The sequence below is a fragment of the Diceros bicornis genome, chromosome 1 (assembly GCF_020826845.1).
Source record: "Diceros bicornis minor isolate mBicDic1 chromosome 1, mDicBic1.mat.cur, whole genome shotgun sequence".
Classification (NCBI taxonomy): domain Eukaryota; kingdom Metazoa; phylum Chordata; class Mammalia; order Perissodactyla; family Rhinocerotidae; genus Diceros; species Diceros bicornis.
In genome coordinates this window covers 48,275,846-48,564,203 of record NC_080740.1, presented here as the reverse complement: position 1 = coordinate 48,564,203, position 288,358 = coordinate 48,275,846, and the positions used below count along the sequence as shown (strand labels likewise).

General features: G+C 37.0%; 1 protein-coding gene across 1 annotated transcript; it reads left to right on the top strand.

Moving 5' to 3' along the window:
• Positions 1 to 47,677: 47,677 nt before the first annotated feature.
• Positions 47,678 to 282,188, top strand: FBN2 (fibrillin 2). The gene is made up of 65 exons (XM_058539802.1): positions 47,678 to 48,843; positions 49,658 to 49,740; positions 54,261 to 54,359; positions 57,717 to 57,812; positions 66,491 to 66,586; positions 115,725 to 115,922; positions 125,985 to 126,110; positions 159,729 to 159,854; positions 171,656 to 171,808; positions 173,294 to 173,527; positions 174,456 to 174,593; positions 179,440 to 179,559; positions 180,466 to 180,591; positions 181,437 to 181,559; positions 183,271 to 183,393; positions 189,526 to 189,678; positions 192,075 to 192,128; positions 193,735 to 193,860; positions 197,097 to 197,222; positions 201,742 to 201,861; positions 206,854 to 206,991; positions 207,582 to 207,632; positions 208,106 to 208,231; positions 210,941 to 211,168; positions 211,700 to 211,825; positions 216,552 to 216,680; positions 217,483 to 217,608; positions 220,155 to 220,280; positions 220,740 to 220,862; positions 221,017 to 221,142; positions 221,487 to 221,612; positions 223,274 to 223,396; positions 225,637 to 225,759; positions 227,465 to 227,590; positions 230,814 to 230,936; positions 231,503 to 231,625; positions 236,954 to 237,115; positions 237,840 to 237,908; positions 238,375 to 238,500; positions 239,887 to 240,012; positions 240,611 to 240,763; positions 242,836 to 242,904; positions 243,801 to 243,926; positions 244,109 to 244,234; positions 244,692 to 244,817; positions 246,518 to 246,634; positions 248,479 to 248,607; positions 249,039 to 249,158; positions 250,783 to 250,908; positions 251,586 to 251,738; positions 252,544 to 252,609; positions 252,926 to 253,051; positions 253,624 to 253,743; positions 254,736 to 254,858; positions 255,327 to 255,458; positions 263,016 to 263,141; positions 264,524 to 264,730; positions 265,679 to 265,804; positions 267,414 to 267,536; positions 268,883 to 268,999; positions 269,591 to 269,719; positions 271,393 to 271,512; positions 276,557 to 276,788; positions 278,196 to 278,367; positions 280,275 to 282,188. The coding sequence occupies exons 1-65, from the start codon at positions 48,590 to 48,592 to the stop codon at positions 280,647 to 280,649; spliced, it is 8,739 nt and encodes a 2,912-aa protein (XP_058395785.1). The 5' UTR covers positions 47,678 to 48,589; the 3' UTR covers positions 280,650 to 282,188.
• The last annotated feature ends 6,170 nt before the right edge of the window (positions 282,189 to 288,358 follow it).

Below are 288,358 nucleotides of genomic sequence, written 5' to 3'. Positions count from 1 at the left end.
CATGGCAGACAAGAATAGCAGCACAAGTAAAAAGTTGGTCCTGGATCTCTGGCTCCTGGGATCCCCACCCCTTGCTCTTATCCTTCCAGACTGGTTGTTTGGTTCATCCTCTAGTGAAATAACCAATACAATAATTTTTTTTCCAATAAATTATCTGTTTTTCTTAAGTGGTCAGAATTGAATTCTTTTCTTGGAATCAGATACAAGCATAATCTTGTCAATCTATAGAAATAGATTGCAAATTTCTTTTATTAGTTGTACTCTCACATATGAGGTCTTATGTGGAATCCAAGTGTATCTATTCCTTCTGTAATGACCTTAACTTATTCCTAAAAATAATGCCACTAAATGAAAATATTTTTCTCAGACACATAATATATCAACTGAATAATAAATACGTGTTTATTGAAAATAATCGATTTGAAGGTGAATAAATACTGTTTGTACATATAAAGTAATGAAGTTTTAATATATTCCCAAAGGAGGAATGTTTATGATGGCTGGAGGAGGAGGGGTGTAGTATCATTCTTTGAAAGGTAGTCGAAAGTCAGGTGTTTGAATATTGGGCAGGCATTCAATATCAGAATCATAGGGGCTTGACCATTCTCTTTCCCTTGAGACTTTAACCCTAAAATAACTACCTGATATGAAAGGTAGTTATATTTTACATAAATGGAAAAGACTGGAATCTTTGGGTAGAAAAATATGTGCTTCAAACTTGAGGAAATAGTATACATGTACAAGAATGGAGAGTAATAGAAAAGGATACCTCTTTGTTCCTCTCGCTTGGCATCCATAGGCAAAGCAAAACATTTGCGTTCAACCAAATATAGCATGCATTTCAAATTTGTTCCATGTAATATTCTTTGACTAGGAACTATTGTATGAAGTAAATTTGTAAATGTGCCTTTGCTTGAAACAGTAATGTTGAAATATAACTTTGTATAGTATGTTTATTTAGTGGATTTCAGGCGGAAAAATCATTATACTGGAAAAAAAGGAGTCATTGTCTAAAAAGTGGTATAGGTTTTCAAGAGCTGTTATGGTAAAAAAAATCTTTAAGGGAAAAAGTAATATGTAAAGTTAGACTATACACAAAAGCAATAAAAGCTGAACTGGGGAGGTGGTGTTGAGCTGTGATCCATTCTCCCTCTCAATTTCCACCCAGGCAACCACTTCCAAAGTTTTGGCCAACTGACCTTCTCAGCTTCAGATGCTGTAATTTCATTTCCCGAGTCCCATCATCCACCATCTGAGCTGCCCTATTTGCTGATTCTTGAATATACTATGAACTTTCAGGCCTTCAAGCAATTGTTTATGTTGCTCCCTTTCACTAAATATCTTAACCTTCTCCTCAAAGTTTAAGAAAATCCTACTCATTTTTCAATTCCCCGCATATATGTCACCATCCCTAAGCCCCACCCAAAGCAAAAATAAATACTTTGTCATGTATATTCTTGTAGCATATGATTATACTTGCATTCCAGTACTTATCACATTTCAATATAATTAGTTGTTTATGTGGCTAATTCCTTTGTAAGTTCTTCAGAGAGAGGAATTCTGCCTTATTTGTTTTTATATGCCCTGTTTCTAGCATGATGTCTTGTTCATCAAAAAGATGATCAATAAGTACACGTTGAATCCTTGGTGAAGAGAACAAAAAGAGAAGAGTTTTAAGAAATATTTGGTAGTTTTTGTGGAAGATGAATAGAACGTAAGGTCCAAGTAGTACCAGAGTTCATGTCTGAGAATGTTCTCTACTCAAACACATAACAATTACAAATAAATATAAAAGAGAAATATTTTAGAAAGCCATGTTCAAGAAAGAGAACAAAAATAAAACAAAATAAAACTCAATGTGGTAAGTGGAGCGAAGGCACAGACCTCCTAGTCTTCAGGGGTCAGCAAGGAGAGATGACCAGTTTAGATCATGCATCATGTTGTGACTATAAGATCTCTGCATGAGGAGAGAGACTGGAGCCTAAAACACTCATTTAGTGCTGGTGAGAATATAAGCTGGGACAATGACTCTAAAAATAGTAAAATGCTCACACCTTATAACCCAACAATTACATTTCTGTGTGTATATATCCTAGAAAACCTTGCACCTGTGCACAGAGACTTTTTCCAAGGCAGTTAAGTGTATGCGCTCTGGATCAAGACTTTTGAGCTCAAATCCTGGCTCTGTTGCTTTCAGTTATGTGACCATGGACAATTGCTTAATCTCTCTGTGCCTGGGTTTCCTTATCTCAAAAATGGAAATAATAACGTCCACCTCTTCGGGATTGTTGTGAGGATAACAATGTGTTAAACATTTGTATAACTCTTAGAATAATGTCTGGCACATAGTATGGAGTCACTTATGCGACGCCCCTCCTCACCAAACCAAGACTTAATTATAATTTCAGCCGTTCCAGAAATGGAACCTTAAACCAGTCAATCAGGAATCGCCTGATCAGCACTAGTTAGTAATCTACCTGATAGACCCCTGCAATTCCTTAAAGGAAAGTAACTCAGCAATATTCAACCTGCTTTTTTGCCTCATATAACTTCTCTGTTCCTGCTTCCTTCTGCCTATAGAATCTTTGATTTTGTACATCTCCGCACTCCTTTCTATCTGCTAGATCGGATGCTGCCCAATTCAAATTGACTGTTGCTCAAATAAACACTTAAAATTTTTAGTACATCTCAGTTTATCTTTTAGCAGTTCTGGCGTCAGAAGAGGGGACTGAAGGAGACCTCCCAGTGGCCCCCAGGAGCAACAAGCAGCCAGACATAGGCACCTGTCGAGTCCTTTTACCTCACTGCTTTCTTGCTGCCTCTGGAGGTGGTGGGTAAGTCCCTCTCGGATCCAAGCTCTGCAGCTTTTGCATTATGAGCTTTCAGACTTTAATTGAGCATATTTCTCTTTTTTGGATAGTCTGGAAACTGGCAGGAGTTGGACTGGATCTGACTTGGAAACCAGACTGGGTCCAGGAACGGACTGGGGCCTAACTTAAGCTGAACTGGGGCCAGTGTGAGGCCTCAGGTGAATAAAATTTTGTTTTAAGGCTGAACAAGTAGGTTAACCTTACCAAAGATAATCTTGAATTACAGTGGCCACAGCAGAGAACTTTTAACCTAGATAAGCTTATCCGTTTACGAGGTGCCTTGGGAGAAAAAGGAGTCTCAGCCAAGCACTCACTATAAAAGGTAGATGGAAAATTATTTTTCCTTCTCTACAATTTCTGGTATCTTGGTTTATCTTTTAACAGTTCTAATAACAAAAAATTTCAATCAGTGGAAAATTCTACCACTGAAGAGAATATAGTGTTATATAATCAAACACTGGAATTAACCGCCGCAGTTAAAGTGAATTTGATAAATGTGCATGTATCCATATGGATAAATCTTAAAAACATAATCTTCAGAAATAAAACAAATAGATGAATAATACGTTCAGCATATTATTTATATAAAGTTCAAAAATACAAAATACTGGTATCATATATATGCATGCATGTGTGCATATGTGGTAAAAGTTAAAAACTTGAATAGGAAGGCCACAGACCAACTTATAATAAAAATTACCTATGAAGGGACAAGCAAGAGAATAAGATTACAAAGTGAAAAATAAGGGTTTCAATGTTTCAGTATTTTTCTTTTTTTTCTTTTTTCATTGGCAAATTTGATAAACGTGTTTGTTTACACACTTCTTCCCAAAATAGATTGCCTGTGAAAGTGACTAGGTCCTGCTTGAGATCATTAGTGTGTCTTTTATTTCTTTATTTTTTTTTTTTATTCTGGTAACATTGGTTTATAACATTATATAAATTTCGGGTGTACGTCATCATATTTCGATTTCTTTGTAGATTACATCATGTTCACCACCCAAATACCAGTTACAATCCATCACCGTACACATGTGCCTGATCACCCCTTTCACCCTCCTGCCTCCCCCCTTCCTCTCTGGTAACCACCAATCCAATCTCTGTGTCTATGTGTGTGTTTGTTGTTGTATTTATCTTCTACTTATGAGTGAGATCATAAGATATTTGACTTTCTCCCTCTGACTTATTTCACTTAGCATAATAGCCCCAAAGTCCATCCGTGTTGTCACAAATGGCCAGATTTCATCCTTTTTATGGCTGAGTGGTATTCCATTTTGTATATACACCACATCTTCCTTATCCGTTTGTCCCTTGATGGGCGCCTAAGTTGCTTCCAAATCTTGGCTGTTGTGAATAATGCTGCAATGAACATAGGGATGCATGTATCTCTACCCATTTGTGTTTTCACATTCTTTGGATTAATACCCAGCAGTGGAATGCTGGATCATATGGTAGTTCTATTCTTAATTTTTTGAGGAATCTCCATACTGTTTTCCATAGTGGCTGCAACAGTTTGTACTCCCACCAGCAGTGTATGAGAGTTCCCTTCTCTCCACATTCTCTCCATCACGGATGATTTCCTGTCTTGTTAATTATAGCTATTCTGACGGGCGTGAGGTGATATCTCATTGTAGTTTTGATTTGCATTTCCATGATAATTAGTGATATTGAACATCTTTTCATGTGCCTGTTGGCCATCTGTATATCTTCTTTGGAGAAATGTCTGTTCAGATCTTTAATTGGGTTGTTTTTGTTGTTGTTGTTGAGATGTATGTGTTCTTTATATATTTTGGATATTAACCTCTTATCAGATGCGTGGTTGCAAATATCTTCTCGCAATTGTTAGGTTGTCTTTTCATTTTGTTGATGGTTTCCTTTGCTGTGAAGAAGCTTTTTAGTTTGATGTAGTCTCATTTGTTTATTTTTTCTATTGTTTTCCTTACCCAGTCAGACATGGTACTTGAAAATATGCTGCTAAGACCGATATCGTAGTGTACTGCCTATGTTTTCTTCTAGAAGTTTCATGATTCAGGTCTTACATCCAAGTCTCTAATCCATTTTGACTTAATTTTTGTCTATGGTGTAAGATAATGGTCTATTTTCATACTTTTGCATATGGCTGGCCAGTTTTCCCAGCACCATTTCTTAAAGAGACTTTCCTTTCTCTATTGTATGTTCTTGGCTCCTTTGTCGAAAATTAGCTGTCCATATATTTATGGGTTTATTTCTGGACTCTTGATTCTGTTCCATTGGTCTGTGCATCTGTTTTTGTGCCAGTACCATGCTGTTTTTATTATTATAGCTTTTTAGTATATTTTGAAGTCAGGGAGTGTGATACCTCCAACTTTGTTCTATTTTTTTCAGGATTCCTTTGGCTATTTGGGGTCTTTTGTTGTTCCTCAGTATTTTTATTTCTTTAAAAGAATATTCAACAAAATCAAAAAGAAAAGAAGGAAGGAATTGTGCACAGAGTCAATCACTATTTCATTCTTCTTCTCTTATATCTATAGAAAGTATATCTCTATATTAAAGTAGTGCTCTCTAAGAATATGGCTTCTATTATTTACTCTATGTATTCTAATAAATAAAATAAAACATTATCTTAACAGAAGTTATATTCTATATTAAATTTATTTCTAAGAATTTCTATATGTTAGATTTTATTTTAATAACTTAGAAGTAGATTATTCCTTCAAAAGTCAAAATGCCTAACGTGAAGAAATCAAATGTGGCCTGAAACAATATAATGCTAGAATTGCTTGACACGTACATTTCAAAGGTGAGCCACATTGATGAATAGTCCTAACAGACTATCTTCAATGGGAGAACTCCTAACAACATAAAGTAGTATGACCTTGTGTGAGATTTCCCTTCTGGAAGCTGCATCAATTTGTCATACCGCTTTATATTGATAAGAGTTCAGGGCCAGAAGATTACCTTAGGGCAAAGGTGATTGGTTGAACCAATCTTGCCCACTAATATGACATGAACTATGGCCCAGGGAACACTGCATATTTTTTCTCACTCTCCCTTCATGGAAATGGGAGATTTTATTTTATTTTGTACTTTTCCCCATATGCTATAGAATAGGTATGTTTATCCTTTAATCATAGGTAACCAGAATATAATAATTATATTGAGAATTGACTGAGAGGAACACACATCATTTAACCTTCCAGTAATCTTCCTTTGAATAAAGGGTGAACACATGTTTAATTTTAGAGTCTTAAGAGTTCTTTGCATATTTTGGATACAAGTTGTTTAGTAAATATGCATTTTGCAAATATTTTCTTTCAGTATATAGCTTTCCTTTTCAATCTCTTAACAGTGTTTCTTTTAATCAGTCTTTCACAGAGCAGAATTTTTTCATTTTAATGAAGTCCAACTTAATAATTTTTATTTCTTGGATTGTGCTTTTGGTGTTATTTCTAAAAACTCATCGCCAAACGAAGTCACCTAGATTTTCTCCGATACTATCTTCTAGTTTTGCAGCTTACATTTAGGTCTATGATCCATTTTGAGTTCGTATTTGTGAAATGTGTAAACTCCGTGTCTATGTTCTTTTTTATTTTTGCGTATGGATGTCCAATTGTTCCACACCACTATCTTTTCTTCATTGAATTATCTTTGCTCCTTTGTCAAAGATCAGTTGAACACATTTCTGTGAGTCTATCTCTGGGCTCTCTATTCTATTCCATTTATATATGTGTCAAGTCTTTCTCCAATACTATACTGTATTGATTACTGTAGTTTTATAGTAAGTCGTCAAGTTGCATAGTGTGAGTACTCAAGCTTTATTCATCTTTAGAATTGTGTTTGCTATTCTAGATCTTTTGCCTTTCTATATTAAACTTTAGAATCAGTTTGTAGATATCGGCAAAATGCTCTTGCAGGCATTTTGAATATTATATGATTGAATCTATAGATCAAGTTGGGAAAAATGGACATCTTAACAATATTGAGTCTTCTAATCCTTGAACACATAATATCTCTTCCAGTTATTTAGCTCTTCTTTGATTTCTTCCATCAGTGTTTTTAGATTTGTACATATAGATTCTGTATATATTTTGTTAGGTTTATACTTTAAAACTTCTTTCTTTTTTTTTTTTGGTACTAACGAAGCGGCATTGTGAATTTCATTTCAAATTCCAGTTGTTCATTGTTAGCATATAAGAAAGTGATTGACTTTTCTATATCGAGCTTGTATTTTGCAACCTTGCTATAATTGCTTATTAGTTTTAGAATGTGTTTTGCTGATTCTTTGGAATTTTCTAGATAGACAATTATGTCATCTGTGAAAAAAAGATGTTTTTTTTTCTTCCTTCCAGCTACGTATGCCTTTTATTTCCTTTTCTTGTCTTATTTCAGTACGTTGTTGAATAGGAGTGATGAGAGGGGCTATCTTGCCTTTTATCCCACTCACAAGGGGAAAGCGTCAAGTTTCTCACCATTTAATCATGATATCAGCTGTAGATTTTTTTAGGTGTTTTTTTTAACCAAGTTGAGAAAGTTCTCCTCCACTCCTAGTTTGCTGAGAGTTTTTATGATGAGTGGGTGTTGGATTTTGTCAAATGCATATTTTTGATTAATTGATATAATCATGTGGTATTTCTTCTTTAGCCTGTTTATATGATGGATTACATTAATTGATTTTTAAATGTCGAACTAGGCTTCACACCTGGAATAAATCCCACTTGGTCATACTGTATAATTCTTTTTATACATAGTTTGATTCAACTTGCTAATGTTTTCTTGAGCATTTTTGCATCTATGTCTATGAGAGATATTGGCTGTAATTTTCCTTTCTTGTAGTGTCTTTGTTTGTTTTTGGTGTTAGGGTAATGCTGGCCTTGTAAAATGAGTTTGGAAGTGTTCCCTCTGCTACTACTTTCTGGAAGAGATTGTTGAGAATTGGTATTATTTATTCATTACACATTTGTTAGACTTCACCAATGAATCCATCTGGACCTGGTTCTTTCTGTTTTGGAAGGTTATTAATTACTGATTCAATTTCTTTAATAGATATAAGACTATTCAGATTATCTATTTCTCCTTGTGTGAGTTCTGGTAGTTAGTGTCTCTCAAGAAATTAGTCTATTTTGTCTAAGTTATCAAATTTCTGGCATCGAATTATGCATAATATACTTTTATTATCCTTTTATTGTCCATAGGATCAGAAGAGATGACCTCTAGCACTTACAGTATCATTAACTTGTATCTTCTCTGTTTTTTTCCTGGTTAGCCTGCATAGAAGTTTATCAATTTCATTGATCTTTTCAAAGAACTAGCTTTGGTTTCACTGATTTTTCTCTATTGATTTCCTATTTTCAATTTTATTGATTTCTGCTCTAATTTTTGTTATCTTTTCTTCTGCTTACTTTATGTTTAAATGGCTCTTCTTTCTCTAGTTTCCTAAGGTGGAAGCACTAATTATGGATTTTACATCTTCATTCTTTTCTAGTGTATACATTCAATAGTATATATTTCTCTCTATGGACTGCTTTTACTATGTCCCACAAATTTTGATAAGTTGTATTTTCCTTTTTATTTAGTTTAAAATCTTTAAAATATTTTCTTGAGACTTCTTCAATTCACATGTTATTTAGAAACATATTGTCTAATCTCCAAACATTCTGGGCTTTTCCAGCTAAATTTTTGTTATTAATTTCTAATATAATTCTATTGTGGCCTGAGAACAAACTGAATGATTTATATTCTTTTAAATTTGTTAAGATATGTTTTATGGCCCAGAATATGGTCTATCTGGGTGAATGTTCCACGTAAGTTTTAGAAAAGTGTGTATTGTGTTGTTGACGGGTGATGTATTCTATGAATGTCAATTCAATGCAGTCAATTGATGGTGCTATTGGGTTGAACTATACCCTTACTGATTTTGTAGTTGTTGGAAAGAAAGAGGATGTTGAAATCTGCAATTATAACGTGGATTTGTCTATATCTCCTTGCAGTCATTTCAGTTGTTGCCTCAGGTGTTTTGATGCTCTGGAGGCCTGTTAATGTGATAATGAGATGTGGGAAATGGACGTGTCCTATAAGCTTATAATTAATGGGCCCAAGTCCTTGGGCTGTTATCTTCAGAAATGTTTCTTTTTTTTTAAATTTTATTTATTTATTTTTCCCCCAAAGCCCCAGTAGATAGTTGTATGTCATAGTTGCACATCCTTCTAGTTGCTGTACGTGGGACTTGGCCTCAGCATGGCCGGAGAAGCGGTGCGTCGGTGCACGCCCGGGATCCGAACCCAGGCCGCCAGCAGCGGAGCGCACGCACTTAACCGCTAAGCCACAGGGCCGACCCCAGAAATGTTTCTTAACTTTTTTTTTCCACCCCTGAAGTAATACAGGAAGACTAGAGGGAGCTGGGTTGGCTAATTGCCCTTCCTCAGGTTAAATAAGGGTCTGATGAAGTTCTTTAGTTCTTTTCCATGGACAGTAGTCCTTTGCTACAGAGAACACTCTGGGCATATTTCAGAATGGCTGCTTTTCTATTCCTCCTGCTGGAGACATGAAAGGATTTTTCTTGGATCTTTACCTGGAGAACATGGTGGGGTTCCTGGAGGTAAAAACCACAAAAGTATGGGGACCCCCCTGAGTTGGGCCCTCATGAGTTTCTCTCTCTCAAGCTAGTTCATACTCAGCCTCCACCAATTCATCAAAATGTTCCATGTAAGTCTGAGAAAAATGTGTATTATGCTGTTCTTGGGTGATATATTCTATAAATGTCAATTATAGTTCAAGATGAATTATCACTTAAATGTGCCTACCAGTTTATGGATCCAGTGGCTTCTGCTCCACTAAGCTGATCATGACTTTGATTTTCTCTACTCACCTTGTCTCTCCAGATTTCACAGTGGTGGTTTGCCTTGTGACCTCAATTTTCTGATGGGTCTAAGGAAAGTCATTGGTTTTCAATTCGTTCAATATTTTTCTACTTTGAGGATGGGACTGCCAGCTTCCAAGCTCTTTATGTCAGAGCTGAAATGTCTGCCAAGTCTTTGAGGTGAACTCAACTGTGACTCAGTCAGATTAGGATTATTTTATATTTTCTGTGGGTACAATGGAGTTGTGCAAATGATGGGGTAAACCTGAGGCCTTGAGTCCCTCAGTCAGGAGGGCCTGGTAGAGTTGTTGCTTTTTCAGATTTAGAGCGAGAAAGATGAGAAAAATCTTTTTGGGTGAGAAAAATCAGTGAAGATGAAAATATGGCATAGTGTTTTGGGGAAGAGAGCCCCCACAGGTGGGTCCCAGCAGATACTTCATAGAAGGTCTGATGAGATTGGAATAAAATTAGTGCTTATAGGAAGGCATGAAAATGGAATGCTACCCTCCAGAGACTATGATCTCTCAGGAAATACACTTTGTTTCCCTTGAGATGAACAAGTGATCAAAACTATGCAATCTCAGCTGCCTCCTTGTGCGCTAAGGACTTTCTTAGGGGAAACCAACAGCTGGGCCCCTTCATCTCCTGAGTAGCTCTCTTTAATCAGCCTCCTGTCCTATCCAACTTCTCCTTGACCCTAAAAATGAGAAAATGGGAGGTGAGGGAACCCCAGGCACACTAAGATTTCCCTATGAACTTACTGGGAAGGAAAATGAACAACCTGGAAAGACATATAAAAGAGGAGCTAGACAAGGTTAGGGAACCTACGTCGTGTCTTGACACATGCTTTAGATCAGCACCAAAACTGGGCTGTCAATGATTCCCCACTTCTCATAGCTACTCTCCAAAATTCTCAGTTTATAGATATCAGAGACTGTGGCTATTTTAAACTCACACCTCCTCATAGAAGAAAAGAATAAATAAGGTGAGGTATCGGAAAGAAACTCTTCAGGACTCAAGTGTAGCATCTGCAAAACAAGACTCAGATGGGTGGGTGTTAGTCTCACGACAAAATAACAAATAGTACCATACTGGACCTACTGAATCTCAAAAATGGTTGATTATACTGACTGAAGGAAACAGAGGGAAGGACAGTACTGCAAAGTTTTACACAATCACTCAAAAATTAGAATTCCAGGTACTCAATATGTTTTATGCAATAAAAAATTATAAACAACACATTTTCTTGATTCTAAAATGTAACTACCAATTTAAAAACAGCTTTTACAGGAAAAAAATAGAACCCTTACCACGTTAAACACACATATGTATAATAGAATGCCTCCTGGCATTAAAAATATTAAAATGTTTAAATTTGAGCATCTTATGTTTATGGAACACAATATTTTATGGTCTCTACCAAGTTACATCATTCTAAAATAACATAAAACATAATAATGAGGGTCTCAACTTCTTTTGATGTAAGTGGAGCAGCTTAATGAAATTGAAAAATATTTATACCAATGAAATTTTGACTTATCCATTGCCCTAACATTAATAATGCATTTAAAAGTTCTGTGAGGGGCCGGCCCCATGGCTTAGCGGCTAAGTGCCCGTGCTCTGCTGCTGGCGGCCCGGGTTCAGATCCCGGGTGCGCACGAATGCACTGCTTGTCCGGCCATGCTGAGGCGGTGTCCTACATACAGCAACTAGAAGGATGTGCAACTATGACATACAACTATCTACTGGGGCTTTGGGGAAAAAAAGGAGGAAGATTGGCAATAGATGTTAGCTCAGGGCCGTCTTCCTCAGCAAAAAGAGGAGGATTGGCATGGATGTTAGCTCAGGGCTGATCTTCCTCACAAAACAAAAAAAAAAGAAAATACAAAAAAACAAACAAAAAAAACCCACCACCAACAACAACAAAAAAAGTTCTCTGAAAATAAGTTACAATATTGCACATGAAAGACTATAGATACCTCTAGACATGAGCTTATTGAACACTAACAGATACTAAGGCAGTAAGTACCTATAAGAGCTACCACAAAAATACAATTAGTAATGTTATCTGGTAAGTCAGTCCCAGGAACGATGCTCTCTGAACATACTTGAAGAATTAGTCCTTGGATAAAGATATATGAAATCTTTATGATTCATGAGGAAAGAGTAAGGATGTTTGTAAATTGTACAACATGTTCGCCTAGGTTGATTTATTGCTTCATAAAGCATTTGACACATATACAACAGGAGAATGAATTCTTAAGTGTTTAGATCAGTTTTTAACACACCATCAAATAAACTGGCAAAAATATAGAGACATCTGTATTGATGACGAAAAAGCAATGGCAGGAAGAAACACAGGAGTAGTGGAAAAGCTGTTGCCAAAGTATGTTCAAAGACTCACTGTGTTTCACAGACAAGCAAGTGGGTTGTTAAGAAAATGTACGATCACTGGAAATAGTTCTAAATAGAGATAAACTGTCAACATGTTCAGATACAGTCTCTATGTTACAGAATTTTCAGAGTGTAGTATAATGACATGGGCAGTACAATCAGACTCCAAGACAAAGTCTTCACGAAGCCTCCTCCTTCACTATCTACTTCTGTGTACAGCAAAATGCCCTCCTCCTTTAAAAGCAGATAGTGAGTTTGCAAGGGTGCTATTTTTCTGCAGGAGGGTGGTAGGTGGCTAAGTACTTTGTGCAGCTAGGAAAGGAAAGCCGACAGCCTTCCTAGTAATGAGATGCATTTCCTTGGACTTATGCAGTTCCAGAAGGGCTACCTACCTCTCTCCTGCCTGTTTTTGGCTGGAGTTATGGTGCCTAAGCACCATAGAGCTCCATGCCTGCTCAAGTCTCCTCTCTCCATATGATGGAACAGGAAACACAAGAAGCAACAATCAAAAGAAAGGAGGCGTTCTGCTTCTGGAGAGGGGCGTGTTACTCCTCCTGGCTTATCTTGTCAGAAGCAGGCACTGGTTTGACTCAAGGACCTGTCAGTCTATCTATTCATTCATACATTTGTGTATTTCAGTCCAAAAATTGAGTAGCTACTCTGTGCAATGCACTATTCTAGGTGCTGGGAACCACCTGTGAAAGTACTCCAGTCATAAGCCCAAGGACCCCTACAGCTTATGAGTCCCAACTTAATTCTTTGTCTAAATTTTACCAGTGATAGGAAGAGAGTTCCAGAATTTTTTCTATATTGAGTTTAAGAATAATTCAAAAGAGAGAACAATTCTCTCATTTCTTGAAGGAAATATCTTTCAAATATGGGTAACCAAATTCCACTGAATTTTGTTGGCTAAATCTCCTTTGGTACCTGCCTTAAATTTAAACTCATAAAGCCCTTCATCAAACATATACACACACACACACATTCCAAGAAGCAGTGATAATTAAGGTTGATTTTTAGCGACATTTTCATGGGGTGATGGAGTAGTGGTTTAAATCCGACATCATATAGCAAAACTTTCTAAACAACTTTTTCAAAGATCAGTGCTGAATGTCTTCCATTTCCCCTTCAGATCCTGCATCCACGTTTCTCTGCCCTGTTCTGTGCCCTGGAAGGTTGACTTGTGTAGACAACATCATTATGCTTCCTTGCCCTCTGGTCAATGGCAAGTTCCAGCAAAAAGTAAGAGCAGAGTAGGAGATTGAGCTCCCCCCTACCCCGCCCTGCAGAGGGGCTCTATGTTGGCTTTATCCCACAACCCACCATGGAAGGCTTCACTCCTTGTTACGCAGCCCTTTTATTACAGGGCTTGCTGCCTCCAGGTTCTGATAATTGGTCCTTCCCTTCAGATCTAGGAGTGATAATGATGCCCTCTTTTTTATTTTTTAACTAATGCTGCACTATCCCTTATGGTTTCCCTACACACTGTATACATCTTAATTAATAGTCCCTTTATTAAACTCTCTTTAAATTACTCTAATTTGAATGTGCCTTCTGTTTCCTGCCTGAACCACTGACCAATACAATATCCCCATTTCCCCCAAATCTCTGCTGTCTGAGTTGCTTGTCACATCACTATATCTCTCTCAGCCTCTCTCATTCCTCCCCCATATATTTTCTTCCAGACAGTGCTCCACATGCTAATCCTAATCTGAAAAAAAAAAAAAAAAGCTCATCTAGAAGTTTCAGCAAAATAAAATCTGGTTATTAGCTTAAAGTACAACCATTTTCTCTCCCTCCAAACCTGTTCTAGAAAATTCAACATATTTTACTACAGTTTCCTGCTGGTTAAGAAGACTGCAATATTTTCTTGTGGCACCTAGGGTCACCCCACTCAAGGTCCACTCACCCACCAAACATCCCAGTTCTCTCACAGGATGGAGTATAGGAATATTTCTGAGTCTCCCTTTATTCCACTGGCCCTGCCTGGCTTGGTTCACCAAAGCATTTAGAAATATAAAACTGAGGAAAGTATACCTGCAATGCAGACACATTCAATAGCATCCAGATTCAAGGAGGAGAAAGAGGAGAGCAGAGTTTTGAGTCAGGTTCCCTGACCAACTTCTTCTACCTGAAGCTTTAGCACTTCCCCAATATTTCCGACTCACATCTATAAGCAGCATCAAGTGAACATCTTCCTCCAAATTTCTGACTCTTGTAAATGTGGAAGACTAGTGCACTCTGTCTTAAAATGTATTACACCCTCACTCTTACTTCTTGCCATAACCAAGACAAGTGATAGAACATTTCAAACTCCCCAAATCCAGAGAAGGCTCCAGTTTGACTGTGAATACATCTTATCCAAATGAGGCTCTTCTAGATGTATCTTCTTTGTGACTATCAAGGGCTCAATAATATCAAATCAGGGGTGTGGCCTCTGGCAGGAGCCATGGACTGTGAGGGGCCAACCAGTCCCAAGTCTTGGCCAGCTTCTGGCTCCTCAGGAGGTTCAGATGCGGGATGCTGAGTCATACTGCAGGGGCCTCCAGCTTCCCTGAATCAGCCAGGCAGCTACTAAGAATTCTGTTGGCTGGCAAGGTGTGTCTGGGGTTTATAAGCAATATTTAGCCGCCAGTCACCCCCACACTAACTTGCTCTAGCTGATCTTAATTTTTGAAACTGTGTTGCCCAGCATGTTACAAGGCTTGCTGCCAATGTCTCTCAAATCTAAACATATGTGCAGAGCAAATCTCTGCTTCTTATTGACAAACCTCACAAATTAAACAACAGATTTAAGTCTCTCTCCCAGCTCTTGCTGCATCCTATTTAGATATGGTACAAGCACACACCCTTATGCAGGTCCTAAATCAGGACGCTGTAAACTCCCTTTCATTTCTCCTCTTCCAAGACTTGCCATCTACATGTCCCTGAGATGGTTTAACCCTAACTCAGAGTCATCTGCCCTCCTGGCACTGCACTCCTTGAGAACTATTGTAGTTTCTGATAGCAGGAGACTTGTGTTCATGGTTCCAAAGCTAGCCTGATGGTTTTCCCCACAGTAGGATGTTTTAACAGAGGATGTCTGGTCTCAGTTGCCTTTAGCTGTTAGTTCATTAATGAATGATTATTAGGAAAACTATGTATCTTTCCACCAGAGGACTGTAAGTCTTCAGGACTAAATTCAGAGACTCAGATTCTATTCCTGCCACTTACTAGCTAAGTGATTTCTGACCAGTCTCTCAGCCTTTCTGAGCCTCAGTTTACTCTTCAAAAAATGAAAGCACTGGACTAAATTAGGCAAAATAAATAGTCTTCATCATGTGTGCCATTTCTGTTTGACTAGTAATGGCTACCCATAGTGCCGTATCGAGAAAGATTTAACAGTCAAGTTCAGGCTCTGTGGGAAAGAAGGTTGTGAGAGGGAAGAGGTCAGCACCCGTGTTATGTATTTGCCTCTCCTGGACTAGATGATTTCTAAATCCTCCTTCAACACAAAAACAGTAACAGTACTAAAGATTTAGTAACAGTACCAGAGATTTCTTCAATACCAGATCAGGAGCGACTGGTCCACTGGTCCATTGTAGCTGGGCCTATTAGCTAATAAACCGTTTTGTATGTATTGGGCTGGAGAATACAGAGATGCCAGTCAAGGATTCCAGGTAATGTAGTGAGTCCTATCTTAGTCGCTGTATAATTCCTTCTGGTGAGTTCTATACCCTTGTCAATATCTAGGAAGTATAATCATATCAATTCTCCAAAGGTAAGCATATCCATATGACAACTGTATTATTTGGCATGTTAGAAACGGATATGAATTTCAATAAACTGTTTCCATCAATCACTATTTAAAAATACAAATTACACTTTTAAACTTTGAAATATGGGGATTGATATCTGCAAAAGAATTGTGTGTAGGTTTTAAACATACTTGTTCTTTTATATTTATAGTAAAATATTAAGCCCAAAGTGACCACTTCTTAATTTTTGTCTTTTTATTTTTTCTGTTAGTAAAACATATGTACAATATGTGAAATATTTTACCCTAGGCTGTAAAGGGGAAGGGTGTAACTAACATTTCCTTTTCAGTCCGAAAATTTACAGGAATGCACAAGCACATCTGTATGGAATTAGCAGAGCTGATTCTATAGATTCATGTGACCCTCCAGTTTCAGTTTCTGTGTTTCTGAGATCAGCTTTTTTTTTCCTTCAATAAAAATATGACTTGTCTACATTATGTCTACATAATTAAACCAGGATAATACAAACTTGTTTAAATATAAACTCTAAAGCATCAAGTTGCTTCATATGTTTGCATTCACTTGTAAAATATGATCTCCTGAGATATCTGTCATTGGGCTAAACACCAAAACAAGCAAATGGATTCTGAAAAAGAAAAAGACAGCATTCTGGGATTTCAAAGTTGACAAATTAAGCGTTCCTATGTAATAAAATGATTTCATCTTGGAATCTTCTTTTGCTATTTAATTTATGGACTCTACATGATCCAAGCTTACATTTCACAAAAGTGTAAATATATTTAAGACAGATTACACTCGCTTCATTAATCATGCTATCAGACACTCATTCCTAAGCTGTAGGTCTTTTTCATGCGGCTCCACTGCGAAATCACTCATAGTGTTAATATTTTTGACTTCTAAGGGCTTGTTTACTTCAGTTTTTCACTTTTTTGAAAATTAGAGTTCCAATTTATTAGAGCAGCTTTTATATTTGTCTATACAAGTGTTTGAAAAGACCACTATAACTTAGGAAACAGCCACAGAATACGGTACATGATACCAGAAGCCTTGAGAAAGAATGCTGGATTGTTTTTTATTTTTAATGGCAAGCCATTGGTCCAAAAGAACAGGTGAGCTCTCTTTCATCAACTGAAAAAATATGATTATATAAACACACATATAAGAAGCAACCTATAAGCAAGTACAAACTAATTACAGTTCTATGGAAGAGTTTTATGTCTTAAGTCTTTAGGGATAGAAAATATGTACTAGAAGAATTAGCCAGTAAAGACACTGTAGAGTGGGTATGTTTCTAAATGCATGTTGTTAAAGGAAAAAGGAAAGTTATATTCTAGATAAAGTGACATATACAGAAGTTTGGAGATGATAGTTTGACTGTAAAGATTCATGTTAGCAATCAATGATAATAGTGACTATGATTGGACAAGAGTACGTAGGACTAGAGAGAAATCTCATTTGTTTCACAGGAGCAGAAAATCCAGGCCAAAGGAGTTACCAAACGTGAGATGAAGCAGTTGGTATCTTGGAATACACTCTAAGAAGTTTGGATTTTGTTTTAGAAGCTGTAAAGGAAGGGAATATTGTATCTGAACTGGGAGTGAGGAAGATGACTTGTTCAATCTGGTTCTATATAAAAATGTATTTATAAAGAGGAATTTACTATGGCATGAGGGTTGCTGAGAAGGCTAAGTAGAATATCTAGTTTAGGGGGAGAGTGAGTTTGAAACAAGGTCATAAAAATGGAGAGTTAAGAAACTAGAAACTCTGCAAAGCAAAATTTAGGCCAGAGGGAGAAAAAGTAGAGAAGAACTAAGGTTGTGACTCTAGGAAATTAATAATCGTCTGTTTTTACATCAATTCCAAAGTCATCATAAGAAATCATTACATGACAGAAGGTCAAAATGTTTCAAGAAACTTTTTTAAATGAAAAAAAATTAATAAATATAGCGAACACTAACGGTAGCCAGGTCTATGTTGTTCTTTTGGAATACTAAGAGAATGAAACTTTAAAAATTCTTCAGTTGGGGCCGGCCCGGTGGCGCAAGCGGTTGGGTGCGCGCGCTCCGCTGCGGCGGCCCGGGGTTCGCTGGTTCGGATCCTGGGCGCGCACCGACGCACTGCTTGGTAAGCCATGCTGTGGCGGCGTCCCATATAAAGTGGAGGAAGATGGGCACCGATGTTAGCCCAGGGCCGTCTTCCTCAGCAAAAAAAAAAAAAAGAGGAGGATTGGCGGATGTTAGCTCAGGGCTGATCTCCTCACAAAAAAAAAAAAAAAAAAAATTCTTCAGTAAAACTTTAAAAATACCAACTTAGTGATAAAATCACTAAAAAGGTATTGATACAAATATGAGGAATTTTATATATACGGAAATTATAGGAAAAATTTTACTTGCTTTAAATATTCAGAAAGGGATTTAAAGTACACTTTTGAGAAATAAGAACCTTAAGAGTGAACATCCTTAACATAGTAGCTTAAATTTCTCTTCATATGAGCAGGGAGCCATTCTATATTTGAACAGGAAAATCTTATTTATAAAGGGCTTCCATATACAAGAATCTTTAATATACTATTGCAATTGGCTTCAAAAATTGACTCCATAAATTGCCTAATATAGTTTAAAGATGGGAAATTTGAAACTGCAGGAATCTACTTTCATCAGAAACTTTCACTACTCCAGAGGGATGAAAGGAAGGGGGACAGAAGTAAAAGAAAATGGGAATGTGTAAAAGAAATTTAAACAAATCTGTAATAAATTCAAAATTAAAAAAATAATAAAGGTGTAAGTCTTTTAGCAACTTAATATCACTTGGATCTACTTTAGTTTCTCCTAAGGAAATACTCTTTATTGAATTGACTGAGAAATTCCTTGGGTAGAGGGGGAAAAAAAAAAAATAAAAGCTCACTTAGTCATTTGTTCTTTTTAAATATATAATAGAGTTTTTATTGACTATATTTGCATGGTTTCAGAAAAAAATTAAATCAATTTCCGGCATATTGCGCCAGCATAATAGCCAAAAACTGGTTTGGAAAAGACATAAAAAATATATAATATAAAAGTTAGTGTACTATTTTAAGGTTTTTTGTAAGAGAAAAGGTTCGGTTTTTTAAAGTAAATTAGGTGACTTAGAAAGTGGAAAGTATGCATTTTAAAGATGAGTATTTTAGTAATACGAAAGTTAAAGGTATAATATATGCCAATACTGTAGAAGATTAATGTATCCCTAAAAACCTTATCCTTGTTTCTACCAGATATAGGAGAAGTCTCAAATAAAAGTCTCATATGTTTCATATGTTCCCTTTAAAAGTTTTAAAAATAAAAATCCAACAGGTAAATATTTAGAGAGTAATAACAATGACTAAATTTAGATTTATTGTAATGATCTAAATTCTGATTGGAAGGATTGTTCCATAAGCTTCCATATTAGGAAGCTTATTCAGATATTTATCAAATAGATAAAATTTAAAAGATTATGCTTTTAATTCAACAATCATGGATTACTTTTAAAGTACTCAAAAAACACAAATACATTTTAACATAAAGATTATCAGCCAATTAAAAAATTTTATTTAATGGTGAAATAACAGAAGTAATTTTATTAAACTTTTAATTTTGCATTGGTACAATTAAATAAATAGCAAAACTATGATACCTGCTATATATGGTTCTAGAGATTAGTACTTTTTAAATAATATTAAGAAGAAAAAAAAATTTAAATATTTACTTTTAGAAATAAAGGCATAGAGTAACTTTTCTGGCAATATCAACAGAAATTAAAGGTAAAATTTATTTCACAATGCCAGGATTTTTAATAAATAAATATGATTTATAAAATTATTTATAAATAATTAAGAATTATTTTAATAAACACGAATTGATAATATTCATATATATCAAAAAAGAAAATACTTTTAGAAGTTATTTTCACAATAACAACAAAATAAAAGCTACCTGGCAAAAATCTTGCTAGGAAATATATGTAAAAGATACTATAAAATTTTTACGAGCAATAATGAATAACAACTTAAGTGGAGACATATCCCTCATTCCTGAATGGGAAGAATAAATCTTATAATGATACTAATTCTCCCAAAATTGTGTATCGGATTAATGCAATTTCTCTAGAAGTCAATGCAATTCTCTAGTTCATCTAGAACGATAAGTAGATAGAGTGCAAAAGATTACTCCTTGGGGTCACCCAGCGTTCTTTTCCTCCTTATTGTTTTCTTGTTTTCACTCCCTCCACTCCTGGCTTATGTGCTAGAAGGGAAGCTCACTTTACCCAGGCTAGTGGTGGGCCACAACTGGCTTAAACCAATCAGCTACTCCCACTTGCTTGCCAGAGAGATTGTTTCCAGAAAGGTCCCATATCTAGTTCAGAAGGATGCATATTTTCCTAGAAGTTTCAGAGAAAAAAAATCCCTTGCTTTTGCTTAGAAGTTACTCGGGACATTCTCTCTTAACTCCCTGTTGGACAGAGGCCATCTCCTAAAATGGTGCCTGACACCAAGCTGACTTACGAAAAGGAGGGCAAAATCAAGAAAAATACTAAACAAATGAAAGACCTTTGTCAACAATGCCTTTAAGCCCCTCTTTGGTAGACATTTGTCATTTGTGACTGTCTGATATATTTTGAACTCCTCTAGATTTTAATAGTTTCCTACCTTGTGAATCTTGCCTTGCCAATATAGAAACAAATCGCCTTTCTCAATTTCCTTTGCCTCGAGCATAAACATGACTTCACTTCTACAACTGAACATACTCATAGGAGGACTGAAGTGGAATAGCACTGCATGAGGAAACGGGCAGGGTGCAGGCATCTCTTCAGCGGGTGGCAGCAGAGGTAGCGTGTTCTGGGCCCGTGATGGTTAGAGCAACAGAACATGGCAGAGGAAGCGTGGCTCTGAGGGTGACAGTGGCAGGGGCAGTAGCAAAAATCAGCTCTGGCAAATGATTCTGGGAGATTTTCCTAGAGGCTCAGCCTCTGTTTCTCCAGTCCTTCCAATGATTGTGCATGATGTCTCATGTCCTTTAATAAGCATCTTATTGTTAAAACAAGCACAGTGGATTCTGTTGTCTACAGCTAAGAACCATGACCAACACACAGCCCTACTTCTGCACTCTTTTATTTTTTAAGCTGCTTTGAGTTGGAATTTCTATTAGTGACCAGCTAATTCATGCCAAAGTAACAAAGACAATTTGGAAAAAGAGATTAGGGAAAGTTAGAACTAGTGCTGGAATATTAAACATATTCTTAGTATATGAAAATATCATCTAGGGATGGAATGTAATCAGAGAAAATCAGTTGCTAGGTCTATTTAGAGGCCTGGTACAGGACAAATAGCCAGCACAGGACTGAAATTAGTAACTGGTAAGGCAGGAGGAAAGGGAGAATGCAGTGTTATAGGAGCAAAGTCAGGAGCATTTTGCAAGAAAGAGGGGATGATTGATTATTTCAAAGGTTGGGGTTGAGTAAAATGAAACGATTAAATGAGCATGAGTAAAATGAACACAGAATCACATCCACTGGATTTGGCAATTTAGCATTCACTTGGCAACACCAGAAATGAGTAGTTTCTGTACAGTGGTCAGAGAAAGCTTAGCTGACCTGGGTTTAAGAATAAACAGGGCACCCCTGATGTAGCTGTAGCTTCAGCAGAGCTCCAGTCTCACCTGCTTCTCCTGAGTTACTGCTGTTCCCTCTCGCTGTGGAACACGTGGATCAGGAAGCAGCCCTGCAGCTATGACTCCTAAGGATACCAGAAAGACACTTGTAGAACCAAATTAAAATTACCTTAACCAGTGGCAATGTAAAATCCCTGGAGAAAGTGTGTGCCTCTTGTTTAGACTTGTTTAGAATTGCAAAGGAAAAGAACCTCAAAGTTAAGGGACTCGTCGGGATGCCCACCAAGACTCTAAGAATCACTACAAGAAAAATTCCTTGTGTTGAAGATTCTAAGAGTTGGGATTCTTTTTCAGATCAGAATCCTCAAGTGACTCACTGACTTGAACAGTCCTTCAGAGATTAAGCAGATTACTTCTATCGGTATTGAGTCAAGGGTAGAGAGTGAGGTCACCATTGCAGATGCTTAAGTCAACTATTTAATAAATTGGTTATCAGTTGCTAAATAAATAAATAGGGGTTAGGAAATAGAGACAGCAGTGAAGAATAGAAAAAGAAATATCATGGTATCTTGAGTGAGACACAGAGACAAAGGAGAATTTTTTTTAAGAAGAGGGATAACTTAGGAATGCTGGAGTACTGATGCTGAGAAGAAGGAAGATCTGGAAGACTGAAGTTTTTCATAAAACTGGAGGAGATGAATTCCCAAGCATGAAGTCAAAGAATTGGCCTCGGAGTGGAAAATGACATTTCTTCCAATATAGCAAGAAGTGAGGCAAAGAAACTCAGACGCAGTTAGATGAGTAGATTTGGTAGTGAGAAAATGAAGGGGTTCCTGTTTTATTTCTTTTGTCATGTCAATGAGGCATAAATGAGATCATCAGCTGACAGAGGGAGAAATGTGGAAAGGTGAAGAAGGTTTCAGAGAATGGAGAAAGTGTTATATATTTGTGTTGAAACCAGGAAGGTGAACTTCTATAGGTACAGAACATTTCCATCATTGTGGAAAGTTCTGTTGGGGCTGGCCCGGTGGCCAAAGTGGTTAAGTGCACGCACTCCGCTGCGGCGGCCCGGGGTTCGCCAGTTCAGATCCCAGGTGCACACCAATGCACCACCTGGTAAGCCATGCTATGGCGGCGTCCCATATAAAGTAGAGAAAGATGGGCACAGATGTTAGCCCAGGGCCAGTCTTCCTCAGCAAAAAAAAAAAAAAAAAAAGAGGAGGATTGGCATCGGATGTTAGCTCAGGGCTGGTCTTCCTCACAAAAAAAAGAAAAAGAAAGTTCTGTTGGGCTGCACTATTTCAGAGCAATGGTCCATTCTTTGGGAGCAGATGCAAGACGCAGGGTTTAATTAAGATTAAGTTTTTGCCAAATAAGTGGGACAGAGAGGCAAAGGAGTTGAGGGTATTTGCATGCAATATAAGTTGGCTAAGGAAAGAAGTGAAACAGAAGAGAATGCTAGAGAGACAAGTGTAAAGGGTAGCTAATGGATCGGTAATTTCAACGATGTTAAAGAACTGGTGCAGTGGGGTATTATAGTAAGGGAGTTGGGATAGCAAGTGATGATCAGAGAATAATAGAAAGTTTGAAACAATTATTTCAAGGATGGTATAGTTACTGGTAATAAGGTTTAGTGTGTGATCATAGGAGTGAGTAGCTGAGGTAGGATGTAATGATGAGTAGAAATCAGGAAGTCCAGGCCTGGGAGGCCAGAGTGTCAAACATATAATGTTGATATGGATGCTGTTTCATGAGAATTATGACAACAATAGAACAAGACAGAGGTGATTAATCTAGGAGTTCAAGACTTCAGTAAATGACAGGGAAGGATAAGGAATCTCAAAATGACAATGAGGAGGAGCAGTGAAAAATACAGTTAAATGGTCTGAGCATCAAAGGAGCTGGGGCCTTTGAAGACTGAAAGAGAGATATTTTGATAGCAGCAATGAAGAGCCAGGAGGGCATTGACTTATCCTAAGGTTCTTACTTGCCCCTAAGGTTCATGAGATGTGGACCAAAAAAAAAAAAAACTTCTGCTAAAGAAGGTTGCAAAGGAACTGGTGTCAAGGAGAGGTCCCTAGGTTTCTGGTAAAGCTAAAGGAACTAAAATAATGTAGCATTGTCATAAAAGTAGACAGAATAATGGAACAAAATACACAAAAAGGAATTGGTGCTATATAATACATACAATATATTATATAGCACCACAAGTCATTAAGAAAAGGTGGTGTATTTAATAATTTGTCCTGGGCACTCAGCTCACCAAATATCAGAAAATACAAAAAAAATCAAACAAATATCAAATTTTTATTTAGGGAAGTGCTTTCTAAGTTTGGAAGAAATCTGTGGCAGAAAAAAATTTTTTAATTGACAGATTAAAAAATTTTTGTAAATAAAAAAGAAAACATAATTAGAAAGTAAAAGCTAGTCAAACAGTGAAATTACTTTCAATAAATACTGAACAGGAAAGGGATTATTATTAATGCATATACAACTTCTTTAGAGGAAGACCAAGAATAAGAATTTGCTCTCATCCCTCCCTTGACTTGACTGGAAAAAAAAATGCAAAAAAGAATAAACTCACAACAGTGAAAAGAACAGCAAAGGAGGCTTACCCATGGAGAAGAGGTTTCAATAAATTTAAATAGAGAACCTCCAGAAGATGCAATATTTGACTACTAGATGTTTCAGAAAATGGGAACAGAAAAGATAGAGAGAGATGAATAACCAAAGAGCTGAAGAATATCATCATTCTTAAGATCAAAAGGGTCCATGAAATACTCAGCGTGATGGATGAAAACAGACCTCCCCTGGCCATGAAATTTCTGAACCTCAAGGAAGAATAAAGATTGTCACATTTTCTAGAAAGAAAGGAAAAAAAAATCCAATTCACTTGCAAAGGCATGAGAATCAGATTGGCACTAATCTTCATCAGCACACTCACTGATAGAAAACAACGGAGCAATTAAAAAAAAAAAAAAGGAGTAGGGGACCACAAACAAACTGGATGTCTTGCCCAGAAAAATTACCAAACAAGTTACAGGTCAGAATAAATACATTTTCAGAGGTTCAGGACATCATAGAAACTTACTTAAATTTGTGTGTGATTGTTTTCTTTTGACTGTATGTGATCCAAGCTACTTCTTTTTTAGCGAGTATTCCTTATTGTGTGCGGTATTGGTAGGATGAAGTTCTACGCCTTCAACTACGAAAGACAAATGGGTAAGTCCTCCCCTAAAGGCCATGTGGGCTAGTGCCTAAACTCAGCCACTGGACACTCATATCCAGGACTCTGAATCAGAAGTCAATGATATAAAGATGAAAGGGCAGATATAAATCATTAAGGGTAGCTACAATAATATCTAGTAATGACAGAAGGCCTACTCCTGATAAAATATAGTTGTTATACTTCCTGCTTGAGTCTGCTTGTATCTTGAGCTTCATTCTTATCAAATTTGTGAGCTATCAAACTCCTTCTAATAAATTCCCTTTTTGCTTAGGATAGTCAGTTTCTCCAGCTTGCCACTAGGAATCCATGCTTATTCTATAATTATATCAGGTTCCAAGTAACAGATCATCAGGAATCGGCAGGGAAATTTTGCCCACCCTGAACTGAAGGCAAATAGCTAATCATCAGATTGTTTGTTATTGACTATCATTCCAAAGCAAGATGGTGGTGAAACTCATTACCACTGCAGATGAACAGTATAAAGGCCATAAGGAATTCAAGATTACTAAATGGTGTGGCTACTTCTGAAGGCCTCAGACGTATTAAAGGAAGGAATACCTAGATAAAATCCCTAAGTTCTCAGTCAAAAGCAAAAGTGAAACCCAAGGAATGTCTATAATTTTGCTAAGATAATCTCTTATCTCTTAAAGCCAAAGAACTATCAAAGCCAATGACCAAACTTGGGATCTGACCATGAAGATTGCTGATATACAAGTCAATTAAATTCACCATCTAGTCATGTCTTGATAAAGATACATATTCCACAGAAATTGAATTCAGTCTTCGATTTTGAGGGGATAGGTGTGGTTCTATTGGCTTGCTGTCCTAGTAACAAAGTTCTAGACTCCCAATGGTGATCCTCACTAAGCAAAGTTGTGATGCCAGAAATTCCTTGGTATAATACAGAGGAAAGAATTCAGACTTTGAGATATAGAAAGGCTAAAGTGTATTTATCAAGTGTGTCCTGCCCACCCCACACTATGTCCCCTGAAAGATGCCCAGAAATCACTCCCTTTACCACAGAGCCTTGTGTCTTCTTAGGGTGAGAAGAAGAACAACCCCTAAGGAATGAAGAAATGATAAATGTGTGCATTGATATTCAAAAATCATCTTTATTGCTATACAGTAAGTGTCTCAGAGTCAGAGTTCCATCAGAGAAACAGAACCAGTAGGATATATACAAAGAGATTTATTTCAAGGAATTGGCTTACGCAATTGTAGGGGCTGGCTAGTTAAGTCTGAAATCCATAAGGCAAGCTGTTAGGATGGGTAGGCTGGAAACTCTTGGGCAGAAGTTGAAGATGCAGTCCACAGGTGGAATTTCGTCTTCCTCGGGGAAACCTCAGTTCTGTTCTTCAGGCCTTTCAACTGATTGGACAAGGTCCACCCAGATTATCAAGGATAATCTTTACTTAAAGTAAATTGATTATAGATGTTAATTAAGTCTACAAAATACCTTCACAGCAAACACCTGGATTAGTGTCTGATTGAATAACAGGGTATCATAGCCTAGCCAAATTGACACATAAAACTGCCCATCACATTAAGCAGTACATAATTGGAAAGTAAAATTAACAATATCACTTTCAATAGCTCAAAAATCATTAAATACATAGGGTAAATTTAACAAAATACATTCAAGATCTCTACACGGAAAATTACATTACTAAGAGAAATTAATGAAGATCTAAATAAATAGATGTTCCATGCCCATGGATTGTTAGACTCAATAAAGACTCAATATTGATAAAATTCCATTCTCTTAAACTTGATCTACAAATTCAATGCAATCTCAATCAAAATCCAAGCAGAACTTTCTATAGAACTTGACTGATTTTAAAATTTAGATGAAATGCAACAGACCTAGAGGATCCAAAACAGTTTTGAAAGTGAACAAAGTTAGAGAACTCTAATTGTTTTTGAGACTTCCTTTATGGCTACAGTAATCAAGACAATATGGTATTGATTTTTGAGAAAGATGTCAAAGGCAGTCAATAGGGAAAGGAAAGTGTTTTTAACAAACAGTGCTAGAACTGAGTATCTGCTTAAAAACAAAAATGAACCTAGACTCATTCCTTACACCCTATGCAAAATTAACTTGAAATCCATAACAGACCAAATTATAAAAGCAAAAAGCTTCATGAATAAAACATAGGGAAATATCTTCATTAGCTTAAGTTAGGTGATGATTTCTTAGCTAATAATCACTATGCATAAAAGAAAAAAGAAAAGATAGACTTATACTTCATCAAAATTTGTCTTCTGCTCATCAAAAGATGCCATTAAGAAAACATACATGAGCCTCAAGCTGAGAGAAAATATTTGCAATACCTATATTTGATATTGTATCCAGAAGCTATAAACAACTCCTACAACTCAATAGTAAAAAGGAAAACAACTCAATAAAAAATCAGCAAAAAACTTGAACAGGCATTTCATGAAAGAAGGTAGAAAAATGGTTAATAAGCACATTAAAAAATGCTTAACGTTAATCATTAGTCATCTGGGAAATGCAAATGGTATATACCACAAAATCATTAAAACAGCAAGGATGAAAAGACTAACACCACCAAATGTTGTTGAAGATGTGGAGCAATTAAAACTTTTATATATTGCTGGAGGTAGTATAAAATGGTTTAACCAGTTTGGAAATTGTTCTAGAAGTTTCTCATAAAGTTAAAAGTACATCTACTCTAAGACCCAGAAATTCCACTTGTATTTATTTACTCAAGAGAAATGAAAACATATGTACATAGAAAGACATGTACAATAATGTCCATAGCAGTTTTCTTCATAATAACTCCAAACTGGAAACAATATCAATATCCATCATCAGCAGATGGATAAACAAATCATGATATAAACAGACAATGGAATACTCTTCAGCAAATAAAAAGGAACAAACTACTGAAACGTGCTACAACATGAAAAAACTTCAAAATTTTTATGCTGAGTGAAAGAAGCCAGATGTAAAAGAGTACCTACTGAATGATTCAATTTATATGAAGTTCTACAGCAGGCAAACTAATCTAGAAAGAAAGAAAACCATACAGTGATTGCATCTGGGATGGAGGAGTGGGGTGGGGATTAACTGGGAAGTTGCATAAGGGATCTTTCATAGGTGATAAAAATGTTCTATATTTTAATACAGGGGGTCACAGGGATACGTGCAATTGTCACAGCTCATCAAACTTGACAGTTAAGATGGATGCCTTTCACATTATGTAAATTTTTCTCCATTTGCAAAGGAAAAGAAAAAAATGCCTCTGGGGAGTAAGATTTGGGTTAAGGCACAGTGAAGCTGAGCTCAGTTGTTTCTTATCACAATATTTTCGCATGATTTGATTTGTGACCATTTGTTTGTACTACTTTGATTAAAATTTATTTAAAGTACTTGTACCTACTTCCAAGTTAAGATGGTAGAATAAAAACATCTGAAACTCTTCTTTTCCCCAACTCTAACGACAGAATAACAAATAGGACCAAACCAGCCAAAATACCTCAGAATCAATCAAAGGAAAGGACAGAGCTCCATGCCATACAATTCAACATATGCAGCCCAAACTAGAGAGAGAGAGAGAGAAGGAGAGGGAGAGAGAGAAAGAGAGAGAGGCAGAGAGAGACAAAAGAGGTTTCCTTGAATCCATTTGGCTCCTTGCAGTAAAATAAAATTCTTAGTCCAAACCCCGCCAACACACACACACAGAGTATGCAAGAAATGTGAATGAAAAGTTTTTTTAATTATACTAAAATCCTCAAACACAGAGAAAGGTGAACCAACACAAAAGTTGCACCTGCACAAGGAAAAATATGGGAAAATTTAAATTTAAAGGTCCCTATGCAGATAGGAAACTAAAAAGAAAGGCATTAGCCAACACTAGCTATGAGTCTTGGAAATGTTGCCTTTTAGCTGGGTATATTACTGCCCATAAAATGAGTAGTGTGGAAATACGAAAATGGGGAAGAATGGATATTGAGTGGGCTACTAGTGATATATGCCACAGATGACAAATCTTACCTAGAAAAAAGTATAATTGAAGAAACAGAAGAAATTTCCCTAGGAATGTTTTGTGTTGTGGAAGAACGTAATGAAAAACATGAACCTAACAAAAGCAGAGAACCTTAAAAAAGAGATGATGACAGAGTTGAATGAAAAGGAAAATTGTAGATCTAAGAAAGAAACTGAGAAGCAAAACCAAACTAAACAGAGAAAAATGACTAAATTTAGCAACTGTAGACTTGACTGATAACCAAATCACTAACAAAGCAAGAAAGAAAGTTTGAGATAACTACAAGGAATGTAGAGGAAAGAGAGGAGATTAACGTAAGTGAATAGCAGATAACAGACCAAAGCAAAAATAATTTGTGTCATTGAAGTAAGGAGCTCAACATGCAGAATGGAAAAGGTATTCAAAGACAAAACAAAAGAAAAATTTCCAGAAAATAGGAAGAATTGAATCTGTAAAAAAATATTATATCATGTTCCAGGAAAAAAAATCATAAATGATGATATATACTGAACCATGTCTTAGTAAGTTCATAAAACTTCAAAAGTAATGGAATCGTTTTTGAGGGAGAAACATCAGGTTGAACGTGCAATGGAACCAGGAAGGGCTGATCAGGCTGGCCATATACTGATCCACCACGACATTCAATGCCATCAGAAAATGTAGCAACATTCTACAAAGAGCTAATGAAAGGAATATGTGACTCCAAAATATTATGCCTTACGTTGAGCTGAGTAATTATCCAAATACACAGTCAATAGATAGACATTGTGAAACAGCTTTAAAAACAGACAAATCATGAAATATACAATAGTAATCTTTCCTGGAAAAAAAAATGACATTCTGCCCAAGTAAGAAATGATAGGAGAAAGCATAGCAAATATGGGGTTAATTTAAATATATAATAATGACTAAACTATTACAGGATACATAACTAGAGAAAGGAAATGTTGTATTGATAAATTATAAGTTGTGAAAATAATAATAAAACAAACCAAAATTTGGGAAAGAAACTTAATGCATTCATTTTCTTACCTTTCTTTGTGATAAATCAATAACTGTATCAAGAGGAATAAATCAACAAGTGGTAGTCTAAGTATATTATTTATATGTTATAAAGGGAATCACCAGAACTAAAAATGACACTACAACTAACGAAATCAGACAGTGAGAAAGAGAAAAGAGGGAGGAGAAAGTGTAGTGTGCTAATTATCTAATCTTTCATAGATGACATCAATAAATACTGTCTAAAGCTGCTATATCAAGAAGTAGTGGTTAGATAAAATATATAAACATAAATATTTCAATAGCAATATCTAAAAAAGAGGGCATAAGCTTTCCAAATTATGAGAAGAAAAGTACACACTACATACACTTAACCCAAGTAACAGCAAGAAAATCCACGTACAAGAAGGCAAAAGAAAAAGGAAGCATTTGAAACAAAAAATAAAACATAAAATTGGATGAAAAAATTAAAACCAAATATATTTGTTTTGTCACCAAATGTAAATGGGATATATTGACACAAAGATGATCAGATTTTATTTAAAAAAACAAACAAATGAACAATATGTTGAATACACAAGAAGCATCCAGAGCTAAAAGACTCCAATTGTATGGAAAAAATAAGACATAATAGGCAAATAGTAACAAAAAGAAATCTGAAGTCAAAACATCAGTATCACAAAGACTAAACCCAAAGCAAATGTTAAACAAGACAGAGGTCCATTTGATAAGTTTGAGGTATACAATTTACCATGAATGAGTGCATTTCTAAGAAGAGATGAAAACAGTGACTGCAGAAAAACAAGAAGAAATGGACAGAAACACAGTATTAGCAGTAGATTCTAACTTGAATGACAGATCGACTACATAACAAAATAAGCATACTGACAATTTTAATAATAGAATAATTATACTTCAGCTAACAAATATGCCTCAAAGTTTATCACATGAAAGAGTACATACCTTCTTTTCAAGCCCCCATGGAAAATTTACAAAAACCAGTGTCATATAAAAAACAGAGATAATTTCCAAATACATATGCAAATACATGAACAGACCATAATCCATGGATACATTGCAATATTAAACCGTGTATTTTTCAAGGAAAACATAAGGAATAAGATAATAATGATTACAGCAGAAATTATTGATTTGGGAAACAGAAAATCAGTAAAATTGATAAAACCTAGAGTGTGGATAAACTTTGTGTTGTTAGAGGAAGAAAGAAAACATGGAGAGAAGGACAGTTGAGGAAGGCTCTCAGGAAGCAGTCTGTAGCATTAAAAAAAAAATCTTTTCATTATGAAAACTTTCAAACATACACAAAATTAGAGAGAGGAATATAACAAACCTCCTTGTATCCAATGCCACACTGTCTTGATTACTGTAGCTTTTATAATAAGTCTTGAAGTTGGGTAGTGTCAATCCTCTGACTGTTCTTCAGTATTGTGTAGGCTATTCTGGGTCTTTGGCTTCTTCATATAATTTTTAGAATCACTTTGTCCACAACCACAAAGTAACTTGCTGGGATTTTAACTGGCATTGGGTTGAATCTATAGATCAAGTGGAGAAGAACTGACATCTTAACAATATTGTCTTTTTATCCATGAACAGGGAATATCTCTCTGTTTATTTATATCTTTTATTTCTTTCTTCAGAGTTCTGTAGTTTTCCTCATCTAGATCTTGTACATGTTTTGTTAGATTTATACCTAAGTTTTTTTTTTCAATTGTTCATTGATATATAGGAAACCAGTCAACTTTTCTATATTGACCTTGAATCCTGCAAACTTACTATAATCACTTATTAGTTCCAAGAGATTTTTGTTGATTCTTTGGAATTATCTAGATAGACAATTATGTCATCTGTGAACAAAGATAGTTTTATTTCTTCCTTTCCAATGTGTATAACTTTTATTTTCTTCTCTTCTCTTATTCCAGTACAATGTTGAATAGGAGTGGTGAGAGGGGACATCCTTCCTTGGTTCCAATCTTAAAGGGAAAAGCATTCAGTTTCTCATCTTTAAGTATGATGTTAGCGCTAGGGCTTTCGTATTTATTCTTTATCAAGTTGAGGAAGTTGCCTTCTACTCCTAGTTTTCTGAGAGTTTTTATCATGAATGGGTATTGAGTCTTGTCAAATGCTTTTTCTGCATCTACTGATTTTCTCTCTTTAGCCTGTTGATGTGATGGAATTCTTTAACTGATTTTTAAATGTTGAACCTGTCTTGCATATTTGGATTGAATCTCCATGGGTCGCCATGTAGAATTCTTTTTATAATTCACTGGATTCAATTTGCTATTTTGTTGAGAGTTTTTTGCATCTATGCTCATGAGAGATATTGGTCTATAATTTTCTTTTCTAGTAATTTCTTTGTCTAGTTTTGATACTAGGGTAATGCTGGCCTCAGAATGGGTTAGAAAGTGTTCTTTCTACTTTTATTTTCTGGAAGAGACTAGAAAATTGATATCATTTGTTCCTTAAATGTTTGGTAAAATTCCAGTGAATTTGTAGAAACCACCTGGGCCAGGTACTTTCTCTGTTGGAAAATTATTAATTATTAATTCAATTGCTTTAATAAATATAGATCTATTCAGATGATCTGTTTCTCCTTGTGTGAGTTCTGGTAGTTGGTGTCTTTCAAGGCATTAGTCCATCTCATTTAAGTTACCAAATTTGAAGTGTATAGTTGTTCATATTATTCCTTTGTTATCCTGTTAATGTCTGTGGGATAAGTAATGATGGCTGTCTTTCATTTTTGATATTAGTAATTTGTGTCTTCTCTCTTTTTCTCTTGGTTAGCCTGGCTAGAGGTTTATCAATCTTATTGATCTTTTCAAAGAAGCAACTTTTGGCCTTGTTGATTTTCTCTATTGTTTTCCTATTCTCAATTTCATTGATTTCTGCTGTAATTTTTATTATTTCTTTTCTTCTATTTACTTTGGATTTAATTTGCTCTTCTTTTTCTGGTTCCCTAATGTGGAAGCTTAGTTCATCAATGTTAGACCTTCCTCTTTTTCTGACGTATGTATTCAATGCTATGTATTTCCCTCTAAACACTGCTTTCACTGCATCCTACAGATTTTGACAAGTTGCATTTTAGTTTCATTTAGTTCAAAAGATTCTTTAATTTCTCTTGAGATTTCTTTTTATAACATGTGTGTTATTTAGAAGTATTTTGTTTAACATCCAAACATTTTGGGATTTTCCAGCTATCTTTCTGTTATTGGTTTCTAGTTTAATTCCATTGTGGTCTGAGAGCAAACTTTGTATGATTTCTATTCTCTTGAATTTTGTGAAGTTCTGTTTTATGGCCTATAATGTGGTCTATCTTGGTGAATATTTTGTGTGAGCTCCACAAGAATGTGTATTCTGCTGTTGTTGGATAAAATATCCAATAAATGTCAACTAGATTCAGTTGATTGGTGGTGTTGTTTAGTTCAGCTATGTCCTTACTGGTTTTCTGCCTGCTAGATCTCTCAATTACTGATAGAGGGTTGTATACACAGCTTTAACAACTATCAACATTTTGCCATTTCATTTTATCTATTAACTTCCTTCTTTATTTTATTTTTAGTCCCATGGAAAGAAATGTCTCAAGTTTACACTGAAAGGAGATAGGTAAGCATGAGTTAAATAATAAAAAACAAAAACCCAGGGCTGGACCTGGTGGTGTAGTGGTCAAGTTTGCACACTTTGGTTCGGTGGCCCGGGGTCTGCAGGTTCGGATACTGGGCACGGATGTACACACAGCTCCTCAAGCCATGCTATGGTGGCATCCTACAAATAAAGTGGAAGAAGATTGGCACAGATGTTAGCTCAGGGCCGATCTTCCTGACCAAAAAAAAAAACGAAAAACTCTTGTTTTTCCATTGATATTACAAATTAAAAAACAAATTACAGATTCACAGAAAGTTGCAAAGAAAGTACAGGAGGATTTCTGGGGAGATGGTGGCATAGGAGGACTCCAAACTCACCTTCTCCCTTGGACACAACACATACAACTACCTGTGGAAAAATTACCTCTGAGAGAGAACTGGAAACTGGATAAAAAGAACCCGCACAACAAGGGACAACACTGACAGGAGTGGAAGAGGTAGAAATACACCTCTGCTGAGGAAAGAACCACATTCTAGCCATTGTGCTTCACGGCCAGGTGCAACTTTAAGGTATGAAGCTTTTCCCAGAGGAGCAGGGGAATCTGAGCAGAAGATCTATGCCACGATAAGCATCCTAGCCTTTGAATTCAGCACAACTGAGATGAGTTCCCATAATACCTGGCTTTGCCGCCTTTTAAAACCAATGGGGAATACCCCCAGAAAAACTATTGAACTTCAGAGAAAGAAAAGCCTGCTCTTAAAGGGCCCACATGCAGATTTACCTGTTCCAGAAACCAACACAAAAACATCAGAAAAAAAAGTGAATAGTCCTTTGGTAAAAGAGACTCACTTGCTAAGCTCTGAGCACATCTCAGAGAGGCAGGAAGTGGCTGGGTCTTCCTCCCCAGGGACTGAGATACTGGCAGCAGCCATTATTGTAACCTAGTGCAGTTGTGCTGAGATGGACACTGGAAGACGCTATTGGATTTTTCCTCTGGCCTCTTAGCGTAGGGGTTTGCCCTGCTCACTAGAGCACTGGTTTAATCCAGCACAGCCAGGTTAGGTAGCCCACCCTAGGGACTGGCCCCACCCAACAGCAAGCCTGTGGGCCCCATGTAGGCTGGGTATGTGGGACCTCTGCAGCGGGGTATGTGGACCTGCCTTGGTGGGACATGCACATGGGATGGGCCTGCATTGGTGGGGTGTGTGGGCCCCATGGGCAGTGGGGCATGTTGGTTGCATCAGACTTGTGCTGCTGGCTATCTCAAACAGCCACACAGGGGACTTGGCCCACCATCTAATGCCTGAGACAATTGTGTGCTGCCACACGCGGGGCTGGCCCAACCCATCTGCACTTGTGAGAGAACTCACAACAGTCCAGCACATAGGGAGCCTCACCAGAGGCTTGCAGCAATTGTGAGCCCCTGAGCCTAGCAACCAGCCACACTGGGGGCCTGGCACACTGAACAGCAATACACCAGTAGGTGTGTGCTATTAGACCTTGCAGCCAGCCACGCGGGGGCTTGCCCCACCCAATAAAGTGACTAAGGTGACTGTTGCAGCCATATGCTGAGCCTTACAACCAGCAAGCTTTGCCGGCAAGGAAGGGGGCAGCCTAGCCTACTCATGTGCCCACAGCAAGAGCAACCCTGCCACAAGAGAAAGGCATATGTAGCCCACACAGGGGACACCTCTGGAACATTTGGAACTGGTGACGAGAGGAAAGCACATTGCTGGCCTCCATAAGACATCTCTTACATAAGGCCATATCTCCAAGATTGGGAGACATAGCTAATCTACCTAATACATAGATATAAGCACAGAAAAGTAGGCAAAATGAGGAGACAAAGGAATATGATCCAAATAAGGGAACAGGACAAATCCTCAGAAAAAGAACTAAACAAAACAGAGATAAACAATCTACCTGATAAGAGTACAAACTAACAGTCATAAAGATGATCATTGATCTTGGGAAAAGAATAGATGAATACAGTGAGAACTTCAACAAAGAATTGCAAAACATAAAAAAGAACCAATCAGAATTGAAGAACACAATAATGGAAATAAAAAATTCACTGGAGGAAATCAACAGCAGAGTAGATGACATAAAAGAATGGATCAGTGATCTGGATGAAAGAGTAGTGGAAATCACCCAAGCTGCATAGAAAAAAAAAAAAAGAATTAATAAAAAAATAATGACAGGCTAAGGGACCTCTGGGACAATATCAAGCATACTAAAATCCATATTATAGATGTCCCAGAAGGAGAAGAGAGAGACAAAGGGCAGAGAACCTATTTGAAGAAATAATAGCTGAAAAATTTCTTAATCTAAGGAAGGAAACAGACATTCAGGTACAGGCAGCACAGAGAGCAGCAAACAAGATGAACACAAAGAGGCCCACACCAAGACACATTATAATTAAAATGTCAAGAATTAAAGATAAAGAGAGAATCCTAAAAGCTTCCAAAGAAAGGGAACAAGTTTCATACAAAGGAAACCCCATAAGGCTATCAGCTGACTTCTCAGCACAAACCTCACAGGCTAGAAGAGAATGGCACGATATACACAAAGTGCTGAAAGGAAAAAACCTACAGCCAAGAATACTCTACCCGGAAAGGTTATCATTCAGAATGGAAGGAGAGATAAAGAGTTTTCCAGATAAGCAAAAGCTACAGGAGTTTATCATTAGCAAACCTGCCATTTAACAAGAAATGTTAAAGGAACTTTAAGTGGAAGAGAAAAGACCATAAATAGGAATAAGAAAATTATAAAAGAAAAAAAAATCACTGGTAAAGACAAATATACAGTAAAGGTAGCAGATCAACCACCTATAAAGCTAGTATGAAGGTCAAAACACAAAAGTGCTAAAAATATCTATCTTCATGATAAGAGGTTAAGGGATATACACACAAAAACGAGGTTAAATATGATATCAAAAACAAAAAATGTGGGCAGAGGGGAGTAAAAGTGTAGAGCTTTTAGTAAGAGGTCATACTTAAGAGATCATCAACTTAATGTAGATTGCTTCTTACCTAGGTTATTACGTATGAACCTCATGGTAATCACAAACCAGAAACCTATAATAAATACACAAAAAATAAAGAAAAGGAACCCAAGCGTAATACTAAAGAAAGCCATCAAATCACAAGGGAAGAGAGCAAGAGAAGAAAAAAGGAACAGAGAAAAACTACTAAAATACCCAGGAAAAAATTAACAAAATGACAATAAATACATACTTATCAATAGCCACTTTAAATGTCAATGGACTAAATGCTCCAATGAAAAGGCATAGGGTGGCTGATTGGATATAAAAACAAGACCCATAAATATGCTGCATACAAGAGACACACTTCAGACCTAAATACACTCACAAACTGAAAGTGAAGGGATGGAAAAAGAAGCTCCATGCAAACAGAAATGAAAAGAAAGCTGGGGTAGCAATTCTTACATCAGAAAAAGTAGACTTTAAAATGAAAATTGTAACAAGAGACAAAGAAGGGCACTACCTAATGATAAAAGGAACAATCCAACAAGAGGACATAACACTTGTAAGTATCCATGCACCCAACATAGGAGCACCTAAATATATAAGGCAATTATTAACAAACATAAAAGGAGAAATAGACAGTAACACAATAATAGTAGGGGATGTTAACACTCTACTTACATCAATGGACCGATCACCCAAAAAGAAGATCAATAAGGAAACATCAGCCTTAAACGTCACATCAGACCAGATGGACTTAGTAGATATATACAGAACATTCCATCCAAAAACAGAAGAATAATACACATTCTTTTCAAATGCACATGGAACATTCTCCAGAATAGATCACATATTAGGCCGCAAAACAAGTCTCAATAAATTTAAGAACATTGAAACAATACCAAGCATATTTTCTGACCACAATGGTATGAAACTAGAAATCAACTACATGAGAAAAACTGGAAAAGCCACAAATGTGTGGAGATTAAACAAAATGCTACTGAACAACAATTGGGTCAACAAAGAAATCAAAAGAAAAGTTAAAAAAAAAATTGGAGACAAAGGAAAATACAACATTTACTTATGGGATATAGCAAAATGGTACTAGTAGGGAAGTTTATAGCAACACAGGCCTACTTCAAAAAATAAGAAAAATCTCAAATAAATAATGCAACAGTACACCTAAAGGAAATATAAAAAGAAGAAAAAAGCCCCAAATCAATAGAAGGAAAGCAATAATAAAAATCAGAGCAGAAATAAATGAAATAGAGACTAAAAAAACAATAGAAAAAATCAATGAAACTAAGAACTGGTTCTTTGAAAAGATAAACAAAATTGAAAAACCTTTAGTGAGACTCACCAAGAAAAAAAGAGAAAAGGTTCAAATAAATAAAATCAGAAACAAAAGAGGAGAAATTACAACAGACACCACAGAAATACAAAGGATTATAAGAGAATAATACAAAAAGCTATACACCAACAAATTGGATAATCTAGAAGAAATGGATAAATTCTTAGAATCATACAACCTTCCAAAACTGAATCAAGAAGAAATAGAGAAGATCAAAACAGTAATCAAAAACCTCCCAAAAAACAAAAATCCAGGACCAGATGGCTTCCCTGGTGAATTCTACCAAACATTCAGAGAAGACTTAATACTTATCCTTCTCAAACTCTTCCAAAAATAATGAAGAGAAGGCAAAGCTTCCTAATTCATTCTGTGAGGCGAACATTACTCTCATACCAAAACCAAACAAGGACAACAAGAAAAGAAAATTACAGGCCAATATCACTGATGAATACAGATGAAAAATCCTCAACAAAATACTAGCAAATCAAATACAACAATACATTAAAAAGATCATATATCATGATGAAGTGGGATTTATTCCAGGGATGCAGGGATGGTTCAATGTCTGCAAATCAATCAATGTGATACACCACATTAACAAAATGAAGAATAAAAATCACATGATCACCTCAATAGATGCAGAGAAAGCATTCAACAAGACACAGCATCCATTTATGACAAAAACTCTGAATAAAATGGGTATACAAGGAAAGTACCTCAACATAATAAAGGCCATATATGACAAACCAACAGGCAACATCATACTCAATAGTGAAAAACTGAAAGCTATCTCTCTAAGAACAGGAACAGCAAGGATGCCCACTTTCACTACTTTTATTTAACATAGTATTGGAAGTCCTACCCTAGCAATCAGGCAAGGAAAAAGAAATAAAAGGGATCCAAATTAGAAAGGAAGAAGTAAAACTGTCACTATTTGCAGATGACATGATTTTATATACAGAAAACCCTAAAGAATCCACCAAAAAACTATTAGAAATAATAAATGAATACAGTAAAGTTGCAGGATACAAAATGAACATACAAAAATCAGTCACATTTCTATACGCTAACAACGAAATAGCAGAAAGAGAAATTAAGAATACAATCCCATTTATAATTGCAACAAAAAGAAAAAATACCTGGGAATAAATTTAGCAAAGAGATTAACAACCTGGACACTGAAAACTATAAAACACTGTTGAAAGAAATCAAAGAAGACAAAGAAATGGACAGATATTCTGTGCTCATGGATTGGAAGAATTAACATAGTTAAAATGTCCATACTTCATAAAGCAATCTACAGATTCAATGCAATCCCTATCAAAGTCCAAACGACATTTTTCAGAAACAGAGCAAAGAATCTAAAACAATAAAAACCCTAAATAGCCAAAGGAATCCTGAGAAAAAAGAACAAAGCTGGAGGTATCACACTCCCTGATTTCAAAATATATTACAAAGATATAGGAATCAAAACAGCATGGTACTGGCACAAAAACAGATACACAGAAAAATAGAACAGAATCAAGAGTCCAGAAATAAACCAACACAACTATGCACAGCTAATTTTTGACAAGGGAGCAAAGAACATACAACGTTGAAAAGAAAATCTGTTCCATAAATGGTGTTGGGAAAACTGGACAGCCACATGCAAAAGAATGAAAAGTAGACATTCTTTCTACTTTACTGTCTACTCTAAATTAACATCACCATACACAAAAATTAACTCAAAATGGATTACAGACTTGAATGTAAGAATTGAACTATAAGACTTCTAGAAGAAAACATAGGCAGTACGCTCTTTGACATTGCAGTATGTCTTTTTGAATACCATGTCTCACCAGGCAAGAGAAACAAAACAAAAAATAGACAAATGGTACTACATCAAACTAAAAAGCTTTTTCACAACAAAGAAAACCATCAACAAAACAAAAAGACAACCTAAAATTTGGAAAAGATATTTGCAAATCATATATCTGATGAGGTTAATATCCAAAACATCTAAAGAATTCATACAACTCAACAACAAAAAAAACAAACAACCCAATTAAAAAATGGGCAAAGGTTCTGAGTAGACATTTTTCCAAAGAAAATATACAGATGGCCAACAGGCCCATGAAAAAATGTTTAACATAGTTAATTATTAGGGAAATGCAATTCAAAACTACAATGAGATATCAACTCACACCTGTCAGAATGGCTAGAATTAACAAGAAAAGAATTAACAAGTGTTGGAGAGAATACAAAGAAAAAGGAACCCTCATACACTGCTGGTGGGAATGTAAACTGGTGCAGCCACTATGGAAAACACTACAGACATTCCTCAAAAAATTAAGAATAGAACTTCCATATGATCCAGCTATGCCACTTCTGGGTATTTATCCAAAGAACATGAAAACATGCATGCAAAAAGATATTTGCACCCCTATGTTCATTGCAGCATTATTCACAATAATGGAAACAACCTAAGTGCCCATCAATGGGTGAATGGATAAAGAAGATGTGGTAGGTATACACAATGGAATACTACTCAGCCATAAAAAGATGAAATCTTGCCATTTGTGACAACATGGATGGACCTTGAGGGTATTATGCTAAGTGAAATAAGTGAAATAATACCATATGATTTCACTCCTAAGTGGAAGATAAAAAACAACAAACACACACATATATACAGAGATTAGATTGGTGGTTACAAGAGGGGAAGGGGGGAGGGAGGAGCAGGGAAGGGGTAATAAGGCACATGTGTATGGTGATGGATGATAATTAGTCTTAGAGTGGTGAACATGATGTAGTTTACAAAGAAATTGAAATATAATGATGTACACCTGAAATTTATATAATGTTATAAACCAATGTTACTGCAATTTAAAAAAAATGATTTAAAAAAAAAGGAAACTGAGAGGTCCTCTTAACCTTTCACCAGTTTCTCCAAAGGTTACTTCTTATGTACACCCAGGATATAACACCCAGGATATTGACATTGGTACAATGTGTGTGTATAATTCTATGCCACTTTATCACATATGTAGATTTGGGTAAATACCACTAATCAGTTAGAGAACTATTCCCTCACCACAGTTCTCCATGTGCTACCCCTTTAACTTATCACAGTCTACTGGTATCAACATTTTACCAGTGGAGAAACCTTACCACACTTTATGAACTTTTACTCTTCTCTACTTATAATTGTGGTAAAAATTTCTGCTACATACATTGCAGATCACATAAGACAATATTATAATTTTTGCTGTAACCATCAACCATTTTTTAATCCAGAAAATCAAGAGAAGTAAAGTCTATGGTATTTACCTATATTTTTCCATATTTTCACTCTTTTCATTGTTCTTCCTTCCTTCCTTCCTTCCTGATGTTCCAAGTTCCCTTCTGTTATCATTTCCTCTCTATTTAGAAAATTTTCTTTAGCCTTTATTTTTGGGTAGATCTGCTGGAGACAAATTCTCTTTCCTTCATCTGAGAATATCTTGATTTCTTCTTCATTCCTGAAGGATATTTTCACTGGGGATAGAATCCTGCATTGACAATTCTTTTCTTTCAGCAGTTGAGAAATGTGTGCCACTTCCTTCTGGCCTCCCTGATTTCTGATGAGAAATCTGCTGTCATTTGAACAGCTTTCCCCTACCAGTAAGGTGTCATTTTCCTTGCTGGTTTCTTTGTCTTTAATAGTCATAAGTTTGACTATGATGAGTCTTGAAATGGATTCCTTTGGGTTTATACTGCTCCAGGTTCACTCAACTTCTTGAATCTGTTTGTTTATGTCTTTTGCTAAGTTTGGCAAATTTTCAGCCATTATTTTTTGTAGTTTTTCAGCAGCTCAACCCTCTTTCTCCTCTTCTTCTGAGATTCTGACGACCAAATGTTAGATTTTTTTTGGCTATAGCCTCACAGGTCCCAGAAACGGTCATTGTTTGTTTGCTTTTTCAATTTCTTTTCTCTTTGTTGTTCAGTTTGGGTAATTTCTGTTATCCGACCTTCAAGTTCATTGATCCTTTCCTCTGTCCTCTCCATTTTGCTAAGTCCATTCATTAAGCTTTTTAACTTTGATTATTGTATTTTTCACTTCTAAAATTTCCATTTAGTTTTTCTTTATGTTTTCTCTTTCTTTGTTGAGGTTTTTTATTTTATTGTATTGTATTTTTTCAAGCATATTCACAAATGCTTGTTGAAGCATTTTTATCATGGTTGCCTTAAAATCATTGTCAGATAATTCTAACACCTCTGTCGTCTCAGCATTGGTGAGTATTGATTTTCTTTTCTCATTTAAGCTGACATTTTCATGGTTTTTGGTATGATGAGTAATTTTCAGTTGAATCCTGGACATTTTCGGAGCTATTTTATGAGACTTTGGATCATACTTGAATAATCTGTTTTAGCAGCCTCCTCTGACATTGTGTGGGGGTGGGGTGTGTTGCCTCATTACTGTTATATGGCAGTAGAGGTCCAAGTTCTGCCTCTGTTGACACATTTGGGGGGGGAGGAGCACCTTTTAATTGCTGGGCAGTGGGGAGTACCAGCTCCCCACTAAACCTCTGCTATACCACCTGGCTGGGAGGGAGAGGGATGCTTCGTTACTACTCCCCATATGGCTCTACATGGCTTCCCATGACACCCCAGGGATGAGCAGTAATACAAGTCTTGACTGTCTACTAAGACTCCTCTGATACCATCCCAGAAGACAGGGGCACTTCATTACTGATAGGTGGTAGAGGAAGTCCAGGTTCTCCTCTGGCACTATGGGGGGGTCGGAGTGGCTCATTATTGGCCTTCTCTGACCCTACCCTGGGGGAAGGGGAGAAACACCTTGTTACAGCTTGGTGAGGATGAAAGTTTAGACACACTACTTGGCCTTTGCTGGTGGGAGGAGGCCACAGCTTTTTCTGTGAAGTTTGGCTGGTTGTAGAGCACCTATTACAAGTTTTCTGTCTTGCTAGGCTGCCCTATTCTTGTCCTTTGGCTAGAGAGTGCAGGCTTTTCTTGGAGGGTTTTTTTGCTCTGTGCCAGTTGGCATTTCCAGGTTGCCAGCTTCTCCAGTACCCAGTCCCTGATATGTGAGGCAAAAAGAAAACTGAAAGAACTCACTTCCATGTTGTGCCTCAGGTCCTGGGGTCCCTAGCCAGTTTGTCATCTTCTCTTCACCGTTTACAGCCTTCTTATGCTTTTTCTATGTATAATGTCCAAGATGTTTAGCTAAGTATACTTAGCAAGATGAACAGAAAAAAGTACATCTACTCCATCTTTTCAGAACTCTGCATTTCTTTTTTCTGCAGCATTTTAAATCAAATGCCAGGCTTCATATTGTTTCATCCATAAAGACTTTAGTAAGTATAGGAAAATATTATTTTAAAATATAAGCATGATACCATTGTCACAGGCCCCAAAACTGAAAATAAATCTTTAATATCTAATAATCAGTTTTCAACCCCACACCTTGTTGCCTCAAAAATGTCATTTTACACCTGTCTTCAAATCAAAATCTCAGATAAGTTATGAACATTGCATTTGGCTGTTGGACCAAAATAGTTTCCCTCCTTTTTCTCTACCCAAGTCATTTAGTTGAAGAAAATTGGTCCTGTGGTATTTCCTGTGTTCTAGATCTGGTTGACTGTATTCTTGAGTTATGATTTAATATGTTTTACAACCCTCCATTGTTCCTAGAAACTGGTAGTTAAACACAAAGGTATGATTACACTCGGGTTCAATTTTTTTGAGAAAGATATTTCATAGGCAATTCTGTGTTCCTTCAATTACGCCACTTAAGTAGACACATAATATCTGGTAGTCCTGCATTTCAGAAGTTAACAATCAGTAGGTTCCTGTGGTAACAGTTTGAATCATTCATTAAAATGTTCCCCATTGACTGTTCACCTAATGCAGGGTTTCTCAAATAAATAGATATTTTTGGACCAGATGATACTTTGTTATGGGGGACTATCCTGTGCATTGTAGGATATTTAGCAGCATCCTTAGTACCTTCAATCCTCTCGCCCCACACATACCATCTTGTTGTGACAATAAAAAATGTCTCCAGATATTGCCAAATGGCCCCCAAAGAGAAAATGGCCCCCGGTTGAGAATCCCTGACTTAACAGTTCTAGCAGTCTTTGGTAACTGTCGCCTGGGTCCATTATTTCATTAGTTTGCAAAGTCATGGTTTTTCTAATTCTATCATTCCTGTGTTTACAACAGCGATTTCCTTCTTTAAGAAATACTTTCTGGGGCTGGCCCAGTGGCATAGTGGTTAAGTTCGCGCACTCTGCTTCGGCGGCCTGGGGTTCGCATGTTCGGATCCCGAGCGCGGACCAACACACCACTCATCAAGCCATGCTGTGGAGGCATCCCATATACGAAATAGAGGAAGATGGGCACAGATGTTAGCTCAGGGCCAATATTCCTCAGACAAATGAGGAAGACTGGCAACGGATGTTAGCTCATGGCCAAGTTTCCTCACAAAAAAAAAAAAAAAAAATACTTTCTCTGAATCTGTCCAGCAAAAGCAAGATAAGTGTTTGATTATTTTATTTACCAATGTTTCTAGACTAATAAGCTGTGCCCTCACTACGTCCAAATATGACCAATTAATTTTTGTTTAGAGTATCAATTGGGACTCGAATATTTACAAATTTCATATATTTTGATCCTTTGCAGTCATTTTTCTTTTTGATGCTCAAGTTTTCCCATCTTTGGTCAGTGAGATCTTTTTCAAGTTAGTTCCAGTTTCTTTTTGACACGACCCTAATAGTCTGATAATTTCCTTGCTTTCAAGTATGAGAAGATAGTGCAGACTCACCTTACATAATTCCTGCTTCAGACACGAAATCAGACACTTACCCAAGGAGCTCTCATTCCTGTTACTGGGAAATGGTATTTAGGGACCACAATGTGGGCACAACGTGTGTTTAGTCTTGTCAGGTTGTCTCTACTTCCAGGTCTTTTCAATGTGTAGGTCCAGGAAATGAATTTTTTTTTCCAAAAGATAAAGATCAGTTCCTATTTCATATTGGCATTTTAATTCAATTTAAGCTTACAATATTTTTATTTTATATTTAATCTCTTTTCTCTTATGCTGAAATCATGATTTCTAATATCTATCTCCTTCTTTCTTTCTCTCTCACATTACCACCATTGAATGCAATTTCAAACTCCTTGTGGTTCATTTCATCTTTAGGTTATATCCCACTAAAGATGTACAGTCCACATATTGTGCTTAAATATCACTTTAAATAATTATCCTCTCTGGTTATGAAAACAAGTTCATTTGTTTTCAATTTTTAGGCATTGCTCTTTTAAAATTTAATTTTGTTTTTAATTGTGTAAAATATACGTGGTTCCAAAGTTAGAACTACAAAATAAGGCAAATTTAGAAAGGTCTAGCTTCCATCATTGTCTCTTCCCCCATATCCTCTCTCTTCCCTAAGATAACCATTTCTATTAGACTCAGTTCATACATCTATTTTTAAAAAATGCACACACACATGCCCCAAAAGTTAGCATACAATATACAATATCCTACACTTTGCATTATTTTTTTTATTGTGGTAAAATATACATAACATAAAAATTACCATTTTAACCATATGTAAGTATACAATTCAGTGGTGTTAAGTACATTCACAGTGTTGTGCTACTATTATCACAATTAATTTCCAGAACTTTTTCATCATCCTAAACAAAAACTCTGTACTCATTAAACAATAATTCGTCATTCCATTCCCATTGCCAGCCCTTAGTAACATTTATTATTCTTTCTGTCTCCATGGATTTGCCTATTCTATCTACACCTTGGTTTTTTTTTTTTTTTTTTTTTTTTTACTATTGAATTGTATATTCTAGAGATCACTGCATAGGAGTATACAGAGATCCTCATTCATTTCTTACAGCTGTATAGTATTCCATTGAATGGCTTAAACTATATTCGATCGGTTACCTATTGATGGGAAATTTGTGTTTCTAATCTTTTGCTATTACAAACAGTGCTGTAATGAACAGACTAATCTATTTATCATTTCTTTTTTTTTTTTTTTTTGCCTAGATATCTTTTAAATAGATTTCTGAAAGTGGAGTTGCTGAGTCAAAGGATAAATGCATATGCAATTTGAGAACGTTTGGATTTGATGTGACAGACAGGAATGAACTGTGAGGCCATTTAAGTATGAAATGAGGGCCTGCTCCGTGGCTTAGCAGTTAAGTGCGCGCACTCCGCTGCTGGCAGCCCGGGGTTAGGATCCTGGGCGCGCACGGATCCCGGGTGCGCACTGACGCACCGCTTCTCTTGCCATGCTGAGTCTGCCACCCACATACAGCAACTAGAAGGATGTGCAGCTATGACATACAACTATCTACTGGGGCTTTGGGGGAAATAAAAAGAGGGAGGAGGATTGGCAATAGATGTTAGCTCAGAGCTGGTCTTCCTCAGCAAAAAGAGGAGGATTAGCATGGATGTTAGCTCAGGGCTGATCTTCCTCTCACACACACACACACAAGTATTAAATGAAAACTCATTTAATGGGTCAAACGTTTTAAAGAGGATGATTAAAACACTGCTTTAACCCAGGAGATAGTTACTTTATTTAGCTCTTTTAGTTAATTTAAAATAAATTTTTTTGAAGCACAATGCATAACAAATACCTCTATTGCTGTCTTCGATTTCTTTGGACTTCAACAAATTGGTGCTCCACATGAAATTATATGACTCCTATTTTTTCTTATGCCTTACAGGAATATTGTAAGAAAGGTTACTACCTTAAGAATCTTTGTCTGACTACACTGGGAAAATAAAGGAGGGAGTTATGCCAATTCTCAGAGAATTTTGGCTGCCAAATAGCACATCTGGGCAATTTGGGGCAGGAAAAAAGTTTTTTATGTATATATATCTTTAAAGTAACGTTCTCTAGGCCTGAGTAATCCAGACATCGCTCTCTTGTACTGTTTTCTAAATTGTGCTTGGATGGTCACTCCTAGTTTTCAAGGGTGTTTGATTTTTAATTATGAAATACCACAGACTGAGAAACGACTAGGATTCACAGAGACCTCATGAAAGCAGAGCCACGAAGGAAGACCCCAAAGGCGGATGAGGGCAGAGGCAGCTCTCAGTGTTCAGAGGGCAAGTCGCCAGCCTGGATGTACCAATTGCTACGGTTTAATCATTAATCAGGAGTCCAAGCCAGGAACCAAGGATGTGCCCCAAGACCCATTTACCCGTCCTGAGCACCCCGCCTCCCCCCGCCCGACATTTCAGGGGCTATGGCTGCAAACCCGGGCAGAGACCTGCCAGGGTTCACCCGGGAGCACACCTCCTGCGCGGACACCCCGGGACCGAGGCGCTGCACGCTGCCGTGGACCCCTGCGGCCGCGTGAGCTCCCTCTTGGAGGCCGAGGGCGCATTTCAATCAGGAAACGCCCAGCCCCTCTTCGGGTCCCGCAGACTGACGCCGCCCCGGGTGGGGAGGTGGGGGTAGGAGGGCGATAGGGAGGGCCTGGCCTCCTCAGATTGAGGTTGCAGCCAACTCCTGCGCAAGCCTCTATTCCTGCTTGGCTGCGAATCCCCCCACCCCGGGTCTGTGTACGGATCACCCATTCTCATCCGCAACCTTGTGGCCTCTGCCCGGCGGGGAAGTTCAGCTGCGAATCTAGCCAAGCCAAGAGCGTTTAGAGACCCTGGTCCCTGGTCGGCGGCCCGGCGAGGGCGGCGGGGGAGGGGAAGGGGCTGCTGCCTCCTTTCCCAAATCCGGTCCCTAACCGCCCCCTCCTCCGTCGTCTGCTTGCTTTGTACAGGCAGTCAAAACAGAGCTTGCGGCCAATTGAGGGGGACGGGAAGCAAAGCCGACTAGCGCCTCGCCCCCTCCAGCCGGCCCCCCGGCTCCCTCCTCCCGGCCCCCCGGCCTTCCCTCCCCTTTCCCACTTCTCTTCTCGCCCTAACCTCGCCCCCATCCCCCGCTCATTTCCTCTCGCACCCGGGCTCGCCAATCCCTCTTTCCAAGCCCCTCTTCCAGCCCTGGCCTTCCTCTCCCGGCTCGCCCCCCTTCTCCCCAATCTCAGTCCTCTCCCCTCCCTTCACCCTACCCCCTTCCTTCCTCTTCCCTTCCCCCATCCCGTAGCTCCCCTTGTTCCTCCCCACTTGATCGCCCCCTTACTCTGTCCCCGCCCACTCTGCGCCGGCCTCTGGGTCGGGGCTGCGCCCCACGTGTGGACTGCTGCGCTCCAGCCCCCACTGACAGCCGCCGCCTGCCGGCCCGCCCCGCGCCCCACCGGGCCTCAAAACCCCCGCGCCGCGCCCTCGCCCGCCGCATCTTCCCCGGCGTCCAGCCTCCCGCCCTCCCTCTCACCGGCGGCTCGCCCCGGCCCCGCGCACCTCCGCCCGGCTCCTCAGCCGCCGCCGGCGCGTCGCTGCCCCGCGGGACTCCGGGCGAGCCGGGAGGAGACACTCCTCTTCTTTGGGGGGCGACTTTTGTTTGCTTGCCGGCTTCTTTCTAGTGACTTTTGCAGCTTTCCAAGATCTGTGCCCGGAGCGCACGGGAATTCGCCGAGCCGCTGCGTGCAGGCCCTTTTTTGCTTTTGAGGTCCACTTTCTTTGTAACTTTACGCCGCGGCTGCTCGGGTTACTTTTGTAATTTCCCGCCCCCGCCCGCTGGCGGTCCTGGAGTCGCTCGGGGCCGTGGCCCGGGGGATGCAACGTGGACCGCGCGGGGCTGCCGGCCGCACCGCCGCCGCGCCTCGCCGCCCGCTGCGCTAGAGCCCGCGCCCCGCCGGGAGCCAGGGGGTCGGGGCTCCCGCTAGAGCAGGGAGCCCGAGCCCGAGGGAGTCTCGGGAGCCGACGAAGGGCTGGTTAGACCCTGACTTTTTTCGGGCCGCGCAGATTTTGTCTTTGAGCGCTCCCTCTCCGCGGACCACGGTCCGCGCGCTCTCGGCGCCCGCGATGGGGAGACGGCGGCGGCTGTGTCTCCAGCCCTACTTCGTGTGGCTGGGCTGCGTGGCGCTCTGGGCGCAGGGCACGGCCGGCCAGCCCCAGCCTCCGCCGCCCAAGCCGCCCCGGCCCCAGCCGCCGCAGCAACAGGTCCGGCCCGCGGCGGCGGGCTCTGAAGGCGGGTTCGCGGTGCCCGAGTACCGGGAGGAAGGTGCCGCGGCGACCACCCGCGTCCGCAGGCGAGGACAGCAGGACGTGCTCCGAGGGTAGGTGGGCAGGCGGCACGGGGGAAACGTAGCTTGGCAGCTTTCCATTTCACCCCTCCCTGAACCTAGTTCTGGCGGCCAGAGTTGCTTCGCCAGGAGACCCTGAAGACTCCCAGGAGTGCCTCCCCCTTTTCCTCCGCAGCTCAGCCGGCAAAAAGCCCTCCCTCGGGGGTTTGGGCGGCGGCTGGGTCGGAGGCCCCCGGTTGCGGATCTCGGAGCGCATGCAGAGCCGGCGGTGCGGGAACAGGTTCCGAATGTCCGGCGGAAGGCGGGCTGGAGTCCACCCCGCGCCAGGGCTGGTGGAGCCTGTCTGCTCCCCACCGTCGGGGGCGCAGCTCCCGAGTCTTTTGTTTGAGGACGTGTGCGGGGCTTACAGCTCATTCTAATCGTCAACCCAAGCGCTCCACCTTTCGACGCGCCTTCCTTGACACGTCGGGGCCAAAGTAACAGTTGATCCAGGAGCGATGGATTTGGGGACGAGGGCAAGGATTTTTGAAACGGAGTATTCCCTTTGTTCTCTGCATCTGGAAGCTAGAATAGTAGCAAATTATATGTTTCCATGTTTCTTTTCGCCCTTTATAAAGGCAGCAACGGAAGGCAGATGAAAGGCAATGTTTGGACGTTTTTGACCCTCCCCCATTCCAGCGTCTAGCCCATTCACTTCCACGTCTGCGCCCCAAGCCCCGAGAATTTGAAGTGTAGTTTTCGTTTGTTTGTTGTCCCGAAGTCGACTCGCTCAGGGCTTTGCTTAAAAACCGTTAATGTGTTACCGCACCCCTCCCTACGTTTGTGTGACCTCGCTTGTCCATCGCAGGCCCAACGTGTGCGGATCCAGGTTCCACTCCTACTGCTGCCCAGGATGGAAGACGCTCCCTGGAGGAAACCAATGCATTGTCCGTGAGTGTTGGGCTGGGATCTCAGCTTGTGGCAGCACGATCGGCCCCATCTCAGGGCAGACCTCTTGCGTTTAGTTGTTTGGTGTCACAGTTGTATTTAGAATCCAGTGGCCGCATAGCAGTGATAATTCGGACTCGGCCCTGTTTGAAAGGTGGGGAAGAAGCAGCCGGTTTGCATCAGTTTAGACTTCACTTCTAGACTCTGTTGAAGGGCAATAATGATAAAGGTTTCAAAGATACTTGGAAGCTTTATCTTTCTATGTCTATTAATACAAACTGAAGAGGGAGTACAGCAATTCCCTAGATAACTCGAAACCACTTTTTCCTAAAAGAGTCCAGATAAGACCACAATGTGATTATGTAAATTATCTGGCTTTTGACTCTCCATGAGGTTTAGGCCTTGACTATCAAGCTTTCTTAGGCCTTTGTACAAAACCACTTTATTATCTCTGGTTTCATCTCAACAGCCACATAACATAGATATGAAAAGAGCACTCTCACGGATTTAGTGTTGACCCAGGTAAACAAAATTTTTAAAAGAGAGAACTCTTCTGAATGGCTTTGCTTTTTTTTTTGAAAGACATTTAAATTTAGAATTTCCGGACCCCAAATTTCATAGTGTACAGTAGATTTCCAAAATGTGAGTGTTAGAACTTTAAAAGTTCTGCATATCTGACCTTAAAAGCCTTGATTATTTTATTTAGTTTCCAAAGTGTATACCCAGCTCTCCAAATTTTAATTGGAGAAGTCATTAGTTATCAGCCTCACAGTGATGGACTGTGGGATGTCTTATTTCCCATGCCTGTGAATTTGTGAGTTGAAGTGTGACTGGCCGTCTCCCGTGTGTTTATATAGCACAGCCACATTTGTCTTTTTGGGAGGAGAGCCAGGTATCATAGACAGCACATTCATTTAGAGCCAATCTTGACTTTAGATTGACCTCGATGTTCTCCCAGGAAAAGATAATTATGCAACTGTGAACAGAGAAAAAGGGCAAGCCACACTAGCCAAGAGATAATAAGGATGTAGTAGCATCTCTAACTCTATATTTATTGGTTTTGTGGGTTTGAGATAGACCCCTAATATTGTTTCAGTGCAGTTTTTAAAAAGGAATGAACTCTCAAGTGTTGTGAAGACTAGTTTCTTACTATTTTTTCTACCCTAAAAATCCCACAATCTCTAGTAATGAGACAAAAATAAGAAACAACAGCTGTGTTCTTTAAAGTGATTCATAAATATTTAAAATAAACGCTCTGATTATAAGCCTTTGCTTTAATTAAAAAAAAAAAAAAGAAGAAGATTGCATTCTTTTCTCTGTGGCACAGAAGTCGTAGATGTTAGGCATTTATGGAGGGTGCATTTACTCTTTCATGCCAGTAGGGCATTACCATGCCTGCTTTAAACTTACATGGTTCTTAGAATCCTGAAACAGCTAACGTCACTCATTACACACCTGCCATACTAGCCGGGAGTGACTTAGGCACGGCGGAAAGTCTGACTCACTAAATGTAATGAATGTGACTGCCATTATTGAGTTGGAGAGCAGCCGAGGAGAAGGGATCCGTTTATGGTACGTGTTGAAAATCTGTAAAGTCAGGTTTTATTGGATCAGTGTGGAATGGGAATTCCAGAGAACAGAGCTTTCCAGAATATTTGCAGTAGAAATATATATATGGCCCTCTGAGTGTCAGCTTTAAATACTTTTGGTCTTTGAGTAACATTGTACCCTTTATTTATTTAGAAGATCAGCGTTGGAAATCTCAGAGTAACACTGAATGTTGTAGCCTGCATTTCTCCTACTTGAAATATTTGGGTGCTTATGAAATACATTGGAATGTACATGTATCATAAATCTATAAAAAGCGTAGACTTTGAAGTGATCTTTATATCTCCAAGAAACATTTACTACACTTGTGTCAAGTGATATCTACAAAAATATTTATTAGCACATTAAAGTAATTCAAATACCCAAGAGTATAAAATAGTGCACAAAATAGAGAGAGAATGTAATGCCTTTATATTTTCTTGTATGGGTCTCACCTAAATTTTATCTTTTAATTTTCTGCATTAAGTTCAGTAGTCCAATCATTTTGACATTTAAAATTATAATATGTGGAGGTAATAACCAAATTGAAACCACTATAAAGTCAAAATCTAGAATTTTGATTCCAAGATTTTCTAATGATAGTAAATTATTTCTTATATTTATTGAATTTCAGCCATTTAGCAAAAGAAAAGCTCTGAGACAACTTACAAAAAGAGAATAAGTAAAATGCAAGTAGAAAACGAGGACGAAACATTAATTTTCTCCTACATTTATACATCAGCATTCTTTCTCTATAGAAAGACATTAAAATGATCAACTTCTGGAATTTTAGTGTTTGGCCTTGAACAGGCTTCATGAAGAGAAGATATTAAAAGAAAATGTATTCCTCAAACTACTAGAAACCTAATGCATTTTGTTTGAGTCTCTGGGTTTTGTTGTTATTGTTCTTACTTGTGGCCTGCAAAGATCACTGAAGTACTTCCAAACTTCCAAATATTTGTTTCCAAGAGGATGGAATTGACTTTCTCACTTTCCATTTGTTTTTTTAATCTGTTAGAACATGAAGCAATGGGAAAGTTTGCTTATTAATTTATTTATCGTGAAATTATGCTATGAAGGGCATTTTGATCATTGGAATAACAGTAGGAAGGGGATGGCCAGGAGTCATAGCATTTGAGACCTGAAGAGACGTCAGAAGACACCATTGTAATCCCTTTGGTTTATTTTACCAATGAGAAAACTAAATCCAGAGAAGCTGTGGGGTTTTTTTCTGAGCTTGCAGTGGGTCATTGGCAGAGCGAGAACTCAGCCTCAGACCTCTTGCCTACTGCGTAGTACTCACTACTGTGCCGTGCATCTTCTCCCAGCATCACTGAAATCCCAACATCCAGGTCCTTTCTCCCTCTCCCTCTGGTATTTCTGGGCCTCGTGGTTTTCGTGAGTGTGAGAGGGACAGATATTTAGGTGAGGCATACCATAGTCTGAGATGAGTGTGAGGAGAAAAGGCCTAAGCACTCTCAAGTCTCACTGGCTCATGGATGTAGAGTGCACACCTGAGGCCATGACAGGGGTCTGTCTGAAGATGACCAATCTGCAGCCTATCAGACCTTCTTTGGTTTTAGGACCTGGGTGCGGGCACTTTATATATATTACTGGAGCCTAGACTAAATGTCAACCTGCTGGGAATGAGGGGGCTTTGAAATAAAACAATACTTTAGTAAGCACTTATCATTAGAAAGTTATTGGTGATCAAAAACTCTAGTACATTTTAAGGGTTAATAATCAACTCCATGGCAGGAACCATGTTCTTGCCTAAAATTAGTTTTCTACCTTCACACCATGATCTATGACATTTTCATTTATAGGGAGTACTAATAGAGATGCTGGCCATATTATGTGGATGTTGAAAGGCAATTTAGAGAAGAAAACAATTATTGAATTAATTCTCTTCTATAGAATATGCTCTTTACATTATTGGGGGTCTCAGATCTCTTTGAAAGTTGTGGCACCTCTCTCTAGGAAAATGTTTACAGCTAGTGTCAGGGCGTTCTCAGACTCTCCTCTTCTTGTCTTCATGCGTCTAGTCATGGAGCATTAAAGCCTGTAGGCTTTGTGCACAAAGAGAGAATTCAGTTGTGAGTGTAGTGATAAATCTCTCAGCTCCTAAGTGAACTGACTCTAAATATGGAAGAAACTTCCCAATTGAAGGCACTTGGCTAACCATTTTGAGGCTCCGTGGTATGTGCTGTGTCGGTGGGCCTAACATTCTTTGCTGTGATGACCCTCATACCTTGGAGGTCACAGCTGCAGGAGGCTTTGACTCTCCCTCCATCAAAATGTCGCAGCAGCTTTTCTGAGCAGCAGGAATAGGCTAGGTTGTGGAGATAATATGGGAGAAGAAAGGCTGGAGGAAGGAGAGAGGGAATTATTAAGAGGAACAGAGATTGATGATGGGGCAGGTCAGATACCAGCTGAGAAGGAATGTGCATGGAACCCCTGGGGCTTGGCCAAGTTGTTAGGGCCTGGAGTCTCTGGCTCAGCCAATTTCACATTCTCTGTCTCCTGTGAAAGTCCTTTACAGAGTGGGCTGTGTTTTCCAAAGGTATGCAGGACCTCTGGGTTTCCTCAATCCTCCCAGCTTCCTGGGACTAAGACTGTCTTCTTGTGGTGAATTCCACATATAAACTTGCTGCCTTGAATGGAAAAGATGACTTGTATTGATAGGAGAGTTGAAGAATTAGGATTATAGAACTTGAAATAACTTCATTTGTTTGCACGTTATCATAAGGATACTTGTGAGACTTATTCTCACGTCTACAATGGGTAATTTTGTTGCAGATCTGAAATTAAACATATATCACATATTTTATATCTTAGTTTTTCAGGTTTATTGTTTTTAACCATAGCTTTCTTGTTTTGTAAACTATGATTTATTACCTAATTATTCATATGCTTCCCTATTGTGCTTTCCACAGCAATTTGTAGAAATAGTTGTGGAGATGGATTTTGTTCCCGTCCTAATATGTGCACTTGTTCCAGTGGCCAAATATCGCCGACCTGTGGATCAAAATCAAGTATGTTTCTTATTATATGTGACCTTATTTACTGCATTACCGTTAGGTTTTTGAGTAAATACTAAATGTCCTTTTCAATGAGACTATAAATCCTTGATTATTTTCCTCACTAACTACGTCTGTATTAATCTTTGAAGTAAAAATCTTTGGTGGCTTAGTTGTTGCCACCAACAACTAAGGGACAACAGAATAATGATTTTCATTAAGAAAAATGATTTAATTCTGGTCCAGAAGCTATGTGTCTGTGCAGTAAAAGAGCCTGGATTCAGTGGAGAAGTAATTTCTTGTGAATAACAGCTATAACTTACTGGGATTTTACTATGTGCTAGATACTGTTTTATGTTTGACTATATTGTTTTTTTTTTTTTTATAATTTTATGTATTTATTTATTTTTCCCCCAAAGCCCCAGTAGATAGTTGTATGTCATAGTTGTACATCCTTCTAGTTGCTGTATGTGGGACGCGGCCTCAGCATGGCCGGAGAAGCGGTATGTCGGTGTGCGCCCGGGATCCGAACCCGGGCCGCCAGCAGCAGAGCGCGAGCGCTTAACCGCTAAGCCACCAGGCCGGCCCAGACTATATTGTTTTATTTAATCCTTAGTAAACACTATGAGATATTATTATTGCCCCGGTTTACGGAGAAGGAGATTGAGGCACACATAAGTTAAATATCTTGCCTAAGGTAACAGATTTGAATCCAGGTATTCTGGCCTAAGCCTATAGACTCAAACCCTAGGTTCTATTTATTGCCTTTGCTTAACTCCTGTGGCTCAGATTCTGTTTTGAGGATTAACTAAAGGGGAAGGATAAGAAGATTGAGATGACAACAAATATTTATTGTGTCCTGAGCAGATGCTTTATATATATTAATTTATTTTGCTTTACACACATTAACTCCCAATGACTCTGTAAGATCACTGTAACAGTGGACTAAGATTGTGTTCTTCACGACCCAATTAGAAATTGTTGGGTCTTTAAGGTCCAAGGTTAATCTTTGAGGCCAGTATTTAAGATAACATTATCAAGGATGAAGCAGATATTGTTTATTTAATTACTCAATAATTAAATAAATCTTTAAGTTGGCCTCAAATAGTGTGAAGTTGTTATATTTTTAACATTTCTCTCTACAAATTTTCCCTAAGAAAAGATAATAGTGAATCCTTCTGACTCAGGAATGTAAGATTCAAGATTTCATACAGCAAATGTCATTGTGTTCTGATGAAACTTCTGATTAAAACACTAGTTACACTTTCTTTGAAAATAATCTGTCATTTTCCCAGCCTTTTAAAAACTATTATTCAAAATTCTTCGAGACTTTCTTGACCACCCTGATTAGCAAATTTCCTCCACCACTTTCCTAAACTTCCTTTCTCTGATTGCCCTTGCCCATATCTTCATTATCCTCTTCTCTTAGTTTTCTCATATATGCCCTCAGCAAAAAACCCAATCCTGGAGAAATTTTACAATTCAGCTTCTTAGTTCCTCTCCCTGGGCAGCTGAACATTCACTGGCCCACCCTCAGTTTATGGTCTATAATTTGGTAGGGAATCCATGAATTCACTTGGCATTGAGTAGTACTCATTCCCTCTGCATCAGGAACTTTTCTGTCCTTTCCAGTCCTTGTCCTGCTCCACCTCCCTAAAGCGTTTAGCACCATTAATCACTGTCTTTTTGAAATGCTCTCTTTCCCTCACTTGTATATCAATTGCTCACAATGCTCCTTTTCTTTCTTTTTGTTGTTGAGGAAGATTGTCCCTGAGCTAACATCTGTGCCAGTCTTCCTCTGTTTTGTATGTGGGATGCCGCCACAGCATGGCTTGATGAGTGGTGTGTAAGCCCATGCCCGGGATCCAAACTAGTGAACCCCAGGCCGCCGAAGTGGAGTGCACCAACTTAACCACTACACCACTGCGCCAGCCCCTCCTTTGCTTGATTACTATTTTTTAGTCTCCTTTCTGTATCTTCTTCATTAGCCTTCCATTCAAAGTTTGGTATTCCCAAGAATTCTGTCTTCCCCAGGTGAACTCATTTGCATATATATCTTCAGCTACCGCTAATATGTTGCTAACTCATAATAATAATCTCCAGAGTAGATCGCTCCGCTGAGCTTCACATTCACATGCTCCCTTTCTTATTCAACATCTCCACTTGAATGCCTAGTAAGCATCTGAAACTTGGTAGCATGAAACTCTCCATTCATTGCTGACCATGGTCTACTTCTTCCACAGTTTGTCTTGCTTCAGCAAATGGCACTGCCATTCACCCAGTGTTTAAGCGACTGCTTCTCTTTCTCTCATGTCAACTCTTTTAACAAGATCTGTAGCTTCTACTGGAAAATATATCTCAAATCCATCTTCCCCTTTCCATCACCACTGATACCATATGGTTCAGCTACCCTCAACTCTCACCTGGACTATCTCCTGATGCAATAGTCTCCTGATGGGTTCCCAAGCTTCTACTCTTGCCCTCTTCAAATCCATTCTCTGCAGAGCAGCTAGAGTAATCTTTTAAAAATATGTATCACATCACTTCACTCTCTTATTAAAACCTTTCAATGACTCCCTGTTGCATTCGGGATATATTACAAACCTGTCCATGGCCAAGGAGGCCTTGCTTTATCTAACTGGCCTCTACTTGCTTCTCTAAGATCTTCTCAATCTGCCTCTTTATAATCCTGTGAATCTTTCAATTCTTCAAACAGAGGAAACCCTTTACCATCCTAAGGTCTTTTGATTTGCCGGCTCCTCTTCCTGTGAGGTTCCTCCCTGGTACTTCTCATGCCTGGCTCATTCTAATCCTTCAGAACTCAGCTTAAATGTCACATCTGAGCGGTCTTGTCTGGCTTCTGTATCTAGGTTCCTGCTTGGCTCCAGGCTTTTCTCCTTCACAATACAGTTTCCTTCAGAGAACTTATCAGAATCTATAATGGCCTTGTGGTATTTGTTTACTTGTGTTTTGTTTGTCTCCCTAAGGAGATGAAAGCTTCGTGAAAGTGGATACAGAGTCCATCATGACAGCAGGGCACTGAGCTCCTATGGCAGGCACTCAGCCCCTGCATTCTGAATGGATACATGTGTGTCTCTTGCATCTTAGAAACTACACTACTAGTCACGTTATATTTATTTCCTTTAACACTGAAAGTGTAATATATTTTAAATGCATACTGAATAACATATGTTGTAACAGATATGGTCATGTGCACTTACAACAAATAAATAAAGATATGCTTGGGTCATAACATTTACTTTTCTAGAATATATTTGTCATTGAATTAGATATTTAGTATAGTTTTATAACTCTCACAGAAACTATAATTTTGGGGATTGATATTTTTATATTTTTTGTTGTTCTTTGCAGTTCAGCAGTGCAACATCAGATGCATGAATGGTGGGACCTGTGCAGATGACCATTGCCAGTGTCAGAAGGGATATATTGGAACTTATTGTGGACAACGTAAGGAACATTGGAATAGACTTGATTTATTAGAAATAATTTGATATAGTGGGTATTTCATACTAAGTCATAATTTAAGGTTATGTAAAGCCTATGATCCTTAAAAAAATAATTTTATGTAGTAAGCCATATCTTACAACTGAATTAACTTTGTCCTATAAGATTTTTCCTAACTCTTTTAGAATTTTTGTGTTTTGGAGTATTGATGTTGTTGAATACCACTAGTGCTTTTTTTTTTTTTTGAGGAAGATCAGCCCTGAGCTAACATCCATGCTCACTAGTGCTTTATCAAATTTGACACATGTCATGAGTAAATAATTGCTTCTTTTTCTTTTATCTAGCTCTGTAAAACTTGTATACCCTCCTGAAAAAGTAGTGAAGTTTTCTGTGATCTCTCTCTCTGTGTGTATATATATATATATATACACACGCACATACACATACACACATATATGCCAATCTTTCAAAATGTCCTTTGCTTCAATATATTTAATTATTTAATACCACAGTACAGGGCTGTGAAAGGACTTTTTGAAAATCAGATGTCATTGTGAAAGAGGGAGCTTTAATCCAGCGAAACTGTTATCTTTACTCAATGGAGAACATCCTGTACTAATTAAGAAATAACTTTTGGCAAGAATGTGAGGATTGTAGCTCCTGGATTATGGCACATTACTAGGGAATAATTTAGGTTAGTGTTCCCAAATTGTGGGACTCTTATGGAAATCCCCATATTTTTAAGTATGCATAAAATTGATTCATAAATACTAGGAAAGTCCCTTTTCACTTCATTTGCATTTCATCAGATGCAGAGTCTAGTTCTACTGCTCATATTCAAGGCCTCCCTAGGAATTGCTCATCGACCTTTGTGGTATAGAAACACTAAGTCTTGAGTCTGCAGGAATATTTAGCTTGTTTTAGATTAACCTTATTTTATTTTTATTACAGTTAACAATTTTTTGTGTGTGAGGAAGATTAGCCCTGAGCTAACATCTGTTGCCAATCCTCCTCTTTTTTGCTGAGGAAGACTGGCCCTGGTCTAACATCCATGCCCATCTTCCTCTACTTTATATGGGATGCTGCCACAGCATGGCTTGATAAGTGGTGCGTTGGTCTGCTCCCGGGATCCGAACCTGCCAACTCCGGGCCGCCGAAGCAGAGCGTGAGAACTTAACCGCTATGCCACTCGGCTGGCCCCTACAGTTAACAGTTTTTAAGTGTACGGTTCAGTGACATTGCATACACTTACATTGTTGTGCAACCATCTACAGAACTCTTTCCATGTTGTGGAACTGAAACTCTATAACCATTAAACACTAAGTCCCCATTTCTCCCTCACCCTGGCTCTTGGCAGCCACCCTTCTACTTCCTGTCTCTATGAATTTGACTACTCTAGATACTTCATATAAGTATAATCATACAGTATTTGTCCTTTTGTGAATGGCTTATTTTACTTAACATGATTTTGTTCATGGTTCATCCACATTGTAGCATGTCGGAATTTCCTTCCTTTTTAAGGCTGAATAATATTACATTTTATGTGTATCCCATATCTTGTTCATCCGTTCGTCCATTGATGGACGCTTGAGGTGCTTCCACCTTTTGGCTGTTGTGAATAATGCTGCTGTGAACATAGGTGTACAAACATCCATTTGAGTCCCTGCTTTCAGTTCTTCAGAGTGTGTACCTGGAAGTGGAATTGCTGGATCACATGGTAATTCCATTTTTAAGGTTTTGAGGAGCTACCATGCTGTTTTCCATAGTGGCTACACCATTTTATATTCTCACCAGTTGCCTTCTAGTTAGGGTAATTATACTTTCTAAGTGCGATAAAGTTTTCTATTAAAAATTTTTAGATAAATAATGAATCAATTTAAAGAAACATATTCTATTAAGGTCAAGAGTCGGCCGCCTTTTTCTGTAAAGGCTAGATAATAAATCTTTTAGACTTTGAGGTCTCTATCACAGCTACTCCACACTGCCACTGTAGTGCAAAAGTGACCATGGACAATATGTAAATGAAAGAGCTGGGCTGTGTTTCAGCAAAATTTATTTATGGATGCTGAAATTTGAATTTCATATAATTTCCACTAAGTCACAAAAATATTATTATTCTTTTCATTTTTCAACCACATAAAAATGTAAAAACCCCTTTTAGTTCATGGGCAGTATGAAAATAGACAGTCGGCCATATCTGGCCTGTGGGCCATAGTTTGCAGACCCCTTATATAGGTGGTTCTCAAGTATGGCAAAAGCTGTTAAGGTAATCTGATATTGACTGAAGTTTGGGAAATGGAGTGTTAAAATATTTAAGAGAGTACAGTGCATTGAGGCCAGTTTTCTTGCAAAAATAGGAGATGCCAATATAATATTTTTTTAGGCTAGGGTTGGCCAGGCAAGAACAGGAAAGAGCTGGACAACAGTGGAACAGATATTGTAGCAAAGTTTCTTTTTTCATGGATAATTATTTTTCCTATATTTTCTTCATACACTAAGGTTTTTCCAAGTTTTGTACAGTGAACTCCAGTTTATAATCATAAAAAAAGAAAAAGTCTATTATGAACACAATATTTATAAACAGGCAGATTTATACCTTTTTTTACACCTAAAAAAGCGTTAATAGATCTGATCATATCTCTGTTTCACAGAGTTCAGTAGCCGGAGAAGAGACACAGTTATCCTTTTTGAAACTCAACTTTTTGCTCTGTAGGGGAAAAAAATCATAATTACTTTAGAATTACAAGGGGAAGAGCCATGCCTCAACTCCTCTCTCAGAGTATTTGCTCAAATCTGTCTTGAAACTTTCAGCCTGAATTCAGCTGCTGTACCTGTCTGGAGTATATGTGTGTATGTATGTATTTCCTGAAGGTTCTGCAGATAGAGCTCTTGTAGGTGTGTCTCTTCCCTGCTCTTCATACAGAAGTGGGAAGCAAGGGGCTGGAAAGTGGTTTCCCTTCCCGGAGGAGGTGCTTTTGTGTTCTTCTATCTCTGTGCCAAACCATATTGATGTTACCACACTTTCCAGTAGGGAAAAGTGAGAAGCACTGGGTCAGAAGCAGCATATACCTGAAAATGTGTTCTCTAGAGATCTCATGGGATGAAACCACCCTTGTCTAACATTTATCTCAGAGATGATAGAGCCGATGGTACAAGCAGAATATGTAACTAACAAAATTCATTAGCAAATAGAAGGTGAAGGTAAGATAATTAGTACATATCAGCTCAAGAAAGGAAGACATTTCTAAGTTGTCTTACAGAGAGAGAGTGTTACAGTACTGAGAGTAAAGAAGCAGATGTAACAATTTTCAGCTTGTGAATCCAGAAAAGTCCTGGAAATATGTTTGCTAAAATGAGGATTATAAAAACATTTGAACTGCTTAGCTGCTTTCCCAGAAATACAGAAAGCGTTCTTTAGAAAGCACTCTTTAATTTCATTCAGCAGTGTTTATTGAGTAATTACTACTGTGTGCCCCACACTGTGCAAGGTGCTGGGAGTACTTCAGTGAGCAAACCAGATGATGCCTTGGCCTCACAGAGCTTATATGCTGGTGGGGAATGTAATTAACAAGCAGGTAAAAAGGTAAATACCTGATACAGGTTTAGGTAATGAGAAATTCTAGAATAAAGCAGAGTAACAGGGAGAGACTCTGGGTCAGGATAAGCAGTTCTCTGCTGTTTTACATTGGGGATCTCTGAGAAGGTGACTTTGAACACAGACTTGAGCCTGTCCTTATAGGTCTATAGGAAAAGTGTTCTAGACAGGGTAAAGCAAAATCAAAGGACCTGTGGTGGGAACAGACTTCATGTATTTTTGGAAACAATAAGAAGAACCATGTGGCTGGAGGAAAGGAGATAATGGTAGGAGGTGAGTTTAGAGATGGAAGTATAGGGTCTTATAGACCAAGGAAAGAATTTGGACTATACTGTAAATATTAGGGGAAACCATTGGGGCGTTTTGAGCAGTGGAGTGATACGATCTGATTAACATTTAAAAAACATCACTCTGCCTGCTGTGTTGAAACAGGGTTGTAGAAACGGCAAGAGAGAGAATGAAAGGGCCAGTTAGGAGCCTATGATAGTGGTGCTCGTGGATGATGCTGTAGTAATTGAGGATGGGTAAGTGCTGGGATTAAGCTTGCTAATGGATTGGGTGTGGTGGGTGAGAAAAAAAGAAACAGCAAAGATCCATAGTGAAAATTAGAGGATTTTGGTGGAGCTCCAGGCTGAATGGTGAAGTCATTTCCTGATATGGAAAGACTAAGGAGGCAGTGGGGTGGACTGGGGGTCGGGTGGAGCTGAGACCATGGGATATCAAGAGTTCTGTTTTTGGGGTCGGCCCCTGGCTTAGGGGTTAGGTGACCACGCTTCGCTGCTGGCGGCCCAGGTTGGGATCCCGGGCGCGCACCGACACACCGCTTCCCCGGCCATGCCGAGGCGGCGTCCCACATACAGCAACTAGCAGGATGTGCAGCCGTGACATGTAACTATCTACTGGGGCTTTGGGGGAAAAAAAAGGAGGAGCATTGGCAATAGATGTTAGCTCAGAGCCGGTCTTCCTCAGCAAAAAGAGGAGGATTGGCATGGATGTTAGCTCACGGCTGATCTTCCTCACCAAAAAAAAAAAAAAAAAAAGAGTTCTGTTTTGGATTCCATAGTTTAAGAAGTCTATTAGACCTCCAAGTGGAAAGATCTGTGAACTCAGATCTTAGGAGAGAGGTCAGAGAGAGAGAGATGAATTTGGGAGCATATAGATTGAATTTTTATCTAGATAATATATTAATCATAGGCCTAGATGAAGATCACTAGGAAGTTGGTGTAGATAGAGAAGAGAAGTAGGTTGAAGGCAGAGCCCTGATTCAGTCCAATATTTTGAGGTGGAGAAGAGGAAAAGAAGCCAGCAGAGAAGAGTGAGAAACAGTAGACAGTGAGATAGCAGGAAAACTGAGAGAGTGTGGTATCCTGGAAGACAAAGGAAGAAAGTAGAGCCAATAGTAAATATTTATATCGTCCTCTGTCGAAACAATAGGCTTTTGTTTCTTTCCTCTTTTTAATGTTTTAACCTCATTTAGCATGCTATTTTTATCTGATATGTTTGTGTAGAAGTAACAACCATCATTTTAGATTTGACTTATGTCCAAGTGGTATCTGTACTTACGTTGAGTGGTACAGGAGTCTGTCTAATAAAAACATATACTTGTCATATTACCAGCACAAAGTAGGTGCTCAGTAAATATTGAATAAAAATATTCAAGCTTCTACAGTACATGATCCATATTCTGTTTCACAGGCCAACCAACGTGAAACGGTACACTTTTCCCTTCTCCCCAGATAGTGGTAGGCAGTTAAGAAACCAGCTCATATTTCCATCTATAGTATGTCTTTTTCTCCCCTGCCTTTCACTTTGTCCCAGACCAGGTGTAAGCATTTTTGCCTTCCTGGGTGGTCAGCACTGTTTCCATGGTGGACATTTAGGCATATTCAAGTTTCTTTCCAACTCCAGTTGAAATGTAAATTTCTGTTTCTGTTATGTTTTGTTACAAAAAAAATTACTTTATAAAATAACTTGCATCATAACTCATTCAAAAGAAGGAAAATTACCTCTTTTATTATTTTTGTGTTCCATTTTTATCTGTATTGCCTGCTTCTCTTCTTTTGCTGTTGTTCTTCAGTGTAAACTATGGATGTTGTAGAGGAAGTCGTGTTTTTCATACAAATACTCTGTAGAACAAAAGAGAAGGGAAATTAAGGTCTGTAGACACCTTTAATGTGCAGCCGCTGTGCACTTTGTTTTGTACACCATTTTATTTAATCCTCAGACTCCTGTGGGGTGGGGACTGTTAGCTCAACTTTACGGGCAGGGAGCCTGAGAATCAGTAAGATGGTGTGACTGGGATGTACTGGGGCCAGCAGAATTCTTTATCTGGTCACCTTGTCATTCTGCCTCCCAAAAAAGTGGAAAAAATGCTGTGAGATTTTGACATGTTGCAGGATTTTTTTTAGCATCTGTGGTATATCAAATAGTACGGTAGATGACAGGGACACAAAGGCAAACACCCTCTGGTCCCTGTCCTGGAAGAGCTCACTCTCACGGGAGAGCTAGGAATATAAGCAAATGGCTGTATCAGTGGGTCTCATCCTTTTTGTTCACAGAACCTCTTTACATTTTTAAAAATTATTGAGCATCCTGAAGATCTTTTGTTCAAATGGCTTAAATCTGCTGATATTTACCATATTATAAATTAAAATTGAGATATTAAAGAAATTATTTATTTCATTTAAAATAGCAATAAAACCATTGTGGCACGTTAACATAATTTTTTTATGAACAATAACTATGTTTTTCAAAGCAAAAAAAAATTTAGTGAGAAGAGAGGCATTGTTAGTCTAACCTGGATAGGTTAGACTAGGTTTCATCTGTACTAGATGAGCTGTTACCAGGAGAAGCTCAAGGCTTATCCAGCCCTGTTCTCCTACCTGGGATTTAGAAGCTCTGTTTTGGAAAACCCTAAGAGAAGCCCTTCCTCTACTTACCCAGGGATAGATCCTGAGTGTCAATCATGAATGCTTTTTTCCATTCATGTCTTAAAGGCTAGCATATGTCTAATGAGAGAACGTTTGGGAAAATGATTTCATTTACTTTTCTTATAGTTTGATAATATTTAAAGAAAATTCCTTACACTGTAATTAATTACATTAGGTGAGTGCTGCCTTTTTGCAGTATATCTTTTTAGCAGTCAAAATCTTCAGCTCCTGGCAGTTGCTTCTGTGGCATTACACACTATGGAGAGTTCTCTGACAGGTTTTTTTGTTCTTCCTTCTTTCTGTCCACCCCCATCTTTCTCATGCTTCTCATGACCGTTTTTCCCTTTCTTTTATCCTATATATTTATTCATCTAATTTACTGCCCGACCCGCATTTCAAGGCAGTGATGAGCTGGAAGTGCTGTGTAGAGCTCTGCTTGGTACAAGCGAAGAAGCAGAAAGTCGTGGTTCTTGGGGAGACAGACGTACTTGTGAAAACGTACCCAGAATCCTGCCTTTGAGCAGAGTCTGATGCAGACAAAGAATTTTAAGGCCATTGACACAGTGATGTTTTAAGATGAAGATATCTTTTGTTTCGGGGGCCGAGCTGGTGTCGTAGTGGTAAAGTTCACGTGCTCCACTTCGGCAGCCGGGGGTTTGTGGGTTCGGATCCAGGCGTGGACCTACACGCTGCTCATCAAGCCATGCTGTAGTGGCATTCCACATACAAAATAGAGGAAGATTGGCACAGATGTTAGCTCAGGCACAATCTTCCTCAAGCAAAAAGAGGAAGATTGGCAGCAGATGTTAGCTCAGGGCCAATCTTCCTCACCAAAAAAAAGTATGTTTTGGTCTTGCTACTATCAGCAGAACAGAGCCACTCCATGCATTTTGGATAGTGATAGGTAATCCACTTCAATATTCCTGGTAAGGAAATAGCAACACTATTGCATCTTGAGATATCAGTTTATTTATTGAGCTTCCCATTTTTGATATGTACCTCACTTGCAGCGCACATAACTGTGCTTTGCCCCCTCACTTCCCTTTAATGTCTTAAGCTCTGTTTTTTAAGCACAGGTCATAGAGTATAATCCTCTTCTTCATCTGTGAGGACAGAGTGTTTCTGTTCAACAAGGTGGGTGGGTTGGGAGACAAGCTCTTAGCATCTGTATTTTCTCTTGGAGAAGACGTGATTCTTGAATTCAGCTGTCGTCAGTATGGCTCGCAGGAGTACTTATTTTTCAAGTAATCTGAAGAGTGATCTTTTAGGAGACTTTCGTGTCACGGGTCCTGGCTGCTGAGTTGAACTCCACTGAGGGGAGGTGCAGTGGGGAGAAGGGAGCTGCTCAGGTTCGGATCTGACTCACTGTCTCCCTCTGGGCTGACTGAACCTCAAATCCTGGTCTCCCCATCACAAGTATAAAGGAGTGAAACAGTGTGTGCTGCATGTGTTTTTCATCATTACTTGAAAACTTTGAATGGACTGTGGGTTGATTTTATGTAAATGAACTTACTGTATTGACACAGGGAGGTTTTTCCCTTTCTTCTGTAACCTGCAGGTGCTCTACACATTAGTTATTTCTCTTGGTGTTTTATTGCTGAATTGATGATATTTCCCTCCATTTTTCATGTTAGTTTTGCCTTTTCCTTATTTACTCTGCCTTGTTTGGGCTTCCTTTCCTTCTCTGATTTTTGCTCCTTCCTTTTATTGCCACATCCTCTTATTTTTCCATATCACATTTTCCCCTCCTTTTTTTCTGCCTCTCTCTGCTGCCTAGAGTCTTCATCCTTTTTCCTACAATCCCCATATTTTAATCACCTCCTTACCGATGAAGATAGTTTATAGGCTCAATAGAACCAAAATAGAGGATTGAATAGTTATATTCTGACTGCTTGAGCATTAGAGCCAGCCATCCTTGTGATTCTGATTTTTTTAAAAAAATTTGCCAAATTCTTTCTTAACAGTGTGATTTACGTGAATTGTATAGGCTTTTGTCTCAATGTACACTTAAATATATTTACATAAATGCGTGATGTGAACTGTAACTTACAGTTACAGTTTTAGAGGTAAAGTCCGTTATTGGCTTCATCTCCACATGACTATATTGTACTTGGAGGTTTTCTATATAATGAGCTTCTTCTTGTGTTTGTGTGCAGCTGTCTGTGAAAATGGATGTCAGAATGGTGGACGTTGTATTGGACCCAACCGCTGTGCTTGTGTTTATGGATTCACTGGTCCACAGTGTGAAAGAGGTAAGAAGAGAAAAGAGAAATGAGAACCTCCCTTTGGAGAATTCTATTTTATTGTAAAAATATATAATTTTTTGTTAGTGAAAGTTCTTCTAATGAAATAGTGTTTTCATTCTTCTCTACTTATATCTATAATTTGAATGATAAAGTTTTGAGAAATAGCTAATAGAGCTGAAGTGTCTCAGTTTTTTCCACCAGGGCGACCTCAGTTCAGGAGGCCAACTCTGAGGCTATGGCTCTAGGATAATTTTGAATGAGTGACTGATGACAAATTCTAGTAATGTGCTTCATTCAAATTGGGAGTCACTGTTGGGAGTGCTGCCTCTGTTAAAAAAAAAAATCAGAATGTCCTAGGCTGCAAAACCAACAAAAATCTGAAGTAAATTGTCCTAACCAATAAGGAAATATATTCCATTGCTTAGCAAAAATTCCAGACCTATTAGATTTCGGGTAGGATGTGATCAAGGCTTTCACTCTGTTACTCTACTGCTCTTGGCTCTGCCCTCCTTTGTATGTCAGTTTTGCCCTACCCTGGAGTTCTTTGTGGTTATAAGATGACTGCCAGCAGTAACTACGGCAACATGCTTTCTTGTTCACATCTAGAGATCATCGGCCAATAATAGCCTTCAGAGATATTCCATATGCTGATTGGCTTAAGCTTAAGTTTTTGAACCAGTTCATGGCAAGGGGATTGGTATTAATAGTTTGATGTAGATTTATCAGGACCTGTCCTTGGAAAAGGAGATGATGTAAGCTTCCTCAAAGTCATATGGAAGGGAGAGTTCAGTATCAACCCAGTAGAAGTTCTGTTGGTCAGGAGAAAAGGGATGGGAGAATGGATGCTGGGTAGGCATCTAGCATTGTTCACTTTATGTATGTGAACGGTCAGTAAAGCCAATATGAAACCAATTTACTATAATTTGAATAGCAGTTAAACTCATGACCTGTAGTAAACTACTGAAATTCTCCAGTGTTGATGCCCTAAGTGAACTATTGATAATCTCCAGATAGCAAACGGGTACCAATGGTATATCAAAGAAGTTAAAGTTTATAAAATGTATTAAACAACTATTTAGCACTGAATGATAAGAGTAGAATAAGCTTAAACTAAAAGTGATATTACATAATCATTCGTAATTACATACATCCTCAATTTATTATCCTAGCACTTGTCATAGCATCTGAAGTTGAATAGCACCTTCTTTGTTGTGAAACCTTAGAGTATATGAAGGTATGTCATTGAAATATTACAGATAAGTAGTGGTTATGGGTTTATGTATGTATAGAGGCTTTGAACTGCAAAGAAACCTTATATTTTAAAAATTCTACTCATTATACTGACAAAAACCTCATCTTGGTATTCAGGTTAAATCTTGAGAAGAAACTGAGAAGCTAGGATTATATGGTGAAGTTTGAAAAGTAAGATGTATGCAGCCTTTTAACATACACTTGTATGTATATATACATCATGATATTTATATTATTCCTAAGGTAATTGAGATTTCTTGGGACTGCTCGGGACTGAAGTACATTCCACAAATGACAGAGTTTATAGTTATGCTTAGGATAAATTTAAATGTCTTTACCAGATGCTTTTATTTTGGGAAGAAAAATTAATTATGAAATGTTAGCATAAAAAGATAAGTTGTTGAGAATGGAATAACACAAATTTCCTAGATGATGTTAAGTTTATTTAAACACCATAGAATGGAAAATAGTTCAATTTAAAATTTCAAACATAATTATAACTGGTGGAGATGATGCTCATTTTTCTGAAACTTATGTAAACTTTGCAGCTCTTTCATCCTGAAGCAGATTTCAAGTTCAATTCCTAATTGGCAAAGGAATTGGGTAGTTTCAACTCAGAGGCTTCCAGGCATTACATCATTATTCTTCAACAGTTATTCATTCATTAGATTTGTTAGTCCTTACTAAATTTATGGGAATCTAATAAAGACTTACATATATTTTACATGTACAGTAGCATGTTTTCAGAAGAAGTTACAAAATTAATTAGTTAACGAATTGGCCTGAAGGATATTTTTTAAAACATGAGTTTGTTTCTTAAAAATCTTTTTAATTACTGCCCTTCATTTCTTCTAAAGAAGGAGTTAGTAATTTCTACTTTTAGATTGCAACTGTGAACTTTAACACTTTTAAAAGATATTTTCAATTAAAATTTTTAATGTATAATAGCTAATCCCACTAAAAGTGGAGTTCCTATTTTTTTTCAAGAAATGTTGTCTACATAGATACAAAAGGAATTATTTATTTATGTTGAGGTTAGTAAATAGGCTCATGTGCCCTGTTAACATTTAAAGTTCATATTGTCTTATTTAATTACTAAATTTGAAAATGTATGTGCTTTGTTCTCTTAAAAAAATCTGTCATAAAATTAGGGATATTTTTCCTCCTTAATGTAGAATACGTATAATTTTCCTTTAAGTTGGTCTCTTGGGATGAGCTGTATGATAAAACATGGCTGCTTTTCCAGCTATCTGGGCTTCTGGCAGACTGGTTTCCGGACTGGAGACAGAGACTGGGTAGTAACTAATGGCTGGCATGATTATGGTATTTAACTTGAGTCTTGGTGCTGGGTAAGCTGAGCCTCTTTGGAGTGCTCTTCTCCCTCTTGCTGATATGTACAATGACCTTTTATATTTAGAATTAAAAAAGGAGTTCTTCTGGCCACATGCTGATTGTAAAATGCAGGCAGCTCAGTTGTGTCTAAGGCACATGAAGGTATTCAGTTATTTTTGCTTCTTTCTCCAAACAGATGGCATTTGAAAAAAGATAAATATTGCACTTAATATACACCTGAGAATACATGGAAATGGAATCAGCATTGTATATCAAGACTTGGTGTTTTTTTTCCCCCAACACTTAAAATGTGCCTTATTATTTATCAATAGAAACTTGGAGGGGATTTGGTAGGCAAGAAATGAGTTTACCTAAGGGATTTCTGGATAAAATACAGTGATAACTTGATCATAAATGTGGCCTGCCCAAAGTCCCTGAAGGGATTTCTGGATAAAATACAGTGATAACTTGATCATAAATGTGGCCTGCCCAAAGTCCCTGTTTTAATTTCTTTGACTTAAATGATTGTTGAAATCTTATTTTGTAATTAAATTTTTCTTGAAGCTTATGTAAGGACCATCTGTTAGAAATATATACTAGACTCTTTTAAATTATACATAAATTACTGCTGCAATTGTTTTTATTATGTAAACATGACTTCCTTAAAAAAGTGTAAATTTGGTAGAATTTCAAATACTCTTATGCTTAGTGTCATATCCTTTAAAATGGACATCTTTCAGTAAATGATACCTTAAAAAGGAGGATTGCAGATTTACTTTTTAATCTATTGACATTTTTAAGAAAAATTCCTTTTACTAATCTGAATCTGCATCAGAAAAAAATGAGATCAAGTTGTAAATATTAAAGTTTATAAAATCTAAACTTTAAGCCTTGATGTAAAGTGAAAAATTTCTGGGTTTCACTTCAGGATAACTTGCATAAAATCATCCAGTTAATGTATGAACTCCATGTCTAAAAGCATGCCGAGAAGAAGTCATTCAGCCTCTGCTTGAACACTTCCGGTCACAGGGCTCGCACTTGCTCACTCACCCCCATCATCAGACAGTGTTTCAGTGTCAGAGTCCCGGTTCTTCAAACTCTATATTATTATGCTCCTGCCCAAGCCGAGCATTTCACAGATGTATAGCACATCTCCTGTTGTCTGTTCAGTGGGAGCAGGGTGATGGCGACTTCTCTAGGAGTCAACCACAGTTTACCACTCAGGTTTGCGTGAGGGCAACTTCAAGCCTAATTATACACTCTTGAGTTATTCTGTACATTTTTGTTCATCCACCCACATTTCGGTAGGTAAAGTAACTGTGACAGCTATTAAACCTACTCAGACCTTATGCAGATTCTCCAAGAACAAGAGTGGAGATGGGAAAATTAGGGTTTTCCTGACTTCTGAGAATTATGTAGACTAGAGCCAAATTTGTTCAGAAATAATTGATAAATGTATTAATCAATGTTAATTCCACAGACTTGGAATTTATTATAAAGTATGCAAGGTGGGTTTGTTCAGCCTGTGAACATCTAAGTAACATAGCGAATTAATAGCGTGACCGGGAATACAGGGGAGCATGGTTAGAGAACAAGCTGGTGTTATGCAGAATTCTATACATAATGGATATGGTACTTTCAGGAAATGTATAAGCAGTATTTTTTAGAAAAAATCCCTCCATTGTAATGTTCTTATCTAAAAGTAACACGTTTACTTTATAATTATAAAGCAATTTAGAAATAGTAAATTATAAAGCAATTTAGAAATGGTAATAGAAATAGTCAATTTAGATGAAGTAATTTAGTAATTGTAATTATAAGAGAATCTAGAAAATAAGACAAGATAAAACAAGAAAATCAATTATTCATAATTTCTCTCTGGTCAGAATTAATTGCTTTTAACGTTTTGGAAGATATCCTTTGAGTCCTTTTCTCTACTACACATATACTGCTTACGAAACATGGGGTCTTTCCATTCTTATAGAAATAGACTGTAAGAAGATTTCATGTTCTGTAACATGAAATGCACTTATATCCTGCTTCTCCTTTTGTTATGAAATAAATTATATTATATTATAGGTTGTAATAGTTGCACTGAATCTTGTAATAATGAGGACTAGGCATCTGCATTCTGTACAACCGTATGATGTTTGTCAAGTTACTTTCTCAATCTCATACATGAAGAAACTTTGCTCGGGTCAGACTTATTTTGGGGGTATAAGGACAGGAGGAGGATATCAAACAATCTGGTTCAAGACCTTAAACTCACTCACTGTGGTATAGCTGCCTGCCATAATTATATTTCCTATTAGTTGACATTTAGGGCCATTTCCAGGTTTTCTTTTCATTTTCTTGGTTGGTTTGTATTTTAGCAATGCTGTGATAAAAGTCTATGTAGATAAATCTGTGTCCTTGATTTTATTCTTAGGATATATCCTAGAAATGTAACTGCTAAGTCATTGAGTATGTGAAAATTTATAGCTTTTGATATATTCTGTTCCTTTTCCTCTAAAAAGGCTTTTTATGATTTATTCCTTTGGTATTGTGTTTAGAAAGTCTTTCCCCATTCCCAAATCTTCTAAATATCTGTAGTTTTTTTCCTGGGGCTTTTGGAATTTTATTTCTTTTTACCTTTTTAAACACAAGTTAGACTATACAGAAGGTATCTAAAATAGATTTGTTTATAAATATATGTTTATTTATCACATACCTATTGAGTGCTTATTAAGTATGAGGCTAAGTACTTGGAGTTCAAGTTACAAAGACAAACAATATGTACTCCCTGTTAATGAGAAGCAAACGATCTATTTAAAGAACAGAACTAGTCATCTACTTAAACATTAAAATGTGACACAACACAGTAACTACTGTAATAGGAGTAGGAACAAATTTATGTGAGAGCTCAGAAATGCTTCCTGATTAAGAGAGAATTACAAAAGTCTTCCTGCAGTTAATCTGAATGAAAAAAACATAACTCATTATAATGGGAAAAACAGTATTGGACTAATTCCTGTATTGATATTACATGATGTATATTTCTTATGCTAAATAACATTATTTAAACGCCATAATTAATAACCAGTTACCACAATCACTGAGTTCTCAGATATTTGTTTTATAGAAATAAGATGTCTCCCTCTTTCTTGCACTCTGAAGATTTAGTGAGAATGAAATTACAGAGAACAGAGAGAATGTTACCAACTGCAGATGTCAAACGCGCCTGCGCCCACACGCACACATACACATCTCTGCACTTGTGAGGCCGTTAAGAACATTTTATAACCTTGCACTCTCTAAGCTAAACTTAGCCTTAAATGGGCATCAGAGAAATACCAAATGATCTGTGGGAACTTAACTTTTTGGCGCTAGCTCAGATGACATCCTTATCTTGAATGCCATTAGGAACACAGAGAAAGAAAATGGGAGAAAAAAAGCAGGCAGTGGGAAGTGGAAGGAAAGGACGGGAAGAATAGAAGGAAGAATGATAAAAAAAAAAAGGGGAGATATCATGCTAAAACTACGAGCAGAGACTCTTGGTTGTATAAAGGAAGAGTCTAAGTTGGGGAGAAAATCAATTCATTAATTCATCCTATTTGGGAGAGGCCAGGACGTCCACTTCTCAATCTTTGATGTAAGCCTCTGCTGTTTAGATCTGTACAGTAAGACTGAATGTGTTGGCAGCTTGTTAGACTCTGAGGCTTTATTTCTAAAACTCCTTTGAATTAAAGCAGTGAGTATTTTCATTTATTCCAGCTCTACGTGCCCTTATTTATGTATTTCTTTTTTTTTCTTTTTTTTTGGTTTATCTACCAGGAGGCAGGGGGTAAATGAAAATATTCGAATATTTTATATTTGTGTAACTCCATAAATATTTTCCTGTTTTCCTACTTCAGCATCAGGTCTGATGACATTAGAGGTTAACTGGTGTGCAAACTGGGTGAAACTACCACACACACAAAAAAGTTAAATATAATGAAATGCTATTATATAGGATTATCCAAAAAGTTATACATAATAAAATGTGCATGTGAAGGGGGAGAGGGTTTATGTAATATACACCATATATTTCAAAAATCCCAAACATTATAAATTGCTAAGTAACATCTGTCTTCAAGGGTTTCAGATAAAGGATTGTGGATCTGCAGTTACCTCATAGAGTTGTTGGGAAGATTAAAAGCAATAATGTGTTAAGCTCCTGATACATAATAGGCAGAGTGCCTGGCACCTGGTAGGCATCCCCTAAGTAATACTTATTGTGTTTTTGGAGGACAAGGTATAGTCAGAATCAAAACTTAATATTAAGACCTTTGTGACCTTGGAAATGGGATTGCCCACTCTGATCCTTGTTTCTGCATATATATGTGTCTACTATGTTAACCTTGAATTATTTTTGTGAGACTTAAATGATATAATATAATACCTGGCACCCAATAAATGATAATCGATTCAAATCTCTTTTAACTGGACACCCCAGTTATCAAAAAGATAGATGTGGTGCCTGGCTATTCAAAATGGAATGTTCAAAAATGGAATTTTGAAAGGGGAATGAAAGGATTTTGTCAACTATTTGAGTCATACAAATAAAGTTTAATGCCGTTTTTATTGAGAGTGGAAGAACTCAGAATAAAAAGCATATTTTAAGAGAGGCTCACAATCCTGGTATAAGCATTAAATGAGAGATAAAGTACCTAGCCAGTGTCTGGCACAGAGTAAGTTCTCAATAAATGGTAAGCTACAATTATGAAAAATAAAGCCAAGATATGATATGCTCTCTTAGACAAAATTGTCTTTACGGATGAAGGAAGTTGTTCCAGCATCACTGGGACTGTTTCAGGTCAAAGTGCATCAGTTGTGAACAATGTAAGTTTCATCATTTTAACTTTTGTGGTAATACAGATCTACTAAAGGCTACTGTATATCATCATCACTATCTTGCATGTTATGTAGTTGAGTTTTTAGACTCATCTTATTTTGACATGTTCCTACTGTAAATACCAGTGTTGCTATCAGTAGTTACTTACTATCTAACTAGTGTCTTTAGTCTTAGTCTTCCCCTTCCTTATGCAAAGACCTTGTTCTAAGCATGTCACAGTGTAACTAATATATATGAAGTTTATTCACTGAAGGTACTTGTAATCAATAGACTTGAATATTGCTAAATCTACAGAAGTAGATCAGAGGGGTCTTCAAACAGTCCAGAGATCAATTCCTCTGTGAAACTTTTCTTGACCCCCCTTCCCCACCTCACTTTACTTTTCAGGCAGAAATTAGGCAAGCTTTCCAATATATGCCATTCCTCTAAAATAGCTCCCTTCATCAGTGTGTTGTGACTGCTTGGTCACTTGGCTGTGAGCCTGTGAAGAGCAGAGGTTCTTATCTTGAATTGCCTTTGTATTCCCTCTACTCCACGCAGTGCAGTATATGGAAGACACACACTATATGTGTGACTACATGAACACAGGGGTTCCAAGTAGACTAAATAGAATGAAAAAAGTGCAGACACAGTAAAGTTCTTTGAATGTTCATGGAGGCTTATTCATCACTGTGGCTCTAAGACCCAGTTACTGAAAGGGAATAATAGAAGATGAGGTTGGAAAAATACTTGGACCTTAATATACAAAGTCTGGAATGCCAAAGTCAAGAGGCTGCCCTCTATTCAGTAGGTACTGGGGAAGGAATTATGAAGGACTTCTGTACTTAAAAGTAGTTCTCTACAAAAGTTAATCTAGAGCGGCAAACAAAAAGGAATGGAAGGTGGAGAGGCTGAAGGCAGAGACATCATTCAGGAGAACTTAATGCGTGTCAGCTACATGATATCAATGGATCTATTACATTTGTATAATGTTTTCACTCAGATTATGATTTATGTGTGCATAAATTAGATTATTAGTATTACATTGAAATGGAAAATTAATTTTGGGGGAAAATAACATTTATTGAACATTTACTATGATAATTGCTTTAGAGTAATTAATCCAAAGATTTCGTTTTTTAAGAAAACTGAGGTGCAAAGAGATAAGGAAATTGGCTCAAATTCACCCAGATAATAAATAAGGTAGGATTTGAACACAAGTGGTATAATCTCAAAACTCATGCACTTAACCACAACTTTTTTCAAGTGAAACACAGCATTTCAAAAAGTGATATATTTCCACTCTTTAAAACTATATTGTGTCAGTTGTTCAATATGAGAATGATAGCATACATCACGCCAATTTAATGAAAGGGATACTTGCTATTTTTATACTCTTTTGTTCTCCAGCCTAGGGAAATCTTTTTGGTGTATAAATTTCAGATTGTATCTCTGAACTCATATATTCTGAATTTCTTTATGTATATGATTTTCTAAAATATTTATTCAAAACTCATAGTACTTAAAACAAAACCGAGGCTTCTATTCCTAGCCAAGATGGACTAACAGGAACCAACTTAACCCTCCTGCCTAAAAGGAACTGAAAAACAGAATAAAATACATGAAACAGTGGTTTTGAAGATATTGGACATCAAGTAACAAATGACAGTGACTCTTGAGAGAAGAGCTCTGTTAGATTTCATCAGCTTGCTGCTCAAAAGAGTTTTTCTGGGCTGTGCTATAGGTAGAGAGAAGCCAGGAATAACCTGGCAGGCTCCTTAAGTGGAGGAGATAGAGTTGAGATTCTGGGGAGACCAACATGGCTGGAATTCTCAGGGAAGAATGTTAGAGAGGAAAGAGCTGTATATAGAGAACTGTAGAGGTCTGCAGAGGATCTCTCTCAAATTTTCAGCAGAATACTGATCAGTACATGCATGCGAGGAATCTACCAGAGGTTGGAGAAGGAATCACCCAAAAGAATTAGAAGGGACAATACACAGAGTACACACTGGAGAATCACATAATTTGTGGGGCAATGGTTAGAGTACTCAGAAAGGTCCTTCCTCAGTATTGGAGAATAATTAGCCATCGAGTAACTGCTTCCCTGGTCCTTGGAAAATATATCTTAAAAGAAATATCCAGAAGGATCAAAAACCTAAGAACAAAGTTCAATGATATTTATAATAATACAAAAATAGTAAGCACCAATAAGGTGAAACTCATAATATATGGCATCTAATCAAGTATTATAGATCAAAACTTTCCTACGAATAAGAAGGAGAGTATAATCATAATGAGAAGAAATATCAATCAATCAAAATCCACCCAGGATCTATACAGATGTTAGAATTAGCATACTAAGAGATTAAAACAATTATTTCAAGAGTATTCCATATGTCCATAAAGCTAGAGGAAAGATTCAAAATATTAAATAGAGATGTGGAATCCAAATTGAGTTTCTAGAGATGAAAACTATATCTGAGGTGAAAAATATTCTGGATGGGATTAATGGTAGGTTAGACATTGTAGATGAAAAGATTAGTGAACCTGAAGACATAGCAATAGAAATTATTCAAAGTGAAATCCAGAGGAAAAAAAGGCTAAAAAATATAGGATAGCATCAGTGAGTTTTGTGACAACTTCCAGTGAACTACATAACATGTAATTGAAGTTATCAAAGGAGTTGATGACAGAAAAAACGTATTTGAAGAAATAATGGTCAGAAATTTTCCAAATTTGATGAATGCTATAAACTGACAGAACTAAGATCAATGAACTTCAAATAAAAGAAACATGAAGAAAATTATATCAAGGGACATGATAATCAGATTGCTCCAAACTAGGTATACAAAGAAAATCTTAATAAAAGCAGCAAGAGAAAAAAGACCTGTTTTGTACAGAGGAAAAAAGATAAAGATGACAGCAAATTTCTTGTCAGAAACAGTGCAAGTAAAAAGACAATGAAACAGCATATTTACAGTACTGAAATTAAAAAAAAAATTCTCCACCTAGAATTCTATATCCAGGAAAATGTCTTTCAAAAACAAAGGCAAAATAAAGCCTTTTTCAAACATGTAAAAGTTGAAAAAATTCATTACCAGCAGACAGTCACTGCAAGAAATGTTAAAGGCAGTCCTTCAGGCAGAAGAAAAGTGACATCATATACAAATATAAATCCATGCAAAGGAATACAGAGCATCAAAAAAGTAACTGTATCTTTTTTTCTTAATATTTAAATCTCTTTAGGAAGCAATTGGCTGTTTAAACAAAAAATAGTTACGATGTTCTATGGAGTTTATAGCAGATGTGGTGGTAAAATATGTTAAAACAATAACACAAAGGCTGGGAAATTCTTCTACTGTCTGTCAAGTAATATAATATCACTGTGAATAGACTTTGATAAGTTAAAGATGTGTACTCTAAACACTAAGGCAACCACTAAAAAATATAGAGTTATAGCTATAAACCAACAAAAGGTGATTAATGGAATAATAAAAAATACTCAAAAGAAAGCAGCAAAGAAGATAAAGAGAACAAATAATGAATGGACAATTAGAAAACAAATAGAAAGTGGTAGAGTTAAACCTAGCCATATCAATAATCATTCAAATGTAAAGGGTCTCAACACTCCAATTAAAAGGCAGAGATTGTTAGGATAAAAAAGCAATATCCAGTTATATACTGCCTATAAGAAATCCGTTTTAAATAAAATACCCTAATAGATTAAAAGTAAAAGGATGGAAAAAGAAATACCTGGCTAATACTAATCAAAAGAAAGCTGGAGTGGCTACATTAATATCAAAGTAGATTTCAGAGCAAAGACTATTATCAAGCATAAGGAAGGTCATTTCATGACGATAAAAAGTCAGTTAATCAAGAGGATATAACAATTCTAAACATTCACATATCTAATAATATAGTTTCAAAATACATGAAGTAAAAACTGATAGAACTGCAAGGAGGAATAGACAAATCCAACAATTATAGTTGGAGATTTCAGTTCCTCTCTCTGAATAATTGGTAAGAGATAAAAAGTCAATAAGGATATAGACGATTCAAACAACTGTATCAATCTACTTGACCTATTTGACATTTATGGAATACTCTACCACAAAACAGCAGAGAATACACATTCTTTTCAAGTGCACATGGAACATTTAGCAAGATAGATCGTATTCTGAGTCATAAACCGAATTTCAGTAAATTTAAAAGGATTCAAGTTATACAAAGTGTGTTCTCAGTTCACAATGGAATTAAATTAGAAATCAATAACAGATCTCTAGAAAATACCCAAACATTCAGAAACTGTGTAACTTATTTTTAATACCCATGGATCAAAGAAGAACTCAAAAGGGAAATTTTAATGCATTTTGAACTGAATAAAAATGAAAACACAGTGTATCAAAATTTGTGAAATGCCACTAAAGGAGGGTTTAGAGGAAAATTCATAGCTCTAAAAGTCTATATAAAAAGAAGAGAGGTCTCAAATCAATGACCTCAGCTTGTTCATTTAAAAAATTTTAAAAAAGGGCAAATTACAGCAAAAGTGAGCAGAGGAAAAGAAATAATAAGGTTCACAGTGAAAATAAATGAAGTAGAAACCAGAAAAAGTGAGAAAATCACTGAAACCAAAAGCTGGTTTATTCAAAAGATCAATAAAATTGATAAGCCTCTATCCACACTGATCAGGAAAAAATAAAGACAAATTATTAATATCAAGACTGAGAGAGGTGACATCACTACAGATTTTATTGATATTAAGTGGATAATGAGGCAATACCGTGAACAACTTTAAGCCAATAAAAATTAAGTGGACAATTTCTTGAAGGACACAGATCAGCAAAGCTCACTCGAGAATAAATAAATTATTCAACATGAATATCCCTATATCAATTGAAGAAATTGTAGTTAAAAACATTCTCGTAAAGTAAAATCCTGACCCAAATGGCTTCATTGGTGAATTCTCTCCAACATTTGAGAAGAAAACAATACCAATTCTGTGAAAACTTTTCCAGAAAAACTGAACAGGAGTTAAAGCTCCCCAACTCATTCTGTGAGGCCAAATTACCTTGATACCAAACTGGAAAAAGATATTTCGAGAAAATAAAATAACATACAAATATTTCTTATCATGCAAAATTTCTTAACATAATTTTAGCAAAGTGTATCAGCAATATATTGAAAAGATAACATAATAACCAATTAGGGTTTAATCAGTGTAACTCTCCATATTAACAGATTTTAAAAAGTCATGTCATCTAAATAGATGCAGAAAAAACATTTGACAAAATCCAAACTCCATTCCTGAAATAAACTGACAACAAACTAGAAAATAAAAGGGAATTTCTTCACCGTATTAAAAGGGCATTTCCAAAAAACCTATCTAACATCACGCTTGATGAAAAGCTGAATTCTTTCACCCTAATATCAGTAACAAAGTAGGATAGTCACTCTCACTACTTCTATTGAACATTGCACTCCTTGGTTCTGGCAAGGGTAATAAGACAATAAAAGAAATAAAAGTTGTGTAGTTTGGAAAGAAAGACGTAAAATTGTTTTTTTCGCCAATGACATCATTGTCTATGTAGAAAATAAATAACTTTAGCAAGGCTGCAGGATAGAAGATCAATGTACAAAAGTCAATTGTATTTCTGTATCTAGCAGTGATCAATTGAAAATGTAAATTAGAAACAATATCATTTACAGTACCATAGATATTTTGCAATACTCAGGGATAATTCTGACAAAACATGTGCAAGGCCTCTCTGCTGAAAACTAGAAAACGTTGCTGAGCGAAATTAATGAAGACATAAGTAAATGGGAAGATATACTGTGTCCTTGGATTGGTAGACTCAACGTTGTGGGATGTCTCTTCTCCCCAAATCAATCTATAGATTCAACACAATTCTGATAAAAATCACAGCAGAATTTTGGAGAAACCAAGAAACTGATTCTGAAAATCATAATGAAATCCAAACACGTAGAGTAGCCAAAGCACATTCTAAAAAGACCAAAGTTAGAAGACTTATACTACCTGATTTCAAGTTTATTATCAAGCTGTAGTAATCAAGAGAGTTTGACATAAAGATAGGCAACTAAATAGAGAAGCCCAAAACAGACCCACACATATATGGCTCAAGAAAGATGCGAAGGTAATTCAATGGAGTCTTTCCAGCAAATGGTGCTGGAGCAACTGGATATGCATGTGCAAAAAAAATTAACTTTGATACATACCTCCCACCAAATACAAAATTTAAGTCAAAATGGATCATAGATCTAAGTGTGAAACCTAAAGCAATAAAACTTCTAGAAGAAAACAGAAGAACTTTATGACTTTGGGTTAAGCACAGATTATTACATACCTCACCAAAAGCAAGACCCCATAAAAAATTGATAAATTGGATTTCATCCACATTAAAAACTCTAGTCCTTGAAAAACATCATTAACAGAATGAAAAGCCAAACCATAAACTAGTGAAAATATTTGTAAATCATGTATCTGATAAAGGACTTGTATCCACAGTATATAAAGAAAGCTCAAAACTCAATAATAAGAAAACAAACCACCCAGTTAAAAACATATGCAAAGATTTGTGTAGACACTTCACCAAAGTAGATGAATGAGCACAAACAAGCACATAAAAATATGTTCAGCATCATTAGTCATTAGGGAAACACAAATGAAAAATCACGAGATATCACTACGCTGAAACTTTCATACATTGCTAGTAAGAGTGTAAATGGTACAACCACTTTGGAAAATGGTTTGTTAGTTTCTTAGAGACTTAAACATATACTTATCATATGATTTAGCCATTCCACTCCTAGTTATTTGCTCCAGATAAATGACAGCATATATCCATACAAAAACTTGTACTTAATAAGTTTTATTTGTAATAACAAATTGTATAAGCTGATCATAACAGCTTTATTTGTAATAACTCCAAACCTGGAAGCAACCCAAATGTCTATCAACAGGTGAATGAATAAGCAAAGTGCAGTATATTTATATAGTGGAATACAAAAAGTAATGAACTATTGATACATGCCATATTGAGGAACCTCAAAATATTTATGCTGAGTGGAAGAAGGCACACAGAAAGGTACATACTGTATGATTTCATATACCTGTAAGTCTAGATAATTCAAACTAATCTATTGTGATAACTAGCAGATAGTGGTTGCTTACGGATGGAGATATGTGGATGGTCACAATAGAGGAGCAAGAGGAAACTTTGGGGGTGATGGATATGTGTTCGTTACTTAGGTTTTAGAGATGATTTCATGGGTTTATAACATATGTGAAAACATATTGTACACTATATGCACTAAATATGTGCAGTTTACTGTATGTCAGTGACGCCTCAGTAAAGCTATTTTAAAAAATTGGATAATGAAAGTAATTGTCCATCCTTTTTTTGTGTAAGTTGGTTTAGGTTTTGGGATTAATGTCTCCGACCATATGTGTTTTTATCTCCTTGTAGAAAAACAACACATGTATTAGAATCTGAATTTTATACCTTCCACATAACTAGTTGATGCTGCACCCTAATATAAATATGAATAAATCTCAGTGCAACTCCTCGAAAGAAGTAATTGCTATGTGGTGGGTGAAGTGGAAACTGTATGTCCCTGAAAAAATATATTAATACAGGCATACCTTGTTTTGTTGTGCTTCACTTTATTGCCCTTTGCAGATATTGTGTTTTTTTACAAGACCCTCTACCAGCAAAGAGATTACAACTCACTAAAGGTTCAGGTGATGGTTAGCATTTTTTAGCGATAAAGTATTTTTTAATTAAGGTATGTACATTGTTTTTTTAGACATAATGCTATTGCACACTCAATAGATTATGGTATAGCGTAAACATAACTTTTACGTGCACTGGGAAACCAAATAATTCATGTCACTCACTTTATTGTAATATTCACTTTATTTCAGTGGTCTGGAACCAAACCCTCAATATCTCCATTTATGTTCGTATTATAATAAATATAATCAAATCGGTTTTTCTCTAGGGGAATACAATAATCCTTTATGCTTTCTTGATCCTCTGCTAGAATTAAAGTTGCACTCATTTGCATTTAGGGAAACACAGTGAGGGACACTTCCTGAATACATTTTGCCCACTTTTTGGGAATTTTATTTTGGGACTTTGAGAAAGCATTGTCACTAATTATTGTCTGCATAATCAGTATGGATTTCCCAAGGAGCCAGAAAATATCACTAGATAAATAATAGGGTACATTTTTATTAGTTCCAGTCATACCAAGCATATCTTCTCAAGGAGTTAAAAAAAAATTACGTTGTGACAAGCACATAGGGAAGAGATATTTTCTACTTGCCTATTTTCTTCATTGGAAGCTTTTGTCCTTACAAAATTAGTGCAAAATTTTTTAAAATATCATTTTAGACTCACTTTAAACATTATACAGGTCGGAATGTAACCTGAGTTTTTCCTCCTTTCTAAGTTCACTTGCTGTTTATCCCCCAACACCTGAACAATTTTTACTCTATAATTGTTTGTTCTATGCAGGTTTTAGTGAAAATAGTGTGATCATTTGATCTGGAATGATAGTTTTTTCTTAATTTTAAGGAAATTTACTTCTATAATATCTTTGGAGAGTTTTTATACTTCATTTGTTAGATTCCCTACTTCAAGTATATTGACTTTTTTTGTTAGACTTTTGATCTGCTATCTGTTCTTTAATTGCTTTGATCTTAGTAACTCTTTTTTAGCTGTGTCTGTTCTCTTTTGCCTTTTCCAATTAATGTAATGGTTTTATATTCATGTGAGGTGTTTTTATTTTGTCTTCAATTTATTTCTTTAGCTTAGAAGTTTCCCTTTTATATGATTCTTTTCTTTTATCAACTAGGCTTTGTTGAGGTCTTTTATTACTGAATTCATTTTCTTGTGTAGGTTTAACAGATACTTTTGTAGTAGAAAGAGCTCATGTGTAATTACCTTCTGTTTCCTTGATTATGCTTTTTTTCCTATAATGCAATACTCTTGTTTTCTTAATCTGCTTTGTGCCTTAAGAAAAAAACTAATTATAGTATGTTACATAGTTTCTGTCCAATTTCTTTTCATCTTCTGCTTGCTTAAAATGGGCACCTCTGTCCAGAACTTCTATTTACACTAATTTGATGTAGGTGAATTTTCCTTTTCTCCTTTTCAAAATTGCCTAAGAGTTGTCTTTCTGTCGTGGCTTCTGTGTGAGAGCCAGGGAATTCAGGTGCTTCATGTTCTGAGCCCAGAAGAGGCGAGGAAGACCTCAGCTGGGATTTGGACAGCTTTGATTAAAGGATCTGAGCTCTGCATTTTCTCAGGTTATTCTTTGTGTGGCTTGTGCCAGGATCGCTTCTTCTTGTCATGGGAATATTCTCTTTTCAAAGAGGATATCCCTGAAATTTGGATGATTCCTCCCATTTCAGCTACAGTCTCTGGTGCACCTCTGCTTTCAGAGAATCATACGTGGCATTGGTTTCCCGTATTTGCCCCATCGTTCTCCAGCAGTCGTCCCTCCTCCTTATTGTGATCATAAGGGGCTTCAGCTCAGCCTCCTGCTCTCTGAGGATTTTTTCCTTATATTTCTTGTGTCCCCTCTTCTCCTATTGAATGCTGAGGATAACTGACCCTGTGTGGTGAGGATCATCCTGTCTTCCCTGTCTGGTTTCCTCCCATCTGGTAGAGATCACAATGGCTGGTTCTCTCTGTTTTTCTGCTTTCTGACAAGATGCTATGTTGGTAGGTAGGGACTTTTACTCAGCCAAATTTTTCCTGATTTCTCCATAAGGTGAACTCACAGCCGGCTTTCCAGGGAGAAGTGAGGCTTCTCAGGATTTTCATGAATCATTCTCATTTCTTGTGTCATTCGGGGGAATAAGAATTATGACTCTCTTCTGTTTCATTCCTTGGCTGCCATTTTCAGATGCTATGCAGGAATTTGTGCCTGTTACCTACTGTAGGTGCCGAGAGTGAATTTTTCGGTTAGCTTTTACTTTTGTTGTTGTTGTCGCTTATAGCTGTGGGAAAGGGAGATTCTATGAAATGGTTTCAATCTTCAGTGGTTTCCAAAAAGTTAATATCACCTTTAAAAGTTTTTGACCTGGAATCTAAAGTCATACAGAGGGCCAGGTATAAGAGCTTCTAATAGAAGATGATATAATTTGTGATACTGCAGTTGACATTTACCAGTAATATTGTGGTAGTTTATTAAGTGCACATTATGGAACCAAGAAACACTAGTTCTGTGGGTGCCTCATCTTCTGTGGATCAGAGACTGTTTCCCATGGCCATACTTAATGTCACGGTTTAATGCATGCAAAATTTTTCCATATGGGCAAAGCTTAATGTTTGTGAATGTCTTCATCTGATTTAGAAATAGCATCAACTCACATTCCAAATCTTGAGCAAGATCATTTTCATTTAAATATAAAAAGAATTAAGTTTTTTTGTGTGTGTGAGGAAGATCAGCCCTAAGCTAACACCTGCCAATCCTCCTCTTTTTGCTGAGGAAGACTGGCCCTGGGCTAACATCCGTGCCCATCTTCCTCTACTTTATATGGGACGCCGGCGCAGCATAGCTTGACAAGCGGTGCATTGGTGAGTGCCCGGGATCCTAACCTGCGAACCCTGGGCTGCTGCAGCGGAGCGCGAGCACTTAACCACTACGCCACCGGGCTGGCCCCAAAAGAATTAAGTTTTGAATGTCACAGAGAGACTTTAATTAGAATGAGTTTAACAGATTGATTGTGTTCTTAAGCAAGTCAATTTGTAAGTAATTTCTTGTTTGAAAAATGAGGACACTGGGCCAGATCAATGTTTACCCATCTTTTTTGGTCATAAGAATTACCTAGGTTTTTTTGTCAAAAATATTGATTTCTGTGCCTCTCCCCTGGTGACCCAGATTCAGTGCTCTGAACTCAATGACTTTCAACCATAGTTGCATGTTATCGTCACCAGGGAGCTTTTAAAAATCCTGACATCCAGGCTTCATCCCAGATCAAATCTGTGGAGCAGTGGGACCTACGTCCAAGCATCAGCATTTTTTCAAGTCCTCAAAGTAATTCCACTGTAAAGTGAAGTTTGTGAAATACTGGTCTAGCATAAAGTCCTTACAAAATAACCCAGAATACTTTTATAGTTAAATAAGTCTGAAGAATCATTTATTAAAACATCTCCAAGATTTTATCCAGTAATTCAGTTTTTACATTTGGAACCCCAGATGAAGGCACTCGGGATAAAATTTACTACTGGATTATTTTGAACAGATTTATAACGTCTTAAAATTCTGTTATTAGAATAGGCTTTGCTTCCCTCTGATGTGGCGAAACTGGATTTGAAAATAGTCAACCTTATCTTAAGGTTTTTCTCCATATCACATCTTTTTAAATTCCAGTGACCTCAGTAAAAAGTACACCTCCCTGCAGGGGGCAAAACTGAGCCAACGATGTTTATAATGGTTTCAAATATTGGCTTGGTTACTGTGTGGTAAACTAAGTAATAATCCAAATGTACTTTAAAAATCATACCTAGCAAACTGAAAGCTTTATCTAGTTGTTTTAAAAAGGAAAATCCCACTTGTCTGAAGCAGCCTTTTGACATCATATCTTGCTAAACCCTATTCAATGATAACCTTATTCAATGATAACATTTTAGTTTTCTAGATTATAGCGAGATTATGGTGGTATAGATTATAGTGAAGTGTACAAAAAGATATAACATTACATACTTTTCATATTACTTAACACTTTATAATACTTCCTCTTTTCAGAATAATTACTGGCATTTGTAAGTATTCATTTTTTACTACATAATTATGTATTTCCTGTTGCTTATGACTCTTCAAAACTAAATAAATATAGTTTATTTCTCTGCATTTGAGTGAGAGCCGAGGAACTTGATCTCTTTCTTATAATTATTTCAGGAATGATTTGTGAAGGAGGTGGTATCTGAAAAGCTGTTTGATAAACAGACAGTTTGGAGGGCTTGGCTGGGACTGGGGAATACCAAGCAGCATTTTTCAGGCACCAGGCTCTTCAGGAAAAAAACTAGAGCCGGAACCAGACAAGATCAAAGAACAACTGAGCAGATAACAGCAAAGGAGATGACGGGGCGGGGAGGAAGGTACTGTGGGGAATCCCAGGGGAAAGTATATCCATTAATTAAACCCACAACTCAATGGTGAGATGTTTGAGGGATTTTTTGCTTATCTGTTAAGTATAATCAGGAGTATATATGGGATTTTGCAAAAGCCCTGGCCAGACCCTCCAGTAATTTACCAGTCTCCCTGGGGCCACGCAGGAACCACTTTGATATGGTCATCCTCAGATTGGTGTGGATTTGTGAGGTGGCCTCTTCCTGGAGTCCCAAAAGAAGGCAAATGTGCTCTGCACTCTGCACTTCCATTAGAGTCTAGTACACTGACCCAGCTCTGGGCTTCTCATGCGGTGCCTTTCCGGCCTCCTTCTGACTTCTTACAATACCCCTTAGGCCAAAAGGATCAGGCTTTCCTTTGCTTTTCCTTCCTAACAGGACTCTCTTAAGTCTTATCCTCTTCCGTTGGATGCCAGCCCCTTGGACAACTTGGTGCCGGATGAGTGCCGGAAAGGCAGAGATTGGCCTAGGGATAAGGGGTTCTAAAAACTTGTGGGTTATTTCACAAAGTATACTCCGACATATATAAAGAGTGTGGTACATTGCTTGATACAAATGCCTAATAAATGTTTTCTATTATTTAATTACTAGAATTATGAAACAAACATCCAAGCATTCAATTAAAAGCTGTTTGAAGATTTTGTGTTGCTTTAAATATCACATTATAAAGGATCTTGAAATATAGCTCTGAACCTGCACAAGCTCATAGACACGGACCATGAACTAGAAAACACGTCTCTTTCTTTAGACACTTTACTGAAAGAAATTTGTATTAATAAATGTAGAATTCTAGATGACTGCATTGTGAATCACCCCACCTAGGGACTATAGTGGCCTTGTTCTGGTACAGAGTGGCTCCGGATGGTTCAGGCTATCTTAATGCCTGTTAGAATGGATGACACTAAAGCCGAACCTTAAATATAGTAGTTACTTAACTAGTAAGCATGGTAGTTACTGACTCAGGGCACATCTAAGAAGTTTGGAGTAGGCTGTCAGATCCTCTACTTTATTCCTCATTCATTTGGTGATTACCAAACCAGATCTGGGAAATTCAGCTCACAGTTCATAGTGGTCCAAGGAAATTTGGTCCACAAATCTCTGAGGATCTAGGATTTCTTGGGTGTGCTCATCCACAACACATCCACATGTGTCATATGTTAAGTTTTCTTAAGTCTGGTGTTTGGTGTTCTAGGTGTTGACGTCGGGCTACCCTAGAAATCCTTCCCATCAGACTCGTAATCAGCATAACTCAAAGCAAGGGACCTCCTTCCTCATCTTACTCTCATTTGTTGAAGACATTTAGGAAAGGGTATTCCACAGTGTCTTAAAATGGTTGCTTAATTTGTTCTTTTTCTTTCTTTCATGGGATATCTTTTTATTTATTTACGTCGTCTTTAATTTCTTTCAACGTTTTGTAGTTTTCAGAGTATTTTACACTTCTTTTCTTAAATTTATTCCTAAGTATTTTATTTTTTTTTGAGGCAGTTGTTAACGGAATTGTTTTCTTAATTTTATTTTTGAATTGTTCATTGTTAGTGTACAGAAATACAGGTCATTTTTGTGTATTGATCTTGTATTCTGCAACCTTGCAGAACTCATTAATTAGATCTAATATTTTTTTAGTGGACAACTCAGCATTTTTTATGTATGTATAAGATCCTCATCTACAATAGAGATAGTTTTACTTCTTTCTTTCCAATATGCATACCTTTTATTTCCTCTTCTCTCCTAATCGCCTTGGCTAGAACCTTCACTACAATGTTGAATAGAAATGACAAGAGCGGCTATCTCATATTATTCCTAATCTTAAGGAGAAAGCAGCTAGTCTTTCACCATTAAGTGTGATGTTGCTGTGGGTTTTTTATTATGGCCTTTATGTACAGAAGTTTACCTTTTATTACAAAAGGTTGAGGACGTTCCCTTCCATTCCTAATTTTTAAGGTGTTTTTATCATGAAAGGGTGTTGGATTTTGTCAAATGCCTTTTCTGTCTCAGATGATGGTGTTGTTTTGTCCTTTATTCTATTGATATGGTGTATTACAGTGATTGATTTCCATATGTTGAACAAACTTTGCATTCCTTATGTAAATCTCACTTGGTCATGGTGTATTGTCCTTTTTAGATGTTGCTGGATTCAATTAACTAATATTTTGTTGAGGATTTTTGTGTCTATATTCACAAGGCATGTTGGTCTGCAGTTTCTTTTCTTGTGATGTCTTTGTCTGGTTTTGGTATCAGAGTAATAGTGGCTTCATAGAATAAGCCAAGAAATGTTCCCTCCTTTTATGATTTTTGGCAGAGTTTGTGAAAAAATTGGTATTATTTCCTTCTTAAGTTAAGTTTGGTAGAATTCACCAGTGCAGCCATCTGGGCCTGGGCTTTTCTTTGTGGATAGTTTTTGATTACTAAATCAACTGCATGACCTGTTATAGGTCCAATCAGATTTCTAATTATTCTAGAGTTACTTTTGGTAGTTTGTGTCTTTCAAGGAATTTTTCTATTTCATGTGTCTAAGTTGTTGGCATACTTTTGTTCATGCTCATAGTATTACTTTCTAATCATTTTTATTTCTGTAACATCAGTAGTAATGCCCCCTCTTTTATTCCTGATGTTAGTAATTTGAGTCTTCTCTCTTCTTTTCTTGGTCAGTCTAGCTAAAGGTTTGCCAATTTTATCTTTATAAAGAACCAACTTTTGGTTTCATTGCTTTTCTCTCTTATTTTTCTCTTTTCTATTTCATTAATTTCTGCTCTAATCTTTATTTCCTTTTTTCTGCTTGCTTTAGGTTTAATTTGCTCTTCCTTCTCCAGTGTTTTAAGGCCTCTGTCTTCAATTTTTTTTGATAAATAGCCAGCTCTTAAATGTATTGGGGTTCAAATGTATGTGAGCAATTGTTTTTCTCTTGCTGATTTCCAGGATTTCTCTTTAAGATTTTAACTCCAGGTATGGATCTCTTTGCATTTATACTATTAGGAGTTTGTTGAAGTTCTTGTAGGTGTAGATTAATAATATTTTTCATCAAGTTTGCGAAGTTTTCTGACATTAACTCTTCGAATATTTTTTTCTGCTTTTTTCTCTCCTCTTCTACTTGTATTTCCATTATGCATATTTTGGTGTGTTTAATGGCGTCATGCATTTCTCTGAGGTTCTGTTAACTTTTCTTCGTTCTTTTTTTTTCATTGCCCTTCAAGTTGCGTAGTCCCTATTGATGTATCACCAAGTTTGCTGATTCTTCCTTTTTCCAGTTCACATCCACTGTTGATCCCCTCAAGTGACTTTTTCATTTAAATCATTGTGCTTTCTAACTCTAGAATTTTCATTTGGTTCTTTATTATAATTTCTATCTTACTATCGATATTTTCTCTTTCGTGAGACATTATCATTGTACTTTGCTTTACAGCATGGTTTCATTTAGGTTTTGGAACATATTTATAAGGGTTGCCTTGAAGTCTTTGTCTGTTAAGCCTGACACCTGGGTCCTCGCACAGGCCATTTCTGTTGCTTGCTTTTTGTTCCTGTATATTATTGATCTACTTTTCTAAGAAATTTCTTCGCATGTCTCATAATTTTTTGTTGAAAACTAGACATTTAAAATGATGTGCTGTAGCAACTCTTGATATAAGCTTCCCCTTCCCCAGGGGCTTGATGTTCTTGTTTACTTGTTCATTTAGTGACTTGGCTGAACTCTTTTAGTGATGTCTTGCCCCTGCACTATGAGTCTCTGATGTTGCTCCTCAGAGGGCACAGTCTTGGGCACATGCACAGTCACCCTGAAATGACAGTGGATTTAGCAGGGCTCCCTTTGACTCTCATTTCTCTGATCTCTCTGTTAAGCTGTCTGCTTCTGTTGGTATCACACCTGACTGTTAGGCTCCACTACTTGCCTGCAGATTTTTTTTTTTTATAATGCCCTAGGGCATAAATTGCTGTATAGTCTAATCCAATTAAATTCAGACCCCTTTCTAAGAGTAGTTTTTCAGGCCAGTCTCTGAGGTTTGTTCTGATCCCAAGAAGACTCTTCTTAGCTGTCTCTTACTCTGGTTCTCTCTGATAAACTAGCTAGCCTATGATTTAGCTTTTTGCCTTTGTAAAGCTACCAGCCTCCTCTTATTGCTTACCACTGAAATCTCCAACGTCTTCAAGAGTACTCTTAGGTTTGAATTTACCTGCTTTATCTGTTCCAAATAAAGTCAGTTCCTTCAGGGAGAGCTTCAGAGCCCTCTGATCTTATGGCCTGCCTTTCCCTCTGTACAAAATCTCTGAGCAACTGCCCTGATTGGAGGTGGGGATAGTGGTCTGTCTTAAGAGTGACATCCTATTTTATGAGTAGGATGTTGTGTGGGGTGGATAATCTCTGGTCTTTTCGGCTTGCCTCTCATGACATGGAACTTCTGCCCTACCAGCATGCTGGGGTGATGGCAGTCAGGGCCCGTAGTATTCTTGGCCTCCTGCACCTGGAGTAGAGCCCCCACCCTACATGTGGGGCTGGGTAAAGAAAGGGGTGGTCCTCTGACCTCTCTGCCATACTCTCTTGGGATTTTGCCTCTGCAACATGAAGCTGAGGGGAATAGGAAATACAGCTCCTCCTGAGGAGATACGGGAGCTCTTGACTGAGAACTGAGGAGGAGAAGGAGCCTCATTTTATTGGCCATACCTGTGTGGATTGGAGCTTCCATCACCCTGAGCTGCGGGGTAGGGAGGGAGGAAGCCAGTTGTGGCTCAAGTGACACAGGCCATTGCTGTTCTTACCTAGATTTAATAGACTTTCTTGAATAAGTGTGTCTTTGTTTGCTTTATGCCCATAGAACAATATTCAGAGACTTAAAATAGTTGTTTCTAAAAATATTTTTTGGCAGTTATGGTTGTTTCGCTGGAGACCAGGCAAATAGAGCTCCTCATGCTGCTATTTTCTTCCTATTAATTCATTCTATGTACAAAAATCTATCCTTTTAATATTTTATTTTCTAATTCTTCAACTTTCTTCTTCTCTGAGCACTTTTTAAAGAAAACATCTCTCTGTCCATTAAATGTTGTTATTCCCTCTCTGATTCCTTCTTGGACCAGTTCCTTCCTTTCAGCATTCTCACTCTATCCCTAGATTTTACTTTTCACCTATTCCTATGAATACTCTGTTTCCAGCTTATACTGAGTCTTAGACCATATTTGCTGTTGTTTGCTGGACAAAGTTGTCTGTCTCACGGGCATCTCAGGTACAACATGTCTTATGCTGAACCTGCTGCCATTCCCTAGAAGTCTGGTTTTCTCTCTGTATTCATCATGTCAGATAAGGTTATCAGCATTCACCTAGTCATCCAAGCTAAAAACCTCACAGTAATTCTTGACACTTCTCACTCCACCCCCTAGATATGTCACCAAGTCTTGTCCATTCTGTCTTTGAAATGTCACTTGAATGCACACCCTCTTCTTCAGTGCAATGCTAACACCTTAGTTCAGGCCACTTTCTCTTTCCTGGACCATTTCAGCAGCCGTCCTTCTTTCAGTTCATACAGCCTTCAGAGTTTACTTTCTTCTACATCTTTCCCTGTTAAGGAATTTTTTAAAGTACTAAACTAACAAAATATTTTCATTGGCTTCCTGTTAGCATATGATCAAGTCCACATTATTTAACTTGACATAGAAGGTCCTTTATGTATGATTGCACCCCATTAATGTTCTGAACCTTAGATCATAGGTGAGAATCGTACTCATTAGGGGAGTTTCAATGACATGATACATGTCAAGTGCTTACCCAGTGCCTAATACCTATTGAGTGCTCAAAAATTGTTAGCAGCTATTGTCATTATTATTACCCTTTTTCCTTCATAACTGATAATTTCCTCAACCTCCCCATCCCCAAGATACACCTGACTCCAGCCACAATGAACTAATTTTCTCTTTCCAAACATGCCCTCCATTTTCACCCCTGTGCCTTTGTACTTGATACTCTATCTGCCTGGATTTCTCACTGCAGTACTGCATGACAAGAATTCAAGATTGAGAATTAGTCCCCCTCTCTTACTCTCCCACTGCACTTACTATATACATCTGGCATTTGCCATTTCTGTGTTTGTCAAAGTTGCCTTTACAGACTATGAGCGTGTTAAGGCCAGTGCTCATGTTTTGTCTGTCTTTGTAGCCTCAGATGCCTAGTAATTAAGATGGTGAAAGCCATATAGCACTTACTCAGGGAATGTCTTTTGATGTACACTTATTTTTATTGCTTGCCTTTGCATTCTTTTTCATTACATGGTTTTGCACTGGACATTGTAATTTTTTTACACTTTAATTTTAGTTCAAAATATAGTTTTAGCGAATCTACCAGTTTTTCTCATATACCAATAAATAAGTTACTTATATATTTTAATGCAACTTTTACCCTATTTATTAAATGTGGACCGCAGGTCTCTGGCATCATGGAAACAGTTCCGTGTAGTTATGTGACTAGCTGTTAGTGTAGAATAGGTGCACTCTAATTCAGAGGTCTCCTTGATGATGTTTATTACCTACATGACTAATTTCCTTCTCACTTTCAAAAACAATCAGCTATTGGACATTGAGAGAGAAGATGATTCTTGGCTCTGAGTAAAAGTGATTACCCTTTTTGAATGAGGGTGTTCTTGGGTTATAGTGTGGATGATAAAACTATGTTCAAGGAAGAGGAGGAAGAGTTCTGGGAGACAGAAAATAGAACGAACATATGTTAACATTATTTTCACTAAATAATTGCAGTTTTATCTGAGCATTTCCGAGTTTGACAAAGTGAGATGGAGGGAAAATGTAGCTCTCATTTTGGCATGAATCTCAATACCTTTAACTGATGTTAGGAGAGGAGAAACTTTATTCAAATTGTGAAATAATAACTGCGAGAATTTGTAGGTCATAGATCAAAATTAAAAAATGATCATGCTATTTATTAGAAAGGGTTGTGGCAGAGAGAGAATGGCTCAAAAAAGTATTTTAAAAAAACTCTACATTATTTCCCTCAATAGAATTTAAATATTAGAATCATCTTGGTTCAGGTTGAGAAAAAAATACCCTTCATTCAGAGATTGGTTTTTCACCTTTAAAACTGGTGGCAGATTTCCTTTATTCATCAAGGTGGGCTTTTTCTTAGTTTGTTATTGCTGTTGCTCTCCCCCCCTATGTTTAACATTAGAAAATTACCCCCTTCAGACATTGGAATGACTTTGGAAGAAATAACTTTAGTGCTATAAAGAGTAAGAGGATTGTCTATGAACTAAATGACAGCATTGTGCCAAAGCCCTCAGGCATGTGGCTTGTTCTGGGCTCTGGTAGTATTAATGACATAGTAGCCCTGGCAGTCTTCACTTGCTCCGGTTCCTGTGTGGACAAAATGTGATTATTCCCTAAGCTCTGTTACCACCCGATCTTGCAAGGAAGCATGCCAGCAGTGCTTTTGCCAATAACCTGCTTTGTTCTCAGTAAATCGCGGAATCTCAAGGTCTGTTACTGCCTGGAGCGTAGCTTACAATGTCCTAAGAACATTTGATTGCATAGCAGAAAAATTAAATGTCTTATCAAGAAAATTCCAATTATATTTTAGAAAGTAGATAGCTTGCTGTCCTTTTTAAAGGTTATTCAAACTTGTAAAAGTCAGTTTTAAAACTAGTACAGACTATTTGTACCTTTCGTTAATTGTAACTCCAATAAAGGAGGCCTTTCCTCTTTTTGAAAATTAATTTTCTCCTTGTCTTCATAACTCAAAATTTATAACTTGAGTTTATCTCTGTTTACCTCATGTTATCATTTTATGTGAACCTGGGGTGTTATCCTCATCAGTTAAATATTTGAAGAAATTACATATGGTGAAGGTTTTTCTGAGTATTGGATTAAATAACAATTATGGAAATAGATCAGCAAAAACTCAGGAGCACACTGTACTTGGAAGGAAAAAATGCATTCCAAGATTTCTGCATGACTGGTGGTTAAGCAATTGATGAGTAACCTGTTTTTTCATCATAGAAGCCATTAAGCAGTAAAGTGGAAAAATTGCTATTTATTGTTCATATAAATTGATACTATATGCTAATATGAAATCATATACCTGGTTACTGCTAATATTACTGCTAATATTAAATTGTATACCTGGATATAAATGGATGCACTTAGAAATGAAGTGTGTCCCCTGGATACATAAACCCATGTGATCGCATGTGCGTTACTATATGTACTTAAAGTCTCAATGTGGGCATTAGCGTTGATATTTACACTTCGCAGTACATAAAATATTTTCAAGTATAAAGGAGTAAACTCTTGTTTTTCATTTTCTATTTGAGAGATTAAGTTGTGGAATTTTAAGAAATGGATTGGAGATTTTTATTATTCTCTTATTTTGGTTCTTTTTGCATTTGTTGTGGTTTCCATGATTCAACCTAACTTTGTTGGTTTCGTCTTCGGCAGAAATGCCAGTGGAAGTTCTCATGACCAACACTTACTTCTTTTTCATAAGCCTTTCTCACCATCAATATGGCTAACATATGTTGAAATAAAGTTGATATGAAATTGATCATTTTTCTTTTTTAATACTTGATCTGGGTATGGCTCTAATCTCAAATTGTCAACATAATAAAGTTACTTTTTTATAAGATTGATTTTTTTTCTGATTATAAAAATAATGCATGCTTATTGTACAATGCTTAGAAAATGCTGACCGTTAACAGGAAATTATTGAAGTCATGTCTAAATAATGGTATGATAAATAGCTATCTTTTAATTGGCCCCTACTATGTGATAAGCTCTTTCTATGAATTATTTCACTAAATTAGTGTCACGAAACTAGTAAATGATGGCACTGAGATTTGAACCCAGATATGTCTGACCCAAAGTGCTATTCTATACTATATTGTTCTCCTAGTCATGCATTATAACTAATAACACACGCACACACACTTATTTTTTTTCATGCTGCTGTATTGCTTTGGACATAGTACCTAACCTCTGTTTCCTCATGTGTCAATTGAGTATAATAATTACACCTCCCTCACTGTAAGGGGTAAATAATGATTCACAAAGTAGTTGGAACAGTGCCTGATGCATATAAGTACTTTATAATTATTTGCTAATATATTTATTATTATAAAGAATCACAATTCTTTTCCTTTTAAAAATGATTTTATTTGCTATGTTTTCATTCATGATTACACGGTATAGATACAAACACATTCACTTGAAAGGCAGGGTTTTAAACTTCATTATAGTACAGAAGCATCTGCTGCCTGAGTGCACTAAACATTTATGAAGTGGAATAGGAAGAAAAAAGTGTGTTAAATGAAATGGTATGAACATAAGAGATGAAAAGCATGTAAAAGAGACAAACAAATCCAAATCAGAGGAAAATATAGCTAAATAATTTCTGTAGGGACAAATTTTCCAAATCAAAGTTGATCAGGTCCTTATGGGCTATCTTGGTTCAATGCTTCTCAGTGAGTAGGAATCCAGCTAGATTTCTACAGAAGTCATTGCCATTATTGAGTCTGATCTAGCATGATTGTATAGACATATTCATTTTTAACGTATTTAGTCTCAATTTGCTTCCTAGCACTGGCATTTTGCCTTGTCTGAAGGTAGATCTTGAAATGTTGTTGAGCTGAGACCTCCAGGCATGCTAAACTCTACCACAAAACATATGATAGATTGCAGCTCACCGCCAATCCACGGTTGATATATAGTCATTGGCAAAAGTAGGGCAGCTGACAAAGACTGTTAGTACAGCAACCTGACCGTTTTTACCTTACACCCTGGCAGTTAACGAGAAGATTTAGGGCTTCAGTGCATGCCAGCCTAAAATTCATTTTTGTAATAGATTCTTGAGTCTGGGTTTACTGAAGCATGAACTCCTAAGGTTTTATCCTGGCAACAAAAGATATGTGGAAAATGAAGTAGTCGTAAATATGACTGAAACATTTTTATTAAATTGCTAGCAGGAGGGTAAGGACTCTGGCTTAGTATATGTGTTCTTTACAACTTCAATAAAATGTCATTTTTATAACTTGTATTACTTTTTATATAATGGGTAAATTTAAGGCTATGCTCTGCTTACATGAACTGCATCTGAGTTTTTCTGAAATAATTTTTTATGATAAATCAAGAAATCCCCTGTAATTAATGTTGTCTAAATTGAAGTAATTGTGTCTCAAATGTAAAATACATAGTTTGTATGTCACGTGGATGTTCAGATTTAGAACTTTTTATGTGTTGTGAAAAGTTATTGCGCATTTTAACTCTTTGTTGTCATTGAAATTTCTTGCCCAAGCATGTCGACTATGTATCAAAATATGTGAAGTACCTAATATATTATTTTAAATTAAATAAAGTGAAACATTCATTCGTTTGGCAAATATTTACTAAGAAGATATCATCTGATGGTCACTATGCTATAGTGGAAACCATTATAACCAAGACATTTGAAATCCCTTTTGTATGATGCTTACAGTCTGTTTGGAAAAATTTAAAACAAAGAAACAATACATTTAAAAAATATATATTGTGATAAATGCTCTGAAGGAAACAAAGAGATTTCTGAGATAATAGATTAAAGAGATTTCAAATGATTGTATAAGAAATTCCACTACAAAAAGATGCCATTTAATCTGAGACCTTGCCTTAGTCAAGATAGTCTAGGTTCTGCTGCTGTAACTAACAACCATAAAGTCTCTGTAGTTTGTTTACTTAATAAACAAAGGTTAATTTCTGTTCACTCTACGTAACCAAGTGTCCACTGTGAGTTGTCAGGGGAGCTTGTTCATCATAGTTACTCAGGGATTCAGAGTGAAGGAGACTCCATCTCAACACATGCCTCCATCATCACGGGAGCAAAGAAGGAGGAAATGGTGACTTAGAGGCTTTGCCTGGAAGTGACATCTGTTCTCATATGATTGGCCACAAAAAGTCACATAACATGGCTATATCTAATTTTAAAGAGGTCAGGCATGTACAGTTCTCCATGTATCTGAAAAGAGAGGAAAAATGGATATTGATGAGCAGCACTAATGACTTGCACAGGCCTGAAGGATGAGAAGGAACTAGCCATTTTAAGAGTTGGAGGAATAAAGTTCTTGGTAAAGAAGACTGCATAGGAAAAAAAGTCCTGAGATAGGAAAGAGGTGAGTATGTTTTGAAGACATAAAAGAACAGTGGAACTGGAGTGTTGTGAATAATTTTTTATACAATTAAATATTGGTTAGGAGAGTCATTGTTTTGAATAATTTTGTCTGTTTTTCATTAAAAATATTAATGTGGTAATAGTGACCAATATCCTGGAAATATTTTTCCTAACTATTTATCATTTACTTTGATTTTTTCATTTGTTGTCAGTGGGGCTGTCTTCAGATTGTGAAAGTTTTTCGTATTGTACTCCATTTATGTTAGGTGTGCAGTTGTGTGGAATAAGGAGTCATGATATACGAATGTTTTTTTAGAGGACTTCATTTAATATTAAGTCTTCTGGGTTTATAAGAACAACTGTGTTTTGTTTCTTCTATGATTTGGCTTGTCTCTGATAGCGCTTAGAAGAGAAAGTAGTCTAAGGATTAAAATTGCTGGGTAAAAGAATATAGGGCAGATAACATAACATTCTAACCCTAAAGTTACTTATATATATGAGCATTAGTGAGATATGTCTGATCTCTTGCAGTTAAATAAACTTTGAGAAATGCCTCTTAATAAATTCTGTACTTAAATGATGTTTGATTTACTCCTGGAAAATAGGACAGAATTTGCCCTGATCACTCAGTTGTTTAGGAATACTCTGTTCTTAATTAAGTGATCTTTTACAGTGTAACATGTCAGATAATTTTAAAAGTCTGGAATATAATAAAGGACATTTTAAGAAACCTTTCATGTGCATACCGCCAAATGAAAAGAAAACTAACTTTTAAAAAAATTGCTTCAGATCACTTCTTGCTCTTTCTTCGTCTCTTTTTTAAAAGAAACAAAACTTTACATATAAAACTGATATCCCCTATGTGCTTTCCATTCCCCTTTCCCATCCTTTACTAGAGGTAACCACTGTCATGAACTTGTAGTGTATTTAGTTCGTGCTCTTTATACATTTGCTATATTCGGTGTCTACATTAACAATATGTGTCATTGTTTTACATTTTTAACAAACATAAATGCTGTCAGTCTCTGTGTATTCTCCAATTTATTTTCATTCAACATTGTTTTTGAGATCCTCCCAAGTTAATACTTATAGAACTAGTTTATTCATTTTAACTACTGTGCAGTATTCCATTGCATAAATGTAAAGCAATTTACTTATCCATTCTTTTACCGATAGACATTTATATTCTTTCTCATATTCCCAATAAAAAGTACTATGATGAGCTTTTTAAAAAATGTTTCCTTACACATATATGCAAGAGTTTCTCTTGACTAAACAAGATTGTACGTAAGCATCTTCAATTTACTAAGTATTGTTAGATCGCTCCCCAAAACAGTTTGCTTTGGACCGAACACGGTCCTCTCTTAACCAGTACAATCTTATCCAGTATTATCCAAAACTTGGTGTTGTTGGGTTGAGAAGTTGGGCTTCATGGACTGCCACTTACTAGCTCATTAACCTTGGGATATTACCTAACCTGTCTGTGCCTCACTTTCCTCATCTGTAAAATGAGGGTAATAAAAGTCATGTCTCACAAAGTTTTCATAAGGACTAAATGATGTAAAATATGTAAGGTTCTTAGAATAGTGCTTGCCACATTTCTTGGCCTGTGTGATGTGTATTCAATGATACCTCATTGTTTTAATTTTGTTTCTCTGAGGATAAGTTTGTACATCTTTTCATATATTTATTGACCATTTGTATTCTCTTCTGTGAATTGTTTGGTAATATTTTTTTCTGTTTTTCCAAAGGTGTTTGTCTTTACATGTTGATTTGTATGCATCATTTGTATATCCTAGACATTAATTCTGTTTATGGCACATGTATGTATGTGTGTATTTGTATATACATACATGTGCCATAAACAGAATTAGTGTCTATATGTGTTATATATGTGTTTGTGTGTGTGTATGTGTTTGTGTGTGTGTATATTTCTATGGTTCAGCTATCTGCTCTTAGACTGTTGTTTTGTCTTTGAAGTTTTGGTGATGGTGATTTTTCTTACATAGGAGAATTCAGCTTTAACTAATTCCTTTTACTAATCTCTTTTCTTATTATTTCTGCTTAAAAGTATCTAATTTCTAGGTATGTTAAAATAATAAATATTCTTTGTTTAATGCTTAAGTAACAATAACTTAAAAAGAACTAAAGTAACATTGAGAGAGAGAGAATATGAACAAGAATGAATGTACTCAAGTACAGATAATATAACAGTATGAAAAAAACCTGTAATTCTATGAAAATCTAAAAAAAAAATCAAACAAACTTCTACATTAAACAATTAGTTTTTCTCCCACTCCTACACCTTGCCCATTCCATACGCAGTTCAATATCTGGGAGTATTTTAGACAGCCCAATCACTCACAGACTTCCATCACATATGTAGTGGAAAATGTTACCTCATAGCAGTCAAGTCACACACGATAGAAGGATTGAAATGCTGTTAAGTAGCCTCTACTGGCAACCAGATTCGTCTACTCTTTAAAGAGGATTATGTTGTTGAAGAGAATTACTATATACTTTTAAATTTTTTCCAGCTATTATCAGTTAAAATAAAATGTTTTAAGAACCATCAATTCATACAAAATGTTAAAATCCCCTGATGCTTTACCCCTCAGGCATCTCATTTTTCAATGCTTGGAATACTTTTATGAGTTTCAAGTCATTATATTTTATGTATCCCATGAACTTACCTGTCTTGAGTTGTTCATTAAGGTTTTAATGTAGAATTAGTGAAAAGTCAGAACTTGGAAATGGGCAGACTTTAAGCTTTCCTGCGTCTGCTGCCCCAAATGTAACAGATTGCTTTGGGACTGTCAACCTCTTCCAAGATAAGTTAGAGTCAGCCAGTCCCAGGTAGTTTTCCAAAAGACTGGATCTCATTTTCAGCCAGTATGTGTTCTCTCCATAACTTGTTGGATGTCACCTTTCATAAAGTGCTTTTTATTCGTGTCAACTCTAAATCAGTGCAGCCCATCTAATTTTTTGTTCCTATCTTTCGGAAACCTCATGGTTGGTCTCACATCTTGGCAAGTTAGTATGAATTAGACAAGAGCAGGTTTTCACATTATAATGATTACAAAGAATCTTTAGTAAAATAACCATGTGTACCTTTGTAAGGATTAGCCTCATTTAAACATCTTAGTTATTAATTTTGCAGGTGACATGGAAAGATTAAAAAATTGGGACCCTAGTGCATAATATTAATATATCAGTCTTCTAAAATTCTGATCAGAACTCAGACCGTATAGGCAAAGAATGATAGCTGCCTATGAACCTCACTCCTTACCTACAAGAATACAAATGGAAAAAATTATGTGCAGCCCTTAAATTTTAGCTAACATTTGAAACTTAATTTAAAATTTCCATTGTGAATGGGGTGCCACCTGAATTAGTTAGGGGTCTTGGTTGCAAAAGACAGAAACCAAATCTGGCTCACTGAATTAAAAATAATAACAAAAAGAATGCAATGGAAAAGCATTGGGTAGACATAGACTCTATAGGCAATCTGAGGAGGCAGGTTTGGAGAATAGATAAGAGCCAAGGGAAGCTACCAGCAGAAAACTCGGCTGAGATCTTGGCTCGTTAGTCCCAAGTTAGTCCTTTGCTGCCTTTGCTGTCCTCTTGCTGCTGAGAAAAACTTCTAAATATGTGTCATTGCATCAGTTCCTCCCACTAAGGCTCACACAATGGAGATTTCTCCTGAATGGGAAATAGGTTTGGATGTAGGACAGGCCAAACATATTCACATTTCCTCTACATAGCTCCAAATATATTTTGACTGTGATTTTCATGAACTCTGTATATCCATTTTTGCTGGGAGTCCAGCTTTAGAATGAACAATATTGAACACAGTGTTATAGCAGTCCTGTGGATCTCAGCTGTTAGAACTTATGGGGAATTAAAATAGAGCCTTTTTGGTAAACAGTTTAATTTGCCCTCAAAATGTATGATTAATTAAGGAAACCCTATGGAACTTATTATTTCCTGTCTATATATTAAGATAAGCATTCTTTAGTTACCTAGGAATTGGAACAACTTGCTTACTGAGTAAAAATATGATAGGCTCAACCTTTACACTATGTACCAAAAATGATAATATGAAATGTGTGAGTATATTTATAGAAACTCGAGGAAGATGTTTTTTCCGGTAGAAAATTTTGTTTGATTTCCTTTACTAATTAGGGACAGAAGGTATAAGTAGGTAATATAAAATAATAAGAATCACAATCTTCTAATTTTTGAAGGCAATCAGAGACACATACTCAACCAAGCAAACATCTGGTTGGAAATTTTAAAATTTGCTTAGGCATCAGGATGTTTTTTTACATGTGGAATGTTAGCGAAGTTTGGAAACATGTGGATGATTACCTGGAATTTCCTTTGATGTTCATCGTTAGGCAGTCTGAGCCTCTCCCATAAGCTCAGACACAATCTCCTTGTATTCTGTGCCTTAATTCCTCCCTACTGAGGGCCTGCTCTCGGTGGCACAAGGCATAGTCTCCTGGCCAGGAGATAGAGGCTGCAGGTAGAAACAGACAATCTGAAAACCAGATAATGTCATGGCTAATTACAGATTGATGACGGTACTTTTCTTGCCAGGCCAGAGCAGTATTGCTGGAATAAAGGCTGAGAGTCATGAATCAAAAAGGGTGCTCTCTTTTACAGACCACATAAATGGATAAATGTCGTGCTTTTATATTTGTCCATTGTACTTTCTGGCGAGGTAAAAAGGGAGATTTTTTTCCCTTAGTAAAAATTATGTGGGTCTGGTATTTCTCTTTGCAAAATAATTTATTTCTGGCTGCACAGTATTAATTTTCAGGCTGTGAAAGCTGGCTTTGATTCCAAACAGATCTTGGAGGGAGCTTGAATAACAGAGAAAATAACTCCGTAAGGAAGTGTATTATTTCTTGGAAGGATCCTGCTATCCATTTAAGTGGTTTCTTCCAGCTTTCACATCCAAGAAAATTGTATTCATATATAATTATGAGGAACAAAGCCACAGTGAGGTTTGTGTAGGCTTTTCTGCCTCCCTCATCCTTCACCTTGCAGTGTCACCGTAGTGGCCATAAAGAGAGATAAATCATAAGAAAGTGTGTTGTAAACTAGAGAGTGCTCTAAAATGTTTATTAGTAGCTAAAATAGCCACAATAATAAGAACAGCTACTAGGTGCTGAGCATTTATTAAAAGCCAGGCACTGTGCTAAGCACTTGAGATTTTTCTCTCATGACATGCACACATCTACATCCTAAGCTATAAGTAAAGTTCTCTTGTTATATTCATTTTACAAGTAAGAAAACTAGTTAAATAACTTATTCAAGACTATGGGCAAGAAATTTGTGAAGCTGGCCTCTGGTTGTGAATCCAGAACTGTCTGCCTGCCATCCTGTGCTTTTAACCACTATGCTAAGTGCTTCTATCTGCATATAATGCTAGAGCTGCAAAATATGACAGTTTACCTGTGGAGGTTTCCAGATGGAAGATAAACTCCTTGAAAATCTCAATATCAAGTGGAGTAAACATAGATATCTCACCTCATTACCATTAGTAGCTTTAAAGAGAAATTTGAGAAAGCTAATTGTGTGAATCTTGATCACATCTTTTTCTCCTGGTTCATCTTTGTGACTTTGGGCAAGTTACCTAACTTCCCTGTGCCTCAGTTTCCTCATCTCTAAAATGGGCATTATAAGAATACCTATGTCATGGTGGTGTTTTGATGATCAGAAAAGTAAAAATATGTAATGTATTTACAGTAGTGATATAATATTACTCTATCTCTTTCTCTATACATGTCACTATTTCCTCTGCCTTACATTGCTGACAAAATCCTACACAGGAATATGGGACCGTGTGCTTTCCATCACCAATTATGGGAATTCAGATTTTAGACCCTAGAAGAATGGATGTTACCTTTGGTATAAAGAAGAGTAATGCAAGGAAACAGAAAACCTCTGAACAGTGATCACTTATAAATACTTTCAATACTATTAGTAGTTTAGACAATAGTTTGGCAACAGCTAAGCAAGTCTGAGTATTATAATCATGTCACAAGTTTCTAAGGTTCTCTCTGATATTTATGGTAGTGGTGATGTCGTCTGGAGGAAAGCCAGTTGCTCAAAAGATATTTTATTAAATTGATTTCAGGCAGCCATGTTTGAGGATAGGACAGGGGACTGATCTGCTGATAAAGTTAGGTAAGTGTTTGCCAAAGTGTGTTTCATCCCGCACTAGTCTTGAGGAATGCTATTGAATAAAAACATTTTATGAGCAAATAAATTTTGAACATTGCCTCCCATAGCCTCATCTTGGCAGTTAATAAGGCACATAAGGACATTAAGGGCTCCTGAAAGTTGTGTAGTTTCACACACACACACACACAAATTCTTTGTTCAAACTATTTGACCACAGAATCCTTTTTTGACATAATACTCCTAATATTCTGTGGAATTGGTGTTCCATTGACCACATATTGGGAAATAACTGAATTAGAGCATATTTCTGGATCTCAACTCAGCAGGTGTATTTTGTCGTGAAAAGCCCTTGACATTCCAGAGTCTATAGTTGTAGCTTCAAATTACCATTTTATGTTGAATATTGCAAGAGAATGAGTCAGGGGGCCTAAGCTATTAGTCAAATCCTTTTGACTTGGGGCCAGTTGCTGAAATTTTCGGAACATTATTTCCTCATCTCTTAGTTGCGTGATCAGATCAAATAATCTCTAAGGGTGTTCCGTCTCTAAAAGTTGTTATTGAAGTTAATTAAAATTTAAATAATACTTTACATTGCTCAAAATACTTTTGTATAGTTTGTCTAGAATGGTCTGGATACCTTTTGGGAAGCTGGCAACAAAGCCCAGCGCTGACCTAATTCTGCAGATTATTTTGGAAGTTCCCTGAGCAGTAAGTTTTGCCTGCTGTAGATATTATGTCTGGCTTCTTAGACACTTGTTCAGCATTGTCTGCAATCCCAGCACTGCAAGCTCTCCCGGCGTCGAAGTGACACTTGTTTGTAGTCCATCTACTCAGAGAACAGAAGCTAAGATGCTGATATGATTCCAAGTTGGTTGGGCTATATAATGCCGTAGTGTGCCTGCTGAGAATTTCCATAGCTGAGAAGTACTTGCACGCTGAGAGTAGGGGAATCCAGGCAGACATGCAGCCACCTGAGCCATAGTGGTTCTCTTTGGAGGCATATCAAAGCGGCCAGTGAAGCATTTAATAAGCCAGGCTTCATTTATTAGCTGAATAAAGGGGTTACAGTCTTAAAACCAGGGAAAGAATAAATGTATACAGAAAAGGGGCTTTAATGCAGAGCAAGAACCACGGATCAAACACAGGAACCCCCGCCTCCCTCCCCCCATGATGATCAGTGCTGCTGGGAGGTAGCAGATTTTGGTGGTTAAGAACATGAGTTTTGGTGTCAGATACATTTGTCATTCAAATTCCAGCTCTGCTATGCACCATCTGTGACTTCGGGCAATTTTATTTAACCTGCCTAAGCCCAGCATCATTATCTGTAAATGAAAGCTATTTGTGCCAACCAAATAAGGTTATTATACAGATAACCTTAAATGATGGGTATAATGCACTGCACAGACTTCATGGTAGGCATTAAAAAGGGATAGGAATGATTTATAGTTTCAAACATACCCTCTTAAAGAACTGTTGCCTCAACACCAAATGCTGTCTCATTTGCCATTTCCCCGCGATGTTGGGAGACAGCTACTCCGATGTGCATCAGTAGAGCTTTCTGAGATGATGGAAATGTTTGTGCTGCCAGTATGGTAGCCACTAACCACATGTGGCTCTTAAGCACTTGACATGTGGGTAGTGTGACTGAGGAACTGAATGTTTATTTAATTTAATTTAATTTTAAAGGTTAAATTTAGAAAGCCACATGTGGCTAGTGGCTACTGTTTTGGACAGCACAGCTATAGATTATCACAAACCACATTGGTGTGACATTTTATAACTGCTAAAATTTCTTTCTCGAAAATACTCAATTTTATGTCACAGATTCTACAGTTTAAACAGTTGGTTGTGATCCCTTTAAAAAAAGAACACAAGGTGTTCATTTCTGGTAAATGTCATCAGCCACGTTGCTTAAAATCCTTCTGTGCAAGGAGCTGTGGCAAGTTTCAGACTTTCACACTGTGGAAAAGAAAATATTCAGTAGATACCCCAGGGATCTATTGACTCTAACTGAAATAATGGTATGTTTATGACCAAGTATTTGATCACCTTAATACATGTTCCATGAAAACAAAAGAAGAATATCACATTTTCTGTTTCTATGGTACAAAATTATAAATCCATCTATTAAGGCAAGCTATTTGATTGTGTTCTTCTTATTTATTTTTTGTCTACTTGATCTGTCAAATTTCAAAAGAGCTCTCCCATATCTTTAAGCTCTCGTTGTATTTCTAGAAGTCTTTGCTCTTGGTATTTTGCTGTAGTTTTAGTGTATAAATCTTATATCTTCTTAATGAATTGTAACTTTTTACCTTATATAATATTCTGTTTTGACTCACTTAATGCTTTTTGTCCTTGAATTCCATTCTATCTGATATTGATTATTGCTACTTCTGCTTTATGTCATTTATATTTTCCCTGATTTTTCTGTGTCCTTCTGTTTTCCACTCTTTTTTATCATTTCATTTTGGTGGTTTTCTTATAGAGAGAATAGAGCTGAATTTTCTTACTTTAATCATATCTAAATGGTTTATTTGGATGATTAAAAACTAAGCATATTCATATTTTATTGTGATTCCAATATATGGTTTATTCCCACTATTTTACTTTATGTATATGTCATTATATTTTGTGGTTTTTTTCTCTTTTCATCTTTATTATAATTTTTTGCTTAATCAGTTATATTTCACTCCTTTACTTCCACTGCCCTTCTTCCTTAATTAAGAAATTCTATTATATTCTTTTTTAAACTAGTGATTACCTTCCTATCTTTCACCATTACCTTGAAACCTCTATTCCTCTCTTACAACTTTTGTATACCATCGAAATTAAGTAATACCTATTCCTCTTACTCCCAAGACATTTTACTTGTTCACATATGCCAGTCCCAAGTTGAGATCTTAAGAATAACTTATTTACAAGTTCTGATTATGGCAAATGCCTCCCTCAACCCTCAATTCCTTACTTTATTTCAGGCTGTTATTCAATTTTATCTTGTCATATGGCTCTTTTGTTTCAAGAATCCTTTCTCAAAAATTACAAATTAATAACCTGTAAATGTTTCACTGTATTTTTAACTCTCCATACTACAAATGATGAAACTAATGCTAGGCTATTTCATCTTCTTTGTGGGTAGCCTGGTCTTTCTCTCTGGAAATGGACAGATATTTTTTTGCCTGGTAGTCTTAGTGTTTAGAGCTTCAGACATTTCATGAGGCTCTTTTTTTGGGTATATCTTTTTTTCATTATTCTTGTCTAGGACACCATGAGTCATTTTAACCAGAAAATGTAAAGCTGCTTTTTATTTACGCTTAGGAAATTTTTTCCTATTAATTCTTTATTCTCTATTTTTTTCAATCTTATTTTGGAATTCATATTATTCACATTCTGGTCTCTAGTCTCTGTCCTCAGAGTCTCATCTTTTACTTATGATATTAATTTCCTAGAAATGTTGCTCTGTGCTGTAAGCTATTTCTTCCGTCTGATCCTCTAGACAACTAATTTAGCTTGAAGCAGTGACCATTCGTTTTTCCATTCTTCTGTTCAGTCTGAATATTGAAAGGGTTTACTTTCCTGAACCAAAGAAAGACTTTAGTCTTTTAATTTGTGTTTGTCTATTCATGAAGCAAATTCCCTCAGTACCAATACCAGTTAGGCTACATGGGTTTCTCCAGTAATTACAAACTTGCAGGCTGTGTAAGATTTGGTCAGTTTTATTTTGCTGAGCTGATATCTCAATACTGTAACCTTTCTGCTGAGCTGTCACAGGGTGATCTCTTTGCTCTTGAGCCTCTCCTCGTGTTTATGTATAAGGAACAGGTATAAGACTCCAGTCAGAGAGCCAGGAATGATTCGCTTCACCAGTGGAGACCGCCACCCATGCTGGACCACCAGTGCCAGCGGGATCTGTTGACCACCTGCTGTTCTTCATGCAGCAAGTCACAGAGGCAGGGCCTCCCCCTTTGCAAGTCAAATAGATCCATTGATAGATGCTACCCATGTCCTCTTAGAAGGCCATACGATCTATGGTCTTCCTTGCTCTTTAGCATTTCCCTAAAACTCCCAAATAATTAAAATCCAAATAACGAATTACATGGCATTTGCTCTCTCTTCAGGAGAAATCCCAGCCCCTCTAGCTAGATGTTATACCGAAAGCCATGTGTCAGGACAGAATCACAGAGAAGGGCTTTTGTTTTTCAATCATGTAGTACATCATGTTTCGTGGGAAGAGTGTGACTTATGAGGTTTGATTGACTCAGTAACATGTAAATGTCTGCTTATATGGCTCGGGAGGAGTTGATTTAGGCAGAAATTTCAATAAAAGAAGAGTACATTGAATCCATATTATTGTATAAAGGCTGTGTCAGCAAATTGTGTCTAACATTTTATTCACTGCTACTGTAATCCAGTCTTGTGACCTCATTGTGTTTGGACCAAGGGATATGTAAGATATGTTCAAGCACTTGTTTCCACTTATTCTATTTCTGACTTTATTGATAATGAATAAATGTTTTGTGAGTACATGTCACTTTTCCCTGGAATTATTCATTGCTACTTAAGTATACTATTTGTTTTTCCTAAATACCATAAAATTTGGTACTTGGTTGATTTGGCTTGTGTATGATCCATCATTTGTGTTAATCACTTATCTTTCTGGCCCCCTTATTAATTCATGACAAAGTATTTTTGTCTTTTAAATTTCTTCTTCAAAAAACTTATCTTTTCAAAAGAAAAAATATCTTCTTCAAATATTCTTCTGCTTAAATAATCTTGTTAGTTTTTAATCTTCAGCATTTTTTGTTGTCCTTAAAGTAAATTAATTGGTTTTGCTCTTGGGAGAGTGCACTTTAAGATCATAGGCCATGAATTTTAGGACCTCATCTTTGATGGTCTTCATCCTTATGAAACGTGACATCAAAGATAGCAATTTTGTTTGCATCATTGGCCAGCACCTAATTATCTTCCCTGCCTCTTCGTTCTTCAAGAGCCCTTTGATGTCAGCACTAGCCTTGTGCTTTGAAAGACTGTAGAGGATGGTGAACGGAGTCCTTCTTTGCTGAGTCCACGTTCCACTGAGATAAATAATGGTATTATGTTAGAAACAAAATGTAGTGCAACTGCGGTAATTAAAATAATTATTCATCTATTTGCAGAAGGAAAAGTCTTTAATGTTTCTCTCAATGTTCAGGGAGAAAATTTCTCCCTAATATAACATGGCTAGATGGAGCCTCATCTTTGGGAGAAACCAGAAGCAAAGCAAGACTGCGCTTCCAAATTGGGAGTTAGGAGATTATACTTGGGGGTGACAATATTCATTAAAATGGTAAAAGTCTGTTAGGGGAAGGCAGAACTTCAAAAGCTGAGCATGCGTATGATCCGTGTTTCGCATTTAATGAACACAGCGTGCATGGTGTGGCCCTTTGGAGTGGGGTAGATCTCCAAGTCCAGTATCAGCTGCACTTTGTTCTAGCTCTTTGATTCTCCACATGTGACTTAATCTCTGACTTTTAATTTTTTCACTTATAAAAATGGCAAAAATACTTTTTTAGCACTTCAGAATAAAAAGAGATAGTTTATAGAAAAGGTCAAGTGCCTGCCACAGAGTTAATTTTCTTCCCTTGGTTGTCAATAAATAGGGACAGTGAGTTGCTGTCATAATTCAAGAACAACAGTGAGATACCGTTTTTCACCCATTAAATAAATAAAAATTAAACCATTTGCTGCTACTCAGTGTTGAAGAGGGTGTGAGGAGACAGCCTCTCTTCTGTACTCCTGTTGAGAGTATAAATTGGTCCCACCTATTCAGAGAGTATCAATTTGAATATTTTTCAAACTGGAAACTTGACCCAGCAATTCCAGTGCTAGGAATTTACCTTACAGAAAGCCAAAGTATGTAGTCAATAAATATGTTCAAGGATACCCACACAGTATTGTGTGCACTTGGAATCAACTGTAAACAACATAAATATCCATCAGAAGGCAAGTGGTGAGTGTCGCAGGGGGATGTTTCAGTGTCCTCAATGATGATTCTGTATGAAAAAGATTCACAGTTTATTTTTGTGTTAAAAATTCAAGTTTGCTTTATTTAAATATAATTTCAAAACCCTGGTCACTCCTTGAGCTTTAAAAAAATTTTTTTGAATTGTGGTGAAGTACACATAACATAAAATTTACCATCTTAACCATTTTTAAGTGTACAGCTCTGTGGTATTAAGTACATTCGCATTGTTATGCTACCATCACCACCATCCATCCACAGAACTCTTTTAATCTTGCAAAACTGAAACTCTTTATCCATTAAACACTAACCACGTAGTCCCCTCCCTGCAGCCCCTGACAACCACCATTCTACTTTCTGTCTCTATGAATTTGACTACTCTAGTATCTCATATAAGTGGAACCATAGAATATTGTTTCCTTTTGTAACTGGTTTATTTCACTTAGAATAATGTCCTCAAGGTTTATCTGTTTTGTAGCATGTGTCAGAATTCCTTCCTTTTTAAGACTGAATGATATTCCATTGTGTGTATTTTGTTTATTCATTCATCCATTGTTAGACACTTGGGTTGCATCCACTTCTTGGCTATTGTGAACAACGCTGCTATGAACATGGGTGCACAAATATTTCTTCAAGTCCCTCCTTTCAATTCTTTAGGGTATATTCCTTGAGCTTTTAAATTCAACTTTATATAAATATCACTAATCTGTTAATAAATCTAGCAGATTTAGTAGTCACACTAAGAGGCCTTTAAATAATATTTGGTTCCATTTTCATACTTAGTTAATGAAACAATTCCATACCTTTTAAACTGCTTTTATCTGTTAAATACATCCAATATCTTTCTTATGTACTTCAATTGAGCAACTTAAAAACCTTTGCAAGTACTCAAATAACTCTAATAAAGATAATTAAAAGCTAAATGTATAAATACTCAAACTTATAAAAACCTGAAGTTCACTTAAGTGATCCAGTTCTGTCTATGAGCATAGTCACATTTTAACTTAAAAATCACAACTCTAAATAGTTATTTAATTATTTATTTTAGGGCCGGCCCCGTGGCTTAGCAGTTAAGTGCGCACACTCCACTACTGGCGGCCCGGGTTCGGATCCCGGGCACGCACCGACACACCGCTTCTCTGGCCATGCTGAGGCCGCACCCCACATACAGCAACTAGAAGGATGTGCAACTATGACATACAACTATCTACTGGGGCTTTAGGGGGAAAAAAACAAAGGAGGAGGATTGGCAATAGACGTTAGCTCAGAGCCGGTCTTCCTCAGCAAAAAGAGGAGGATTAGCATGGACGATAGCTCAGGGCTGATCTTCCTCACAAAAAATAATAATAATAATAATTTATTTTAAATTGTGGTTACAAGGCAATCTAACGGAATGGGCCAAGTGCCATTAAACATTACAGGTGCATAATTTTTGCACAGATTCCTTAAAGCAAAAATATTAATTTAATGGCTTTGATTCTCTTAAACATTTCTATACTCAGTTCTAAAATTTCCTGAGGTGGACAGATGTGTTTCCATTAGGGAAGACTATTACCTTCTCAGTTATTTAACTCTAAGTATTTAGACCTGGCATGAAGTCTGGATCTGCAGACATTCAGGCAAATTTTATTGAAACTAAGGAAACTACTATATTGTCCCATATAATTTTGGGGGTTGCTTTCTCTGCATGCTCTAGTTATATCAGCATGATCTGCGATTTCAGCTGGCACACTGACTAGATTCTCAATTATAACTGTAATAAGATGAACTAAACCTAATTTTTAATTGCTATGTCAAAAACCCCATTACTCAAAGGAGATGGTTACAAGGCCAGGATCGTTGGACTCAAGTTATGCACATTGGGCAATTCTTCATTATACTCATGCATGTCTGCAGCTCCCACACAGGTGATCACTTGATTACATGTTGCGTTTCTTTGGTTCTTGAGAATGGAAATGCCTTCTTGTCTAACTCCAAGGACTGTGCAACTTGATAGGAAATCCCACCTATGAATTTTCATATACTTTCTAGGATCAGGCGTTCTTTTTATACTAAAGTGGGAATGGAGGGAATTCTGGATATCTTATGGCATTGTTTGACATGCAGTTACAGTATAAGGGTCTCTAGGAGGATCATCCCATTGCACAACTCCATGATGTTTACATTACAGTATATGTGGATAGCTTCCCTAAATTATGCAGCGTATAATCTATGCTGTATACTGCAACTGAGTCTGCTGACAGTGAAATAAATGATGTTACAGCCACATGGGCAGCTGATGTATTGCTGTCACTGTGACTATTTTCCCTTCTCATGTGGAGCCTCATGTGGACACTGCTTTCTCTCACTTCTTAATCTATCAGTTCTCTCCTTTTCTCACTTTCCATTTCATCCAGTGTAGATTCCATGGTCTATAATTTTAACCTATGTGTTAACAATACCCTAAACTCCCTTGCCATTCTGAATTTTTTTTCACATCTGACAGACAAAACCCTAACTCTAGATGAACCCTAATCTCTGAATGACCCTCTCAGCTGCCGAGAACACCTGGAAAAATCACAAAACAGGCAGATTGGTCCCACCATAAGTTCATCTTGTTCATCCATCATAGAGAGGCCCTGGATATCACCTGGGCATCTGCTGGGTTCTCAGGTCAGGTTCCTCTCCGGGTATCTGCAGTGCCATCTCAGTTAACCTCAGAGATCTGACACCCCAGCCAACCCCTACCGAACACCTATTGTCCCACTTCCTGTTTCACAAAGAAAATAGAAGATATGAGAGAGGACATTGTTCATTTTCCCTCTACTATGTAAATATGCCTACATCTTTGCGCATCCTGCCCTTCTTCCCCCAGGCTACGAGAGAAGTGCTTTTCTTCTCCTATGTAAGGATAACTCCCACACACAAATTCTGGTCTCATTCTCAGCCTGACTCCTCAGGGATCTTATACTAGAAATTATTATTCTTTCTGGTAATCATAAGCCCTCTCTTTCAATTGGGTTATTCTCACTGGCTTTTAGAAATGCTTGTCTCTTCCACAAAACAAAACAAAAATAAGCAAAAAATAAACAACGACAACAACAACAACAAAAACCCTTCTCCCTCAACCTAAAATCATCCACCAGACCTATTTCTGTCTTTGTTTTCCAGAAACCTGTCTAAAGGTTGTCTGGTTGTCCAAACAACAATAATGCTGAACTTTGGTTATCTGACACTGTTTAGCATCTCTAGTTATATTAACTTAATGTGAATAAAAGTGAAATTATTTAAAACAAATTAAGATGCTATATTGCACTTAGATATTAGGAAATCAAAACAGCAATATTTTTGTTTCACAGGCTAATTTTTAACATTTTCTTGGTTATATAGTAATGAGGAAAATATCCATTTCCAACCTGCTGGCTCCAGCATACCAAATGATAAGCAGTTCTTTCCTTCTATACTTTGCTAACACACTGCAAGTATGCCCTTGACTGTGAGTGGCTAGCATGGTATACAATAATATTTTACCCACAGTGAAATCTTAATGAAGAGAATGCATGGCCAATAACATTTAGTTAAGGTCTTTTAGGACTCTTTGACCATAATTAAAATACTAGTAAAGTTTGGGGCAGAACGTTTTAATCTGATCAAGAAATTTAAATCCCTTTTCAATATCTAATATTTGTTTGTATTTTACGTGTTAGTAATTCTTGAATAAGTAGGCAACATTTTAAGTTTAAATTTTAAAGTAATCAGTGGCCAACCAGAAACTAAAATGTAATCATATAAGAAAGTAAATTCAGGACAGTTTGTAAGGAGGGAAATCCAGACAAAAGAAATAAGGAAGAAACAAGGAATGGTAAACTCGGTCTGTTGGGGTTGGCTTCATTAGTGCCTTCAACGTGAAAGGTCATTTGCAAAGGACAAACAGCTATTCTTGTCCAGATAGTCCTCTTCTCCAAAGAGACCAGACTAAGAGGACATAATTTTGAGAAGTTGTGGTAGTTGAAGAAGGAATGAATTTCCTGACAAGTGGTTTACTTAAGAATGGGATTATGAGAGAGGGTATGCAGGCTTTTCTCCGGGAAACCTAAAAGTGCACAGAATGTGAACCTAGGCATATATTTATGAATCTACAAAAAAAATGAGTGTTTTATATTTTTTATGAAAAATAGACTTTTACCCGCTTTAGAATTTATAAGCTGATTTAATTTATTGTGAGTCTAATAGCTAATAAAATGGCAAAATAACGTGTTGTCTAAAGGACAATAGAGTAGGTTTAAAAAATTTACGACTTGGAAAGTTGTGGTGTGGGAAGCGTGCTTATTTACAAGGTTGACGTATCTACACGTATACTACAAAGATTGTCTTTCTCAAAAACGTGATTTGCATCCAGCACATCTGTTGTTCTTATGTAAGGGATTAAAATGAGCTATTTTTGTTGAAATTCAGCTGCAGAGTAACAGAATGTTAAGTCAGCCTGCTGAAAAAGTTACCTATTTTACATTTTGTTTCTTTATATTGAACTTTTAAAATGTTCTTTTCCTCTATATGAAAAAGCTTCATTCTTCATTAAAAAAAATAGTTTTGCGTGATTTTAAGTTGCATTTTTGTCATACTATGGCATTTAGATGATATCTAAGCCTTTCTAGCTTAGCATTTTCAACGTTAAATTATATCCAAGGATGATTTTTCCCAGTATCAGTTTCTCATGAAAATCTTACCAACATTATTGACTCTTCTTCCTTTGAATGTGAGATTGTTTTGTTCTTACAAAAATCTGAAATAAACTTGTTCTGGCTTTCCCCTTCAAATGGAATTATGTCATTTGTATTAGAGCTTATCAGGAAATCTTAACTATCATCTTACATTCCCAAGAGTTAGTAAACTGTATGCCTACAATCTCTGTGAAAGCCGAAAAAAAACTTTTTCACATATTTCTGTTGTAATTTTGTAACAAATGTGAATTATTTAATTGGTCAGTCTTCAGGAAACTGACCTTTCTTTGATTTTCTGTATCCCTCAAAGCAGCAGTAACAGCAACACTCAGATTAAAAACTATTTAGTTAACGATTCAGTTCTACTTAAAAGAATACATACTGATCATCCAAAAAGTTCATTAAAGTAAATTATAGCAGGAAGAGGGATAGAGTAGAAATGCCTAGCTTTCAAGTTGCCTGTAGTCTAGATTGGTCCTTCTTAAACTTTAAGGTGCATATGGATCTTCTGAATATCTTCTTAAAAGGCAGATTCTAGTTCGGTGAGTCTAGAGTGGGGCCTGAGTCAGCATTTCTAACCAGCTTCCAAGGGATGCATATATTGCTGGTCCATGAACCACACTTTGAGGTGCAAGAGTCTAAATAGACTGTCCTTAATATTCATAGAAGAGTCTGCCTATAGATCACATGTGACATACATTTGCTAACATTTTTATCATCATAACAGAGCTGGACAATGGTACAGTCATCTTCTAGAGAACAGAGATCATACAATATTAACTTACCTGGAAAGAATCCATGACTATGGGCCTTATTAGTACTGTCTTCCTAGATGAGCTACACATAGAACTAAACAGACTGACATAGAAACAGAAATAAAATTGTTAGAACTAAATGTTTATAGACAAACTAGATTACCCAAACATATTTGTGATATGGAAGGATATATTTGTATTGGTTCTGTTTTGATTTTCTGAACTCTTGTCCACCTAGTCAGAGAAGAAAATCTTTGCTAAGTAAAGAGGAGTTATTAAAGCGGTGCCTTCAGGGCGCAGGTGGGGAATATCTGCCAGTGGAGAGCGCTGGGAGCAAGGGGTGGCTGGAGCTGTGTTGTCATAGAGAGGGCACACTTCACTCCACCACTGCCGTATAGCATGGCAGGCCTAGCATGGCCAGAACTTCCAACTTTTCAGGAAAAGCCAGAATTACAAGTTTCATGTGAAATTTCCCAATTTAAAAATGTTGGCTACTAATTTAAATTCTTTGAAAACATTATGAAGGCCAAGAAAACACATCTGTGTCCCAGACACTGCCCTTGAGCCACCCATTTACAACGTCTAGTGTAGAATACATTGAAGTCTTGTAATGTACATCTCATGATTGAAAAATTATGAATTTTTAAAATGAAACTCTCTGGCCTTTTGTCTTCAGACACTTTGGTCAGAAGAAATCGTCTCTGTTTTATGTATTTGGAGGTACTGCTATAAGATGGTGATCATAAAACTTGTCTTTCCATCTTCTTTCACATTCCAGATTACAGGACAGGCCCATGTTTCACTCAGGTCAACAACCAGATGTGCCAAGGGCAGCTGACAGGCATTGTCTGCACGAAGACTCTGTGCTGTGCCACCATTGGACGGGCCTGGGGCCACCCCTGTGAGATGTGTCCGGCCCAGCCTCAGCCCTGCCGACGGGGCTTCATCCCCAACATCCGCACTGGAGCTTGCCAAGGTGAGTTAGCCATCTCTCTGTGTACACAGAGTCACCCACATGATTCTGGGTCTCCTTTCACTGCACTTGGAGGATCTGCCACTGTGGATGGTAACCATTAACCCAATACCATTTCCAAGAGTGGCCTTATTAGCAAGCCTGACTAGAGACGGCTCATCTTTTAGCCGCCTAATAAATAATCATTTTTCAACTCTTGACATAAATGGAGAAGAGAGAGAGAATATGAGAAATTGGGGAAAATAAAAAAATACAGTTTAAAATATTTAATATAGGCAGAGGATAAACCATTTCCATTTCTTCATCCAGATGACACTGCAGCTGCCGCAGGCCCTCAAACTCTACACATGTAAATACCCAGGAAAAACATTTTTTCTCTCTCTCCTAATCTCATTCAAGATGTGGGAACCTGAGCCCAGGTAACAGGGAGAAGAGAACTGCCCGATATTGTTATTAATAGCGTCTTCAAAGACAAAGTGTAGACTCTGTCCATGACCGCAATTCTTTCAGCACTTATAACCCATTGGTTACAGTCTTGTCTCCAGGCAATCTTCCCAACCACATCTTGATAAGTGCTTTATATATCAGGGCTAAACTGGGGCCCTGAGGATGCTACAACAGTAGACCCCAACCCAAGTAGCTGAAAATTTTTGTATATTTACTGGATAGTTTATTTTAATTAATTATCAGCCACCACAATTCTTACCCATTTTTGTCTACTTCTTTAACATTATCTGTGTTAAACTTATTTTTAGAGCTTGGAAACAGAGCTCTGTAATGAGTTCTCAAATGACAGTAGGATCATAGGAACATGGAAAATTACTTTTGTGTTATTCACAAAACATCACTCATATTTGAGATATGGAGAGTTGAATTTATTTGCTGTAATTAAATCATATACCAAGTTAGATCTGATGTCTTTCAAATTGTTAGTAACCAGTGTCAGAGGCACAGATTTATCTGCCCAGCCCATGGAAATGTTATATTGCAGAAAGCCAGTCCAGTGTCCTAAAACCCAAATGAGAATTCTAGTTTGGGAGCCTAGACGTAGCCTCAATTCATTGAATAATAAAATTTGAGTGCTCTGCCTAATTTGATAAATGTATCAGAGCCTTCAAAGGCCTTCAAAGATTTTTGTTGGTTTTGTGGTTTTATAAAAGGTAATATTTAAAATATGGTCTATGTCTAAACTCTTTTCAAATCAGAACTACAGGGATACCCACAAGGGATGACCATATAACTTGATAGATTAGCAACTTTATATTTAATTGCATATAAAAGCCATGTCAGCTGTGGATTTAAAATAGTTTTTGAGTATGTGTCTCTTGGATTAATAACTGTCACAGGTCAGACCTAAATATGGAGATTGGGTTAAATGTCATTTTTAATCTGTTGTTTACAATGGGTAGTAAAATTCTGTATCTTGGATATGACTACCAGTCTGATTATATAGAGTTCTGATAAAGCAACAATTTTTTCTATTCTACTGTATACTATATAGTATATAGTTTTTATGTACTACATAGATTGATTAGTATATAGATTACCATATAATTTACTATTAAAGATAAAATACTATACAGATTTACTAGATTAATACTGACAAGATTTACTAGAGAAATACTTTTTGTTTATTCTGCAGTGCTTAATCGCCTTCTAATATACTTATTTATAGTCTTTATTTTTTTTTATTTTCCCATTAGGGCAGAAATCTGTTTTATTCATTAATGTCTCTGAGGCATCTAGAAGAGTGCCTAACGTGCAGTGGATACTCAGTAAATATCTTTTGAATTAATGAACGAGATTAAGATTAAAATACTTCCAAAAACCACTGTTTCGTAGAAATAGTCCAGGTTGAGAAAAGCCCTTGACTTCAACCAAAATATCCCAAATTATTGACTCTCCTTATCTTCTATATATTTGTACTTAGCTTTTTTACCTTGATATTTTGTCAGAGAGTCCTAGCTTTTCTGAACACAATTATTAAAAATATGTGATCTGATCTCAAACTTCCTGAGTGTCCTTCAGGATTTAGTAATGTCTGAGGCTTATTTACTGGATTTTGTTTATGTAGCAAAGATAAGTTTTGGGCTCCATTTGCCTAAAAGTCTGATAGATTAGTACAGCAACAGGAGCAAAATGAAATTGGCCACATGGTTAAAATGTCTGGAAAAGCAAGTTTAAAAAGTTCTGCTTTATTTCAAAATCATGGCATAGTCAGAAAGTTCTCAATTAAATACTGATTCTCAGTTCAGGCTATTTTAAGACTACGTTTTACTGTGATTTCATTTCTCCCTTTAAATGCCTAGACTGTTTCCCAAATACTCTGCCAAATTAATTTGGAAGATAAAGAGCATGAAAAAATAACTTAATAAACCATGACATATACATGTCATGCTTTTTGTATGGTAGTGATCTTTTTTATAGGATAATTGAAAATTTTTGTACAGTTAAAAATAAATTTCAGCTGGGTAGATGATAACTGTAAATGGCTTAATATTGGTTCTAAAATGTGGTTCATACTAGCCAAGGGAGGACATTTCTGAAGTTCTGAACATAATGTTATCCTGTGGCTGATGCAATTAGTGAATTACTTTATCTATGGCTTAAGAGGGAATAAAAAATGATCTTGTAATAAACAGAATAAGTGTGAAAAATGAGGGCCAATAGAGAATATAGATGATACATAAAAAAATTAAGCTATAGAAAAAATGATAAAATAAAAAAAAATTAAGTTGTGAGGAACCCAGTAAATTTTTGATTTTTAACTGTTGCCATGAGGACTTGCTGGACTTAAATAAGCAGTGCCAGAAAGGTATGCATTCTAGGATGCTGGGAGGTCAGTCATAACGATGCTTGACTCCTTCCATATTGAGGGTCATTTCAGTTCTGGCTCATATGCCTAAGTCTAACCCACATTTAGTCTTGTACTTTCTTCATTAAAGGACCAAAGTGAGCTAATATAGGCCTTAAAATTTAAGCTATCATAAAACGAGTGAATTATAGGTTTAGAAAGTAGTGTTAATTCCTTTTCCAAGAATATTTACAGACTTTAAATGTGTCATAAACTGCCACATGCATATGTTGTATTATTTTCTTATAAACAGTTTCTTCTTTTTTAATCTGTACAGTCTTCTGAATTTACTCTAATTGGAGGGATATTTTATTTAAGATTAGTACTTGACTTTGGGTCTTTTAGATTTTCAAATGAACAGGGTGCATTTAAAAGTTTTAAAAATACATTAAAATAAAATTTTTGTAATTATTAATTTGTTATTTTAATTTTTAGGAATTAGGCTTTTTAACTACTCCAGACATTTCAAATCTGCAAATATGGCAAGAGAAATTTGCTCATTAAATTCCATCTTTTGCTTTATCATTGACAATAGTAATAGACTGATGCTGAGCTTCTGCTCCATTCCAGGGAACATGAGAGGCAATGGAATTCAGACGTATATAACAGAGTCTGTATGACCTAGCTAGGACACAGGACAAGGACTTGAATAAGGAAATAGCAGTACAGGCCCTAAATGAGTCCCTGCAAAACAAGTGCAGGTGTATGTTCTTTTCAGATGGTGATAGTATACAGAAAGAGGTAATTCCTTTATTCTGACTGCACTTGAAAAGAGTAGAGAAGTTTAATCTGAGCTGAAACTGGGCAGGCATGGTTAGTTCCTGAATTGTAGACTGATAGGAAGATACCCACAGTAGAGGCAAATAATACATACATATATACATACAAACATAGATAAAACTGAAAAAAAATCAATGACAAAGGTTAAGCTTGAGGAAATCACACATTTGACAAAAAAAATCAGAGAACAATAAATAAACAAAAATTATAAAGAAACTAATACATAATAAAATCAGACTAAAGACAGCTGATGAAAGAAACAAAAAAATGCTTGAAGATGAAATAGGAAAATTTTCTAAAATAGATAATTGCTTCAATCTGCAGATTGGAGGACACAAAACTTTAATAAAAAGAGAATTCCATGGGCATAAAAAGACAGAATAAGCAAGTATTTTTTAAAGGGAATATCCCAACTGGTCTCAAACTTCTCTAGAACAACTCATAGACCAAAAAACAGTACGGCAGTGTCTAGAAACTTCTGAGGTAGTAACCCGTACTTGATTTGATTTATATTTAAATAAAATTACTTTAGTTGCTCTGTAGAGAATCAGTTATAGGGAGGGCAGAGTAGAAGTAAAGAAACCAGTTAGAAGGTCCCTGCAGTAGTATGAGCGATATGTAATGGAGGCTGAGACCAGAGCAGAGGCAGAGGGAAGATTTGAGATATAGTTGGGAAGTAAGCACTGGTTACTGATGGAATGAAGTGAGACAAGTGAGAGGGAGATGCCAAGTTTATCTCCTAGCTTTCTGACTTTGACAGTGGGATAAATGATGATGACATTTGTTGAGATAGAACCATGCTCTGTTGTTTTTATTACGACTTCAGAGTCCTACAGGTAGTAGTTACCAATATTGGCTTGTTGTGATGATCATTTATTCTACATTTGAGTTTTGTGTATCACATATGAATAGGTACTCTGGCTGAATCGAACCAGATTAAATGGTTGCTAAGGTACCCTGTATTTCTCAGATTCCGTGTAGCGACAGGCCTATTCTTCAATTACTGTACTTAGATGCTGACATTCTTTTTTATAGAAATACAAGTGCTATGAATATCTATGGAGTACAGAAAAAAGAACTTACATTTAAAACATGGATCTAATTGGTGATAGGCAAAGTTAAAGAACACACACTATTAAATATAGTAATAGGAATTCGTCCTTAGTTCCCATGGATATAAATTAAATGAACTATTTTTATATGCCTATACCACTGCACATATTTTTCTACATTTGAACATGAACTAAAAATAATATGCCATCTAAAACTAATTTATATAATAAAATGAGCTTAATCTTTTAGGGCAAGTTTATTTGGAGAAGTTGGAGAATAACTGAGTTCATAAACTAGAATTACTATTACTTTGTTATATTATTTATAACCTTAATAGACAAGGACTGAAGGGATTATATAAGGTTTAAGTTTCAGAAGATTTAATTTTATTCTATAAAGTCCTCACATATGACTAGAAATAGTTCAACATTTAAAGAAATAATAAGTTTGTGCCTGAATTGAAGGGATGAACAGAAACGCAGCTGTGTGATCCGGGCAGTGGAAAACTAATCAGACATTAGCAGCTGCTTATGCTAGCATTTTGAAGATGTAGAAACTCCCGCATAGTTTGAAGGTCTGAGGCTTGTTTTTTTTGTTTTTATACAGAACACTCTAGGTTTAGGTTGATTATTTCTATAAGATTTATTTAAAATTTCCTTTTTTATTTTAATGATTAACTTGATTTGCCTAAAAGAAGTTAATTCTGTATAGCTATGTAGTCTAGGATACTTCAAAAATAAAAGTTTTATTTTTCCTTCTAGGAAAATATCTTTTAGGCAATTACAAAATAAACCCTGTAATGTCGGATTGCTTTTTCCTTTGAAAAATTACTGAATCTACTAAATATGTAGTCAAAGATTTTATGAATAGTGTTAAGGGATTTATAGGTTTGGCCTCATTTTTCAGCTTATATCATGATGTTCTTTCTCTGATTTATCTGCCAGGAAAAGAGATTTCTAGGGATGTTTTATACCACACTGTAATGAGGGTGGAAACGTAGTACATTTTAAAAATAACGCGGTTTGAAATGTTCTGAATTAAACTGTTCATATATAAACTTCTTGCCAAATATTTCATTCTACTTGTTTTTTGTTTGAATCAGATATCCTTTAGTAAGACGATGAAATCTACTATATAAAAATACTTTGGACTGTTGTAATTAGTTTTATAGACAGCTAAAGCGAGGAAGTAATTATAAGGATGCTAAGCTCTTTTGTAGGCTTGAATTCTCTCATTTACATACTAAGATACACCAAACTTGTGGGCCTACCAAAAAATAATAGAGTAAATCAATATATACTGACATAGAGATGTATCCACAAAATATTTTTTAAGGGAAAAAAGCAAGATGCAAAACAACACTTGAGTATCATCTTATTCTTCTTAAATAAACAGACCACCACTCTGACTGTGTGTGTGACTAAAAGTCTAAAAGAACAGACTGCTAACTTATTTCAACGGTTATCTCTTTAATTTTCTGTTGTTCTGTGTCTTTAATGTGTATTACGATGAAATTATTTCGTAATTAAAGATACAGTATTAATAAATCTGTTATGTTAGCTTGTCAATCTGAATAGATAACATAAATTTGCATAAACTTATATATTACATTTATTTTTATATACAGTGTTTATTTATCATAACAATCTACTGAATTAGAGATTATTACCTATTACAGAGAGAGAAATTAAGGCAAATTTACATAGATATAAAATGACAGACTCAAAAACTCTAAGTCAGAGGATTTTTTCCCAAGCCTCCTGTACTATACTATACTAGTCTATTCTATACTATACTATATATGTTAGCTGTAATTTTTTTGTACCAATCCTTTGTCAAGCTGAGGAAGTTCCTTTGTCCTGGTTTACTGAGATTTTTGAAATCATGAATGAGTGTTGAATTTTGTCACTTGCTTTTTCTACATCAATGAGATGATTATAAGTTTTCTCTTCCTCAATCTGTTCATATGATGAATTATATTGATTGATGTTTGAATGTTGAAACAACCTTAAATCCTGGGATAAACCCCATTTGGTAATGATGTAATAACCTTTTTATGTAATGGTAAGATTGACTTGCTAAGAGTTTTTGTGTCTATTCCAAATAGATATTATTCTATTGTTTTCCTTCTCCTAATATCTTTGGCTTTGATGTCAGGGTGATGCTAGCCCAATAAAAAGGATAGGGCAGTGTCCACTCTTCTCTTTTCTGCAAGAATTTGTGTACAACTGATATTCTTTCTTCCTTAAATGTTTGAAAGAATTCAACAGTAAAGCTACCTAGGGCTAAAGTTTTCTTTGTGCAAAGATTTTAAAGTATGAATTAAATTACTTTAATAGATGTATGTCTATTCATGTTATCTGTTTGTTCTTGAGTGAGCCTTGGTATTTGTGTTTTTCAAGGAATTTATACATTTTGTCTTAATTGCTGAATTTAGTACCATAAAGTTGTTCATATTATTTCCTTTGATCTTTTTAATCTCTATAGAATTTGTAGTGATGTACCCACTCTTCTTCCTTATATTGGTCAGTCATTTATTCTCTCTCTTCTTTTTCTTGATCAGTGTTGACAGAGATCTATCAGTTTTACTTATATTTCCAGAGAGCCAGGTTTTGTAGTCATTGGTTATCTCTATTTGACAGTTGTTCTATTTTATCATTATTACTTTCTTACTTCTGTTTACTTGAGGTTTAATTTGCTCTTCTTTTTTAAATTTCTTAATATGGAAACTTACATCACCAATTTTAGACCTTTCTCTCTTTGTAATATAAGCATTTACCTCTAAGCATCATTTTAGCTGCATCCCACAAATTTTGATATGTCATGTTTTCATTTTCATTTAATTAAAATATGTTCTCATTTTTCATGTGATTTCTTCTTTGATCCATGGATTATTTCAAAGCGTATTGTTTAAATTTCAAATATATGGGGATGTTCTGGATGTTTCCTATTATTAATTTCTAATTTAAAGCTGTTGTGTTTAGAAAACATACTTTGGATGATATTAATCCTTTTATATGTAATGAGTCTTTTTACATAGCCTCAGAGTAGCATCTGTCTTGGTAAATATTCCATGTTCACTTGAAAGGAATGTGTATTCTGCTCAAGATGATGTCCTATAAATGTATATTAGGAAAGTTGTTTGAAAGTGTAGTTCAAGTCTTACATATCCTTGCTGATTTTCTGTCCACTTTAGTTACTAAGAGAGGAATGAGGAAATTTTCAACTATAATTGTGGATTTTTCTGTTTCGTTTTTCAGCTCTGTCACTTTTTGTTCCAGGTGTTTAACGTTTTATACTCAGCGCATACACATTTGCATTATTATGTCCTTTTAATGAATTGACCCTTTTGTCATTATGAAATATCCATCTTTATCTATGGTAATATTTCTTGTTCTGATGAACACGTTGTATGATATTAACATAGCCACTCCACCTTTCTTTTGATTAATGAGTACAATATACCTCTTTCATCCTTTTACTTTTTAAGCTCTCTCTGTCAAAGTGGGTTTCTTGTAGACGATATAAAATTGGGTCTTCCTTTTTTTAAAATCATATTTGACTATCTCAGCCTTTTTAATTGGATTTTTTATACCACTTACATTTCATGTAATTATCAATATTATTGTGTTTAAATCTGTATCTTACTATTTCTTGTCTGTTTCTTGCATCTATTCTTTATTCCTCTTTTTTGTCTTTGCCTGCCTCTGTTAGATTGAGTATATTTTAGTATTCCATTTTATCTCCACAACTGGATTATTAGCCCTACTTCTTTGTTCATATTTTAGTGTTTGTCTTTAGGTATGTAATTTACTACAGTCTATTTTCAAATAATATGCCACTTCACTTATATTTGTAATAATTTTACAATAATATTTTTCCATTTCCCCCTACAATCCTCTATGCTGTTGTGCTTATACTTTTTACTTCTATGTATGTTTTAACTCCAAAAGACATCATCATTATTAACGTTTCTGTTGTTATTTTCAACAATCAATTATCTTTAAGTTTATTAAAAAATAAGAAAAATGTCTTTTATAATTATCTATATATTTACTATTTCTAGGGGTTTTCATTTTTTGTGAAGACCATAATTTCCATCTCATTTTTATTTTTCCTGAAGAACTTCCTTTAACATTTCTTGTAGACTTTCAGCTTTTATTTGTCTAAAAATTTTTATTACAATTTCTTGAATTTCCTTTTAGCAATATTAAGGATTTCTGTTCCTAAATGGATGAAATTAATAGACAGCTTAAAGGATGAGGAAGATAGTTGTCATGTCTAAAACAGAAAAGATTTTTTTTGTTTGTTTGTTTTTTTGTGAGGAAGATCGGCCCTGAGCTAACATCTGCCAATCCTCCTCTTTTTGCTGAGGAAGACTGGCCCTGGGCTAATATCCATGCCCATCTTCCTCCACTTTATATGGAATACCGCCACAGCATGGCTTGCCAAGCAGTGCGTCGGTGCGCGCCCGGGATCCAAAGCGGCGAACCCTGGGCTGCCGCAACAGAGCGTGCACACTTAACCACTTGCGCCACTGGGCTGGCCCCTAAAACAGAAAAGTTTTTAAATTTAGAATAAGAAGTCAACCTCAGTATAACAATATTAAGGGATATAAACAGACAACTTTCAGATGAGGAAATCTAAAAGCTAACAAGCATAGTAATTAATAATTAGAGAAGTGAAAACTAAGATTAATAATTACTATCCCTTTATAATTATTAGGCCAAAGAAAATGAGGATACTGCATAGTTATTTCATGTGTTGGGAGGGGAGAGAAAACACAAGAATCCTCATGAACAGTAGAGGTGTGTGGACTACTCATAGGTCTGAAGATTGCTCGTGTTATGAAGATTACTGCAGGCATTCTGAAGAACCATTGGATACTATTTTTTCATATTAGGTGTATGTATACTCTTTGATCTAGTAATTCTGCTCTGGGTCTACAGCAAAGGGATAAAGAGTCTCTTTGAGTTGTCAAAGTCTATAGTCACTCAACTCCATAAAGAGACATAGTAGGGACATTCATTGTATCATTCACTGAGGTGGTGAGAAGCTGGAGGTAGACTGGGTGCCCATCATCAGGAGAGTGAACACACTAAGAAGTGTTCTTGAGCAAATCAAAGCAAGAGATTGGTTGTCCACATAACAACATAGATGAATTTTAAAAACCAAATTCCAAAAGAAAAAATCAAGAAACAAAATGAAATCTATAACATACCATTTACATAAATTAAAATATATGCAAACAGAGGGGTCCTGCCTCCTCTAGTACCATTCTCTTGAGAACAACTGAATTTCTTCTATATAGTAAAGAAATATATATAGATAGTCTGAAAATTAATGGTATCTGTATTCAAAATACTTTCTTCTTGCAGATGTTGATGAATGCCAGGCTATTCCTGGGATATGCCAGGGAGGAAATTGCATCAATACAGTGGGCTCTTTTGAATGCAAATGCCCTGCTGGTCACAGGCAGAGTGAAACTACTCAGAAATGTGAAGGTGAGTGTCTCTACTTTGATGGACATGTCTAAATGTTGACTTGGAATCCAAGAAAAACATGACTTCGTTTTTAATTTTAAAGAATATTAGTCAATTATAATTCTTTATTTTAGTGTAAAATGTAGGTATATCCTTAGAGTAGTTTTGTATTGGTTTGTGTATTTAATGTATTTGATTTGGAAAGAGCCAATGAGCATTTTTTTTTAATAGTATATATATTTTTTTTATTGATGTTTTAATGGTTTCTAACATTGTGAAATTTTGGGTTGTACATTTTTGTTTGTCCATCACCATATATATGACTCCCTTCACCCCTTGTGCCCACCCCCCACCCCCACTGCCCCTGGTAACTACAGTCCAGTTTTCTCTGTCCATGTGTTGGTTTATATTCCACATATGAGTGAGATCATACAGTGTTTGTCTTTCTCTTTCTGAGCCAATGAGCATTTTGCATCTGGTTTGTTATTTCAGTTTCTATGTTGTAAGCAGAATAGGAGTAATCCAGCCATTTATATTTTTCCTTAATAAACTAGTTTTTCATTTCACTTAACGAAATAAATCAAAATTAAAATTGGGTAAAGAGAAATCCGAGTGAAATATAGTGTTATGTGTAAAATGATGCGTTAGAAGTTGGCACCATGTCATATATGATAAAATAAATATTTTAGTTGTTGTACTGAATATTGTTGCTTGACTGGCCACCAAATTAAAAAACAAGCATAATTGACTCAGGGAGAATTTGGAAATTACCACAACAGGTATTCTGTGAAAGAATAGCTTACTCAAATAAAGATCTATTTAAAAAAACCCTAATAAATTTTGGGAATATGAGTTTTGGATTATACTATTGAAATGTAAGTTTCTATCCACATTCCTCAAATAGAGTAAATTCACTTGTTTTATTTACCTATGATCAAAAGCTTTACTGTTATTTCTGAATTTAAGAAGCTTCTAAGTGCGTCTAGCTTTAATGAACATGGATATTAGAATGATTTTGATGCTTCTAGTAGTATTGAAGTATAGTGTTTATCTTTTCAGTTATTACTTAAATCAGTTCATTTCAACTAAAGTAGTTTTCTAAAGACGACAGAGTATATATATTCTAATTTTTGTGACATAAGCATTCTCATCTACTCAAAGTTTTTTAAAAAATTTATTCTAGAGATTTATTTTTGCCAGTCTAGCTTATCTGAGGTGGGAAAATGTATATGGGAAATTCAGTAAATCTGAATTTATTCCTTATGCCTACTATGATCTTGATTGGGAGTGTTTTCTGAGTTCAGTAGACTAAAAGTACCTAACATATATTATAATTGCTTCCTGTGGAAAAAAAAATATCACAAGTTCATTTAGACCCATTTACCTTCAATAACTAAAATCATTTTCTGGTGTATATAATTAAGTCTTCTGTTCTTTCCCTTTCCAAAAGGCAGTATTTTGGGTTATTTCTGGTTGCTTGGTTATAAAAGGTTGTATCATTCTCTGTAGAAGGCAAAAATGGGAAGAGGTAAAATCTAGAGTTTAATTATAGAAGACAAACAGGAATATGAACTATTTTATTAGACAGGAGGTAGAGTAGGGTGCACATGCTATTGTTTCAATACTAGAAATCATAATCCCATGAACTTAGGGAGCATGTATCATCCTATATTTTCTGTTTGCCCCAATTCATTTATACTCAGCTCCAAAGTAATCTTCATAATTTTATACACTTTACATTATTATTACAACTTAATTTCATGCCCCCCAAAAGAGAAGCTAATAAATGTTGTTAATTATCTTAAAGACCAAATAAATTCTCTATGAAACTGTTAGCAAGAATGTCCAAGTAGTTTATGCTACTTAAATACAATGTTTATGATGAAAGTCTGCCTACATTAGAAATGTTAAGAAAAGTACTTGGAAGATGGGAAAAATTATCTGAGTTAGCACTGGAATTGGACCAAAGAGTCGGGGATCTGCAGAAAGTGTGAATTGTGCCGCTGTATCCTTGCTACTTTTTGTATTTTTCCTCCTGGCTTTTTTTGGGTTAATTCTAGTACTCAACCTTTTGTCACTCCCCTTCAATTTTTACTTCTGGAATACTATCCAAACTAGATCCAAGGGTGGTAGACTTAGGAATAAAGACAGTGCTTGCTTATAGGTGAGGAGGCACAGCCACTGACTGATTAAAGTGGTTGTGACATTTCCATTAATCATCAAACAATATATTTCTTAGTTGAAAATAGAATGAGCCTTTTCTACATCACATTTCATCAAAACAACATATAGAGCCAAAGCAGAGTTGGGAGAAAGACAGTGCAACTCTTTATTCACACTTGTCTATGTTCTTTAGGAAAGAGGGCTATTGATGTCATATTATAGGCACCACCCAGAGCCCTGAATCCAGTCGTCTCTTTCCTTACTTCCTGCCCAGGCAGCCAAATCCATCTAACCATTGCCCAGAAAGAATTATGTGATTTAGTATTTGGGACTGGTGGGGAATAGCAGAATTGCAAGAAGTGGTGATTAGAATCTGAACACTAAAGGTTTTATGAAGCCTTTACTTTGTGTATAAGCCATATTTATTTGGATGTCTTAAAAGTGACTATTATTGACTTTATTTGGGTAATATTGTTCTTTTATGTAAAAGATCAGGTGGTATTTCCTTATATAAAGTTATCTAATGTAATTGGTAGCAAAATGTGTCTGGAAAGACTAAACTATTGCTACACTCAGTGACAGGTGTTGAATTATAGTTAGTTTATGTGTAGTTTATACAGTGTCAATGTAAAAATGTTTACAGAAATTTAAAGTTAGTATTTGCTCTAAATAAAAATACATCCATAAGTTCAGCGCACTCTGCTTTGGCGGCCCTGGTTCCGTTCCTGGGCACGGACCTCCACCACTTGTTGGCGGCCATGCTGTGGCGGTGACCCACATACAAAAATTAGAGGAAGACTGGCACAGGTGTTAGCTTAGGGAGAATTTTCCTCAAGCAAAAAGAGGAAGATTGGCAACAGATGTTAGCTCAGGGCAACTCTTCCTCAGCAATAAATAAATAAATAAGAATACATCCATAGCAATTACTTTTGATCAACTGTCGAAGGTAAGATATTTTAGTTTCTTATGTGGATTACAATGTAAATATAAAAAAATAGTAGTATTGGAGGATTTATTTTAAAATAATGCCCTTCCTGTTTTTATTATAGCATATATATTTCTGCTCATATGGCAATGAAATTCTCTAAAGAAATCTTTTTCAGTCTTTAAATTACTAGGTCTTTTCAGAAATAAGAAAGGTAACTCCAGCATTTTTTATCTGAATGACTGGGAAAATGGTGGTAGCATGAATAAGAAACTGCAAAGTTAGCTTATTAATTTTTAAAAATTGTGTTCTTAATTGTTCTGGTGTGTATTTGTTTATTGACCATCTTACTCCAACACTTGAATAAGATCCTTGAGGACAAAAACTCTGTCTTATTTATTGCTGTATCCCAGAGTCTGGAACTCTTCCTGATATATCGTAGGCTCCTAAAAAATATGTGTTGATTAACTGGAAGTAGAGTGTATCATAAGTTAATTTCTTTGACTTAGGTTGAATGTCCAAAAAGAAGGTAAAATGTGGGGCCAGAGTTAAAATTGTATTTGGAAAGAGGCCAGTGATCTTCATCATGAGGCTCTTTCCTTCATCTGACTTTTTTTCCTTTTCTTAATCATCTTTTGCTCTGGTTGCCATTCAAAAACCAAGAGCATAAACATTAAATTAGATCTTTGTGTCATTGTCCCTCTTTGGTCATCTGCAGGTAATGCCTCTGAAGTCAGGGACCTTCGCTCTCTATTTAAAAGAAAAAACTATCTTCTGCTTATTCATTGGGATGTCTTCTTAAAATCTTATCCTGAAAGGCTTATTTTGCTGAAAATTTAAGTTTGAACATATATAGTTTATACTAAAATGAACAAAAAATGATGGAGGTGGCATTCATCTTCTAATTTAATGTTTGAAACATATAACTCAATATCTCTCATTGATGCTTGTTTTGTTTTATATCATTGGTTGGATGGATTTTCCTATGGTATTTTTTTTCTCATATTCAGATGTAGATTACTGTCCAAGCTATACATCTGAGCCCAAAGCAGAAAGGAATATTCCTTTCTATGTGTGTCTAAAGGAGAATCAGTTATTTTCCCCCTTCACTCTGTTAGGGTCCCAGATTCAATAAAACCTCTCATGTTTACTGAAGTCATGTCCTATTTTTCCTGGGCCGGTTTGGCTACAAAATCTTTTCCTAATTCTGTCATACAGTGGGCAAAATGATTCTTTGGTGGAGTAAACTATTTCTTCATATCCAAAGGGAGGGTTGTTTCAGCTACTTACTCTATTCAAAGATTCAGTCATGTAAATATCCGGTTAATTTAAATGAAGAAGGGAGGCAGAACACATCAATATAATGTGAAATGGTATATCAGGAGACTGTCCAGTATTTTTTTTAATAATAAAATATGTTATTTTGAATTTCAGTCCACAGGAATAAAGCTCAAGTAGGTGCCAGATGTCCTTGCATGATCCGCTCTTCCAGGCTATACCTTCCTTAACATTCCTTGAGCTAGTTATTCTTTCCTGGCTTAAATGGGAGGCAGGAAAATAGCATGATTGTATTGGAAAGTTTCCCTTCAATGGCTCTTTATATGTCGAATAGCTGTTTGCAGTTTATTCTGAAGAGTATTCAGCTTTGTTCCATTACCACAGCATTTAGTTGCTTGAGATTTGTGACAACAAATATATTTATTTATGCTCATGAAACTCATGAAATTCGTTGGCACAGTATCTTTAGCTGCTGTCCAACTCTGCTTTGATAAACCATGGAAAATAAACTGTACTAAACTGAAAAGCACTTGCTTTTACTCATATTACCAAAAATGTATTAACTTTAAAATAAATAATAAATTCATTGACTATTTCCCAAAAGGAAAACTACATATTAAAATTGAGATTCAAGAAAAGAGATTATAAATATTGGAAACAGATAAAACTTTTTAGGTCATCAATTTAAAAACCACAAAACTATCATTTTTTAAATCCTTTTTTTTTTTTTAATTTATTTTTTTGTGAGGAAGATCAGCCCTGAGCTAACATCCATGCCAATCCTCCTCTTTTTGCTGAGGAAGACCAGCTCTGAGCTAACATCTATTGCCAGTCCTCCTCCTTTTTTTACCCCAAAGCCCCAGTAGATAGTTGTATGTCATTGTCGCACATCCTTCTAGTTGCTATATGTGGGACGCTGCCTCAGCATGGCTGGAGAAGCGGTGCATAGGTGCACTCCCGGGCTCCGAACCCGGGCCGCCAGCAGCGGAGCACATGCACTTAACTGCTAAGCCACGGGGCCGGCCCCTTTAAACCCTTTTTAAAAGAAATTTACAACATTGTAGTTAAAACATAAATTCTCTCTCCCTTAAGTAAGAAAGCCCAGGCTGCTGAACCCAAACCTGCTTTCTGCCACCATAACAAATAAGTTATTCCTCTATCACAGCACTTTTTATATTGTATTTTAATTATTTTTCTTGTCTGACTCTGCCAGCAGATTATATGCACCAAAATAACGTGTTAGTAGAAGCTAATATTTATGGAGCGCTTAATATATCCTAGACAATACTTAAACCACTTTGCATGAGTTTTCTTATTAAATCATCACACAGTGCATTGAGGTTGATTAGTATCATTAACCCATTTTGCAGATAAAGAAACTGAGGCACAGTGAGACTAAGTAACTTCCTCGAGCTCATATGGGTAAGAAATAACAGAGCCAGGATTCCAACCTGCTAGATTCACTCCAGAGCTTTCACTCTGAGCCAGAGCTGTTGAGCAAATGAGCGTGGATGACCCGACAGCACACACCCCAGCCCAGGGACTGCACTTACAGTGGTAAACTCATGGAGACAGCAGCAGTAGTATAGTTCTGTCTTTGCTCATTGCATTACATGGCAGTGCCCTGTGGTCTAGAAAGACCAGAATTAGACCTAGTCTAGTGATCCTGGTACTGGCTGTGGAGTTTGCATGATTGAGAAAAGCATTGTCTCTCTCCTCTGATATTGAGAGGCTGAAAAAAATATGGAACCTTGATTCCAGTCGTGTTTCTTCACCTCAGCCTACCTGAGTGGGGGAGCCTTCCCTTTGTAGCATCAGGGTTCAGGGGTCCAAACCTTGTGGTTGTGGATGCATGACCTGACAGTTGGCTCACTTCAGTCCAGATCCAGCACCTCAGCACTCTACCTGATTGACCAATTTAAGCACTCGGATGTAGCCGGTTTCCATGGTGCCTTTTGGGAGGTTAGCCCACAAGGGCTCATTCTTGAAAAATTCCACCTTTCCCTCTAATGTATGTTCTACTGCCTCTCATGGCTGATGTATTAGATATTCAGTCAATGGATTTTTACTATATTTTCTGTACCACTGTGCTAAAATAATTCGTTCACTATGACTTCAGAATTGAAATTGCAGGTCTAGGAGAACAAGAGTAGGGATAAGTGGAACTGAACTAATTCTATCTTTATTCATATAAGGTGGTCAATAGCAGAAGTCTAAAGAAATAGTTTTAGAATAACCAAGTATACTCGACCATTCCTATGAAAAAACAAGACTGGAAAAAATTTTAAAAAGAAGAGGAGAGAACTAGCCCTTGTAGATACTAAAACACGTTAAAAATCTAAAATATGTAAATTATTATGATACTAGCATGTAAAGAGACAGCCCAATGGAACACAATAGAAATCGTAAAAGAACCCAAATATATAACATTTAAATCAATGTAATAAAAGATAGAGTATACAGTGAATGATGTTGGGATGACTGGGTATCATTTGAAAAGAAATAAATTTGGACCCATACATCACATCTTGTACCAAGATAAATCTTAAATGAATAAAAGATATAAATATCAACAAAAGATACACAGTGGTGTTAAAAATAATCATGAGAATTTTTATGTAGTCTTAGATCTGAGAAAGTATTTTTTGAACGTTACTCCACCTGAAAGCTATAGAGGTATAGATTGGTAATTTCAGCTACATAAAATAAAATAAATTGCATAGCAATAAAAGAGAAAACCCACTACAAGCAAGAATAAAAGACAAATGATAAAAACTTTTACAGCTCAAAACACAAATAAAGACAAGTTTTCCTAATACATAAAGAAATTCTACAAATCAATAAGAAAATATCCAATAAAAATGTTCTAGGGGGGCCGGCCCGGTGGCGCAAGCGGTTGGGTGCGCGCGCTCCGCTGCGGCAGCCCGGGGTTCGCTGGTTCGGATCCCTGGCGCGCACCAAAGTACTGCTTGGTAAGCCATGTTGTGGCGGCGTCCCATGTAAAGTGGAGGAAGATGGGCACCGATGTTAGCCCAGGGCCGTCTTCCTCAGCAAAAAAAGAGGAGGATTGGCGGATGTTAGCTCAGGGCTGATCTCCTCACAAAAAAAAAAAAAAAAAAAAAAAAAATGTTCTAGGGTATGAACTGACTGTTGACAAGGGAAATACCAGTGACTATTAAATACAGTAAAACATGCTCATCTTTACTTAGAATAAGAAAGTACAAAGTAAAACTATGAGATATCATTTTTCACTTATAAACTTTGATAAAATAAAAATTCTAATGGAAAACTGTGTTGATGAAGGTTTTGGGAAATAGACACTCTCATAAATTCCTGATAAGCGTGTAAAATTGGTACTGCCTCTATAAAGGGCAATTTAGAACTAGCTATCAAAATTATAAATGTATGTAACATTTAACCCATAAATTTTAATTCTGAGAATTTATCCAATCTATACTCAATCAAGAAATGATGGACTTACAAGATTATTCCTCCTCTCTTTTTTATAATAGCAAAATATAGTAAAAATATATAGTAGTAAACTGATTAAATTATGAAGCATGTACACAGTGGAAACTATTCATCCTTAGAAAAAGATCGTGGACACTTTATATATTGATATAAAAGTATGTTTAAGATGTATTATTACATGACAAAAGCAAGTTGTAAAACATTTTCGTTTATAAAAATGATAAAGTGTATATGTGTGTGTGTATGTGTGTTTGCTTATTTATGCATAGAAAGTCCAAGGAAGGATATTAGAAAATCTCTGTCGTTTGATATTCTAGGGGTAGTAATTGACTGGCTTGGAGAAAAGGGTGGAAAGGAGACTCCTCATTGAGTTTTTTTCTACAACAGGAGTTTTTTACTTTGAACCATGTAAATGTATTATTTATTCAAAAAATTGAAAACATAGAGGAAGGGGGGGAAAAGACCCATTTATTTGTTACTTTCTTTGTTAAGCTCTCAACAAATTCCTGTAGCAAGACTCTTATCTCCCTCCTGGCGGCTGAAACAGTACATGCAAACCTATTAGAGCCTCCGCCGTGGGTGTTGCAGCCTCATCCTCCAGCACACTAAGGATGTCCATGACACATTACATGCTGCCAAGCAGACAACATATATACATCTAATGCTTATTGAATGTGGAATGAAAATCTGGGAATTGAGCAGAATTTTACTTAATCTTAAAACCATTACTTTTGTAAGTCCATAAATGTTTAGAAGCATTAAATGAAATCTGTGTGACTTGAATGGTCCTCTCATTAATCGTTGTCAAGGAAAATATCTCATTAAAATATGTTCGGTGACTTGAAGTAGAAGTAAAATAGACAGTAAGGGAGAGGTAGCTCAGGGATGATAAATACAGTGAAGCTGTTTATAATTTACTTTTGGCAAAAATACAAATATTATTTAAAAGGTCGTGTGTGGTAGTCATATTGTGAAGAAAGGAGATGTTGTTCTTAAATCATCTTTAAGTAAAAAGCTGGTAAAATCCTGGTCCTCGACTACAGATGAGCCGCATGGCCCAGTGAGATTAGAACTGATGTAGGAGTCAAAACACAGGCTGCTCCTTTGCAATTAGACGGGTTAGGACTTTCAAAGTAGAAAACAGATCAATCATTCTCTACTCTATGGTGTTTGCATTTGCTTATTCTTCTCAGTCTCTCTGCTTCTGTCTCTCCGTCTCTCTCTCCATATATATATGCATATACACACAAACACACACACATATATCTATATCTATATATCCATTGCCCCCTTTAGCTCTCAGGTGCACAAAATTGTATTAATCATGGTATTTGTTTCATGACATAATCTCATTATTATTCTACCCAGAGCCTATTTTTATTTAATAATCTTAAATAATGTAATAAGCACCCATGAAACCACCAAAACAAAAACTAGAACCATGACAGTTACCTACATCTACCCATGGTGCTGCCCGCCCCCCGCCATGCAGCGTAACCATCACTTTGTATCTGGGATTCCACATTTTCTTGCTTTTTTTAAATATATTTTTATTACACCTACAGATACTCCATTTATTATTATTTCAGTTCTTTAACTTTACAAAAAAAGGTTCAGTGCGGTGTGTGAAACTTACTTTTTTCACTTAATATTATAATGATATGATCTTTCTAAATAGTTGCATGTTTTTCCAGTTCGTTCTTTAGAATAGGGTATGGTATTCCATTATGTGGCTGTATCTTAATGTGTTCATCCACTTTCCCACTGATGGGCCTCATTTCCTGGTTCTTCCTATGGTGAGTAGTGGTCAGCACGCTTGCAGACATGCATACTTTGTGCACTGTCCTACCAGGTATCTCCTTCAGAATAGAGCCCACTGTTTCCCTTGTTTATGCTCAGCATACGCAGAGCTACACCGTGGAGCCAGGGTCATTTTGATTTTCCAGAGAGATATTTATCCTCTCTTTTGATCCGTTTATTTCTAAAAGGTGACTCATTCACGTTTCTATTATGATTGATTTCTTGTGTAAGCAGCTTAGGTCACACCAACGTCAGCACGCCAGGGCCTTGTTCCCACTTACTGTTGCTTGGTGCCTGATCGGGGAACAAAGAGCCTGATACTCTGCAGTTACGGTAAACGGTGTCCTTCACCTCATCCCAGGCCATGTGTCACCCAGCCCTCCCCCTAGATTGGTGAAGAAGCATCTGCTGAGTGATCAGTGATCCTACCCTAGGGCTAACTCGATCTTCTAGATTACTCTTTAGGTCTCTTCCATGAGGCTTTGGGCTCATTATGTAGATTAAGAAATCATACAGGAGAAATAAAGATACTGCAAACATTTCCATATTTTGTTTTGTTTTGCAAATATTACAGTTTATTTACATTTCCAAAAAGCATATGTGAAGCATTACCTACTCTTGAGCACAGCATTATCTTGGCTTCAGCTTTCTATATTCAGTCTTATTTTTAAGACATATTAATAAAAAAGATGGAGCATATGACAACCTAGACTCTTCCTTAGAAGAGGATTAATTCTGGGCATTGCCAACAAACTGGCAAAGATTGCTAAGGCTCTCTTCATAAGCTAACCTGGCCTTAGTCCCCAGCCTTCCTCCTCCCAGTTCCCCACACTCTCACCCCCAGGAGCAAAATTATGAATTTTTTAACAACATGGGGACAATAATGGAAACTATTTTTGTCATCTTGTGATACCCGGGACCCAAAAGTAAATTGTCTTCAGCTTCTCATTATAACTCCTTCTCCCCAACCAGATCCTCATAACTTGATTTTCAGGCACTTTGCACAGTGCCTCAACACCTAGCATAAAGGAGTCTCTTAATAAATGCTTGTTGAATAAATATATGAGTGAGAGAATGGGTCATGTTTCTCATATCCTTTCCCTCGGCTCACTCTGTTCCAGGCTTTCCATTTGATCTTTTTTTAAATTGAGGTATAGTTGATATATAATCTTATATTGTAATGTTATAAACTTTTCTTTTAATGGGGCGACTAGCTTTGAGAATCAAAGCCTGTCTCAACTTGCTGTGTTTTCCTATGTGTGCTAAGCAAAAAATGACATCCAGCAGGGTCTCTCTCTATATATAAAATACACAATTACTTGTAGTCAGATCAATTGATAGTCAAAGTTCTTTGCACTAAGGAATCTGCTTTTCATGATGCCTTTATCTTGGGAGGCAGAGCACTGAGTAGCTTAGAAATTTGGTGCACATGTGTTAAGAGTTAAAATCTAAAATGGAAATCTGAAGCATTAATGCTTTTATAAACCAAATGAGAAAGGCATCCTGACCATGTGCCAAGCTAGCGGTGGGGTTTTCAGGCTTAACTTTTAGTAGCCCCCTGTGTGTCTCATAAAGGGAAACGCCATATCTAAGAAAGTGAGACCAGCGGGGAAGAGGGACAGGACGTCCAGAGGGCAGCCAAACAGCAGCCCAGAGCTGACATTTGAGGCAAAACTAGCATGTATCACTTCCTAGCATATTTATCAGAAGTTGCCAATCTAAACTCTTTCAGTTTCTTCCCACAAATGACTTCCACTATTAAAACACATGTGTTAAGTAACTTGGACGCTACCTCGACAGTCTTAGTCAACTAACGGCAGTATTTCATAGGGAGTTACCCAAGTGACATCACTCCCTTAATTTCAACGTAAACAAAATAGTTTACGTGGAAAGTTGCACGCATAGTTTTCTATGAAAGTCTAGAGGAGAAAGAGTTCTTTATTTGAGGCACAGTGGGAAACATCGTGCTTATGAACATGAAGTCTGTGAAAAATACATATTTCAAAAGAAAATCGTTCAATAAGAAGATATTCTTTAGCATGCGATCCAGTTTGCGAATCAAAATTGGGAATATTCAGATAAAATTTTAACTTTCTTTTATAATAAATTTATTTTTAAAGTTTTCATTCCAATAACAAGAGAAAAACTGTAGAAAGAAATGACAATTTAAGTTTTAAGTACAATTCAGAAAATAAATGTGGAGAGAGAAGAGAGCATAGTGGCCAATGGCCCAAGATTTGGGACCCATATGTCAGGATCTGTGCTCCAGCTGCACACGTGGAAACTGTGAAATCTTTTTTTTTGTTTTTTTTTTTTTTGTGAGGAAGATCAGCCCTGAGCCAACATCCATGCCAATCCTCCTCTTTTTGCTGAGGAAGACTGGCCCTGGGCTAACATCTGTGCCCATCTTCCTCCACTTTACATGGGATGCCGCCACAGCATGACCTGACAAGCGATGCATTGGTGCGTGCCCAGGATCCGAACCTGAGCCACCAGAAGTAGAGTGTGCGCACTTAACCGCTACGCCACGGGGCCGGCCCCGGAACTGTGAAATCTTGAGCAAATTAATGCCTTCATTTTTACAATAGAGATAATAATGGTCTTTTCTGCATCAAGTTTTTATGACTATTATATGAGAGAAGGCATTTGGCTCGTTAGGTCTTTATTAAAGAAGGCAAGGATAGCACGGACAAATTAATTGTGAAAGATTCAATAAACTATGTGATTTGAGGTCTTAAAATTAATTGTAAAAGAGTTCTAATATAACATTTCAATTTTTAGTGCAGTTTCCTGTAAAAAAGCTTGTTTAATCAAACAAAACAAAACAAAACAAAATTGACCTACCAGAGCACATATTTGCCTACTCTGATGAAAGTATTAACAAACAGTGAAATGAACCCAAATCTGTCAGCATGATGAGGGAACATGGAACTGGAGATTTAAGATTATCCATTAATTCCTGACTGGTCTTGACCTGTTTTTACTCCTCCAGCCCCAGTTCCACCCAGATTACAAAAATGGACATTTGAGACCCAGAGGACTTGATTTATTTAGCATAACACAATGGTCAGGAAATTGCATTTTAGTGGATTCAGGGAAATTTTCCCAAACGGTGGGAATCAGTGTTGTTTTCCCAGTGCCATTGCATATTAAAATCCTTTAAAAAAAAAAAAGAAAAAGTAATTGACATGATTCTTACAGTTCAGTTTCTGCTAAATATCACTGGAAAAATTGAGAGCCTCCAAAACATCTTTCTCAGAGACATAAAATTAGATGTGTTTTAATGACAGAAAAATCTATTCTACCCTAGAATGAAAGGATCAGATGAACATTTTGAACTTTGCCATTAGGGAAAAAAGATATAAACTAAAATGTATCTTCTTATTTCTTCATTTTACTGAGTAAATAATTGCTATTTCATAGTGGAAATGGAAAAGCAATAATAATGCAGACCAAAATAAACAAAATAAAATGCTAGTTTTATAATGTTCTTGATACATATCTTTAGCTTTTATTGAAAAAGAAGAGAGAGAGAGAGAAGGAAAAGCTGTCTCACAAATTACCATGGCTCAGTGCCTGAAGGAAATTAGTCTACCCTAAAGAAATATCTTGCTATAGTCAAGAAAAAATGTAACAAAACTTGAAATATAATACTTTCATCCAGGAATGCATTTCTTGCAAGTATTGTCACTTACTGACTATGTATATACTTCATTCACTACCCAGGCACTGAAAAATGTATGAAGGACTGCTGCAAATTTTTATGAGATGCTAATTTATTTTAGATGCTTCCGTTTAGTAAAGATATAAATAAACAAATCTGTGATATTCCTTCAATTATCTTTCTTTCATAATCCCAAACTAGCAATCTCTCTTTTTCTTAATGTAAGTAATCCTTTCATATTTCAGTGTAAAGTCTTTCTCATCTGTACTTTCCCTGTGCTAGATTTTAGTACAATTAATTATATTTTAAGGATAATATGACTGATTGAAAATTTAAACTATAGTCACCTACTATATTGGTCAAAAGATCAGGTAAATCGTTTCTCCAAGTATCTGTTGTTTTACTTACTTCCAGAACACAACTATTTTAAGTAGTCCTTATTTCCAGGACACAAAATAAATAAATTTGGTTATAGTCTGAGCAAGTTTATTTTTTTTTCCTTTGGTGAGGAAGATTAGGCCTGGGCTAACATCTGTAACATCTGTGCCAGTCTTCCTCTATTTTTGTATGTGGGTCGCCGCCACAGCATGGCTGATGTGTAATGTAGGTCCACGCCCGGGGATTGAAACCTGCGAACCTGGGCTGCCACAGCAGAGTGCGCCAAACTTAACCACTACACCATAGGGCTGGCCTCAAAAGCAAGTTTCTTTTAATATCATCATATGGATATTAGATGAGTTACTGTGTTTATTGTTTTTTGGGGTTTTTTGCTGAGGAAAATTCTCCCTGAACTAACATCTGTTGCCAATCTTCCTCTTTTTTTTTTTTTCTGCCTGAGAAAGACTAGCCCTGAGCTAACATCTGTGCCAGTCTTCCTCTACCTTGTATGTGGGTCACCACCCCAGCATGGCTGATGAGTGGTGTAGGTCCACACCCAGGATCTGAACCCACGAAACTGGGCCACTGAAGCGGAGCGTGCTGAACTTGAACCACTCGGCCACAGGGCTGGCCCCGTTACTGTGTTTTTTATGTAAGCTTTGGTTTTCCTAGTTGGTTGTGGTTTCCTATTTCACAAGCTGACGTGTCTTTTTTCAGTTTAACTATGAAAACTATCTGAGGTATATTTTTGTCCCAGTCTAACAGCAACACACACAGGTCAAATGCAGGGCTGAGTTGCTGGTTTGTATTATCTAGCATGACTAAATTTCATGAGTGGCAAAAGACAATTTAGGCAATATTTACCAACAGCTGTATGTCATTGTACTAAATTTAATAGGGCTTGATTTAACTAGCTATATGATGCTAATCTAAAGTATAGATATATTCTTCAGCTGTAGGTTTCATCTTTCAAATTCTTGGAAATGTTACCAGGACTATGTGACTATAAATCAAAATTTACCTCTCCCATTTGTAATAGAATACCATAATAGTTCTATCACATAGAAGTAAATGGCTTTTCATTTTGTTCTTATCTGTATTAAGGATTATAGTAAAGTCTTCTTATCCAGCAAAATCAGTATTATTTGATAGTTAATTTAAAAAAACAACCTAGTAAAAGAGAGGATCATAAAAGTGATATATCCTTGAGCATTTCGATGTAACTTAAAACTTGCATGTTGATCTTCATTTTCCTATCCTCTGTTACAGGGGGTAGGCCGCCTTTTTTGAGGATGGTTTCCCAAATGACATCCTGAACTTTCATTGTTCCATAAACCTCATCCAAATGCTCTGATTTCCAGTTTTATTTCTTTAAATTGAAGCAAACTCCTTACGACACTTGTGAGACATTCTAAGTGCAGAACCCTTGTAGATCAGGGGGTGACAAACTTTTTCTGTAAAGGGCCACATAATAAATATTTTAGGATATGGAATTCACTCTTTGTTGCAAATACGTAACTCTGTCACCCTAGCCCAAAAGCATCCATAGACAATAAATACATAAATGAATGAGCACAGCTGTGTTCTAATAAAACTTTACTTATAAAAACAGGCAATGGGCTACAATTTGCCAACCTGTGTTCATGATTATCACTATTATCATTATTTTTGCCCTATTTCAAATTGTCTTTCCTCTACCTAATTCTACAGTTATTTTGTTAGAGACTGGCTAGATGATTTTAGGGGGATCATTGGCAAACAAGTTTTATTTTAATAGTTATAATCTATTAAAACGTTTTGAGGAAAAAACATAGCTAGTGCATCAAAACTATGTGTTTATCGATGTTATTCCTAAAAATATTATTGATTAGAACAAAGTTTGTATTAACTTTTTCATAAAAAAATTTTTAGAGCAGTTTTAGGTTCATAGCAAAATTGAGAGAAAGGAACAGAGATTTTCCACGTACTCCCTGCCCCCACACCTGCATAGCCTCCCCCACTATCAACATTCCCCACTAGAGCAGTACATTTGTTACAGTTGATGAACCCACATTGACACATAGTTTATCTGAGGGTTCACTCTTGGTGTTGTACATTCCATGGATTTGGACAAATGTAAAATAACATGTATCCATCATTATAGGATCTGAGTATTTTCACTGCCTGAAAAATCCTCTCATATTAAATTTTTAAAATGAGTATATATATAGAAATATATTAAGTAAAAAATAATGTAGGTGATTCAAGGATATAGCAATACAAGGAAGATATGGTTCTGTAATAACTAGAATTCGAGATATGATATTATAAGATTTATCATCATCATCATCATCATCATCATTATCATCATTATTATCATTAGAAAGCTATTTGACTTCCAAAAATAAGTGTTCTTCAAACTGGAACTCAAGGTCACCATTATGTTTGCCAGAGAGTTCCAAAGGGAAAGGAATGGCCTGCTATGATCATTATAAATTTAGCTCTATTGTCTTTCTTTCTGGGTCTACCTTTCTTATCTCCAGTTATCACCTCCTATTCTTCCTACTCTTCTTTATAGTATTGCTCTTTTTCTAATCTTCTGTACTATCACCTAGATTGCAATTGGAAACTTGGCCATTCATGAAATTAAAAGAAAGAAAATTCTTTCAACGTCATTAACCAGCATTCCAGGTTGTTCTCCTTTTATGCATCTACTTGTGTACTATGTGGGATATGAATCCATGCAGCACTCAAAAAGAAGGGATATGCACGTTATTGCAGTCAGTGTTGTATTTTATTTTTAAAATATAATTTTTCAAGAGAAACAAAAATATAAACAAACTTTTTCTAAAACTACTGCTATATGCTTGACATAAAAATGTTCTGTTTTAACATGAAGGCATATAAGAAAGTTCTTTCAATGATATTTGGAAAAAAATATCAGAGATTGCTTTCTTGTTTTGTTGGGTTCTAAGCACAACAGATTTGAAGCCCTTGAAGATATTTTATAATAGAAAACATTTGAAGTTTCTAAAAAATTTTCATCCAATACTTTAGTAAAACCATATTGTGACTATTTAGTTGTAGGCTTAGAAAATTAATTCAACTTAACAAACTCATAGAGTATAGCTATTCACAAATTAGATTATCATAATTTTTCCTCCCACATAGTATATTCTTCCTTAATTTACCATGATAGAAAAAAATATTTTTCATAATTAACTAAAAAAGAATAACAGGAAGTATAGCATAAATAATAATTTTTCCTCCCACATAGTATATTCTTCCTTAATTTACCATGATAGAAAAAAATATTTTTCATAATTAACTAATAAAGAATAACAGGAAGTTTAGCATTCTGGCATTTATTTGAAATTTGATTTTACATTTTAAAATGTATGTATGTTTATTTTCCTTGTAACTTCAAGATGGAAGATTGTTATTTTTGATGGTTTTTTTTCCACAACATACAAGGTTGCGTTTTACGTAAATCCTGTATACTAATGTATACATTCTATTTGTAGTGGCTAATTAGTTAAATGTTAATATTTCTATCTGGAATCTAGAAGGAGTGTGGATCTCATGAATGAAATGTATTCTAGAATATGCTCCTCTTTAAACAGGTAATTACAATTTCATTGTGTTGTTGTTTTAGGAATGTTACTGTACTACTGTAATGTAACTACTGTCTTTATTATTTGCATAACTTGTGAGCTGTAGAAGTGAGTTCAGGGAGAAGAGAAGAGGGAGAAGAGAAAGGGGAAGATTGTTTTGCCTTCAGTGACCCACCGTTCACCTCCAAGCTGTGTAAAAAGAGAGAATCCTTAAAGAGGTTGACGAGAACGGTAGTGAGGATCTTTTATTGAAATTGTTGTCCATGGACTAGAATGTGGGAGGAGGGGATATAAGAAGGGGAGTCCAACTCATATCTGAAAAGTCTCAGTTCTACATTTCCAGAGTTTGAAAGGCAAAGGATACATGAGTTTCCCATCTGCCAGGTGAGGACCTCACAGAAAGGAGATAGGTTGGGTGGTCTTGAAAAAAGGCTATGGCCACATGGACCCCCAGGGTGGGTGACCCAGCCTGGGGATAAACTATCAGAAACCTAGGGCTGATGGGAGAGGTGTAAATGGCCAGATAGAAGAGATATCCGTGGGATGAACGTTAAGAGGTAGGAGACCTCAGCGTTGAGAGATTTCCCAAAATATCAATAAAAGCATTAGGCTTTGGAGCTGCCATGCCCAAAGGGCACTGAAGTCAGAATCGTTTATTCAGAAAAATATTTATTGAGTTCCTGGCACACTTCTAGACCCCTGGGGATAGAATAGTGAACAAAATAGATAAAAATCCTTGCTCTCGTGCAGGTTACATTATAGAAACAAGGGACAGACAATAAATAAGTGAAATCTACACTATGTGAGATGTGATAAAGCCATCAGAAAGTCAAAGTGGAGTGAAGGCCTAGTGCAGGTGTGAAGGAGACGAGGGAACAAACCATGACTGTCTAGGGGGAGAATTCCTGCCAGGGACCAGCAAGTGCAGTGGCCCCGAAGCAGGGGCATACCTGAGATGTGGAGAGGACATTAAAGAGGCCACTGTGACTGGAGCAGAGTGACAAGGATGAAACTAACTAGTAAGCAGTCGGTTTCGAGATGTAACCTAGAGCCAGATTTTGTGGGGCTTTGCAGACTGTGGTAAGTACTTTGGACTTTAGTTAGAGTTCTCAAGATGGGAGCCATTGGAGAGTTTTGAGCAGAGAAGTGAAATATTCTGACCTTCATTTAAAAGATTTACTCTGGCTGCTGTGTGGTAAAAAGATAATAAGGGGACAGATGTGGAAGCAGGGAGACCAATTAGGAGGCTACTGCAATCATCTAAGTGAGATTTGATGGAAGCTTGGGCCAGGAGTTTATTGGTAAGCATGATGAGAAGCAGGTGAATTCCAGATGTATTTTGAAGGTTAACCAGCAAAATTTGTTTACAGATCCCTTGTGGGGTAGGAGAAGAAAAGATTCAAGTAATTCCAAGGTTTTTGGAACTGAAGGCATGAAGTTGCCATTAACTGAGTTGGAGAACATGAGTGGGTAGAACATAGTTGGGGGAAAGATATCAGGGGCTCAGCTTTAGATGGTTAATTTGAGACACCGATTAGACATTAAGGTAGACATTTGTAGTTGCACATATGAGTCAAGTTCAGGGGCAAGGTCGAGGTTGACAATATAAATTTGGGAGTCTTCATCTTACAGTTGATATTTAAAACCATGAGAAAAGACGCAATCATGAAGGGAGCATTTTTATGGAGAAGTCCAAGCTGAGCCCTGGATCACTTCAACGCTTAGAAGTCCAAGAGAGCGCGCCGAATCCCAGCCACTAGACCACCAGGGAGCATCCGGTGGCTTAGCGGTTAAGTGCGCATGCTCCGCTACTGGCGGCCTGGGTTCGGATCCCGGGCCCGCACCGACACACCGCTTGTCCCGCCGTGCTGAGGCCGCGTCCCACATACAGCAACTAGAAGGATGTGCAGCTATGACATACAACTATCTACTGGGGCTTTGGGGGAAAAATAAATAAATAAAATTATTAAAAAAAAAAAAAAGAAGTCCAAGAGATGAGAAAGAACCAGCAAAGGAGACTCATAAGGAAAAGTCTGTGAGATTATATCCCCACCAGCCAAGTAAGATCTTTGTTACCTGTACCTGTCCTCTCTCCTCCCCACTGCCACCTTGAAAGTACTCATAATAGCTGCTGGCTAGGGAGGAAGGAATAGAAAGATAGAAGAAAAAAAGACAACCACCTTCCATCCGTCAGTGAAGGCTTTTAAGCCTGGGGCAGGCTCAAACTGGGGAGGAGGAAAAGCTTTAACTGGATGAGAGATTAGAGCTATGTGATTGTTGGGTTTGAGTGGACATTTTGTTCATCTGAAAGGGATAGGAAAACCTAGGGGAGCTGCCTGAGATTTCCTAGGGTCGAGAAAGAACTGATCAAAAGAAAATGTGCAAAACGGCAGTGGAAGAAATAATAAAGTTGCTTTCTGCTTGCACCCTTGAGGTTTCAAATACTCATTACCGTATACTCTCTCAGTTTGTATAAAACTATTGAAAACATTTCCAACTTCGTGACTTATAGCTCTAAGACTACAGGCAAAAGTTTAACTTTTGCATAAATCACCAAACAGGTGCTCTGAGTAATTTAAGGAAAAGGGAATTCCAAACATGAAGATCTTTCAAAATCTGTGAAGACCCCTGAGGTGTTTTGGTGTCCTTGAGAATTGTGCACATAACTTCCTATGAATAAGCAACAATTCTGTCCTGTACCATAGAGCAGTCATTCAACTGTGTAGTGTGAATGCGTCCTGCTCCATTAGCCCAGTTAGAATGTGACCTGAGCGAGGTCCGGTCACAGTCTTGGTGAGCTTCCCCAGTCAGCCATTTGAATTTGCCTCTTCATGCAGAGAATGCTAGTGGATGACTTGTTGGATTTATGCAACTCCATCACCCCGTGATCAAAGTGTGAGCTTTACAGCTGAGCCTTAGGAGTGACCTCTCTGTACTCACACATCCACATCTACACACCCCAGTTTGTGCATATACACAGATATGTCTGTGTAGTTTAGTGTATGTGCGGTTACTTAATGTATTTAAACTGGATATATATGAATGTAACCTATCAGGTGAATAAGGAAATCAGCCAGCCCAAGAAAATACAGCTGTACCAATTTGAAGATTAATTTTCTTTGTAAGAATTGTATGTACTATGTATCTTAGTAACTGAGTGTACCGTTTTTGTTGAGTTTATTGCCTTTTATGGTAATTAGTATGGAAAGCGTAGAAGTTAGAGTATTTATATGATAATTTTATAATGGAATATAGGACAGATTTCTTTTTCACTTAATGCCATTTATTTAGAAGATACAAAATAAATGATTTGATGCATCGTTAGAGTATTGATAAAAGATCAAGATTTCTTAAATTAAGGTTCTTACTGCATTATGCCAAAATATGTTTCAAAATCCTGAGAGTTTTAAGATTACATCTTAATGCACTGATGTTTAACAAGAAAAATGGAAACAGAAAATATTAAATTCTTGCATCTTTGCCAAGTCCAAATGGCTATAGTAAATTTAACTTTGGAATTTCCTGACTTTTATGTTGTTGAAATTGTAGGTTTTACCCAATATTCAGAGAGCCTTTCAATTTAATTTCCCTATATTTAAAATTTTTAAGGTAATTGTGGAAGGCAGGGAGGATTGGAAGAAAGACAGACTCTGGAGGATATAGTTTTAACAGCTCACCACTCAATTGTTGAAAGTATTTTCCTACAGAGGTTCAGCGTCATTATTTTAAGTCTTCAGTATTTTAAAACTTGTAAATAATTTCAGTCCTATTTGTCTGGGACTAACAAAGAGTAACAAAATGTTTCTACCCTGATAAAATTTTAAAAAAAGAAAAGAAAAAGAAAGGAACAAACCACTGCTGGTAAATAGCCACACTTCCCAAGAAATATCATTTTGGGATGCAGACCAAAAATTTAAGCTCATATTGTTTGACTATGTTATCAGCAACTTTTATGTATTTTGAAGTAGAAATAGCTTTCCAACTGTTGTTGTAATGTTAAAAAGCACTGTGATGGAATTGCCTCTTGCCGCCGTTACTTCATGCCTGAGTTACTCCAAATTAGTGTTTAGAAAAATGCAGTAATGATTTCAGGCCAAAAGAGAACCATTCATTGCGTTGCTATGATAGTAGCCTTTTTAAAAATGCTGTTATTCTGCCTAAGTAGACAAAAAACTCTTAATTAAAAAGTTCCTTTAGTGCCTATTAATGTTAATATACAGAGACTATTTTAAATGTACTTCCCTAGATAAACAACAAGAGGAAAGAGGGACCAAGAAGGAATATATCGTCTTTCTATAGTAAACCTCTGAAATAACACAATAATATTGATATTACGTGATAAACAACAGGCTTCCAACCTCTGTACAGTGGATGTAACAGTGGATCCTGGTGTTTTCTATTATCCTAAAAAGAAAACTACCCTTCCCTGTCCATCTTCCCCTTTAGTCACTGCCCTCTCTTTTCCTTCCTCTTCACATCAAACTTTGGAATTATCTATAGTCTTTCTCTACTTTTTTTATTCTGACTTACTCTAGAACCCACTGTAATCTAGGGAGTATCCTCACCACTCAAATGAAGCTAATTTCATCAAGATCGCCAGGTGGATTTTTCCCATTCCTTATCTTAGCTGACATTCCTGCAGAAAAATTCATCTAGATGCAGTTGGCTCACAAAATGGAATGCAGCTCTTTCTTGCGTTTCCTACCTTTGTATGCAGCTGCCTACTAGGCATGTATACTTCAGATGTCCCACAGTTATGTCCAACTCAGCATGCACAGACTGAGTCTTTAGCTCCACTACACCTGCTGTACATAACCCTCACGAGCATTTCTCATGTACTTCATCTCAATGATTGGCCCAACTCTCTTGCCCAAGACATAAATCTGAGTACCAATCCTGATGCCTCCCTTTCCTGACACAACCATTTTATCACCAAGACATTCGGATGGATTCTACTTCCTAAATATATTTTGAGTTCATCTGCTTCTCTCTGCCTTCACCACCATCATATCTCTTCTGAGTTTCTGAGACAGCTTTCCTTGAGGTCTCCCTACCTCCCATTTTTTCCACTGCAGTCCTTTTTCCACATTGCAGGCACAGCGACCTTTCTAGAACATAAATTTGGACATGTCACTCCTCTGTTTGAGTTCCCTGTTCCTTGATGAAGTTCCTGCCTGTCACTCTCTGCTTACCTCTGTGGCCTCATTTCTTTCTGCACACACTGTAATTCACACACAGTAACATTCACTTAGTTCCTCAAATAAATCATGCTTCCCCTTGCCTTGTCTTTGCGTGTGCTCTTCCTTCTGCCTGGAAAACAATATTCCATTTCGTTCTAATAGCCTGTTGTAGGACCATTTATCTGCTATGTTTCAGTTTAACTGTGACTTACCGTCATAGCTACCCATTTCTCCTCTGCCCTGTTCCTACTTTTTATCACACCATATTATCGTCAAGTATATTTCTGATCTCCTGGCCACCACTGCCAGCTTCTGGGGATGGAGTCCAGCAAACCCCTGGTTTCAGCTCTCCTCACTGCTTTGCAATTCTATTTCTGGTCCAAGGAAATGTTTATCTTGCATTACGAAACCAGCTGAGTCTTTTTGTTTTCTGTTTTTATGTCACTGTTACTGTTATGTGTTTGGAGCAGAAGGAGAGTACCAAAGCATTTTGACTGGAAGTCAAAATCTGCATGTTTAATAAGCTGTCCAGGTGATTCTTCTGCACATTAAAGTTTTGTAAATCTGTACTCTGTTTTATTCTATTGAGAAGACTGAAGCTATTTGACAGGAACTTATTCAACCTCAGATTCCCCCGATTACTACATCCTCATTCCATTTTCCCTGCCTGTGATGAAGTGTCTTCCCATCTTTCCAGAGCAAAATGTTCCAGCTCTGCACTTAATTCCATTACCTTTCTAGATTTCTTCCAAGTCTTGCCATTCATTCATTCAGTTTCTAGCTTGTATCTCTTCTCTTGCGTGACTCTTCCTTCTCTACCTACAGTCAAGGCCGTCCTAAAACACATTAGCACAAAACCTCTGTCCTCCATCTCTTTAGTCACCCCTCACTGTACTATTTCTCTCTGACTTTCTTCACTCTAAAGTCTTCTAAAAGCTCAGTCTGCACCAGCAATCTGAAGTTCCTGACCACCTACTTGTTTCTTATCCTGTTGTAAAATTGCCTTTGTTCTCTTAAATCCCTCATAGCATTTGCTATTTTGATTATTCTGTTTCTTCTTAAATGTTATTCCTCATTTGGTGTATTAGTTGCTTAATGCTGCTGTAACATATTACCACAAACTCAGTGGCTTAAAACAACACAGATTTATTATGTTACAGTTCTGGAGGTCAGAAGTCCAAAATGGGACTCCTTCTGGAGTGTTTCAGAAAGAATCTATTTTCTTGACTCTTCCAGCTTCTAGAAGCTGCCCTTATTCCCTAGCTTGTGGCCCCCTTCCATCCTCAAAACTATCAGTGCAGCATCTTAAAATCTCTCTTTGAATCTGACATTTCTGCCTTTCTCTTCCTCTTATAAGTGCCCTTGATGACATTGGACCCAGGACCAGCTATCTCAAGATCAGCTGATTAGCAATCTTAATTCCCCTTTGTCATATAAACTAACGTATTCACAGGTTCTCAGGATTAGGACCCTGACATCATTGATGGGCCATTATTCTGCCCACCACACCTGACTTCTTTAAAATAAATAGCTTTTCAGTAATTCTGGTGACCTCTCTTTTCTTACTCTTTGTCTTCACTTGGTCCATTAGTTATAATCAGTAAGGTAAATTTTCCATATATTTAAATTTGTCTTATTCAACCTTTTTCCATAAAAATACTCTTGATCAAGGCATAGAACGTAGCTAAGGCTACTGTTTACCAATTAGAGCTGAAGGTAAAACAATGATAATTCAGACATTTCATAACTTACCAGATTTGCTATATACTCTTATACTCTATGGGAAAAAAATTCCCAAGAAGATTCTAGGGATTACATTTGCCCACCTCCCCACAAATAAATTGTATATAAGAGAAAAATAAGTGCATGCTAATTGGTTGGTCTGAAGAAGTTAACACATTAGTTTTTCTTAGTTATGTAAAATAATGTAGTAAGTAAGATCTCCTCCAGTGGTAATGGTTCATACTAAATTAGAAAACCTGATTTAACTGAAAAAGTCTATGACATAGGAGGGCAAGGCATCCAGAATGGCAAAGTAAGGACCTTGGTAGGCCCTCTCCCTAGCAGAACAAGAAGTTAACTGATGAAATTTATTTAGAAAAAAACCCACAAAATGATAATTTAAAGCCCTAAAATTCTCCTAAGAACATACAGCAAATAGAGAGATATTAATTCAAGAAAATCTACTAAATCTTCATAAGAACAGCAAGAATCAAACAGCATTTGAGCCACAACCTGTTCCCTTTCCTTCACCACCCATCTCTGTATTTCAGAAGTTCTACCTAGGGGCTCTACTCCATGCAGATGCAGCTAGGAAGATGGGGGCTAACCTCTTTCCCCAGCTACCACTCTGGGGCTATGGTTTCACCTTAGGAGGGCCAGGCTCCTGGTGTTTCTTATCCCTTTCTCCCACCCCCAGACCATTTGCAGAAGCTCTAATCCAGGTGGGAGCACTTGGGAGAACTGCTCTGCCTTCCCTATCCAGCCCCCAACCATAGACAGAAGCTCTACTCCAGGTGCAACAGGCCATGAACAGTGGTTATCCGAATGCCCAACTCCAGCTTGCTCATAGAGCAGAGGTTCCACTCAGGGAAGGTATACTGAGAATACCAGGACCTGCCAATCTCCTTCCCCCAGTACCTGCAGGTAGAGTAGAGGCATCACTCCAGGAAAGTGAGTCTCTGCCCCCCAGCATCCCTGCATTGCCCAAGGGAAAGTCAGGTCAGAGGACTAAGAGCCCCTCAGCCCTGCCTGAGGGAATGACTTTATTTGGAACAGAGATTGGAGAATTCCATGCCTAATCTCTACTGTCAAACACAGTAGAGATTTTGGTGGAAAGCAATTAAGAGGAGGCTAGTAGCTCCATGATTCAAGCAAAACAGCAAAGCAGTCAGAAATTTAATAGAGAGAAGTAGGGAAATAGTCCAGAAGAGCTCTCCTAGGATCACAGTCAACTCTGAGGTTTGAGAAGGCTGTACGTGTGCGCTAGGCTACACCCACTCTGGAGCAATCGGAGCAGGATATGTGACAGACTGGAAAGCATTCCTCAAGCCACACACAGACCTGTCAACACAGGACAGAAGCCTCACTAGCACAAAGAGCTTAAACACAACTTCTGATCAAACACTGAATAATTTAAGCTAATCTGACCCAGGGGTGACTCCTGGAGAGCTGGGTTGAAGAATAATAGCACAGTCCTCCCAGGCAGTTTGAAATTATGTGCATGTCCAAGGCTGTGCCCTCTCGAGAGAGTTCAGAGAGGGAACCTCCAAGCTACTAGTCCCTGGCTGAACATGGGGCAAAAAACCCCATAAACTCCTTGAACTGTTATAGCAACCTCCAAGCCATATACACATGCAAGAATAAAGGATAAAAATCAAATGGCTAAGGGACCTTAAGCACAACATTTGACCAATAAGTGCCTTGTGCGATCTACAGAAGACACACTTTAGAATCAAAAATACAGATAGACTGAAGATTAAAAAATGAAAGAAGATATATCAAGCAAATGACAACCAGCTGGAATGGCTAAACTGTTATCAGATAAAATAGACTTTAAATAAAAAATGTTCCTAGAGATAGAGACATTTCATGATAAAAGGATTAATTTCAGAGTTATAATGGTTATAAAAATATATATGCCCTAACAACAAAGCCCCAATTATGTGAGGCAAAATTTATGGAATTGAAGGGAGAAACACACAATTTATCAATAGTAATGGAGAATTCAATATCCCACTTTCAATAATGGATACAATATACAGCAAGTAGGCAGAAGATCAACAAGGAAATAGAACAATAAACAACACTATAAACTAAATTAGATCTCACAGACATCTAAAGAATATTACATCCAACAACAGCAAGATATATATTCTTCTCAAATGCACACAGAACATTCTCCAAGATAGATGGATATGCTAGACCATAAAACAAGGCTCAATAAATTTAAAAGGATTGAAATCATACCAAAGGATGTGCTCCAACCACAATGGAATTAAAGGAAATCAATAACAGAAGGAAATTTGGGAAATTAATAAATATGTAGAAATTAAGCAACAGACTCCTGAATAACCAATTGTGCAAGGAAGAATCATAGAGAAACTAGAAAATAGCTTGAGATGAATGAAAACAAACACAAAATTTATAAAACTTGTGAGATTCATGTGAAGCAGTCCACAAGCGGAGATCTATAGCTGTAAAGAGCTATATTAAAAAGAAAGATCTCAAGTCCATAACCTAACCTTCCACTTTAAGAAACAAAAGAAGAACAACAAACTAAAATCAAAGCAAGCCTAAGGAAGATAATAATAAAGACTAGAGTGGAAATAAGTGAAATTGAGCTTAGAAAGCAATAGAGAATGTCAACAAAACCAACAGTTGGTTGTTTGAAAAGATCAATAAAATTGACAATCCTTTAATTAGACTGAACAAGAAAAAAAAGGAAGATTCAAATTATTAACCATAAATGAAAGAAGGGACATCGCTACTGACCTATAAAAATTATTATAAAGTAATACTATGAAAAACTGTATGCCAATAAATTAGATAACTTAGACAATAAGGACAAATTCCTATGGGCCGGCCCGGTGGCGCAAGCAGTTAAGTGCGTACGCTCTGCTTCGGTGGCCCTGGGGTTCACAGGTTCGGATCCCGGGTGCGCACCAACGCACTACTTGTCAGGCCATGCTGTGGCGGCATCCCATGTAAAGTGGAGGAAGATGGACATGGATGTTAGCTCAGGGCTAATCTTCCTCAGTAAAAAAAAAAAAAAAAAAAAGAGGAGGCTTGGTATCAGATGTTAGCTCAGGGCTGATCTTCCTCACAGAAAAAAAAAAAAAATTCCTAGAAAATACAGACTACCAAAGCTGACTCTAGAAGAAATTGAAATCTGAAGGGATTATAACAATGCATTATAACAATGTGATGTAACAAATAAAGAGATTGAATTAGGAATTTAAAAATTTTCCACAAAGAAAGAAAATTTTAGGCCTAGATGACTTCAGTGGTAAATTCTACCAAACATTCAAAGAAGAATTAATGCCAATCTTTCATAAACTCTTCCCAAAAATAGAGGAGGTAGAAATCCCTCCCAACTCATTCTCTAAGGACAGTATAAACCTGATACCAAAATGAGACAAAGAAAATACAAGAAAAGAAGATTACAGATTAATATCTCTTATGAATATAGATGCAAATATCTGCAAGAAAATATCAGCACACCAAATCCAGCCACATTTAAAGAGAATCATACATCATTATCAATTGAGATCTATCCCAGGAATGCACAGTTGGTTCAGCATCTGAAAATTAAGTAATGTAATATATCATATAAGTAGAATAAAGGACAAAAGTCATATGATCATCTCAATAGATGAGGAAAAATCATTTGAAAAAAAATCCAACACCTTTTCATGATAAAAAATGGTCAACAAATTAGGGGGGCTGGTCCGGTGGCACAGCAGTTAAGTGCTCGCACTCTGCTTCGGTAGCCTGGGGTTCACAGGTTCAGATCCCAGGTGCGCACGAACACACGGTTTGTCAAGCCACACTGTGGCAGCATCCCGTATAAAGTAGAGGAAGATGGGCACAGATGTTAGCCCAGGGCCAATCTTCCTTGGCAAAAAGCAGAAGATTGGCATCGGATATTAGCTCAGGGGCTGATCTTCCTCAAAAAAAAAAAAAAAAAGATCAACACATTAGGAATAGAAGGCAACATCCTCAACCTGAGAAAGGGCATTTATGAAAAACTACAGCTAACATCATACTTACAGGCAAAAGAATGAATGTTTCCCCTAAGATCAAGAAGAAAACAGACATTCACTCTCACGATTTCTATTCGGCATTGTATTAGAGGTTCAAGCCAGGGCAATTAGGCAAGAAAAGGAAATAAAAAGTATTGGAAAGGAAAAAATAAAACTATCTTTTTGCAGATGACATGCTTTTAGTGGATAAGGGATCAACTAAAGTGAATAACGTATCTGCTAAAGTGGAGAAGGTACCCTCTAAAAAACTATTTGATCCAATAAATGAGTTCAGCAAGGTTGCTGTCATAAAATATCAATATATAAAAATGAATTGTATTTCCATACACTAGCAGTGAACATTCTGAAAATAAAACTAAGAAAAGAATTCCTTTTACAATAGGATAAAAAAGAATAAAATGCTTAGGAATAAGTTTAATGAAAGAAGCAAAAGACTTTTACACTTAAAATTACAAAACCTTATTGAAAGAAATTAAAGAAGAGGTAAATAAATGGAGAGACATTCCATGTTTTTCGATTGAAAAACTTAATATTAAGATGGCAGTACTTCCCAAACTTATCTATAGATGCAACACAATCCTTATCAAAATCCCAACTTGCTTTTTTTCCAGAAATTGATGATCTTATCCTAAGGTTCATGTGGAAATTCATATTCAAACCATGTATCAGATAGAGGACATATATAAAGAACTCTTACAACTCAATTAGAAAAAGACAAATAATTAAAAACTGGACAAAGTAATTGAGTAGATATTTCTCCAAAGAAGATATGTAAAAAGCTGATAAGCACATGAAAATGTGCTCAGCATCATTAGTGGTTAAGGAAATGCAAAGCAAAACTACAGTGTGATACCACTTCACACCCTTACAATAAAAAAGATAATAATGAGTGTTGGCAAGGATGTGGAGAAATCGGAATCCTCACACATTGCTAGCGAAAATGTAAAATATTATAGCTGCTTTGGAAAACAATTTAGCAGTAGCTTAATAAGTTAAGCATAGAGTTACTATATGACTCAGCAGTTTCACTTCTAGGCATATACCCAAGTGAGAAGAAAAGGTGTCCACACAAGACTAGTACCCGAGTGTTCTAGCAGGTTTATTCATAATAGCCAAAAAATGGAAACAATTCGAATGTCCATCAGCTGATGAATGGATAAATAAAATGTGGTCTATCCATACAGTGGAGTATTATTCAGCAATTAGAAGGAATGAAGTACTGCTGTATGCTACAACGTGGGTAAACCTTGAAAACATTACGCTAAGTGAAAAAAGCCAGTCACAAAAGATCATATACTTTATGATTCCATTTATATGAAACATCCAGAACAGGCAAATCTATAGAGACAGATGAGTTATTATTAGTTATAGATCTATTACTCAGAGATTAGTTATTGCCTAGGGCTTGGAGGGAGTTAGGGAGAGTGCTAACAGAATGGAATTAGTTTTGGGGCGATGCAAATGTGTTAAAATGAGGCTGTAGTGATGGTTGTAGAATCATGTAAATATACTAAAAACCATTGAATTTTACACTTATTTAGGTGGGCGAATTGTATTACCATACAATTATTATATTTCAATAAACTTGTTTATAAATATAAAATGAAATTGAGTACATTTGATATATACCATGCTTTCAAAATCTGCAAAGGGAAAAGCAAACATTAATTTTCCATTACAACTTATTTTATCATTTTGATAATACCTGTTCTTTTAAAAGGTTGAAATAGGTAGCAATTCATTGTGTTTAGTCATAAATTTTCCTAATTTCAACCAGTATGTTAATTAATAGAAGTTCAGTGTAAAACATAAATGTATTTATTCTATACCAAAAAAAAAAAATTCTGCAGAATAGGCCAAATACGTATAGTTCCTTGGCATTGATGCAAAGAAAATATTGTAAGAATATTTTTTGAAACAAAGTTTCTTGTTTTATATGTTCTAAGTTCTCTGTAGCATAATTGTTACAGGGACTCCATTTATGTATGACTTGTACATATTGGAATTGACAGAATCTCTAGGGCAATGTTCTTAGAATTCAGTGATATCTGAGATCACACTTAGCACTACTTACCAAATTATTCATTATATTCTGCTTAGAGGAAGATTTCCAGTAAATGTTGTAAATGTTGGTTGACAAATATGAGGTTCTGTGGTTTGGCAGTCAGAAATCTATCAGATGGTTTTGATCTTAGATCAAACTTAGATCTAGTTTTCTTTTTTAAAAAACCTGTGTTCAGCTTCCTCAAGTTATCAAATACTTTCCAGTCCTTCTCTTTCTTTAACCTCTATGGCACACTTGAAATCCCCTTCTTTTTGACAGTGTTCCTTCGTCTCCATTCGTCATACTCTTCCCCTTATCTCCCTGATCCTTCCTTCCCAGTCTCCTGTACTGGCTTTTCTTCCCTTGGCTGTCCCTGAGATGGTGGTGGTTCTCAGAGTTCCCTCTTTGAATTCAACTCTTTTCATTTGTGTGTCTTCTTTGGAAATTTCATCTATTGCTAGAACTTCCAGTGCAGTCCACAGAGTTGGTGATAAATCACAAATGTAGGTCTTTACCCATTACCTCTTCACTGGGTTTCAATATTTAGCTGTGTAGTTGGAATTTCTGCCTGTTTCTCTCAAATATCCTCTTTTCCACTAGGTGTCCCAGGCAAAGGTCTAACTTAGAACTGCTGCAGCCATTTTGCTCCCATCAGAGGAGGCAGCCTAAGGAAGAAGTCAAAGCACAGAGGAGGGCAGAGTTGAGCGTATCTCACAGAAACTGAGCACGAGACATTGGCTTAAACCAGTCCTGAAGTCCATGCCCCTCTGGACTTCCAGATATGCAAGCTATTAAATTTCTCGTTTATGTCAGTTTGAATCAATTTTTCTGATATTTGCAGACCAGAGCCTCCAAACTGATAAATAAACTTTTAAAAAAAAGTTCAAAGGGAAGTAGATGGAGGCACATTAGGTATGCAGAGCATGAATGAAATCAATTCCCATTGTTAAGACGTTGCCTTTTCCCATGAATAGACTTGTCACCATTAGGCACACTTAGACTTAGGCAATATACACTTTATATTTGTGAAGAAATTACTTCCAAATCTGATTATGACATATGATCTTGAAGAACTAATATTACAAAAGAGCTAAATGCGTACATCCTTCTTAATATAATGTTAATGCTAAATTTAAATTTAAATTGATGGATAAATATTGGGCATGACTACATTGACGTACAGGGTGTTTTGCTCAGTAAAAAAGGAAAAAAAAAACACCAAACTTTTTAATTTTTAAAATCTGGTGGGGAGTCTATCCCAAAAATAAATGAAAAACATTCCTATTTTTCATATAGAATTCTTAAATACTTTACTGAGAGCCTTTTACGTTTAATTATTTTGAAGCTTAACCTTTTAAGGTTCCTATTTAATTCTAAGGAGTATAGTGAAACATGGAGTTTTTGTACAATAAAATATTTATTACAAAACCCACAAATTTAATATCATTCCATGTTTCTATGTTCCAGATTTTTTTCCGTACAAAAGAAAAATGTCAAACATCTTTCAATTTTTTACTCTTTTTGTTGTCAGGAAGGGTATTTGGAAGTAGAGCACAAAGAAGTTCTTTATTGTGAAAGGAAATGCCTGGAAATAAGAGTTAATGCTTAAATGAACGACTGAAGGTTTCTAATTTTTAAGAATTTGGATCAGTCCTGGGCTCCATAAGTGCCTTGATTGTCGGTGTAACTTTAGATGTGAGAGGATCAGAAGCAGGTTTTGGTCCTTTTTGTACTGTTTGCTGCTGTACTTTTTACTATTCTCTTTTTTTGTCTCCCTTATCCCAGAAGTGATTGATCAATTTATTTGATGATTAAAGTATAGCTGTTCTAGTTTCCTTTCCCTTCTGAATTCACTTTCAGTTGTATTACAATGCGCTGCACTAAGATAGCAACATAAAATGCAAGAGATCCTAATTTTGCACACATGGTTTCATTTTGTTGGATTAAGTCTGATGATAACTCTTTCACCACATTATACATTTACTCCTCATGTAGTCAATTCATGTTAGAATTCTGATCTCTCTTGGGGGATTGGTAGGTTTTGATTTGTACGACTGTGCCTTCAGTGGCTAACTGTGAAGCCTCAAATGAAGATATTATTTCAGAGAATGTCTGAATCTGGTAACTTTTTTTATAAGAACATTCCAAGAAGACATACAGGCATATAGTTATTTTACAATACAGCTTGTAGGCAAGAGTGACTTGTCAGAATAAACGGGAGAAAAAAAGAATGAATAGACCAATAGAGGAATTCAAGAAAGGCATTGCCAACCATTTTTTTAATTGAGGGGTTTAAATTTTTTTCCTTGTATTTACAATAAGAATGTAATTTTTTCCCTGTGTTTTTTTATTGATGCAACCAAAAAAAAAATATTATGCAACTGAAAAAAAAACCTAAAAAGAACCTAGAAGCTCAGGTTTACTTTTCAGTAATCATCTGTGTTTATGGCTTTTATAATTGTTCCCTGTATTCACTGGTCTTTGCCAGCTCTGTTCCTTAAAATGGACAGCCAGGCATTCATGGCTGGATTTCCCTCACAATGGCTCATTTCCTCTTAAATGTATTAGCAAGTAGCTCCCAGTGTACCTAACTGTAGCTTTGTTTGACTTTCCACCTCTCTCTGCTTATTGAACTAGAAGAAAAGTACGGTAAAGCTTATGGAAATGGTCAGGTTTTCTGCGTTAGGGAAAGTTTAAAAGAAAGCAAACCTTTCATTAATGAAAGGGAATAGACTAGTCCCAGCGTTGAGTAAGCTGAGTGGGGAAGTGCAGGGAGGTACAACAGGAAAACTGGATGCTTCCCAAAGCCTCCCGACTGTGCCCTTCGCCACGTTTCTGTATTATTTTAGATTTAAAGTTAACTCCCAGAATGTCAAATATACCCATATTCAGATGTGAGTACAAAAACATATCCTGAAGCCAAATAGAAAAAAAGTAGTTGCCACCCTCCATTGGTTCAAATAGTTAGTGTGAAAATTAGCTATAAATTTTTAAATGTAGTTATTCCATATTTTAAAATGTAATCCGTGTATGTGTTTTTTTAAAGGCTTTAGTTGGATAATTCCCTAATTGATGTAGAATGGAAACTAAAACATTCACATCTTTACTTATTTCCAATTTAAATTGCATTTGGAAAAAAAAAAGATATAGAGTTTTGCTTTCGTTGGCCTTGTTTTACTGCCATGGGAGTTCACTTTCATCTCAGTTCCCATAGATATGTGTGAGAAATTCCTTAGGGCCTGAAACAGGAGTATCTTTAAGGTTACATGATCTGACCTAATCGACCATGAGTGCTCTCACATTCTTCAAAAAAAATCCCTTTTAAAAGCTATTTAATGAAGCCTTTCTCAGTCATCTTCTCCCTCTTCCCTTGATTAGACCTCGATGAGTGCAGCATCATTCCTGGGATATGTGAAACTGGCGAGTGTTCCAACACCGTGGGAAGCTATTTTTGCATTTGTCCACGTGGATATGTAACCTCAACAGATGGCTCTCGGTGCATCGGTAAGCCTTGTGTTTTTGAAGGCACAATACACTGCTTCTTTATAATAACAGCACAGCCCAAATAGGTATGAAGATGGCAGCGATTATAAAACCATTGGGAAAATGGCTGAAAGAGTTGTTTAAAATAAATGGTACCACCACTGAGGAATTGATAGACCAGGTGCTCTTTGCGAAGACTTCGGTTCAGCAGCCATCTGGGATTGTTTTACGTTGTCAAAGTCATTTTTGAAATGAAGAAAGACTTCCTCAAGACATTGCTCTTGCCCAGCATTAGAGACACAAAGGCATGAGGAAGATTTTTAAAAATCTGCTTTGGGAGACAGAATGTAGTAATTAAAGATTCTTTTGATACTATGAATCATAAATGTAGTCAATGTCTTATTTACTTAGCACTTCTGTATTCTAGTGAAAATAGTTATTACAAAAAAGAAATTGACATCTTTAATTTTGTGTTTTAAGCATATTCAAATTAAAACCAAATATATTTGTATGCTCTCCTTTGTTTGTTTGGAAAGATAAAACAGTGCTTTTCAGTCATATGTAGGTCATCTGTTATTGAGCAAGTCTTAGACTTGCACTGAAGGGGCACTGAAGATTCATGTAGGGCAGGAATTAGGGAAATTAAACCAGCACCTGGAGTTGCTTGGTTCATTAGAGGATGGCTGTTTGGGCAGTGACAGTCTCCCATCCCCACCAGGACTATGTGTCAGCAACTAACTGCCAGGGCCTCTGTAGGTCCTAATGATGGTGCCCAAGTGAACTGAGTTGATGAGATAGAAATACAGAGAGTCACGGATGTAAACTAGAAGTCCTAGGCCACCAGCAAAAGTGCCGTGGCCTGAATTCATTTGATAAAATGTACTAATATGCTAGCTATGGGCATCCAACAATGAACACAAAAGATGTAGATCCTGCCTTCAGAAGACTATATTGTCATCATAAATAATAGTACGAAAGTGGCAATAGCAGTGAAAGAAGAAACAGTTGTAGTGGTAGTGAAATTAACAGCTACCATTTCTGAAACACATACCGTGTATAAGGTGTTGGACATCTACATTACCTCATTGTCTCATAGCTGTGGGGCCTTGGGCCAGCTACTGACTTTTGTATACTCCAGTTTCTTCTAGTAAATGTTCAGTATAATATTCCTTATTATTATTATTATTTTTATTATTATTATTATTAGGAGGAAGAGGAGGAGAAGGAGGAGATGTCTGCCCTGGACCCATATATTATGTTATGTAATCCTTATAATATACCCTGTGTGATAGGTATAATTATTCAGATTTACAGTTGAAGGAATTGAGGTTTAGAGAAGTTAAGTGACTTACACAATGTACAGGACTAATAAATGGAGCCAGAATTTGAGTCTAGGCATCTTTGACTCCTGCATCTTTGTTACTATGACACTACACTGCCTCCTTATCTACTTTCAGGTGGCAGAGACCCTGTGACTAGATATCAAGGTCTCTAACATGAGTGGTTTCCCCACCACTGTGCTTCCAGTCTGCTTTGAGAAGTAGAATGTCCATTTAGAGCCTCCCTTTCCCGTCTTAGAATGATGAGATTTGAATGACAATTGTTTGTTCTTTATGAATGAATCAGAGTTTCTATCTTACATTAGGTAAAACATTTTTAGTGAAATATTAAGTCTATGAAACTGAGCAAATTAACTACTTTTAGGGTCGATGTTGCCAGTTGGCTCACTGCATAGTAAGTCTGATTCATTTAGCATAATTTAACAGCTTTGAGAATTGAAAAATAGTAGAACCACTCGTGCTTGGCTTAATTTTCTTAAACTGTGTAGAAACATAATGTGCATACACACACACACACGCACACACACACACACTAATCAGCTTGAAACAGGCCTGGACTCAACTCTGTAGGAGAAATGTCAATTTGGAAGTCATCATTGAACATCATTGGCTGGATGCCATATACTCTAGCTTCAGGAAACTTATATTCTAGAATATGGCTAGAAGAAATGTGGCTGGAGAAGTAAGCAAGGTTACTACCGTGAAGTTCTGGAAATAACAAATAAGATGTATGTGTTTTATTTAGTAGGCAATGTGGAGTACAGACAAGCATCACTTAAGGACCGGGAGATGTTCTGAGAAACACATCGTTAGGCAATTTCATTGTTGTGTGAACATCATAGAGTGACTTAGACAAACCTAGATGGTATAGCCTAGTACACACCTAGGCTATATGGGACTAATCGTGTGGAACCACCGTTGTATATGTGGTCCGTTGTTGACAGAAACGTCATTGTTTGGCACGTGACTGTAACTGAAGGCCTTTGAGAATGAATTGGAATGAGAGTGGGGAGGGATGAGACGAGAGACAAACTAGTTAGAAGGCAGAATTTGCTGTAACAAACGTTAGGGTTTTATATCATATTTCTAAATTTCTTTCTGATTTCTTAAGTTTCTAAATCTTTCTTTAAACAAAACTTGTGTTCTCTTTTCTCATTGAAAAGGAGGCATATTCTTCATCATATTCAGATAGTCAAGATTGATTCCCAATGATTTACTGAAGTTGTTTTTTTTTAATGTCAGATATTTGGTTTACCATGAAATCACGATAAACTCTTTATCTCTTGCCTCTGTAGATAAAGTCCTAAGTCTTTACCTGACCTTTAGAACCTGACCCAGCCTGTATTCAGGACTCATGTCTAACCACTTGCCACCTCCCACTCACATTGCTTTCATTACCGTACCTGAGCACACTGCCGTGCCTTTCCCACAAAATCCCCTCTGCCTGAGCATCTTGATTTCCACCTTCTATGCTCATTAAAACCCACCTCATTCTTTAAGTCTCAAATCAGATAGCACTTGTCTTTATAGCCATCCCTACTTAACTCACATTTTCTTCTTAGGCAAATTAACCATTTCCTCCCATAATATTTTTCATTTCCTTCATTTCTGGGCTTATCACATTGTCAGAGGTACTTGTGCTTTGCTTGCTGGCCAGACTGTGAGCTCCGTTAAGTCCTGCCTTATGCAGCTTCACGTCCCCTGTGCCTTATGTAGTACCTTGCATAGAAGTTTGGGCTCAGTAAATCTTTTCTGAATGAATAGACAAACCGACAAATGAATGAATGAGAAGATATTGAATGTAAGAATTTCATGTTGGTTAATAACTGCTTTGCATCATTTGACATCCTGCTGGACATGATGTGGTGGCACTGAGTTATGGTCCTGGATACTCAGAAGGCGAGAGCCTGCTTGAGCTCCAGAAAGCTGAGCCATAGTGACTTGTGTGCTAAGCAGGAGTTCCTATTCATTTCAGTATCAACATCCTGACCCAGGAACAGAAGAAAGCCCCTAAGGAGGGAAGAATGACTTCCCCAAATTACAAAATCAATGTTAAAATTAAGTAAGCAACTTAAAAATTTTTTGAATAACTATGTTACATTCGGAATAAGTATGTATTTTCCATATATGAGAAGAAAATAAATCTAATATTTTAATGTGTAAGAGATCTTTGACTTTGATTTTTAAAAATCTGAGTCTGTGTTTTCTTAGATTGAATTTATTTATGATTGAATTATATATGTCATGGATATTTCCATGCTATCTTTTTTGTAACCACATATATGCTAACAATAATGAGTTGGACAAACTCAAAACTTTTTCTTGAGTATAAAACTGCATGTTATCTGCAGTTTTATTCTAAGAGTGACATATGCTGATTGCTGCCCTAATTCCCTTTTCTAGTTAATGAAAATATCCTGAATCTATACCACATGATAAAGCATCAATAAACTGCCTTTTTCTTTTGTGTGTAGGAAAATAGTTTCATATGGCAGGAGAGTTTAGCTGGGCATTTTAATTATAAAATAGGATAGTTTTCCCATTTCATTTTACACTAAATATGAAAGTCAAATTCCGAATATAATTTTATCTAGTGTATTTTATCAAGTTTTTTAAATATCCAGGAAAGAGCTGTCTTTTTTAACAAAGACTACAGACATACGTCAGTTCTAAAAAGAGTTGAAACTTACCTAATAATCTTTTTCTTAGAAGCATTTTTAATAGTGCAACTTAATGAATCTTATGTCGTTTTGGAATATAGTGTCATTGTAATATGCATAGCATTATTAATTCCTAATTCCCAGGGTGTAATGCAGGCAAGAAAAGTGAGCCAGCAATGAGTAAATCATGAGTTGACAAGCAGCAGCGAGCACATTCTGTATGCAAGATAATGTGCCTGCTGGTCTTGTGCCCCCAGAGCTAGGAGGGATCCTGAGCAGGGAGACTTGAAAGTGCCAGGCAGCAGCAAGTGAAGTTCAGAAAATGAGAGTAAGCATTTAGAAATCCTTACAGTAATATGACTTTGCCACAACATCCCAGTGCATTTCTTTAAGCTTTGCAAAAGTTTCAGTGCGCAATATTGCCATGGAGTATTCTTGAGAAAACAAAACCTGAAAACATAAAGTGAAAAATAATAATATTTTTATTATTTATATTTTATATAACAAGAGAATGCTTGAGGCAATGGGTACTTAATTGCTAAATAATTTTTTAGGCAATAGATGCTATAAGTCAAAAAGAAACTCCTAATTATTAGAGTTAAAATTCTCAAGGAAATGAGCACTGAAGTAGACCTTGAAAAATGGGTAGGAGCTACACAAAGGGAGTAAGGGTGTACCGAGCAAGGAGAAAGGTGTGAGCAAGACTACAAATGCTGAAGGTGTTCGCCTGGGCTCAGGAGATGGTGAGAAGAGCTTGTCTGGGAAAGAGAGCTGCGTAAGAAAGGAGTTGGAGATAAAACAAGAAAGATGGGTTGAGATTAAGATTCTGTTGCCAGGGTTCTTGACTGCCATGCTAAGGAGTTTCAAATCGATCCTGAGGGCAGTGAGAGCCCATCAAGATTTTTGAGCAGGACAGAGACAAAAGTCAATGGGAGAAAAAGCTGTTTAAAAGAAATGAGGAAAATCTTCATAGAATGATCTGGAGTGATGGTCAGGATGTGTTGTTGTTATGCAGCAATCTATGTGATGGTGGATGTTGATTATATGTGTATGTGTGCATTCGCGACAAAACACTTGAAGGATAACCCAAAACTCCTAAAAATGTTTAACTGAAGGGGTAGGGGAGACAGCGATGAAACAGTGTACTGAGTAGTGTTTAGTTTTAATTTCAGAATCATATCCAAGGGGACTGGTGGAAGAGTAGAAAGAATGTCCTAGAAAGAGGTTAGACCATGAGGAAGAAACACGTCACTATTTTAAAGGAAGAAGTAAACCTAGGAGCCACGGTGGTTCTCTTTCTTTTGTTGTTCCCAGTTCTGGTTAGTCTTGTAAATGGAAACACAAAAGCAACATGAAAGTATTTTAGGAATAGCAAGAATCTGCAGAATTAATCAGGGGGATCCCACATTGGCGCCACACCATCCAAGAGGTGGGTGCAGGCTGCCAGTTTCAGGGGTTGAGGCCTGAGACAATGGCTGCTGTTTACTGACTATCTACTATCACTGGTATTCTGACCTGAGCTAACCTCATCGGTGTTTTCTGGCTGAACTCTTCATTTTTAATCATCAAAGCTCATTCAACAGGAGACATTTATTTCAAGGTACAACCCCCAACTTTTACCAAGTTTTCATCACATTGTATAATTAACCATTAGTTCTCTTAAATCAAGTTTAGACTAAATGTCAAGCCGTGAAACAAACTCTGATAAGAGTGCCATTATTTAGTTTCAAGATACATTTATATTTTAATCAGAGAAGATGAATTGCTTCCTCTTTCTCACTGTGGCTTTAAATAAGATTTCGTGTAAACCTTGTTCTGGGAATATAGTGAGGGTGATAGGAGATTATTAGAGGAATATACTTGTTTTTGTTACTTAGGACATCTCAGTCCTACATTTAAACATATACCACGCTTTAGAAGGATTTGTTCTAATAATGTAATAAATATGCTTCATCTGACTTTGTCCCTAATAATTCCCTATTTCAAGGGATGGTGTGCCTCAGCAGCTCTTAGTTAGTTCTATAGGGTGTCCCTTTTTTATTCCAGATGTTCTTCAATGGGACACATTTTCAACACAGTGCTTTCTGAGGAGCATGCAGTGTCACATATGCAAAGGAAAGAACCTAACTCCTAGCCACTGTTTTGCTTTTGAAATGTATTTTGGGGGTGACCTTACTCCTGAGACATCACACTACCCTGGTCTGTATCTCATCCTGGTATGTTTTTGACTCAAAGGATTGGAAGTAGATTGCTTGCCTCCCCAGTGTTATTAGAAGAGACTAATTGTGGAATTTATGATAAAAGTTATGATTTACTCTGCAGTTGTCTCTTTCTGCCCCTCCACTCTCTCACCAATGACATGGTTTCCTCAAATTTTATTATAGGACAGACCAGAGGTTTCCAAAGTGTAGAACAGTACTTATATTTATTGAATTTGAAGACCCTTCTTTAACATCAAAAATGTTTTCAAATCCACACATGATGACAATTCAGTATCTTTGAGAAAATACATAATATAAAAGCTACTGGGCATTAATTTTAATTGAGTTTGTATTTTATTAGTCACATGGAATCTCCATAAATGGGAATCATAGTAGTGCCTGCATGTGAGGCATTTTGCACTTGCATTGCAGTGTTCAATGTAAATACAGATTTGTGGACTGCTCACAATATCATTACCAGTCCCTGGGACTGGTGTAGATTCCTGATGGATTACTGATGAGCACTTACTCATTTTTGTACATATTACTTATTTCCAATGTGATGTTGCATTTGACCATGAGTTGTTTAAAGTGTAAGTAGTTTCTCTCATTTGCAAATCTTCCATGTGGACTTGAAAAAGATGTGTTTTCTCCAGTTATTGGATAGATATATCTATTACATCAAACTTGTTAACTATACTGTTCAAATTTTCCCTGTACCTACTGAATTTTGTCTATTATATCTATCAATTACTGAAAGAGTTGTATAAATATCCCACTATGATGGTAAATTCTCAGTTTCTCCATGTTGTTCTTTATGTTTTCATTTGTATATTTTGATGCTATGTTATAAAATGATGAATGTTTAAAAGTATTATATATATTTTGCTGGTGAATTGGACCTTTCTTTCAATGTATATTGATTCTCTAAAGTTTTTTTCTCTTCTTCTTGGTCTATTTCTAAACATTTTCTCTTGGTCCATTTTAGCTTATATTATTTTGCATCACATTTTGTGGGTGGTAGAGGAAGGTTTAAATATATGCCTGTTGCATATTTTTCCTCTCAATCTTCCTGCTTCCTTATGTTTTAAATGTGTCTTTTTTAAATAGCCTAAATGTAAATTTTTTTTGCAGTCTGAAAATCTTTGTCTTTTAAGTTGAGACCTAAATTCATTTGTATTTATTATAGTAACTGATTTATTTGTTTTTATTTCTATTATCTTCTTTGTGCTTTCTATTTATCTTGCTTCTTGTTACTTTTTTCCTCTTTCTTGCTTTCTTTTGGATTTATTCAGGTTTCCCTCCTTCACTACACGCCATTCTTTTTCCTCTATTGTTTAAAAGTTACATACTTTATTTCTTTGGTTTTAGTGGTTATCCTAGCTGTTTTAAGATGTATATGTAACTTAAAATCTAAAATTAATCTATATTTTTACCTACATCTAAACAATAAAAGAACATTAGAATGGTTACACTTTGATCTCCCAGCTTTAAAAAATTCTAGCCAATTGCCACTCTCTACTTGCAACAAATTAATCATTATTATTACTGTTTGATATTTTAGTGCTTGTTTAGATTTACCCATGTGTCTAACAATACTTTTCCTCCTCGTTCCTTCATGCGTTTCAAACCTTCCATTTGGAATAATTTTCCTTTTGCCTAAAGCACCTCTTCTAAAATTTCCTTTAGCAAGAACCTTTTGGTAGAAAATTCTGTTTTTGTTTTCCTGAAAGTGACCTTAATTTTCCCTCTGGAAAGATGGTTTCTTAGGGTACAGAATTTTAGGTTGACAGTTATTTTATCACAGTGTCCAGAAGACACTATTTCCTAGCATCCACTGCTGTTATTAAGAAGTCAGTTATTGGTTTAAGTATCATTCCTTAGCAGATAATCTTTTCCTTCTAGCCGTTTTTAAGATCTTCACTTTTTCTTTGTTATTCTGCAGTTTCACAGTGATGTGGCGAGCTGTGTATTTCTTTTCATTTTTCCCACTTTGGATTTATTGTACTTTCTAGATCTGAAATTGTCATGCAACAGTGTTAGAAAGTTCTAAGCTAGTATCTGTTGAATAGCCTCTCCCCCAATCTGCTTATTACCTCTTTCCAGTACCCTTATTAGATGTATTAACACCTTTTCACACTCATCTCCATGTTGCTTAATCTCTTTTTAACATTCTCCATCTCTTTGACTCTCTGAACTGCCATGAAGATAATTTATTCAGATGTATCTTCCAGCTCAATAATTCTCTCTTCATATATGTGCAATACACTGTTTAATGTAGTCACTAGCATTTTATTTCAATTATGGTTGTTTTCATTTATGGAAGTTGCATTGAATTCTTTTAAGTCTATTCTTTCATTGTTTATGGGCTCTTTTTCTCTGTTCCCATTTTTAGATTTTTAATTGCCTTAAACATATTAAATATAATTTAGTTGTTAACTAATATTTAATGAATTATCATCATTAGAAATAATGAATGATTTTCAGAATTGATCTGACCATTCTAATATATGAAATATGCTATTTAGGTAGCTTTTGTTCATTGAGCCATTTTTTATGTTATTTATTTACTTATTTATTCAGTTATTTATTTATTTTGCTATTAGCTACTCCTTTTTCTTGGAACTTTATTTATGGAAATTCTTTGAGACCTATGTCAATTTTAAGTCCTCAATTGTATTGGCTTTGGCGGTTGCTTGGAATATCCCAACTTGAGGACGTCTTTATATTAAGTTCTTCCTTTGAAGTTCTTCAGACCGGAAACCTAATGTGAACTGAGACATCGGAGCTGTCTGTATGAGGAAGAGCTTGTGGTTTCAGATTCTTAAGAAAGATCTTTTTTTTTCCTCCACTCAGCACCGAGATAGAGATAGTCAACTCTCTTAGCTCCCCTCCTCTACTTTAGCTACATATAAGGATATAGCTCGTTGGGGCCCCTACTTTATGAGGGAGTTTCCTATTACATTTTGTATTGGAGGAGAGAATCTGGGCTTCTTATCTCATATGCTCTGGGCCCTGTGAAGCTATCAGAGTTGAAATTCAGAGTCTCCAGAGTTTTGCAGAAGCCCTAAAGCTGAAACCTGGCTGTGTACTTACCTCCTAAGATTGCTGTTTTCACTTCATTTTGAGACCTTGTTTTTTCCTTTCTTTCATGCCAGCTGGGTGATATATTATTTAAAATAGTTTTTCATATTTTATCCAGGATGTTTCATTTGGGAGGGACATTCTGGGTAGCTAATTCACCATTCTGCTGGAAACAGACATATATGGTTTTATTTAATTCTCCCACCAACCCTGTTCCATGAGGAAGAAGAGTTACATATAGTTGCAGAATCAAACAGTTAATAATATCTTAATGTTAACCTAGGAATCCTGACTCAGGGCCATGATTTTTTTCTCAAATCTTTTAGTACAGCCTCCTCCTTATAGAAGCCTTGAGGAGATAAATACATTCAGCCTACCTTGTAGCACTGAGTATGTTTCGTAACAGTGATTGCTGTTAAGCCTTTAAGACTTTCTTATCTTAATTTACGTCCTCTTCTCGAGGAATGTAACAATCGAGCAAATCTAGGAATATGATACTTTGAGTTCCTGGAATGAATATTCTAAAAATTATTTTCCTGGATCATTCTTGGGAATAGAAACCTACCTGTCAAATTATTCACAGTGACACACTGTCCAAACCCAACTTGTGAAGTTTATGAAATGTATGCAGTGTGTTTAAGTATGCATGCATGCATCCAATTTAGTACGTTGCTTTTGGGAATACTGAATTTCTTTTGAGAAATGGAAGAAGGTGTGTTGATTCTAACGTGGCTTATCTTAAAGCCAATTCGTTTATTTAACAATAGCTTAGAAGCAACCTGAGGTATACTAGGGACCATTAGAGAAAATAATATACTTATTTCAAACTCTATATATCTAGTGCAAAAAATTTAGGCTTTACCTGTTAATGGAGTTATTTGTAATTAATAGTTTCATCTGCATTATGGATATGCAGCTCCTGATTGTTGAGGTACATCTTTCTTCTTGTGATCATAGACAAAACTTCTTGAAAGCATCTTGAGAAAAGTTGAATCATATATAGTGAACTAGACTCACAATTTTTTTCATTGGTCGCAATAAAGGCAATTTGAGTTTTAAACCCACAGAGTTTACAGATGATATTAAATTTTATCCCTATTGAATTTTGCATTTTATGTAGTCTTTTGATGATATCTTTTAACCCTTATCTGCCATTCTGATCCATTCTCTCCCCTGCCACCAGAGGACCTTTATTATAGTCATATTTGGTCGTGTCACAGCTCTGCCTCCCATCCTGCGGGATAATGCACAAACTCCTTACCGTAGCAGTCCTGCCAAACCCCGTGGTTACTTCAAGTCCTCACCTTACTTTACTTCTCATCACCATTTGACATAATTCTTTGCCTCTAGTTCTTGAAAATGTCTTATCCAGCCTCATGGTTTATGATACCATATATATACCGATAACTCCCAGGGATCTGTCTTCAGCCTGGATTCCAGGCTCATATATTCACCATCCCAAATGTAACACATTTTAAAGAGGAGCCTCGTATTGTGTCCTCTAATCCTGCCTCTCCCTTTGTCCTCCTGTCTCACTGTCTAAGTCAAAACTGAGGAAATTTCCAAGACGCTCTTTCTCTTATACCCCACACCCAAGCATGTTCCTATTGATTGTACCTTCAAAATATATCTGCTATCTGACTACTCTCGTCATTTTCACTGCTACCCCCCTCATCCAAGCCACCATCATCTCTCACCTGGAGGTCTTTAGTGTCGTCTTCACTGGTCTTCCTGCACTCACTACAGTCAGCAGCTAAAGAGATCTTTTAGAAAATGTAAACCATTGTCTGTCCTCTAATTGAAACCATTCAGTGACTCTTCTAACACTCCACATAAGATCCAAAAGTCCTTTCCTAATGGTCTACGGGGCTGTACATGATCTTGCCTTGGACATCTCTCTGAGCTCATAGTCTTCTACTCTCCCTTTTGCATGCTCTTCTCTGGGCACACTGGCCCCTTGTTTTTCACACATCAAGAACATCCCTTTCTCTTTGAACTGTTCTTCTCTCAGATAACTGTGTGGCTCATGCTCTCACTTTATTGGAGTCTCTGCTCAGATGTCAGTCTCTCAAAAGAGCTCCTTCTGATCAACCTTTCTAAAATGGCACCTGTATCAGTCAGATATTGTGTGTAACAGACAACCACAAAATCTCAGTGGCAAACAATGGTGAACATCTGCAGGTCAGCTGGAGATTGACTAATATAACTAATCTAGGCTAGGATTGGGTAGTTCCTTTCCTTCAAGCTGCAGATCTGTCTGGGCTTGGCTTCTCACTGCAGCATGGGCTCATACCTGCCGCATGTCTTTTGATTTTTGTGTCCCTGGGATAGGACATGGAATAGGTGCTCAGTGAATGTTTGCTCAGTAAATAAGTAAAGGAATGAATAAATGCAATAGAAAATAAGAGAATAAACAGATATAATAGAGATTAAGTAAAATAATTCACTTCACTTAGCCTCTTCTAATATGTGGAATGATTGACATGAGAACCTGAGATAATTCTGCCATGTCTTCTATTTTATTTTCACATGTTCAGATCAGAGAACAGGCACATGTTTCTCAGGCCTGGTGAATGGTCGCTGTGCACAAGAGCTTCCGGGCAGAATGACAAAAAAGCAATGCTGCTGTGAGCCTGGCCGCTGCTGGGGTGTTGGAACCATTCCTGAAGCCTGTCCCGTCAGAGGCTCCGGTGAGCTGCTGGCTGCCAGCCTCCTCAGGACAGACAGTGTTAGGAAAATTAGTAACAAATAATGTACTTTGCTCTTCTCCTTGAAATCAAGTCATATTTATATTCCTATTAGTGTTTTCAATATGACTTTAGTGTTTTTGTGGGATGGCATTGTTTATTTGGGATCAGTTTTTATTATATACAGTCTGTTAATATCAGAAAAAGTCCTAAAAGCTGGTCATAACTTGTCTTTATGCAAGTATTTTAAAAAATTATTTTGAATGTCAGTATTTAAAGCCTCCTGATCTTCCATTCCAGAGTTTGAATATCTTTGAATAACAAAGTTCTGCCTTCATTTGTGTTTTATTTCAGGAGTACCCTCAGCTTATAGTGTCCCAGTCCTTGAAGATATTTCCTCTCTTTTCTAAGGACCTTGAAAATTAAGAATATAAGTGTAGGAGGATACTTCTCATTCCCTTTGCTATATTAACTGCCATATAACTGAGGCTATATCAGGAAATTATTTCAAGATGAATGAGAAATAGCTCCTCTTCTTAATATAATATGAATAGTAAAATACAATTAATGTTTATCACATAAAGATATATCGATATGTTATGTTATCTTCATATTAATTTCTAAATATATCAAAAATAATTAAAGTTTTGGAAATACACTTGTAGAGATATGTATTTATATGTACTGTTATGGAGAAAAAAGTTAAGGCACATTCTTTCTAAATCTCTAAGCCATAAGATACCAAAATTGAGTAGTAAAAATTTTTAAAAAGCAGAATTAATGCATAGTATATAATTTGGGAAACTCATCATTCCACTAGTGACGTGTAATAGTAATATTAATACTGAAACACTTACTTGAGTTAAATAATTTTCATGTCTGTTTATGTAGTGCCCTAATTCTGAGAGCAGTTAAGGAAATAAGGCAACTTCTATATTCTTGTTTCTTTTCTCTCAGCTTTGATACTTGGACAAATAAGGAGCAGATTTAAAAGCTTACTAAATACTGTTTTCTGTTAAAATCCACATTAGAAAAAAGTATTCTGAAGCCATATTAATCCCTTAAAGAGAAGAAAATAGATAGGAAAAAATGTGTAGGTACAATACTGACAAAGATTCAAGTAAAACCGAATATACAGAATGAATTACTTAAAGCTTTCATTTTCATCCATTCAAATAAATTTCTTGCATTCACAATTATATCTGGAATTTTACGAATTGCACTTAGGGATGTAAAATCAAAATGCACATATAGACGATTCTTTGGTTATGCAACTCATTTAAAATATGGCTGTAGGTTTTAATTTTTTCTGAAACTTCTATACCTTTTCCTGCTACTGCTAGCGTTGAAAATATTTATCAAGATAATAACTTACTTATTCATATTGTGTAGTAAAGATAACTTGAAATGATCATTACAATATACAAATTGCCTTTATTATGCAGAAAGCCATCCATTTGTGTTTAACTGAACTTTCTTTTCTTCTAGAGGAATATCGCAGACTTTGCATGGATGGACTTCCAATAGGAGGGATACCAGGGAGTGCTGGTTCCAGACCTGGAGGCACTGGGGGGAATGGCTTTGCCCCAAGTGGCAATGGCAATGGCTATGGCCCAGGAGGGCCAGGCTTCATCCCCATCCCTGGAGGCAATGGCTTTTCTCCTGGTGTTGGAGGAGCTGGTGTGGGGGCCGGAGGACAGGGGCCCATCATCACTGGGCTAAGTGAGTGTTCACTTTTTGTGTAGACTGTTTACTTTTCTGCCTTAAATGATGTTATAATATCTTTTTTTTCAAAAGGCATGTGTGTGTGTGTGTGTGTGTAAAAACTATTTCAGGATCTAAAATGTAATGTAGTAATACTTAATCTTAGGAAAATATTATTTTTATGTTCCATAAACTTTCTAAATTGGAGAAAAGAATGAGTGACCTAGGTTCTCTTTGAAAATAGAGATGAGAGCATGGTAATACTCCAATCCAGATGGCGCCATTAAAGAGCACGTTTTTGGTTCCAGTGTATTTCATTTGGCCATTGCAGCTGCCCTGTTCATACACTCCTTGAATTATTTTCCAGAACCATTTCTCAACTGAGATAAACTGAATAAGTCTTGCTCTGTGCCTATCCAAATATTATAATGAAATAGCTTTCTTTTCCTCACTCTTTTTTGTTGAATAACTTAAGAAGTTGAGACCCATAGGCTTCAGGCCAGAATTGGCAGTGGTGTACTTGACATTTAAGTTCATTCTTTCGAAAAGAACTGCTCTTGCTAATAATATTTAATGATGTCCTACAGTGTTAAGTTTATTCTTTTTGGCATTTTGCCTATTTACTCTATCTGAGTATTCCGCATAGTTACAAAAAAAGAAATGGAAAGCATTCAAATGTACAGTAGAACATTCCTGAGATTTTGAAAAGACATCATTATGAGCAAAGTTTCCAGTTGTATGACTTAGTAAATGTAAGTTACAGCCATGTGTCTCAAGAATATTTTTTAGATCTTCAACATGAAAGTTTTAATAAAATATTGAATAATGTGGGCTTTGGATATTATACCTAATTAATGTACTATCAAATATCCTTTCAAAAATCAACTCTGAGAAAAGTAATCCATGTTGTAATGATGAAATATCACTTGTGCTTTGTTTTCCACAGCTATTCTGAACCAGACAATAGACATCTGTAAGCATCATGCTAATCTCTGTTTAAATGGACGCTGCATACCTACTGTTTCTAGCTACCGATGTGAGTGCAACATGGGTTATAAGCAGGATGCAAATGGGGATTGCATAGGTAAGCTCATGATTCTTTAATCTTTCTTAGTCTTTTAATAGCTTTTAGACTACAGGAACAAATTGGATTGAATATGAAAAAAAAGACTTTTGAAGTAAAGCTAATTTCCAAGCTATCTCTCCTGTGTGCATGCTCATGCATATGCTCCCTTAACCTACTGCTGAGCTAGGCCATTTCAGGAATCCTCCACCCTTTCAGGTCCTAAATATTGTGATTTCTGTCTCTGCCTCTCCCTTTCCTTCCTTTTTAGCTGAGCGACATTGGATATACGGTGGTGTAATTAACATGCTGAAGAAGGTGGAGATTGGGAGGAAATAGTTGAAGAGTCTCTTTTGGACATGTTGAGTTTTAGGTGTCTAGGACATTTAGTTATATGGGTCTAAAGCTAAGAGGAGTGTTCAGGGCTAGAGGTACAGATTTAGGAGTCAATAATATACAGATGGCTATTAGAACCATGAAGGTGAATATTGTCACCCAGGCTGAACAATGGGAAGAGTGAAAAGATAACAGTGGTACTGCAACTGGAACCCCGTGGAAACAGCAACACAGGCCCATAAAGAAAACTTAGTAATGGTATTGAAGAGACAGCAAAATAATCTGGAAAGTATTATGTCACTGAAGCTATACACTTGAAAGGTACACTTTCAAGAGAAAAGTAGTGTCAAGTGTTAAATGTGGCAGAAAAATCAAATGCAATGAGGACAAAAAAAAATCTATTGGATTTGGTAATGAAGAGGGTTTTGATGATCTTTTAAGAGTAGTTTTAAGACTGGGAATTGAACCATTTTGAGGTTATTCTTTTATTTATGTATCATATTAGCAAATGATCATGTATATATTTCGTATTAGCATAACCCTAAATATCAACTTTGAGTTCAAGTCTTCTGTTATATAATACAGATGAGAGGCCAGGAACACAGAGAGTTAGTATCACAATTTTGCCAAGTTAAACTGAAAATGTCTAAGTGCACTATGATTATGAAAAAATGTGAGCCAAGTATGATGTTTTGGAAAAACCAATCATTCTAAACTATGTTCAGAGCTACAAGATGAGAATGATTAAATAAGGCTTAGCTCAGGATCTCGATGTACAGTTGCACAGGTTTTGCACTGCACGGCTCTAGAGGGTACCATTCACATAATCTGTATAAATGGCGCACCCTAGGGTTGTGCAGTGTATAACCATATGCATCAACCCTAGCTTAGCAGATACTACTTGATACTTGCTTAAGTGGTAGACCAGGTGGTTATTTTTAGAACACCCTGAAATACTGATTTATTTGTTCTTTTATCTGACTTGAAAATGATTTTGCCACCAGAAAATATGATTATAAGTGTACAATATGTAAAATATCCCCTCTCACACATACATACACAATTACACTCTATCAAACTGAAATTTGATTGACTATTTTTGTTTTGCTACTGATATTTGCCATTCATGTGTCACTGCGTGATTCACTACTCAACAAGTAAAAGAAGGTCAAAAGTTTGTTTTCTGTAAATTAGCCAAAGACCACTGTTTATTTCATGTTTGCACCCAGGTGTACTTTATTCTAGCTAGTAAATCACCAGTACTCTGGGGGAGTGTCTTGTGAACCATTGCTATAAAGATGAACAATCTTTAAGGATCAAAAGTTCCTTCTGTAGTCATGCTGCCAACCCAGCCTCTCACCCAGCTTCCCCTAGAGACTGAAGCCCTGCAGAAAGAGATTTCAGTGACTGTTTTCCTAGTTCTCCCAAGGGTGGTGCATGGTTAGTACCACTCTAGATGCACAGGAGATAAGCTAATCACATACAATGGATGTCTTAACATAATAGGTCCTAACTTTTCCTGGAACCCAGGGGAGAAGGGCTGCTACTACCCTTTTTATAAGCTCTGTCTAACGTAGTGTTGAGATTGCGCGACTGCACAATTGATGTGTTAATATAAATCTCAAACTTCTGCGTTTTACCCAAACATTGTTGCAAATGGTTCCATTCTAGATTGATCTCATCATCCAGCCCTGCAAAGTTAAAACTTTGGGGTTATTTTTCTATCTATTGTAAACTCATAGGGACAAAGATTAGTATTGGGGCATATTTTTGGAAAACAAGTTTTCAATATTTTTAACCTTTACTCTTTTCTAGTGTCAACTTCTAATCAGTTTTGAGTTTATAAACAACAAGTTGGCATATCAGAAAAAGTTAAGAGGATATGAGTTAACTGGTGTTTTAAACTTTAGGAGCCCAAGATAAGAGTGGGGACTATTTGAATCACACCAGTGTTTTGAGGAATAACAAATTGCCATTGGTCTTTGGGAACTTCTTTCTGTTAAATACCTGATAAAGTGGAAAAACTTGAAAGGCACTAACTGTATTAAAAAGTCAAAGACAAGGAAAGTAGAATTGGGTCCATTTCGCTATTAGGAGAATTACTCCTGAGACCTGAAAAGTTATATTTATTCATCACATTTTTCTCTTTTTTTCTTGAGAATTCTACTCTAAAATGAAATTCTGTGACTCGTTTAGTGTCTGTATAAGTCAAACTTCTGTTAGCAATGGTTTTTAACTCAATTCAAATCACTGTATTTTGGAATAGTAAGAAATAATTTCTGTTTCTGTTGGGCCACAGGTAATTTTAGAGCCCTTGCAAATTAAAAGTGTTTTCTAAGTTGAAATATAAAGTACCTTTTAAGGGTAAATATTTCTTACCCCACTAGTATCTGAGAACTTAACCAATTTGATAATCAGTCTTTCTCAATTACTTCATTTATTTTAGTAGCTTAAAATCTTATAAATTTTGCTTAAAATATTCAGTCCGCAATGAAAACATAGGAAGAAATCAAAGTGCAGGTTGTGATATTTAAATATTCCTGTTTCTCTACACAAAGCAAAACAAAGGTGATCACTTGGAGGTACTAGGGTATGAGACTCGGAATAAAGAAGAGGCATGAAATGTACATTTCAGAATGTGGCAATGGTCATTTGTGATTAGTCTAAAACTTAAGATCTTACAATAATCCTGGAAAAACAACAAATGGGGTTTAAAGTCATATGGAATTGTAAAGTCATTAACAGTTTTTTGTTGATTGTTTTCACTTCCAAAGAAGAAATAAATAAGTGAACTACTATGGCTTCTCTGTGTACTAGACCTTCGGTGAGGTCCCTACAAGGCTAAGGAATCAGAAGTGAATTACAGCTGTAACGGCAAAATAACTGGCAGAGCTGTCATAGCCACGAGGGGCCTTGGGAACAGGTTCTCAAGGGCAGGAAAAGGTCCTAAAAAGTGACCTGCTTCCCAGCAAGTTTACCTAGAGAGGGAGTTGGGTACGTGGTCTTTCGTGTTCTTCACTAGAACAGAGATTTACAGCGAGGGTTCTGTAAAGATGCATCTACAACACATTTGTAGTTGTTGCATTTCAATATTACGTGCATACAGAGACTTTAAGGGATCTTCAACACTGCAAACTGAGGGAGATATTTCGTTTTGGAAAGTCCGTTAGTTATACGTTATATGCTTGCTAACACTCAAAACTCTCTATTTTTTCATTTTGCTTCATTCCTTTGGCTCAGTAGAATTGATGTTATCAACCAAAAGTTTCAATGTAAGTGAGTCTTCTTGGGCTGAAGGGTCTTTGGATGAATTGAAAAAGCATTTAATCCTATTATTCCTTGTTGTTTTTATTTTATTTGCCATGAGATTTTTTCCCCCTCCTTTACCAGGCAGGGCTTAATTGCCTTCAGTCTGAGTGTTTATATAAATGAGGTTGGCGAGTTTGATAGAGTACAGCTCCTCTTTTAAGAACATCTGTGAAAGGAGTAATCTGTTTATTAAAATGGTAAACCTGTGAATTGATTGTATTGTTGTGCTCTTCAATTTAGCTGAAATCGTATATGTTAAAGGCTTCCACATGCATATGAGATGGCAAGTCATTATGCCCTCACCAGCCAGCCAGGTTGTTAATTTGCCAGCATTCAAAATAATGTTTAGTAGGCATTGCTGAGAGAAGATGAATTAAACTTTTTCTAACACTGCCACATGTGATTTCTCTGGGATTTGACTAGTTCAGACTGTTCAGTCTGTCATTTGGCTTTGCAGTGCCTGAATTCTAACATGGGTTTGCCTTTAATCGAGCCTTAGGAGAACTTGAAATAAAAGCAGTGATGATGTTTCTCACATTTTGGATCAAAACTAGTGTTTGCATAAAACTTGGTTTTATACAAAAAATCCCTGTCCCAATTTTAAGGTACTAAAGAAACTTAAAGTTACTAAAAATAGTAGGCTTTGTTTTAATTAATTTCCGTTTTCTACCCATCCTATGTTTGTTACTTCAAAATGTTATCCAAGCCTCAATGCATATATAGTTGAGCACAAAAAATAATAATAAAGAAATTCCATAATCCATCAATCTCTTTCTTTAAAACTAGTAGAAGGGACAACATGTAATATAAATATATGTCTTCAAAAATTTTTAATTGAGCTTCTGTTACTGTACTAAGCCTTAGAAAGGCTATTACCTCACCCAGATTACTGTAGATAATAAGTGTTATAGCCTATTGGAACTCGAGGCTCTGTCTTTTCAGAGTCTGTGCTTTTAATCATTGTGCCTTATTCAAATGAAAAATCATTATTTCTTGATGAAAGCAAAGTGCCTTGTACTCTCCAATAGGCAGTATTTTTGTAAATCTCCAGACTGACCTCTGTATTTGAAGAAAGGAATTTTCATTCATTTATAAATACTGGGCTATTTAGACTATTACCACTGACTGGCCTTCTCTCAAATTTGGGAGGCCTAAATGGACTTTAAACAAACATTTCCAGAAATGGAGTGAAGTCTATAATGGTTTCTTTCGCTGCTCACAGATGTTGATGAATGCACATCAAATCCCTGCACTAATGGAGATTGTGTTAACACACCTGGATCCTATTATTGTAAATGTCATGCTGGCTTCCAGAGGACTCCTACCAAGCAAGCGTGCATTGGTGAGGCAGTTTGCTTTCACGTATGAAAATGTTCTGTGAAATATAGTGACCCAGGCTGTTGAGGTTAAAAGTAAATTTATTAAAATAAGACGTGGGATGAAATAAGTGCTATTACATTATTACAGATTTATTTTATACTACCCTCAGAAATGCTCCCTTTAAACATAAAACACTATTTGCATCTATAACACAGGCAGCGTGGTATCTGGCTTCGCAGAAATTCAGTTTATCTTCCTTCCCTAGATCACAGCTTCCTTTCTCCAAGTAACTTCAGTAGCATTACTGCTCTCTGATTAACGGAGCTTAAGATTTATAGTGCTTTTCAACTACTGTTTTCTTTGAACCTCACACATAGTCCAACACCAAATCAAGCCTAGTCTTGATTCACAGTTTCATTGCTAAGCTCACCACCGTTGTCCATTAGCAGATGACTCTGCTTGTCATCTTTTTCATTTCCTATTCATCCACGGGTAGTTGCCTGAATCAACTTACTCCAGCAGTTTTCATCATGTTTCTCTTAATCCAGATATTCTGTAGTTACTTTACTCTGCTCAACTCCTTGCTCCGACTCTTAAGGTCTTCAACCACTATGTCAAAAACAGCTGCACCAGTAATTCCAGCTACACCACCCACCCTCTCTTAGGTTCACTGCACACCGCATTTCATTTTTCTCTTTCTTTGCCTCTTCAACTACTACTTCATGTCAGGGCTGTGAAATTGCTTACACCTACCTATCCGAGAAAAAAAAAAGCCAGTGAGAGATGGAGGTTTTGCTAAAGAACCAACATGATCATGTGTATTACATGTAAAAATAAACTGGATATTTAAAATTAAGTTTATCATCTTACTGTTTCTATCTATTTTTATTGTAAAAGGATAATGTTTGGCTATTCTTAATTTCCCCAGATATTGATGAGTGCATCCAGAATGGAGTTCTTTGTAAAAATGGTCGATGTGTGAACACAGATGGAAGTTTCCAGTGCATTTGCAATGCTGGCTTTGAATTAACTACAGATGGAAAAAACTGTGTTGGTATGGAAATTGCCTGTCCCTTTGCAAAAGATTTTTAAAGGATACACATTTTTATTTAGAACCATATATACTATTTCCATGAAAGCTTGCACGACACATATGTGAGAGTTGCTCAGATGACTTGAGTAAAATGTAAATGCATTTAACATAAGACTATTAAAGTGAAAGGACAGATTTTTTGGAAATGTTCTAACAATGAATAATTTACTGTTTCTAGACGTTTCCTGTGTGGTACATGTTTAATTGCAAGTGGCAATTATTCTTGGTAATAATTATTAGCACCTACTGTATCTCACGTGTTGGGACATAAACATTGACAAGATAGAAACCGCCCCCCATCTGGGGGACTATAACAATGTTTGGCGTATGTGATACCCAAATCTCTAAATTTATGGTCCTGATGATGTCTAGCAGTGCAGTAGATACCAATACTCCACAGAAGTGTTCTATTCACACAGCAACACATGATATTTCACTCACTAATGAAAGTCCAGATCATTTCACTTGCAATGAGGTTTGTCTCTGCTTTATTCTCTCTTAGAAAAGAAACACCCCCTGAAATCATACTGCCTTTTTTGGTGCTCAAAATAAAACACTACTCTTGGTTTATGTGGTTTGGTTAATAGCACCTAAACACAAAATTTATTTAATTCTTTTCCTTTATACTAAAGCCTTTCACATTCTCCACACTATTTGCTCTCACTCAGTTGGCATTCATACTAGAAAAAAAAGTCACTGAGCACATGGCTCATTTATGTAGTAGAATTTGACTGGCAATTGTTTGTGGAAGGAGAGGGAACTAGTTCCCTCAAGGCTAGTGGTGTAAGTCACTCTCTCTCCTGCAGATCACGATGAATGTACAACTACCAACATGTGTTTGAATGGGATGTGCATTAATGAAGATGGCAGCTTCAAGTGCATCTGCAAACCAGGATTCGTCTTGGCTCCAAATGGGCGTTACTGTACTGGTATGTATGGCTTTGAGATAGGAAAGTAACCTTGATTGAAACCATCTTTTTTATTTGAATGAATCATGCAAGAATTACTTCAGTTTCTTCATGTGGATTTCATATTATTCACATCTTTTGGTAATTCGGTAAGGCAGGTGTCTAAAGCTTCCTAGAAAAACACACATTGTGGTCTAGGGAACAGTAATATCTTTACAAAAATAATAATGGTATAGGAAAAATTAACGGAATGACAGATTGGTTTTAGCAAGTCTGAAAGAGACAATGTAGAAATAATTTCTCTCTACCCCTTGCCTAAATGAAAAAGAGGAAGAAAAAGTCTTGAAAGGTTTTCGTTTTTATTTGTTCTCAGAACTAGATTTTCCACTGTCATTCATTACTGGTTTTGCATTACAGCTTTTCCACAAAGCTAATCTACAGATCATTTGTGACTATATCATTATCTAAAAATCTTACATTGATTTAGTAAAGAAATAATTTAAATATCCCTATCAATTGTTTTGTTTATAAAGCCATTTTGAAAGCTAAGCTCTAGCGATAACTTTAGTAAGCAAAAGATATGCCTCTTGAAAATAAGTAAGACTATTTAATGTTTATACACACGATTGGAATTTAGTAAGATGGAACAAATTCTGTGCTGCCTACTTAGAAACAAGTTTTGTTTTGCTTTTTAGTTTTCTCCTTTTAGACAAAATAACTCTGTGAATGCTTTCAGCCTTCAACTGCACAAACTTATCTGAATACCAAATAAGACTCACAACCAATTTCTGTAATTTTAATGAAATTCCAGAGACAGTAGAGAGAGGAAGTCGAGACTGATTCTCGTGTTTCTGAATAAAAAATAGCTTCTTGACTATTCAAGAAAGGGAGTACAGGATTAAATAGAAATATTGTAGCTCAACTGATTGAACTCATGACTGGGATGTCATCTCGAAATCTTAGCTGATTGGGATTTAACACAGGATGTGGGATTAGCATTATTTCTGGAACATACACACATAATGTGTAGCATTATGTTATAGCATGTAACTTTATTGCAGCATTTCATAAGAAACTTAAATATACATATAAAGATGATCTAGATCTTACTACTTTCTGCTTTCTTAAAATTATTTTTTTATTAAATTTATTATTGCAAATGTCATCTGAAAGTCTTGAAATGTTCATAAGAGTTGGCAGCCTTGTGTTTTGAAGACTGTTTAATCTTTTGGGGAAGCCATTTAATGTTGGGTTACATTTGATAAATTCAAGCAGATTGAAAATTAGAAGAGATACCCCAAACTATTTGTTATTATGAAGTGATAAAATTAATATCAAAACAGCATCTCTCTTCAGTTAGAATTTTATGTGTGTTGTAAATAAAAGGTAATTACAAAGTTTATCTTAGTTTTAAGAATTTGTTTCACTTAACAAATTTGAATTAAATATTATTTAGTATTAAGCAGGGTTGCTAAATAAATAATGAAAAATGAGTTTGTAGGGCTCTTTTTTCCTGATGGGTAAAGTGAAGCAACTTTCACTTAGTCTTTCTGAAAATGTGTTTCAAAGTGTTGCATTTAGATATAAGATTTGTTATCACATTTGTGTGTTCTTCCACAAATTGTAAAACTAAAAACAGAAGGTTGATAATCTGGAGTGGTGGCAACAGGTAAACTCTGTAATAAAGTTAAACTTACCAGTAATGGCCGGGCTTGTGTTCCCCTCTGGGCAGATGTGGACGAGTGCCAGACCCCAGGGATCTGCATGAATGGGCATTGCATCAACAATGAAGGCTCCTTCCGCTGTGACTGTCCCCCAGGCCTGGCTGTGGGCGTGGACGGACGCGTGTGTGTTGGTGAGTGAAACATTCTATAATGGCCCCAGTGTCCAAATGATCTTTGAAAAGGGAACAGAGAGAGATCCATACAATGGAATAATAAATATTCAGCCTTAAAGAGGAATTAAGTACCGATACATTCGAAAACACAGATGAGCCTTGAAAACCTTACGCTAAGTGAAAGAAGCTGGTCACAAAAGACCACATAATGTATGATTCCATTCATAAGAAATGTCCGTAATAAGTGAATCTATAGAGATAAAGCAGAGTAGCAGTTAGATTATTGGTTGCTTAGAGCAGAGAGGATGGGAGTGGCAGGCGAAGGGGGTTATAGCTAAAGAGTATTTGAGGTGATGAAATGTTATGTGGTGATGGTTGTACATATCTGTGAATATGCTAACAATTATTGAATTGTATACTTTAAATGGGTGAATTCTGTGGTTTGTGAATTACATCTAAATAAAGCTGTTTAAAAAAAATGGGCAGAGAGCCTACCTAACTCCCTTCAGAAAGCTCTGATGAGATGCAAGTCAAAAATGCTGGAGAAGGAAAAAAAACTGTCCTTAAACCAGCATCCTTGATAATGTTAGATAACTGAATTTCTAAATACAGTGAATTTAGATTTTGTAATTAGTATCAAATAAGACATGAAATGGAGATTGTAGTTATATTTAAGCAAACTCTTGTTTTTACCCGAACAAAATTTAAAATGTAAATAACTTATACCATAGAACTTGGTCTTATACCATAGAACTTGGTCTTATATCAAAAGCAAGAAATGTTTTTGAATAGTTATTCCTCATCACTGTGCAACTACCTGTAGAAACAAGGGAAGAGTATGAGAGAGAATATATATTTTATTCTAAGCCATTCAGAATTCCTTTTAGATACTTTTGTCAAATGGATTACGTGAAAGTCAGTCAGAGTTACCAGTCATTAGCTTTAAAGAGGCAGGCAAAACAAAAATGCGATTTTTCATTTTTCCAAACCCAACCAATATGTTCTAATGATAACAATAGCAGAGTGAGTTAGTTGTAAAAACACATTTAATGCCGTTTTCTCTCCGAAGCGCTTTCATGAGACTTCTGGCGTGAATTAGCCATTGTGCACCCTCTATTTTTCAGGTTATACAGTAAAAGGCAGACATACTCATTGATTTAAAAGTATATTTGAGAGAAATGAAATTCTTTCTTAGTTGATAAAACTTTATTCTTATCTATGGGAATTAAAACATTTGGATCCCAAAGGGAAAAAAAATGAAGTAACGGCAGATGGAAATAATCTGTCCACTTAGTTCCTCCACTCGACCTAATCTAGGATTTATTTCAGCTCGCAAGATGTCGGCACTTCGCTCAGGGATATTTCAAATACAGCAACTAGAGGAATGTAGCTCCTTTCTGCTTAGACAGCTAAAATATTTTCGGTTGCTTTAATACGCTTAGTTGGTTTTTTTCCTTTATCTAAATGATTCTGTTGAAATCTTTGATGAGTACAAAATCAGTTTAGGAAGGAGAAATTATTTTTCTTTTAAGCAACCAACATGTGAGTAGTTGTTAGGAATTCATTGTTCAAACACAAAAATTCATTCTCCTGTCCACATACAGAAAAGGCATCAGAAATTGTTGGAAAGCCCACTCCAGTTTTTCACAATTGTGGTCACTAAAACTTTTTCAAATAAAAACACCATTTGTTCTGTGTGTAAAGTTACATATTGCTGTTCCCATAACGTGCTAGACATGTTTTCTTCATGTCTTCTGCCTCTGGTGATGCTTTTGAGATCCACTGATCGTTGAAGTTAGAAAGGAATCACTAAGATGAATTATTATCAGAGTTAGCACTTTTAGGTTTCTTTTTTGCTCATTTGTTCATGTCTGTTTCCCTAGATACTGAGATGTAAATTTTTATTTTCAGAAAATGAAACTATTGTTGTAACTAGTATGTTGAAGAAGCATGACTCACAGGCAGTGTATAAACAAAGGCAACTGTAGCTTGGTCTCTCCTATCCTTTGAAAATTTACCTTGAGGCTGGCCCCGTGGCGTAGCGGATAAGTGCGGGTACTCAGCTGCTGGCAGCCCGGGTTCGGATCCCGGGTGTGCACCGACGTACCACTTGTCAGGCCATCCTGTGGCAGCGTCCCACGTAAAGTGGAGGAAGGGTGTCACGGATGTTAGCTCAGGGCCAATCTTCCTCAGCAAAAAGAGGAGGATTGGCATGGATGTTAGCTCAGAGCTGATCTTCCTCACACACACACAAAAAAATTTACCTTCAAATTTATTCAATTGGAGCAGTTTATCCAATAAGTAAGGAAGAAAACTCACGCCACCCCATAACTTTACTATGTTTAGATGACAATTATATAGCTATTTTTTTGTGTGTGTGTGAGGAAGACCAGCCCTCAGCTAACATCTGATACCAATCCTCCTCTTTTTTGCTGAGGAAGACTGGCCCTGGGCTAACATCCGTGCCCATCTTCCTCCACTTTATATAGGATGCCGCCACAGCATGGCTTAATAAGCGGTGCGCACCCAGGATCCGAACCGGCGAACTCCGGGCCACCTCGGCAGAGCGCGAGCACTTAACTGCTTACGCCACCAGGCTGGCCGCTATAACTACTTTATGTAATGAAAATAATCTGAATTTAGAAATTAGAATGTCCAGTACCACATGATCATTAATATTCTGAACTTGATTTTAAGTTACAAGTTCCCTCCCAAGCTTAGACCTTCATGAGCAAGTTTTCTGACTCCGCCTGGTCATAGTGCGGGAGAAGTGGTGAGGAGGCAGAAGCACTGATACCGTCCTAGGATAGCTTCAAGATTTCTGGGCTTTGCAGATGTTTAAAGCCAACTTCTTCCTTGTGGGGATTTCATGGGTACCTCAGAGCATTCGGCTGCCCTTCCTGAGATGCAGACACTGCATTTTTCTCCTGGTGGCCACTCCTCACCCAGCCTCTGGCCTGTTAGCAGTCCACTTCAGATAGACTCTCTCTGATAGTGTCTCATCACCCCTCCACGTGGTCCTTTTAGGACCACATCCAATCCGTGGGACACACCCACCTTTGCTATTAGCCACGTGAGCAGAGGTTGATCTCACCTCTCTCCTTTGCTCCTGCAGTGGGAATAGCAGCCTCTCGCCTTTGCCTGCTGGGTATCCCAGGCAGAGGTGGGTACAGAGCTCTTCAGTAACTCCCTGCAAAGCTCTTTCCTCTTGACCAGAGATGAGGGGGGAAACACCCCCAACTGGTAACCTAGCTCTTGCCAAAAGAATCCTTTCTTAATTACCACTGTCAAACTGTTTATATCCTTGATGTTGGGAGGGGTTTAAGGACCAGGTAACTAATTTTCCATATTTACTTCCTTCAGGATGGAGTCTCAAAATTCACCTTGTTATTTGATGTTTAGCACAAATGGGATTTCAGCTTAATTTCCTTTATAACATCCTGTTACATTAGCATAAGAATATGTTACCATTTTTATGAACACTGTTTGATGTTTCTGTCAGCTAAAAAGTTAATTTTCTTTTTATCATCCTAGTTCTGCTACTTGGGCAAGATCCATTACCTCTCTGTGCCTTCTTTCCTCATTAGTTGTTTCGAGGATTAAATACGTTAATATTACATTTATCTGGGTAAAGCTCTGAATGGTGTCTGGCACATAGCAAATGCCCAGTAAGTTAGCTATTACAGTTACTAATGTTTTATTAAATTAGAATAATGGTATCACGTCTAGGGCATAGTCTTAGAGTTGCTGTTTTAATCAATAAGGAAAAGTTGATACTAAAGAAAGAAGAATAAAATAAAATTACCATTTTGCATCCATACATACTTTACCAATAGTGTATAGAATCTGATAATTACTTCAGAAAATCCTTGAAAAATTACAACTTTTAAGAAAAAAAAGGCGTGGAGAAATTTGGTAACATATGGAACAGATAAAGCTCAACATTTAGGTCCAGTCCCCTGCCAAAGCGTTCAGGTGAGCGCCTTCTGATCGGCTGCCGGGGTTGGTGCCTCTTACCCTGTACACCTGTGAACAGTGGCTTAGTTACATCCGAAGAGTATAACATGAACTAGTATTCCAGTCTGGGGTCTTTGAGCAGGAAAAGGTCGACTATCCTCATTAAGATAGAAGAGAGAAATAAGGTAGCCAGCATTTTTTGAGTATTTCCTGTGTATCTTAGGCACTGTGCTTAATGCTTAACAAATGCACTCTCATTCATTATATAAACTGTAGCTTTATTTAATGGATAAGGAAGGTGTTGGGGCCGGCTCGGTGGTGCATGGGTTAAGTGTTCGCGCTCCTCTTCTGCAGCCCGGGGTTTGCAGGTTCGGATCCCAGGCACACACCGACGCACTGCTTGTCAGGCCATGCTTTGGTGGCATCCCATTTAAGTGGAGGAAGATGGGCACAGATGTTAGCCCATCTGAAAGTTAGCCCAGGGCCAATCTTCCTCAGCAAAAAAGAAGAGGATTGGCAACAGGTGTTATCTCAGGGCTGATCTTCCTCACACAAAAAGAAAAAAAAGGAAAGTGTTAAGTAATTTAAGTAAGGTCATCCTGCAGGGATTGGAACTCAGGGCAATTCATGTCACTAAAATCCACACATAAGTTACGCTACTTTCTTTTTCATGGACCTTCTGGAGTTGTTAACACACAATACAAACCAGTATGGAACTTGTCTCTCTCTTCCAGTGAGTACTATAGGCTTTTTATCAAGTTGCATCTAAAAATTGTGTGTGGCTTATGTTCTTAATATGAAAACAGAAATAACTTCGACCATTCTGTGATACTGTCTGAGATAATTGGTGACATCCTAAGAACTCACAAAAATCATATTGGAAAACATGAACTGTATTGTATTTGTGAAAATTTGTCCTTGCATCAAGTCCTACACCTGTGTATAATTCAGAGCTGACTCTACCAAACTCAGCCACAGCAGAAGCAGGAAGGAAAGGGGCAGCAGGTCCTGTCCTCAGGGTTGGTGTGGTAAATCTCATGGCCCTCTTCCATTTGAGCATAGACACATCTCATTGTTTAATGCAGCCATAAATCTCATTGTTTTAATGAGAAACATCACCAGATCATAAGAAATAAGTAGGTGAATGACTGCATAACAAGCAGATAAAATTATTTCCAATAAGTTGTGAATAATTATGGATATTTGTAATAAGGATTATCTCTTTGATGGCATTACCATGTCAGGATACTGCTGAAAAGCTGTACTGCTTCTCTGGCCTTTATGATGATCTGAGTTTTTGATAGTTCACCATTTACTAGCTCATAAAGTTGTAGCATATTTTATGAAAATTTAGAGTGAGAGAACTAAGCAGGATATGCTTCTTTGGGACATAGCATGACGTAGTGGAAAGAGGAAGAACTGTGGAGGTCATACAAGCCCAAGTGTGAATCCCAGCTCAGGCAGCAGATAGTCTAGGACTTCTAGCTACTTATGTAATCCCTCTGAAACTCACCTTCCTCATCTATAAAATGTGGTTAATGATCGCTGTCCTATGGAGTTGTTGACCTGAATCTTAAATGAAATAACGTCTGTAAAGCAACTATCACAATGCCAAGGACACATAGTGGTAGTTCTTATTTTTATAACTGAATTTATTGAGATTCTGAGATTAAAACATAGTCACAACAGTAAACTGGAGGTTGAAAAGAAAGGCCTCCTAACTCAGAAAGTTGAAATAAGAAATCTCATGGCCAAGCAGTGTCATCTCAAAGTAGTTTAATTTCACCGCACTTCATTGTTCATGAGAACTTCTAAAATAGAAATAATAGTAAGTGTCATTTTAAGTATAGGATAGCCAGTGATTAGAGCTCAAAGTGTTGTTTATAACTGTAGAAATACACCTGGTTCAAGGAAAGGCCTGTGAGGATAAGGGGGATAATGGATGCTTGTGTAGCACATACAACTTCTTGGAGAAAAAAAAATGCGTTCTTGATAGGGGTTCATCCTTTCCCTCACTCAACAAACATTTGTTGATTTCCTAACACTATTAGGTCTAAAGATACAAAGAAAAAGTGGCAGATGCCCTCTAGAAGCTTTCCATTTAGTGGCCACTTAGATTAAAAGAAACCTTCAGTTTTGAAATCTCTTCGTCTCTATCACTCTCTCAAATCATCATGCCTCTGTGTCCTTTAGATACTCACATGCGCAGTACATGCTATGGCGGAATCAAGAAGGGAGTGTGTGTCCGCCCTTTCCCTGGGGCCGTGACCAAGTCCGAATGCTGCTGTGCCAATCCAGACTACGGTTTTGGAGAGCCCTGCCAACCGTGCCCTGCTAAAAATTCAGGTAGTCACTTTCGCCGGTTTCACACCTGAGAAAGAATCTAGAAATGTAACGTTAGATATTTGGGCAAAGAGTACGTCGGCTCTGAAGTGTTTTGTCATTATTTTTAATTTAAGAAAAGCAATGCAAATCAGTGTTGGTATGCGAGGCATGACATAAGGAGATTTGCCCCGTATTTATCTGTGATCTTTAGGTGAAGAGAAGAATGTATTTGCTGATCCAGTTATGATTGTTACAACAGATTTTTTTTACATGAATATATTAGCCTCCATGTCCTTGATCTATGATGTCATTGTGAAGCTAAATAGCATAAAATTTGCTTTCAAGGTTATAATAAATTCATGAGAACCTGAGTTTATTGCTTATTTTTAATCTTGACACGGAAAGGACTTAGGCTGCAGTCTGTCAGTAGTTCCAGTCTACTCGTAGTCTGTCAGTAGTTCCAGAAAGTAATAAATTTCTTTATTAATTTTATCATAACTACAGGCACATTACATGGTTTAAAACGTTGACTATTCTATGACTCTTGTTTATTCATACTTTTATGAAACTTGTATTGAATATATGTAAATACAGTAGGGATTCAAAAATAAACACAATCTCTTTTTTTTTTAAGGTTGGGAACCAATGAGACAAACATATAAATTATAGTTTAGTATGATTAGTGCCTTTAAAGGGACATAAACAAAGAATGGGGAAAGCACAAAGGATGGAGCAGTTAGATGCCCAGGAAAGCTGGGGAAAACTTCACGGAGAGGGGCATGTTTAGTTTGGTCTTGAAAGAAGGAATAAGACCTTCCCAGGTAGAAGATGGAAGAAAAACATTCCAGCAAAGGAAATGGCTTGTAATTCTGTTAAAAATTCTAAATGCATTGTTCAAACTTGAGCAAAATGATCACAGTTAATCTAGAAGAATTACTGAGTATGGCATTTTTTAAAAAGAAGAGTCAATGAAGGAAATTTTGCCCTAAATATATTAAAGTGAATTATGCATATTATGAAAGAAGTACAAAAATTGGTAACAAGACTACACAAAAAGTTCAGTGAACTAATAAAATGACTCTAGAAACAGATGTGAATATAAATAAGAATGTAGGATATGATAAAGACAGCATTTAGATCAGTGAGGAAAATTTGAACTAAGTAATGAATACTGTTGATAAATATTGGAAAAAAGATGAAGTTAGCTCCCTACATTAAACCTTACAAAAATAATTTTCTTATAGAATATGTAAACTTTTGGTTATTTTGTGTGGTAAAGGACTTTCAAAGCAGACACCAAAAACTAACATACACATATAAATTGGAAAAATATTTTCCTTAATTTATAAGGAATTTAAATTAATCAGTAAGGAAAGTTGAAATCCTCTGCAGAAAAAAATTGCAATGTACACAAACAAGATTTCACAAAGTAGAAATGCACATGGTAGAGTGCCATATAAAAAGATGCCCAGTCTTTCTAAAATTAAAATAAGATGTCATTTTTATTTATTGGATTGGTAAAGTATAGATGATTGATTTTTCCCACTGTTGAGGAGGGTATACAAAAATGGGTATTCTCTTCTACTGTTGATAGAGAGATAAGCTGACACTTAGGGAGAGGAGGACTCTCAGAAGCCTTAAAAGGGGCATAAACTTTGAGCAGTTATAGTTCCAAGAGAATTACCTAGTGATATAATTGAACTTCATATTATTTATTATAATTGCTGAAAATTGGACAAACCTAATTTCATCATTAAGAGATTGATTGAGTAAATGTGGTACATCCACATAACTCAGAAAAAAATATTAAAGTCTGTTAAATGGGATATTAACCTGAAATGTCTGTGATGGAGTGCAGAGATCCAAGCCTGCTCCCCCACTTACACCTCTGTGACCTGGGCAAGTTACTTCACATCTCAGGTGTAAAAGAGGGAAAATAACAGTATCTAGTTTGTGGTATTGGGAGGATTAAGTAAATTATTAGATGGAAAATGTTAGAACAATACCAGGCACATGGAAAGTGCTGTTATGTAAGTGTTGTCTGTTATTCTTTTATTATTGAGAGAAAAGAAAAGTTTAAAAGCAATCTCTATAACACAACTTAGATTTTTTTTGTTTCCATATGTAGAAAATATCTGTAACATTTATCAATATTTTAATGATATACAGGGTGATAATCACAAGTGATTTTTATTTACTTTTTTATGCTTGTTTATGATTTTGGAATTATAATAATATGGATAATATAATATATACTAATTATATATATTAATAATATGTTAGAAATGGTACATTTTTTTATTTTTAAAATTAATGTACATAACTGTTCCTAATGATAGTTTTGGAGTTATGTGACTTGTGTATGGAACAGATATAGTTTAGAGTTTTTAATTTCTCTATTTGTTTTTATCATATAGCTGAATTCCATGGTCTTTGTAGTAGTGGAGTAGGTATCACTGTGGATGGAAGAGGTAACTCTATTCAATTCTCAATCTTACAGTAATTATATAATTGTATAGCTTTATGATTCTATTATAACATTATGAATATAATTATATTTACTATTATAAAATATATCCATGTAAAATAATAAGATAAATTATCTCTTAGAACAATGGTTATAAGCTAGGTGATATTATGTGGTATGTAGATGCACATTTTTCACAGCAGATATTTATCTATTAAATATGCGCTGTTAAAAATGTGGCTAACAAACTATACCCATGATTTTATGGGTACCATTGCTTAAGAAAAGAGGCTAGAGTTAGTATTTAGGTCTAAAAAAAAAAAAAAGGAGCAGGTCAATTTAAAGAAAATATATTAAATAATGACATGGTTTTAAAAAAACAATCTTTAAGAGATGATAAGGATCAAGTTTGGGACATACTGCCCTAAAAATAAATTAAGACTGTTTATGCCTAAGAATACTAAAATGTTTTGATCCAACTAAAGAAGTAAAATTTCATTAAAGTTTTCTTATTTTAAATTTAGCAATATGATTAACAAAATTCCAATGTGGAACTTTGAATATTAAGTACATATATGTTTATAATTTTAAAGTTCTTTTATATGTTACTATACACATAGTTTCGTTTTTTTTTTTAATAAAACTGTAGGATGCTGTTAACCTTCACTTTACATATATATTCTTTTAGTTTCATGTCGGAGAAGGTTTTAGACAAATTATAGATTAGTTGGCAGTAATATTGCATCTTTGCAATGAATATCAGAAACCGGAGTAAAGAAGCAAACTTTTACAAGGATGTTCCTCCCCAAAATAAAATGAAAAGACTGACGTTTCTGGAATATTTAAGGTCTTCCAAATTCTAGAAAACAATTCTTAGCATCAAAATTTGGACATAGTGACCAAAATTTGATTTTTGGCCTATTCTGTTTTATATTCCCTCTCAAGATGTCCTCCCCAGCAGAGTCAGCTGCCTGTTGGAAGTACTTGGTTGCTCATGCAAGCACATTATTCCTCAAGTCTCACTGCCCACGGGTGACGGAAAGTAGTTACATTCATGGCTTATTGTAAAACATTGTGTTCTCAAGCATCCATGTTTGAACTGTCCTCTCCACATTAATTTCAACTTATCAACAATGAGAAACATTTATTAAGTATCATATTACTTAGTTGACTATAAAAAAATGATAATAAAATAGAAATATCCCATGCCTTTGGGTACCATAAAATTATATAGGCCACCCTAATAAATCTTTGTCTTTTAATTAGATGGTTATAATACCTATCAAGTTGAGTTTTCCTTTGGATTTTGAGCCAACAGCCTATAAATTTTTTTATTAATTTTATCATAAATACAGGCACATTACATGATTTAATTCTTTGAATTTCTGCCAGTTCCCTTCATTTTTCTTTTGTCTTACCAGGGAAGTGTCCTATATCTCAATTTTATTCTCTTACTCCTTATTTTCATTTCCTTTCCCTTTCTGAAAGGCAGGCAGATTGTGTTTTTGCAAAGTTAAACACTTCATACGTTGAGTGATCTTTATTAGACCTGCATGTATCAACAAACAATAAAATGTCTGTGAGCATTAAACTTTCAACATTTGATGCAGATATCAATGAGTGTGCTTTGGATCCCGATATATGCGCCAACGGAATTTGCGAAAACTTACGTGGTAGTTACCGTTGTAATTGCAACAGTGGCTATGAACCAGATGCCTCTGGAAGAAACTGTATTGGTAAGTTATTTGTTATATTTATATGAGAGCCTTTTGTATAGTTTAATCACCTGAATTTATAGGAGAAATCAAAATACAAATAAATGACTCAAACTAGAGATTTTAGAGTTTCTCTTGTTTCCTTCCTAGTACACAGAGATATGCAAATATTGGAATCAAACAAATTCTGTTACACAGTAACAAACTTCTTAGTGGTACAACTTGGTATTTAAATTTTTCTTTTCCCAAATGAATGGACATATGCTCAATTATTGGCCTGTTGTTTTTCTGTATATATCTTAATCCTATAATTTTTCACTAAGAAATGGACTTCAAAAATTAACGGGGCAGTATGGATAGTAGTAAGTTAAGAAAATGAAGTATTACAGGTTGAGAAAACTTTGACTTATAAAGAAACAACTAGTTGCTACAACATATCTAAACATGATAACTGAGATGGGTGTTTCTTTTTGTAGTCTATAAGAGAATGTTTGAAAAAGCTTAAGTATGTAGTTCATATGTTCAAGAATTTGTGAAGAATCTAGATTTTCCCATAGAGCGCTTGAGTCCACTTTTGTAAAATGTTATTGAATCCATCATTATACATAATAATTTTTACATCTAATCACTGATGACTCTTACATCCAAGTCTTGGTGATTATAACTAGAAAGAAATACATTTTTCTGGATCTATGATACTGGTTTTTGTTATTGAATATATCCATTGGATCTTGAGTTGAAGACATACATATAGATGGATGTATAAAGCTATTATGTACTTATAATAGATTTTGATACCTATAGGGAAGGGCACCAGCCAAAGATTATTGAACATTTATAAAAATATGCAAACCAGCTAACTTTTATTCACAAAAGCAAAATTGCTTCCAGCATAGCTTCCAAATACAGTTGAGCACATGGGTACCCTACTGAAAACAGATTCAGTGAGCATTCACACACCAATCATGGTTCATGGAACTACTTAACTCTTTAAGTTGGGTACATGAATAATTTTGATAAAAATCAAAACTAGGGCAGGCCAGTGGCGTAGTGGTTAAGTTCACGCACTCTGCTTTGGCAGCCCAGGGTCCCGGGTGCGGACCTACACACCACTCATTAAGCTATGTTGTGATGGCATCCTGCATACAAAATAGAGGAAGATGGCCACAGATGTTAGCTCAGAGCCAATCTTCCTCACCAAAAAAAAAAAAGAAGAAGAAGAAGCCAAATTCCAGTTTTAGTTTGCCAGGGCTGCCGTTAACAAAGTACCAAAAACCTGAATTTATTGTCTCACAGTTTAGAAAGCTAGAAATCCAAATCAAGGTGTCCACAGGGGCATGCTCTCTCTAATGGCTCTAGGGGAGAATCCTTCCTTTCCTCTTCTAGCTTCTGGTGTTTACCAGTAATCCTTGGCGTTCCTTGGTTTGTAGATGCATCACTCTATCACATTTCATCTTTTCCCTGTGTTTCTTCACATCATCTTCCCTCTGTGTGTTTATCTCTATGTCCAAATTTCCCCTTCTTATATGGACACCAGTCATTTTGGATTACGACCTACCCTAATGACGTCATTTTTAATTTGATTACCTCTATAACAATCTTGTTTCCTAATAAGATCACGTCCTGAGGAACTGGGGATTAGGACTTCACATATTTTTTTTTAAAGGAAACAGTTCAATCTATAGCATGGAGTAATGGGTAAATAAATTGTGATGCAACCACTTGATAAAACATACAATCATGGGGAAAATTATGGTAATGCTTAAAATATATAATGTTGGGGCCGGCCCCATGGCGTAGTGGTTAAGTGCACGTGCTCCGCTACTGGCAGCCCGGGTTCGGATCCCGGGCGCACACCGATGCACCGCTTGTCCGGCCATGCTGAGGCCGTGTCCCATATACAGCAACTAGAAGGAGGTGCAGCTATGACATACAACTATCTACTGGGGCTTCGGGGAGAAAAAGGGGCAAAAAAAAAGGAGGAGGATTGGCAATAGATGTTAGCTCAGGGCCGGTCTTCCTCAGCAAAGAAAATGGAGGATTGACATGGATGTTAGGTCAGGGCTGATCTTCCTCACACACACACACACACAAAAAAAAAAAAAAAAAAATATATATATATATATATATATATATATATATATATATAAAATGTTAATTTTTAAAAATCAAGATTCAGAATTGGAGCAAAACATAATATCCAAAGGAAAAAAGATCAGATATAACACACACAAAAACATTATCAATAGTGATGGAATTATAGGAAATATTTTTCCCATCTCTGCTTTCCAAATTTTTATAATGTCAGTATATTGTTTGGTAACATACAATTGTTATTTGCAAGACTAATAATGTAGCTAAGTAAAAGGAGCTCTTCACCCCCAAACTGCAATTTTTATTTCTTTTTGTCATTAACTACACTTGCAAATATGTGAGTGTGGATATGAAGATAAAACTCAATGTGAGCTTCTTAAACTTGAGCTTTAGATGATATTTTCTAGGCTGTTCTAGATTGCTAAAGGAATATACAAACTACATCGTTAATTTTCTGCTAATAATTAATCATTTCTGAGGTAAAAACATGATGGAAAAAGATTAATAAATACATTTTGTTTCACTGCCATTTAATGCATTCTTTATTAGAATTTTAATCAGAAAAACATTTTAAAAAATTGTTATTTTTTGGGCTGGCCCCATGGCATAGTGGTTAAGTTCATGCACTCCACTTCGACAGCCCAGGGTTCACAGGTTCAGATCCCAGCCACAGACCTACACACTACTTATCAAGTCATGCCATGGCAGGCATCCTACATATAAAGTAGAGGAAGATGAGCATGGATGTTAGCCCAGGGCCAATCTTCGTCAGCAAAAAAGAGGAGGATTGGCAACAGATGTTAGCTCAGGGCTAATCTTCCTCACAAAAAAAAATGAGTTTGTCTAATTTCATCAGGGCTTTAATATCTAATCTAATATAATACCACTACAGGACAATAAGTAAATGAAGAACAAGGTAGTAATGTGCCTTTTCCAAGCTACTACATACCTCCCAGGGACTTCAAAACATCTTAAGAGTAGCCACCAGCATAAGAATAAAACTGAATGTCTTTTGCTTAGGATCAAGGAATATGTTGTGGGTACAAAAAGACTAAGTCAAGGAAAGGGGTAAGAAAAAACAAATAACAAAAATAAAACATTGTTGGTCACTGTGCTATGCATTTCAATATGTGTATCTCCTGTCTTCTAATGGTGGCTTCCAGACATCGATGAGTGCTTGGTGAACAGACTGCTCTGTGACAATGGCCTGTGTCGAAACACGCCTGGAAGTTACAGTTGCACATGTCCACCTGGGTATGTGTTCAGGACTGAAACGGAGACGTGTGAAGGTAAGAGCTGTCTTCCTTGCCTTAATTGTGAATGGTAAGCACCTAGATATGCATAAACGTCAAGTACATCGATGAAGCAATATATAAAAAGTGTATCATTTGAATTTTTTTATCATTTCTTTCAGCTCATCTGCTAATTTTAGAAATAGCCTGCACTTAACCCAGTTTACAAATACCATCAGTTTTGTTCCATTCAGATAAAATATCAACAAACATTTGGAACAAATGTTTTTAAGTTTAAAAAAAATAAGTGAAAGGAGCCAGTTTGTTCCACTTGCTGAAATAAAATGTCAGATTTTTGTTTACTTTTTCTCTTTTTAAAACCACTATGACACATTAGCCTAAAGGAACCTGAATTATAATGGCAGTCAGCTCTTAGGCATTTTATTTACGAAATGATTGATATGCCTCAGAGGTTGGCCCAGAAAATATTTGGGGCCTGAGTAAAAATGGTCACCTTAACTAAATTTGTAGTCTAAGAAAATCATCCTTTCCATTTGATAATTTAAAAGTTATCATTTGGGCTTATAGATCATAAACTAGTGTTCAAAAACTTTTTTCTTTTAATCACATTTTTCTGCAGTGGCAGTTACGTGAATCGAGTTAAATGCTTAGGGAAGGTTTCATTTTTAGTGAGATACCAGCTAAGCAATGAGTGCATTTAATTATGTTTTTGTTTATTGATCAAAGTACTTTATATTTCAGAGTAATCTGTTGTGTGACTACTGGTCATTGTTCCTTTTTAAGTCTCACTGTGTGGGCCTACAGAAGTCTCCCATGACATTCTTAAATCCAATAACTACTTCTAAAGGGTAACTTTTTAAAAAGAGATTTCATCTTTAATTATTTTGAATAGACCTTGCCTTATCTGTTAAAGTATTTGTTTCTCAGTAACTCCAAAGCCAAGAAAACTGCAATAGTAATATTATGCAAAAAGATGTTAACATTCTCTCTTCATCTTATTGTTTCACTTCAAAGCATTCTTGTGAACAGAAACAAGTTAGGACTCAAACAAGATGCCAAAACACAAATGACTCAGCTGAAGTCAATGAAATGCAATTACAAAGTGCAATTCTAAGTTTGGACTAAATTGGAGGGACCACTGAAAAACAGTAATTAGCCTGAAGAAAGAAAAGAAAAGAAAAGAAGAAAACCTCAGCATAAATGCAGTTTTTGTAAACTTAGTTCTGATGACTGTCTCCCCTATCGTCCACCGCATTCTGCAGGAGCTCCTCAGAGAGCACTCATTCCATTCCCAAGTAAAGTGCTTGAAGATTCATCTTCTCCATAAAAGAGCAGGGGGCACCCTTAAGAGTTTTGAATATCTTTCTTTAAGATATAAAAGCTCTCTTTTTAAACTAGCTCAAGCTTCTCAAATGTATTCAACGAGAGTCTTTATTTTCTAGCACCCACTCCCATGGTCTCCAACACCTATTATCCTTCAAAATTGCTCTGAGAAACATTCTTTATAAAAAAATATTCTAGCCATATTTCCGCCATGAGATTTTTGGAGGGTGGGAGAAGGGACTTCAAGAGTAGTTTTGTTTTCTTTATTCCCAACATTCTATACTTTTTCCCCACTGCCCTTTATCAGTTTTATCTATTGTCTGTTGGAGAATAAGCTTCTGTTAAATGTCAGGAAACTGAAAGCGAGAACAGCTTAGGATATCATCTTGATTTAACTGGGAAGCTAATGATTATCAGGACTGGCTTCCCTGTCCACAGCAACAGTAGCCTTTGGTGCTATTGTGAGAGAGACACATAATGAGAACTAAATAGATGGGGTCTTTGATTCAGTTTGGTTAAAGTTTGGTTTGTATACCAAATTGTCAATGATATTTATAGCATATTGCTTCCATTTTAACAAGTAAAATGGAGTTGAAGGGTACTAAGAGCCAAAATAAGAATAAATAAAAGGTAGGTACTCGCCTGCTTACATGAACAATTGAAAAGTAGGAGCGAATGGTGTTTAATAGTATAACATTGGATGATTATGTAAATATTACGGCACATTAGTACCAAATTAGGCAAGAGTGAGGGTTAGAAACAGTGTTCTTCATTTATTTTGTCCAAAGAGTAATTGTTCTTGATAAATCTGAGCCTTTTCTTTAGTATGAAATATATTTTATGTCTGTCATTCATAAGGAAGAAGTTCATGTTGTGTAAATAAAAGAGAAATGATAGAGAAATATTTTGCCTCTAGCCTTATGACATTGATGGAAATAAAAATGACTTATCATTAGAAACCTAACCAAATAACTGGTATTTCTACATTTTCTTCCCACTGTTAAGTTATTTGCATTTTATTAAGTGTTTTGCAAAAAAATTGACCCGAAGGCCATGACTCTCTTTTTCCCCTGGGTCTCCTCCTTATTTCCACCATCACATTTCACACAGTAAATTTGTCTGCCTGAAGCAGTTCTCTTCATTCTATTCCTTCTAAACTAATTTCCAAAGACTAGACAGGGAATTATTAGCAGATTCATTGCAGACTCGAGCTTTCTCTGGATATATTTTCTTTATTCACTAATTTTGCTTGTCATTCACATTTTCAACAGGCTATTTTAAATATATAATAAATAGCAGCAATAATAAATTTCTTGTGATATTTCAGACTAAAGTTACAAAAAATTTATTTTACTTTTTTTGTTTGAGCTCCGAGAGCCTGTGAAAGTTAAAATTTTTACAGCAAGCACTGTGGTTTAGATTGTGTTTCCAGTGACATAACTAGTTAAATGTAAACCAGATGTGCTTTGAAGTTTATTTCCAGGAATGTACAGTGAACTGTTTCAATTCCTGGTTCCATGACATTCATAACATAAAAACATTGTGTTTAAAGAAAAATTAAACAGTAGATATTTGTAGCTGTCATTGCATGTGTGTACAGTTTTTGAGTTCATAATTGCTTAATTTAAAATAGGGATTTCGGATGTATATGATAGTGACATTTTTGTTTTGGGGGAGCTTCTTACAAATGAAATTAATAGGTGAATTGTATATAATCTGTGCTCAGATTAGTTATCTGCTTCCTTTTTGGCTATCTAATTCTTTTTTACGTTGTGTTTTTACTGAAAGAACTTCAGTACTCTGGAATATATGTTTTCATTCCAAATCTGTGCTGTATTTACAAAACCTGCTCTTGTGTTTTTCTTTTAAGAGGCTTTCTTGCTACAAACAACCTGAAAGGAAGATGCATTTATATTTCCTCAAACAGTTTCTACTTAAGAATTAAATTAGTACCTGAGTATTTCCTTACTAGTTTTGAAGGAGCAAAACTGTTTTCCACATTGATTTTTAAATTTGCATTTCAAGTCCACTGACTTGAAAACAGTGAGACCTGCCTTTACAGGACCAGTTTAGTTTATATGCGACTTGAGACATTTAAGAGTAATAAGCATTACAATCTTCTAATTGTTTATTTGCATATTTTTCTCAATATAGTATTTTATATTTAATTCAAAGAGAAGTTGAGAAAAAAGTAAGTGTTCTGGTGAACTCAGAAACCCTAGTTTTCAACAAAAATATGTCTTGAGGTACGTAGACCTGTCTCAGATAATTAACCAAGTACAAAAAGAAATCTGTGTACCCCTTCTTTGAATTGAGTGGTTGAATTTATACTGAAAGTCAGTCTTTGATATTATTTCTAGTAGCTGAAACTTGTATTTATTTTTAATTAACTCATGTTAAACTATTTAACTTCACTGGCTTGACATTTTCTTCAGCCACCGCTTGAGAACACAGGGATACTCTATTTCTGCTTGCTTCTAACCGCCAACAGGAATTGTTTAGATTACGGTATATGATTTGAGTTAGGACTCAAATCAAATTAATAATAACAAAGGTCTATTTAAAGCAATTAAAAATTGTTTCTCTTTTATTTTACCAAAATCAGTTGTGCTTTAAAAAACTCTCCACATCAAACATGCAAATGTGAACAGGCTAAAGAGAGAGGAAGGCAGATAAGGACTGGGGGAGAATGCTCTTACCTGGTATTCAAGTTTCACCCCTTATTTCCTGACTTGTCTCCAGGAGTTTGGAATTAAAGCCAGCAGTGTGATATTTTGTCTCTAATATAGGCTTTTTTAATTCTTCCAAAACCTCACGAGCCATAAATGACAGAAACAGTCAACCTTTGTTTGTGCACAGCATGTGGCACCTAGGAATATGTTGCTTTCCATGGAATGAGAATTCAGATTTCCCACAGGACAATTACATCTTATTATGGGGGAAGATTAATCCAATTCATGTACAGTTGTAGTAAAATAGTGAAGATTCACATGCTAAACCCTTTCAAAATAAACTGATTCCTGTAGTCCTACTGACTCCCCAGTGGTGAATGTGTATATCCATGCTGTAAAATGCACGTCTCTAATCCCCATTCACTTTATGCCTCATAGATCCATATTAAAATTACAAGAGCCAAGTTTACCAGACATTCTGGCATAGCATGGCTTGTTGGAATAATATTTTCCAGAAACACATGGCAGTTCTAACAGAATCTTTTCCTTCTGGATTGTAGATATAAATGAATGTGAAAGCAACCCATGTGTCAATGGTGCCTGCAGGAACAACCTTGGGTCTTTCAATTGTGAATGTTCTCCTGGCAGCAAACTCAGCTCAACGGGATTGATCTGCATTGGTAAGATTCGTACACCGTGCTGATGTTTCAGGTTCACTGCAAAGATAAGCAGAGACCTCAGGCCTTACTGTGGATAAAACAGAACATGATTACAGGAAGCTAATAATTAGGAGTTTCTTTTGTTGTTTTCTCTTGTTATCAAGATAGGAGTAAACATGATAGCATAAACTGGACAGCCTCTTAAATTTTGTTAGATTCTAGGAAGTGTTCCTTTCATATAAGTAGATATATTATGCTATAAGTTATAAGCGTTTCCATACCACACATATTTATATTTGTTACCCTAAGAATGCCTTAGGCATCAATACAATCAAATCCCTGCTGCATACTTTTTATAAACAACCTTCAATGGTAAACAAAAATGTGATAGAATTTGGACTCAGTTAACAGAACAAGATTTTGAAGATTTTAAACTTTAAACAAATAGAAAGAATTTATTATTTTTTCGTTTCTCCCATCAATTGTAAATTTGTGGGATCCAAGGAAGAGAAGAAAACTGTGTTCTTGCTTTTAGAAATCTCTAAAGGAGAAAGATTCCAGAACTTCCAAACTAACGTCTTTTAATATCTCTCAAAACATTTAGGGTCAGTTCTTAATAATGACAGTAGGACACATATATAAAAGGAGATAGTCTGATCTATTACTGTAAGGAACAATTCAGCACATGTAAGGGAAAAAACTATCCCAGTCATTTTTTCGTGCTTCCAGTATCTGTGTCTCCATTGGCTAGGAATACCACAGTTCATATCATTAGCCTGGATCCATCTTTAAAGTAAACTAAATATATGTTTCCAAATAGTTAGGAAGATATTTCAGATTTACATAGTGCCGAATAAATTGACAGTTTTTGTTTGTTAGATCTAACCAATATCAATTTTCAATTTAATATTTGCCAAAGACAATAGTATTTTCAGTATTATGTCTGATGTTAACAATATTTAGCTGGATGCTAGAATACATGTTTGTTACATGAAGAGAAATGACCAAGTCCAAACTTATCAATGAAAACCTCCCCTTTGGAAATGTCAGCTCTTCATCTCCCAGTGAAGTACAGCTGGTGAAATTTGAGCCTTGCTCAGCTCTCCATATTAGGAAATAGACTGCCGTCTGCCTGGGGCCTTACTTTTTTTCTTATAGAATTCCAGATTTGGGGGAGGGGGGGCATGTGGGTTGGATCTGGTAAGGCAGAAATATTTTTGCTAAGCCACAATTTCCAACTGAGATAGAGTCATTTTATTATGCAAAGGAAATGAACTCAGCATTTGTCAATTAATGTCTCAGAAAACTAAATCTGTATGCCACTTGGGCATCTAAGATATCTGAATTTTTGCTTCATGATAAGCACTTCTATTATTATGGCCTTTTACCCTTGTATTTATTAATGAAAAAAGAACAAAGAGTTTTTATTCCCAAGTCAGTATGTTTGACAACTAAATATCACCATATTTTTCTTAGCCAGTCTATTATGTGTTTTCATTCGTTATGATCAAATTTGAATATCCCAGCCTAGAGCTGCTCAGAAAGAAATTTACTTAATATTTAAAAATTTTAGACATTATTTTATATACTTTTTTAATTAAAAACAGAATTCAAGTTCTAAAAAGGAAATAAATAGTACAATATACATAGGAAAAATTACGAAAATTTTTAATAGGCCTGTCAGTGGCTCTAATTGGTGGTTAGCCTGCAAACTGCTCTTTTATAGGATCCAGTTCTCTAAATTTAGAACTGAATAAAAATTCTCTGAGGTAATTACTAAGTTAGAGCATATATGAATTAGTTAAATACTTAGACTATTTAGGGATCTAGAATCTCTTCTGCAAACTTCCTAAATATAAATTAATCTTAAACTGTTCTGTAAACTGCTTGAAAAGACTATCGTATTCTGGTTGAAAATGATTAAATATAATAGAGCAATACATTTGATTAATCTTTCCTACATTACACTGCTCACGTCTGATGGCTCTATGTAATCCAGACCAATTTCCCTCACTTTTGGCTCCGGTCTGCCTTCTGTCCTCAAATTACATGGACGTGACAAGGGCAGTGACTTCTCTATTGTCATCTCCAGTGGTCCATTCTCCATCCTCGTCTTAGCCAATTAGCAGTGTTGGACACAGTTAATCACTCACCCCTTCTCAAGAAGTTTTCCAGTTTTGGCCTCCTCTTTTTCTCCTTTCACTTTTCTGGCTCGTTTCTCGGTTTCTTTTGTTATGTCTTCCATATCCTCCTGCCCTCTAACTTGAAGTATCCCACAGGTCAGTCCTTGGACCTCTTTGCTTCTCTGTCCATACTCGTAGGTAAATGGCGTCTACATTGACTCTCAAATTTATCTCTCTATCCTCAACCTCTCTACTAATTTCAGACTTTCCAGCTGTCTGCACAGTGTCTCCATTTGGATGTCTAATGGACATTTCAAACTAAACATGTCCAAAACATAATTCCTGTCTTACAGCTTGAACCCATGTCTCCTAGAATCATTTCTGTCTCTGCAGATGGCAACTCCATTCTTCCAATTGCCAGCGCCGAAACCTTGGAATCTCTTTGATGCCTTTCTCTCAAACTCCACATTGAATCCATCAGCAAATCCTGTTGATTGTACTTGAAGTTTATACATATTTCAATCACCTCTCACCATCACTAACAACAACCCCCAATCCAAGCCACCATTATTTCCCTTCTTGATTATTACACTAGCCTCTGTCTTATATTTGTTTTCTCATATTTGCCATCCTAGAGCTTATTTTCCACAAAGCTACCAGGTAATCCTTTTAAAACATAAGTCAGAACATGTCTGACATGTCTGGAATGTTCTTCCCCCAGGTTTCTATGTTTTGTTCGCTTCATGTCTCTACTCAGACGTCACATTGTAAGTCAGGACTTCTCTGACCACCCTATGGTGGTAAAATAAGTCTTGCTCCCTTTTACACCCTCGAGACTGCTTACTCTGCTTTATTTTTTTCAAAGTTCTTAACCAACTCCTGACTACATCACTATATAGTACCTATATCTAGTTCTTGTGTGTTTGTGTGTGTGTGTGAATCAATGGATTTTTTGACTTTTGAGTGTTGATACAATACCAGCCTAAAGAAGCATGGTGTTACAGAGTGAGGGCTCAGAAATCACACTGTGCAGATTTGACTCTTGATGCTGACACTATACTAGCTAGGTGACCTTGGGTAAATTGGTTGACCTCTGTGTGCCTCAATTTTCTCATCTGCAAATTGTGTGTACTTTATGGGATTGTTTTAACGAGTAAATAAACTAATACAGGGGAAGCCTTTAGAATAGTGCTTGTCGCTACCTCAGTAAGTATTAGCAATTACTATTACCATTTATCTTACTTAAAATGATGACAGTCAAGGTGATAAATCAATAATTAGTCGGGGTCCTTAAAAGACCACTTAAATACACAGTAGCGTTACTTAACCATCTGTTTCCTGTGTGCTGTGGAAATTACAAGTTTAAGCCTGTAAAAAGCCTGTAACGTGAGGCCTGATACAAACGCTGGTGAGCAAGACTTTTGCATTCAATTTTTACCCAATTTGAGTCTCAGAATAGAAGAAAGCAAAGTGACTGTCCATCTCTTCTCCACATCCTTGCCCCATAACTTTTGTATCCAAAGACAGAGTTGTTTGTTTTGTTTTAACCCCTGCCCCAGAGGGCTTGAGCTATAGGTGACTTCCTCTTAATTGCTAGTGCTCGGTAGGGAATCAGAAGTGACAACTTCTCCCTCCGTGGGCCTCCCCACGTCACCATACTTCTCTCGCTGTGTTCCTGGTTATGTTTTGTTTTCATTGTTGAATTTAGCAGTAAAACTTTACCCATATTATTAAATGAGTTTTAAAGTAAATATTATAGGACTGTGCTTTTTCTTTTTTGTTTTCCAAGTCTGTGGGCCACAATATACTGTTAAGGTTTTGTTAATCGTTTTACACATCAGCTGCATAGGCATCACCTGAGGAGGGGGTCACATGCAGACTCCTGGGCTGCACACCCGGAGACTTAGGAATCTGCATTTTAACAGGAGCCTCGGAAATGTTGTGCACGCTGAACTCAGAGCCACAGTCCTGCAAGGGAAACTTCATATACGATTCGTTTTACCCAAGTAGCATTTGCCATGTCAACTTTGACTGGATTCCTTGTCACCACTTCAAAAACAGTTATTTAACAGTCATTTAAGGAGGAACTTAAATTTGATGTGGAGACATAGTCTAAAAAGGTAGGAGTAGTTATCGCTAGATGGTTGGTTTACAGGAGATTTTCATATTTTTTTTGCTATTTCTTCAAATAGTTTGCTATAGGCATGTGTTACTTTTTGAACGAAGATAGAGCTATACATATGTATGCATAGGAAAATGCCTGAAAGAAAATTTATCAAATATTAGTCCTGGTATGTCTTAGTGGTGGTTTTTTTGTAGGTGGTATTTATTTTCTCTTCATCTTTTAGATTTCTTTTTTTTTTTTCAAATTATTGATCAAATAATTATCTTCAGTTGGAAAAACACTGGTTTCTCTCTAATAGAGCGTAAATTGTGTGTGGTTTATTTGGTGGGGAATTAGGAAAGAAGGAGATTATTTGAGGAATTTTATTTGATAAAATCTTAAATATTAAAATGTTTATCATAAAATATAAATCTCATGAATATTTTTCACACAAGGAATGATCTCATCACGGTAATGAATTGTGTTTGTGAGCATCAGCATAAAATCTCAGGCAACAGCAGCCGCTCCTAGAATACCAGTAAATATAAGTGTGTTAACTAGCATATCATGTGAAATATATATAGTACAATATTTGACTTACATGTATATATTATGCTATATTTAAAATGCATGTACATGTAGATATGTTCAAAGAATATGCTACTAAAATGTTTTTAAAATAAGGCCTTTGTTTTTTTAATACTATAAAAAATGCCTTTGGCGTATACAACTGAATTATCCTTTCTTCAGAGATGAGAGCTCCCATCCCTTCCTGTTCCTTTTCAGACAGCCTGAAAGGGACGTGTTGGCTCAACATCCAGGACAACCGCTGTGAGGTGAACATTAACGGAGCCACTCTGAAATCGGAGTGCTGTGCCACACTCGGGGCCGCCTGGGGGAGCCCCTGTGAGCGCTGCGAACTAGGTAGGAGGCTGACCCGGCGGCTTCTCCCTCAGCTAGGCACCTTTTTCACTACGTATTTCCGTTATTTCCGTAGTGAGGAAAACCGTAAAGATCATTCCTCTCCCTAAAATGTTGTCTTTCCTGGGGAAATTTATTCACTTCTTGAAATATGTATTTGTTTTGTCTTTTCACTGTAAGCAGACCTCCTGATTGTTTTAGACGAGGAAGGGAATCAGTTAGAATTTAGCTGCTGGATGACGGTCAATATCCTCCAGTATCCTTGTTTGCATGTGTCCCATTAGACCATGCTGTCTCTTCCCTTTAAATCTTTTATGCGTTGACTTATAATTTAATTGGCAATGTGAAAACAAAAAAGAATTGTAGGAAAAATTATGGAAATCTCAATGTGGGTCAACACTGATGGAGTGACACAGCATGTCATGTGCTACACTGAAGGAAGAGAGGGCAGCCGGAGTCCCTGGCCTCTACCACCCCAGCCTGTGATTTTTATTTAGTTCAATTTCGATTCCATTGTCCTGTTTCTTGAGCTTAAGACAGTTGTATTTTTTTTTTTTATAATGAAGTAAAAATGTGTCCTGTTGTTTTCACAGATACAGCTTGCCCAAGAGGCTTTGCCAGGATTAAAGGTGTTGCTTGTGAAGGTGAGTGTGTTCTTGGATGATATTGTGAATCTGTAGAGCGGTATGTCAGGTTAACATTCGCTCTCACACTTTGGCGATATGTATCATTTTCAAAAATCTTGAAATTTCAGTAAAATACTCAGTGTAATTGACAAATACTTCCTAAGAATACTCTCAGGAAACAGCTTCTATTTCCCATTTCTCCTCTTTATGCTGTTGGGTAAATTTTCATGAGGACATCGCTGGCATGTAATGCACAGAACAGCTGGCAGAGGAGCACGTCTGGGCTGTGTTTTATGGATGGGCGAGGCTGTGGTAATTTGCACAGCTGGTACCTGGGAAACCCGGTGGCTGTCTTGTGGAATATTTCTGCTTAACGCAAGAAATAGTCCACGTTGTATTGCACACTGAATATGCTATAGAGGAAGTAAGTCTACACCTGCTTTTTCTATTTGTAATATCTTTATCCCTCTGCTTGCTTTATTTCCCTGCAGATGTTAACGAGTGTGAGGTGTTTCCTGGCGTTTGTCCAAATGGACGTTGTGTCAATAGCAAAGGATCTTTTCATTGTGAATGCCCTGAAGGCCTTACGTTGGATGGAACTGGCCGTGTGTGTCTGGGTAAGATTCATGCCCTGCTGTGATTTATGAATGAAACTAGCCGTGAATTCTCTTATTCTTTGGGCAGTGACCAGTCCAAAAGCTTTAGGTCTGTAGCTGGAAAACTTGCTTTACATGAGATATTTTGAGGGAAAACCACTAGGGGATATTTTTTAAGTGAATGTATTTAAATGAAATGGTTTCTGCATAATACAGGAAGTTGGTATTGCTCAAAAATTTATCTGTAAAATTACAATTTCTTTAATCAGATATTTTAGGCAGGTTCAGTCTTTCACATTTAGTCAATGGAATAAGAGAACTATGTTTATTTTGAACATAGAAGAAAAATTAGAGATTAGTGTGTGAGTTAACATTTATAGCCCATTGCAGCTTAGATAAGACAATGGGGAAGGTCATGCACAAAGATATGTGGCTTCTGTTGGAAGACATCAACTGATCTTGGTCTTTTCTTTACTACTTTCAGAATTTAAAGTTTCTTAATGCTTTATTTTCTAAAGATGTAAAATGAGGAAGCTATTTCTTTCAACATCATATTCTAGAAATGCCTAGTTGACCCTATTCTTCATCAGTGTTGTGCTTGACTAAACTTGAGTTTCATGATTGAAAAAGAAACTTCTATTAATTCTATATTTTATCTAAACAATTTTTTATTTACTTAAGGGATTTTTTTTTTTCCAATTTGCTATGGAACAGTGAGTTTTCAGTTTGTAAAATAACTTTACATAGGTTTGTGTTTGAAATTTAAGCTTGTATGGGCCGGCCCCATGGCTTAGCGGTTAAGTGCGCACACTGTGCTACTGGCGGCACGGGTTCGGATCCCAGGCGCGCACCAACGCACCACTTGTCCACCCATGCTGAGGCGGCGTCCACATACAGCAGCTAGAAGGATGTGCAACTATGACATACAACTATCTACTGGGGCTTTGGGGAGAAAAATGGAAAAAAAAAAAAAAGAAATTTAACCTTGTAGACCAAGCATGAGCAATGGTAGTATTATATTCAAAGATCTTTAAGATATTTAAATATATCAGTGATTTTTAAGATTAGCAGGAAGAAAAAAGGTTTCAACACTATCCAATTTAGTTATCACAATTAACACAAATTTCAAGTTAATTTTTTTTAATTAATTAATTTATTTATTTATTTTTTCCCCCAAAGCCCCAGTAGATAGTTGTATGTCATAGCTGCACATCCTTCTAGTTGCTGTATGTGGGACACGGCCTCAGCATGGCCGGACAAGCAGTGCGTCAGTGCGCGCCCGGGATCCGAACCCAGGCTGCCAGCAATGGAGCGCACGCACTTAACTGCTAAGCCACGGGGCTGGCCCCATTTTAAGTTAATTTTTGATAGCATTAAATTTGGATACAAAGTATAACTGTAAAATCATAAGGAATTGTTTAGACATTATAATATCCAAAGTCCAAATAATAAAGAAAAATTCTTTTCAGAATTTTATTGTTAAATTATCTACAAAGTTTAGAAAAAAGTAAAGTATCTTTTGAATATCACAAAATAATAGTATCAGTGTGGTCAAAAGGCTAATGAAATCAAATTGCCTTCACTAACCAAAGGCTGCAGTATATGAAGATACATTATTGATTGTAAATTACCACTCAGCAAAATAAATTCCCAGTAACATGACTCAAAGTCAGACCTTTTATAATTTTCTAAAAGGATATATTGGATTCTTCATCCTTGTACTTTGGTTAAATGTTTTTGTCACTGCTTGAATTGTGCTATAATAATTAATTGTTGCTGGGGATGTGAGAAAGTTTCAAGAAGAGATTGGCATATGACAATGTAAAATATTCTGAGAACAAAGTAGAGGTAAACTGCTCCCACAGAAATTTGTCTAAATCAGGAGTTCCAAACTCAAATGCTTGCAGGGGCCATGCGGGTAACATAAATGAATGAGGTCGTAATAAGGAGTGGTGGGGACTGCAGCAAACTGTAGAGCACGTATACCATCCAAAGATTTTAGAATTCATATTTTAATTCTTTGCAAGCCAATCAAAACATTCACAGGCCATATGTGGCCAACATGCGGACGATGTTTTGATTCCTGATGTAAATATTGATATGGATCTCAGTAGTAAAGACACAGGATTACTCTGCCAGGCTGTCATAACTTTTTACATACTTAGATCAAAAGCACTTTTTGCCCCCCAACTAATCCCAGAATAGCTCATAGTTTAGTGACAGTAAAACATGCTGAAATTATTTTACTCTTTCTGAAGTGAGCAATACAAAAAAGGGATCATATGAAGGAGTGTTGTCACAAAGGACCCTTTTCTTCCTGAAGGTGTCTTGTGAGAATTAAGTAATACCAAAGGAGAACCCACCTTTACTCTCTTTATTTTTTTTTTGTGAAGAAGATCAGCCCTGAGCTAACACCCATGCTAATCCTCCTCTTTTTTGCTGAGGAAGACCAGCTCTGAGCTAACATCTATTGCCAATCCTCCTTCTTTTTTTTTTTCCTCCAAAGCCCCAGTAGATAGTTGTATGTCATAGTTGCACATCCTTCTACTTTACTCTCTTTAAATGACGGTCATTATAGAGGCCATTCCAGGAGGTCAGGGACTGAGTCTCCGCCCACTAGCATATCTCCAGGGCCTGTCACCATGCCAGGCACTAAGCAGATGCTCAGTATATGAATGTTTGATGAATGTTACAACTTAATCTCAAATTGTGATTTTGCTCTCCGTGTAGATATCCGCATGGAGCAGTGTTACTTGAAGTGGGATGAAGATGAATGTGTCCATTCTGTTCCCGGGAAGTTCCGCATGGACGCCTGCTGCTGTGCGGTCGGGGCAGCTTGGGGCACCGACTGTGAGGAATGCCCCAAACCTGGCACCAAGGAGTATGAGACCCTCTGTCCCCGGGGGCCTGGCTTTGCTAACAGAGGAGATGTTCTCACGGGCCGGCCGTTTTACAAAGGTAACTCCACTGCATGTTGGTCCCTCTGCCCTAAAGCTCACCTTCTACATTCGCTGAGAATTGGTTTTACTTTAAACATTTGATTTCTCACTTTATTTTCTTTGTTAAACGTGATTTGTGGCCAACGTTACGGTCCAGGAATATAAATCACCTATATAAGACGGTATTGAAGTATAGATATAAAACAGGCTGCTAATCTCGCTTCTCTGACCTCCTTCTACTGGGCCTCTGCTTTCTTAGCACAGCCTGACTAGATGCAGCTCTGATGTAGCAAAAAGTTCTCCATCCCCCCTAAACTTTAGAAAACAAATGGTCAGAAATAATAAAGGGATCAGAACTCTTCATTAAGAATACGAGATCTTTTTAACAATGGAAGCTTTTTGGGTGGCATCAGTGTGATCATTGAAAATTTTGATATCCTCAGTTTTTACTTGGGTACCTTATTTTTCATCATGATAGACCTTTAACTTAAAATGATGGACCTACTCTTATATCAACCAGCTCTGCATTTTGGCTTTATTCTGCTCTTAGATATCAATGAATGCAAAGCGTTTCCTGGGATGTGCACCTATGGAAAGTGCAGAAATACGATTGGAAGTTTCAAGTGCCGTTGCAATAGTGGCTTTGCTTTAGACATGGAAGAAAGGAACTGCACGGGTAAGATGGTTCTTTCATTGCATTTGGTAAACGCTGGCTCTCTTTCTTTTGCTGTTTGAAAGTACTGCCTTCAAAAGCCCACCCTCTCACTGAGAACATGTAAACTTCTCTTTCTATTTCTTTTGTCTACACTTAAATCAGTTCTCCAAACAAACTTGTGAGAGAACTGCAAAATAGCATGAAAATGCTATTTATTTTACCTATAAGAACAACATAAAAATATTTTCAGAATTTATGCGTACTAAAGAATATAGCCATTAAATCAACTATTGTATAAACTCGATATAAGTATTCTGTTAAAAATTTTAAAGTTTGTAATGTGGAAGTCGTAACTTATTTTCCTCATCTGTGAACAGTTTTTTAGTAATTATGCTTCAGTCACCATCCATAGCCTCATCCATAACCATTCCCTTTATTTTGAAAAGATGTGAAATTCCAAATTTTTCTATTACATAATATAACAAATTATTCCAGACACTTGACGTATATCTCCAAAATCTTATTTTCAGAGCTCTCTTTGTTCATATTCTTTTCGGAATTTTCTCTTTTCTCCTACCCTCACACCTGCTCCTTCTTCATGAGCGTCATTGAAATGTCTCTCTTGACTCCTTCCTAACTTCTGTTCCATAGCATATCACTGTATTCACTCGTGTATCTACCGAGCCTAGAGCATCTCAAAGCATTTCAAAACTGTGCATCTGGTCTTCTAAGTTCTGCTGTCTTGTCTTTCAGCTATGCCTCCAGTGCTGATCCCCAACCCCTAACCCCCTCAACTACTGTTTTGTGCACTCTGGGCTGCTGAACTTGCCTGCGGGTGGGGAGAGAGTCTGAGGAGAGCTGACTGAGATCTCTGCATTCATCTTCAGCCAGGCCCTCTTATTAGTGACCCTCTATTCACCTCTTTATGTCGCTTACTGACTTTATCTCAGCACTCCTTCTAAACCTCTTCTGACCCACACACCCTCTCATATCCCTATTTATTCCCTTTCTTTGTTATTGAGATCAAATCTGATTGCCAATACCTTTCTCGTATACCCTTCTTTCTGGTAATAAGATTTCCTTTTCCTCCCACATTCTTTCCTCCACTTTCAGAGAATGAGACGTGATGTTCTTCCTCAATTTTCCGGTTAACTCCTCTGCTTTTGCTCTCCTCCCCTCCTCCGGCTCTTGGTCCTTCAGCTGGCTTCACTCCTCTCTCCCCCCTCTTTACTGGTTCCTTTCCCTAGACCTGTAATTAGTTGAAAACATCTCCTCAGCCCTTCTTTTCCCTCATGGTACTATCCTGTTTTCCTCCTGTTACTTCTCACCCCTCTCTTTTAACTAGCCATTTGCTTTGTAACCCCATGTAATGTTGACTTTTGTCCTCCCTCCTTCAGGCACCTATACATACTCTGGCAAAACACCTTTGTTGAATTAAAAAAAAAAAAAGTCTTTCTGTTGGTGCATATTCTCCTTGACCTCTGCTGGCCAGAATCCTCCTTGATTTTCTTCTCTCTTGGTTTCCGTAGTACTTCCCTGTCTCAATCTTACTTCCATGACTATGATGTTTCTTTTCTAATCTTCACAGATTATTCTTGCCTTCAGCCTTTTCCATCCCTTGAGCCTTTTCCAGAGCCCTCTACTCTCTCAGCATTCTGCCTCTCAGAATCACATCTACCATCATGACTTCATGGATGGCCTCTGTTGAGCTGACTCCTAGATGCTATCTCTAGCCCTCTACTCTTCCTGAGTTTCACTCCCACGTTTCTAACTTCCATCTGGACAGTTTCTCTTTGTTTTAGTCTCCCTTTGCCACATCCCCCTCCTCAACTTCTTCTGCCTAGGGATTTCTTTGTATGTATTAATAGTATTACTTCACTCAGGATTGAAGCCTCAGACTTAATTTTGACATCTCCCTCTCCCAAGGGACAAGTGAAAAAGTTACGTATATTCTTCTATCAAAATGGCTATGTCAAGACTATTTCTTCTATACTGTTGCAGATGCAGGTTTGGCTCCTCAGGAAACAGACACTGAGAAGAGATTAGCATGCAGGAAGTTTGTTAAGGGTTGCTCCTGGGATCAACAACTAGGGGAGGGAGGGGAAGGAAGCAGAAGTGGGCAGATGGAGAAGTTGGGCTGTGATGCAGTCCTAATGTAGTCCTCAGCCCATCCCACTGGGAGCTCTGGAACCGAATGGCTCATCAGAATTGTCTTGAGTTAGGACAAAGGGGCCAGGCATTTATGTACCTGCATGATCAACCTTTGGATACGTCTGCCTAGAGGAGGGGTGTGTCTGTGGAGAAGCGGTCCTCTTAGCTGAGGCATTTCCTGAAGATTGTTTACATCTTGGGGCTTTCTGCCAGCAGCTGTCCCAGCAGCTGAGGGGGAGGGCAAGTAAGTCCTTCCTTCCTGAAGGGGGAACTGGGCAACATATCACAGTATCTGCTACATTACAGATTCCTCCAAGGTCTTCTCACCTATTAATTTTCCACAATCAGATCCTTCATTTTCATAACTAGAAGGTTTGTCATCCTGAAGCAGGGCTTAGGTTGTGTAACTTCCCACAAAACAACTTCCATTGACTCAGACAATCCTAGACCTGAATAAAGAAGCTCTGAGTACTTCCAGTTCTCATTCCACTGATTTTTGGTGTGAAATGAACCAAGTCACTTACTGTCTCTGAAACTGTATATGAGAGATTTGTCAACAACACTGCAGCGTTGTGGGATATAATGTGAAAGGACAGCAGGACACTGGTAGCTGCCGTTCTTCACAGCATTTAAGGCCAATCTTCTGCTTCCCGTGTTTGGCGCCCTCAGTAACCATACCCAACCTACCTGTGCTTGCGCTAATTATCAACCTCTACAGTCCAGCCACTCTGTAACTTACTGTTCTCTGAAATGCATTGTTTTTCTTCACCTATGCACTTTATCTCTTGCCTTTCTATTTTTTACACATCTTTAAAGTTAGAATTTCTGTACAGCCTTCAAGGACCAGGTCAAAAGCCACGTCCTCCAACATACCAATTCTTAGCAGAGAATAGCTTACATATATACACAGCCTTCTGGAAGCCTGGTGTACAGGTGTGGGCTCTAGGCTTGGACCAATTGCTTGCGAGAACTGAGAGACCCCACCCTCACCTTCTGTCTGCTTGGCTCCCCTAGGCCTGTAGTGGTGGAGACATGCCCAGCAGATGATCCTGCTGCTTCCAGCAACCTCTACATCCAGGAATGAGGCCCTCAGGGCGTGTTAAGAACCAGGTCCTGTACCCGCCTCCCCCACAAACTCACACTAGTGGTCATGTCATGCCCTTGTCTCCCAATAAACATGACTACAGCCAAAAAAAAGTGCTTGAATCTATGAGACAAGTCTAGGAGACAAACACTATTCTCATCACGTAACTCACTTAATCCTATGAGGTGGGTTCTGCTGTACTCCCCGTTTTACAGATAAGGAAATTGAGGCACAGAGAAATTAAATGATTTTCCAAAGGCCCTATACCAGATAGATGACAGAAGTGGGACTGGTACCCTGATGTCTGGTTCCAGAGTCCATGTTCTTTACACTGTGCAGCTCCCACCACATCACATCAGCCAAAATGTTTCCCTGTTCTGCCACAGAACTTATTCTATGTTCTTCATATGGCTCTTACCACCACTTCCTAGATAAAATTAAAATAATTAAAGGTAAAAATTAATATGCATGTTGTTAGCTGCTTAATTGAATCAATGAATTTTGTTTAAAAGAAAGTACTTACGTTTTTTCAATATGGCCTGTAATTGGGGAAATAGAGAAAAACAAAAACAGGAAGAAAGCAGGGCCTGCGACCCCCCAAGAAAGCATGCACAAGTCATCCACTGATAAATCCTGTGATGGAAAAACTTCAAAATTGAAATTCATCAAATTAAAGAGATGCTGGCAAAAGCATTTTTTCCCACTGTGAGAAAAATTTTTTAAATAGGTCGTGTTTTCTTAATCATATTTTATAGACATGACTTCTCTATTTAAAAATCTTAGTTAATAGGCGTGGGAGATTTCTCAGAGAATCCTGTTTTTGAGAATATAAACACTGCTATTGAAGATTCTTATTTACTGTAGTATATAAAAAGTTACAAACATCATTTTTCTTTATTTTTATTTTTAAAATTAGATCAGCAGGCCCTCACATCTGAATGTGACACAAAAACACAAATTGGGGCATATTCTATGGCCCTGCCATGTATGTATGTATGTGTGCTCTCTGGCTCAAGGTTAGGTGGCTACATCTGCCTCTGGGGCTGTCTCTGTGTGGTCTGCCAGCCACCCCTGCTCAGAGGCAGCGGCCCCCAGGGGCGGGCACGGGCTAGTGTGGCAGAACCAGCCTGGCCTCTGCGTCGTGCGTGGCGCTTCCTCCACGTGTCTACTGCTTCCTTGTTTGCCACCTGCCTTGTTCGGCTCATCCTGCAGTTGCTTGGTTCATCCTACTGTTACCATTTCTAAAAAGAGAAATCCACAATTCCAGAATTCTTAAAGGTGAAAAGGCACCTCCTGCCCGTTGGCCGTGACAGTTTTGGCAGTTGGCGAAAGGAATGTGTCTAAGGCCCTGTCCGCCTCTAGCTGATCTGAAAAGATACCCTCCTGCTGCTAGCCACTGACTTCTGCATTTCAAGTGTGCTGCCTCTTCACTCAGAAGGCCAGATCTCTCCGTTCTTTGACACTTTCTCATCTCATTCTGTTTTTTCGTTTCTTTTAAACCCTGTGAATTAGACATTGATGAGTGCAGGATTTCTCCTGACCTCTGTGGAAGTGGAATCTGTGTCAACACGCCAGGCAGCTTTGAGTGTGAGTGCTTCGAAGGCTATGAAAGCGGGTTCATGATGATGAAGAACTGCATGGGTAAGCGTGCTGAAGCTCCTCCCCTCCAGTCTTGAAACGAGTCTAGTGCAGACGCGTCAGCTCGACCTTGGCTTGTCTCAGAGCTGTTAACAGCATGCTTGGCAAGGAGCTGTCATGAGAGAGAGAACAGATTCAAATGTCAGACAGGAAATCTGCTCCTAGATAGCTCTTGGGAAGCCTCAATCTCTTGGCGCCTTAGTGGCAGTGAGATATTGAGACTGGGTTCTATTTATTCATAGAATCTAAAATCAACACAGATTAGCTATTCAGGAAGAATTCATGTAAAGTGTATGACGTTGTGTGGTGACCTCAAAATTTATATTCAGTCATGCCAATCCCATGTTATTTCCCTTATTTGTGTTTTATTACAAACTCTTTTGGTATTGATCACCTTCTAGCCCACTATTTCATTTTCAGTGACTTAGAGGACTCACCTCATAGGACGGGGTGGGTGATCAGTCTAAGATTTTTCTTTCTCTTTAATTAAAGATATAGAGAGCAATATATGGTATCTGGAGTTTAGGATTATATAAAGCAAATATTGCTTATTTTTACTCTTGTAAGTCTGCTCATTTCATAAAAGTAAATTCCTTGATAGCTCACCATCTTTAAGAGTAGAACTTGTACCATTTATCTACTGATAGTAGAAAAAGTGAAGGGAGCATTATCCCATCTCCTATTAAGCCTGTCTCTTACATCTGAGTCACACTCACCTCAGATAAATGATTCTTTGTCCCATGCTGTATGCGTGAATATTTTTTCCTCAGAGTTCTTTAATGGATCTCACATTTTTACCTTTCAGACATTGACGAATGTGAACGTAACCCTCTCCTTTGTAGGGGTGGCACCTGTGTGAACACTGAGGGCAGCTTTCAGTGTGACTGCCCACTGGGACATGAGCTGTCACCATCACGTGAGGACTGTGTGGGTGAGTTTGTCTCCTCAGCATATAAACCCACCCAACTCAATGGGTAAAGATCATAAAGATTGGGGTTGATTCTAACAAACTTGTTTTTAGCACATGAAATCTAGCTGATTAAAAGTTAGAAATTCAGAGTCCTTACATTTAGATTCAAGCTGTGTCTTTAGAGAATGCTTCAGTGACATACTCGGTTGAGCCTGCATTATCCTGGTTACCCTCTTTTTCATGGCAAGCACACTTGAAAGGACCCTGAGTGAGGGACCCTGTGTAAGGCCATGTAGTTCCCTCCTCCAGGTAGGATAGGATGGAAAAGCTACTCCTGTTGGAAGGCTGCTCCCTGATAGTTCACCTGTGCTTCCACTCAGCAGAGTCCACTCTGCATCCCCGTGTCTGTCATCATGGGGCCTACTCGCCTGTGTGTGAACACATGAGCTCCCTCTAGCCCCTCTTCTCACAGAAACACTGAGGTCTCTTTACTGGCCCTGAGCCCAGTAGGCATGGTAGAGGCAGCAGGAAAGACTAATGGCTGGTCTTAGAACATTCCAACCTTCTGCTTTTCATGAATATGTGAAGGCCTCTGGGCTTATCGTGTTCTAGTATACTGGCTTTAAAACTTTGATTCAGCCAGGAAACATTTTCTTCACAGAAAATCTTTCTCGAAATCGTAAGTAAATAAAACAGTTTAAAATAGAGCAGATCACACACCCCCATTTATTTATTTATTTATTTTTTTGTGAGGAAGATCAGCCCTGAGCTAACATTCGTGCTAATTCTCCTCTTTTTGCTGAGGAAGACCAGCTCTGAGCTAACATCTATTGCCAATCCTCCTCCTTTTTTTCCCCCCAAAGCCCCAGTAGATAGTTGTATGTCATAGTTGCACATTCTTCTAGTTGCTGTACACACACCCCCATTTAAAAACATAATTTGAGCACACTTCCCCACTATACATATATTTATTTGTAATCCGTACTTATATCACTATGCCAATATATTAGGTGAATCTTAAATCGTAGACTGAACAGACATTTTAAAAAGGTGAATTTAAAAGTTTTAAATATTTTTATTGCATTTTAATAATGATACAAATAGCTTTTTCACACAGATAATCAAGAATATTTATTCCTGGTTGTGATACAGTGATTCAGAGATCTGTTTCTAAGGTCAGTTTATTTTGTTAATTAGTTTTCATGGATCTTCTAGCTGAAAAAAAAGTACCCCTCAAAGGTACAATGTACAATATAAGATATATATTTTTGCACATTTAGTAAAATATACATTTAATGATTGTAGACATAAATCCACATGTCACATAGACTAAATAATTTTGAGAATTTTGGATGAATTTCTTATTATATGTGACTATATTGCCATTTTTTTTACCTCATATTGTGTCTGGCAAGTAGCTTGATGAGGAGAAGTGTCACTCTGCCATTTTCTTGCTGTTCTCTTTTGATTGCGTTGTTAGTACTGGTTTATACCACAGATCTTTGCAGGAGGTTTTTTAAGGCACCGGCCCATCTCATAAGGGTTAGTTTGTTTTAAAATAGGCAACGTAATCTGTAGATCCACCTGTCTAGGCACACTGAACACGAGATGAAAACAGATAAACAAGTGAGGGCCCTGTTATCAGCCCCTTTGTTTTCTGGAACTAGCCGTCTTCCCTCAGGAAACTTCAGTTATTTAGGCAACACTTGGCCATCTAATAAAGACTAGGGGAGCGTGTCAGTGTAAATTCATATATTAAATATTAGCAAACTTTATTTCTAGCATGTGCTGGATGTGTGTCATCTAATGTGGTAGTCACTAGCCACATGTGGCTGTTTAAATTTAATTAAAATCATATAATATTAAAAATTCAAATTCCTCATTATTCACCATAGCGAAGTGGAAGCAACCTAAGTATCCCTCGACTGACGATTGGATTAAGAAAATGTGGTATATATATACAATGGAATACTACTCAGCCATAAAAAAAGACAAAATCATCCCATTTGCAACAACATGGATGGGCCTGGAGGGTATTATGTTAAGTGAAGTAAGCCAGAAGGAGAAAGACAAACACTGCATGATCTCACTCATATGTGGAATATAAACCAACACATGGACAGAGAAAACTGTATTGTGGTTACCAGGGGCAATGGGGGTAGGCACAAGGGGTGAAGGGAGTCATATATATGGTGATGGACAAAAAAAAATGTACAACCCCAGAATTTCACAATGTTAAAAACTATTAAAACATCAATAAAAAAAAAATTCAAATTCCTTAGTCATGCTATGCACGTTTCAAGTGCTCAGTAGCAGCTATGTGTTGGACAGAACAGATATGGAACAATTTCACCAATGTAGCAAGTTCTACTGGACAGCACTGTTGTAGATAGAAATAACAGAAATAGAAATTCCAGCATTTTCTTGGAACACCCTGGGAGATCATCTTACTTCCCCCTGAAGTACGCAGAGCCCTTTGGAGACCACTGCTCCAGTGCAGCATGTTCTTGATAATTTAAGTGATATGGTTATTGCATAAAACATTAATTCTTTGTGTATTTTTCTAGATATTAATGAGTGTTCCCTAAGTGACAATCTCTGTAGAAATGGAAAATGTGTGAACATGATTGGAACTTATCAGTGCTCCTGCAATCCTGGATACCAGGCCACACCGGACCGGCAGGGCTGTACAGGTGAGGGGAGGCCAGGCGGGTCTGGACCTTGTATTTGTCCAGTAAGCCTAGGAAGCTTCTGGCACTGAATATATAGTGAAGCCCATGGGTGTCCTTTGTCCTCAAAATGAGTCTAAGAATGTGGGCAGGTCTCTAAGATGCCTTGGTTTGGTGGTTTTGCAGAGGCATCTATGGTTTTATCATAGAAAATATCCTAAACCCTATAGTTATTACATTTCTGAGTTTTTTAATATTAGGTGACTGGAGCTAAATGTCAAATGGAATGCTGTCTAAAACTAAGTAAAAAGAACTAAGACTAATGCTATAACGGTAAATCAACGTGAATAGTGGGGAGAAAAATCCAAAGCCATTTAAGCATTATCCATTTAAAAAGCAGAAAAACTCTTTTTTTTTTTTTCTTTTTTAAGGAAGTAGGAAGTAGCCCTGATGGGTAATGTGGTGGCAATGTTGTTTTCACAGACATTGATGAATGTATGATAATGAACGGAGGCTGTGACACCCAGTGCACTAACTCAGAAGGAAGCTACGAATGCAGCTGCAGTGAAGGTTACGCCCTGATGCCAGATGGGAGATCATGCGCAGGTACAGAAAGGAAAATACACAGACTTCGTACATCTCTTTAATTTTATCTTACAAATCTCCCTCTAGATATTTTGAGTGGAATTGGATGGAAAAAATATTTTAGCTTAATAAAAACCATCCTTGTTTTCATTCGGTGTTAATTTTGTATCATCAGATATTGATGAATGTGAAAATAATCCTGATATCTGTGATGGTGGCCAATGTACCAACATTCCTGGAGAGTATCGCTGTCTGTGTTATGATGGCTTCATGGCTTCAATGGACATGCAAACATGCCTTGGTGAGTACCATAAGAACAGGATAAATAAATATTTATGCACAAATATGCCCGTACGTCTATAGGCACATTTATGCACACATACATAAACATGAGAAGAAGAGGCTTTTTTAGTTATTTAAAAAATTCAGATCATTGTGTTAGAAGATGTGAAAGCTGAAAAGGAAGAATTATTTGAAAAAACCCTTAAAGACAGTATATTTATCTGTAGTACTATGTCTTGCAAATAGACTGTATTTTAAATTTTATCTGTGTATTTCAATGTTATGCTATTAAGTTTAAAAGACAGCTTTTGAATTCCTAGGATGAACAAGTATTAACCAAAGTATTGAAAATAAATTTTCTAGATGTGAACGAGTGTGACTTAAATTCAAACATCTGCATGTTTGGAGAATGTGAAAACACCAAAGGATCCTTCATTTGCCACTGTCAGCTGGGTTATTCAGTGAAGAAGGGGACCACAGGATGCACAGGTGGGTCTTAAGCTTGTATCCTCTGTGTTTCAGCCTCTCATATTTCAGAGGCCAACCTTCAACGTCATTTGTTCCCTGGCATCTCTTAGACTGTTCCCCACACCAGGCTGTGACTGTGTATCTAATGGGTAACTGACCCAGAGCACGTGTCATGCGTTTGGCTCATCTCTGTGCTGGCATGCCCTCTCAGCCACGCTGCCATGGAGTCGGCTGTGGGTCTGGATGCAGAGTGAGAGAGTAGCTGTGGAGTCTGGTCCCCATGGTTCTGATGTGCTTCTGGTGGCTCTGGCAGCAGCGTGCACTTTCTTAGTAGGACAGCTGCTCAAATAGGAGAATACGATGGAAAGGAGCACCAGAAGACCTGGAGGAATCCCAGCTGTTGCTGGGTTTTGCAGTTCTTCTAAACGAACGAGACTTAATCTAGATTTCTATGGAGACTCTTTACCTCCCTCCTTTTTCCCATCTTTTCCTCTCTTCTTCTCTCTTCCCTTTCCATTTGCTTTTGCCGTCTCGATTCTCCCTGCCCAAATTGCCTCTCTCTTGTTTCTCTCTTCACTTTCTTCCTTTACTCACCCCATCCACTTTATCTCTTGTTCCTTTCTCTGCTAAATAGTTTTAGCCTCTTGCGTAAAGGTGGGGTGCTAGGAAGTCCCAAGGTCAGTGCTTTGGACCGGGTGTTCCTCATTGCTCAATCTAAGGCCCTTGTGTGGTATTTTGGTCAAGTCAGGTGGTGGGTGGCTTAGACTGCAGCCTGGCCCTTAAGCTGACACCTCCAGGAAAGGGCAAGTAGTGAAATAATGAAAGAAGGCGTACTCTGCGTGTTCACCGCTAGTGATGTTGGTGCCAAGCCAAAAGTTGTGTGTGTGTGTGTGATTTCAGCATCTACAATACGTAATCATTGAGCTGGATAGAACAGACTGTTATTTCTATTCTAGAAAGCTTTGGGGAACCAAAGCTACATGGTTTCTAGACACATATATGTGTATATATGTACATATTTGTAAATATGCATATATATGTGTGTATACATGTATGTGTGAGATACAGATATATATAGATAGATAGATAGATCTACATATATAGGTAAAAGCATCTAGTCACTTTCCAGATAACATTTCCAGTGAATATTTTTATGTATTCTCAAATAAATAGAAGAAAAATACATACTAAAATGATAGTTTTCAAAGACTGTATAAAATATTGTATTGATTCTAAAAATGACAAATGATCATGTAATTTTAAAAAGAGAATACACTATTATTTTTAAAGTCAGGCTTCTTCTTATCTTCATGAAAAATATGTAACCAATATTAATAGGAAAGAATAGTAGAGTCTTTTTGGAAATAAGATTTCTGTTGACGTCTATAATCTGATGCCTCTACGTGGAGCTTTGTCAGGGGACCATCACTGCTGCATCTCCCTCCAGCCGGAAAATGGCTGGCAACTTCTTCTAGGAAGGGGCTTGTTTGATTTGGATCATGAACTTGTAAATCTTGTTGGAGTCTACAAAAATTAAAAATAAAAGTGATGTTCATGTTTTTTCTGTACAGTTTTAGATATCTCCATATTTGCTTTAAAATTGTACCTATACAGAAATATACTTGAAAGTAGAATTAATTAGCTTGTGTTTTATCTTCTTCATATTAACTGTGGTTTCTCAGACGTGGATGAGTGTGAAATTGGTGCCCACAACTGCGACATGCACGCCTCATGTCTAAACGTCCCAGGAAGCTTCAAATGTAGCTGCAGAGAAGGCTGGGTTGGAAATGGCATCAGATGTATTGGTGAGTTTGCAAATGTAAATATGCTTTGCTGAGACACAGAATGCTTAGAGGCTCTTCTTTGCACAGTTATTAACGCACGTACGTGAACAGGAACATGCTCTTCCCTCTCATTTATTCTCTTGAAAATCAAAAGGCTTTCTTTAGTTGTGCGATAATTCCTGCCAAAGAGTTTCCTTTAACCTTGGTATAAACGATCAAATTACAACAGTATGCCTTGGCATCTGCTTTTTAATGTGTTGTTGTTCAATAAAAATTATTTGATGTGCAGCCAGAAATCCAAACAGCTGTATGATGAAAAATGACTAATATATTTTTCCAATCTTTTCATAGAGTAATCAGTGAAATTTAAAACTCAGTGAATAAATGAAGGGAATGAAAAGGTTTTTTCAAATAACCTGTCAATACCTGTCTCTTAATAGAATTGTTCCAGAGAAATCTACATGTTTTGTTGGATTGCAAGAGGTCTGATTCAAAGAAAGGAGAATGGGAAGGCAGTTGCCATTCTCCCAGCTTTATAGTTCTTGAGCCAGAGTCTACTAAGTCTTTTATAGCTGTGAGGCAGAGGACTGGATTTTACGCTTGGTGTCATTCATGGCGCTGCTTAATACGTTCAGTGTTTTACATGCCTTAACAATAAAGCATTTTTCCGACTGGTAAGAATTATCCAGGTAAATTTAAAATAGAAATAAAGCAAGCTAAACTGACTTCTCTGTGATTACTCATTAAAACCTTACAAGCCTGCATTAAGGATTAAAGGATAGCCTTAAGACCTCTTACAATAATATCAGTTAATTTGAATATAATTTCTTATCTATTCAGTTGTTTTATACTTGTCAAATGTTTATGAGCTGACTATAGAATTTAAATTATCATAGTTTCCAAATAACTTTGCTGAGTAATGTTCTTTGATGGCATCATTAAGTCCACCAGCAACCCACTGTAGCCTAGCCATGTCACATGATTAATCTCACAACTTTTCAGCCATATCCCCATTCCCATTTTTCTAGTCCCATTTGTCTACTGTTTTTCTCTCTTCTAGCCTCCCTTTTTTGTGCTTCTTGTCCGTATATCACTCTGGCCAACTATTGCAAAATAGCCTGCCTCCAGTACAAAAGATTTAACTGTGTCCAAGCTCCTCTACTCCAAAATGTCATCATCCTAATCCATCCACTGTTTTCCATCTGCATTCCCCTGTCCTAGTCACAACCATTCTCTCTCTCTCTCTGCTGGACACTAAAAGAACCTCCTTGTAAGTTTGCTCATTCCCTCTCTGTTCCTCCTGCAATCCCTTCTCCACATAGCAGCCAGATGAATCTTTTAAACCATGGATCTGATCTCTTCACAATTGTCATTTTAATCCATTGAATTTAGGATAAAATCTAGCTTCCCTCCCATGGTTTACAAGACCCTACAGCGTCTTCCCATTATCTCTCCAGCTTCATCTTCCATCACCCTCTGTCTCCTGCATTGTGCTTTGTCACTCTGACCTTCTTTAATTTCTTTGTCACACCAAGCTCTTTTCCTCCTCAGTGCCTTTATGTGTGCTGTTCCCTCTGCAAGGCATACCCTTCCCTACTTCTGTTCAGCAGGCTACCTCCTACTCATCCTTCAGGTGTGAAGTTACCTAAAAATTACTTCTTCAGTGGGGCCTTTCTTGTTCCTAGAGTCCAGAGTAGATGCCCTTTTTATTCTTTCTTTGTACCTTTAACTTTTCTTCATGATACGTATAATAATATTTGATTTGATTTTCTGTGTTTAACACCTGTCTTTTCCACTAGACTATGGGCTCTGTGAGGTCAAGAATCATTTCTTGGTTTTATCATCTATACATGAACTTGAAAATTCTATGCTAATTTTCCTCCTCTGAATTAAATTTCTTGCTCTGTAATATCTTAGAAATTGATCCTTTTTTAGTGATAAGGGAAGTGGCGATAAAATTTACCCTCAATAAAAGTCGGAAGGAAATCTAGCACTGGTTTTCTTTTAACCATTAAAATTCTAGTTGATTAGATATCTCACACAATGCTTGAATTCATCATTTTGGCCCATGTTTGTGGCATGAACATTTTGGACCATGGGTCTGAGATCTTCGAGAATTAGAACTGTGACGAGACCGGTAAACTAAAACACATCCCATTTGGCCAGTTTACATTTAAATTGAGAAAATGAAAATCTTTCTGAGTGTTTAAATGTTCCATTTTCATTTCTGAGCTTTATTGCTGTGTTCTCTTGGCATGCAGATCTGGACGAATGTTCTAATGGAACCCACCAGTGTAGCATAAATGCTCAGTGTGTAAATACCCCAGGCTCCTACCGATGTGCCTGCTCCGAAGGGTTCACTGGAGATGGCTTTACCTGCTCAGGTGGGTGAGAGTCCCAAGGTGTGTTCTGACATGACTTTCATGGAACACGGTATGTGCTTTCTTTATTTGAAGAAAACTGTAGTTAAAGGAGGCTGAAATCACAATCTCTGTTTTCACACGACTTACAGGTGAATATGTATCTTTCTCTTACATTAAACACAAAACCTGAAAAATTTTCCAAAATATTGGTGGAAGTTTTAAAATAATGACATTTATTTCTATCATTTACTGTTAATGATTATCATTTTCTCTCATTCATTTATTAGCACAGTTGTCAAGAGTACAGGCTCTGTCTGAATCAGGTCACCTATTCAGATCTTACCTGTGCTGCTTACAGGCTGAGTAGCCTTAAGTAAATTACTTAACCTGTGTGGCCTTAGTTTCCCCATTTTAAAAGGGGCACAGTAATAATAATAATACCATTTTTTTTTCTTTTTTTATTACTAAATGATGTGGGAAAACTATTCAGCTTCTTATGCTACACTATGTGACCTACCCAATCACTGCTATTTAATGTGTTTATCAAAATCTCAGCTTATCACATGGTATTGAAAGGATTAAATGGAATAAGACAAGTAAAGGGCTTAGAAAACCACATCATAAGCGCTCAATAAATGTTAGCTGCTGCTTAGCTGCTATTCATTCCACATTCTTTGAGGATAAAACATCCACTCATTATCCTCATAGATAAGACTAGATCATCTTGCTGGACAAAAAGTACAATACTTTTAGTGTGTAAGATAGGTGTTTCACAGTTGAATTTCACTATGCACTGTAAACCCTTAATTAAAAGATAGACTAATTTTTTCTAACTATTGATATCAAAAACACAGACTCATCATTTTCAAATGGCTTTTTAAGAAAACATGTTTATTCAATTTTAAAGCTTTATTACTTTTAAACCCTGGATATAGCCTCTTTCTTAGCATTTCTCTGCACTGCAGTGTGAAAGAAAGGGCACGGCTTTGGTGTCAGACACAGCTGTACTTAGATCCTGGCTCAGCCAAGATTAGCTCACAGTGACTCCTGCGGCTCAGCAGGCTGCTCTTAGCCTTGGGTCCTTCCTCTTCTAAGCCTCACAGGATCGGTGAACTAAACAAAAACATGCATGTCAGGCAACTAGCGCACTATCTGGCGGATATCAGGCCCTCAAACAGTGATTTCTGCCCTCCTCCCTTTTTCCATTTGATAGAATTAAATAAATTGTCTTTACGGTCTGTGAATAATGTCTGTTTGTCTATAATTAAGGTAGGTGTATGACATGAAAGAAACTTTCCTCGTTCCCTCAGTGTTCCTAATTTGCTTAAAAATACTTGAATTAGTGAAAGAACGAGTTGTTTATTCTAATACTATAATGTTTCCAAATGACGTAACACCATTTTAAGATTAATTCCAGTGTTATTGGTCATATCTAAATGATGTTGGTATAACAGTGATTCATCAAAGGGACATTAAAGAGAACTAAGACAAAAGTGAGAGACACCTGCATTCCTCCTGTTAATCACACGATAATGGAATGTTAGGGTGTAGGTTAAAGAGCTCGACTATGAAGTTGTATACCCTAATTTAGGTGAACGTGATTGATTGTTGTTTCATGTTAATGAGCACTAACTCAAGCCAGTGAAACTGATTTAGTTATCAAGCAAGGAAAAGATGTGTCATGCAATTTGGAACTTAATAGAGATGTAATTCGCTTCACCCACAGATGTTGACGAGTGTGCAGAAAACATAAATCTCTGTGAGAACGGACAGTGCCTCAACGTCCCGGGTGCATATCGCTGCGAGTGTGAGATGGGCTTCACTCCAGCCTCAGACAGCAGGTCCTGCCAAGGTGGGTCACCAGGATTCCAACTCATTTCCAAGTTGGATCAACCACAGCAAATGAAACCACAAAAAGGGCTGGAACAGGCTCTACCTGGAAGCAGAATACACAGCACATGCTGCACATATAAAAGTCATTCGTTTAAGCATGGATTATTTTGCCGAATGAATAATGATGAAGGCGGCTTTCATCTCTTATGAAGTTTTCCTGGCAAAGAGCCAATAGTTGGAAGTTCGGCTCATTCTTTTCTCTTCTTTTTCTTTTTTTATCACTAAATGAATGACATGTGGAAAAACTATTCAGCTTTTAAAATATGATATATTACCTACCCCAATCATTGCTGTTTACTGTGCTTATCAAAATCTAAGTAGCTCATTTTTGGCATTTACCCTCATGTTTTAGTCTGCTGTCTGTATATCTGGGACTGGAGGTCCTCTTTAGGGACTCATCAAGGACTGCACCTTTTGCCTAATAGGAATGTCTCCTTCCTCTAAGTTATGACATCATCCCCTTTTCCTAGAAATGGGACTTTGTGACTAGTATGATATCTTTCCAAGAAAAAGAATTTGGATTTCTTTTAAATCAGAGACTCACTTCACTTTACATATAGTTTGGACCATCATTGTGTTTGTAGGGAGGACATGAAAATATAAATGAAGAAATGAAAAAGATCGAAAACAATTCATAAACCATAAGGCTTTAATAAAATTAGTGATTCATAGAAAACCTTTAAAATATAACTCAGGCTAACTGCTGGGTGAAGATTATAAAATGAAACCAGATTACAGGCTCTCCTTACACTAGTGTCTAATCCAATGAACAGAAATAGTAAATACCAGCACACACATACACACACACACACACACAATTCACCAGCATCAACCAAACAAAAATAAATTACACAATGTGGGGAGGCTCAGAGTAGAGCCTAATTCTGCCCCATTACCTGGAATGGGACTGAAGAAAGAAAGTGTGCCTAAAAGATCATGGAATTTCCCATAAATATCCACTAATTTTGAGAGAATCAGAACAAGAGAATGAATAATAGGCCCTGGGGAAGATGATTTTAGAAACTGAAAGCATTCCTGCGTCTACATTGACCTGCTAGATTGGGCAGAATCTAATTCATTTTATACAAGGCAGCTGTAGGTTGAGCGTCATTTTTTTTCCCAGCCCTGGTTTCTGCTAAGCACTGAAGCCAATTCGTAGAAAATGTGAGTCAATGTGGTCATGGAACTACATGATTTATTACTCATGTCAACTTGACAGGAGTTAGTGGGAAAAGGAACAAGTCAGCAGTAGCCAGATACTTTCACCAACATAAAAATTCAAAATGAATTCTTTATACGTAAGACAGAATTTCCCCTTCATAATTCTATTCCCGTATCCATGGCCTAGGCCCTTCCAAAACTTCTCCCCAGACCTCCCCCAAGGCGATGCTGAATAGTTTCTACTTACTTTACATGTTGGTTTCTCATAGGATGTCATTACCACAGAGAGAAATCCCAGTTGCCAGGGCAACTGAGAGTGGCACCCATGTAGTTCACCCTCAGTTAGACCTTTTGCTCCATTTAGCTAAATGCCAGCTTTTCAGATCCCAAAAGTAAAATTCTCTGGTTCTGCCTTTTTCTCCTTGATTTTGTCTTCTCTCTTCCTACAAGATCTGGCTCATCTGGAGAGTTTCTCCTGAATTTACTAATTTAATTTCTTGATGTCTTCCCATCTTATTATGAATATATGCTTCTCTGAATTTACTCTCTGATTCAACATTTTCCACTCAGCATCTACTTCTCATCACAAATTCTCAGAATTTCTGTAGAGTCCAAAATATTGCTGGAGTTGGCCATTTCCCAGTGTTCTCCACCAATATGGGAGAATGCAAAACCTGGAGGAACCTCCTCAGGGAGAGGTTAGGGCTCCATCAGATGGAGTGAACTTAGACACAGACCATTTGGTATAATATCTGAAGAGAGAGCAGGGGCCAGGTTCATGAACAAAGAACACCCAGAGCCCGGTGGAGCTCTTCCCATCCGTGTGCCCCCCCTTCCCTCACCTTATGAAACTGTTCCCCCAGAACCTCCACCTTATGAACGTTGGGGCTGCACAATAGCAGCTCTAAGTGAAACCCATACCCCAAGCTGTCTTCCAAATAAAGCCCGGATAAAGAAGGGAGGATGTCAAGAAACTCCATCTAAACTGTATCAGAGTATATAAAAACTCGTGAAGGAGCTGACTAAGTCATGTGTCCACAAACTGAAAATAAACCGTGGCAACTATGCAGGCATCCTATGGAAACAACAAAAAAAGAACATACAAAAAGCAGATAAAGAACCAACCCAGAGTAGAAGAAACTTAAATAACTTAAGATATAACTGTCTCGAGATAGTACTTTAGGATGGCTTGTCTAGTCTAGCCTAAAATGACATGCCTGGTCGGCATTCTCAGAATATGAGGTAATTTGTGTACAAAAATGTCCATCCTCTTCCTCTGAGTAGAAATACAGATTATTTCTACAGCTGTACACACACATATATGCCTTCATTTCCATACGAATGAGGAGTAATAACTTCTCATTTATTGACTTTGAGTTAAAGCTTCATGGAAGAGATTCATAAACTGAATTTATGAATTAATTCAATAGAGATATTTTAACGACATTTGTAAGAATGTGGGGTAATGGATGATCTTATTACATGCTGTTGGGGGAAAAAATTCTTTTCCTGTTTATGACTGACTTTATAATAACAGGTCAAATCACAGAATAAAAAAAGAAGTTTAAAATAAAGTTAAACAAGTTATTTTAATGATATCTTTAATATTTAATATATGTTGTATATTTTGTATGTTTTAGATGTTCATAAAACATCTGCTGTTGGCACTAAATTATTATAATCTTTGAATTTATCTTTAATTTTTTACAATCTCATTCCTTTGACATGTTCATATTTAATTTTCGTATTTTTTTATGCCTTAGGCCAATTCTTTCTTGCTTAAGTATATTATAACCCAAGACAGTTAAAATACTGTCAATAAAATAAAATAATATTTCTTTTATATCTTTGTTCAATAGATGAACATTAGTTGCTTGCTATTTATGTGACCTACCAAGTCAAAGAAAAAGAAAATTTTTTACTGCATAAAATCATCTTGGAGATAGAAAAATTCGTTAATGTTATATATTAAATTAAACTGTCTTTGTAAATAAGAGATTACTGTTTTTTTTAATCTTCAGATATTGATGAATGCTCCTTTCAAAATATTTGTGTCTTTGGAACATGTAATAATTTGCCTGGAATGTTTCATTGTATCTGCGATGATGGTTATGAATTGGACAGAACAGGAGGGAACTGTACAGGTATAGCCAGTTAAGGGCTTAATTAATTGACATGAATATTTTGTGCTAAGTATAAAAATTCCTCAAATTTCTGCTTAACCTTCTGTTTAGCCTGCTATGTTTTGGGTTGTGCATTTTTTTGAAAGAAAAAAAAATTCTGATACATTTATTTTTAACTATGGAATTGATCCATTTTTATATAAACAGCAATAGTAAATACCTACCATGAAACTAGGAAAGTATTTCTTTGTATATATTTATGTGTGTGCATGTATATGTACATATAAACATGTATATAGTTTTAGTTAAGCAAACAGTGACATAATTTTTTCTTCTTTAGAATTCCAACATTTAATTATTATTTATCTATTAAGGATATTAAATGATATTATCATGAATACCATGTGGTTGATCTATGGAAGCTCTTTTAGGTATATACAGGATTTAATCAGTATTTCATTGTGCTGAGTCCTTCCTAAAGATCTTTAATCTACTAACTTGCAAAAATTCCACCAAATTCTTTGTAATAGCAGTATACATAGAGAAAGTAAAGATGTTAATATGGGCATTTTAAATGGTCTTCCTAGATATTGATGAATGCGCTGATCCCATAAACTGTGTGAATGGCCTGTGTGTCAACACTCCTGGTCGCTATGAGTGTAACTGCCCACCCGATTTCCAGCTGAACCCCACTGGCGTGGGTTGTGTTGGTAAGTGAAAGCTGTATGAAATAAACAAATAGAATTATATAAGTTAAATATGCAAACTCTCTTGTAATGAACTGTAATGAGTATTTGCTACAATTAATTTGAAAACCAAATAGCCCTTTACCTTACGAAACTCTAGATTACCAAAATATTTGGTCACTTTTACTGTATCTTCCAAGTCATATTTTGAAACAGGAGGTTTCGAGACATCTGCTCCAACCTCCTCCTCTCCCAGACTTGGGAACCAGGGCTCAGAGAGGTGCAGTAATTTGTTCAAGGTCTCAGAGCTTGCAGATGGCAGAATTGAGGCCAGGTCTCGAGTTTCCTGGCTCCCTGTCCAGTGCATTGGCCAGGACAGCCCAAAGTGGTAGAGCTACTGGAATATACATTTCTCTTTCCTATGAGAAGTGTCATGTGGGAGTAAAATAAATGAAGTGATGAGAATAGAGGAATTGGAGAACTGGATTTCATGAGCCAGACCACTGGAGTGAAACAGGTTGGAAGATCAGAGAGGAGCAGGGAAGGCAGTAACGAAGGCTCAGAATGTCTCATCACCATTCCTGATGTCTCTGATCTTTAGAAAATAATTGTCCAGCTTTTGCCATCTGCCCTATATCTGCCCCTTAGTGAGTGTTTACCTAGAGGAGTAAATGGTCTGGAGAATTTCCTGAGAGAATACAAAGGAAAATTCCTTGCTTTAGTAGAAATCTGCCTGCTGTCTTCAGCGTCAGTTTTCCTGTGAGTCTGCAGCATATGGAGGGAATGTTTACTGCTGTGATTTATGCACAATTTATATATTGTTTTCAAATTTTAGAGAATATATTTAGTGATGATTTATGGCTACTCCAAGTTCTGACTTTTTCATTCAAAATAATTCATTCAGTAAATATTGAGTGCCTTCTATTCTGTGGGCTAGAGCTACAGTGTGAACAGAGTAAGCGAATTCTCTGCTTTTGTGTTTACATTCTGGTGGCAGGGAGACAGATAAAAGCAAGAACACTTTCTGACACTGGAGGTGGTTGAGGAGAAGTGCTATGTTATGTTGGGGGGGAGTCAGATCTTTGAAGGAAGGAACAAGCCAACTGGACCTCTGAGAGGAGAAGCCTCCCAGTAAAAGGCACGGCCAGTGCAAACGGCCAGTGGTAGGAGGATGCTGGTGTTGGAGACACAGCAATGAGGTTCTACAGCAGTGAGGTTCTGCAGCAAGAGTGGAGTGAGTTGGGGGCAGAGTAGGAGGGGAGGAGTCAGAGAAGGAGCAATAATCCAGATCACAAAGTGGTTCTCAACCCTGGCTGCACAGTAAAATCCCATTTGGAACCTTAAAAATATGCTAATACCTGCTTCACCCCCAGAAATTGAGTCACTGGCACCTCAGTATTTCTTAAAAGCTTCCTTGGAGCAAAGGTTATGATAATAAAAAGGAGTACAGACGGTCCCTGACTTGCAAAGTTTCGACTTAGGATTTTTTGACTTTACAGTGGTGCGAAAACAATATGCATTCAGTAGAAACAATACTTTGAATTTTGAATTTTGATCTTTTCCCAGGCTAGCGGTATGCAGTGCAATACTCTCTCATGATGCTGTTGTGACAGCTCCCAGCCAGCCACAGTCATGAGAGTAAACAACCAATGCACTTACACCCATTCTGTACCCACACAACCGTTCTGTTTTTCACTTTCTGTACACAGTATTCAATAAATTACATGAGATATTCAACACTTTATTGTAAAATACGCTTTGTATTAGATGATTTTGCCCAACTGTAGGGTAATGTAAGTGTTCTGAGCATGTTTAAGGTAGGCTAGGCGAAGCTATGATGTTTGGTAGGTTAGGTGTATTGAATGTATTTTTGACTTATGATATTTTCAGCTTACGATGGGTTTATCAGATGCAACCCCATTGTAAATCAAGGAAGATTTATACTCCACAAGTTAAACAAATGCCTGAAACCATTAGTAATAAGAAAAAAATCAAATTAAAACAACTGTATAAATATCACTTTATTCCTGATAGACTGGCAAAAATTAGGAAACCTGGATAATGTGAAGTGTTGATAGGAACATGGACCTCAAGGAGCCCTCTGTTCTGCTGGTAGAAGTATAGACAGGGGCAGACCTGCAGAGAATATTCGTGCACAACAGCACTCAGATTAGCTGTCAGCATATAATCAATTTAGTTTTTGAGTTTCTTTTAAGAGCAATTCTAACTGTTTGTATATGGATTGATACTTCATGGCTTTATTCTTTCTTCAAGATCTTCCAAAGAACAAAGACTCATTCTATCCCACAAATACCATAAGGGTCCTTTTATAAGTCTAAGATACAGTATGAGATGTTAGTGATCTCATTTTTCCTTTATCTTGAAACGTTTTGGCATTTTATTATCCTAGTTTTTATTTCATCATTACTCATCAGTTATGCCCAATGATGCTAAAAACAATATGAAAATAATAAGAAAATGGAAAATTGTGGCAGCATCTAGAAGGATGATGCCATAGTGAAATAAAATGTCACTGTTGCACATCCTTCAGTTTTCCTATTGTGTTACCCAGAGGATTGCATTATCTTTCAAGAAGAGATAAAAGAAGACTGGAAACACTATATTTGGCATATATTTGATACTATATTTGAGCATTTATGAACACAGTTGAGAATTCAGAAGTTGTCACTTTCTGGCCATAATGGCAAAGAGAAGAAAGTTGATAGCAGAAAACGTTTCACAGTTGTTAGACGGATCAGAAGGTGAAAGCAACAGAGAGCAGCACTCTAGTCTAGATTCTAAAGATGGTGTTGAAATTGAGCATATAAGCAAAGTGCCAGGCTGTGAGTCTTTAGAGGCCAATATCCTGGATAAAACTTCAAACTTAAGAATCAATGAATGAGTGAAAAGTATACTTCTATAGACAAAGGAAATATGGTAACCTCATCTCTCAGTCAATAGAAAGAACTTCAACGCACAACATTGGGTAAGGGCCTGAATCATCCAGGGTTCTTGTAGTCTTTCATATTTTGTTATGTTTCTGTATCAAAATTTAATTGATATCGTTCTTAGGTTGACAAATATTGAAGGCAGGTGTCTATACAAAGGTTACTGGAAGAAAATATGTGATGTGGAAATAAAAGAAAGTCGTTGGATTGATGATTCTAATTGGTGTTGATAAATCTAAAAATGAAAAGGTTTTCCAGCAGAGAAGATAGCTGTCCTCTCATCAACAAAATTATGAGCTGTCAAAGTTTTCAAAAATTTCTTCAGGTATTGTATTTTAATGATGCAGAAGAAGAAGAAGGAGTATTGATAAGCCAGAACCTTAGAGATATTTTTGAAATCTGGACTCAGTTTTTACAAAATGGATATGTTCCAAATTAATCCATGACAGCTGATAAGCAATTAATTGCATTCATAGAACCGTTTTGGGTATATATATCTTTAAAACCAAGAAAATATGAAATAAAAATTTGAGTTAGCCATGATTAAATTCCTATTAAAATTTCTACTAAAGTTGTTTCACTATGCCTTTTTTCTTCTGTAAATTATTTTGAAAATGACTTACAAATATAAAAAATTTAAAAGGCCCATTGGATGCAGATGATAAATGACAATGACTATTTTTCCTGATACTGAAGATAAGAGCGTGCAAACTCTGTGAACCAACAGTTCCTCTCCTAGCTCTAGGTGCCAAAGAAAGTAACTCACAGGCCCATACAGAGACGTTGGTAAAGATGCTCACGGCAGCATTATTTGTGGTGGCAGCTATTTAAAGACCATTTTTGGAGAGTGGATAGATTTTTAAAAAATGGCAGTTAGGCACCGTAGAGTTGACAAATTGGATGTTATAAAAATGGAATGAGATATATGACAAAATATCATTTATGTAAATTAAAAATGTGAGCATGAAAACAAAAATAATTATTTTGCAAGAGCACATACAAAAACTAATAACATTAAACATATTCAGATGGTTGGGTAGGGGACAAGGAATGGGAATGGCGAATAAAGAAAAAAGAGAGAGAATGGGAGGGAGAGAGGAAGGATGAATGAATACAAACCTAGTAAGAGAGAGACCATGAGTTAACTCATCTCTCTGCACCTGAGATGCAGCAACAAAAACAAAATTAAAAAATGAGAAAAAAGTAAAGTAAAATAATAAAAAGCTGCTCAAGAGATTCTAATAGGCAGCCGGGAATGAAAACTACTTTGTAGACTGTGGTAAGGACTTTGGATTTTTACTCTGATTGAAAGCGGAAGCCATTGGAGGTGGCCTGACCTAAAGTAATGCTTCTGAAAGATTATTTTGACTATGGTGGGAGAAATAGACTATAGTTTAGTCAAGGATTGAATTTGAGAGTTGAGTTAGGAACCCTTTACAGTAGTCCAGGTGAGGGATGATGGAGGCAGTGGTAAGTAGCCAGATTCCAGTTGTATTTTGAAGGTAAAATTGACTTTATTACTGGATTCAATAAGGAATGATAGTAAGGAGTCAAAGAATGACTCCAAGATTTAGGGCCTAAGTGACTGAAAAAATAAGTTTCTATTTGAAAATGCAGAAGACTGGGAGAGGAGTGGAGCAGGTTTTGTATGTGGAGGAAAGAGTTTGATTTTAGACTTGTTACTTTAAAGTAACGTCAGATATCTAAGAGGAGAAATCCTCTAAGTTGGCAGAAGGGTCTAGAGTTAAGGGGAGAGATGAGAGATGGAACCATAAATTTGAAAGTTCTCAGCAAAAAGATAGCATTTAAAGTCATGGAATCAATGAAGTGATCTAAATGGTAATTGCATATGGAGATAAGAAAAAGTCTAAGATTCATTGATCTCTTAACCATCCTCTTGGAAAGTTGTTACAGACTGTCTTTCCCAAAACCCACAAAGTTCGTTGTGCAAATTGAAACTAAAGCATGGGAGAATGGAGAGGACGGGGAGGAGAGGAAGGAGACGGGGTTATCAATATTTCTTTGATAGGTAACATAGCTTTAAATTAACTTACCCTAGATTTTTTTCCCATTATTCAAAACTCATGATATAGATGGATTATACCAAAAATTTCTTGCGTTCATACTATTGAAGGTCCAGAATGTCACAAATGAGTAATTTCTCACTATCTTGTTTATTCCATGATCTATATGGATTTCTAAACACAGGAAAGTGTGTCGTGATTAAATTCCTACCACTCAATCTTGAAGAGGTTTAAGGCAAGAGATTGTTTTGTGCTAGGAATTAAAAGGAACCTTTCCTATTAATGTACAGAATTTGAAGTTCATCATTTGAGTGACCTTTCTCTAAAAAGGAATCCTCCCTATGGCAAGAGCAATGTTAAGCTCCTGTGTTGCTCTGCAGACAACCGCGTGGGCAACTGCTACCTGAAGTTCGGGCCTCGAGGAGATGGCAGTCTGTCCTGCAACACGGAGATCGGGGTGGGCGTCAGTCGCTCCTCCTGCTGCTGCTCCCTGGGGAAGGCCTGGGGGAACCCCTGCGAGACCTGCCCCCCTGTCAATAGCAGTGAGTATGGAGCTGAAGAAGAGGAGGGAACAGACTCTGGTAGCTGAAGACTGGTTGCCATTTTATTCTTGCGCTGGGACAGGGGAAATAGTGAGGGCCAAAGTTTTGAATTTGGACTACGTACTCAATGTTTATGCTGAAACCAGCCAAGAGTGTTTTATGTAAAAGGAATTTGAATTCCTCTGTTCTTATTGTTCCTCATGATATGAGAAAAAGAAAAAACAATGTTTAACCACAATCCAATGTGAATGGTGATAATATCAATTCTCCATGGTATCACAGATAAAGGCCATTCCTGATTGTTCTCAGAGGTTGTTTTAGTTCAGGTTCATAGATGTGCTGTAATCCTCAAGTCAATCATATTATGTCTTAAGTTGAAACGTATGTTGTGATAGGGACATAGATGAAACTTTGGAATTGTTGAGTCTTTGAGTTTATTCACTAGCCAAAAAAGTTGTCATATAAATTGTCTGGCAAAGACGGTTTTTCTTTGATTAAAAACAAGTGGTTTTTGTTATTCTACTGTGTGTATAATTTATGAAGTAATGATCTTATTTCAAGTAAAATGTAATATACTTTTAAATGTATTTGAAAGAGCACTAAGATAAATGTAGATACACCCCTGAGGATGTGTGTTTTGAGCCTGGCAGTTGCTAAGTACTTGTTCATTGTCTCAGCCACTTGGACACAGGTATTGAATCTCTTCTTTTCCATTGTTTTGTAGCTGAATATTACACCCTATGTCCCGGAGGTGAGGGCTTCAGACCTAACCCCATCACCATCATCTTAGAAGGTGAGTGCATCTCTAATTGTCACCCAGATTTAAACAAGGTAAAGAGCTTACTTTAGAAAGAAGCTGGTAGAAAAGTTAGTGTGGAACAATCTCAACAAGACGATTTTGCAAAATTACAGATGGACAATCAATTACCAGGATGCTGAATAACCACTTGTAAATCGGAAAGATATGATCTATTGCAGTGATCCGATATCTGATTGTTCTGCAGAGAAACTCGCTTTACCATTATCCTCTAATTTGAAGCATCCCTAATTTGCTTTAATCACTCTCCTCAGATTATGGCAAAGTTCCATGACAAAATCAAGAAAATCCATGGTCAGAATAATCCTACCATCTAAGGGCACATTCACTTGGATGCATGGAAGTCTGCGGGTCTTACAGGATCACACGTTTGAAAGCTCTGATAGTAACTCTTGTCTTTCATGATGGTGTTTGTTTAAGTGAGCTGTCTCCCCTTTTGCAGATATTGATGAATGCCAGGAGTTACCAGGTCTCTGCCAGGGTGGAAACTGCATCAACACTTTCGGGAGCTTCCAGTGTGAGTGCCCACAAGGCTACTACCTCAGTGAGGAAACCCGCATCTGTGAAGGTGAGGGGAATTTATATCTAAAGATGATTAGCTCTATTTAAAACAAAATTACCGGTCAGGCCTGGGGAAAAGGGGCCATCCTCAAATTCCATCAAAAGATCTGTTGAGACTGGTTCATAACTTTTTTCTTTTCATATCAACACTGCTAGATTAATTTACATCTCATCTGCTATAATTTACTATTATTTTTCTCTGAGTAAATGAGTTGATTAAATGTAAATGGAGAAAGCTGGAGTGGTGTGAAGACATTCAATATCAAATAAATTATTAGTTCAAATATTGATAGGAATTATATTTTACAGAGGGAAAATAGGTAAGCTTGAATGCGACTACAAAGTTAATATAATACTTCAGTAATTTTTAAATGTTGGACTACAGGTATGAAGAATTTCAAAGGTTAGGCAGATGTCTTTCTTGCTTCCATCCCCCCGTTTATCATGTGGCACTATAAACATCCTTTTAGAGTCCTATCTCCCCACTAGACTGGGAGCTTCTTGTGGCAAGGTCCGCATCTTATTCATCTTTATAGCTACAAGTTCTAGCTTACAGTAGAATCTCATGATGGAATGAATGAATGCTTATAAAAATGAATATTAAACATGTAACATTATTTCCATTATAACCTTTCTTTGGGAACATGTTAGATAAATGCATCTAAATGCATCTGGAAGAAATATGATTTAATAATTAGAACAACCGGCAGCTACTTCTGGAATCTGTGAATGGGTATTCATCTGAAAGGATCTATAAAGATAAAGGGTCTCCTAACTGCATTCATTTAAAGTTAGCACTAAAATTTGGTGTAAATGATATAAGAAGAAAGCAGGCTTTAAAGCAATTCCATTTGAAGAATATGAAATTCCAATTAAAAAAATATAGGTGCTATTTAAATTATTTTTTGCCAGTTTGGAATCATTTCTTTTGATCATTTATATATATATATATATATATATATATATATATATATATATATAGTGTGTGTGTGTGAGAGGAAGATTGGCCCTGAGCTAACATCTGTGCCCAGCTTCCTCTACTTTATATGGGACGCCACCACAGCATGGCTTGACAGCAGTGCGCCAGTCCGCGCCTGAGATCAGAACCTGTGAACCCTGGGCCACGCAAGCGGAGCATGAGAACTTAACCACTAAGCCACTGGGCCAGCCCAATCATTTATATTTTTGAATATTAGATTTTTTTTCTTTTAAAGAAAAGAAAATGTCACGTAAATGCGTATTTTGGGGGATTTTCTATGTAATTGCTTTAAATTCTAAATTTTTTAAAAATATGGATTTTGGGAATTAGCCTTATGCTTTGTTCAGTAGTGTAGATAATATAAATTCATGGAAAATATCTTTATTAATTAATGGATATTCTTGCCTACTCTAGATATTGATGAATGTTTCGCACATCCTGGTGTGTGTGGGCCTGGGACCTGCTACAACACCCTGGGAAATTATACCTGCATTTGCCCACCTGAATACATGCAGGTCAACGGAGGCCACAACTGCATGGGTAGGTAAAGGTCTCGGAGATTAATTAGGTCACAGTTGTTGGCTTCCCACACAAGGTACTTACCTTTCAGAATTATTGTTCAGCAAGTTTGGAATTTAAATCTTTATGAATGATTAAGTATTTCAAAGTCTTACACACTTCTGGCTCTGTATCGTGGTTTGAACTTTGGCTATATAGCTACATTTTAAAAAACATGAGTCTGAGGTAGAAAATTTCATCAAATGTTACAATTACATATTCTTAAATAATTTTCATTTTCCATTCATATGAAGTGAACATTATTATACAAATAGGAGAACATTTAAAATTTGATACTTAATATGTTTTCAATTAAATCAATACTTTTGAGAAAAAATATCTTTTAACTTTATCTCTCAAGAAGTTAATAAATGAAATCCCTTATCTAAAAACAGGAGAGATGTTCATCTAAAAATGACTTATGTTTAACCTAAAGAATTATATTACGATACCTGCAAATGACCAAGAAATTTTTCAGGCTTGTGTTAACCGAGAAAGTTTGTTGTCTCCAGGTCTGTGGGCGTGGTTATTAGTGGTTTGCTGATATGATTGGTTGGCTTATTTGTTTTTCTATATGTAGACATGAGAAAAAGCTTTTGCTACCGAAGCTATAATGGAACCACTTGTGAGAATGAGTTGCCTTTTAATGTGACAAAGAGGATGTGCTGCTGCACATATAATGTGGGCAAAGCCTGGAATAAACCTTGTGAACCATGCCCAACACCAGGAACAGGTAAGCACACAGCTCATGCTCCTGCTAAAGGCTGAGTCACTGACACATTCATATATTGTGACAGTATAGTAAAAGCAAACGTGTACTAAAACCAGACACGCTCAGTCCTAAAAATATCCAAGAGTATCAAATGGCCATTTTCCAAGTGTCCTTCTTTGGAATTCAAACACTAATTTTTGAGATACCTGTTGAGTAGGAGTCTGGATCCTGAAAATAAACGCGATTGCTAAAGAGTTACAGTTTATAGCACTGGTCCGTTTAAATTCATTACCTTAAACCATGCTGATTAATTATGCATTTATTCATTGAACAAATATTTATTGAGCAACTACTGTGTCGTTGTGCTAGACTTGGAAGGTGTACCGTTTTGATTAAAAAGCTTGTGATAATTTGAAGTCCGTCAAGTTCAGTATCTTTTTGTAGTTCAATCTTGAAAAATATGCAAAAAATGGATTTAATGAACAAACTTTACATGAAAGCAACTTATTGTCAAAGTCTTCTTTCTGCATCCTTTCCCTCAAACTTATCTGAAATATTTAGGCAGAAAATAGAACTTGTCTTCATATGGTAAAATTTTTCTCACAAGCACAGATTCTTTCGAAGGAAAAACTGAAAGATAATGGAGATAAGAGCAAAAAAAATTGACTTAAAGTTGTTGCCCAGTCAGGTTCTTTTATGGCCTGCAAAGTGGTCACTTTAAATAACTGTAGATAATAAGAGTTGAACCAATGGAACAAATAAGAAACAATGATTATGCATTTGTTACCAAATATTATTTAGGGTATACATATTAAAATGTTTCACTTAATGTGATGAGGAAATTAAATTAAGAAGAAAAGTGATGAAAAGTGACATATGGGGCCTTTTTCAGTGGCTCAAATTCAGTGGGCAAATGGATTTTCTTAGTCCTATCTTGCCATGGTTTTGTTCCAAAAAAACAAGTAGAAACATTTTTACAGTTCTCTAATTTGAAAACTTTGTTAGTTAGAAATTAAAGAGCACTGGTTTGGGGAATTAAATACCACTTTTTTGTGAGAGGAAGTAAAGGGCTTAGGTTTGAGAGACAGGTCTGTATTTAAATCGAAGCTCTGCCACTTACTCTCTGACCCTATGTAGATTATTTATCCTCTCAGAAACTGATTCCTCATATCTAAAATAGGGATAATAAATAAATAATGACAGTCACTAATTCATATGGTTATAGTGAAAATTAAATGAGATGAGGTATATAAGTTACAATTTACATATTGCCAGGCAATTAGAAACCATTAAATTGAGTAACTATTAAGTGCCTCTCTATATGTTCTGGATACTTGGTGAATATTGGTGGATGAAATATACACAGTCCCTCCCCTGAGAGCAGTTGGAGTCGAGTATGCAAGATGTGTTTTACCTAACACTGCTTTCAGTAGTTTTACTCATTTGAGTAGCAGTGGGCACCAGAAGCAATCTGCTTCTTGAAAACTAGAATTCTTTTAAATTTCTATTAGTTTGGTGAATTATATGTAGGAGTAACTCTTCTAGTCTCTATTTTATTCCATGATGCATTGTTTTTTATGCCTCAAATTTCACATCCCAACAAATAGACATTTATGTTAAAAAAAAAGACAAAATTCATGTCTCATTTATTATTCGTTGTTAACCTGTTTCATCACCACAGAATTATTTTTGCATGCCTATGTGTTTGTGCAATTTGTAATCCCTTTTGAAATTTGTGCTCTAATCTGGTTTTTCAATTTACATAAATTGGATCATCTGTAAAGCTCTGCATATCAAAAGATAAAAATAATTTAAATGCCTAAAGTTGATATTTTGAATCTTGTAATGATTTGCTTGTCTTATACTATCAGAGCAGTAAAAAGTTAATGATGATGATAATAATATAATGGTAAAGAATGCCTAAAACCATTCCTCACAGAAGCTGGCATTGTTATCAAATAGATACAATTGAAATTAAAATGTCTGTGAATAATATAAAATATATTTATCAGTGAAAGTAAAACTGTATAAAATGTTATTTTGAAGGAGTTTGAGAATTTTAAGAGTGCGTTTGCTTTGTTTATATTTTAAAGCGGACTTTAAAACCATATGTGGAAATATTCCTGGATTCACCTTTGACATTCACACAGGAAAAGCTGTTGGTGAGTTTTTCCAGATTACGTTTATTTTGATACATATATGTAGCATTTTGTAAAAATCTATTCAGTGGTTTTAAAGTTTAATGTACCATAAAATATAATAATCTGGATTCCACCCTAATATAGTTAGACGAGAGAGAACACGTTTACAGACTCTAACCAAGTGTTAATAACGGTATTATTCTGTCAGTATAGTCTGGTGATTGAGTTATGTTAGTTATGTGACTATCTCAAGATTTCATACATATCAAGCTAAAATTTTAGGTTTTTTTGTCATGAACATTGTATTACATGACTAAATAAACTACTTTATTTGAACCTTCAGTTGCTATTTTCATCAGTATATGTTTAAGTTTTTGGTACATTTTTGCAGTATCCGTTTCTACTGATCTACTTATGAATTTGCAGAACTATTAATTATATAAAATGCTTCTTTGTGAATGTACTTTCTGTTGCTCATTCTACTTTTCTTCCTCAAAGATTAAATAAGCAATATAATTTTAAGTCTCCATTATCAATGCATAAATAACAAAGTACATAAAATTAAGAAAACGTAGCTTTCCTTATCAGGTGAATAGCAGCAGTCAAGGAAGCCTGACACATAACTTGAAGAGGAGGCTTGATTCCCTAAGAAATTTGTTTGCTATATTGACACTAAAATCACTTAGTATATATTTGATCAGCTACTTAAATTTTTCCATCACCATTTAAAGGAAATAATCTATTTTATGGTCTATATGCTTTCATAAACCACAAAATCATTCATGCCAGTATAGAATTGATTTTTGTGATCCTGAGTATGTGTTCTCATTCCAACGTACACTTAGCATTATTCAAGGTTTTATGGTAAATACATTAAGCAGAACCACATATATTTGACCAAATCTGTTCAATTTCAGACATCGATGAATGTAAAGAGATTCCAGGCATTTGTGCAAATGGCGTGTGCATTAACCAGATTGGCAGTTTCCGCTGTGAATGCCCTACAGGATTCAGTTACAACGACCTGCTCCTGGTCTGTGAAGGTAATCTGAGTGATGTATGTCCTAGAACCAGAAGAGTTTGGTAGGCATAAATGATTTTTGGACAGTTTTCTGAATTTTACTGTTTCTTCCACGGTATTTAGGAGTTGATCACGAAAGTGGTTAAGTGAATGTAATCCTAATGCAGTAATGAAATTTTTAAAATGGAATTGTTGCTCTTTCAGACATTGACGAGTGCAGCAACGGCGATAACCTCTGCCAGCGGAACGCAGACTGCATCAACAGCCCCGGCAGTTACCGCTGCGAGTGCGCCACGGGGTTCAAACTGTCCCCCAACGGGGCCTGTGTAGGTAAGAAAGAGACTGACTCATTCTTTGGCACTGAGCACAACGTTCTTTAGATTTCCTACACCAAAGAATTGTCCATGCTTTCCTATCACTATTTTAAAAAATAAGTTTGAAAAGATTTTCTAAGTAAATCTGTTCATTCCTATTAAACCTATTTCACCATATCTTTTAGATGCGTTTGTTAGGAAAAGAGGTCTCTTCAATGGATTTTCCTAGGATTGGACCTAAAATAAAATAGTATCCTCAAGATATCAATCAACATTTAAACATTGCGTGATTTAAAGAGAAAGAGGCTTGGCTACTTGAAAGCCTTGCTTATTTTGATTCAGCTGTTATTTTGGCTCATTTTCATCCTGGCTATAATAATTAATAGCAGGTTATAGAAACACGCCTGTGAAGAAATGAAAGAGTCTTAATAAAAATCAGATATGTGTGACATGTGTTTTATTTTTTGTTTTAGATCGCAACGAATGTTTAGAAATTCCTAATGTTTGCAGTCATGGCCTGTGTGTTGATTTGCAAGGAAGTTACCAGTGCATCTGCCACAATGGCTTTAAGGCTTCTCAGGACCAGACCATGTGCATGGGTAAGGAGGACATTAGTTCCAGGGAATGAAGCAGGGCGAAGGCTCCAGAAGAGATTGCAGTTCTGGCACTTGCCACGAGCAGGGACACACCACAGTATGTTCTTCAGTTCAGTGTTTGCAACCTTTTTCCCCAGATGACTTTCACAAGTTTAACGTGTGCCCCAGGACACTCAAGGTTATGTGGAATCGCCACAGTACCAGCTGCCCTTTACTCCTCACTGTTCCCATTCAAGAAAGTATTTTCGAAGGCAAGGAAGTAGTAAGAGTGACAATATTGAAATGCATATATATGTATATATACACACACACATACGTACATCTTTCCCCCCCAAATCATTGAATACCTGGGGTTTATCTGTTTCTTTTGTGTTTTTACTCTTAAAAACAATTTTTAGAAGCAAATATAGCAAAACTCTTTAAAAATTCCCAGTAGCTAATACAATGGTTAGTTAAGCGATAATAGTGTTCTGTGAGTACTTGCTGAACTGATGATTAATAAGATTTCGAGGGCAGATGGGCTGGACGCTGTAGAACTCAGCCAGCTCCTTAAATATGATGTCAGCAACTGGCTCTGTCTCTGCCAAAAGAGTTCTCCATGCTTTGCACTTGAAGGAGGAAAATTAACTTTAAATCTTGGCTATTTATAATTAGGATCTTCTCCGTTTAGAAAAGCTGAAGTTGTGCATCTACTCTTTTGGTATTCAACCATACTATCTACATGAATAGCCAAGTCAGATTGCAGAATTGCAAAACTAGTTTCCTCTATGGCATATCTGTACAAGGCCCACTGGAGAAGATCTCAGTTCATCCATGGTCTCCCAAGAGCTCCCTATGGACTTCTCCCGTGATGGGAGGGAAAATTCTCTAGGGGATGCTTCTGCAAAGGACAAATAGAGCATCTGTCTCTATTTGCATGAACTTTCTGAGAATGCTTGCTTATGTATGCTTCTCCTGTCTGTACTCTCTGGGAGAGACAGTATAATTTGCCGAAACTATGTGAGATTTATGATTCAGAAATTCATATGGAGAAAATCTGCCCTCAATCCTAATAATTCATCCATGATGAAAGTCAGCTAGACTCCTTGGTAATAGCTCTCTTGAACACAGCTTCCTTCCTAAAGAACAGTTCCTTTTTTTGCACAGTAGAAGAGCTTCAGCAGCCTGGAATTCATAGTCTAGGGAGTCTGCTTTCTTATATGAGAATGATCTTTCCAAATATTTTCCTAATTCCATTTTTTGGAAGGTTAATAATATTGAGTTCCAATAGACTTCTTCAATTTGGATTCCACTAATTCATAAAATTTAGGAAACTAAAGTTTATCTCTGTTGTGCTCATCAAATTAAGGTATGTAAATTTCTGGGGGGAATGTTTATAAAGCCTAATAGAACAAATTTTTTTAGTGTTTCAAAAGATTGGTTTCCTTACAGTTGATGAACAAGCCTATTCATTAAAACATCTCCACTAGGGGGATGCTGAGTGTTATATGTGCCTGTAAGTCATTAAACTGCACCTTTTTCTTATAATTTTATAATTCAGAGTTTTCTCTACCTCATACTTACTTTCTTTAAATAAATATGGGTTCCTAGTATTGAATGAGGAAAATCTAAGTATGTCAGTAGTTTAAAAAAATGTAAATGTTCAATAGGTTATTTTTTTCTAGTTAAAAATTGAATTCCTTTGAGCCAGTGTCTCTTTGTAGATGTTGACGAGTGTGAGCGGCATCCATGTGGAAATGGAACTTGTAAAAACACCGTTGGATCCTATAACTGTCTCTGCTACCCAGGGTTTGAACTCACTCATAATAATGACTGCCTGGGTAAGTACTCAGTCAGTCCTTTATTGCTTCTATTTCATTTCCGCACAATATACTGAAATAAAAAATAAAACCAAAGAATAGATAAATATTTTTATTATTAAAATTGCAAATGTGTGCCAAAAGATATGTAATATAATTGATTAATTTCTAGTTAACTAAAGCTATAGTATTGACTTAAATAATCAGAAAACAGTCTGCAGTGTTGGGTACTTCTGTCCATCAACCATCCATTCAGGGGAAAAGGCCATGCAGATGATGGTAAATGTATTGGGACTGCTTTATGGTTTGAGATTATTTTTACCCCTTAGATGGGATCAAAGATAGACCTGTCATTGTTTCAGTGTTATTACTTCATATAAATTCGTTCTTGATTTATATTCAGATACTGACAGTCTCCAACTTAAAAACATGTTGTGTCTTGAAACTTCATTTTCTGTCAGCTTTTGAAGCCAGAGATGCCTTTTCCCACAGAACAGTGCATGGTGACTAGGTTTCCAAGTCAGCCCTCAGAAACGTATTTGATTTCTGTTTGTGAACAACTGTAGATTTTCAGTGGAAAATAAAAGTGTCTCCAATGCATGGTACAGGATTTTAGCCTTTGCCGCTAACAGACAATGAAATAAGAATTGATAGTGAATGGGGGAGGTTTCTAAAGTTGGTGGAGGAGGCAGTAAGAGTAATGACCACAAAGGTTGACAGTTTACCATGTGCCAAGCATATTCTGGTGCTTTCCAACATAACTCATTTCTTAATTCACATGAGCCTATAAGGTATGTCAAAGTAACTCAGGCTTCCTACCATTATGGGACCATCACAGCCCAAACCTACCTACAAATTAGGACATATGTTCCTCTCCGTTTTATTTTCTGCAATTGTGAAAAAATTTTAGAGCTAACTGGACATTTTATTCAACTACCACCTTCTTGTCTATAGTTTCTCAGATCCTTTGTACAGCCAGGGAGAAGCAAAGATATGGACATGGCTTTGATCAAAGCACAGTCTTCAAACAACCCAGAAAATTACTCAAATGCAGTTACCCTAAGCTTAACGGAAAACTTAACACTTAAAGATTTTTTTTTTCCAAATTTTGTCAGCAAAATATGTCAGCAATTCTAGAGTGTTTTTAATATAATTGATTTTTCTATATTTAATATGTTCTGTTATTTATCCTTTAAATAGGGTCAGCTTAGGGGCTGGCCCGGTGGCGCAAGCGGTTAAGTGCGCACGCTCCGCTGCGGCGGCCCGGGGTTCGCCGGTTCAGATCCCGGGCACGCACCAACACACCACTTGTCAAGGCATGCTGTGGCAGGTCCCATGTAAAGTGGAGGAAGATGGGCATGGATGTTAGCCCAGGGCCAGTCTTCCTCAGCAAAAAGAGGAGGATTGGCAGATGTTAGCTCAGGGCCGATCTTCCTCACAAAAAATAAATAAATAAATAAATAAATAAATAATAAATATGGTCAGCTTATCTCCAGGTAAAGTCATCTGCAAAACTAGACAGTCAAGTTAAATCTGTATATCCTCTTGCCTCTGGGAAAAGAAGTGTTTTTCAACTGGAAAGAATGGAAAGCTTCACCTTAAACCTTCAACTTTTACCTGGCTATAAATTTGAGTTATGTTAATATCAAAAATGTACCCTTGTGGTTGAAATACAGTAGGGATCTATGTGACCTTATTAATCACATAATCATTATGATATGAGCCATTTTTCTCTGTGTTGATGAGCAATTATAATGTAAGATTTTTAAAAATGTATACCAATAAACATGTTTTTAAGCTACAACTTGTGACACAATGCATGTGTAATAGCTCTCTCTGAAAAGCTAACTCCTGTTTGCTTACAGACATAGATGAGTGCAGTTCCTTTTTTGGTCAGGTGTGCAGAAATGGACGGTGTTTTAATGAAATTGGCTCCTTCAAGTGTTTATGTAACGAAGGTTATGAACTTACTCCAGATGGCAAAAACTGTATAGGTAAGTATCTAAGCCATCAACAGTCTTTTTGTTCTGTTTTGGAAAATAAGGATGTGGTTCCCCCACATACACACTCTTAGGGACTCAATCACATTTCATTTGATCATCTGATCACATGACTGAGATAAGCTATCACAGGAAATTTTGGTATAAGGTATAAGCCAACAATTGGGAATGACTCATGCACAGTGTTTTTACTGGGACAGAGCTTGAAGCTATCCATGTCCCAATAAAAGTAGACAGAGGAAACAAATCAAGAAAATTAGCCTCTTGCCAAATGAGAAATACCTAAGATGTCAAAAGAGTATCTTAGGGCATATTTGTCCACAGTAACCTGGCAGATCAGAGGGCCCAAGTTGCATTCATGTTGATATCATTTAGCAACTATTATCTCACACTTAAATCATTTTTTCTCTCATTTCTTTTTAAAGATACTAATGAGTGTGTTGCCCTTCCTGGCTCTTGTTCTCCTGGTACCTGTCAGAATTTGGAGGGATCCTTCAGATGCATCTGTCCCCCAGGGTATGAAGTAAAAAGCGAGAACTGCATCGGTAAGGCTAACATTTATTCTGAGGTCCACGAGCTGTTCAGGATAATGAGACCTGGTACAGACTCTATGGAAATATACTAAATCCAAACCACTGCAAGCATGCTGACCCAAGGTATTAAACATATAGCTGCCTACATCTGTTTTATTGAACCATCAGAAATGATTTGAAGGTGGAGTGGTGGGAATAAAGAATTTAGGGATGTGGGAATTTTTCATTAACAGAAATCTTACACTACTCAAAGAATTTTCAGTGTACTCTAATCTTTTTTCCAAATGTCAACAGAGACTTTCTACTGAATTTAAAAAGTGTCTACAAAAATTGTAATCTTTGGCAACCAATTTTAAAACAGCTATTAAAGGTGTCTAGAGTCCTAGAAAAGTGAAGCAGAAAATATTGACAATGCTGCGGAGACATTTTTTTCCTTGGGAAAGCCTCATGTCAAAACAGAAAATATTAATCCATTTGTCATAACAGATGTTTTTCTGCTGAAACTCTTCCAGGCTACAAGAACACTGTAACCACATCAAAAGTGGGTCCCAGAATTGCCTGGTAGACATGATGACGGCTGACCTTTTTATAATGACTTTATTTCACTTTTATACAGATTACTTTTTACAGTCTTGTTGAAATTCAGAAGCACTAGCATCTTAGGGTGGTTCTTCTAACGTGAAAGGATTGCTAAGGGTTTTTCTGCCTTTGAGTTATCCAATTTAAAAAAAAATTCTATCGCCCTTGGCAAGATTCCACCTAAAGATATGTAGCTCTACTGTTCACATTCAAGGGAGTTATATAACAGAACTGAAAGAAACAGTTTATTTCATCCAATTTAATTATTTTTTAGATCATATTTACATATTATGGGTATCCCTAATCATTCCCATTTGGTCTTTATCTCTTTTCCCTTTTCTGTCTGATTTGTGTAGTTCACTATACGATTATCTAGTGTTTTTAATTCTTAAAAAATAATAAATAGGGGCCAGCCCAGTGGCATAGTGGTTAAGTTCACATGCTCCACTTCAGTGGCCCAGGGTTTTCGGGTCCAGATCCTGGGCGCAGACCTACGCACCACCCTCAAGCCATGCTGTGGTGGCGTCCCATATATAAAATAGAGGAAGATAGACATAGATGTTAGCTCAGGGACAATCTTCCTCAAGCAAAAAGAGGAGGATTGACAACAGATGTTAGTTCAGGGCCAGTCTTCCTCAGCAAACAAATAAATAAAAATAATACTAGAATCATCTTATTGAAATTGCTGAGAGGCGCATCGGAGAAGTTGGAAGAACACATTTGGCTACACTGGGGCTGCAATGCCTGTAAGATGAACTGGCCGTGCTAGGCAGGCAAGTGGATACATACACCCCTAGGGACCAAGTATGGGGAGCCAGAGATCAACTTGGTAGTCTCAAGCATATGGCTGGTTGAAACTCGATGTAATCTTTGACTTTTGATGCAATAATAGTTTATTTTTAAAGAATAAGTTAAACATATACGTGATATAATCCCTTGGTTCATATTAAATACCCAATGGCTGGTGGACTGTTGTAGTACAGACAATTATTTATTCTCAAGTACTGAACAGTGTATTGATTTGATTAAATTAATAAATTCTCCTGCTGTTTTGCAGATATAAATGAGTGTGACGAAGATCCCAACATCTGTCTTTTTGGTTCCTGTACCAATACACCAGGGGGCTTCCAGTGCATCTGCCCCCCTGGCTTTGTGTTGTCAGATAATGGACGGAGGTGCTTTGGTAAGCTTTGGAATGACTTCTCTGTCATACCTACCCCTTGGAAACTTCAACACTAGATGGTAAACCATCATGCTAGTGTTCGTCACTACAAACTACGTGTCTGTGGTAAATACATCATCTGTACATTAAAAATGTAGGTCTCAAACGTATACACTCAAAAGTATGTGGACAATTTTTAAGGTACTTTGAATTATTGGCTCTGTTTCTACATTTTTAAAAAATTTCATACTAAAATAAAAATTGCTATCTTGTTTCACTGTTTTCATTTTGTTGTTGGCATAGATTTTTTGCACATCGGTATATGAGTTGCTTTTGATGTGAAGTAACTTACTGAAAGTTACCTAGACTGTTTTTCTTAGGCTTATAATGTAACAATGGAAAAAGAGATGTGGAAAACATTTTAATATTGAGCATAATTTCTCGAATTTCCTAGGCACATTATAAAAATATTTTAAACATTTTGAATAATCAAGTAAAATTTTATAGACAGGTCACTTTAAATTGGCATGTGAAGTCAGCAATTGAGGATTTCCAGATCTGTCTTTTAACTGCTGATCTAATCTGCATCAAATGTTGGCCAATGAGAAATGTTCTGTCGGAAACAGAGCTATATACAAATTATTCCGTATTTTTACATGACCAGTAAGGAGGTCTGTGGTGTTTGTTTTCTTGATTAGATACTCGCCAGAGCTTCTGCTTCACAAACTTTGAAAATGGAAAGTGTTCTGTACCCAAAGCTTTCAACACCACAAAGGCAAAATGCTGCTGTAGCAAGATGCCAGGAGAGGGCTGGGGGGACCCCTGTGAGCTGTGCCCCAAAGATGATGAAGGTGAGAGCAACGACATAAAACACCACTTTGCACTGGTTTGGGAATGTTTGTCAGAAGTCCGTTTGACTGTGTAATTTATGAATATTTTCAGGGTGAAATTACTCCCTCAGTATAAACTTTAATGGTTCAGTGAGCAAACTGGTCTGAGGGACTTCTTTCAACTTTTGTATTCAACATGTGTAAGCGCAGGCAGAGTTACCCTGTTATTTCCTTTGTCCCCCAAGGTTGTTATTGCTTGCTTTCAAAGGAACGAATTTGAGAGGTGCAGGGCAAGAGATGCAAAGAGGGGATGAAAATTATATTCCAAATCACTGCAGGAGTCCCACGTGGATATCGTATCCCAGGCTGTGGCTCTCAGACTCATATATAAATTCGGAGAAGCTGAGTCAGCTCAGTGGCCGTTTGCAGAAGAGACCAAGAGCCTCACAGGTCTTGTTGGTGCAGCTGAATTGCAAGGGAGTTCCCAGCAAGCTCGGAACTGGCTTGGCCTCTAGGTCGGAGGTGGCTTCTGTGTGTAAGGGGCAGAGAGGGCTCTGTGGCTGCTCAGCATTCTGTGAGCAAACAGATAGAATGAGAGGCCCTCATTAGGCAGCACCCTGGAATGAGCTGGGCAAAGCTCAGGTGGCCTCCTCTATGCTCAGTGTTGCTTTTGAAATAAATCATAAAAATGAAATAAAAGACTCTTGTTAAAAACAGCTTTGTAGAGGAAAAATAAGTCTAATTTCTTGTATAGTGTTAATCAGTTCTTAAGTTCTCTGCTAGTTGAGACTCTTCAGTAATGGGGAATTTGTATTTTTCTCTGTAGTGGCATTCCAGGATCTGTGTCCTTATGGCCATGGGACTGTTCCTAGTCTTCATGATACCCGTGAAGGTGTGGTTTGATATATTTTATCCCTAGAGTCTTCTTTATGTGAATGTATTATTGTATGTGTCTTTTATAAATCATGCTAACTTTACTGTATAACTTATAGTACATTGTATTTAATGTACATCTATGAATGATATTTATTATACATCATATGCACTATATCATAAGACTATGTTGTGGTATATGGAAGGCATTATATATTTCTCTGGTAAAAGAAATCTTTGTGTGTTTTAGAAATTTTAAGTCTCTGTTGAATAGATATATACAGTTTTGGCATATCTTTTATATGAGGAAGTTCATGGGCAATTCTGTATTTTAGATGTCAATGAATGTCTTGAGAGCCCAGGCATTTGTTCAAATGGTCAGTGTATCAACACAGACGGGTCTTTTCGCTGTGAATGTCCAATGGGTTACAACCTTGATTACACTGGAGTACGCTGTGTGGGTGAGTGTTGACTCCACATTACACACTTTTAAAGTTCTCTTTTATTTCTCATATTCAGCAAAAGGTCTCTCAGGCACCCTGGGTGGTGGTGGGATTTATAAAGCCAGGATAAGTACTAGTAACGGCTCTTTCTTCTCCCATCCTACATTTTCCAGTAGACTTGGTTTATGTGAAGATGGAGAGAGTTGCCCAACCTCTGCCTTCAACCAAATATACAAACTCTGATGTGTCTAGAGATTTACAATTGCCAAAACCACTAACTGGGAAAGAGATCCATTTTACTTTATGACTTTCCATGCCTGTTCTTATAGCAGAAGACCACATCCCTCTCTGCGTTTGCGATTTTTAGGGCCAGCACGGCTGTCTCAGGGCTCAGAGGATTGCACGCTTGAGCCTTTGGAGTCCTTTGCACTGCATAAAGGCCAGCCAGCCACGGCCAAGGGGGGTGCAAGAGTCATGTGTGCCCTGCACAGACCCTGGAAATGTGTGAGGGCCAGGTGGATATTCATGGGCATGCTCCTATTAAACTAAAACTTTTCCATATTTCGTGGCACTTTCTTATTCTTCTTCAGATACTGACGAATGTTCAATTGGCAATCCATGTGGAAATGGTACATGCACCAATGTTATTGGGAGTTTTGAATGCAATTGCAATGAAGGCTTTGAGCCAGGGCCCATGATGAATTGTGAAGGCAAGTGATATTTTATTAAGTATTATGTCTTCTTGATATAGGAAGGGGTATTTAATGTCTCAGCTTTTATTTATATTGTTCTAATGTTCTATTGATGATTATATTCATCACAAATATATTTTCCTTTACCTCAGTGAGCGTGGTTACAATAGCTGCTTTAAAGCCCTTGTCTGATAATTCCAGCATCTGGGTCGTCCCAGAGTTGGCATCTGTTGATCGTCTTTTTCCTTGAGAGTCGTTCACATTTTCCTGGCTCCTCAGCATGCCGGTTAATTTTGAATTATACCCTGGACATTGTGAATGGTATCTTCTGGAATCAGTTCTGTTACTTCAAAAAATGTTGATACTTTTGTCTTAGCAGGCAGTTAACTTAGATGAACATAAAAGCAGACTGTCAGGCCTGCAGAAGACAGTGGTTCAGATTTCAGTTCTGTCTTTAAACCTTCATGGCTGGCTTTTTTGATTTTGCCCCACACATGCATGGTTAAGTCAGCAACTTGGCCTGAGTTTATGCAAAAAAAAAGAAAATAGCATTTCTCCATCTCTGGCCCTCTCCTCTCCGGGGTCCCCCTCACTCTTCAGCAGCCTTGGTTGCCCCAAGGCTCCCTCCCTTGATTCCTCTGGTCAGAAGCTCAGAAAGTTTCTATTGACGATTGCTGCTGCTGCCAGGACTGTAGCCATCTGCAGGGTAATTTCAGGAAAAAAAAAAAAAAAGAAGAAGAAATTGGGAAGTTATCCCTTGCTGGTTGTTTGCTGAGTTTCAGTTCACCACTAAAACTACTTCAGGTAGTTGTTTTTGTATTTTTTTCAGAGTTTATAGTTGTTATTTGCTGGAGGATGAGTTTGTTAGGTACCCAATTCTCCATACCAGAAGGGGAAGTTCTCTTATCCTATTGCTTTCTGTCCTACTGCTAAGTAAATACATTAGTGTTTATTTAAACAAATAATTAGAACTCTAGGCTGACCACATGCCTACCTATTTCTTTGATCAGATATCAATGAATGTGCCCAGAACCCACTGCTGTGTGCTTTCCGCTGCATGAACACCTTTGGGTCCTATGAATGCACGTGCCCAATTGGCTACGCCCTCAGGGAAGACCAGAAGATGTGCAAAGGTAAGGCCACAGACAAGAGAGTGCTTCCAATGTTATTTACCCTGCTGGAAATATAATTTAATGATTTTATAGTTCATACCTATATTTTTCTAGAGCTTTATAGAAATGTATCTGGCAGCATTTTGCTGGTAGATTTCCATACCTAGATAACAAGACACTTGATGGTCTATCCAATCAAGTCAAAGATAAGATAGAGGGGCCCACCATTGTCACACTCGTGGGCTCTTATTAAAGCAAAGATTGCCCTTTCCTGAACTTCTTATCATTAGGACCGATGCTGAAACTTTTAGAAATCTAGAATACAGCCAAGAGTTGAAAATGACTGGGCTTCTCTTTTCTCTGTCACACAACAGGATTACCTTTTAAGAACCAGAAGACCAAAAATATGATTTTAAAGTACTAAACAATAGCCTGCTCCTGAGAATCTCCTATTTTCTTTTTTTTTTTCCTATTAAAAATATTTTATAGACCTGGATGAATGTGCTGAAGGGCTCCATGACTGTGAATCCAGAGGCATGATGTGTAAGAATCTGATCGGCACCTTCATGTGCATCTGCCCACCCGGCATGACCCGAAGGCCTGATGGAGAAGGCTGTGTAGGTAAGGCTTTAAGGGATGATGTCTGCTTATTTAATATTTCCTATTCCAAGACAAATTTGCAGTATTATCCCAAATCATCTTAACTGCAAGCCAACTATTTTTCCAGCTGTTTCAAGGCTATGCTATAGCTAGATTTCTTCTATCTCAGGGTCCGTGCCAATATAATAGGTTCTGGATAATTCCATGCAATTATGCCTGTCCTAGAATATACGCCCTGTTGTTTTTCATAATTTTATGTCCTGTAAATCTAAAAGACTAAATTTAGAAGTGTAGAAAAACTCCTTGAGACAATTCTGCTTATGTAGCAAAGTAAACCTATGAGTTAATGTTCTCGTTTTTGTATCATTCCATGAATGAGGAGAGTATTTAAAGAGGCAAATAATCTCCAGAACCCTATTACAGACTTGATATCTCTGTGACCTCAGCCATATGTTTTAACATTTTGGGCCTCAGTTAATTCATCTATAAAGGGAGGAGGTAGAGCTGGATCTCTCTTCAAGAGTTTACAAAGTTCTCATTTTAGGATGTGTGCCCAAGTCTCATGCCACATAAGCTGAACATGGCCACCATATCCACTATCTCAGCATTTCTTTCCAAAACTGTTGTCACCTGGGACACAGCAGCCCGCTACACATCTTCCTCCTCTGTAAGAATAGGTGGCTCCCCCTCCTTTAATTAACAATCTACTGCCCCCATCCTAACTTCCAATACCTAGAAAAATGTGGGTATTTTTGGAGGACTATTTGAAGATTACTAATAACTTCTTATTTTGGAAAAAATACCAAAACAAGAATAAGATTTCTTAAAAATGAATCTGTTAGCCATTGCCTGATGCTAGGAGTCAGAACGGAGAGTAGCTACAAATGGACACAAGGGATCCCTTTGGGGTATGGAAATGTTCTAAAACTGGATTGTGGCGATGATTGCACAACTCTGTAATTTATTAAAAATCACTGAATTGTACACTTAAAACAAGAAAATTTTATAGCATGTAAATTATACCTCAATAAGGCCATTTGAAAAAATGAATCTTCCACAGGAAAAGAAATACAAGGATGTTCATTATAATTTTGTTCATAGTAACAACAAAAAAAAGAATAGGAAACAGCCTAACTGCCCATGATAGAAGGATAGCCAAATAAATTGTGGCATATCCATGCTATGAAATATCACAGAGCGGTTAAAAAGATTAAGGTATATGTGTATGTATTGAAGTAGAAAAAACTCTAAATATATAGTTACAGAACAATATATACAATGTGTCCTATTTTAAAGAAAATTGAAAATAATACTATATGTTTTCTATAGGTATATATGCAAGCAAGTAAATACATAAGAAAAGATTTAAAAAGATAAACCCTAATTCATAGAAGGAGTTACCTCTAGGGAAGATATTGAAATAGAGGTTACTGGCCTGAAGTGAATTTAACTTTATCTGTCAATTTTAATTTTTACAAAAGAGTGAATTCCCAAATCACATGTGTAATACAAAATTAATTTTTAAATGTATGCAACAAACCATCAGATTATGATTGAATTTCATAGCTGCTTTTAATCTGTTAGATATTTCATTCAAATACACTACTTAATAAAGTTAAAAATAAATTACATCGAGGTTTAGTTATGCAGTGGTTCTTTCAAAAACACTATTTTTCCAAGATATGAAAACCCAGAAGATAAACCTAGATTCCTAAGTCATGTTTATAGAGTAATATATGTTTCTCAAAATCCAGTACAGGGCAAATGCTGACATGTATGGAAGGGTAGAGATAACATGTATGGAAGACATTGTTAGCCATCTTATTTTTTTATTGCACATGAGATCCATTTTCATTTACTTCTCTTTTTTTTTATTTATTTGAGTATGTATGTATGTTTGAATTTCATCTGGCTAAAATACTTGGAAATGTGTTTTACTTTTTATGCACGGACAATTTATTTTTGTAACTAGCTGAATTTTACAATATACTGTCATTACGTTTATACGTGTGTTTCCTGGGAAGACGGGTTAGACATTGTGATTAGGTGAAGAACCCACTGTCTGGTCCTGAATCTGCCATAAATGAGCTAGGTGACCTGAGAGTGACTTAATTCTCTTTGCCTCAGTATCCTCATCTGTACAGTGAGAAACTACATGATTTGGGTGGGAGGAGAAGAAGGATGTTTGCTCCAGCTCTAATATTCTAGGACCCCTTGAACTTACCTTTTCAAAGAAAAGACCCAGGGCAGCATTATACATTTGGAATTTTTTCATTGTTTAAAGATGCTACAAAAGATCCTCAAGCTTTGTGATCCTCAAGCTTTTCATGATACCATGCTGAGAGCTGAAACTTCTAGAAAACTTTTTTGATCATCAGAAAACTCTTTGTAGAGAATTTTGAGTCTATGCAGACATGTTTTTACAATTAGAAATTCCATAATAAACAGCCAAAATACTGTACATACAAGTGTTTACAAATGTCAGAATGAAAGATAAAGCCACAAAAAAAAGCAATAAAAATACTGAGTATAATGAAATTGGAATCCAACAAAACTGCCCAAAAAATAGCAAATACAATAGAAACTAAAAATATTACAGGCTAAAGAATTAAAGTTATGTAGAAAATCTAAAACCTCTGTAAAGAAAACTAGAAATATAAATCACAGATGGAAATTTGACTATGCAATATATTATGCCTCAGTAATTATTTTTTTAAATAAACAAATGAATAGAAAAATATAAGTATAAAACTTTTACCAAGATCATTAAATTTTAATGAGAATGTCAACAGAATACTTTTGGGGATTCATTAACATTTTAAAATTTAACATTTTAACATTCTACAATGTTAATGAAGGGAAGGAAGTCTTCATTTTAAAGATGATGGAACAAAAATGTGCTACCTCACTCCCATCCCATGAAGATTTTAGAAATATGGAGGGGGAGGGAGAGTACTGTCTTAATTTAAACAAAGAAGTGGCCACAGCTACAGACTGAAGAGTATCTTTCAAATAATATAAAATTTCAAACAAAAACACAGAAGATGTTTAGTGACATATTCTTCTTTAGACTTTAGCAGAATACAGATATCTCTCAAAGTGACTGCCCCAATTTAAAAAGTTCATCCAACAGTCTTTGATTAGAAGATTAGGGACATGGATGAATGAGAGAAATAGGAACTGTTTTTGTAAAGCCGAGTTCCACACTGCAGAGCAGAATAGAGAGCCCAGAAGAAAACATATGCATAAATGGTCAATTAATTTTTGGCGAAAGAGCCAAGAATGTACAATGGTGAAAGGAGAGTGTCTTCAATAAATGGTGTTGGGAAAACCGGACAGCTACATGCAAAAGAATGAAGCTGGACCCCATCTTACCCCGTACACAAAAAGCAACTCAAGATGGATTAAAACCTTGAATGTAAGCCTAAAACGATAAAACTCCTAGAGGAAAACATAGGCAGTAAGCTCCTCAACATTGGTCTTGGCAGTGACCAGTGTTAAATTTTGACACCAAAAGCAAATGCAACAAAAGCAAAAATAAACAAGTGGGACTACATCAAACTAAAAAGCTTCTACTCAGCAAAGGAAACCATCAACAAAATGAAAAGGCAGCCTATGGAATGGGAGAAAATATTTGCAAACCACAGATCTGATAAGGGGTTAATATCCAAAATATACGAGGAACTCATACAACTCAATTGCAAAATAATAATAATAATAATCTAATTTTAAAAATGGGCAAAGGAGGTGAACAGACATTTCTCTGAAGAAGACATACAAATGGCCAACAGGTGCAGGTACAGGAAAAGGTGCTCAACACCACTAATCATCAGGGAAATGCAAATCAAAACCACAATGAGATACCATCTCACACCTGTTAGGATGGCTGTCATCAAAAAGACAAGAGATGACAAGTGTTGACAAGGACGTTTGTGCACTATTGATAGGGATTTAAACTGGTGCAGCCACTATGGAAAACAGTATGGAGGTTCCTCAAGAAATTGAAAATTGAACTATCATATGATCTAGCAATCCCACTTCTGGGTATACATCCAAAGGAAACAAAATCATTATCTCAAAGAGATACCTTATCTCCCACGTTCATTGTAGCATTATTGACAGTAGCCAAGCTATCGAAACAACTTAAGTGTCCATCAGTGGATGAATGGATCAAGAAAATATGACAGATATTTTTCAGCCTTTAAAAAGAAGGAAATCCTGTCATTTGTGACAACATGGATGAACCTGGAGGGCATTATGCTAAGTGAAATAAGCCAGACAGAAAATGACAAATACTGCATGGTATCACTTATGTGTAGAATCAAAAAAAAAAGTCAAACTCATAGAAACAGAAAGTGGAAGAGTGGTTGCTGGGGGCTGGTGGTAGGGAAAATAGGGAGAGGTTGGTAAAAGTACAAACTTTCAGCCGTAAGATGAATAAGGTCTGAGGATCTAATGTATAACATGGTGACTATAGTTGATGATATCGTATTATATAATAGAAATTTTCCAAGAGAGTAAAACTTAAATATTCTCACATACACAAAAAAGGAATTATGTGAGATGATGGATGTGTTAACTAACTCAGTGGGGGGAATCCTTTCTCAATTTATATGTATATCAAATCATCACATTGTACACTTTAAATATCTTACAATTTTATTTGTCAATTAAACCTCAGTAAAGCTGAAAAATAAAATAAGTCATAGCACTGAACAGAAAAAAACAAAAGAGAAATTTTGTCCTGAAGGGGAACAACAATGTGGCAGTAGCTGGAGAGGTAATATGTTATTGAGAGAGATGTTTTTTTAAGAGGGAAGTTACTAGAAAATGTACACTGAGGGAATGATTCATTGAAAACAGAGAATTGTGAAACCTTGGAAGGCAATCCAGAATACAAGTGCAAGGACAGGCCTTTGAGAAAAACCAGAGATACTTCAGCTGTTGACAAAGGACAAAAGGTTGAAAGTGAGGGCATAGACAGTTCACAGTGGAGAGATGGAGGAGTTCTTATCGTAATGTGAAGTAGTCGTCTATAAGAATGGGAGTGTGCACATACCAGGAAGTATAGTAGGATTGTCAAGAGAGTATTAGTACCCATTTGAGATTTGAGTCATGAATTACAGTGAGACCTGTCCTGGCTGTGTGTTTTTCTCCAGCACAAAGGAGGTAGAGCGAAATGAGCGCAAACGAGTAATGGGCAGTGAAATGTTGAATAACTGGCAATCCTGATGTGGTCCAGGAATCGTCAAAGGATGGAAAGTCTCAGAATGCTGGAAATAAAAATTTCATGGGTGATGCAACATCACACCAACATATATCCTAGTGAAGTTTCAGCAACAGCAAAAGAAAAAGGGGGGGGGGATGAATTTTGAGACTCATCTAGTTATCTTTCAACTATAAAAGCTGTATTATACATAATCAAACATGGAGGAACTCAGGTGGTATATCCAACAAGAGCCCTTCTTGAAAAAAATAATTCAATTCAGACAACTAAAATACAAATCAAAATAAAGGTGAACGACATTAGGGATAGGATTAGATCAAGAAGGCAGACATGGAACCCTCAAATTCTAGAAATAACAGACACTATACAATTTTTTCAAATCTGTAACTTAACTCAGTACTTTTGTATATACTTTAAAATTTCTCTAATAAGTTTTTTTTCCTAAAGGGGAAAAAAATATCTGCACCAAGACACAGCATGGTGAATTTCAGACACTAAGAGCAAAGCAAAAATTTTTAAATCTTCCAGACAGAAAAACCAGATTTTCTACAAATGAATAGTAACACTGGGTAAAAGAAAATAATGCAGCAATATTTTTAAAACATTCTAAGAGAATATTTTCTTTCTCTTTCTCTTGAACCAAAATTCTATACTCAATCCAGTGAGAAAACAAACAAAAGAAGACATTGTCGGAAATATTTACCACCCACATACCCTCTCTGAAAACCAAACTATTTACTCTAATATATTTTTTAAAAAATTGATCCAAGAGGAAGTAGTATACATGAAGCAATGGTGACCCAAGAAACCAGTAAACCTCATTTTTTGGTTGAAATAGATGCTGATGGTACTTTAAAAAATATGACAAACCAAAATTTCTAGATCACATCAACAAGGCAGGTGGCACAGGGAGAGAGCAGAAAGAAGTAAACTGATGCAAGATACTCGTTATGGCCAGAAGCTTTTGAAACAGATGCTTCTTGACATTGATAGAAAAGTACTCATTAAGAGTGTGTGTTGAAATTGTTTCATAGTTACCACTGGAAGAACAGAAAGATTATAACTTCCAAACATGAATTGGGGACGAGAGGAGGGCATAGAAAACTAATCTAAGAAATATTGAGATAAGGGTGCAATAGCATGGTAAATATAGAGCAATATAAAATAACAGGTAAGAATCCAAACATATCAGTAATCGTGAGAGAAATAAATACAGTCATGAACCGCATAAAGATGTTTCAGTCAATGACAGACTGCATATCTGTCAGTGGTCCCATAAGATTAGTATCATGGAGCCTCGGTAGTGGGTAGTAGGCTATACCATCTAGGTTTGTGTAAGTACACTCTATGACAGTCGCACAACGATGAAATCACGTAACAACACATTTCTCAGAACGTGTTCCCATAATTAAAGGACAAATGACTGTAGTTTAAATTGCTGGTTAAAAGATAAATGTACTTTTTAAAATTCTTTTCAAATCCAGCTTGGTGTTTTTTACAAGAAATGTACCAAATCAAAATGTGAGATAGATTGAAAATAAAAGGATGGAACAAGATATTCAAGGCAAATGCTGATAAAAAGAAAGCACATGCAAAATAAATATTAATAAGTTGAAGATTAAAAAATTAAAAAGTATAAGGATGAAAGGAACGATTTATTAAAAAGATTTCATTGTTATGAGCTCTCCTTTGTTCTTAACAATATAGCTTCGAAAAATACCTCCAGCCAAATTTACAAAATGTCATGAAACACAGTAAGTATGGATAAAGGAAATTTTAATAAAACAATTTTGTTCTAGTAGATTTATTTATTTATCACCAACCAAAAGAGCAGTACTACCTAAATTCCTCCTCCCATTAACTGCCCTCACTCACCACACTGCTGCTGTGATTTTACTCAAAGCCAGTCTAGGAGCTTGTCCTTTATCCCTGGCCTGTGCGGCTTTTTTCCCTACTCACCACCCCTCCCTAACACCTACCACCCTTCTGTCCCCCTGCCTTGCTCTTGTTTCATAAAAATCAGCATCCTCTTCCCCAAAGTTCTTCTTCTCCTTATCTGGTATCTAAGGGCAAGTCTATTCCTCTTGGAGGCCAAATTGCCAATTCTCCATCAAACACCACCCCTTCCCTGCAAGGGAGGAGGGGAAAAGAAAACACTTTTTAAGAAAACCCACCTGGAAGGATGAGGTAAAAGTTAAAAATAAATCAGTATTCACACATGATTAGATTTTATCCCATCATATTAGTATTTTGGTGAAGAAGTTTTAAATAAGATATAACCCATTAGAAGATTCTTTGTAAATTATAATTTTACAGTCTGCTTATTATTTGCGTTATTTGTTTTTCTAAAGATGAAAATGAATGCAGGACCAAGCCAGGAATCTGTGAAAATGGGCGTTGCGTTAACACAATTGGGAGCTATAGATGCGAGTGTAATGAAGGATTTCAGTCCAGTTCCTCAGGCACGGAATGCCTTGGTAAGTTGATATACCAGTATATTTTACTTGGTCAATAAAACATCTGTTTTATGATGTCATCACAGAAGAGCTCTACATATACATCCTTGTCTGCTAAACAAATCCCCCAATCTGAGTAATCCCCGTACTTCTTCCTAAAAGTATACATCTATTAAAATGACGTATTTGTACGTGTGTGTTGTATGCACATCTATGTGTAATGTAAGTAACCATTGTAAATAGTCTTTCCAAAATTAAGATTAATTAAGCTCTATGGAAAATGTGACTTTGGTAAAACTTACATCAGGGGATGATTTAATTCCAAAAGAAAATATTTGCGATGTGAGGTCAGCTCTGCGGTATTAATGATATTAAAGTAAATGCCACATTTCAAAAATGCAATGAAGGTTAATTTTTACTTTATGATACAGAAGAATGTTTTACAAAATATTTTCTTGGGGGAAAGTATAAATCTCAGACATTATTGCTAAAATGCATACATTATAAAACATTTTAGTTCATTATGAGCGGGTGTAAAAGTACGGAGTAGTAAAATTTAAGGCAAACCAAGAGAATTAAGAGCACTCCTCACTTGATTTGATGTAAAAACAGCATGTTTCAACTGTATCAGATTTCTCTGAGTGATGTCATTTGCTTCAACTCCTAGGAAATTGTTAGTCAAGAAAATATATTTTGTTTTTTGTCGTCTTCAATCTAGACCTTTACTAACCATCAATCTTTTTGGAAATAAAAAAGATAACCTACCTAGAAGGTGTACTTTTTTGTTCATATTATTAACAGTTTCACTAGGGTGACTCATAAAACCATATTAAAGATTTCTTTGCCTATTTACATCAGAGAAATCCCTTTATTTATACTAAGAAAAAATCTACTTAGTCCAAATGTTTGAACAGTCTTTTAGATGGAGAAAATACAAGGGATTAGATTTGAATACCTTAATATTTGAATACCTATAATCTTGAGTGTCAAGATTATAACATAGTCTAGAATTTTGCTTTTCAGAAACAAATCCTGATACTCATTTGCTTATTTAAAAGGAAATAACTTAGTTTGATTTTCCTTTTATTTGGATTCTACAGGAATGGTAATTTACTATCACTTAGTTGCTGATGGATTGAAGAAAAAAATCTATTTCTAAAGTACAGTATCACTTTTTGTCAAATTTAATCAACCATCTAATGAAAGAACACTCTATGAACTTAACCTCTAACAAAACTTTATGATCCTTAAGCTGTCTTAAGCAGTGTGACTGTTCATATAAAAGAATATTTATCTTTTAAAAAAGTATTGCTAACAAGGAAAGCATTGATTGTCCTATTTAATTTGAAGACCAAGATAATGAAGTGTCATTTCCATAACATTGATGCTCATTGTCATTTCAGACAATCGACAGGGACTCTGCTTTGCAGAGGTATTGCAGACGATGTGTCAAATGGCATCCAGCAGTCGCAATCTTGTCACCAAGTCAGAATGCTGCTGCGATGGGGGGCGAGGCTGGGGTCACCAGTGTGAGCTGTGCCCACTTCCTGGGACTGCCCAGTACAAAAAGATATGTCCTCATGGCCCAGGATACACCACTGATGGAAGAGGTGAGGAGTTGAGGAAATTCATGCATATTATCAATACAGCGAACTTCATTGATTCAGATAAATTTGAAGGAAAAGTGAAAAATTGATACAACAATAACAGTTAAAGTATTTGAATGTATATTTGTGTTTGTATATGCTTTTTGCTAATGCTTTAGAGGCTGTAGGAGATTTCATCTTCATATCAAATCTAAGAGGTAGAATTTATTATTTAACATTTTAACAGATGAGGAAACTGAAGCACAAAGCTAAGGTAACAATAAGTAATTTTCTCAACATCACACCCTTTTTAAGGGATGGACCTAGGAATGGAACATATATGTCCAACTCCAAAGGCCATGTTTGTAACCCCCAAACTATACTTGCTTTATTTAAATAAATGTCGCTTATTTGTTTGAGTGTCACAAGAACTCGTTCTGTTTGCAATGCTTTTACAAACCAACAAGTCCCATAATTGATTAGTGGTTTCCATTTTTTTGTACAACCAACTAATATACTGATGTTTTGAAAAATATCATTTTTTTTCCTTTACTATACAAATTCTGGACCCTGTGCCTGATTACTTTGTTACTGAAACCTTTCCTTCAGAGTCTAATGCAAGTGTGAATCTGAGGCCAATCCGTGGGAAACTATCACAAATTTCAAATTAGTTGCACTTCAAAGAGATAGCTTGCTAGATCTCAAAAAAACAGTGCACACTTAGATTGCAAAATGAGTAGACTCAAACAGGACTTTCAACAAAGCCTTCCTTTGTTTATCTCTTCCCATCACTTCTTTTCTTTCCCTTCCGTGTTGCCATTATGCCTGAATGAGGAAAAGGTACTCCAGAACTATTATGAATGTTAGTTGTTAGACTTTAATCTCATTTCAATTCCTTAATTTCTCTTCGTTTCTAACCAGTTTCATCCTCACATATATATTAACTTCTATTGTTTCTGTTTTGGCCCACAGATATTGATGAATGTAAGGTTATGCCAAACCTCTGCACCAATGGTCAGTGCATCAATACCATGGGCTCATTCCGATGCTTCTGCAAGGTTGGCTACACCACAGACATCAGCGGAACCTCGTGTGTAGGTAAGGCGAGGCACCTCTTCGTCCGGGGGTTTGACAACTACTGTTTCCTACAAGTCACTATCGGTAGAGTACTGTTACTGTGGGGCTTCAGAATATGCATTTTATTAAAATGATGCCATTCCTCTCAACAATGTGGTTCTTCACATCACGGTAGTTGTCCCAGGCCTTGTCCAATAATGTGGGACACATAACTGTTCAATTCCTCAAAAAGTCTGTTCAATCAGGGAAACATAATTATGAAAAATATACTTTCAACTTTTTATATTTTAATTTAAAATGCATAAATGCATATTTGTTTGTCATTCTTTTGATGAAAGAAAAGGGCTTTTGATTGTAAATGTGTGCGCTTGCATATAGTGAGAGAATGCTTTTTGCTTGTTCCTCATTACTGTTTTTTGCATAAAAACTACCAATTAAACATCACTGAAAATTTCCAGTTACAAAATACCCTCAGTACAGAAACCATCTACATTTTTCTAATTTAATTTTTTATTGTCTCACCCACACCATTCTATGATAATTGTGGGAGGAGGGTACTTGCCTTTATTAAGTCTTTCTAAAGCATTCAAGTTAGTTTCATTAAAGAAAAAAATCTTTTCTCCTTCATATTTCATCAGTTTATGTGATATTCTGTTAAAGTACCTATTTCAGTAACAAGCACACCTGGCATGAAAAGCTTAAGAAAAACCAAACTGACTCTTAGTAAGCACTCAGCTGACTTCCTTGGGCATGAAAGTAATGGAGAACAGGCTATCAGTCATGAGCTTCCAGCATTCTGTGGGCATCAATCAATATGTTTTATGGAGGAAATGGAGATTGTCTGCTATCAGAGTCCTAGCAGAAAACAGGTGGCACAGTCAAATGAGGACAGTTTAAGGAGGGTTTAACAAAGGGACTATCTATAAAGGCAAAGTGTGCAGAAACCACAAGGGATAGTGCTGTGTGCTGAGGCTGCACCACTCCTGGGCCGAAAGAGAAGAGGGAGAGGTTATTGGAACCTGGAAGGAGAAAGTTGTGCACAGAGAGTAGCCTTGAATGGACCTCTGACCCAATGACTCAGTCAGCCTGATCCCATCTTGAGGGAGGAAGTTGAGGAAATAAGGACCAGCCAGAAGACAGAGGGCAAGAAAGCCTGCTAATGGAGCCAGTACAGTTCAGCCTCCTGGGCCTGAGAGCAGGCTGGACCAGAGTGAGGACTAGATCTCAAGGGGCAGGTGCAAGATTTCCAGCACAGTCTGTGATACTGCAAGATGCCTAGGGGAGTGTCAGTTAGGAGAGTTTAAGAGAACTTCTGCCACATCCACATGTCAAAAGGAAGAACCTCTTACTTTTATGATTCTCAAATTATAAAGCAAAGTACATTAAAGAATTAAGTGGATTTTTTTGAAACCAGACAGTTGTCTAGATATTACGATATTTATCCAAGATCCGCAAAGTAAACCAGCATGTTACTTTAGTGAGAACTCTTCTGTGCATTATTTCTCTTGGCTGTTTTGCATTTTAAGTAGAAGAGGAAAAGCAAAAAAACTGAAGGGAGAATATGGTGGGAGGAGAGAGGCTGGTTGTTTCTTTTGACCAAGAATTTCATCTTCACATCAATTTTACTTAGATCTTGATGAATGTTCCCAGTCCCCGAAACCCTGCAACTTCATCTGCAAGAACACCGAGGGAAGTTACCAGTGCTCATGCCCACGGGGGTATGTCCTGCAGGAGGATGGAAAGACGTGCAAAGGTGAGTGAGGACTCTGCATTTGTGACCCTGCGTGTCTCTCTTCTTTCAGATTCTAATATTGGATAATCAGGGATTATACCACGTGCATCGCCTTCATTAAAGCACATCTTCCTCGTGACCATTTTATTACTCAGAAAATTCTACCAAAGGATGCACAGTAGGAGGCAGAGAGAATTAAAACCCAAGTGACAGTAGTTTGCTTCATATAGCAAACCACTCAAGTTTCAAAATAAAACATAGCAAAAAATTTCAGTGAAAGAAGAGATAGAAACAACTAACATAAGATTTTTTGTAATTTATCTAAGATTTCATTTCTCTAAACTATATTACACATTCACTGCAGAAAATTGAAAATGAATTGATAAATTTTAATTTTTGCTTAGGTAGTATTAAAACTAATTATTAAGCTAAATTAGATAATTAAAATAGCTTCAATACTATACTCATATATTCAATTTTATAGTAAACCTCATTGGTATTAAATTAATGGACTGAGGAAATTCCTATCTAATTAGATTTTTGAAATAGATTATTCTCAACAAAATGAGGTTTACTTCCAAGAGATACCAAAAAAAATAAAACAATAGCAAGCAGTGCTATTCTCTTGAACCTATTTAGTGAACCATTACAGGTCAGCTTCATTTTGCACATTGTTTATAAATAAGTGCAATTAAAGTGTGTGTGTGTTTTTAAGCTTTAAAATAATGAATTAGTCTTGTCTACATCTTATATTGCTTGGTAAATTTATTTAAATGTATTTTCCCATACCAAGTTCCAATCTAACCAAAATCAGATTTTGAGTTTCCTATTAGTAGAGTCCAACTATTAATACCATAAAAACTAGAATTACAGATGCTGTGTTTTTGCTTCCTCTGGTATTTACGATGGTGTTTTCATTTGGATCCTGAGAACCTGCCTCAATGTTTGTGCTAGAACCCTTCATCAACTTCCAGATTCTTTTTTATTTTTATTTAACCCTTCCTTTAATAGGAATAAGTGAGCAGTCATATACTAAACTGCACTAAATGCAAGAATTATAACCTTTGGATATTAGCTTTGAGGCAATTCATGGAAACCACTTGGATTCATCCATTCAGTTTCTCATAAGAAAACTTTGTGTTATTTATCACCTTAGCCATCCTATCATAGTAGCCCATAATATTTATGCTGTTAAGTATGTGAAAAGAAACTGGTTACCATATGCATATGGTAGTCTAAAAAGCTTCCAGCAACTATCTAGACAAAACAGTCCTGACAGAACATGCACACCTCCTGTGGCTTCATGAGAAAGGATGCTTAGCCAGATAACTCTGCTCTGATTTTCACTGGCTTCGCTTTCATTTTAGACCTCGATGAATGTCAAACCAAACAGCACAACTGCCAGTTCCTCTGTGTCAATACCCTGGGAGGTTTTACCTGTAAATGTCCACCTGGTTTCACCCAGCATCACACTGCTTGTATTGGTAAGACAAAACTACAAATGGGGAATTTTACAAACTTTTGATAGATGCATAAACATTGTACTTAAAATGGTAGAATAATGTCTCAGTACTTATATTTAGAACCAATCCCTCGTAATTAGTGGTCTAAAAATGTTGCTAATAATATAGATATTTTTTCAGAGGAACAACAGCCAGGGGAAAAAATGCCTATTTAGTCCAGACACATGCACAGTAGGCTTGTTCCAAGCAGCGCCTTCGTATTGCATTCTAAATATAACCATGTGTGTTAGATACAAAATGATTAAAGGCTCACTGTAATTTAGAACATGCTAATGAACATGCTGGGTTTTTTTATGTTAGAAGACACATATGTTAAGAGACTTTCAGTCTGTATTACCGAAAACCCTGACCTCAATTGACACAAAATATGCTCTAATTTCAAATCTCTTGAAATATACCTTTTCTTAACCACTTTTGCCTTGAATATGACAGTGAATCCTGGCACACGTTCCCCTAAGACACTGCTTTCCTACTTCACTTTTTACTTCATGTAGTGAAATCTGAATCATGTAGTAATTGGGAAGCTTGACACTCTCCTTCCTGCTTTGCTAGACAACAACGAATGCGGGTCTCAGCCTTCGCTTTGTGGAGCAAAGGGAATCTGTCAGAACACCCCTGGGAGCTTCAGCTGCGAATGCCAGAGGGGGTTCTCTCTTGATGCCACTGGCCTGAACTGTGAAGGTGAGTTCATTGCTCAAAAATCTTTACTCTCATACAGCAAACTATTTTAACTTCCAAGCCACTAAATGAGAAATTGTGATCATCTCAAAGGAAAAAAGTATTTAACAGAATAGAACCCAGCAATTGATTTTTGATCATAAATTTTCATATATAATTTTGGAGACAGAGGAATATTTTCATGTGATAAAACAAAAATTCTGTGAGTATGAATCGGCTTTATAAAGAACTGAACTTTTTACCTAATTATTGACTGAAAAAAGAATTGAACTAAAAAGAATTCTGTACCTAACATGGTTTACAGTAGAGTACGAGTATACTAGGGAAAAAAAACTGGACTTTTGTTCCATAATACCTAAATGTTAAGTGTAAGAAAAAGAACCAATTATCGTAGAGAATTGAAGAAATGTGTGGAAAGCACTGGGGAAAACTGATGGTTTATTTCCATTTCATTTGGTCTAAGACTCCTAATTCACTCTCTTTTCTACAATAAGGATTTCCTATAAAGTCTCCCCTGCAATAGGTATTTCGTATGAAGTCCAAGGGAACATTTAAGTGGGAATAAAATAAGAATCTGCCTATGGTCGATAAAACATTATATAGTTTTTCAATATTTCCATTGCAAGGGCTAGTGTATAAGACAAATGTATTAGGGTTGGTATCTTCTACAAAATACCCATGCCAGAGATTACGAGACTATATACATCCTCTTTCTATTTTTTATACTATTACCATTTATGTTTTTATTGATTTAGTCCCCCTTTAATTATTCTTAGAAATATATGATTTTGAATTCTAGAAATATAGTCAAAGTTTTGAATATACTCTTTGTAAGAATTACAGGATGTTTATATGTATCTAATTTGCAGCCAAGAAAAATTCAATTTTAGAAATTTCTATTTTAATATTTTATACTTTAAGTCATTGAGATTTGGAAGTATTCTGAGCACACAGCTGCTTGCCACGTGTGAGTTCAGCTTGTGACCATCCACATAAGATACCATTTATTAATTATTCATATAAATTTGTTACACACACATCAGACATGCCAATTTTGTTTCCCTCTTTATGGGTAGATTTCAAAGCCTCAGTTGTCATTCCAAAAGAGTATGCATGTATGAACAAAGAAATTATTCCATATGTGTAATAATACCACATCGTGTCTAAAAATAACATTGGAATACTTAAAATTTGCATCTAATTAACCATGAATGGTAATAAAAATTTTGCATACAAAACAATTATACTTTTTAGATATCTCTGTAGTGCTTGTATCTTCCCAAAAATGAAGATTACATGTCAATCATTTTTTAATCTACTGGAATATGTAATGCAAATATATTTATATTACTTACGAAATAAATCATAACCATATGCAGTTAATCCATCCAAAATGCACAACGTTTGTGGTTGCTATGGTTGATTTGCTGAAATTAAGATGTTATTTAGAGCACTGACGTGGTATGGTCTGGTGGAGAGCCTGAGAATGAGATGGTTTCTTATCTCCGAACCATTCTTTGCACCACCACTGACTAATAACCATGTGACTTGGAAAAATCACGGCCTCTCTGTGTGTCTTGATTGTTTGTTCCCTTGATAACGGGTTGTGTTTGGAGTGCATTTAAGAATAGTAGAGGAAAGGTTATGTTAAGATCTTGCCGGGATTGTTTTTGCAGATGTTGATGAATGTGATGGAAACCATAGGTGCCAACATGGCTGCCAGAACATCCTGGGAGGCTACAGATGTGGTTGCCCTCAAGGATACATCCAGCATTACCAGTGGAATCAGTGTGTTGGTGAGCACTCACTTGTTACATAGTGTCTGCTTTTCTCACCTTAAAGTATCTTTGAGTAAAATGAATAAATAATAAAGGTTAACGTTTCAAGGTAGACTTTGAATCCTAGAACTTAAAAACCAGTACTTAGGACTGGTGCATGGGGATCCATTATACTAGTCTCTATACTTGTGTATAGTTGAAAATATCCATGGGCCGGCCCCGTGGCTTAGTGGTTAAGCGCGCGCGCTCCGCTGCTGGTGGCCCAGGTTCGGATCCCGGGTGCGCACCGACGCACCGCTCCTCCGGCCATGCTGAGGCCGTGTCCCACATACAGCAACTAGAAGGATGTGCAGCTATGACAGACAACTATCTACTGGGACTTTGGGGGAAAAATAAATAAATAAAATCTTTAAAAAGAAAAAAAAAAAGAACTTGCAAACCTATATTTAAAAAAAAAAAAAGAAAAAAAGAAAATATCCATAATAAAAATGTTGTTTTAAGTACCTAAAAGGTAACTCAACTAGAGTTTTTATAATTTTAATTTTCTGCTAGATGTAATTTAAGTTTCTGAAGATAGTGTCAAGAATCATCATCTGCCTTTGCCAAGGTCAGGGGCTTTTTATCAGTAATTTAGTATCTTTAGACTTGGGGTTGAAGGATTACCCATCCATCCCCCTCATACAAATCTAAAGGAATTCAGATCAACTTAATGAAGACCGTCCATCTGTGCTCTCCAGCCACAAAGATTTAATGAAGGAGATGAAGTATTTTAAGGTAGAAAAAGTACCTAGTTACAGAAAATTCTATGGAAAACTCCAGGCAGAAGTGTTTGTAAAATAAAATTCGTAGGCACTTAGCTCTGTTCCTTGCATGGATAAGTCATGGAAATTCTCCTTTTAAGGAGAGACTGATCAAAGAGAACATTATTCTCTACTTGAATAGCCAGCTGACTGACTTAACATATGCCTAATTTCTTGGCTTCATTTGAATGCACTTCATAGACATGCCATCCAACACATTGTGACATAAGATGCTGGCATAGCTGGGCAGAAAGGGGAACAGTGGTCCTGCAGAGAAATAGCAGGGTGCTTCCTGTTTCTCTGTAGTGATTTCAATTACCCCACATGTATATCAAGTATTTTACTGTGAGAGATCCACTAAATAAATTAATCTGATTTTATCCTTTGTGGTCTTCTCAAAAGAAATTTCTAATGACAGTTTAGTGAATCGAGAAGAAAATCAAGAAAAGTTTCAAAGGAGGGAAACCAACTCAGTGAAAGTCACAACTATGCTGTGGCCTTGTGCCAGGTCAAAGACAGACGCTTTGCCACACCACGAATACACACTGGGGGTTGGGGGATGGGGTGGATGCAAAAACCATTAATGACCAAGAAGTTAATGACAGAGTTTTAAAGGATTATCAAAACGATGAGTTAGGCAGTCAATCAAAACAATTTCATAAGCTTTACTTTTTTTTTCTCTTCACAGAAAAAAAATGTTGCCAAAGTCCTTATGCCCTGATTTATTGATTCATAAACCGAAGCAAAGGATAGGCACACTCTTCAGAATACAGAGAATGGTATTTGTTTAGATAGCTATTAAAACAGTGTAAAACAATTTTATTATACTGTATTGTTTCTAAAACATGAGGCCCATCATTTTATTTAGTAAATACTGTGGACTTCTTGGTTAATTCTATGGAACTTAAGGCAAAAGAATGATCCTTTAATATTTCCCATGTGTCAGCTTAAAAAGAATTCTTGTTTTTAAAGTGATCGTAAGTAGAAATAGGAACATGTATGGAGTATCAACTCAATTTCCAAGTTTTTAAGTTTTCTAGGTTTCTGTCTGTAAATAGTGCAAAACTAGCTGCACGGGTTTTCACTAAATTTGGACTGACTTAAAGTCAGTCCAGGCCTGTTTGGTATATCCCAATTCTCCTTTGCGGGATCCTTGGAGTGGGCACTTCAGCAAGGCAGTCTCCCCAGAGCAGCTCCCCCTGGACCCCAGCCAGATGCCAGTGTGCCTTCTAATCAGGAGAGAGAGACCCTATGGACAGAGGGATCAGTGATTTCAAAGCTGAGTTCAAAACTAAAAATACAGAAGCAGATCTCCCCAACTCAAGTAATAATTTGTGAGCTTGCTCTGCTAAAATGGGCACCTCTGAGCAGCAGGCCCCTGAGTAAGTATGACACAGCAGAGATTTATTTCAAAAGTTTCTAGATTCTTCTGTGCAGGGTTGAGGAATCCAGCTGGTCTCCAGTAAAATTGCTGACTTTCTTGCCTTGAATCCACATAACACAGGTGGAATTTTAACTCAAATATATGGCACGGATAGAATTAAACAACCCATCAGGCACTAGTAAAGGCAACAAGTTAGCAAAAGAACAAGAATTATGACAAAATGCAAATTGAAAGGCCACAAATCATTTTTACCTGTCACTACGTGTATGAATATCTTCAATCATTCATATGATTGAGGGGGGATTATGGGATGAAGTATTTCAGACAGATTTATCTGGGGTCTCCTTGTAAATGGACGAAACTGTTAGAGTCAATGAATCAGATAATTTAAATAATATTAAATTGTAGGGCTGGCCCCGTGACTTGGCGGTTAAGTGCGCGCTCTCTGCTGCTGGCGGCCCGGGTTCGGATCCCGGGCGCGCACCGACGCACCGCTTCTCCGGCCATGCTGAGGCCGCGTCCCACATACAGCAACTAGAAGGATGTGCAACTGTGACATACAACTATCAACTGGAGCTTTGGGGGAAAAATAAATAAATAAATAAATTATTTAAAAAAAAATTGTAAACCTACAATATTGTCAGTACTACTGCCAATTTAAGAAAAGTGACAGTTCTTTGTAAGTGTTAATATTGAAAAAAGCTTTAATTCAAATGAACACATTAGGAACTTTCCAGCCAGTTAACACAGAACACTTATAGTGTTATGGTACATAGATTGTACATATGTAGCTAACATTTTCAAATGTTTGCAAGCATTATAATTGTTCAAAATTGAAAATAAGTGAATATTATTAACAGTTGCATAGGAATAAAAATTGTGTCTTAATTATGAAGCTTTTGGTTATTAGTGTTAGTAACTTCCAGCTGCTTCTATGGCCTTTACAGAATAATTTGAACATAGCTTAATGAGGCTTGAGTCAACACAAAGTGTGTCTCAAACAAGAACATATTTTAAAATCAGATTACCTAAGTCTATAAAATTATACCATGATGTACATATGTATATACATAGCATATAAATATGAAGTATAGTTGCTTCCAAAAATATAGCATATTTTAAAATATTCCTGTCAGTGGTTTGTTTAAATGCAATTTATTCAACTAATTGGTCTTGCCTGGTAATTTTTCCACTTAATACAATGTAATACTATATTTATAGCAGAATCATTTTGTTAAATTATAACCTCATTTACATTTTCTGTTAGGAGCGAAACACTGCATATAAATGTCGGATTTAATTATAAAAGCAGATAAGCCTTGTGGCAGAATTCCAAGTCTTTTGTAGATAGAAATAAAATAGCAGTTATATTTATGTCATAGGTAGCCTAGTTATTAGAATTTATTTATATACTTTTCTCCCCATGAAATGAAGGCTAAGAATTTGTACATATTAGGTAATCATAGCAGATTTTATATCCAGTGATTAAGAGTTCTACATTTGGCAGTCTGATTTAATTCTGAACTAAATCATGGTACAAAAATGTGCCTAATAACATCTACCCTTTCAATAACCTCTGCGCCGTACTTAATGGAGTTTAATTTCCTGTCTGAGAGGGCTCTTCACGGAGACTCCATCTGCATCTTCCATAATCTCACTGAGCTACCGCAGATATGCGCTTCCCTCTAGCTGTTGTGTCCCAGGCGCACATCAACTTGCAAAAGGGCCCCTTTCCCCATCTGGGCAGAAACATATACTTGTCATATATTAGGTAAACAGACATACTGTGCTCCACTGGAGTCACAAGAATTTGAAAGAATTCCATGAAACAGATGTGATTTGTGCCCAGGGTGAAATCCAGATTATAATAAAGCTCAAAGGAGTCAAGCCACATGCTATATGTCAACCAGACAGTTAAGAGGAAAATTGTAATCTCCAAAGTTAGAAGCACAGTCAGGCTTTGAATTTGTCAAAATGATAAGAGCAACTGAAAGTCTAACCTATAATTATCCTGCTGTCAGGCATTTACAGTATAATGTTAGTCATTAAAGTTGTAAAGCCTGCGTCAGCTGATGGCTGGATGCAAACCCATCTCAGGAGGCACTGTCTGCACCTAATGGGTCCTTAAGTGGTTAAAAGTGTATTAGATTGTTGGTTCAATAGATCTAGTGAGATGATGTTTATTTCAATTATTTTCATTTAGGATATTTAAATTTTTTATATATTTCCTCCCCATGTATAATGAAGGCTTTGGGAATTGCTGGGAGAATAGATACAAACAGATATGTGCTTTTTTTAATTGAGATATAAGTCACATACCATAAAATTCACCTTTTTAAAGTGCATAGCTCAGTGGTTTTTAGTATATTCTCACAAGAGTGTGCAGCCATCAACACCACAACATTTTCATCACTTTACCTAAAAAGAAACTCCATACCCATTAGTAGTCATTCTCCGTTTCTCCCTCCCCACAGCCCCTGGCAACTAGTAATCTGCTTTCCGTCTCTATGAATCTGTCTGAGATAGTGTAGGCTTTTGATGTAAGCTTCTATTAAGAGAATAGAAGAGTTACTAGTAGGCAAACTGCAAATACCCGTCCCAAAGTGCTGGCAAATTATGCAGGAACAGCACAAACAGAATATAAAAGGATAGGGCAGGGTATTTTTAAAGCCATAATTGAGGAGGATTTGTTGGGGTTTGTTGTTTTGTTTTCTTTTTTTGATTTTATACGCTTTGCAAATCAGCCATCAGAGTAAACATTTTTTCAAATGCATCTCTAGAGGTATTTCCCCTGTAAGATAGGTACTCTGAGGCTCGGGCTCTGCTTCCCATCACTGCTGACTTCCCTGTGTAAGGGTTTCTCACTTTGTGTTACTAGACGAGAATGAATGCTCCAATCCCAGTGCCTGTGGCTCAGCTTCCTGCTACAACACTCTGGGGAGTTACAAGTGTGCCTGCCCCTCCGGCTTCTCCTTCGACCAGTTCTCCAGTGCCTGCCACGACGTGAATGAGTGCTCATCCTCCAAGAACCCCTGCAACTATGGCTGCTCCAACACGGAAGGGGGCTACCTCTGCGGCTGCCCACCTGGGTACTACAGAGTGGGACAGGGGTAAGGCCACCAACCTCCCTGCACTCAAGAAAGCCAGTGGTCCAACAGGACAGCCATTCCTCCCTCCCTGAGCTCAGGTCGCCTGGCGCCTGGCACCTGGCACTGCAGGGAAACCTACAGTGTTTAAAAGAGCAAGAGGCAAAAGCATTGGTCAGGGCACTTATGGTATGGGAGGAAGAAGCACCAAGAAGGCACATGGGAGGGCCGGCCTGGTGGTGTAGTGGTTGCGTTCGCAGGCTCCACTTCGGTGGCCCAGGGTTCGCAGGTTCAGATCCCATCAAGCCATGCTCTGGCAGCGTTCCACATGCAAAGCACAGATGTTAGCTCGGGGACAATCTTCCTCACCAGAAAAAAAAAAAAAGAAGGCACATGGGTTGTGTCCGTGCTATGGGATTGCCTCCTCCTTTGTGGTGAGCCTAAGATTTGAACTTGTATACAAGTATCATTCTCTTGCCCCTCACAATGGCCTGAATTGATTTAATCAGATCCCTCAAGGCCAGAGACCAGCAGATGTTTAAAAATGCACACACATGTTGCCATAGGCACCTGGGTTGTGAGGTACAAGTGGAAATGGCTTTGCCCCAGATTCTTCTATGAGTTGTGGCAGGTACTAGCCCAGCGGTTCCTGAGGAAGGATTTTGTCCCTCTCTTTGCTCATCTGCCTTTATATTGCACAGAGAGGACGTGCCTAGTTGGCGTGGCACCGTCTCCACAAGGCTTCAGCTAGTCACACTTTCCCAAGTGAAATCCTTTCCACTGCTGCTGAGGTGCTGGCCACTTGCATCTTTCCATCAAGGCAGGCGGTGGGCAACAGCACAGAAGATGGGAATTTAGGAGTCAGTCAGGGTCGCCTTCCTCAGAAGGAGCCGTGTGTGAGGCACACACTGAGGGGTGTGGACTAATCTGCAACATCGCTACATAATACTGCTTGAAACGAAAGGTCTGGTCTAGACAAGGGTCATTCTGAGCCACCTCCTTGACTCTTTCACTAACAAAAATAGGAGCTCAGAAATCTCAGTTATTAAAGCAGCGGGCTTTGTTGCAAGCAGCTAACAAAGGCTTCAGGCTTATGAAGCAACAGAACTTCTCCAGCATTCTCTTTGGCAAGTCATACTTTGCTTTTTCCTTCTGGATTTAACTACACCTGAGTGCTTCAGTCTAATTAGGACTGAAAATTGGGGAAGCCTGGGGCTCATCAGAAGAATTTTGCTGTTCAAAATAAGGGAAAATCTCATGTATTAAGTGGTGAAGAAAAGAGTTACAGACAACATTAGGTTTTTATGTTTATGAGCTTAGAGTTTGCTTTGTCGGTTTCTTACTTCTGACAAGTCTGTACTCTAGCACTGGAAAACTATAGTCAAAGTTAATGATAAAGTCTAACAACACTTTGCATTTTGTTGCAAATAGCCACTGTGTCTCAGGAATGGGATTTAACAAAGGGCAGTACCTGTCCCTAGATGCAGAGGTCGATGAGGAGAATGCTCTGTCCCCGGAAGCATGCTATGAGTGCAAAATCAACGGCTACTCTAACAAAGACAGCAGGCAGAAGAGAAGTGTTCATGAACCTGAACCCACTGCGGTGAGTACACCTCCGTCTGTCTGGTCACAAGATTTTATCCAGATGGAGTCATATATACTATGCAGTAAACCTTTTTGTAGGTTTCAGCCTTAGTGGAGCTAAAACTGTCTTGAAATTTCATGACTAAATTAATGGACACAATATGGCAGAGACAAGCAAATTAAAATTAGTTGATTACCAGCTCAAAACACAAGGACTAGGGAAAAAGACTTTAAGATTCACAGTTTCAGATCACATGTATTAGTTTTTGATTTGTGCCAGAGGGCAATAAGATGTCGATCTAGGAAACAGTTATTTTGAAATGATGCAAAAAAGAAATATTTCTAATTTATCCCGTTCTGTTTATATATATATATATACTATATATATATATATAGTATATATATATATATAGTATACACTAGGCTGATTTTAATTTTCAGTAGGTAAGCCAACTAGGTCTCACATTCTATGACATTTATAAGATAAGTGTTCCTCCCATAAAAATTTTATCTCCAAATAACTTGTATTTTGTAAGGAATTAACGATCTGAATTGCTTGCCTCTAGTGTTTCTTAGCCACGAATGGCATTTAGCAGAGTGGTTAAAGGGGCAAGCACAGACTGCCTGGTTGTGAATATGTTTCCTGGCCCTCCCCACTTATTACCTGTGTTACATGGGGCATGTTTACTTAACTTCTCTCTACTTCAATCTCTTCACCTGTGAAATGGGAATAAAAATACCTCTGAAGGCTGATGGGAGGATCAACTGAGTCCATACTGTGAAGGGCCAGAAACAGTGGCTGGCATATACATTGCACACATTCGGTGACTGTCACTGAGTCATATCTAGTAGCTAGAGATGTTGATGATTTCCCCAAAAATCAGGGATAACACCACCCTCTTCAGTGAATATTACTGAGAAACTCCTACACCAAAAACCCAATTCTCGGCTAACTGACTGTGTGCACTAGACAACTTGCTTCGGTTTTCTGGGCCTCAGAAACTTTCCTTATCTATAAGAGAAGACTTCTCTAGCCAAAAAGTCTATAGTTCTATTTTATAATAATAAATAGGCCAGTGTTACATTTACCTTAAGTAGACTAAGGTGCCGGAGTGATGTTTAAATATAACAATTGAGATATATTCATCAAGTACACCAAACTACAAATCCAGAAATTCTGTTTATGAAACCTTTCCATTGTGGAACATGGGACATGAGTCTGTCTGAACACTGATGGGCCCTTCTGGGCCACTGTAGCCAAGTGCCCACTCAAAGCATTGGTTTTTTGTGCCTGTCTTACTAAAATAGCATTCTTAAACCTCCCATTCCTCAGACCAAGTGAGACTTGGTTTATCTGGGCCCTGCCCCATTGTCTTTTACGAAAGCTGGTTCAAACCTGAGCCCTGAGGACTCTGCAGGTCCCTCCCTCTGCACTAATGGCTCCTATTAAACATGCTTCGCTCATGGTTTGTGGGCCTTACAAATCAAACGGGCCCTTCAGAGTGAAGATTCCTCTGGGGACTCCTGCTGTTGCATAACAGCTGCACTTCTCTTTTTGATTCCAGCAAAAAAAAAAGAAAAATTATAATCATTTCCTAAATTGTCTTTTTTTATTATTAATAAGCATGATATTCCATAAACTTATCCAAAAAACTTGAAATGTGAATACTCTCTGTAGGCTCGGCCCTGTAACTTTACCTGGAGGAGGCTGAGCGAGAAGTCTTAAAGATGTACAGGGCGTGCTCCGTGGAGCAGATTTTTTCTCCCAGCTGACAGGAAGTGACAGTAGCCTCCTTCAAAGCACTGCTCTGAAGGAAAGTGCAGAAAGAGGGGGTGATAAGTTGTCATGTGGCTGCAGCCCCAGCAGCAGGTCCTCTGCTTGTGCTGGAGAAGCTCTTCCCACATGGTTTCCTGTTCTCTCTCCAGGTTGAACAGATCAGCCTGGAGAGTGTCGACATGGACAGCCCCATGAAAATGAAGTTCAACCTCTCTGGCCTTGGCTCTAAGGAGCACATCCTGGAACTCATGCCCGCCATCGAGCCCCTCAACAACCACATCCGCTATGTCATCTCCCAAGGGAATGATGATGGCGTCTTCCGCATCCACCAAAGGAACGGGCTCAGCTACTTGCACACGGCCAAGAGGAAGCTCGTGCCTGGCACATACACACTGGAAATCACCAGCATCCCTCTCTACAAGAAGAAGGAGCTTAAGAAACTGGAAGATAGCAATGAGGATGACTACCTCCTAGGGGAGCTCGGGGAGGCTCTCAGAATGAGGCTGCAGATTCAACTCTATTAACCCCTTACAGACTTGCTTCCAGGCTCAAATCCCTGCACAGCCAGCCTTTAGAAGCCTTTGAGAAATCAATGACTAATTTTAAAGAGGAAAAAAGACAACTTTTGTTTCTTTCCTCCCTGTCTCAGACTTCAGAATGTTGACTCTCACAGGGAGGGATAATTTAGACTCTGGTGTGGCCAAAGATTTGAGTACAAAGGCAACCGTGGTTACTGTATTTTTTATATAACTTCACTTTAAAATATATTAAAAAAGAAACCTAAATGTTCAAGAGATCAGCATATGGCACTAAATGCACAAAAATAATGTGAGCTTTTATTTCCCTGTTAGCAGTCTGTAACACATTGGGTATTTTGCTATAGTCGCTAAGTAAAAAAAATATAGATGTTTATTTATTTTTAATGCAGTAATATATGGAGAAATGAACAAACTATGTAAACAAAAAGGGAAACTCACTTGTTTTTCTTTAGATTTATAAATTTGAGCTATTTCTTTTAGAGGTGCTTTTTAAAAATTCAGTAGATTCAAGAGATGTTTCCTTTGGTTTTCTGCCAGTCATCCAACTGGTACACATCTGATTATTTTAAAGAAAGCCTCACAGAGCTGAATGGGCAGTGTAATCAATAATTTAAAAGATGGAAATGTCCTTAGATCCTTTATAAAGGAGATCAAAGCCAGAGCAGCTCATTGTGACGATATTTCACATCACCAGACACACCAGGCAACAGAAGATTAAGCACAACCACTGTAGCAAAATACCTTGACTGCTTGTGAGACCAGTAGCGTTGCAGGCCAAACCGTACTGTATTTCCTTCTCATAACCTCAAGGAAGCACATGTGCTACCCACAACACCTCATTCTTACCCAGGGTGTGCTGCGTACTTGTAGTACTGTAGGCAGCTGAAGAACTGCCGTTCCTTTGAAAAGGAACACCTGGCGTTCTGTAGTGTTTGGTGCTGTCTTAGATTAATGGTGCATTTATTATGTTCAAGCTATTTCAGGATTGCCATATGTGCAAACAAATCATGCAGTACAGCCAAGGAATATATGTTGTTGTTTTTTTTAAATCCATTTTTTTTTTAGAATTTTCATTAATACTGTAGTTATACACCATATGCCTCGTTTTATCATAGCCTATTGTGTATGAAAGATGTTTGTACAATGAATTGATGTTTAGTTTGCTTTAGTCATTTAAAAAGATATTGTACCAGGACGCGCTAGTAAGAGGACGTCTCCGTGTTCTTCTCAACCCAAGAACCTGTTCCTGGACCAGTGACCAAACCTCATATGTGAAACGGCCAAAGCACATGCAGGCTCCGGGTTGTCCCTCTCACACCTGTGCTGACCAAAGAGTAGTAACCAGTTATATCCAGTTTGGGGTTTTTTGTTTTGTTTTGTTTTTTAATAACTAAAAAAAGAAACAGTGTAAATTTGTAATCAAGTGTTTGTGAGGAAAAACTTATGGTTTTTGGTTTTGTTTGTTTTTGTAGGTCTATGTATCAAATATGACACTTTTCTTGCAATAAAGCTTATTTTGGGGTAGTTTTCTGGCTGTTTTATGGGACTGTAACCCTTGCTGTGTTTGTGGGAGGGGCTGCAGGCTTTGTTTATGGGGACCTGTAAGAAAGTACCCGAAGGAGAGCCAGGCACATTTACAGGAAAACAAGGGAATGTTGTCAAATCTGTGACACAAAGTAAGCAGGAGTGTTCAACCGACGATTACAATTTAAAGTCATATTCAAATAAAAGGACATAATCGAGGCCATTAGTTGTTCACTTCCACATAGATTCTACGCCTCCTAGGACCCCTCTTCCTAAAGAGCTCAGCATTTCTTCACTTCATCCTCACATACACTTTGAGTGCCTATCCTTTACACAGCTGTAAGGAAGTGAAATGTTCTCTCAGAGAGCCTTCCTTTACGGTTTTCTGGAACTTGAGTTTTTAAGCAAAAGTAGATAGGAGCCGTACCCCAGACCAAATGGCATCTTCACCAAAGATAATCCAAAGTTTCCTATCTCTTGAAATGTTACACACTTTCCTCAGTGGAGAAGTGGATAGATATGACAAGTTATTTAACAGGAAGTCTCTTTTGATACACTGCTGAAATGAGCACAGAAATGTCTCAGAAGTTAATTCAATAGAAGTTAATTCTCAAACTGAGAATTTGTGTGCTTAAATTTTTCATCCAAGGAATAAGAAAACAAGGAAATATTATGTCTGATCTTAATGCTCTTCCCTGCCAATCAGAAATTAGCTGCATGGAATAAGGAAAGCATTTGCCCTGGGGCATCCTTTAAAACTTAACATGCATATTCAGTTTCATCTGGCATCTATTACTGGTACAGCATGAGCGTTATAATATGAAATTACCTGGAACCAAATTTGACTCAAACTTTTAATGTTGAGCAACAGTACTCAGTTTAGCTTTAATCTGCCCTTGAAGAAGTTTGAGAATCCACACCATTAGGTGCTTTACACAGAAGAGAAAAGAGAAAAGATCATTAGGGGCTTTACACAGAAGAATGTTCTAGAAGGATATGACTACTTCAAGATGCTCCTTCCAGGAAGAACTTCTCAGGCACCTCTGGTAGCTTTATTGCAGTTCTACTGTGAGCACTGACACAGCCATGATTAATCTGTACCTCTCTAGTATTTAACTGCTAATGACATATTCTGTACCATTTTGTCATTCCCATTAACTGTCCCCTCAGAAATTGCCTTGGCTAAGTTACAGAAAACTTTGCACAAGAGTCAAGTATCATGTAAGCCAAGACGTATAAAACAAATCCAGTGGGTACATGTATTAGTAATAATAAGCAATAATTTGGTCTTCAGCTGACATGAATTCTCTTTCCACTAGCATTTAGATTTGGAGCTTTTTAAAATCTAGTCCTGTTTAATACTTTTTGATTTGGCTGCTTACTTGTGGTAAATGAGAATTGGTCACATTTGCACATGAACATTGAAAATAATTCAGGGTAACATATAAGGATTTGACTCTAAATTCAAACATTTATTTGCCCTTTTCATTATCTAGGAGTATCAAATGGGATCATTCATACAATCTGTCCCTTCTAAACACTCTTTTTTTTGTTTTTTGTGAGGAAGATCAGCCCTGAGCTAACATCCATGCCAATCCTCCTCTTTTTTTTTTTTTTTTTTTTGCTGAGGAAGACTGGCCCTGGGCTAACATCTGTGCCTGTCTTCCTCCACTTGATATGGGCCGCCGCCACAGCATGGCCTGACAAGCAGTGCATCGGTGCCGGCCCGGGATCTGAACCCGGGCCACCAGCAGCAGAGCGCGTGCATTTAACTGCTAAGCCACGGGGCCCGCCCCACCTTCTAAACACTCTTAAGGTTTCATTTTGTATTCATTGCTTTCTTGGTTCACAGAATAAATACTTAGGGTGGAGGATGGGGAATACAACTAAAAATTACAGTGCCTCAGTCTATTTGAGTCCTACAAACCAGATTTATATCCTTGATGCTTCAAGGGAAACCAGTTAATTCATATATTAAATTCAACCATGAGGAATGGCTGATATTTGCTCATGTTTGACCTACAAAATGGCAATTTCATATGGTTTGATTTAATATTTCAGAAATATTCATGTTCCTCAAGAATAAACTTGAAATCTGAAAATCTCCCTTCTCTTTGAAAGACAATCATCTCCATTCGCTCCTATCCCTGCAGCTTGTGGCTCACCTGTACTCCTAATTTACAAGAGTCCACAAGAGAATATATATAATTTATTCAGTCACTTTCTTTCATGCTCCAAAGACTTTGGAAAAAGTCTAAATCACACATCTTTGGGACCTTGAGGGAATTACCAGAAGCTCTTTAAAGACAAAGACAAATCCATTGGAAAAGATAGAAATATAGCAGCACTTTAAAAAAAAATAAATAAAAGGGAAACTTTAGGAATCTTGACTTCTAAAGAGACAGGGGAAAGACGGAGAATCATTAACACCCACAGAAGTGAATGTGACAGCCGTGTTTGCAATCTCAGCCAGCGTGCCTTTGATATCTAGCTTCTGTTTCCCTTTTTTTTAAGCATGATTGCTTTCTCAAATAAATAGAAAGTCATGGTTTTCTTGCTTATTAAGAAGTACATGTTTCTGACCCTAATTCTCCTTGAAAACCACTGAGGCAGTATCACCTTGCAGGTACAAGAAAGAGACCTTCAGATCAGACCGACCTGAATTTGGCAGGTGGCGGTGGGGCAAGCTCACCGACTCCTTCGGATCCGCAGCCCCCTCCGAGATCCTATCCACCCACTTTCAGATGCACAGGTGGGTAGAAATCTCCCAGCTGTCGTGGTGTAATGTGCAAGGCTCTTCGGTTCCTTTATGAATGTCCAATTAGTTGTGAATAAAAGGAGAGAGAAAAAAAAGAACAACTCCCGCTGCCATGATGCTGACGTCACTCGGCAGCCTGGTATGAATTCCATCTCCTCGGACAAGCCACATGACCTCCCTGGGCATTTGTTTCTCTCCTAGGATGATGTTTCCATACAGCGTGGCAGAGAGGATTGAGTGAGATGGTCCAGGCAGCGCTGTCAGCACACAGCAAGTGCTTAGTAACTGTCGGATGTCCTTCCCCTCCCATCCTCCCCCCTGTTACTATAACCACTGGTAGGAGAATGTGCCCGCATATTCACACAAAGCTCCTTCTTAAGCATGGCCCTGAAACTACAGCCTTCCCACTGAATTGTATGACCACATCCAGATAAACAGCATCCAGGACACGGCTGCTAAGTGGTCTGCACCTCTGGGGAATCTAGAAGTCCTGGTATGGTCATGAGCATTTACAATCTCCACCTTGCTCCTCACTTACTGGAGTCTGAGACTATAGCCCTGGAAGTCTGTGCCACAAACACAGCCAGGGCCCTCACATCTACAAACCCCTAGGAAACCAAGCATGAAGGAGAACACAGAAACCTAATCATATTTACAAATAAGGAAACTGAGGCCCAGAGTTGTAACCTAGCTAATTGCACTGCTAGTTTCCACCCACATGAGACCAGAACCCCTGTTGGCCAGTTGCAGTCGGGTGCTATTCATATTTCCACTACGTGGTAAGCCTATTTGGATCTCTTTTAAACCCCGAGGATATAGGCCAGTTCCCATGGTTTTGGCTCACATTAAAGCCAAAAATGTTTTCCAAGCACGATTCAAGCACTGTGTTTTGTTTTGTCTACCCCACCCTGTACGTAACTGCTCCCAACCTCCTATAGACCAGAGGTCTGTGTACGCACTGGAATGCCAAGATACTGGCTGCCACACAACAGACCCCACCTAAAGCATATACTTCTTTAAAAGCTTGCTAGAGCCCTGGCTTTCAGAGGGTTAAACATTTTATTTAAACCAGACCTTCAAAACTTTAAAAACACATACACACTTGTTTTACTGAGAATGCTTAAGGAAAGCACACTAGTTGCTTGTCTTGCTTAATTGTCATTTTTTTCCCCTTTTCCTGTGAGCCTAAAAAAGACGTTACTAGATTAAGTTGGCTTACTTTTGAAACAGCCAAGAACCACCAGCTCACATTAGTCATCCCCGTTAGGGCTGCAGATTAAATGTCAGGATGTAGTGTAGACATTTTCCAAAGGAAAACAGGAAAATGCTTTACATGATTTTTAGAGCAAACCATAGGGAAAGTTAACATTAACAGCCTTCCCCAGACAACTACTGCTACATGTGTGAGTTCCATTAACAAAATAGCAGTAGACGCTGTGAATGGCCAACTCCTGAAAATGTGTCAAAAAAGCAGCCCCTTGGCCTGCTTAAGCTGCCTAGGTTTCTGCTCCTGGGTTTACCTCCTTCCTCCGCTCTATCTGACACCAGCACCCCTGTACTGAGGGAACTGCTCATGCAGGGGTGGATTTAGAGCCTCAGGCTGTGCATTCATGAATATTGGGCAGGGTCCTAAGACCCGTGGGCATGCACTAGCACCTGGGAACGCAACCTGGGATGAACCCGTATCTAAGTCATTCTGGTAATTCACAGAGCCAGAAAATGTTCAGTGAATAAATGAAGGGAGGGGGAGGATTCTAAGACTCTCCACAGAGGCTACCATCTTGGGTAGCAGTGGACCACCACCGACCACCCCAGGGAGCTGGACCTCGTCCAAGGAGCGGGTGGTTTCCCAGTAATGATTTTACTGGAAATCCTCTGAACAGATTTCTGGGCATTATTCTGGAGATATCTTCCCTTCTCTCAAAATTTATGCTGCTTTTCTTTACCTTTCTAGGGAGCCCCATGGATCTAACCTAGGGTGAGAGCAGATTGAAAGGCTTTTTGAGAAAGCTGACTGTAATTTAGGTATGCCACATGAGAGGACCCCCCAATCCAAAACTGGACTGAAGCTGCTGCTTCTTCTGTGGTGTTGTGGGTCAGAGAAAAGGCCCAATAACTTCTCTTCTTAGAGAGAGATTACACAGTTCTTATTTTTGAAACAAACTGACTACATGAATATTTGTTGCATGTCTATTACCCAATCCTAAAAAGATGTTCCTTCCTAAAGCTTATGGTCAATTCAGAGAAACAAGATAACCACATAAGATTATAAAATGGCATATGGTTAAGGGCCATAGACAAATGGCCCCAACTTTGTCTTGGAAAAGGGAGTGGTCATTGAAATGTAGAGCTACTGGAGATGGCCTCCTGGAGATGATGGGAATTGAGCTGGACCTTGTAAAGTGAGGCAGATTTGGATATAAGGCAGCGAGTTGGAAGGATTTCCTGGAAGATAGAATAGCATGAACAAGTGTTGGAAGTCATAATGTGGATGGCATATTGGAACATAAGGAAAAAACAGGCAAATGGGCCTTGAATGATGGTACTATGAAGAACAAAATATAAGATTATTAGGTAGGGTGGCGCTCAGGTGTTAGGAACCCTGAAGGCCATGCTGAGCCATTTGGACTTTGTCCTGTAGTCAATAGCTAATGAGGGGTCATTGGTGTATGGATGAGAGTTGTTGAAGAAAAGAGGACCTAGAACCAAGCCCTGGGAAACTCTTACATCTAGAAATCGAATAGGAGGAGCTGTCAGAGGATCTGAGAGAAAGAGAGAGTGGAGAAGTAGTAGTAAAACCAGAAGAGAGGAGTGTGAAGGATGCCTAGATAGGAAGGTGTTCGAGAAAAGTATCATCAGAATTTTTTGCTAAAAAAATCAAATCTTCTCCTTTCCCGCATATCTACTCACCATACCCTCAAATCTTCATCTTTTTCTTCACTTTAGTCACTTTGTTGCAAGCAGTGACAAATCAAATCGTGTACATAATCCTTGTCCACATGTAGACCTGAGAGGTAGCATGGCAGAGTGGGAAAAGGGTAGGCTTTGAGGCACAAAGAATGTGTATCCTGGCTGCCACTCATTCGCTGGGTGATATGAGTCAAGTTATGTTAAGCTTTCTAAGTCTTAGTTTGTGGCACATCTGCTTTTTCAAAATTTCCGGTATTCTTTCCCTGTTCTTTCTGTGACCATATACGAATTTTGTTTTCGGTAACTACCCAGCCACCATCGCATACAGTCATATGGGGACTTTAAGGATCTCTACTTGCCCCTGTTGGATTCTCTCTCCCTGGAATTTGAGTCTTGAGCCGAATAATGCCAAGTGCAGATAACAGCTCTTGCATTCATCCAAGAAGCACCCCAATGAAACTGTGGGTCAGTTCCTGCAATCTAGATCCCAGGAGCTGATTCA

Bases quoted from the DNA above. Each gene is read 5' to 3' on its own strand.
- FBN2 (XM_058539802.1), top strand. From the start codon at position 48,590: ATGGGGAGACGGCGGCGGCTGTGTCTCCAGCCCTACTTCGTGTGGCTG. The intron at 206,992-207,581 runs GTAGGAGGCTGA...TTGTTTTCACAG, and splicing joins CTGTGAGCGCTGCGAACTAG to ATACAGCTTGCCCAAGAGGC. The intron at 243,927-244,108 runs GTAATCTGAGTG...TTGCTCTTTCAG, and splicing joins CCTGCTCCTGGTCTGTGAAG to ACATTGACGAGTGCAGCAAC.